At 46.2% G+C, this 288358-nt stretch overlaps 1 protein-coding gene across 1 annotated transcript; it reads left to right on the top strand.

The window, feature by feature from the left end:
• Positions 1 to 123274: 123274 nt before the first annotated feature.
• On the top strand, positions 123275 to 263847 carry nhsl2 (NHS-like 2). The gene is made up of 7 exons (XM_085992101.1): positions 123275 to 123635; positions 147036 to 147169; positions 200065 to 200260; positions 210925 to 211056; positions 217565 to 220390; positions 226548 to 226647; positions 252354 to 263847. Exons 1-7 carry the CDS (start codon positions 123425 to 123427, stop codon positions 252700 to 252702), a joined length of 3948 nt encoding a protein of 1315 aa, XP_085848227.1. The 5' UTR covers positions 123275 to 123424; the 3' UTR covers positions 252703 to 263847.
• Positions 263848 to 288358: the final 24511 nt, after the last annotated feature.

Raw genomic sequence — 288358 nt, 5'->3', positions numbered from 1 at the left:
TCCAGATAGATTGAAACATGTGGGATCCCTTGCAGTACACCCTCGATAGTCCTCTGGAAAATAGCTGGACTAGATGAAACTCCGAATGGTAAGCGGTTATAGGTAAACAAACCCTTGTGTGTATTTATGGTTACATACTTCTTGGATTCCTCATCTAGTGTAATCTGCAAGTATGCATGACTCATATCCAACTTTGTGAATTTCTTCCCTCCAGCCAGGTTCGCAAAGAGATCCTCTGTTTTGGGAATAGGATACTGTTCTAGTTTAGACACCCTATTTACAGTCAATTTATAGTCTCCACAGAGTCTTACCGAATTGTCCGGTTTTAAAACAGGTACAATGGGAGCTGCCTATTCTGAACATTTCATGGGTTCCAGAATGTTCTCTCTCAAAAGACGGTCAAGCTCAGCCTCTACCTTAGGTTTCATGGCATACGGCACAGGTCGTTGTTTAAAAAACCTTGGCAGTGCCTCCTTGTCTACATAAATCTTAGCTGGGGGGCCATTAAATGTGCCAAGTTCTTCCTTGAATACATACTCATGTTCAATCAACACTTCTTGCAAAGACAATTGTTTGCCTCCCTCTATTTGATTTATTGCTCCCCAATCTAATTTAATTCTTGTATCCAGCCCCGACCTAACAAGTTTGGTCCAGAACCCGATACTACAACTACAGGTAGCTGTTCCACGGTGTCCCTGTGTTGCACAGTTACAGTAGCTGTACCCAATGTCGCCACTCGCTCACCGGTATATGTTTTAAGCTGCATAGAGCAAGACTTTAACTCTGGAACTTTTGCATGGTTCCACAATTTTGAGTACTCCTCCCTGTTCATTATGGTGACGCCGCATCCTGTATCCACTTCAAATTGACCTTAGAGTCATTTACTGTCAGTTGCAAAGTGATAGGATCCACTTTAGGAATGTTCTCTACCATACTATGCATTATGAACATGTCGTCTTCTTTCTCAGCTTCTCCGCTGATGTGATGTGCTCCCTGTTTCTTCACTTCTCTTCCTAGGTTTTGCTTTCCTCCCCCTTTTTGTTTGTATTCCTCCATGGTTGCTTTTGCCCTGCATACACGTTTTATGTGTCCTTTTTTCCCACACTTGTGGCACTTTTCCTCCAGAAACCTGCATTCCCTCGCCAGGTGATCGCCATTGCATCTATAACATGCCTTTACATGCTCACGTTGTGGTTTCTGACGCATATTCAACTTGTGCACAACAACCTGACCTCCAACTTGCTTTGTAGTAGCCCAGTCTGAACCTTGTATTTCTTTTACATCTCGGTTCGCTGTCGCTATGGCTTGAGCAAGTTCCAACGCTTTTTCATACATAAGCCCAGTCTCGGACAATAATCTCCTCTGCATTCGATCATCCATTATCCCACAAACTAGCCTATCTCTCAGCATGTCTTTCAGGTTGTCCCTGTAATTGCAATCGTGTGCCAATTTCCTCAACACCGCTACATAATCCAATACAGTCTCTCCCGGTTTTCTGTTCCGTGAATTAAATTTGAAACGCTGTACAATCTCACTCGGTCTGGGATTGAAATGGTCCATCAGCAAGGCCACTAAGTTAGCAAATATTATGTCTCCAGGCTTTTCAGGACTGCATAAGTTTCTCATTAAACTATACGTCTGACTTCCCACGGAAGTGAGCAAAATAGCTCTCCTTTTTCCGACATCATTTATATCATTTGCTTCAAAGAAATGCATCAGCACCTCGCAGTACTCATCCCAAGCCTGTGTCTGAACATCAAAAGCAGAGATCTTTCCTACCGTAGCAGCCATGATCCTCTATTCAGCGCTCTTTTTTCTTCTTCAAGATGTGATCTGTTGATCCTCGTCGCCAATATGTGATATCCGAGTAGTAAGGTCAGAAACTGAGAGAAGCGAGATCTTAGGAACAAAACCCAACTGTTTATTACACGGTGTAGCAGAGAGACATAGCTCTTACAGGCTGGAAGCAAAGCACACAATTTCTTACTGCACGATGGCAAGATGGAGGATTCACCTCTGAGTCATACCCATAATGCAATGCCACATTACCTTAATAACTGGTGTACCAGGACATTGAGTACATGACCCATTATCTTAAATACTGGTGAATGTGAAACCCTACTCTTTGGCTCCATCTGGTGGATAACTTAAACATTACATCCCAGATTGCTATAATGTAATTTATCTAAATTAACAAAAGTCCTTCGATAAGGTACCCCATAATAGATTGATGAACAAGGTCAGAGAATGCAGATTCAGGGGACAAGTAGCAGAATGGATAGCTAGCTGTCTTCAAAACAGAAAGCAGAGAGTAGGGGTAAAGGGTAGCTATCACAGTAGCAGAAGGTGTGGGTAGTGGTGTTCCACAGTGCTGGGACCGCTGTTGTTCACAATTTATATTAACGATTTAGACTTTGGAATCAAAACACAATTTCTAAATTTGCCGATGACACCAAATTGGCGGGGGGGATAGTCAATACTGAGGAGGACTGCAACAAATTACAGGAGGACATGTTGTCCCTTCCTCATTTTGTCAGTGATTCTGGATTTGCCCACAAACTAGCCTATCTCTCAGCATGTCTTTCAGGTTGTCCCTGTAATTGCAATCGTGTGCCAATTTCCTCAACACCGCTACATAATCCAATACAGTCTCTCCCGGTTTTCTGTTCCGTGAATTAAATTTGAAACACTGTACAATCTCACTCGGTCTGGGATTGAAATGGTCCATCAGCAAGGCCACTAAGTTAGCAAATGTTATGTCTCCAGGCTTTTCAGGACTGCATAAGTTTCTCATTAAACTATACGTCTGACTTCCCACGGAAGTGAGCAAATTAGCTCTCCTTTTTTCGACATCATTTATATCATTTGCTTCAAAGAAATGCATCAGCACCTCGCAGTACTCATCCCAAGCCTGTGTCTGAACATCAAAAGCAGCACGGTGGCATAGTGGTTAGCACTGTTGCCTCACAGCACCAGGGACCCGAGTTCGAATCCGGCCTCGGGTGACTGTCTGTGTGGAGTTTGCACATTCTCCCCGTGTTTGCGTGGGTTTCCTCCAGGTGCTCCGGTTTCCTCCCACAGTCCAAAGATGTGCGGGTTAGGTTGATTGGCTATGATAAATTGACCCTTAGTGTTAGGGGGATTAAATACGTGGGGTTACGGGGATAGGGTGGGATATGTGTTGGTGTAGGTGTTACGGGGATCGGGTGGGATATGTGTCGGTGCAGGCTCGATGGGCCGAAATGGCCTCTATCTGCACTGTGAGGTTTCTGTGATTTCTGTGACGTTAATAAACTTGCAGAATGGGCATATAATTGGCAAATGAAGTTCAATGCAGGTAAATGTGACGTATTACATTTTGGTCGGAAGAATAGGGATGACACTTATTATTTGGAGGGTGCGAGTCTAGTTGGGGTAGAGGAACAAAGGGATCTCGGAGTACAAATACACAAATTACTAAAAGTTGCGGCACAGGTTAGGAAGGCAATAAAAAAAGCAAACCAAGCACTAGGGTTTATTTCTAGAGGGATAGAATTGAAAAGTAGGGAAGTTATGCTAAACCTGTATCGAACCTTGGTTAGACCACACTTGGAGTATTGCTTACAGTTCTGGTCGCCAGATTATAAAAAGGATAGAAACAGAAACATAGAAAAATAGGAGCAGGAGTAGGCCCTTCAGCCCTTTGAGCCTGCTCCGCCATTCACTATGATCATGGCTGATCCTCTATCTCAATATCATATTTATAGAGGCACTGGAGAGGGTGCAGAGAAGATTTACAAGGATGATACCAGAAATGCGAGGGTATACATATCAGGAAAGGATGAACAGGCTGGGTCTCTTTTCTCTTGAAATAAGAAGGTGACCTAATAGAGGTCTTTAAATGTATGAAAGGTTTTGATAGAGTGGATACAGAGAGAATGTTTCCACTTGTGGGGAAGAGCATAATTAAAGGCCATCAATAGAAGATAGTCACCAAGAAATCCAATAGGGAATTCCGAAGAAACTTCTTTACCCAAAGATTGGTGAGAATGTGGAACTCGCTACCACAGGGAGTTATTGAAGCGAATAGTATAACTGCATTTAAGGGGAGGCTAGACAAGCATATGAGGGAGAAGGGAATAGAGGGTTATGCTGATAGATTTAGACGAGGAAAGACGGGAGGAGGCTCGAGTGGAGCATAAACGCTGGCATGGACTGGTTGGGCCGAATGGCCTGTTTCAGTGCCATATATCCTATGTAATCCTATTCATGGAAAATTCATTGAAAATCTCACTGACTTACATAAGACATAGAAGCAAGTGGAAAATGGACTTCTATTTCCTTGAAAAAAAAACTGACTTCAGAACAAAAATTGAAAATGTTGGAAATCGACAGAAGGCCAGTCATCCGTAAAGAGAAAAGACAGGTTAACATTTCTGGTATAATCCTTTATCAGAACTGGGGCAGCTCTTTGCAAATCCAGAATCACTGACAAAATGAGGAAGGGACAACATTGATGGTGAACAGGATAAGAATATAAGAAATAGGAGCCGGAGTAGGCCATTTAGCCCTTCGAGCCTGCTCTGCCATTCAATAAGATCATGGCTGATCTTCTACCTTTCTACTTTTCTGTGATAGTAGATTGGCGGTTGGGATCAGATCAGCCATGATCTTATTGAATGGCGGAGCAGGCTCGAGGGGCCGATTGGCCTACTCCTGCTCCAATTTCTTATGTTCTTATGTATCTCCACTTTCCTGCACTATCCCCATATCCCTTGATTCCCTTAATATTCAAAAATCTATTGATCTCTGTCTTGAATGTCCTCAACGACTGAGCCTCCACAGCCCTCAGGGGTAGAGAATTCCAAAGATTCACCACCCTCCGAGTGAAGAAATTTCTCCTCATCTTAGTCCTAAATGGCCGACCCCTTATTCTGAGACTGTGACCCCTGGTTCTAGACTCCCCAGTTAGGAGAAACATCCTCCCTGCATCTGCCCTCTCAAGCCCTATAAGAATTTTGTATGTTTCAATGAGATCACTTCGCATTCTTCTAAACTCTAAAGAATATAGGCCTAGTCTACTCAATCTCTCCTCATAGGACAATTCCCCCATCCAAGGAACCAGTCTGGTGAACCTTCAATGCACTCCCTCTATGGCAAGTATATTCTTCCTTAGGTAAGGAGACCAAAACTGTACACAATACTCCAGGTGTGTTCTTACCAGGGCGATATATTATTGCAGTAAGACGTCTTTACTCTTATACTCAAATCCTCGGGTGACTGTCTGTGTGGAGTTTGCACATTCTCCCCGTGTTTGCGTGGGTTTCCTCCGGGTGCTCCGGTTTCCTCCCACAGTCCAAAGATGTGTGGGTTAGGTTGATTGGCCATGATAAAAAAAAAAAAAAAAAATTAGCCCTTAGTGTTAGGGGGGATTAAATACGTGGGGTTACGGGGATAGGGCTTGGGTGGGATGGCTGTCGGTGTAGGGACCGGGTGCTAGGGTTTGGATGATCAGCCATGATCTCGTTGAATGGCGGAGCAGGCTCGAAGGGCCTAATGGCCTACTCCTGCTCCTATCTTCTATGTTTCTATAAAGGCCAACATACCATTTGCTTTCCTAATTGCTTGCTGTACCTGCATGATAACTTTCAGTGATTCGTGTACAAGGACACCCAGGTCCCTCTGAACACCAACATTTCCCAATCTCTCACCATTTAAAAATACTCTGCTTTTCTATTTTTCCTACCAAAGTGGATAACTTCACATTTCTCCACATTATATTCCATTTACCATGTTCTTGCCCACTCACTTATCCCCTTGAAACCTCTTTGCATCCTTCTCACAACATACATTCCCACCCAGTTTTGTATCATCAGCAAACTTGGACATATTACATTTGGTCCCCTCATCCAAATCATTGATATATTAAATACTTTTGGACAAGGCACTCAAATCCCAGCCTACTCAGTTCCAAACCAGATTGGTGATGACCCTAGAGGCCCCCATTTTTCATGTAAGACTATTTCAGCCAATAGGTAGAAGAAGCATCCATCACCACTGAGCCACCCAGCATGCCAGAATTCTGGTTTAATTCAAAACGGAACAAATCTCAACATCAGTGTTGTTTTTGTAATGCTCTGTTACTTTCACTGTTAGGCAGTGAAAAAGCTGATGCAAATGTAACCTCCATTCAGGTAATCAGCCATTAATCAGTGCCGCCTTCGGTTAATTACAATGCTAAGCTCAGTGTCGCCAAAACATTACTGTCACTCTTTTCCTTTGCAAACTGCAGCTCCCATACTGTGCCTGTCCTTTCACTTCTTATAAACAAAATATGAGATCACTGGGGAAAGAGCAGCAACACATGTTTGGCTACAGCTCTGTTTAACCCCTGATATATCCATTTAGAACAGAGTGTTTAACCTCCTGTTTTTTTTGTCCTCTCTTGAAATCACTGATTGATGCTGGTGTTCATAGGATTGCATAGGATATGCGGCACAGAAACAGGCCATTCGGCCCAACTAGTCTATGCCGGTGTTTATGCTCCACTCGCGCCTCCTCCTGTCTTTCCTCATCTAACCCTATCAGCATAACCCTCTATTCCCTTCTCCCTCATATGCTTATCTAACTGCCCCTTAAATACATCAATACTATTCACTTCAACCACTCCCTGTGGTAGCGAGTTCCACATTCTCATGGGTATAGAAGTTTCTTCTAAATTCCCTATTTGATTTCTGTAGTGTCCGTGTGTAGATAAAGACACTGAAGACAGGAGTTGGTTCATAGGTATTTACTAAGCAAGTCTGGGGGGGGTTCTAAAGGATATACACAATGCACAGGCTTATATAGCCCAAGTGGCAATTACCGGCATTACGCACATCTGGGGCTCTTAAAGGCACATACACCACAATTCCTCCCCTTCTAGCTAATTAGTACATCATATTTTAAGTAATTATTAATTACATGTTATATGCAAAATAATATACATTGCTGTATTAATTAATTATAAGTTAGTCTCTCAGGAGGCTTCCTGACTTGGTCCGGATAACGCCTCGGGGGTGTAGTAGTTTCTGGCGGTGTAGTAGGTTCTTCTGGCAAGGCTGATTCGGCTTGAAGGCCAGTGTCGGGTTCATCGGGTTCCAGTATCACCGGATCAGAGGTAGATATGGGTATCTCTACTTCATCGTTAGATGTATAGCGTGGTGGTGTAGGTTGTCCCTTTTTGGATGACTTGATGATTTGGTCAGCATGGCGCCTTATTATGCTTTCTCCGATGTCCATGGTATACATCAGTGGTCCTAGTCGTGTGCAGATAGTTCCAGGCTGCCATTTCTCGGTACGGTAGTCCCGGGCCAAAACCGGTTGGCCTATCTGGAAGGCCCTAGTTGGCCTTTCATTCATGCCCTGAAACTGCCGGTTCTCCACGTCCCTTCGGATGTTGGGCTTGACCAAATCCAGCCGGCATCTTAGGTTTCTATTGTAGAACATCATGGCGGGAGTTTGGTTTGTAACCATATGTGTTGCATTCCTATATGCAAATAAGAAGTTATCCACCTTGTGCTGAAGTTTTATGTCTTCATTACCCATGGCCTTTATGGCCTTCTTAAAGATCTGGACAAACCTTTCAGCCAATCCATTGGTGGCGGGATGGTATGGGGCGGACGTGTAGTGCTTTACCCCATTGTTCTTTAAGAACTTTCTGAATTCTTCGGACACAAATTGCGGTCCATTATCAGAACATATCTGTTCCGGCAGCCCATTCCTGGCAAATATGGTCCTTAATACTGTGATGGTTTTTTCCGTGGTGGTGGAGGACATCTTTATTACCTCCGGCCACTTGGAGTGTGCATCAACTGCGATTAAGAACATTGAGTCCATAAATGGACCAGCAAAGTCGATGTGCACCCTTTGCCAGGGAGATGAGGGCCACTCCCATGGATGTAGAGGGGCCTGTGGCGGAGCATTTTGGACCTTCTGGCATCCTAGGCAGCTCTTGGTCATGTCTTCGATGTCTCCATCGATACCTGGCCACCATACAAACGCCCTAGCTAGGTTCTTCATTTTCACTCCACCCAGATGCCCCTCGTGAAGCTCCTTTAGCACTTTATCCTGGAGTTTGGGTGGAATCACCACTCTGGATCCACACATCAAGGTTCCTCGGCACACTGACAGCTGTTCTCTTCTTTGCGAGAATGCTGGCAACAGTGGTTCGCCATGTGCTGGCCATCCCTTCATTGTTAAATCGTAGACCCGTGAGAGAGTAGGGTCATTTCTGGTCTCCCTTTCAATGGCAGAATTTGTCACCGGTAGACATTCCACTATGGTAGAGTGGAATATCTCTACTGGGTCTACTGTAGGTGCCTCTTCTATCGTTGGCAACGGCAGGCGCGATAAACCGTCAGCATTCCCATGCTGTTTTGACCCTTTGTATTCAATGTTGTATTGGTGTGCCCCTAGAAAAAGGGACCACCTCTGTAGTCTTTGTGCCGTCATAATGGGGACACCTTTCTTAGGGTTGAATATGGAGATGAGGGGTTGATGGTCAGTCAGCAAGGTAAATTTTTGTCCGTGTAGGTAATGGTTGAATTTCTTCACTCCCCATACCAGGCTGAGTGCTTCCCTGTCTATCTGGGAATAGTTACGCTCAGCTGAGTTCAATGAGCGTGACGCAAAAGCTATCGGCCGTTCCGAGCCATCAGGGAATCTATGGGACAATACCGCTCCTATGCCGTAAGGGGATGCATCGCACGCCAGTCTGATTGGTAGTGATGGGTTGTAATGAGCCAAAACTTTCTCGGATGTGATTAAGCCTTTACATTTATGGAAGGCACATTTACAGTCTTCGTTCCATTTCCAAATCACTCCTGTGTGTGGAAGATCATTAAGAGGGTGTAGAATAGTTGATAAGTTCGGTAAAAATTTATGATAGTAATTTATTAATCCCAGGAATGACCTCAATTGTGAAACATTTTCAGGTGCTGGGGCTTTTATAACTGCTTCAATTTTTTCAGGTGACTTATGCAACCCTTCCTTATTAATTATGTGGCCACAATATGATATCTGATTTTGGAAAAATTCACACTTGGGGCGATTTGCTCGTAGGCCCCGTTCTTTCAGCCTAGTGAGCACCTGCTCCAAATTGGCAAGGTGCTCGTTGTCGTTTTCTCCTGTTATAAGGATGTCGTCTAGGTAACACTGAGTCCCCGGAATCCCTTGCAGGACTTGCTCCATAGCTCTTTGCCAGATAGCTGGAGCTGATGCTACTCCAAAAACCAGTCGATTGTACTGGTACAGGCCTTTGTGTGTGTTTATTGTGAGATACTTTTTAGAGGTCTCCTCAACCTCCATCTGTAGATATGCCTGTGCCAAGTCAATTTTTGTGAAACGTTTTCCTCCGGATAGTGAGGTGAAAATATCTTCTATCCTCGGAAGAGGATATTGTACCGTGTGAAGGACCGGGTTTACAGTCACCTTAAAGTCCCCACAGATGCGAATTTTTCTCTGTTCCTCAGAGTTATTTTTCAATGCTTTTTTCATGACTGGAACGATGGGTGTTGCCCATTCGCTCCAATCTATTTTGGATAATCCGCCTGCCTTTTCCAAATTCTCTAGCTCTGCCTCGACTGCCGGACGTATTGCGTATGGCACCGGTCTTGCCTTAAAAAATTTTGGAATTGCTGCATCTTCCACTTTTATTGAGGCGGTGATGCCTTTCAAGGTTCCTAGTTTCTCTTGAAACACTTCTTTGGCGTTGGCCAAGATGTCTTTTAATCGTTCAGGTATGATGTCATCATTGTTTTTTTTCTTACTGGTCACCGTCAGTGCCTGAATGGAGTGCCAGTCTAAACGTATCTTCCTTATCCATTCACGTCCCAACAACGGTGGACCACCATCTTGTAGAATGTATAAATACAACTTTTGTATTTCTTTGCCGTTGTATACCACAGGCACCTTTATTTTTCCTTTGGGGTATACTTTCTGCCCCGTATATGTTTTTAAGATAATGGATGTGTCTTTTAGAGGTATATGCGAAAATAGCCTCTCGTAATCTCGTCGATTTATTACGGTTAGAGCTGATCCTGTATCTAGCTCCATTTTAACTGGGGACCCTGCTATTATGAGGGTAACCCAAATGGTCTGGTAATCTTCATTGGCAATTACATTATGTAATTTGAGAGAGCTTAGTCTCTTGTTCCCGGAGTCGCTATCGCTCTTCTGGTCTTTGGAGCTACTGTCCGTCATCATTTGTACCTTTCTGTGCTTTTCCTTATTGATTCTTTTCCCGTTAGTGGATTTTTTATTTTCAGATCGGCATACACGTGGAATGTGTCCCATCTTTCCGCATCGCCTGCATGCTTTTTCTTTGAACCAGCAATCCCTCTGGTCATGGTTGGATCTGCCGCAGCGATAACATCTCTCGAAACCCCGTGTCATTTCATGGGTGCCGAAGTCCTGTGGCCTTTGCTGTATCTTTGCCGCTCCTATTGCACTGAAAGCCTTGTCCAGTGTTAAATCTTTTCCAGAAGATACCTTTTTTTGTGTTTCTACACTTAGGGGATCGCAGATGAATTTGTCTTGCAGAGAATCTGCCAGTCCTGCCTCGAATTGGCAGTGTAGGGTATCAACAATCTCCTCAAAATTCTTGTCCATCGGTTCGGCTGGAGTGATTAAGTTGCGTAACAGCTTGTATGTTTCTGCGCCCATTAGATCCAGAAGCACTGAAGCTTTCTTTTCATCTTCTATTCCATTTGCGGTGCAAAACACCTCCACTCTTTCTACATATGTGGTCCAATCCTCTATCTTGTTATCAAAAACATCAATATTGCCAAAGTTAGGCTCTGTTTCGTTATCAAAAGCATCAATATTGCCAGACTTAGGCATTTCAAAAAAGATATGGCGCTTCCCGCGCTTTTTTTTCTCTTTCTCTCTGTAGCAACGATATGGCACTTCCTGCGCTTTCCCGCTGCTGCTACCGATAACAACGCTGTTTTACTGTGGTTTCCGTTTATTCACTGTTGGAGACTCGTTCCCGACGGAGGTCTAAACGCTGACCTGCTTGCCGCGCCGGCCGTCTCCTGAGTGCACCCTCCCAGTCCGTTATTGCTTGCCTCCGATTTCGCTGCCTCTCTCAGCTGTAGAGCCCGCCGCTGGAGCCCCAGCCTGACGCCCAGGAAGGATTAGCGCAGTACCTGCCACCAGCTTGGCCAGCTGGTGAAACCACAGTTTCTATTACTTCCTTGAGTCTTCTGGACGCTGGAGGAATTGATGTCCTTGAGGTGCTGACGAATTGCAGGTAAGTCCGTTTCCACTTCGTCGCCACTGTCGTGTCCGTGTGTAGATAAAGACACTGAAGACAGGAGTTGGTTCACAGGTATTTACTAAGCAAGTCTGGGGGGGTTCTAAAGGATATACACAATGCACAGGCTTATATAGCCCAAGTGGCAATTACCGGCATTACGCACACCTGGGGCTCTTAAAGGCACATACACCACAATTTCTTGGTGACTTTCTTATATTGATGGCCGCTAGTTTTGCTCTTCCCCACAAGTGGAAACACTCTCTCTGTATCCACTCTATCAAAACCTTGCATGATTTTAAAAACCTCTATTAGGTCACCCCTCAGCCTTCTCTTTTCAAGAGGAAAGAGACCCAGCCTGTTCATCCTTTCCTGATAGGAGTACCCTCGCATTTCTGGTATCATCCTTGTAAATCTTCTCTGCACCCTCTCCAGTGCCTTTTTATAATATGGTGACCAGAATTGCACACAGTACTCCAAGTGTGATCTAACCAAGGTTCGATACATGTTTAGCATAACTTCACTACTTTTCAATTCTATCCCTCTAGAAACAAACCCTAGTGCCTGGTTAGCTTTTTTTTATGGCCTTGTTAACCTGTGTCGATGCTTTAATTGATTTGTGTACTTGTACTCCTAGATCCCTTTGCTCCTCTACCCTATTTAGATTCTTATTTTCCAAGTAATATATGGCCTCCCTATTTTTCTTACCAAAATGTAATACCTCACATTTATCTATGTTGAATTTCATTTGCCAATTATATGCCCATTCTGCAAGTTTATTAATGTCTTCAGTGGTCCCAGCACTGATCCTTGTGGAACACCACTTCCTACCTTCTGTTACCCTGAATAGCTACCCTTTACTCCTACTCTGCTTTGTCTTGAAGCCAGCTAGCTATCCATTCTGCTACTTGTCCCCTGACTCCGCATTCCCTGACCTTATTCATTAGTGTATTATGTGGTACCTTATCGAAGGCCTTTTGAAAATCTAGATAAATTACATCTACTACATTACCCTTGTCTACTCTCACTGTTACCTCTTCAAAAAATTCAATGGTGGTGAGTATAAAAGGTGAGCCCGAGCGCGGGTAGGCCTCAGAGCAGCAGTGGTGGGAACTCGAGCGGTGGTGAGTATAATAGGTGAGTCCAAGCACGGGTAGGCCTCAGAGCAGCAGTGGTGGGAACTCGAGCGGCGGTGAGTATAAAAGGTGAGCCCGAGCGCGGGTAGGCCTCAGAGCGGCAGCGGCGGGAACTCGAGCGGTGGTGAGTATAAAAGGTGAGCCCGAGCGCAGGTAGGCGTACTAATCTCCAGTCTCCAATCTCAGAGGGAGAGAAGTAAAAAGTAATCAAGGTGTGACGTCACCACAAAGCAGGTAAGTGATTGGTTGGGAGTATTTCTCTCTTTTTTAAAAACTTTAACACTGTGGTTTATAGTTTTTAAGGTCTCTGTGGCGTAGCGGGACAGTTTGTAAACCAGGGCCTTTAAATATATCATTTAAAAATAATAATAATAATACATTTAATTAATTACATAGAATGGCAGAGCAGGTGATGTGTTACTGCTGCAATATGTGGGAGCTGGTGGACACCATTGATGTTCACAGTGATTACATTTGCAGTAAGTGTTGGCTGCTCGAGGAACTCCGGCTCCGTGTTGATGAGCTGGAGTCCGAGCTTCAAACACTGCGACACATCAGGGAGGGGGAGAGTTACCTGGACTCTGTGTTCCAGGAAGTAGTCACACCAATTAGATTAACTAATTCAGATGTAGTCCATGGTCAGGGACTGGAGGGTGTGACTATGAGTGAGGCAGGTACGGGGATCCAGGAGGTCGTGTTGGAGGAGCCGCAGCCCTTGCTCTTGTCCAACAGGTTCGAGGCTCTTACTCCCTGTGGGGACAGGAACAGGGACTGCAGGGAGGATGAGCAACCTGGCCACAGCACCGTGGAATGGAGGGCCATCCAAGTGGGGGGAGTAAAAAGAAATGTTGTAGTGGTAGGGGATAGTATCATTAGGGGGATAGATAGGGTTCTTTGCAGCAGAGAGAGAGAGTCCCGAAGGCTGTGTTGCCTGCCCGGTGCCAGGGTTAAGGACATCTCCTCTGGGCTGGAGAGAAACTTGGAGTGAGAGGGGGAGGATCCAGTTGTCATGGTCCATGTTGGTACGAACGACATAGATAGGACAAGGAAAGAGGTTCTGCTGAGGGAGTATGAGCAGCTAGGGGCTAAATTAAAAAACAGAACCACTCGGGTAATAATCTCTGGATTATTGCCTGAGCCACGAGCAAATTTGGCTAGGGTAAATAAAATCAGAGAGTTAAATGCGTGGCTCAAAGACTGGTGTGGGAGAAATGGGTTTTGCTTCTTGGGACACTGGCACCAGTAACTGGGACAGGAGAGAGCTGTTCCGTTGGGACGGGCTTCACTTGGCCAGTGCTGGGACTAGAATCCTGGTGAATCGAATAACTAGGGCTGTAGAGAGGGCTTTAAACTAATTAGTGGGGTGAAGGTTTCAAGAGAGCAAAAAATAAAAATGTCAGCGGAGCAAGGTAGCAGTGGGGGAATTAAAAACCAGAGCGTGTCAGGAAGGGACAGAATGTATAAAGATAAAGGTAAAGTAGTAAAGGGGGTAAAAGCAAGAATAAATTGTCACAAAACATATTTAAAAGTTCTTTATCTGAATGCACGCAGCATTCGTAACAAAATAGACGAGTTGATGGTAAAATAACTACACATGGGTATGATCTGGTGGCCATTACAGAAACATGGCTGCAAGGTGACCATGACTGGATCTAAACATCCAGGGGTATTTGACAATTAGGAAGGACAGACAGAAAGGAAAGGGAGGTGGGGTGACTATGTTAATAAAGGATGGAATCACTGCAATAGTGGGAAATGATATTGGGCCAAAGGATCAGGATAGTGAAACAGTTTGGGTGGAGATAAGGAATAATAAGGGGAAAAAGTCACTAGTGGCCGTAGTCTATAGGCCTCCTAACAGTTGCAACTCTGTTGGTCGGAGTATAAATCAGGAAATAGTTGGGGCTTGTAATAAGGGAACAGCTATAATCATGGGGGATTTTAACTTTCATATTGACTGGACAAATCAAATTGGGCAGGGCAGCCTTGAGGAAGAGTTCATAGAGTGCATTAGGGACGGGTTCCTTGAGCAGTATGTTACTGAACCAACCAGGGGGCAGGCAATCTTAGATCTGGTCCTGTGTAATGAGACAGGATTAATAAAAAATGTCCTAGTAAAGGATCCCCTTGGAATGAGTGACCATAACATGGTTGAATTCCAAATTCAGTTGGAGGGTGAGAGAGTTGGATCTCAAACCAGCGTACTAAGCTTAAATAAAGGAGACTATGAAGGTATGAGAGCAGAGTTGACTAAAGTGGACTGGGAAAATAGATTAAAGTGTAAGACGGTACATGAGCAGTGGTGTACATTCAAGGAGATATTGCACAACTTTCAAGAAAAATATATTCCACTGAGGAAAAAAGGGCGTAAAAGAAAACACAGCCATCCGTGGCTAAGTAAAGTAATAAAGGATAGTATCCGACTGAAAACAATGGCATATAAAGTAGCCAAATCTAGTGGGAGGATAGAAGATTGGGAAGCATTTAAAAGCCAGCAAAGAATAACTAAAAGATTAATTAAGAAAGGGAAGATAGACTATGAAAGTAAACTAGCAAAAAATATAAAAACAGATCGCAAGAGTTTCTACAGTTATATAAAAAGAAAAAGGGTGGCTAAAGTGAATGTTGGTCCCTTAGAAGACGAGACTGGGAAATTAGTGATGGGGAACATGGAGATGGCAAAAACGCTGAACAAATATTTTGTATCAGTCTTTACAGTAGAGGACACTAAAAATATCCCAACACTGGACAAACAGGGGGCTATAGGGGGGGAGGAGTTAAACACGATTAAAATCACTAAGGAGGTGGTACTCGGTAAGATAATGGGACTAAAGGCGGATAAATCCCCTGGACCTGATGGCTTACATCCTCGGGTCTTGAGAGAAGTAGCGGTAGGGATTGTGGATGCATTAGTGGTAATTTTCCAAAACTCCCTGGATTCAGGAAAGGTCCCAGCAGATTCGAAAACTGCTAATGTAACGCCCTTATTTAAAAAGGGAAGTAGACAAAAGGCTGGAAACTATAGACCAGTTAGCCTAACATCTGTGGTTGGTAAAATGTTGAAGTCCATTATTAAGGAAGCAGTAACAGGACATTTGAATAAGCATAGTTTAATCGGACAGAGTCAGCATGGTTTTATGAAGGGGAAGTCATGTTTGACAAATTTGCTCGAATTCTTTGAGGACGTAACAAACAGGGTGGATAAAGGGGAACCAGTGGATGTGATGTATTTGGACTTCCAAAAGGCATTTGACAAGGTGCCACACGAAAGATTACTGCACAAGATAAAAAATCACGGGATTGGGGGTAATATACTGGCATGGGTGGAAGATTGGCTATCTAACAGAAAACAGAGAGTTGGGATAAATGGTTCACTCTCGGGTTGGCAATCAGTGACTAGTGATGTTCTGCAGCAGTCAGTGCTGGGACCCCAACTCTTTACAATCTATATTAACAATTTGGAGGAAGGGACCGAGTGCAACGTATCCAAGTTTGCCGACGATACAAAGATGGGAGGGAAAGCAGTGAATGAGGAGGACATAAAAAACCTGCAAAATGACATAGACAGGCTAAGTGAGTGGGCAGAAATTTGGCAGATGGAATATAATGTTGGAAAGTGTGAGGTTATGCACTTTGGCAGAAAAAATCAAAGAGCAAGTTATTATCTAAATGGAAAGAAACTGCAAAGAGCTACAGTACAAAGGGATCTGGGGGTCCTGGTGCATGAAACACAGAAGGTTAGTATGCAGGTACAGCAGGTGATCAGGAAGGCCAATGGAATCTTGGCTTTTATTGCAAGGGGGATGGAGTATAAAAGCAGGGAAGTCTTGCTTCAGTTATACAGGGTACTGGTGAGGCCACACCTGGAATACTGCGTACAGTTTTGGTTTCCATGTTTAAGAAAAGATATACTTGCTCTCGAGGCAGTTCAGAGAAGGTTCACTCGGTTGATTCCGGAGGTGAAGGGGTTGACTTATGAGGAAAGGTTGAGTAGGTTGGGCCTCTACTCATTGGAATTCAGAAGAATGAGAGGCGATCTTATCGAAACATATAAGATTGTGAGGGGTCTTGATCGGGTGGATGCGGTGAGGATGTTTCCACTGATGGGTGAGACTAGAACTAGGGGGCATAATCTTAGAATAAGGGGCTGCCCTTTCAAAACTGAGATGAGGAGAAACTTCTTCACTCAGAGGGTAGTAAATCTATGGAATTTGCTACCCCAGAGAGCTGTGGAAGCTGCAACATTAAATAAATTTAAAACAGAGATAGACAGTTTCCTAGCTGATAAGGGAATTAGGGGTTACGGGGAGCGGGCAGGGAAGTGGACGTGAGTGTAGGTTCGGATCAGCCATGATCCTATTGAATGGCGGTGCAGGCCCGAGGGGCCGTATGGCCTACTCCTGCTCCTACTTCTTATGTTCTTATGTTCTTAATGAGGTTGGTCAAGCAAGACTTTCCCTTTTGAAATCCATGCTGACTATTATTATATTTTTCTTTTCTAGATGTTCTTCCATTTTCTCCTTTAGGAGGGATTCCATTATTTTTCCTACTACCGATGTTAACCGACTGGCCTATAGTTCCCTGGACATGTTCTATCTCCCTTCTTAAATATAGGTATTATGTTAGCTCTCCACCAGTCCTCTGGCACTTTACCTTTTTCTAACGAGTTACTAAATATGTGTAGTAATGCCTCTGCTATTTCTTCCCTAGATTCTTTTAAAATGCGTGGATGTAGTCCCTCTGGACAAGGGGTTTTATCCTCTTTGAGTTTTATTTGTTTATTTAGTATGTCTCCTCGTTTTATTTGTTTATTTAGTATGTCTCCTCGTTTTATTTTAAATGCAGTTAACTCATTACTAATCTCATCCGATGTCATCTCCACCTGTTCTATCTCCCTGGTAAATACTGAAGCAAAGTAATTATTTAATAGAAACATAGAAACATAGAAGGTAGGAGCAGGAGTAGGCCATTTGGCCCCTCGAGCCTGCTCCGCCATTTAATGAGATCATGGCTGATCATCCAAATTCAGTACAGCTACCTTGTCCCTGCTTTCTCCCCATATCCCTTGATCCCTTTAGCCTTTAGAAATATATCTAACTCCTTCTTGAATATATTTAATGAATTGGCCTTAACTGCCTTTTGTGTTAGAGAATTCCACAGGTTCACCACTCTCTGGGTGAAGAAATTCATAAGAACATAAGAAATAGGAGCAGGAGTAGGCCATACGGCCCCTCAGGCCTGCTCCGCCATTCAATAGGATCATGGCTGATCCGAATCTAGACTCACGTCCACTTCCCTGCCCTCTCCCCGTAACCCCTAATTCCCTTATCTGCTAGGAAACTGTCTATCTCCATTTTAAATTTATTTAATGTTGCAGCTTCCACAGCTCTCTGGGGTAGCAAATTCCATAGATTTACTACCCTCTGAGTGAAGAAGTTTCTCCTCAGCTCAGTTTTGAAAGGGCAGCCCCTTATTCTAAGATTATGCCCCCTAGTTCTAGTCTCACCCATCAGTGGAAACATCCTCACCGCATCCACCCGATCAAGACCCCTCACAATCTTATATGTTTCGATAAGATCGCCTCTCATTCTTCTGAACTTCAATGAGTAGAGTCCCAACCTACTCAACCTTTCCTCATACGTCAACCCCCTCACCTCCGGAATCAACCGAGTGAACCTTCTCTGAACCGCCTCGAGAGCAAGTATATCTTTTCTTAAATATGGAAACGAAAACTGCACGCAGTATTCCAGGTGTGGCCTCACCAATACCCTGTATAACTGCAGCAAGACCTCCCTGTTTTTATACTCCATCCCCCTTGCAATAAAAGCCAAGATTCCGTTGGCCTTCCTGATCACCTGCTGCACCTGCATACTAACTTTTTTGTTTCATGCACCAGGACCCCCAGATCCCTTTGTACTGTAGCACTTTGCAGTTTCTCTCCACTTAGATAATAACTTGCTCTTTGATTTTTTCTGCCAAAATGCATAACCTCACACCTTCCAACATTATATTGCATCTGCCAAATCTCTGCCCACTCACTTAGCCTGTCTATGTCCTTTTGCAGGTTTTTTATGTCCTCCTCACTCACTGCTTTCCCTCCCATCTTTGTATTGTCGGCAAACTTGGATATGTTGCACTCGGTCCCTTCCTCCAAATTGTTAATATAGATTGTAAAGAGTTGGGGTCCCAGCACTGACCCCTGCGGAACACCACTGGTTACTGATTGCCAGCCCGAGAACGAACCATTTATCCCAACTCTTTGTTTACTGTTAGATAGCCAATCTTCCACCCATGCCAGTATATTACCCCCAATCCCGTGATTTTTTTTATCTTGATCAGTGATCTTTTGTGTGGAACCTTGTCAAAAGCCTTTTGGAAGTCCAAATACACTACATCCACTGGTTCCCCTTTATCCACCCTGTATGTTACGTCCTCAAAGAATTCGAGCAAATTTGTCAAACATGATTCCCCTTCATAAAACCATGCTGACTCTGTCCTATTAAATTATGTTTATCCAAATGCTCTGTTACTGTTTCCTTAATAATGGACTCCAACATTTTGCCAACCACAGATGTTAGGCTAACTGGTCTATAGTTTCCGGCTTTTTGTCTACTTCCCTTCTTAAATAAGGGTGTTACATTAGCAGTTTTCCAATCTGCCGGGACCTTTCCTGAGTCCAGGGAGTTTTGGAAAATAATCACCAATGCATCCGCAATCCCTACCGCCACTTCTCTCAAGACCCTAGGATGTAGGCCATCAGGTCCGGGGGATTTATCCGCCTTAAGTCCCATTATTTTACCGAGTACCATCTCCTTAGTGATTTTAATCGTGTTTAGCTCCTCCCCCCCCCCCATTGCCCCCTGTTTGTCCAGTGTTGGGATATTTTTACTGTCCTCCTCATCTCAGTCCTAAATGGCTTACCCCTTATCCTTAGACTGTGACCACTGGTTCTGGACTCCCCCCCCCCCCACCCCAATCAGGAACATCCTTCCTGCATCTAGACTAGTCCTGTTAGAATTTTATAAGTTTCAATGAGATCCCCTCTCATTCTTCTAAACTCCAGTGAATAAAAGCCCAATTGACCCAATCTCTCCTCATACGTCATTCTTGCCATCCCAGGTATCAGTCTGGTGAATCTTCGCTGCACTCCCTCCATGGCAAGAACATCCTTCCTCAAATAAGGCGACCAAAACTGCACACAATACTCAAGGTGTGGTCTCACCAAGGCTCTGTACAACTGCAGCAAGACATCCTTGCTCCTGTACTCAAATCCTCTCGCTATGAACGCCATCATACCATTTGCCTTCTTAACCGCCTGCTGCACCTGCATGCTTACCTTCAGCGACTGGTGCACAAGGACACCCAGGTCTTGTTGCACTTCCCCTTCTCCCAATCTATTGCCATTCAGATAATAATCTGCCTTCCTGTTTTTGCCACCAAAGTGGATAACCTTGCATTTATCCACATTATACTGCATCTGCCCAATCACACAACCTGTCCAAATCATACTGGAGTTTCTTGACATCCTCCTCACAGCACACATGCCCACCCAGCTTTGTGTCATCTGCAAACTTGGAGATATTACATCTAGTTCCCTCGTCTAGATCATTAATATATATTGTGAATAACTGGGGTCCTAGCACCGATCCCTGCTGTACCCCACTAGTCACTGCCTGCCACTCAGAAAAAGACCCGTTTATTCCAACTCTTTGCTTCCTGTCTGTCAACCAGTTCTCTATCATAGTCAGTAACTTACCCCCAATCCCACGTGCTTTAACTTTACATGCTAATCTCTTATGCGGGACCTTATCGAAAGCCTTCTGAAAATCCAAATACACCACATCCACTGGCTCTCCCTTATCTATTCTACCATCTCTGATATCTCTACCATCTCTCTATTGCTGCCTGTGGTATTATCCTCTCCATCCCTTAGTGGCCCTATTCCCATCCGGACCTTCCTCTTTTTATTGATGTGTCTGTAAAATATTTTACTATTTTGTATGGTCCTTGATAATTTAATTTCATAGTTTCTCTTTGCCTTCCTAATTGTTTTTTTTTACTTCTCACCTAATCCCTTCATATTCTCTCTTATCATGCTCTCCCCTGCTGTCCATGTACTTAATGTATGCCTCTTTCCTTACCCTCAAATTTTCCCTTATGCTTTAGTCATCCACAGTGTCTCATTAGTGTTTAGCTTGTTATTGTTTATTAGCAGAATATATTTTCCTGGACTCTGTTGAATACCGTTTTAAATGTTTCCCATTGCTCTTCTACATCATTTTTTGCCAATATTGTTGCCCATTTTATTTGCCCAAGTGCTATTGTCAGCCCCTCAAAATCAGCTTTTCCCTAATCTATTACCCAGGTGTTTGTCATACCTATGTCCTTCTCAATTATTATCTTAAAGCATATTATATTATGGTCACTATTGCCTAGATGTTCCTCTACTTTTACTTCTTTTATCTGCTCTGGTTCATTGCCCATTACTAGATCCAATAGTAAATCATCCCGTGTTAGGCTTTTTACATATTGGGTTAGAAAGGAGTCCTGTACACATTGTAGGAACTCCATTCCCTTATCCCCTTTACCTACCTCTTCTGTCCAATTAATATCTGGATAGTTGAAATCCCGCATGATTATTATTCTATGTTTTTTACTCATTTCCCTAATGTGTTTGCATATTTCTTCCTCCACCTCTTCCACTATTAGGTGGTATATAGACTACCCCTATTAGTGTGATTGATCCTTTATTATCTTTTATCTCTATCCACATGGATTCTATTTCTGTCTTGCTGGTAGCTGCGTAATTTTTTTCTACTGCCATTATGTTATCCCTAATAAGTACAACTACTCCACCTCCCCATTTCCCCTCTGTATCTTTTCTAAATATGTTATACCCTGCATTGTTTAATTCCCAGTCCTGATTTTTCTGTAGCCATGTCTCAGTAATCCCTACTATGTCTAGTTCCTCACAACACATGATTGCCTCCAGCTCCCCTGTTTTTTACAGACTCTGTGTGCATTGCTGTACAGACAGTTTAACTCATTTTTAATAGCAATTCCTCTCACTTTATTTTCAACCATCTTTTTAAACTCCTGTTCTATAACTCTATTTATTTCCTGGCCATCAATATCCTCCCTTATGTTATTCTTTCCTGTGCCCTCCTTTCCTGTTTTGTTAATATTTAGGCTGGTTTCATTTCTTGTAAATCCCTCCCCTCATCTTACTATTTTAAAGCCTTTGCCACCTCCCTATTTAACCTTTCCACTAGGACACGGGTCCTATCGGTACAGCTCCTTTCTGTCCCAGTACTGGTGCCAGTGTCCCATGAAAAGGAACCCCTCCTTCCCACACCAGCCCTTTAGCCTGATCTGACTGTTTCTATGCCAATTTGCACATGGCTCGGGCAATAACCCAGAGATTATTACCCTCGAAGACCTGCTTTGTAATTTAGCTCCTAACTCATGATACTCCCTCAGCAGGACCACCTCCCTGTTCTTACCTAAGTCATTTGTTCCGACATGGACCTCAATTCCTCTCCAGCCACCACGAGATATCCCTTACCCTGGCACCGGGTCGGCAACCCACCCTTCAGGGTTCTCGTTCTTGACTGCAGAGGACGCTATCTATCTCCCTAATTATAGAGTCCACTCTCACTACCACATTTCTATTCTGCTCTTCCCCCCCTTGGACAGCCTTCTGAGCCACGGTGCCTTGGTCTTCATTGTGGTTGTCCACCCCGCAGTCTTTCTCCTTGTCCTCACACTTAGTGAGTACATTGTACCTGTTGGACAGGACCAGTGTCTGCAGGACCTCCTTCTCAACCTCTCCTAAGTCCCCGCTACCCGGCTCCCTAACAGTCACGCCCTCCCTTTCCTGAACCTGTGCTTTCCTCTGGAGTGTGACTGTATTCTGGATAAAACTAACCAGAAATTCCTCCCCGTCACTCATGTTTCGGGGTGTCTCTAACTCGCACTCCAGTTCAATGACTCTGTATGGTTCTATGAGAACCAGCAGCTCCCCGTACCTCAATCAAGGGCCCGTTCTTCTTGTAAAAGCCTGGACATGGAATGTCAGTAGCTTTCTGACTGTGGAAAGCATGGTAGCCTAACTCCATCCTGCCTTGACCCAAGATTCACACTTTCCAGCAGGAACCACTGGTTAATGATCAGGACTGGGACACAGAAGCCAGTTGAAGCACCCCTACCACCACACTGGCTGATTTGTGTATTCAATTAACTGACATTGTTTGTTGCAATAGCAGCATTATGTTCAAAATGAATATACATCTGACACTAAAGCTACATAATATGGGATAGATCTTGACTTTGTGCGACAGTGTAAAACGAGTGATAGTGAGTCGGCAGCCCATTTTACATCTCTCCTAATTTTTATTTCCATTGAAGTCAATGTAAATAAAAATGGGGAGTGATGTAAAACGGGCTGCCGATTATCACACCCTACCGCACAAAGTCAAGATCTATCCCCCCAAGACTCAAGGAAACCATTCCCACCCCGAAGCTGGGGTTATCCAATCACTTCTACCTCCTCTTTACTGCGACATTGGCAGCATCCTCTTCTCTAGTGAAGTCTGATGCAAAGTACTCATTTAGTACCTTGGCCATACCCTCTGCCTCCACAAGAAGATCTCCTGGTTTGTCCAGACTCTGCCCCACTCTTCTGTTGATGACTCTTTTATTATTTATATTTTGATAAAAGATACTGGCTAAGAGTTTCTGCTTTGGGCACAATCGGCGATCCAGGCGTAAATTGTGCACAAGACTGTGCGAGATTTGAGAAGTGTTTTTTTTCCTCAAGTTTCCAGTGAAACTAATTTGCATATCGCCGAACGTAAAGTTTGCCATGATCTAGCGCAGTCAGGCAGCGTTTTAGAGCGTAATGTGTACCATCTACAAGATGCACTGCAGCAACTCGCCAAGGCTTCTTCGGCAGCACCTCCCAAACCCGCGACCTCTTCCACCTAGAAGGATAAGAGCAGCAGGTGCATGGGAACACCACCACCTCTAAGTTCCCCTCCATGTCACACACGATCCTGACTTGGAAATATATCGCCGTTCCTTCATCGTCGCTGGGTCAAAATCCTGGAACTCCCTCCCTAACAGCACTGTGGGAGTACCTTCACCACACAGACTGCAGCGGTTCAAGAAGGCGGCTCACCACCATCTTCTCAAGGGCAATTAGGGATGGGCAATAAATCTGGCCTTGCCAACAACGCCCACATCCCATAAACGAATTTAAAAAAAATTGTTTTAGAAAGAATTTTTGCGTTACAAAATATTCCTTGATATATTTAAGAGTGGTAACTTGGTGCAGCTTTATTCATACAGCTGAAAATGGGTTTATCACAAAAAATAAGCATTTTTAGTCAGAGTGTCTTGTCCACCACCTGTGAGTAACCCAAACTTGAATAACTGAAAATGACTTTTAACAACCATACAGAACCATTTAAGAACTTAGGCCTAGAAATTCGGGGGTTTAGGACCACAAGTTACCGCCAGATTTTGGTGAAAAAATGGCCGCTAGCTGCCGGTGGTTCCCGAGTTTGGAGCTCGCCATTCAACTTACCGGTATGCCTTAAGTGTGACGAGCTGAGCAAGCGTTAACAAGCAGGAAGGAGGCTCCAGCAGCGATATTTAAAGGGACCATCAACAACTACTTGCACCTGACATGTTTCTGCAGTTTGACTGGCTCTGTGCAACTTTCTGCAACTCCAGCAGCTTTATAAACTTCTTTCAATGTTCTAAGGTAACAGGGAGTGTTGTTGCAAGTGGAGAACGCCTTCATTCTTATTTAAAGGCTCCGACTCACAACACTTGCTCACAGTCATGAGGCAGCCCCTCTCGTGCTCGAGTATTTTCGGGAGAGGAAGCGGAGGCAGCGAAGGAGGGGAGAAGATGCACACACAGGGAGGGAAGGAGGGTCAGGAGGGCTCTCAACAGGAGGCCGTAAACACCTAGGGAGAAAAATTGAGTCCGCCCTCTTTGAAAAAATTAGCGCCTCTGTGGCCGAAATTCACCGGTAGTGCCCCAAGAGGGAAGCAGGGTGCTACTGGAAGCCCCCCGCCTCCCTCTTGGGGCGCTGCGAGTGAATGTCGCGGTGGCACGTTGCACCGCGGTACTTAGAAACATAGAAACATAGAAGATAGGAGCAGGAGTAGGCCATTCGACCCTTCGAGCCTGCTCCGCCATTCAATGAGATCATGGCTGATCATCCAAATTCAGTACCCTGTCCCTGCCTTCTCCCCATAACCCTTGATCCCTTTAGCCTCAAGAAATATATCCAACTCTTTCTTGAATATATTTAATGAACTGGCCTCCACCGCCCTCTGTGGCAGAGAATTCCCCAGGTTCACCACTCTCTGGGTGAAGAAATTCCTCCTCATTTCAGTCCTAAATGGCTTACTCCTTATCCTTAGACTATGACCCCTGGTTCTGGACTCCCCGGCCATCAGAAACATCCTTTCTGCATCTAGTCTGTCCAGACCTGACAGAATTTTATAGGTTTCGATGAGATCCCCTCCCAATCTTCTAAACTCCAGTGAGTATAAGCCCAGGCGACACAATCTCTCCTCGTACGTCATTCCTGCCATCCCAGGTATCAGCCTGGTGAATCTTCGCTGCACTCCCTCCATGGCAAGAACGTCCTTCCTCAGGTAAGGTGACCAAAACTGCACACAATACTCAAGGTGCGGTCTCACCAAAGCCCTGTACAACTGCAGCAAGACATCCTTGTTCTTGTACTCGAACCCTCTTGCTACGAAGGCCAACATACCATTTGCCTTCTTAACCGCCTGCTGCACCTGCATGCTTACCTTCAGCGACTGGTGCACAATAACACCCAGGTCTCTTTGCACTTCCCCTTCTCCCAATCTATTGCCATTCAAATAATAATCTGCCTTCCTGTTTTTGCCACCAAAGTGGATAACCTCACATTTATCCACATTATAGTGCATTTGCCATGTTTCTGCCCAATCACCCAACCTGTCCAAATTGTACTGGAGTTTCATGACATCCTCCTCACAGCTTACCCTCCCACCCAGCTTTGTGTCGTCTGCAAATTTGGAGATATTACATCCAATTCCCTCGTCCAGATCATTAATATATATTGTGAACAGCTGGGGTCCTAGGACCGATCCTTGCGGTACCCCACTCGTCACTGCCTGCCACTCGGAAAACGACCCGTTTATTCCAACTCTTTGCTTTCTGTCCGCCAACCAGTTCTCTATCCAAGTCAATACCTTGCCCCCAATCCCATGTGCCTTAATTTTGCACGCTAATCTCTTATGTGGGACCTTTACTGCAGGCTTCCTCCCCTTCTTAAAGGAGAGGGGCCGAGCGCAGCATGACCCAGGGCCCAGCTGGGCCACCAGTGTTCGGAGTGCCGGCAAAAGAGCCCGGCACACAAGAGAAGTGCCGGGCTCATGGAACGCATCCGGCACTCCGTGGGGTGGCTGCAAAGGAGGCCGGGGACAGCAGAGGGGGCAGGTGCTGGCAGGCAGCCAGCAACAAAAATGGCCGCCCGACACCTCCCCTTTAATTTGTGCCGCCCCGGCCGCAGGTAGGTACCCTTGACCCTGTCGGACATAGCGTTCGGTGGTAAGTCGGGAGCGCTACCGAAGATCACGACTGGGGCGCGAGCGGGGCGCTGAGCACGGCGATGACATCATCGCCGGCAGCGCAGCGTCACGGGACACTAACGATTACCGCCACCGCTAACCTCCCGCTGATTTTCGCGGGAGGCGTTGGTGGCGCCACGCTCAGGTGCTAGTTGCTCTGCGCCCCATTAGCACCCTCTTAGGGCGCTAATGGGAGGCGCTATGCAACCGAATTTTTAGGCCCTAGGGTCTTCCGAGAGCACTTCTCTTGCATCCATTTAAGTGAGGAGCAGTGTATTAGGAGGCTACACTTCACCAAGGAGGTGGCCACAGAACTCTGCCACCTCCTGCAACCAGACCTGCAGCCTGAGAGCAGGGCGAACACGGCTCTCTCAGTGGCAGTCAAGGCCACCGTGGCTCTCGATTTCTTTGCCAGCGGATCCTTCCAGTCTGCAGCAGGAGACATAGCTAACATCTCACAGTTCGCCGTCCATCGCTGCATTTGGGAGGTCACTGAGGCTCTCTACAGTAGGAGAAGGGACTATGTTGTCTTCTCTCTGAGCAGGGGGTAGCAGGACAAGTGTGCATGTGGCTTTGCTAGGATAGCGGGCTTCCCCATGATGCAGGGCACCACCAACTGCACCCACGTGGCTTTTCAGGTGCCGTATAACAATCCTGAGATCTTCCATAACCGCAAAGGCTACCACGGAGTTAATGTGCAGTTTGTGCAACCACACCCAGTGCTTCCTGATGGTCAGTGCCCGCTATCCTGGCAGCAGCCATGATGCCTTCATCCTGCTTCAGTCTGGTGTGCCAGCAATCTTCCAGTTGCCAAGCAACCTCGAGGGTGGCTGCTCGGAGACAAGGACTATCCGCTCTGCACCTGGCATGACTCCACTCTACTACTCCACCACTCATGCCCCGCACTCATATAATGAGAGCCATGGTTCCACCAGGAACATCATCGAGCAGACCATCGAGCTACCGAAGTAACGGTTCCGCTGCCTTGACCGCTCAGGAAGAGCCCTCCAGTACATGCCGGAGTGAGTGTCCCATTTTGTGGTGGTCTGCTGCATGCTTCACAACTTAACCATCATGAGGGTGCAGCCCTTGCCGGCAGGGATTGCGGGATCATCTCAGGAGGAGGACGAGGGAGAAGAGGAGGAAGAGGAAGAGAAGCAAGAAGAAGAGGAAGGGGATGAGGAGGGAGGGAGGAGGCAGGCAGCCACTTCCGGACGGGCTGTCTGTGAGCAGCTCATCAGACTCTGATTCCAATGAATGAAAGCCCAGATCCCCGTTGCTCAACACAAACCCATCATACCATTCCTCTGTCATGGAATATCACAGCGCCCTCCTGGGCACAAAGCTGAAATGAGAGACAGCGCAAAATATTCCAAACAAAATAAATTTATCAAAAATCAATTCACACATATTTACACTAACGATATGAACTAATCACCCTTGTGCAATCCCTTACTGCTTGTTGTTCGGGTGCCCTTTCCTGTCCTATTTCTCCTCCGAAGTGCTTCCCCAGTGGCTGCAGCATGTCTGGTGGAAAGCTGCTGAGTTTCCGTGGGGGAGACTTCAGATGGCCTTGCAGGGCGACCTCAAGCAGCTTTGGCCCTCGAAGGCCCAGCTGCAAACTGCACCACCTCAGCATGGGCGGCAACAGTCTGGGCTGGTTGGCTGACAGGCAGCGGCAAGGGCAATGGCGGAGTGGTAGTGGTGGGAACAGGAATGCTGTCACCCTGAGAGACGACAGCAGGGTCCTGTTCCACTGCTCCACTGCCACTCCCCCGGGGCAGCACCTCAGCATTGCTAGCAATCAGGTTGAAGCCCCGGTCGACAGTGGTAAACCTAGTCACAAGTGCAGCAGACTGAGCTTGGGTGGCATCAAGCTGAGACTGCATGACAACGGTCTGTGCCTCCACTGCAGCACTAAGATGGCGGGCTGCTTCCGCCTGTGCTGCAATGGCAGCCACAACATCGCCCATCACATGCACCATCATGTCTGGGTCGACACGGTCTCTTCGGGAGTCTTCCATCATTTCCAGCCTGGAAATCTTGGGCTCCAAGCTCTGTGCAGAGCTCTGTGCAATGGTGGAGGCAGACTCCTCCATGCTCCTTGCCATTGCCAAGAGTCTCGCTGGCAGGCTTGCCATTCCACCTTGCAATTTGGTATGCATGCCCATCACCCTTCCTCTGAAGGCCGTTCCATCGAGCTCATCATCTGAGTCCTGTGCAGCAGAACTCGCCCTCCGGGGAGCTGGCGCTCGAGCTACCCTTTCCCCCGGTCTTGCTGCAGCCCACTCATGTCTGGTGCCTCATCCTGTGCAGATCCCACTTCTACACTAGCCTCTAAAGTATGCGCAGTGCCAGCTTTTGAGCTGCAGTCTGCGAGTGACAGATGCAGTGACGCAGTGTCATCTTCTTTCTCTTCTCCCCCCTCGCTCTCGTGCATCGCCTCAGGGACAGGCTGCTCTGATGCTTGTTCTTGATTATCTGAAAGCAGAAAGGCACAAGAGTCGGGTTATGGTGAGGGGAGGGGATTGGGGGAAGCAAGATATGCAGGCATCAGCAGCTTGAAAGTGAGAAGAGATTGTGGGATGAGGAGGAAGTGGGATATGAGAAGAAGGATTAGGAATGAGCATGCTGTTGTTGTCCCCAAGGGGTTCAACTTCGCCAGTTGCCATGGTCTCTATGATATGCCACCCAATGATGTCCAGCACTCTCTCCTCCAGCTGGCTGAGGTCGTGGATGTCAGCCTGCCCCCCACTTGTCTGCCGCTGCTCCCTCCGGTTATGCGCAACCTTTGCCTGCAAAAGAAAGAGAAGTGTGTGAGTGAGTGTGGTGCAATGTGTTTGGGTGATGTGCCTGCCATAGTTGGCTGTCAGTGTGTGCAAGGTGCGAGATGTGGGTGTGAGTGTTGCAGCAGTAGTAAGGTTGTGAGGGTGAAGTGAAGCTCTGGTTGTGAGGTGTGAGTGGTGATCGGTAGAGATTGTTGGTAGGTGAGTGGTGATAGGTAGAGGGTGATGTCCGGGGGCGTGGTGCATTGAGTAATGTGTGAGGCTTGTAGTGCAGATGGTGGGATATGGTATTTGCTGAAGTCTTCACTCACCTTGACCTGCCACGTGAGGTCATCAACTCCACCTTCGTGAACTATCCCCATATCCCTTGGTTCCCTTAGTATCCAAAAATCTGTCGCTCTCTGTCTTCAGTATACTCAACGACTGAGCATCCACAGCACTCTGGGGTAGAGAATTCCAAAGATTCACCACCCTCTGAGTGAAGAAATTTCTCCTCATCTCAGTCCGAAATGACAGATCCATTATTCTGAGACTGTGACCCCTAGTTCAAGACTCTCCAGCCAGGGGAAACATCCTCCCTGCATCCACCCTGTCAAGCCCCTTAAGAATTTTGTATGTTTCAATGAGATCACCTCTCATTCTTCTAAACTCGAGGGAATATAGGCCTAGTCTACTCAATCTCTCCTCATCTACTCAATCTAGTTACATTGGTGTACAGTAGTCAGTTTCTTAGTAAATTTAAAAAAATGTAACTTTTAAAACATGCCTGTTAGTGTCCTTATGACTAAAAAAAAAGTTTAATTTTAAGAGCCTCCTCAAAGGCCCGCAAACGGGCGCAATTAGCAGAAACTCACCTCGGTGATTAATTCGATCTGGGGGCGTGGCCAGTTTTGTGGGTGAGGCCAGCTTCCAGCGTGTTGTTTTTTAAACTAGCGCAAAAGATTCGATTCGCAATGAACATAATTTGCCCATAAAATTCTGCAATCTTTCGGCAAATTTCAGGCGAATTGCCCTGATAAAAACAGCGCAACCTAGTGGAATCTCCTGCCCAGGACGTTTACTATTTTATTTTTGGTCCTTCCTGAATATGTTTGTTTATGGGGAGTGGTGGTCGGGGGGTGGGTGTGATATTTATGAAATACCATCCCTGCTGGTAAACTGTCTTGTATGTTTGCGAGTCACAGGCACACTGAGACCTACAGAGGTGGTGAAGCAGCAAGCACTAACAGACCTCTCTGGAAAAGAGCCATATGTTTAATATCAGAGATTATATATATTAAAGAATATTCTGTACTGCACCCACTCAGCCACTAATGAGTCTCAACAGCAGAAAGGAAAAGCTGCAGCTTCCAGGTTTCCATGGAAACTTTGCAGATAATGGCCTTGGGAGCCATTCGCTGCATCAAGAGCCTGGATGAAAATCTAATTTTAACCATCACCTTCCTGGATAAACCAGAACTGCTGAAAGTTAAGCGCATCAGCAGTCATCATCTCCAAGTCTGAAAGCTCCATTTATATCGTATAATACAGCTCACCCTCCAGTGTTTTCCACTCCACTCTTGAAAGCACTAACTCTCGCTGGAGTAGGGTTTCATAGGCACCAAGCATCTTCCAGCGCCTCACCCAAATGATCATAAAATCATAGAATGGTTACAGCACAGAAGGAGGCCATTCGGCCCATCGAGCCCGTGCCGGCTCTCTGCAAGAGCACTTCAGCTAGTCCCACTCCCCTGCCCTTTCCCCGTAGCCCTGCAAATTTTTTTCCTTCGGCTACTTAGCCAATTCCTTCTTGAAAGCCATGATTGAATCTGCCTCCACCACCCTCTCAGGTAGTGCATTCCAGATCCTAACCACTCGCTGCGTAAAAAAGTTTTTCCTCATGTCGCCTTTGGTTCTTCTGCCAATCACCTTAAATCTGTGTCCTCTGGTTCTCGACCCTTCCGCCAATGGGAACAGTTTCCCTCTATCTTCTCTGTCCAGACATCCCTCATGATTTTGAACACCTCTATCAAATCTCCTCTCAACCTTCTCTGCTCAAAGGAGAACAACCCCAGCTTCTCTAGTCTATCAACATAACTGAAGCCCCTCATTCCTGGAATCATTCTTGTAAATCTTTTCTGCACTCTCTCTAAGGGCTTCACATCCTTCCTAAAGTGCAGTGCCCATAATTGGACATACTACTCCAGTTGAGGCCGGACCAGCATTTTATAAAGGTTCATCATAACTTTCTTGCTTTTGTACTCTCTGGCTGGGATCTTACCTGAAGTGGCGCGTTGGGGACGGGACTGCTGCCTTTTGGGTTCTAGTCCTGCCCCCAGCGACGTCTGATGCACAGATGCTATTTTGCGTCAGTTGGCCTTGTTAAGCCCGCCCTGCGGGCTTGCCAGCCAATTAAGAGGAAGCCGGTGTCAGATGACGTCAGTTGATGACGTGACATCTGCTGGTTTTCTTAAAGGGGCCACCACCATTTCTTTTTGACATGATTTTTTCAGTGTTTGACAGCATTGAGGTGCTGCAAACACTGACAATCACTGTACAAAGGTGAGCCCTTGCGCCCAGGCTCTCCAGTGACTCTCTCCTTAGGCTAAAACAGATGGCAGCTGCAGGTGAGTTTACAGAAGCGATCTGTCACTGGTGAGACAAGTTCTCCCAATGAGGTGAGACTACACAAACACTTCAAAGCTTGTCATGTACAGAAAATTCTAAACACATTAAAAATGACTTTCCCAACATTTTCTTACCTCTGCAACTCACCAGTGTCCCATTGGATCCTTCACACCACTTCTGCAGCTGTCATCTATACACAAACATTACAGTAGACCCACAGCACGCCACACTTACCCTGGCGGGGTTTCCCGACATCGGGAAACCCGCAGTAGAAGTGTCAAAATTGGAAAAAGCCTCTTAATTGCCTGTTAACTATCTGTTAACAAGCAGTTAAATGGCTATAATCCTCTTCCCGCCGCTAGGAGTCGGGTCCCTGCACAAATCGGGGACCCGATTCCTGGGAGGATTGATTGGAGGCGGGTTGGAAGCAGGTTCGGGACCCACTGCCAACCTTTTTGATTTTGCCAGCAGTCCCACCTCCAAACCCGACCCCTGAGCGCCGGCAAAATCGCCCCCTATGCCTCTATTTATGAAGCCCAGGATCCTGTATGCTTTTTTAACCGCTTTCTCAAACTGCTCTGCCACCTTCAACAATTTGTATACATATACCCCCCAGGTCTCTCTATTCATGCACCCCCTTTAGATTTGTACCCTTTAGTTTATATTGCCTCTCCTCGTTCTTCCTACCAAAATGTATCACTTCGCACTTTTCTGCATTAAATTTCATCTGCCACGTGTCCGCCCATTCCACCAGCCTGTCTATGTCCTCTTGAAGTCTATCACTATTCTCCTCACTGTTCACTATACTTCCAAGTTTTATGTCATCTGCAAATTTAGAAATTGTGCCCTGTACACCCAAGTATCAAGAAAAACAGTGGTCCTAGTATTGACCCTTGGGGAACACCACTGTGTCCCTTCCTCCAGTCTGAAAAACAACTGTTCACCACTACTCTCTGTTTCCTGTCACTTAGCCAATTTTATATCCATGCTGCCACTGTCCCTTTTATTCCATGGGCTTCAACTTTGTTGGCAAGCCTATTATGTGGCACTTTATCTAACAGATTTTGGAAGTCCATGTACACCACATCAACCACATTGCCCTATCAACACTCTCTGTTACCTCATCAAAAAACTCAATCAAGTTAGGGGCAGTGAGGGGCAGATTTTGCTCTTCGTCCCTACAGTGGCGCAGTTTGGCAGGGCTTATGTCCACCCCACCGTTTTAGCAACCCTGGACACCAGTGGCTGGATTTTCTCAATGGGGTCACGTTGGTGGCGGGACTGCTGATTGTCGGGTTTCAGTCCCCCTCCCAATGATGTCCGGCCAACCCACGTTATTTTCCCTTGATTGACCTTGTTAAGCCCTACCTGTTAACAGGCAGTTAATTGGCTGTAATCCCCTTCCTGCCTCAAGGAGACGGGTCCCTGCGCGAGTTGGGGACCTGCCTCCCGGGAAGATGACACGGAGGCAGGTTGGGACCGGGGTTGGTACCCGCCCCCAGTTTCTGCCATTTTCCCGGCAGTCCCGCCTCCATACCCGCCTCCCTAGCTGGCAAAATTCCCCCCCAGGAGTGCACTGGTATTCCTAGCGCCCTTCACTGAAATGACGCAGGTGATGGGAAATACATGACCTGTCATTTGTAGCTCATTACAATATGCCTGTCCATACTTGAGTGACTATATTGTACACCCAATGTCACATGCAGGCAGGAATGATGGAGGTGGTATGGACGGCAAAGTACCAGCAAAATGGCTCTCCGCCAGCTTTCCTTCCCTTGCCCACTGCAGTTATACCAGAGGAACATTAGGAACAGGAGTAGGCCATTCAGCCCCTTTAGTCTGCTTCACCATTCAATTAGATCATGGCTGATCTGCACTTCAACTCCATTTATCTGCCTTAGCTCTATATCCCTTGATACCCTTACCGAACAAAAATCTGTCTATCTCAGTCTTGAAAGCTGCAATTGTCCCTGCATCCACAGCCTTTTGGGGGAAAGTATCCTCAGATTTCTACTATCCTTTGTGTGAAATCTGCCCTTGAGTGTCTGCAGACTATTTAACTGTCGAGGACATCACATTTGAGCCTTATCCTGTTCTCAACCAGCACCCACACATCTAAGATAGACCACTGATTAGGAGTAGAGCTTTGACCAAGTCTAGGATACTGTCAGATTTAATGACCCCATTGCTGCCTCAGTACAGATCAAGAATTGAATTTGTAACCTTTCTGGTCTCGATAGCTCAGTATCAAATTGTGAAGTGGTTTTTTCCTCAGTTAATATGAGAGACCCCTCCTCAGACATGATATTAGTTGGATTATCTTCTCTCTCCATATATACATATTTGATTGCGATTTAAGTTTGTTACTATTGCTATTTGCACCTCATCTAGTTGGAGGATAAGGGAGAAATTAAACACTACACAAATGTTCCCAGAATAGATCCACACACATTCATCAATGCCACATCCTTTATGCTATAAAGGTGTCACATCACAACACATTGTGAATGAGTCAGTCTCTTTGCATTGATATCTAGTTATTGTAATTAATGGTGTTTTGAAAAAAAAATCCCTCTTCCTCTTTGTGGTCTCACCATGGTAAATCCTACATTTCTTTTGGAACTACACAAGTGCTGCACTTACCCGATTGTCCCATTGCTCAGTGAGAGGATGGGTAGAGCTCTCCTGATAGCCTGTGACATAAAGCACTGCCCAGTGTGCTGCTATATTATAAAGGCCAGATATTGCTAGATTTCATTTCCAGGCTCACCAGAGTTGGTTGATCTACAATTAGCCTCAGCAATCCCGGGCGAGAGAGTTGAGGAAGCCACCAGGTTTCCATTCCTGGCACTGAATGTGGGCCAGGATAAGGCAGTTGCTATCTAAACTCACACAGGAATAATCTCACTTGGGTGAGATGGGAAGCCATCAGATACAACATGTGACCAACAGGCAACTCCAACATGGCAGCACTCACAGCTAGATTGTTTTCACATTATTTGAGTATGGGTCCAACTATATGAGAAGACCCTTCTTCCTTGTCATCATGCAGCCAGCCTCTGAATCTTGTGCAGGATCAAAGAGTGGGGTAACGGAGGACTGGCGCTATATGAAGGTGTCCTGACAGCTCTCCGGAAAGTGGGCATAAACCTCCATGATGTGCTGGTGCTGATCAACTTCACATTAAGGGGTTGCAAGTCTTGTTGTAAGAGGTGATACAGGACTGTGACAGCCTCCCTGGAGAAGCAGTCTCCTTATACACTGCTCCTCAGAGAACTTGAGGGCTCTGGACCAAAACACCCTATTTGGAGCGTAAGGCCATCTGCATGCTCCCGTCCTCCTCTGCGGACTCCCTGCTGCTCTATGTGGTCCTTCCACCTATTGCTGCTGCTCCTCTTACTCTAGCCAGAATGGAGTGGCTGAAAGGATTCCTATTTTCTGACATAGCTAATACCTCCTTGACTTCCTGAAGGTTGTATAGCAACTACAATAAATAAAAAATGTTTTTGCAGCCAAATACAACAGAGAAATACAAGCAAGATGTCTACTAAAGGATTCCAGTGATCTAAATGATAGCTTACTGTCCCTTTAAGTTAAGCTCAACCTAGCTGTCAACCTACACTGTATCACCCATGAATAGTCGGTGGCAGAATCACTCCAAATGGTATTGATGTCCCAAGTATATTCCGAGACCCCAATTTAAATAAATGCACGAGGCTCCTGTCTGCTTGTGCCAGAAGCACTAGCTACCTATTACGAGGTCTGGAGGAAAATCACATCGAGCGGACTTTGGATGTTGGGCCTGTGTTTTTTCACTATTTTCATCTCGCTAACACCCAGTTCATGCTGAAATCAGGCAGAAGGGAGACAAAATATAGGGCCAGTGTCTTCATCTCATGTCCATACTTACATTTCCAGCAGCGGTCACTGGATGGTGATCAGGAGTGTCGATCTTCACCTCCCTAACATTGGGTTCTGAGGCCAATTCTAATGCGTTTATCACTGTCCCAGTTGTGATCATTTAACTTAGCACAGATCCAGGGGGCAAACCTAGGCACTTCTTAGTTCATATTCACAGCTAGTCATTGCTGTAACCAGCTGATCCATCGAGGTAATGATTTCTGGTTATCTGTAAATGGCAACATCCTGAGAGTGTCAGTGTGAAATAATAACTAGTTAAAAACATGTATCAATTCCTTAGACTTGTGAAAATGTAGGAGCATTTGACATTAAACCAACAGAAATTGAACACGATTGTCACAATATTTTTGCTTCTCCTCACTGGAAAACGCTATCAGGAAGAGTTCAAACGGTGCCTCTCCCCCCTCCCTCCCCTTTGTTCCTGTGGTAAGTAGGGCCCATTTCCCATAGGAGCTGTCTGTAATGATGCACCCTGTTCAGGCTGTGCTGGGGCCAGCACTTTGCTGCTGGCAATCTTCCAAACAATCCAGGCAACAGGGAAGTGGAAAGGGATGAGCTGCACCATGGTAATAGGGGATGATGGGCAACACCTATGAAAAAGAGCAACCGGGGCAGAGAAAGAAAAAAAACAAAGGTATTGTTTTGTCGTATCATGCCGGGCTTCCCCATAGGCTATCGGTGAGAAAAATAAACTGCTGCACTATTTGTTTAATGCAGGTAACAGACATCTTTGTTAGGGTGCTTTTAACGGAAAAGCAGAGGGTTAGTGTGAACTGGGACTCTCATGTTGATTAAAAGATCGGAGAGGATTACAGTGTTAATTTATTTTGATTGATAGCTAAAATAACAGCAGGCAGCCATGTGTGATTTCTGAATGCAGCTTGTTGCTTGGTATCTGCTGACATTCTCCGATAAGGATTGAATCGGTGTCAGAACAGACCCCATGCTCAGACAGCTTAGAGATATTTGTCTCGATGTCATTTCTGGAGAGAATATTATTTCTTTCGAAAAACGCATTCAATCTGATAACCAATAAATAAATGATTGATTCTGAAATTCTTACAATGTAGCTATGTCATGCAGTGTGAAAATAGCCAAAATTGTATTGGAATGTTATCATCTAAGGAGCTGAATATTAAACCACCCTTTGCATTACATCATATTTGGCCTTAGTACTGCACCAGGGACTCTCCTACTGTATATGTAACACAGTGTATGTATGTGTGTGTTTGTGCGTATCTGTGCGTGTGTGTATGTGCGTGTTTGTTTGTGTGTGTGTGTAGTACATGGCTTCCCATCTTTAAAAAATGTCCTGATTACTTGTGTAAGAAGTTGACTCAGGATAGGGTGGGGGGGAGGGGGAGGCGCAGGAAGGGAGTACAGAGACAAATATTGTACTCATCGCTTGTTAAAATAATGCATAGATAAGGACTTTTAAAGTCAGTTTTTATTGCCAATTTAACAACCAGTGTATTTTTGGGGCATTTTTCAATTTTTATCTTTAGTATCAAAAAACCAGGAGAAAATTGGGGGGGAAAGTTAGAGCCTAGAAACCAGGGTAAATTTGGGGAATATCAGATTTTATTTTGTTCCTCAAGAAAACAAGCAAAAGACTAACAAGGCACAAATAAATTAAATGACAGCCTTTAATTATTTACACAGTTGATAGACACCACTTTTATACTCCTTAATGACAATTCCAAAAGTGATCTAAGTTTCCATGATCATGAAAAATCTGTCAATAGCAGTAAAATACATTTTATAGTATTTGTGAACGGACTGTGTACTACAAAATGATGACAGCTTCAATTTATGATTAAAGTATCGCATCATCACTATAGTATGAAGCACAAATATTTTTAAAGTCTAATTGAAATATAAAATAGTTGATGCTAAAATTTCTTTTTGGAGTATGTGCGATGAAGGGAGTATGTTGTGATCACTGTAGGCAGTGTATTCATTGTGTTAACAACATAACGATGGTCACCATAAGGGTTCTTCAACATGTGTCCTTACATTATAGATGTGATGTGCGCACATCTCCATTCCTGATTTTTGGTTAAAAAGACAATGGAAATTTTTTCCCTCAAGTTTGGAAGGAAATCAGTTTTTACCAATTCACTACCCCCAAAAAATGTGGAAATTTATTACTGAAAGTTAGTAAAAACTGATTATAAAGGTCCCTCTGCGTGCAACATTAACCAGAAGTTTATATTGTACAGTGTGTATCACCAATGGAAGCAACATATTTAGTGCCTGCTGTCTGTTCCAGGTTTGCTTTAAGCTTCTGGAGCTGATAATTCTTTGCTTGAGAAGTGGAAGGGGGAGGGCTGTCTATTCAGCTTGTCTAATAGGAAAGGCATGGCTTCACAAGGTCTGCAGATCTCACACAGCTTGGCCCCAGCCTGAGTCGTTGTAAAAACATGTTATATCTCCCAGCAAAACCTCAAGAAGGAAGGCACATTACAAGCTGGAAGGAAGGGGGACTGAGTTATGACAATGGGCTGATGTGAGTTTAGTAAAACAGAGAGTTCCTGCTCACTTCCTCTGTTCCCAAGTCTACAGATTTGAAGGGAAGTTGCCGTTTAGTCTTGTTTTTTTGTTGCGAGTGAGCTAATGGGATCTTTTAGGTTGCTGTTGTACAATGTTACGTTAACCACATTTCTTACATGCTGGTGGCTGGGGTGCTATCCTGTGGAGCGTTTATACAGAGAAGATGGAGTATAAATCGAATACCTTAACCATTTCTCGCAATATGGGAGGTAGGACTGACATAGTATGAGAGTCTAAAAAAGTGCTGCATTCTGAATTTAATTTTTAACATGAAAAATATTAAATTAACCTCATGATTAAATCTATCACTCATGTTAATAGGACAGCCTCCACTTTATAGCATAATGTTTAATGGCTGTATTTAAATCCAATGCACAGAGCAGTTTTAATGCTTTCACGCTGTAATCTGTGCATCTTCCATATACCCATTGCCTAATTCTCCTTTTAAATTGTAACAAAGGCTCTTGGGGCATTCCACAGGATGCATTGGTGACTAAGACTGGATTGTGAGACTGATGTATCCCTTTCCTACACGAATGTGACTTTTCTAATCAAATTGAGTAGTTATAAAAGATCAGAATGAATCTGAATTGGACTCTTATCAGCTCTGTACCAAAGAGCAGATCCTTTTGTAATCTTACTTTTTCAGGGGGATCCTGTGTTTTTCATTCCTCTTGGAATTTTATTCTGCTGTCTGATTCCATTCACAGTAAATGGGGTAGATTTTGACTGTGTGCAATAATGTAAAACGGGTGATAGCAAAACGGCAGCCCGTTTTACATCTCTCCTGATTTTTATTTCTATGGACTTCAATGAGAGATGTAAAACGGGCTGCCGATTCGTTATCACTCACCTTAACTATCGCACAAAGTCAAAATTACTCCCAATGTGGGCACTTAGAATTGACAATGATACAATTTGTAATTACCTTGAATACTATTATGTTGATTAAAAAGTTTTGCAAATTAAATTTAGGATAATGAATGAATGGCTGAGAGTAGATAACATATACTGTTACCTAATTATGATGTGGTGGTGCGGGGCGGGTTGGTGGGTGGGGTAAGTGTCAAGTGACATTGCAAACCTGTGACAGCGGAATTCAAAATGTGATTCAATTACAGAAATCACTTCTATCAGCTCCTTGCTGTGTTAATTATTTCCTATTTTGATAATCAATTTAATAAATAAAGAAGTAATTTGAAATTTTTATCAGATCTGTCCAAGGCTGCACTTTGTTCTGGGTTTGTAAGGTAAACTGATCCTTGGAGAGGAACACAGCGGAGTGTTTATGGGAGGACATTAATGCTGCTACCCCAATGGCCCGTTGGGTAACTGCGCTGCCCAGAGATACTGAGCTCTTCAGACTCAGAAGGTCCCCGGTTGGATCTCTTGCTGGCGCTGAGCTTAACTAAAGTGGCCTTGGTGTTAGCTGGGCTAGAAAAGGAAAGAATGAGTCAGGGCTCCTGCTCCTCATTAGTTTCCAGTAACCCACACTATAAAAATTCCCTATTTTGACGTCAGGTGAGGACAGGATTAGGCTTGGCTGTGATGCCGTTGAATACTCCACCAACACTCATGGTCTGGGCTTCCATAAAAGAATAGCCACTTAGTGAAAGTACTGGAGGGTGGCTGGCACTGTGGAACCTTACCCCAGCATGCGTCAGCACCTCCAAATGAGGAAAGAAAACGGGCAAAGAGTTAGTCTTGTATCTGCTATTCCCCACTAATTTTCTCCCGTACCCTGCTCCTCTCGTGAAAATGTTCCCTCCTTGTTGGTTATGGTTCATGAGCATCAGGTATGTTTCACAGTGGGCCTCATCGCCAAGCTCAATCAGTCCTTGCCTAATATCTACACACATGCTGTTCCAGCAGCAGTCACTTAATAGCAAGCAGGAACAATTTTCCATTCCCTACTCAGGGTTATTGAGGCCAATTGTCGCACATTAACTGCTGCCTGAGATCAGCTAACTCATCACAGACCAGGGATAAAATCTGGCATCTTACTGCCTGTACAGTTGCGCTATCACAGCAGAGCCATAATCTGTTTTAGTGATGTTGATTGAGGGATAAATATAGGCCAGGACACCAGGGATAACTCCCCTGCTCTTCTTCGAAATCGTGCCATGAGATCTTTTACGTCCACCTGAGAGAGCAGACAGGGTTTAACGTATCACCCGAAAGACAGCACCTCTGACAGTGCAGCACTCCCTCAGTACTGTACTGGAGTGTCAGCCTAGTGCCTTGTGCCCACAACCTTCTAACTTAGAGGCGAGGATGGTGCCCACTGAGCCACAGCTCACACATAAACCAACATCACTAAACCAGATGATCTGGTCATTATCTCATTGCTATTTGTGGGACCTTGCTGTGCGTAAATTGGCTGCCATGTTTCCTACATTACAACAGTCACTCCACTTCAAAAGTACTTCATTGGTTGTAAAGTGTTTTAGGAAGTCCTGAGGTTGTGAAAGATGTGATATAAATTCAAATTCTTTTTTTCTTTTCTTTAGTTCATAGGGCTTGAATGATTTTATGAGTTAGAACTTGAGGTATGTCAGATCATGTTAGTGAATCTGTAGTATTACAAACTTTGCATTACTTCATAGAGAATATCTATCTAAATGTCAGACATATTTAACATAAAGAGTAGCAGATTGCTGGAGAGCTTTATACAGCAGTGTTCTGTATGAGTGGGAGTGGTGGATATAAAACAGCAGATGGCCGTGTGCTAGATGGAGAATAACATATGGGTTGAATATTCTGGGTGAGGTGCAGCTATCCTGATGGCTCAGTGGGTACCTGCACCATTGAAGTGATACTAAATCATGCAGACCAGAAGGCCCTGGATTCAGTCTGCTGTCTGAGGTACATCAACCAATCCCAGCCAGGGCAGCAGTTAGGGTGCTCCAACTAGCCTCAGCTCCGCTGAATTAAGTAAAAAACAAGCCATGGTTCCCAACCTTCGATTGTTGTTCAATGACACCTTCTGGAAAATGAATGTGTTTCTTTGTCAGTTAAAACAGGATTAGACTTGGCTGTGATGCTGCCTATGGTCAAATAGTCTTCCAATTTTTTTAAATTTTGCTTATGGGATGTGGGCGTCGCTGGCAAGGCCAGCATTTATTGCCCACCCCTAATTGCCCTTGAGAAGGTGGTGGTGAGCCGCCTTCTTGAACCGTTGCAGTCCGTGTGGTGAAGGTACTCCCACAGTGCTGTTAGGGAGGGTGTTCCAGGATTTTGACCCAGCGACGATGAAGGATCAGCGACATACTTCTAAGTCAGGATGGTGTGTGACTTGGAGGGGAACTTGCAGGTGATGGTGTTCCCATACGCCTGCTGCCTTTGTCCTTCTAGGTGGAAGAGGTCGCAGGTTTGGGAGGTGCTGCCGAAGAAGCCTTGGTGAGTTGCTGCAGTGCATCTTGTAGATGGTACACACTGCAGCCACTTTGCATCGGTGCTCAATAACTGGGATCACAGTTGAAAAACAGCCATGTAGACGAGGTTATGGAGGCATGTCAGCGTTCTGGAATCTTACTTCCGCATGAGTTAGCTCCCTCAGGAGAGAAGAAGCAAACAGTGAAAAACAAAAAAAGGAGGTGGTGGAGGTGCATAAACTAACAAATGGCCTAGTGTTGGTTTCTGAGATGACAGCAGGTGCTGTATATATATATATATATATATATCTGGGTGTGTTACTTAGTGAATTACAGATCATCAGTATATGTTTCAGGGAGATTTATAAACAGCCGGGAGTGTTACATATGAAGTAACGAATGATTGGAGTGTTTTACAGAGGATAGCAGGTAACTAGATTGTAATAACAAGACTGCAACATATTGGGGGACCCTCTCATGTCCTATACCATGAGGGTTTATACATTATTCTCTGAGCTACGTTACATGCCTGGAGCACATGCCTGTCTGAAGCATACTGTGTAATACATACTGGGAGAGCTTGTAGGGAGGGAATGGATTCCTTCTGAAGTTTTGGTGCAGTGGGTGTCATGGTGGACATTGCAATTCAATAGGCACTTGCAATTGAATCATGTAAATTGTACTGAGATATGATTGGGTTGCAAGAATTGATTTGGATCAGCTTTCGGGGGAGTTCTCTTCCATGTTATGGCATTGACCTTCCCTGGTTTCAGCTTGTGTTGTATTAGTGCTTTATATATTTATTTTTGAAAACTACGGCATCATCACTCCACATCAGATCATTTAAAAACGTTTTTTGTAAAACGTTGTTTCAGAAGAGCTCTAACCCGACTGTTCCCACCTCCCCATAGATCCCAGACTCCACTTGAAATGGACAACCAGTTGGTGCAAAAGTGGGGCAGCATTTGGAATAAACAATCCTGACTATGTACAATTAGACTCGGTCTGAATCCCTAACTGCTATTTAAAAAAAAGAGAAAATTAATTAAAACTTTCTTCTCCCTGATTATTAAGTTAAAAAAAAATTCACTGTACAGGGCCAGAAATTCGGGTCGGAGGCTCCCCGCGGGTGCAAGCCCCCGACCTGCACTTACCTAGCGCGCCGGCCATTGTGCTGGGGGCCCGCGTGGGATTCCAATCCTGGGCCTGCTCCAACTGCCGGTGTGCAGTGCTTGCGTATCCCAGGGGCGCAGTTAGTTCGAAGCGTCCCCTGGGATCACGTGGGCCATGGAGAGCCAATCGTAGCAGGGAATCGCTATTCATAGATTTGACAGGAAGACCTGTCAAATCTATGAAATAGAGATCGGCCCCAAAACATAACTAAAACTTCAAATAATTTTTTTTTTAATCACATTTTTAAAATAACTATAAATTACATAAAATAACTATTTTAAACAATAATTTAAATTTTTGAAAAAATTTATTACAGTTTTTAACGGGGCTAAAAATAAACTTACCTTTCTTTAAAGTATTTAAAAATAATAAACCTGCGGGAAAAATGTTTTAATTTTACTTAATTCACCACTTACCTTGTTAAAAGCAGGCCTTGCGACTGCTTTTTAAAAGCGTAGCTGCTGGAGACTTACCCTCCCGGAGAAACCTGTAAAAAATACGGAAGTTCCAGGCGTACGCGCTGCCTCTCCGGCGCACGCGTTCGACCTGTGAACCCCTTCTTTCAAGGAAACGGCAGTTCCGGTTTCCCACGCATGTGCAGTGCATGCACGAAACCAGCACTTTCGTTGGGCCTACGCGTGAGTACCCAGCGCGTGCTCACCCGTGGGGACCCGAAGTGAATCCAAAAATCCTGTAAAGTGCAAAAAGTGTATTTTTTAAAAAATCTAAGTATTGTGAAGGAAGCCTGCCACCAGGCTTCCAGAAAACAAATCCTGTGCTTTTAACACTTGAATCCCTCTTTAGGGTTTGATATTTTTCTCCCAATATGAATTGAGGAATGTTTGGTGTCGCCACAGTTTAAATTACAAGCCTATGTCCCACTGCACTTTCAGTGTAATTACTTAGTTTCACAACGTAGACTTACATTCAGGGCTATGGATTTTAACCTCCATTTACTTATTTGCAGCTGCCTTCAGCTCTTGCTAGGTTTCTAGACAGGAGTGTATAAAATAGGAACTTGTATCCCAGAAAATGGATCTGTTTATTTTAAACTCAGACAGTGGTAACTATCAGAGGAGCTATTCCTGGTTTAGTTTAAAAATATAGGGGAGGGGGAAACACTAGAATAAAATAACTGTAAAGTTGAGATCTCATAAAATAGGCCCTTTAGCTCCTGTGATCCAACCCTTCCAGATTACCAACCCTACCATCTTCCAATTATAGCATCTATCTGTTTCTTAAATACCACCAATTCTGGAAACTTGTTCTAGCTATTAATCACCATCTGTGAAAGGAAGTACTTTCTGGTGTAGGAATCCTAAATTTACCCTTCACAATCCTGAAACTGTGCTCTCTTGTCCTGTTGCCTTGGAAGATTTCTTAAAACATTGTATTAGCTTGACCAAATCATTAAAACTTTTGATCATGCAGACTGTGTGGCTCAGAGAGGATTGGAGCTCTCTGGGACCACTATCATGTTTATTCCTTTTGGATAGATTGAAGTCATCAGGACTGATTTTAACTCTATCCAATGGCATAACTGGAACGGTAGCGGCTCGAAAATGGCGACAGGTAACTTACCCCACCATTTACGCCGGTCACCGTCATCTTGGGTAGGGCCAGAGATCCCACCTGTTTCAGGCGGGAGGCAACTTGCAATATGCAAATTGGGGTGCTATGACATACATGGGGCCCCAATTGCAATTTTGAGGTACAAATGGAAGGTGATCAGCCTATCCAGCCATCCTTAAAAGACCAAGAAATGTCTCTTTATTTTTGGGTGGGGGGCAGGAGGAACAGGAGTGCTCCTCTTGTGCCCGCAGAAAATCTCCTGCCAGCTTCCAGCTTATCTAAGGCTCCCACCTCCCAGGATTGCCTCCCCCACTCAGGCTCCAACTGTTGGCCTGCTAGCCAATTTCCCACTCTCCCAGAACTGGTGAGCTGCAGCAGGGGACTCGCAGCTTGACGTCAGCATGTAAATGAGGCCCAGGCTTCAAAATGGCTTGACCCTAAAGAGGGCAACAATGGATGGGTGGCGGGTGACGAAGGGTCTCCACCGGAAACATTAACCTCTCTGATGCCCCCCATGAGAAAATGGTCTGCCAACACCCACTACATACACTCACGACTAAAGAATGACCATTTTCAATGAGGTACCTGAGGGCTGCTGATGCTCTTGGGATTTTACTCCAGTAGGAGTCGGTGACTTCAGAAAAGCGGAGATGGTTGGAATTTTAAAAAACTTTTACTGCATTTAAAATAACTTATAATGTGATCTGTTTTATGTCCCGATTGAGGTATCAGAGGTGAGCCTGGCAACTCTCAAGACAGTCAGAAGGAATTTTTTTAAAAACTTGCATTTTTCTAACATATTTGAGGTTGCATTTTTTCACTTGCAATAAATATCTTCCTTTAACAACCTTTTCAAACCTTGCATTGAATTAATTTCTCTTGCTTAGAATACAGAAGCAAAATGCAAAGCAAAAGCTTGAATCTTTTGGCTGCCATTGCCGACGTACAATGAAGAAGTGGAATTTTCACTCTCGTGCCAAAACTGAGGTCAGTTTTGCGCTGTGGTTCAATGAAAATGGACTGCCATATAAAACCAGCTTCAAACAATCTAAAGTTGTTTAAGAAATCTCGGGCCTCCCCTGCCCCAGTCTTCCTGCCCCCTCCTCCGACCACGAACCCCTCCCAAACCCCCTCCTAATCACTTACAGGTATCTGCATGCTTGATCCTACTATTGATGTGTCTGAGTTCAGGAATTCATCGTGCATGGAGCACAGAGCCACATCCTGCTGCTTTGGTGTGGTCCAAGTATCCCAGCATGCTCCATGACGCCTCATAGATTAGGCCTCTTTAATAGCACATTGCCATGACAGAGGTGGTTTCCATGGTGACGAGCAGTACCTTGAGGAACTGTCATGGTTCAGCCGCCATGTTCCCCCACTGTGCAGAAATACTTTGAATCAGTCAATATGGGCGATCACTGTGTCTGCTCCAGTGTGATCTTTCCGATGTATTTTTAGAAGTTAAAGAGTTACAGAGAAGCTAATTGCAAAAAGGCTGTTTGGCAAGCTCAGTTGAGCATGGAATGACATTGTTGTGCACTGCTAATGCCATTGCATGATATGTGATTGATAGCTGGTTAAGATAACTACAATGCTCTTTTTAGCATTGTACAAATGACATGTTAATGACTGTGAAGTTAACATATGCAGGAAATCTCTTCCTAAAGTAGGACTTAGCTTATCTTCTCCCAATTCTCAAAATTGCATTTCCCTAATTGTTAACTTAGGATAAAACAGTGGGGGATATTAGCCACCTAAACCAACTACTCATAATGAGCTACTAAACTGATTTCAGTCAATAAAAGATTTCACTCAACATGAAACAACTACCTCTGTGGGACCACAGCCAGTAGAGAACTGCATGGAAAAAAACCACCCCAAGTTGATTTCCTCTGTTCTCTATGCCACCTCATCACTTCCAGCTTAAAACCCTGGAAAATGGCTGGGACATACGGAGAGCCGGCAGAGCAGCTCACAAGAAATGTTCCATGTATTCTGCTGGACTCATGACGGTTCCCTAGTGTAACTCCAGCAGAAGATCGAGGCTCTATGACTCTATGGGGGAAAAATTCGGTATCACGCATTCTGGGGCGCTAATATCGGCCGGGCGCAAAGTTTAGCGCCTGGTGCTAATTATCGCCTCCCACTGCAAAATTCACCTCTATCGCCCCTGGAGGTGATTTGAGCGCTAAATCAGGCGCTACACACCTCTCTTAAGGCACAAACGTCAGGGAGCGAGGCGCTACCTCAGAACGCTACCGAAGCTCAGGCGATGCCAGTTACCATGGAAGCCAGACAGACTGGCGCCGTCCAGTTCTTAAAGGAGAGGTGCCATTTGCTGGCCAGCCACACCCTGCTCATTATAGCCTTGAGTCTCGGCTTGGAGAGACCTCAAAAGCAATTGTGTTGGAAGCACTAATGGATAGGCCCAGGGAAAGAACTCGGCGCTTAGGATCCTCAAAACTGGTGCTGAGGGACAAAACTCCTTAGGGCAGCGTTAAAACCAAAAATTTTGCTGACAAGAAAAGGCAGGAAGCGCCCGCCTTTAATTAGCGCTCCCCAGCCCCTTCCCGACTTGAAAACGCTCCCCCTACCTGTCGTTCCTAGCGGCAGGCGCTAAGGCAGGGGCTGCGACTCAATATCTGGTCTGGGGCGCTACCGGGGCGTTGCACGCTTGACTGATGTCACGATCTGCGGGTGCAGGAGATCGTGGCGGTAGTGTTTAGCTCCGCTGCAAAATGACTGGTCAATTTCGCGAGTGGCACTAAAATCACCGCACTCGGGTGCAAAATTCCTAGCGCCCCGTTAGCGCCCCCGGAGATGCTAACGGGAGGCACTAACCAACCGACTTTTTCCCCTATGACTTTAATGTGTGTGATTGTTTGTTTGCATCATCACTAGATTATAACAGAATCTATAAAGGGTAGATTGAGTGAGTCTGCCCTCAAAGGGAGCTTAGGTTGCCCAACAACTATGTTGTTGTCATCCTATCCCTGATCGCCTTCCTTAGAGCATACACAATTCAGAGCAGGATTGATGAATTTATTCTTCTGTCAAGCACCTTGGAACGTTTTATTGGGCTGTATATTCCGATCCTTACGACTGTGTACGGGCTGTGTTCACACCCGTAGGGACATCGGAAATGCCGGTTCCAGGCATGCACAGCGCATGCGCTGAAAACTGGCATTTCCAATCTGTCAAGAATCCTCTTGACAGATCGGACGCCTGCCCTGGAGAAGGGCCTCCGCGGGCAGAGAGTTCCACTTTCTGGAGACCCTCCGCCCGCAGAAAACCCTTAGAATTCTTACGCCTGGTAAAAGCAGGCATAAGGCCTGCTTTTACCAGGATAAGAGTTGAAAAAAGTGTAAAATTTTTTTTCACTCATTTATCATTTAAAAATACTTTAAAAAAGGTAAGTTTATTTTCAGCCCTGTAAAAAAAAAAATTTTTTTCAAAAAATTAAATTTTTGTTTAAAATATTAAACTTATTGTAATTTCAACTAACTTTAAAAAGGTGATTAAAAAAAAATTATTTAATTTTACTATGTATTTGGGGTGATCTCCATTCATATATTTGACTGGTCTATCTGTCAAGCGTATGAAGGGAGATTCCCTTCTTCTATTGGCTCCCCATGGCCCACGTGATCCTAGGGACGCTTGCAAACTGCCTGTGCCTCTGGGATACGTGGGCCCTGCACACTTGGAGTTTGGAGAGGCCCAGGAGTGGAAGTATAGGCGCCTCGGGAGCCCTCAGGTAAGTTCGTAGATTTTTCCAAATCGGACAGGAGGCCTCCGATCGGAAAATACGGCCCATTATGTTAACGGTGTTATATAAATGCAAGTTATTGTTGTTTAATGCAGTACTGCTCCAACACCACATTTTGATTATATTACTTGGAACAAAATAGAATTGCCTGAGGGTTTCTGTCAAATTTCAAAACTTCCAGCCCTTCCAATTATATTTGAAAGAATCATGGGGGATGTGAAGTTATTGTAAAATTGTACAAACCATTTCTGGTTCTGTTTGATGTGGACAGTTGGTATGTCTAAAGGGCATTTATCTGATTTGCTACCTTATCCTAAATGTTATGTGGTAGGGCCCTAGTCTTTCCCTCAGGGAAATATTTGTGCATGGATTTGCAGTCCCTTCCTCGGGGAGATATCTCTACACTGATCAATGTTTCTCAGATCTACAATTAGAAGGTTCAGTGTGCTTCAGTGCTGCCGAGAAATATCTGTGCACTGCCTCTCGGTCCCTTACTGCAATGAATGTTGTCTCAGTCCTTCCCTTAGGCAGGTAACTGCAGTGACTGGCATCTCTCAGTCCCTCCCTTAGAGTGATATATATATAGTTGTCTTCCTTATGGAGATATCTGTTGGTCAGATGCAATTTGTGCAGAACCCCCCACTCTCCAATTCAATAACGTCATTAGTGGGGATCCTGAGATCACTGAAGCAGACCTTCACAACGTCACTGGGGAATTCTATACAAATAATCTGCCTCCACAACTACTGATCAGTTGCTTTAAAGCATAATCCACAGAACTAAGGGAAGAGTGAGAGCCACGAGCAAGATTGTGTGACCATATATGGAGAATCTGTGCTTATGTGGATGTGTATGGAGAATTTCTGCTTGTTTGGGTGTGTATGGGCAATCTCTGTTTGTGCGAGTCTGTGCTGTGTGGATGTGCATTGAAAATACACACCTATATGGATATGTATGGAACATAGGAACAGGAGTAGGCCATTCAGCCCCTCAAGCTTCCTCTGCCATTCAATTAGATGATGGCTAATCTGCACCTCAACTCCATTTACCCCACCCCAAATTGCAGGGACTGGACCATTTACATGCTCAGGGTGAACAGCCTGTGCCTATAAAAGTGCATCAGTGACACCTCCCCCAATGGAGACTCGGAAAATGCAGTTTCGATGGTGGAAGGAAGGCCTGGCAAAAATATTCTGTCCTGCAATCTTCTGCTCCCAATGGAGCAAGCAATCTTCTTGATGAAGGCAATTAACCCCTGTGGGACTGATTACCTGTCTTTGCTAAAGGGTTGAGGTCATTAAAAAGTCCTCAGTGGGACTTATGCCAGTTATCAACTGGGTAGATTTCCCCTGAGACCCAATAAATGTATCTGGGCAGAATTACCATGGTAGCCGGGGAACATCTCCAGACATACCCACTTGATGTAGGAAGCAGACAGAAGACTTGCCATTTCTCTAGTTCAATTGGCTGGGAAAGGGCCAACTGGAAGAAACGTGATAGAATCCCAGTGCAACAGGGTTCTGCCTCATTTCCAGTCCTCAATCTCCGATCTGCCAGGACTCTACCCCAATCAGAATTTTGACATGCTCAATACATGTGTTCAGTGCAGACTACCTGATGTGGCCAATGTCTCCTGGGATGTCTTAGAAGAATGTGGTAGTAGTATAAAAACTTTGTGCAGTGGTAACTGTCATTTTTATAGGAAGAGCCATCCTTAATCCTTGTGAAGATCATTGTCCAGCAACAGGTACAACTTGGTGATAGCCTGCCTTGTGAAGCGGAGGCCACAAGGACAGAACTTTGCTGGCATGTTGAGGCACAGGAGTAGTGACAGGGCTATGGGCAAAATGTCTCAGGTGCTGTTGTTCTGTATTTTCTGACCTTCACGAACTCCTCATCTGAATTACAGTGTGTGAAGTGCTTTGGGATGTCAGAAATGAGGGGATCACCCTTGAAATGGAAATGACTTAGAAGATCTGCAGTGGCTTCAGTAGCTGCCTGTATTCTGGCGTGCTCTGTAAATACACGTTTTATCTTTGTTCTTTACTTTGTTGATAATTGGTGCACAGTGTGAATATTGATCTCCGCCAGCAAGTGGATTGAGCATTACTTTAGTGGAACAATTTCTAGGTGTAAGCATCTTGTGGATAAATGCAGAATTTGATCAGAGTTCAGGGGGGCTGATAACTGGCCCATTAGATTAAACAGATTTGTTGCATTAGTGTTGTTTGATTAGGTAATGTATTTGTTGAGCACTGCAACGAGTGTTGACAACCCCCCCAGGATTGTCCTGCAATCAACCCAGGAGAAAAATCATAGAGGTATTAAAAAAATGTGTGTTTTCTTTACTTTGAACACTTTCATTTATCAGTTATAAAATGATTGAAAATGGGGGAAAAAAGGCTGTTTGATTGTTGTGATCTGGAATACACTGTCTGAAAGGGTGGTGGAAGCAGATCAATAATGGCCCAGAAATTCCATTCCCTACGGGTGTGTACGCGCTGTGTACTCACCCGTAGGGCCAACGGAAGTGTCGGTTTTAGGCAGGCACTGCGCATGCGCCGGAAACCGGAACTTCCATTCTGTGAAGAAAGGGCTTGACAGGTCAAACGCCTGCGCCGGATAGGCAGCGCGTACAGCTGGAACTTCAGTTTTTTTCACAGTTGCTTCAGTCCAGGTAAGTCGGAAACAGCTGTGCCTAGAAAAGTAGGCGCAAGGCCTGCTTTTACCAAGCTAACAGTTGAAGAAAGTAAAAAAACATTTTTTCCACTGATTTATCATTTTAAAATACTTTAAAGTAAGGTAAGTTTATTTTTAGCCCTGTTAAAAACTTTAATAATTTTTTTCAAAAATTTAAATTTTTGTTTAAAATAGTTAATTTATGTAATTTATATAGTCATTTTAAAAATGTGATGTTTTTTTTAAAATGTATTTGAAGTTTTACTTATGTTTTGGGGCTGATCTCTATTCATAGATTTGACAGGACTTCCTGTCAAATCTATGAATGGAGATTCCCTGCTCTGATTGGCTCCCCATGGCCCACGTGATCCCAGGGACGCTGCGAACTAGCTGCGCCCCTGAGATATGCGTGCCCTGCGCACTGGCAGTTTGAAGAGGCACAGCAATGGAATTCTGCGCCTCCCAGGAGCCAGCCAGTCCAGGCGGAGATTTTTCCAAATCGCAGCATTCCGCTCGCGGGAGGGCTGCGAACGGAATTTCTGGGCCAATAACTTTCAAAAGGGAATTGGTTAGATACTCGAAAAGGAAATATTTACAGGGCTATAGGGAAAGAGCAGGGGAATGAGCCCCGGGATCCCTGCTGCCTGCAGTTAAACCTGCAAAGTAGGTTAAAGTAGAGGCTTCAGGCCTCATTATAATATGTAAATGCCAACCTGCCTCTTGGCAGTGGGTTGGCAGCCCGCACCCCCCGTCCCACCTGAGCGAAAGGTGAAAGGAGGCGGGTTGGGGTCAGGGTTCACATTTTTTCAACTTACACTTCCCCCCACCCCCGCCACACCTCCAACCCACCTGTTCTTACCTCTGAAAATTCCGGCCTATATTCATGTGGAGCCAAATAACCAAACAGTGACAAGTGTATTCCCGTACACGACATGTACACTCCATGTAATGTACTCAAAACTGTCCAGCAGATTTTCTTTATCATGCCTTGGTGACTTGTCCTGTGCTGCTGCTGCTGCAATTATTTTTGAACGCTTTTGCAAACACGCAAATTCCTTCCCTGATGAGCCCACTATCTGACAGTTACTCTGTTCTTCTCAGCTGTTGTGTGTGTCCCCTCAGCCTCAGCTCATTATACTCTTGGGTGTATCAATTGTTGGATGTGTCTCACTTCTGTCTGTGTTTACCCATCCACACTCCAGCCCCTCTTAAAGCTGTTAATCTCAGATTTGTTTGAAAGTATTGTCCCCTTCCTCCCCTCCCATATAATCAAAAGGTCAGTTAATGATCAACTACAAGCATACTGATCTCTGACCTCCAGCAGATGCAACCCCAGCAGTAATAGCTCACCGCTAACCTTTCCATGGCATAAACAATGTATATTTCAGAATTTGAGAAATTAGATGTTCTCAAATTGGTCTTATAGCACAAGCCTTTTGGGAATTCTGCAAACCCGCATCATGCTTTTCATTGTTTGATTTGAAGCCCGTACTGACAGGGGTTTCTGGCTTGTAAACTGAAATTTCTCCTGACAATCAGTCTGAAAATATCAAAGCTGCCGTAAAAATTAGATTTATTTTCCCCTGCTCGTTACGAATGAGGGATGTCAGTGCTGGGAAATGGAACAATGGATTTTCCTATTTTTTACATCAAGCACTCCCAGGTCGGGTGCAGTATGAGATTGAGAGAACTGTCTACAATGTGTGCCTCAGCCTCAGAAGAGCATCACCAACAGTAGCAGTTTGACATCTTCATTCCCAACCTCATGACCTGTCCAAGTGATATGACCAGTTTAGCATCAATCCTTTATGAGTTGTGAGCAGTTTTGTACTGTCAACTCATGCTCTCTGGGAATTGGGCTTAGTCTATCTCAAGTTCATTAAACAGAGGACACTTACAGCTTACCACAAATACCCCTATAGTCTTATTAGAAGGCTTTTCTTTCTGTTATGAATGCTGGGATAACCCTGCTTCCATGGCATTCTATTGCTTTTTCTCAATATCCAGCATGAGGACGCAACAAGGGTTGCAAAGCTGGAACTGATAGGTGCTTTAGAACCATTGGAATGAGATCCTCAATGGTAGGTTCTCACCAAATGTGCAAGGGATGGTAGGCCTGGCAGTGAGCCACCTGGACTCTGCAACTCTCTCACCAAACCCCTCTGTTTTGCTACAACAAACACAAAAACAAAATACTGCAGAAGCTGGAAATCTGAAATAAAAACAGAAAATGCTGGAAATACTCAGCAGGCCAGGCAGCATCTATGGAGAGAGAAACAGAGTTAATGATTCAGGTCGGTGACCTTTCGTCAGAACTGGAAAAAGTTAGAGATGTACAGATTTTATGCAAGTGCAGGGGCAGGGAAAGGGGGAGGGGAGGAAAGAACAAAAGGGAAGGTCTGCGATAGGATGGAAGGCAGGGGAGATTAAATGACAAAAGGTATGATTGTACAAAGCTAAAGGAGATGGTAATGGGACAAGTAAAGAAACAAAAGATGGGTCTAGAAGAGGTGTAAATGGGAATGGCAGAATCATCAACAGCTGCCATCTGAAAACATAGGAGCAGAGGTTATGGTCTGAAATTGTTGAACTCAGTGGCCTAGAAATTGAGTTTGCGCTGCGCCGGGGCTTAACGCCGGAAATTTAGCGCCGGTGCTAAGTCGCGCTGTGCGCGCCAAAAATTCAGTAGCGCCGCGCCCAAACGGCTGCCGGCGCTACAGAAGGCTGTTTGCGCCTGAAAACTGGCGCTACGCGCCGCATTGCAGCGCTATTCCGGCGCTGCGGCGCCCGATGCAGTGCGGCAGGCTCGGGAAGTGCAGGCCTCCTCCTTCAGTTAAGGAGGAGCTGCCTGCACCCGCCCGCTGGCCAGTTAAATCGCCACAAAAATGAGCCCGGCACCTCGGGGAAGTGCCGGGCTCGCAGCCGAGAAGCATCTGTTCCACGGGGGGGGGGGGGGTGGGGGAGTCCGGGGAGGGAGGTGCGGGCAGGCGGCCGGCGGGAAAGCGGCCGGCCGCCGCTCCACCTTTATGCGCCGGCGCAAAGTCGTGTAAGACTCTGTTGCCAGAGTCTTAGTTGCGGCTGCCACGGGCGAGGCGGCCGCAACTGAATTTCGGCGCTGGGGCCCGTCACCACGGCAACCGGGACGCTGCGCACACCGATGACGTCATCGGTGCCGGCGCAGCGCTACTGGTGTAACGCCGATGTTGGGCCCTAGTCAGTTTCAAAACCGGCTGTAAGTCCAGCGCAATGCCCTCTAGCGCCGCAAAATGGGCGCTAAGCCCACTCAATTTCTAGGCCAGTGAGTCCAGAAGGCTGTAAAGTGCCTAATCGAAAGATGAGGTGCTGTTCCTCGAGCTTACGTTGAGCTTCGTTGGAACAGTGTAAGAGGTCGAGGACAGAGAGGTCAGAGTGGGAGTGGAGCGGAGAATTAAAGTGACAGGCGACCAGAAGCTCGGGGTCACGCTTCCGGGCTGAACAGAGATGTTCTGCAAAGTGGCCACTCAACCTGTGTTTGATCTCCCCAGTGTAGAGCAGACCACATCATGAGCAGCGAATACAGTTTACTAAATTGCAAGAAGTACAAGTAAATCGTTTTCACCTGGAAGGACTGTTTGGGGCCCTGGACAGTGGGAAGGGAGGAGGTAAAAGGGCAAGTGTTGCATCTCCTGTGCTTGCATGGGAAGGTGCCATGGGAAGGGCAGGGGTTGTTGGGGGTGATTGAGGAGTGGACCAGGGTGTCGCGGAGCGAGTGGTCCCTTCAGAATGCTGAAAGGGAAGTGAAGATGTGTTTGTTGGTGGGATCATGCTGGAGGTGGTGGAAATGGCGGAGGATGATCCGTTGAATGTGGAGGCTGGTGGGGTGAAAGGTGAGGACAAGGGGCATGCTATCGTGGTACGGACACGGTCGAGGGCCATGTCAACCATGGTAGAGGGGAATCCTCAGTTGAGGAAAAAAGACATATCGGAAGCATTAGTGTGGAAGGTGGCATCGTCAGAACAGATGCGATGGAGACGGAGAAACTGGGAGAATGGAATAGAGTCCTTACAGGAAGCAATGTGGGAGGAAGTGTGGTCCAGGTAACTGTGGGAGTCAGTGGACTTATAGTGGATGCTTGTTGATAACCTATCCGCAGAAATGGAGACAGAGAAGTCGAGAAAGGGAAGCGAAGAGTCGGAGATGGACCATGTGAAGGTGAGGGAAGGGTGGAAATTGGAAGCAAAATGAATGAAATTTTCTAGTTCAGGGCGAGAGCAGGAAACGGCACCGATACAGTCATCAATGTACCGGAAAAAGAGGTGAGGGAGGGGACCTGAGTAGGACTGGAACAAAGAATGTTCCACATATCCCACAAAAAGGCAGGCATAGCTTGGACCCATGCGTGTTCCCATAGCAACACCTTTAATTTGGAGGAAGTGAGTGGAGTCAAAGGAGAAGATGTTCAATGTGAGTCAAGTTCAGCCAAGTGGAGGAGGGTGGTGGTGAATGGGGATTGGTTGCGCCTCAGTTCAAGGAAGAAGCTGAGCACCCTCAGGCTACTCTGGTGGGGGATGGAAGTGTAGAAGGGTTGGACGCCCATAGTGAAAAGGAGACGGTTGGGGCCAGGAAACTGGAAATTGTTAAAGTGGCGGAGGGCACGGATGTAGATGGGAAGAGACTGGACAAAGGGAGAAAAAAATAGAGTCGAGATAGGAAGAAATCAGTTCCATGGTGCAAGAACAGGCTGAAACGATGGGTCTACCAGGGCAGTCCTGTTTGTGGATCTTGGGAAGGAGGTAGAAGTGGGCTATACAGGGTTGGGGGATTATGAGGCTGGTGGCTGTGGAGGGAAGATCTCCAGAGGAGATGAGGTCAGTGGCAGTCTTGGAAATGATTGCTTGATGTTCGGTAGTGGGGTCATGGTCCAGGGGGAGGTAGGAGGAGTGTCAGAGAATTGGTGTTCAGCCTCCGTAAGGTAGAGGTCGGTTTACCAAACAACGGCCCAGAAATTCCAGAACGGGGCTTGCAGCGCGTGCAAGCCCCGTATTTGCACTTACCCCGCGCTCGTGCCGATCAGCTTCTGGGACGCCTGAACTTGCAGAAATAGAAAGCACATTCCCGGGCAGCGTATGACGTCACGCCGCCCAGGAGTGCAGCCAGCGCGAAGCCAGGAGCGTGCAGTGTAAGTGAGACACGCCCCTTGAGGGCTCAGTTTCACTGGACACGCCCCCAATGTTTCTGTCAAGCTGCTAAGGATTTTTACATGCAAAGCAGCAGTTTAAATAGGTTTTTGGAAGTTTTTTGAAGATTTTGGTAACTTTTATAAACTTTTTAAAATGTTTACATTATTTTGAGTAATCTGAAGTAGTTTTAAAGAGAATTAAAGCAATTTAAAGACTTTTAAAAGCCCTAAAAGAATTTTTTAAATTCCATTTATTTATTTAGCAATGTTGTCGTCATACGTGTCTTCACACTGTTCCCTTTGGGGAACTGTATGAAGTGGTGGAAGGATTTATGGCCATGATTAACGCTCATTCCGTGACCGTAACCATCTTTGAACCAGCCATTAGGGCGGTTAGTCCTATGGCGGGAGGGTTTTACGGGCTCCCACAAGCTATACAAGGAGGGGGGCCACCCACACCCACGGACGCAAATATCCCACTGGATGTCAACCCAGAATTTAGAGCCGGAGCTCCGACTCCACTTGCCGGGACTGTCTGGAGCGGGGTTCGAAACCCTACCCTGATCTGGCCCAGCGGCGGGGATCCTACCGCTATGACAAAGGCCCAATCCAATTAGCAACGTGAAATGGCAGCATAGGGCTCCAGTCACGGGGAGGGAAAAGGCGCAGGAAACGTATGGGTGTCACCTTTTGTGCGGAGTGGGCCTTTTGCGTAGCAGTAAGCATCCCCGCCGCTGGGCCAGAAGGAGTAGGGTTTTGAACCCCACTCCAGACAGTCCCGGCAAGTGGAGTCGGAGCTCCAACTTTAAATTCTGGGTGGACATCCAGCGGGATACTTGTGGGTGTTGGTGGCCCCCCCCCTCAGATGGGTTGTGGGAGCCCGTAAAACCCTCCTGCCATAGGACTAACCACCCTAATGGCTGGTTCAAAGATGGTTACGGTCACGGAATGAGCGTTAATCACGGCCATAAATCCTTCCACCACTTCATACAGTTCCCCAAAGGGAACAGTGTGAGGATACGTACGATGATGACCTCTTGCGCAATGCACCTCCTTGGGCCCTCAGTCGCAGATGCGAGGGGGCAAGTCGTGCAATTGTTAATTTTTTTTTATTTTATTGACGTAAAATGTTGGCCCAGTAATTCCCTTCCAAATGCGCTAGTACGGTCGGGGTACTTACGCATCTGGCCGGATGAAATGCCGGTTTTCAGCATTCACAGTGCATGTGGGGAAAACCGGCATTTCCTGTCCTCTGAACGAAGGGGTTCAGAGGCAGAACGCGTGCGACTGCACAGGCAGCGCGTGCGCAGTATAATTCGCCGCTTTCATTACTGCTTTCAGTGAGGTCAAGTCATTACAACTTACACATGAAAAAAGCATGGGTACAGTTGCTCCACAGGCTGCGGAGGAAGATATTTCTTATCGTGGAGCTTCTGAAAGTATGTATGTCTGTATATATTCCTTTGCGTGTTATGTATATATTCCTTTATTTATGTGTATGAATGTATTATTTAATTATGACTTTCAGAGAAAGTAACTTATTGGAAAATCATAATTAAAAACATACATTCATACACATTAGTAAAGGAATATAAAACATACATACATATACGTAAAGGAATATATGTGGACATACATACATAACTCATTCTCACATTCCATTCACACAGCCACAATTGCTCCTTCTACCTACCGTTCTGAAAACCCTTTAAAAAAAAAAATTTAAACTTTAAAACTTACTTAAAATTTCTTAAAATAACTTCCCTCCCTTTCCCAAACAAAAATATTGCATTTCAAAAGCTCCACGATAAAATATATCTTCCTCCGCAGCCAATGAACAACTTTACACTTGCTTTTTACACGTGTAACTTTTAAGGACTTACCCTCACGGATTTCATGAATGAAATCCACGAAGTTCACTGCGCAAGCGCTGCCTGTGCAGTCGCACGCGCTCGAGGTCTGGAAATGCTGGCGTTCCCCGCATGCGCTGTTCATGCTGAACGCCGGCATTTCCAACGGCCAGAAGCGTGAGTAAGCCGACCGTACTCACGCTTCTGGCCTGGAATTTCTGGCCCAAGAACAGTGCCAACCTTGTCAGCAGGTTTAATGACAATGTTGGGGTTGGATCTGAGAGAACGGAGTGCTGCAAGTTCAGAGGGAGGTCTGTCTTGCTACCTTTCTCCCTGCGTTGAAAAGCCTCCTCAAAACTCACCTCTATCTGAACATTTTCCCTACTTTTCTACCATTTCCTACTTGTTGTCCTCCGATCCCCTGTAAGGCACATTGAGATGTTTTATTACATGAAAGGTGCTGTAAAATTGCATGTTGTATATCTCCCATGGACTAAACAACAGAAACAAATTGCAAGGACCCAAGTTTTAAATTGTAATAGCGTGATTACAACATTGGTTTAATTTGAAATGGCTATGCAAGATGGTCGTATTCCAAAAGATTTACATAAAATAAAAATTGGTTTTCTCCCCAGTGTTAAATTAAACCACAGTGCACATTACTGTTGAGGTGCTGACAGGATGCTGACAGATTTGCCAATTAGTCTTCATCATGCAGTATGATTTTTAACCTTAGCTTTTTTATAATTAGTACTTATTGTCACATTTCCAAATTGGGGAGGATAGACAATACTGAGGAGGACTGCAACAAGTTACAGGAGGGCATTAATAAATTTGCAGAATGGGCAAATAATTGGCAAATGAAGTTCAACACAGATAAATGTGAGGTATTACATTTTGGTAGGAAGAATAGGGAGGTCACTTCTTACTTGGAGGGTGCGAGTCTAGGTGGGGTAGAGGAACAAAGGGATCTCGGAGTACAAATACACAAATCACTAAAATTTGCAACACAGGTTAGCAAGGCCATTAAATAGCAAACCAGGCATTAGGGTTTATTTCTAGAGGGATAGAATTGAAAAGTAGGGAAGTTATGCTAAATTTGTATCGAACCTTGGTTAGCCCACACTGTGAGTACTGCAAACAGTTCTGGTCGCCGTATTATAAAAAGGATATAGAGGCACTGGAGAGGGTGCAGAGAAGATTTACAAGGATGATACCAGAAATGCGAGGGTATATCAGGAAAGGATGAACAGGCTGGGTCTCTTTATTCTTGAAAAAAGGCTGAGGGGTGACCTAATAGAGGTCTTTAAAATTATGAAAGGTTTTGATAGACTGGATACAGAGAGAATGTTTCCACTTGTGGGGAAGAGCATAACTAGAGGCCATCAATATAAGATAGTCACCAAGAAATCCAATAGGGAATTCAGAAGAAACTTCTTTACCCAAAGATTGGTGAGAATGTGGAACTCGCTAACACAGGGAGTGGTTGAAGCAAAAAGTATAGATGCATTTAAGGGGAGGCTAGAGAAGCATATGAAGGAGAAGGGAATAGAGGGTTATGCAGATAGATTTAGATGAGGAAAGACTGGAGGAGGCTCGAGTGGAGCATAAATGCCGGCATAGACTGGTTGGGCCGAATGGCCTGTTTCTGTGCCGTATATCCTATGTAATCCTATGTAATTTTAGGAGATCAGTTTTGTCCATTACATTTTTTACAGGCCTTATTCCGAGGATTACAGCTGAAGATTTATGCCTTGAGTTTAAAATGTTTAACCCTTATGCTTGCAACAGACAGTCAGTGCATCCAGTTTTGTCTTGCTCCAGCGAATGGATAGAATTAATGAACCAATTTCTGGACAGCCTTGATGTAAATACCTACACACTGATTTTCTGACTACCATCATTTTTGCATATAAGCTGTACTATTTTGTATTGCAAAAATAGGCCTGAAACCCAGAAAAAATTGTGTTGGTTCATTTTGCAGATAAAAGCTCCAGCTCATCCTGACGATAAAAATAATTAGATTAATTATTAGGATATGGGTTTAAAACTATGGTCTATTGTGACTCCATCTTGAATTAACATTCCAAAGGGTAACTCTTGTTTTCAGCAGTATGAAATTTTGTATCCTATCTCAGCTCGCAATTTGTGCATCTGCAGTTTGGTTTATAAGGACTTTGTTAATAAAAAAAGAACTTGTATTTCTAAAGTGCCTTCTATGTCCACAGGACATCCCAAAGCACTTCACATCCAATTATTACTTTTGAAGTGCAGTCATTTATTTATATAGATCTCTGACTAGATATGTCTTCATTGTTGGTTTGTTTGGCTAATAGTTGACTAATATGCATGGCCAGGTTTCCAGATCTTAGTGTGTTTAAATTTGCCATTAATAATCCATGGAATCTGTGTTTTAATGTTCCAAGAATCAGCCCTGCCTTCAAAAGAATTAAAGGTCTAAAACATGAGACTCATTGATCAGATCTGACAGAGTGGCTGATAATCTGTTTGGAGAATTTGGGTTTCACCACTTCCACATGCAACACCTCTGCCTAAAAGATCCACCTCAAGACTTCTTTTTGTTTACGAAAAGGATCCACTGTTCCATTCCAAGAAATTGTAAGGAAAGCTGGAAAGAGTTTTCCTTGACTTTATATTTTTACATGGGGATTGCTTGAAGTTTCAAAGGGGCAAACTGAACTTTGGTGGACTGTTTCTAGATCTTTTTCACAGTTATTGTGCTGTGTATATAGTATTTGACTTAATACCTCTGATTCTGAACTTTGTTTAACTGTAAATAAATTATCGTGAAGGATTTAAGTTCAAACTACTGAATCAGTTATGAAAGAAGATACATTCCCTCTTTCATGAAAACACTTTTTTCTCTCAACAACCCTTAGCTCTCTATAAAGGCCAACTCCATCCAAAACTTGTGGGGTGGGGGGGGGGGTTATTTTGGCCAAAAGGATGAAAAAGGCGCTAAATGGGTGCTGTGCTAATAAGAAATGCCCGTTTGAAAGTCTGGATTCAGCACGCAATTTTCGGGCCAATTGATGATTATCATGGTTTGAACATGTCTGCAGGCGCGAAGCCGGAAACCTGCAGGTTTAGCACTCAAGCACTGATTAGACGCAATTTTCGTGGAGCAGGTATATGTGGGCTCCTCACACCCACTTCCACTGAAGGTGTGGAGTGCTCCGGCTGGCACACAGCAGCATGTTGCAGGATGGCTCAGGAACCGAGGGAGAGGGCGCACAGGTTCCCGGATGCAGCACGGGAGGTCCTGGTGGAGGAGGTCCAGAGGAGGAGGGATGTCCTGTACCCGCAGGGGAGAATGACGCCACCTTGCCCTCCTGTCCGTCTCTCCTGCTGCAGCTGGCGCTGCTCTGCTTGGCCTCATTTTCTCCTCCCATTCTTCATCCTGACCAAGGGGGACCCCTAGCAAGATGCCCATGACCAAGCACTCTCTTTCTCCTGGTGTCTCATTTTGGCGTTAGTTGAAGCGCTATTCACCAAAATGACATGCAGCCTCTTCAATGAGCACTAGCAGGCATTTTAATTGGCAATCAGCTGTTTAACTAACCTCCAGGCTGCCATTCCTAGTGCTGGCTTCAGCTCCTTTGTCAAGCAGTGACTAGTGGGGTACCGCAGGGATCGGTCCTTGGGCCCCAGCTATTCACAATATATATTAATGATCTAGACAAGGGAACTAGATGTAATATCTCCAAATTTGCAGATGACACAAAGCTGGGTGGGCGTGTGTGCTGTGAAGAGGATGCCGAGAAACTCCAGGATGATTTGGACAGGTTGGGTGATTGGGCAAAAGCATGGCAGATGCAATATAACGTGGATAAATGCGAGGTTATCCACTTTGGTGGCAAAAACAGGAAGGCAGATTATTATCTGAATGGCAATAGATTGGGAGAAGGGGACGTGCAACGAGACCTGGGTGTCCTTGTGCACCAGTCGCTGAAGGTAAGCATGCAGGTGCAGCAGGCGGTTAAGAAGGCAAATGGCATGTTGGCCTTCGTAGCGAGAGGGTTTGAGTACAGGAACAAGGATGTCTTGCTGCAGTTGTACAGGGCCTTGGTGAGACCACATCTTGAGTATTGTGTGCAGTTTTGGTCGCCTTATCTGAGGAAGGATGTTCTTGCCATGGAAGGAGTTCAGCGAAGATTCACCAGGAATGGCAGGAATGACGTCTGAGGAGAGATTGGGTCGATTCGGCTTGTACTCGCTGGAGTTTAGAAGAATGAGAGGGGATCTCATTGAAATTTATAAAATACTGACAGGACTGGACAGACTAGATGCAGGAAGGATGTTCCCGATGGTCGGGGAGTCCAGAACCAGGGGCCACAGTCTAAGGATAAGAGGTAGGCCATTTAGGACAGAAATGAGGAGGAATTTCTTCACCCAGACAGTGGTGAACCTGTGGAATTCTCTACCACAGAAGGCAGTAGAGGCCAATACATTAAATATATTCAAGAAGGAGTTGGATATATTTCTTAAGGCCAAAGGGATCAAGGGGTATGGGGAGAAAGCAGGGACCGGGTACTGAATTTGGATGATCAGCCATGATCGCATTGAATGGCGGAGCAGGCTCGAGGGGCCGAATGGCCTACTCCTGCTCCTATCTTCTATGTAAGATGGCGTCTTGCACTAAATGCGGACTAAACTGGCGTTTCAGTTTAAGATTCCATCTTGGCCACCTCTTTAACGCCTAGTGGCCTAGAAATTCAGTATAGCCACTTTTGGGGCGGTAAAGTCGGGCGGGCGCTAAAGTTTGCGCCCGGCGCAAAGTCGATGGCACTTCGCCGATATTCAGTAGCTTCGCCCTAAGAGGTTGCTTGAGCGCTAAAACTGGCGATGCACGCCTATCTTTAGGCGCTAAGCCGGCGGTGCTGAGGGATAGCGCCGAGGCCGGGCGCAGCGCAGGTGCGGTCATTTCTTGATTGACAGCAGATACCGTGGCGCCGGCCAGCTCTTAAAGGGGGAAGGGTCGACTTGCTCTGCTGCAACGGCCTGCGCACTGCAGCCTTCCAGCTAGGCCTGAACACTGCTGTTGATCAGAAGGAGCCATGGCAACGGTACAGAAGGCCCGTGAGCGTGCCCTGCGCTTCTCAGCCCATGACTTGAAGGTGATGGTGAGGGCCTTGGAGAAGAGACAGCACATCTTGTTCCCGGACACTGGCAGGAAGCCTCCCACCAGCGTCTATAGGAAAGCCTGGAGGGAGGTTGCCCGCTGGGTGTCGGCCACCGGCGATGCCCCCCCAGGGACAATGTCCAATGCCGGAAGAAGTTTAATGACCTGACCAGGATTGTCAGGGTGAGTACCCTTTCCAGTCTCCTCCTCATCCTTGCATGTACACCTGACATGATGGGCAAAGGGACCTGAAAGCCCTAATGGCCAGCCCTCAGCCAGCAGCTATGGGACAGTCATGAACATCAATTGCACATTCTGCACTTTACACCATGGGAGGCAGTGCACACCACATCAGGGCTACACACTGGCCAAGCTATTCCACCATTGGAGGCAGCGCACACCACATCAGGGCTACACACTGGCCAAGCTATTCCACCATGGGAGGCAGCACACACCACATCAGGGCTACACACTGACCAAGCTATTCCACCATGGGAGGCAGTGCACACCACATCAGGGCTACACACCGTACTTACAGGCCGTCCTTTCTCTTGCAGGCAAAACTTGCCAACAACCGAAGGCACCAGCAGCACACCGGGGGAGGCCGCCCCCAGATCCAGGAGCTCACTCCCCTGGAGGAGCGCGTGAGTCGCCTCATGGGACCCCGGGTGATTGGGCCCATCGCCTGTGGAGATGCCGACCCTCTTCTGGGCCACAATGGTATGGACATCACCTTTTGGACCTCTCTCGTCGCACTTGTACATCCGATCTACCTCCTTTGCCATTGTCCGACCAATGTGCTGAATGCCACCAGTCATGCCTCCCTCGCTGACGCCCTCTCCTCACTCTAAAGCTACTCTTGTGCCTTCCTGCTTTCAGCTGGTGACGAGGAGCTCCCTGAAGCTGCCAGTGACAGCCCCTCCGAGGAGGAGGAGGAGGAGGAACAGGAAGGCGGACCATCAGGGCAGCAGTCAGGTGCGGCTGCAGATGCCGAAGTAGTGGACGCGTCTTCCCTGGAGGAGAGCCTGGAGGAAGTGTTGGAGGGGAGTGTAGCTGCTGGGACCAGTGGCGTCCAGCAACCCAGGAGGGCTGCGGTTGGTCCGCGGCCTTCCCCCCAGAGGGGGGAAGGATCGGAGGGGAGTGCAATTGCTGGGCCCAGTCGCCGCCGGCAACGTGGCAAGGCTCTGCCCCCTGCTCCCCAGCGGGAGAGTCCAGACTCCAGTCCGGCCACGTTCAACTCAGAGGAGGCGCGCCACCTCGATCAAATGGCCCAGGATTCGGATCGCCGGCACACCGAGCTGATGGGGGTAGTGGCACGGATGCCTGAGGCCATCGAGTCCCTGGCTAGTAGTGTGCGCGAGTTCGAGGCCTCACATGCCGCGAGTGGCCGGCTGATCAGTGATGCCGTCCAGACAGTGGCTGCTCTGTTGCGGTCGCAGACCAGGGCAACAGGGGCACTGACTGCTGCCACACGCGCTGCGTCAGCCAGGCATCGCCTGGACACCTGCCGCGCTGCAGCAGCACAGCGGGCTGCCCTTCGGCAGATTGGTGCGCATGCTGCAGTGCGGGCCCGTGCGAGTGCCAGAGTGCCACATCACCAGCCAGGGCCGACCATCCGCCAGATTGCACACATTCCTCCAGCCGTCACCGCCACTCCCCCAGTGGTGCCTCAACGGCAAGCGGCTGCAAATGATGTTGGCCAGGCACAGCTGCGCCAATCACCAGCCGGCCCCTCGAGGGGCAAACCCCGTCTAGGCCGCCCCCCAAGGGCATCTGCCGGAAGGACATCTAACCCTCAGGAGCCTTCCCCCAGCCTCGCAGCAGCCACTGGGCAGAGCTTGCGGAGGAGCAGCAGGCCGGGCAGGGGCCCCAAAAGGCTCGACAAGGTCTCGCCCTCGCGGCCCAATAAGTAGACGGTGTGGCCAAGTGTTATTTTATATGGCGATGCCTATGTTTCTTTTGGGGATGGTTGTTTTGTTTCTGGGGATGTTTTTTGGGTTAAGGCCGAGGATGAAAGCCATTTTTGTCCAAATGTTCAGTTATTCCTCCCCAGGTTGTGGGAGTGAGTCATTTGATGTACTGTTTTTTGGGGCCGTTGAATGTTTCTGGGTTTCATGTGGGAAGGGGTTTCATTGGTCTAAAATAAAGATTTCTCTTTATTCAGAGAGTGTCCATGTTTGTTGCTGTAAGTGTTTGTTGCCTTCGCCGGCTGAGGGCTTGCGGGGCGGCTGCGTTCATGTTCCTTCATGGCCACAAGGCATTCCCTGACAGGGGGCTTAGAAGTGACGTTCAATAAGTCGCCGACGGACGGCACTTGGACCTTCTCGCTCCCTCCTGGGATGGTACTCCTCCTCCTCCTGCTCCTCCTCCTCCTGCTCCTCCTCCTGAGGTGGTGGTCCAACGTGAGGTGGCAGTGCCTGAGTCCTGCAGAGAGCCAGGTTGTGCAGCATGCAGCAAACAACGACGAATTGGGACACTCGGTCCGGGGAATACTGCAGAGATCCGCCGGAACGATCCAGGCAGCGGAACCGCTGCTTGAGGACGCCAATTGTTTGCTCGATTATGTTCCTGCTCGCTTGATGACTCTCGTTGTATGCCTCTTCAGCAGGGGTCCTGGGCGCGCGGAGCGGGGTCATGAGCCAGGTACACAAAGGATAGCCTTTGTCCCCGAGAAGCCATCCTCTTGGGGGAGGCTGTGCCTCGAACATGTCACGCACAGTTGTCTGCCGCAGGATAAAGGCATCGTGGCTGCTGCCTGGAAAGCGGGCATTGACAGCTAGGATGCGCTGCTTGTGGTCACACACCAGCTGCACATTGAGGGAATGGTAGCCCTTCCGGTTGCGGTAATCCTTGGCATGCTCCACAGGTGCCCGCAAAGCCACATGCGTACAGTCAATGGCGCCCTGCACCAAGGGGAAGGCCGCGAATCTTGCAAATCCCAGTGCACGCTGATGCTGCCTCTCCAGGGCCATGGGGAAGGAGATGAATTGGCGTCTCCTTCTGAAAAGGGCATCGGTCACCTGGCGGATGCAGCAATGCACGGCGAACTGGGATATGTTAGCAATGTCCCCAGCAGCGGATTGGAAGGAGCCGGTGGCATAGAAGTTCAAGGCCACCGTCACCTTCGCCTCCACCGACAGAGACGTCCTGCTCCTGAGCTTTGGACGCAGATCTCTGCGAAGCAGATGGCAGATCTTTCCAACCACCTCCTTTCGGAATCTCAGCCTTTTTACACATCGCGCGCCACTCATGTTGAGGTAGGAGCGCTGCTGGCGGTATGCCCTGACTGGGTAAGGCCTATGTTGCCGACGCCTGTTGCCCCCTCTGCGTCTAGCCAGGGCTGCCCCTCTCACACCGCGTCTGCGAGCCCTACGGACATGATGCTGAAACTCAGCGTTGGCACCCCATGCAGCCCCCATAATATGCTGCCAAACAGTCAAATATCCAAGAGGCCACTTGCAACGCTCTGGCCTGAAGCCAAAAATACCTGAGCTAGTGTTGGCCCAAACCAGAAAGCTGTCTTCCTTGGTCTCTCTCCAGAAATCCGTTGCACAAGAGTGTTTGCTGCAAAATGCCTGCCCTTTATAGTGCAGGGTAAGTGCCCTTTAATTTACGCTCCCCGGGGCCCGCGTCGGCTCTGTTGCGTTCCACTAAACAAGCGTGCGGGCCGCCGGCCGCACAATGGGGCGGTCCCACTGAAGTTCTGGATCGGGGCGCGCAAAGGGCGTTGCACAAGGATATGACGTCATTTTCTGCGCGCGCAGGTGAGCGCGCGCTAAACTTTGCGCCGGCGCTAAATGTCTACTTAATTTGGGGCGAGGCGCAGATCGCGCTGCGCCCGGACGCTACACGCATAGCGCCCGAAATTCACTTCTCTTAAGGCGCTAACGGCTGGCGCAAGCAACTGAATTTCTAGACCAATGTTTTTGGCAAAAATCCCTCCTCAGCACTCTTCCAGCACCTCTCTCACATTCCTGTACAGGATACAAGACAATAATTGTCATCTTATTGGCAATCCTGCTCACACTTCGAGCTTCTAATTTTTCATACCACCTTCTCCATTTTAGCAATACTACTGTGGCGTTTGTTCATCTGAATTTTTCTTTTGTTCGTCCTCAGCTCTAAATAATCATTCCTTCGTTCCTTCATCGTCAGTGGTTCAAAATCCTGGAACTCCCTCCCTAACAGCATTGTGGGAGTACCTTCAACACACAGACTGCAATGGTTCAAGAAGGCGGCTCACCACCACCTTCTCAAGGGTAATTAGGCAATAAATGCTGGCCTTGCCAGCGACGCCCACATCTCATGAACAAATAAAAAAAACTGCATGTCCTCCATACGCTTCCTCCTTTCTATAGTCCTTACTGTGAAATCAAGATTACTTCCATTGCCTCCGACTGTATCTCATTCTTTGTTTGGACCACAAAACTGTGGAATTCTTTACCTTTGTCTTCCCTTCCTCCTGCAATCAACAGGTTGTTAAAATCCAAGCATAGTGTCATCTACTCATCACTATCCTAGGCCTAGAAATTCAGTGCCCTTAGCACCGATTTTGCGGCGCTAGAGGGCCTAGCGCTGCAATTGGCGCCGGTTCCTAAATTGCCTGGGGCCCTTCCGCGGCGGTAGACCGGTAGCGCTGCGCCGGCACCGATGACGTCATCGGTGTGCGCAGCGTCCCGGTTGCCGTGGTAACCCGGCCCCAAGCCGAAATTCAGTTGCGGCCGCCTCGCCAGTGGCAGCCGCAACTAAGACTCCGGCAAACGAGTGTTGCCGGAGTCTGCGCCGGCGCTTTAAGGAGACGCGGCGGCCGGCCGCTTTCCCGCCGGCCGCCTGCCCGCAGCTCCCTCCCCGGACTTCTCCCCCCCCCCCCCCCCACCGGAACAGATGCAAGCCCGGCACTTGTCCGAGGTGCCGGGCTCATTTTTGAAGAGATTTGCGCGGGCCGCGGCCGGGTGCAGGCAGCTCCTCCTTAACGGAAGGAGGAGGCCTGCACTTCCCGAGCCTGCCGCACCGCAGCGGGCGCCGCAGCGCCGGAATAGCGCCGCAATGCGGCGCGTTGCGCCAGTTTTCAGGCGCTAAAACCCTTCAGTAGCGCCGGCAGCCGTTTGGGCGCGGCACTACTGAATTTTTGGCGCGCGCAAAGGGACTTAGCGCCGGCGCTAACTTCCGGCGCTAAAGCCCTGGCGCAGCGCAAACTCAATTTCTAGGCCCTAGTCTTTACTCAATCTCGGTTGCACCCTGTCCTACAATGTGGGCCTTAGCGCTTCACATAGATTCTTCAATAAAATAAAATTGATCTGTTATTTTGCTCAAACATCTAAAGTAACGTTATATAGAACTGTGTGCTGTTAACATGGTTCACACAGTTCTGGATCTTGCTGAAAGGAATTATGATATTCACCCTAGGATTCAATTGTTTTCAGGCATTGTTTGTGGTTCCCTGATTATTATTTCATATTTCTGACTGTTCCAGTCCTGTAGAAACATAGAAGATAGGAGCAGGAGTAGGCCATTCGGCCCCTCGAGCCTGCTCCGCCATTCAATGCGATCATGGCTGATCATTCAAATTCAGTACCATGTCCCTGCTTTCTCCCCATATCCCTTGATCCCCTTAGCCTTAAGAAATATATCTAACTCCTTCTTGAATATATTTAATGAATTGGCCTCAACTGTCTTCTGTGGTAGAGAATTCCACAGGTTCACCACTCTCTGGGTGAAGAAATTCCTCCTCATCTCAGTCCTAAATGAGTTATCCCTTATCCTTAGACTGTGACCCCTGGTTCTGGACTACCCTGCCATCAGGAACAGCCTTCCTGCATCTAGTCTGTCTAGTCCTGTTAGAATTTTATAAGTTTCAATGAGATCCCCTCTCATTCTTCTAAACTCTAGCGAATATAAGCCTAATCGACCCCATACGTCATTCCTGCCATCCCAGGTATCAGTCTGGTGAATCTTCGCTGCACTCCCTCCATGGCAAGAACATCCTTCCTCAGATGAGGCGACCAAAACTGCACACAATACTCAAGGTGTGGTCTCACCAAGGCAATGTACAACTGCAGCAAGACATCTTTGCTCCTGTACTCGAATCCTCTCGCTATGAAGGCCAACATACTATTTGCCTTCTTAATCGCCTGCTGCACCTGTATGCTTACCTTCAGCGACTGGTGCACAAGGACACCCAGGTCTCGTTGCATTTCCCCTTTTCCCAATCTATTGCCATTCAGATAATAATCTGCCTTCCTGTTTTTGCCACCGAAATGGATAACCTTGCATTTATTCACATTATACTGCATCTGCCATGCATCTGCCCAATCGCCCAACCTGTCCAAATCGTACTGGAGTTTCTCTGCATCCTCCTCACAGCACATATGCCCACCCAGCTTTGTGTCATCTGCAAACTTGGAGATATTACATCTTGTTCCCTCGTCTAGATCATTAATATATATTGTGAATAACTGGGGTCCTAGCACTGATCCCTGCGGTACCCCACTAGTCACTGCCTTCCATGCAGAAAAAGACCCGTTTATTTCAACTCTTTGCTTCCTGTCTGCCAACCAGTTCTCTATCCAAGTCAGTACCTTACCCCCAATCCCATGTGCTTTAACTTTGCACACTAGTCTCTTATGCGGGACCTTATCGAAAGCCTTCTGAAAGTCCAAATACTCCACATCCACTGGTTCTCCCTTATCTATTCTACCAGTTACATCCTCAAAAAATTCCAGTAGCTTAATCAAGCATGAGTTACCTTTTGTAAATCCATGTTGGCTTTGTCCGATCCTGTCCCTGTTTTCCAAGTGCTCTGCTATTACATCTTTTATAATGGACTCTAGCATTTTCCCCACTACCGATGTCAGGCTTACTGGTCTGTAATTCCCCGTTTTTTCTCTACCACCTTTTTTAAATAATGGGGTTACATTAGCTACCCTCCAATCCATGGGAACTGTTCCAGAGTCTATGTTGAATGTTGAGTTACTAGTGGACTTTTACCTCTGCATGGGTTCTTGCCTTCAGAAGAGGAGAGCTGAAGGAATAAAAAGCAGAAGGAAAATAGAAAATTAGAAAGTAAAGCACCATACCTTATGGCCTCATCTGCTTGTTCAAGTGATTGGTAAAAGATCCCACTGTACATTTTTGAAGAAGAGATGGGGAGTTCTGGCCAAAATTCATCTCTTAATCAACACAACCAAATAGATTTGGTCATTCATCTCATTGTTATTTGTGGAACATTGCTGTGTGCAAATTGGCTGTCATGTTTGTCTACATAACAACAGTGAGACACTTCAAAAGTAATTAATTGGTTGTAAAACACTTTGGGAAGTCCTGAGGATAAGAAAGATGATATATAAATGCAAGTTATTTCTTCTTCTTTGCCTGTATCATACCCGCCTAGAATGTGAGAGGGCTTAACTCAGGACTGTTAACTCATGAACATGGCCACAAAGGCTAGAAACTGTTAAAATTTGTTTCGGATTCCATCACATATTTCCTTCTAGTTCATTATTTGCTTCAGGTATGTAGAATGTTCAAGTTCATTCTCGCTCTGAGCTTTGGTGTCCTAAGAGGCTAATTAAATGTCCCGTTAAGTTGTGTTTGGGATGCATGTGATACTTATTATAGACTTATTGTGCAGTTAGACCATGCTGCTGTGAGACTGGTAGGTGCAGAATGCAATTCACATCCAGCAATAGCCCTGTTATATTGCTTGGTTAGAACTCACACTCTACCCATTAGGAGAGAGTTCGGCACATACATAGCTACATGTTAACACAGAGCCCTGCTTCCTCGCTGGAAAATATTTATGTCGGGAATGTCCTCTGGAGATCAACTGATTGGCTGCCATAACTTTGGTGGAAGATCAGTGGAAACCCCGTTTACACATCTATCCGAGGTTTCCACCAATCTTCCGCCAAAGTTGCTGCGGTGAACCAGGAGAACCTCCGAGAAAATTCCTAGGAACCTGTCATAAGAGCATAGTCAGGAGTGCCTACTTTCTCAGTAACACAAAAAGGGGCAGTACAACTCAGTATTACCTTGGACATTCCAAGCCTAGTCTAGTCAGTCCAGTGTGATTAACTCGGCAGACTAAAGGAGATCTGGTGGCATTTTTAAAGTTGTAATATTAATATAATGAAACACTCCTTGTGATGAAAAGCTTGAAAAGGGAATAGGTAATGCAATAAATCATGCATGTTATCATTCTATCTCGGAGAACCAGGTTTGAACCCATCGTGGTGATTGGACTAAAGTCCATTTTCTCTGTTAGCTGTAAGGCTGGTATGTGAAATGAGTTGTAGCCGGCTGGTTGATGTGGGTCCAACACTGTAAAACTAAGTGAACTTTGGGAGTTTATGGAATTGCCGTGAGAAGCCCCACCATGTTTGCTGTGGGAATTCCTGCACCAGCAGATACGGTATATGCTGGCTATTGGGATTCCTGCACCAGCAGACATGGTATATGCTGGCTATTGGGATTCCTGCACCAGCAGACATGATATATGCTGGCTTTTTGGGATTCCTGCACCAGCAGGCACGGTATATGCTGGCTGTTGGGATTCCTGCACCAGCAGACATGGTATATGCTGGCTATTGGGATTCCTGCACCAGCAGTCATGATATATGCTGGGTTCTTGGGCTTCCTGCACCAGCAGACATGGTATATGCTGGCTGTTCGGATTCCTGCACCAGCAGACACAGTATATGCTGGCTGTTGGGATTCCTGCACCAGCAGATACAGTATATGCTGGCTGTTGAGATCCCTGCATCAGCAGTCACGGTATTTTCTGGCTATTGGAATTCATGCACCAGCAGACACGGTATATGCTGGCTATTGGGATTCCTGCACCAGCAGACATGGTATATGCTGGCTATTGGGATTCCTGCACCAGTAGACATGGGCCTAGAAATTCGGTGGGGTTAGCGCCCAATTAGAGGCGTTAGAGGGCCTTGCGCCGGAATTATAGCCGCGATCGAAATTGCATTGGGCCCTACCATCGGCGTTAGCCGGTAGCGCTGCGCCGGCACCGATGAGGTCATCGGTGTGCGCAGCGTCCCGGTTGCCGTGGTAACGCGGCCGGACGCCCAAATTCAGTTGCGGCCGCCTCGCCCGTGGCAGCCGCAACCAACGATTGTTCAACGGGATGTTGCAGCACGTAGCGCCGGCGCATTAAGGTGGAGCGGCGGCCGGCCGCTTTCCCGGCGGCCGCCTGCCCGCACCTCCCTCCCCGGACTCCTCCACCACCCCCCCGCGGCACTGATGTGTGTGTGGCCCGCGAGCCCGGCACTTCTCCGAGGTGCCGGGCTCATTTGTCGGGCGAATCGACCGGTCAGCGGTCGGCTGCAGGCAGCTCCTCCTTAACAGAAGGAGGAGGCCTGCAGTACCCCAGCCTGCCTCACCGCATCGGGTGCCGCAGCGGGGGATTAGCGCCGCAAACCTGCATTCAGCGCCCATAGCGAGGCGCTGAAACCCTCCATTAGCGCCCGCAGCCGTCTGGGCGCGGGGCAGCTGAATTTCTGGCGGGCGCAGCGACAATTATCGCGGGCGCAAAATTTCGGGCGCAAAAGCCCTGGCGGAGGCAAACCTAATTTCTAGGCCATGGTATTTTCCGGCTATTGGAATTCCTGCACCAGCAGACACGGTATATGCTGGCTATTGGGATTCCTGCACCAGTAGACATGGTATATGCTGGCTGTTGGGATTCCTGCACCAGTAGACATGGTATTTTCCGGCTATTGGAATTCCTGCACCAGCAGACATGGTATATGCTGGCTATTGGGATTCCTGTACCAGCAGACATGGTATATGCTGGCTGTTGGGATTCCTGGCACCAGCAGTACGGTATTTTCTGGCTATTGGAATTCCTGCACCAGCAGACACGGTATATGCTGGCTATTGGGATTCCTGTACCAGCAGACATGGCTATTAGGATTTTGGCACAACCAGATGCTGTGTCTGCTAGCTGATGGGCTGTTTGTACCAGTAGATACTATATCTGCTGCCTACTGGAGTTCCCACACCAGCAGTTGCTATCTGCTGGCTACTGAAATTTCTCCCCCACCCCTGGCAAATTTCTGGCTTGGCTCCACGGAGGGGCTGCCAGATTCCCCAGCCATCTCCCCACCCCACCCCACCAACCCTCCAATCGGCAAGCTGCCTGTCGGACTTGTTAAGCACTGGCAGCTTAACGATATTATGTAGATAAGGCTCGACCATGAAGATGGTTCGAGCATCCTGCTGGTGCCCATGCGTGAATGTTGCAAGTTTTGCCGTTGTCTGAAAGGAAAGCCAGACACATATCTATGACAATTACCACCCGCCCAATTTGCACCAGAATTGAAAATGTCCCCCCTCCTTCAACTTTAATGGAAATGCATTAATAAGTGAGCTAAAATCAACACAAAACAACTTAACCCCTTAAATTAGGAGTTACGCTCAGAGAGGGCACAAAATAGCTAATGTGGGAAATGGAAAATATCACACCAGTGCAGTAGGGGCTGTGATGGGGGGCATTCTTTTTGCAAAATGGGAAGGCTTTAGCTAAATTGCACCTTATATGGGAGTGTTTGATGATGTTATTGAGCAATAAGCCGTAGCAACATGCTGTCAATGCTAACATCCCTTCACTTGATGAGCACAATCGAAATAAAGCAAAATGCATAATTTTGTAAATAATCACAGCAGTCCACAGAAACCTGTCATGTTGGAAAACAATGGCAGTGGGCCAAATGTTAAGATTTCTAATTTTCCTATTTCTTCTGTTTAACCTTTTTGCAATGTATATTAAAAATCTGAAGGACAGTCCCATGGGTTCCTGACCAAGTGGCCATTCTTCATGTGTGAGTGTCAGTGAGCTATTTAACCACAGATGGCCTCACAGCTGAGCCTGTTCCTGTCCTCATCCAATGTTTCTATCTGTAGACTTACCAGCAGAATTGGCTGGATAGCAATGAGGAATGAAAACCTGGCTGATTTTTTGGTTCCTCTCCATTAGCCAGGACTCTGACTCACATTTTAACTCCCCAACTGTTGCCTTGCCTGAGATCAGCACAGGTCACAGATCAGTATCACACCAGACCAGACCTGCACTTATGCATTGACCCATTAGGGGACCTACATAGTTGTAATTTACAATTTTATTTTATTTTTTCTGTGTGACACCTGATGAAGGCTTGAGTCTACTCAGATGACAACAGCACATGGGAATGCAAAGGAAAACTTCAGCCAAGCAAGTTAACTGAAAGTGATCCAGGCATTTCCAGACAAATTTGTGTTTCATGGCTCTGGTATTTGGAATCCTGGCATTCACAAGTGACCATTTGCTCAACAATAGAATCTCTTGGCTTTGGGCTTATGTCCTGGAGTGAACCAAAGAATAAAGGGAAAATTAAAACAATATATGCAGCAGGGTAGGAAAAGGCAGGCAGTGCAGGAATCCTCCGGGAGTGCGGTGCTCACTAGCTAGTTTTCAGTATTGAATACCGGTGAGGGTGATGACACCTTGAAGGAGTGCAGTCCGGAGCATGGCACCATGGGGAAAGGACTGCACAGTGGGGCACAGTGAAGTGTAGGGATGCAGTAGCTATAGGGGATTCAATAGTCAGGGTGACAGACAGGCGCTTTTGCAATCACCAACGTGTGTCCCACATGGTGTGTTGCCTCCCTGGTACCAGGGTAAAGGACATCACTGAGAGGGGTTAGAACACTTTAAGGGGGGAAGGGGAACAGCCAGAAGTCGTGGCCCACGTGGGAACCAATGACACAGGAAGGAAAAGGGTTGAGGTACTGCAGTCAGAGTTTCAGGACCTAGGGAGGGCCTTAAATGTAGTCATCTCTGGATTACGCCCAGTGCCACACACTGGTGAGTACAGGAATAGTAGGATAAGACAGGTCAATGTGTGGTTGGAGAAATGGTGCAGGAGAAAGGATTTCAGATTCCTGGGGCATTGGGACCAGTTCTGAGGCAGGAGGGACCTGTTCAAGGTGGACGGATTGCACGTCAACAGAGCTGGGACCACTGTCCTCACGGGAAGGTTAACAAGTGCTATGGGGGAGGGTTTAAACTAATTTGGCAGGGGGATGGGCACCAGATTGAAACATTTGAGAGGAGAAACAAGGTGCATAGAGGACTGGGAGAGACAAATAGCGTTAGAGTACAAAATAGTTCAGAAATAGGAGGGGTCAGACGGGGAGCAAATGCGAGGCAGTCTAAGATGAGTTTGGCGTAAATGCATGTAGCATGGTAAATAAGGTTGGTGAGCTGCAGGCACGTGGGACTATGATATAGATGCAATAACAGAGTCCTGGCTCCAAGAAGGGGAGGATTGTCAACTTAATATTCCTGGCTACAAGGTATTCAGGAAAGAAAGGGAAGGATAAAAAGGAGGGATGGGGTTGGCAGTATTGATCAAAGCAACTATTATAGCACAGGAAAGGGATAAGGTTATTGAGGGGTCAAAGACAGAATCTATTTGGTTAGAATTAAGGAACAATAGAGGACTATTATGCTGCTGGGTGTATATTGTAGGCCACCAAATAGTGGGAAGGAGATAGAGGAGCAAATTTACAGGCAAATTGCAGAAAGATGCAAGAATTATAAGGGAGGAGCATTTGGGGAAAAGTGATCGTAATATTATTAGTTTTAGAATAGTTATGGAAAAGGACAAGGAACAATCAAGCTAAAAATACTTAACTGGAGGCAGGCTAATTTCAGTGAGTTGAAAAGGGATCTGGTTGAGGCTGACTGGAATCAAAAATTGGTAGGCCTTCAAAGAGGAGATAGTTCAGGTACAGACTAGACACATTCCCACGAGGGGGAAGGAAGGGCATCCAAAGCTAGAGCTCCCTGGATGACTAAAGATATTAGAGATTAAAATGAAACAGAAAAAGGAGGCTTATGACAAATGCAAGCTTCAAAATACTGTAGAAAAGCAAGCTGAATACATAAAGTACAGAGGAGATCTAAAAAAGTCAATAACAGGAGCAAAGAGAGAATATGAGACTAGATTAGCAGCTAACATAAAAGGAAACCCAAAAGTCTTTTTTAAACATATCAATAGTAAAATGGTAGTCAAAGGAAGGGTGCGGCTGATTAGGGACCAAAAAGGACCTCTTCATGTGGAGGCAGAGGGCATGTCTGAGGTACTAAATTACTTGACCCGACCTGCTGAGTACGTCCATCATTTTCTGTTTTTATTTCAGATTTCCAGCAACCGCAGTATTTTGCTCATGTACTAAATGACTACTTTGCATCTGTCTTCACTAGAGAAGAGGATGCTGCCAATATCACAGTAAAGAACGAGGTATTGGAGAAATTGGATAGGATAAAAATAACGAGGTGGTACTTAAAAGGTAGGCAGCGCTTAAAGTAGAAAAGTCACCGGTCTGGATGGGATGCATCCTAGGTTACTGAGGGAAGTAAGGGTAGAGAAAGTGGAGGCCCTGGTCACAATCTTCTAATTCTCCTTAGATATGGGAGTGATGCCAGAGGACTGGAGGATTGCAAATGTTACACCCTTATTCAAAAAAGGGGCGAAAGATAAACAAGGGCATTCAGCCTAAAGTCAGTGGTGAGGAAGCTTTCAGAGACAATAATCAGGAACAAAATTAAATGGTACTTGGAAAAGTATGGGCTAATAAATAAAAGTCAGCAGGGATCTGGTAAAGGCAAATCATGTTTGACTAACTTGATTGAGTTTTTTGATGAAGTAACGAAGAGGGTTGATTAGGGTAGTGTGGTTGATGTGTACATGGACTCTCAAAAGGTGTTTGATAAAGTACCACATAATAGACTTGTTAGCAAATTTCAAGCCCATGGGATTAAAGGGACAGTGGCAGTGTGGATACAAAATTGGTTAAGGGACAGAAAACAGAGAGTAGTTGTGAATGGCTGTTTTTCAGACTGGAGGGAAGTGTGCAGTGGTGTTCCCCAGGGTTCGGTATTGGACCATTGCTCTTTTTGATATATATTTTTGACCTGGACTTGGGTATACAGGGCATAATTTCAAAGTTTGCAGATGACACAAAACTTGGAAATGTGGTAAACAATAATGAGAATAACAAGAGACGTCAGGAGGACATAGACAGACTGATGAAATGGGCATACATATGGCAGATGAAATTTAATGCAGAGAAGTGTGAAGTGATAAATTGTGGTAGGAAGAATGAGGAGAGGCAATATGAACTAAGTGGGACAATTCTAAAGGGGGTGCAGGAACAGAGAGACCTGAGATCAATTCTGGGCACCACACTTTAGGAAGGATGTCAAGGCCTTAGAGAGGGTGTGTAGGAGATTTACTAGAATGGTACCAGGGATGAGGGATTTCAGTTATGTGGAGAGACTAAAGAGACTGGAGTTGTTCTCCTTAGAGCAGAGAAGGTTTAGAGGAGATTTGATTGGTGTTCAAAATCATGAACGGTTTTGATAGGATAAACTGTTTCCTGTGCCAGAAGGGTTGGTAACTGGAGGACACAGATTTGAGAAGATTGGCAAACGAACCAGAGGTGACATGAGGACATAAAAATTTATGCAACAAGTTGTTATGAGCTGGAATGCACTGCCTGAATGGGTGGTGGAAGGAGATTCAATAGTAACTTTCAAAAGAGAATTGGACAAATACTTGAAGTGAAGAAATTTGCAGGGCTAAGGGGAAAGGGCAGAGAAGTGGGACTAATTGGAGAGCTCTACCAAAGAGCTGCACAGGCACGATGGGCTGAATGGCTTCCTTCTGTGCTGTATCATTCTATGATTCTAATTGAAGTTAGGCCCAAGTTTTGCCAATATGCCAAGTGATATTTCTTACTTTTCGGTCATTGTTTTAAGATAGTCTCAGTGAAATGGTATTTGTGGCCCCAGTAAAGAGGCCAATGAGACACAGACCCCTGCACAGAACCTGTCCCATTCTTTTGTTTTTTTTCCTCACCTATTTCTCTCCTCTCTTCCTGAAGGTGCGGACCCATTTTGGGATAAGTCTACAGATGAATGAAATTCTTTGCTAGTTCATTCAAAAGGTCATTCTCCATATGTAAGCATGGATGGTGAGGCCTAGAAATTGGAGTAGTGCAGGAAACAGGCGCGAAACATGAGGCCCGCTATGTTCTCGGGCCTCATCAGCATAAAACTGGTGAGCTGCTGACGCCAATCAGGCGTCCCGTGCAGCTGGCCGGCTGGGGCCTCAGGAAAATGGGCCAGTTGCAGCGCTCAGTCCACACACGGATCGGTCCGGGGGATGGAGATGGTGGAGGACGAAACTGAGCGGGGACGGGCTTGGGTCGGCAACGGCCTCCAGTATTGTTGAGGAGACAGAACTTCTTCACTTTACTAACCACTGGCTATGTTGCTGCAGACCCGGAAATACCGAGCAGTGCATGCTCTGCCCAGTTTAAGCCAAATTTGGAAGTAGGATCCTAAAACAGGCAGTAGGACTCTGATTAGCATATTCAGGGAGCGCAACACTGATTTCAGGCAGGCACCCCGGTAGCCAGTGCACTTTCAAGGCAGATCAGTTGCGAGAGGTTGCGCCTGGAAGTTGGTTCCAACCAATGCTAAATTTGCCCAAAACACAGGTGCAGTGGGGTCCAATTTCTCCAAACGAGTATCACCAGACTGTCGACAAGAGGGGCAGCATCACAGCCGAGCCTAACCCTGCCCTCACCTGATGTTCACACTTTCCACCACTTCTCTGTCTGAGACTGGCACAGGCAAGGGATTGAACAAACCTCAGACTTGGATTTTAGCAGAGTGGACAGGCTTTCCTTTGGCCCAGAGCTACATGATATGCTGCAAGTACTGGTTTAAATCTCTTTCTGTGTCTCCCAGTTGTCTCTAAAGGTCTGTGATACCTTTAACATAAGTGATCTATTGATGAGTATAGTTCAACATGTGTATTCCTTGTGTCTTCTCGAATCGGGTACATACTGCTGTGACAAGCATCATGTGCTGTTGGCCGTTTCGAACCTTGCCAAGCAATGGCTATGTCTGTTGAGGTTTATATATTGGTATGCGTGTTTACCTCACTCTAGGTATTCAGTTCTGGTGAGACGATGGTTTCTTTGGGGAGTACAGCCAGAGCCAAGTCCACAGCACCATGGATGGCTCAGCTGTACATGGGGGAGCAGGAAGGTCAGAAAAGCAATAGTGGTAGGGGATTCAATAGTTCGGGGAACAGACATGACTCCAGGATGGTATGTTGCATCCCTGGTGCCAGAGTCAAGGATGTCACCGAGCAGCTGCAGGACATTCTGAGGGGGGAGGGTGAACAGCCAGAGGTCATGATCCAATGACATAGGTAGAAAGAGGGATGAGGTCCTGCAGGCAGATTTTAGGGAGCTAGGAAAGAGATTAATAAGCAGGACCTCAAAGGTAGTAATCTCCAGATTACTCCTAGTGCCACGCGCCACTGAGTGCAGAAATAGGAGGATAGAGCAGATGAATGCGTGGCTGGAGAGATGGTGTAGGAGAGAGGGGTTTAGATTCCTGAGGCATTGGGACTGTTTCTGGGAAAGGTGGGACATGTACAAGCCGGACAGGTTACACTCAACAGGGCCGGGACCAATATCCTCGCAGGGAGATTTGCTAGTGCTGTTGGGGAGGGTTTAAACTAACTTGTCAGGGGGATGGGAACCTGAGCATAGATTCAGAAGGGAGAGAAGCAAAGCTGGAAATGGAAGGCAGTAAATTACTAAGTAAGTTTGGAAGGCAGAGGAAACAAAGGCTAGGAAATAGACAACAAAGGGGATTGGCAGTGCTAAATTGTATATACTTCAATGCAAGGAATCTAGTATATAAGGCAGATGAGCTGGGGGCAAAGATAAACCATGGAGGTATGATATCATAGCTATTACTGAGACATGGCTGAAAGAAGGGCAGGAATGGCAGCTCAACATTCCTGGTTACAGGATTTCCAGACGAGATAGAGAGGGGGATAAAAAAGGAGGGGGGTCGCACTATTGGTTAAAGAAACAATTACAGCTGTGAGGAGGGATGATATGTTAGAATGAGGCCACATGGGTTGAACTGAAGAACAAAAAAGGAGCAATCACACTGCTGGGAGTGTACTATAGACCCCCAAACAGTCTGAGGGAGATAGAAGAGCAAATATGTCATCAAATTTCTGAGAAGTGCAAAAACAGTAGTGCAGTAATAGTAGGGGATTTCAACTACCCTAATATTAACAGGTATAAAATCAGTGCAAAAGGTATAGAGGGTGCAGAATTCTTAAAATGCATTCAGGAGAACTTTTTGAGCCAGTACGTAGCAAGCACAACAAGAGAGGGGGCAGTTCTGGACATGGTTTTAGGGAATGAAGCTGGGCAGGTGGAAGTGATGTCAGTGGGAGAGCATTTTGGTGGTAGTGATCATAGTTCAGTTAGATTTAGCGTAGTTATGGAAAAGGTCAAAGATAGATCAGGAGTAAAAGTCCTCGATTTGGGGAAAAAACAATTTTACTAAGCTGAGATGTGATTTAGCAAAAGTGGACTGGAAACAGCCACTTGAAGGTATATATCAGTGTCAGAGCAGTGGGGGGCATTCAAGGAGGAGATAGTGAGGGTTCAGGGCAAATATGTTCCCACTAAGAAAAAGGGTGGGACTCCTAAATCCAAAGCCCCCGGGATGTTAAAGGGCATATAGGGTAGGATATGGCAAAAAAGGAAAGCTTATGACATATACCAAACGCTAAATACTGCAGAAAGCCTAGAGGATTATAGAAATTGCAGAGGTGAAGTTAAAAAGGAAATTAGGAAAGCAAAGAGAGGGCATGAAAAAATATTGGCAAGTAAAATCAAGGAAAACCCAGACGTTTTATAAATACACTAGCTGGGGGGGCCCGGCGTTGCCTAGGCTTTTTTGTGGAATGGCAGTTTACAGGGCCGCGCGGTTGACGGCCGGCCACTGCCGCTCCCCCGCTCTGTGTCTCGGGCCGAGCGGTTGTCAGGCCCGGCCCGGCCCGAGTGAGCCCAACTCACCTCCTGCTCCGGCGGGCCGGGAGCGGGATACTGTGCCGGAGCCGCAATGTGGGGGTTTGTTGTGCTGGTGCTGTCGCTGTCGGTGTTAAAAAAATGGCGGTGACGTTTCGGGAGGCTGCAGGATTAGGCCCGCCCACACACGGAATGAAACGCCCCCCGTGATGCACCGATTGGTCAACCATCAGGTCACTGAACTGTAGGATTGGTCAACCATCACGTCACTCAATGCTAATGAGCGGCAGGATTGATTAACCGCTAATGAGCGGATTTTTGAACGTGTTTTGTATACTGTCGGAACAATTTTTGTCTGACCAAAAAGTAAATATGCCTATGACACTCCCCTGATCATCAGCTTTCTTTTGATATAACATATGTGTAGGTACGCTCTATAACTTTTGAGTGTATAGCGGACAGTCAGACAGCGGACAGACAGACATACAGACAGACAAACCAACCGCTTTATATATATAGATAAACAGCAAGAGAATAACTAAAGAAAGAGTCGGCCTATTGGAGACCAAAAAGGAAGCTTGGGTGTGGAGGTGGAAGATGTGGCTACTGATCTTAATGAATACTTTGTGTCTGTCTTCACAAAAGAGGGGGACGATGCAGACATTGTAGTTAAGGAGGGAGAGTGTGAAATATTAGATGAGATAAACATAGTGAGAGAGGAAGTATTAAGGGGTTTAGCATCTTTGAAAGTAGATAAATAATCAGGCCCGGATGAAATGTATCCCAGGCTGTTAAGAGAAGCAAAGGAGGAAATAGCAGAGGCTCTGACCATCATTTTCCAATCCTCTCTGGCTACAGGCACAGTGCCGGAGGACTAGAGGACTGCTAACATTGTACCGTTGTTTAAAAAAGGGAGAAAGAGATAGACTGAGTAATTACAGGCCAGTCAGCCTAACCTCTGTGGTGGGCAAATTGTTGGAAAAAATTCAGAGGGACGGTATTAATCATCATTTAGAAAGGTACAACTTAATCAAGGACACAAGGTCAGCATGGATTTGTTAAGAGAAAGTCGTGTCTGACTAGATTGAATTTTTTGAGGAGACAAGAATGAGGGTAGTGCGTTTGATGTAGTCTACATGGATTTTAGCAAGGCTTTTGACAAGGTCCCACATGGCAGATTGGTCAGAAAAGTAAAAGAAAGACTTGCATTTATATAGCGCCTTTCATGATTACCGGACGTTCCAAAGCACATTACAGCCAATTAAGTACTGTTTGAAGTGTAGTCACTGTTGTAATGTAGGAAAACCCATGGGATCCTGTGAAGGAAAAAGCCATATTTCAGAAAAATACACCATCCTATGATTTCTGACATTATTAATACATGAGAAACTGGGTTTAAAAATCTAAAAAGCCTCGGAGACACAGGCTGCAAACAGAAAACAGGCTTCTGAGATAAAGATCAGTTGTTTAACAAAGTTGTAAACATACAAGCTTTGAAATGGGAATTGGTTAAATATATTAAAACAATGACCCTATTGAAATGGCAGTTTGCTGCTTCCGAAAGGTCTGGGGTTTGCAACCAACACAATGAAAATGCCCAGTTTAAGGTGTTATAAGCTAACACTCAGGGAAACAGAAACAGAATATTAAAAAGCCATGTGCCTTTGAAAAGATGACATCAAGTAAAAGAAACACCTGATGGTCAAATAGTTTTTATGTTAAACTTGGAAAACAGGAAACATAAGATTAAATATGCAACCAATTGAGATAGCTAGAAAACAAGTAAACACTCAGTCAAAGTGTCTTCAATTTATACATAGTAAATATGATACCAACAAACACACTTTGAAGATATGACTTCAATAGATACACCAAGCAATTCCATTGGGCCAGATTTTCAGTGTGCCGTGAGGTGGGCTTTTAGGCGTGCGGGGGGCAAAAATCCTGAATTTGGGGGTCCCGACACCATCCCGCCCAAAACCCGCCTCCATGTAAGTTTCAGAGGAGGTGGGTACCCGCCCCGCATTGGGACCCGCCGACCCAAGGCGGGAAGGGATTAGTGCCAATTAACTGCCTGTTAACGGGCAGTTTTTAGCCTAATCCCTATTTTGGGATTCCCGATGGCTCCAAACCACGCCAGGTTAGAGCAGGCGGGCCGTTGGGTTGAAGGACTTGGAGGGGTCGCGATGTCGGTGTTCAGGTGAGTGATGGGTGCATGAGTGCAAAGGTAAGTGTGTTTGGTGTGTCTAAAGTGTGTAAAGATGTTTAAATTACATGTACTTACCTTAACAGCCTTTCTTCCTCTAGGCGTCGGGAGCCCATCATTCAGCCGGCACTGAAAGCTGAATGGCTGCGATCTGTCAAAAGTGACAGCCTTCGGCTTTCACTGCCGGTGACAGTTCTAACTGAGCCTGCGTAGAAGGACTCAGGTTAGAAGTCAGACTGTCGGTGTTTGATAGCTTCAAACAGCTGTGAAACACTGATATTTCATCTGTCAAAAACTCTTGACAGATGAAATTTCAGTCTGTGACGTCACCTGTTGCCGGGTGGCCCTTAATTGGCCTGCTGAGCCCGCTGGGTGGGCTCAACAAGGTCAATCAAGGGAAAATCGCGTCGATTGGCCGGACGTCGATGGAGGCGGGACTAAAACCCGAAAGTTGTAGTCCCACCTCCTTCCCGACTGCCGAATGAAAATCCAGCCCATTGTGTTTGTATTGAACTTGGAGCAGTTAGGAGACTCAACGTCTGCTAAAACCAGTAAAGCCAATATTAAGAATTGAATGGAAAACTTTCGGTAAGAATGGCATCAAACAGAAACCATTGTTGTCATATTGTTTTTATGATAGTTTTTGGAACACCTAAAGGTAGAGACATAATTATGCATGCAATAGTTGAATTGACAGTAAGATAGAAAGCATTCAACAGAGAGGTATCAATAAAGATAATGAGCTTATATCAGCAGAGAACTTCAAAGAATAAACCACTGCAAAAAGGGTATAAAAATAAGAGCTTTTCAAACAGAAAGTCAGAAGTCGCTGAACGAGCCAAGCGTTTCTCAACTTCACAGGCACGCTCTGTAAGTTTTTAACTTTGAGTCTCGGGTGATCAAGATATTTGATTTTGGTGGATATTCTGGATTTAGAGATAAGTAAGAAATGTAGAAATGTAACGAAGTAAAGATTTAAGAATAAGGATCTCTGAGAAATAAGAAATGTAAGCTATTTGTATTTTGAATTGTTAATGTTGCGACTGACTCAACAACTGTTAACTGAATGTCGGCTTTTAAATAAATCTATATTTTTAGAATTGTCTCAAAGAATATTTCTGTATAAACTCGCAAACCCAATTTCTGTACACTCTTTTGTAAGGAGTTGCAGAATTCTGGGGGGTATTCCGGACCCTCATAATATCCGGAAGGTTACAGTCTAGTTAAACTTATTAAAAGTGCTATCTGGAGGACAGTAACATCTTCAGTCGTCCCTTTCCTTTAGGGAGAGATAGCCTGAACCTTTAGACCCATTTAAGCGTCTTATAGAATTCGACTATCTCTAACTTTAGTTAAAGGTGAACGTCTGGAGAATACGTCTGATCTGGGGTAGCTCGAGAAGGGCTAGGACTTGTAATTATCCCTTTAATCCAGGGGAAAGTGGCAAGTTGGATGAAAAATTGACTCAGTGGCAGGAAACAAACGGTAATGGTCAATGGGTGTTTTCGTGACTGGAAGGCTGATTCCAGTGGGGTTCCGTGGGGCTCAGTACTAGGACCCTTGCTTTTTGTGGTATATATCAATGATGATTTAGACTTCAATGTAGGGGGCATGATTAAGAAGTTTGCAGATGATACAAAAATTGGCCGTGTGGTTGATAGTGAGGAAGGAAGCTGTAGACTGCAGGAAGATATCAATGGACTGGTCAGGTGGACGGAAAAGTGGCAAATAGAATTCAATCCAGAGAAGTGAGGTAATGCATTTGAGGAGGGTTACTAAGGCAAGGGAATACACAATAAATGGTAGGATACTGAGAAGTGTAGTGGAACAGAGGGACCTTGGCGTGCGTGTCCACAGATCCCTGAAGGTAGCAGGACAGGTAGATAAGGTGCTTAAAAAGCATACGGGATGCTTTCCTTTATTAGTAGAGGCATAGAATATAAGAGCAGGGGAGTTATGCTTGAACTATATAAAACACTAGTTAGGTCACAGCTAGAGTATAGTTCTGGTCACCACATTACAGGAAAGATGTGATTGCACTAGAGAGGGCACAGAGGAGATTTATGAGGATGTTGCCAGGACTGGAGAACTTTAGCTATGAGGAAAGATTGGATAGGCTGAGGTTGTTTTTTCTGGAACAGAGGAGGCTGAGTGGTGACTTGTTTGAGGTGTATAAAATTATGAGGGGCCTAGATAGAGTAGATAGGAAGGACCTATTTCCCTTAGCAGAGAAGTCAATAACCAGGGGGCATAGATTTAAAGTAATTGGTAGAAGGATTAGAGGGGAGTCGAGGAAAACTTTTTTCACCCAGAGGGTGGTGGGGGTTTGGAACTCACTGCCTGAAAGGGTGGTAGAGGCAGAAACCCTCATCACATTTAAAAAGCACTTGGATATGCACTTGAAGTGCTGTAACCTACAAGGTTACGGATCAAGAGCTGGGAAGTTGGATTCGGCTGGATAGCTCTTTTTCGGTCGGCACAGACACGATAGGCTGAATGGCCTCCTTCTGTGCCGTAAATTTCTGTGATTCTATGATTCTATGTGTGTCACTATAACAAGGCTTTTATATAGCTAACTCTGGGAACTGTAATTATGTCACAAGATCACACGATAACTACAATGAGAAAGTTCATTTTGGTTCATTCATCTAGAAAGATCCTACACTCCCACCTCACATAAAAATAATCCAGGGTTTTTACCTTGGCTGCTCTACCCACTAGCCCATTCTAAGCGAGATCACTCTTTGTGTGAAGAAGAACTTCCTCACATCAGTCCTAAATTTGCCATTTCCAAGTTTATACAGTCCCACCACTTGCTCCATCCCCACTTATCCCAGATAGCAACCTATATCGGGCAAATGGTGTTAACCATTTTCCATTACCATAGGCATCAATTACGAAGGTGCCTCTTAAGCTGTATTAAGCGCGCTGACTATTTTGGCCAGTTCAAGCAGCTGTTTGCACCTCGTTAAAGTACGATTACCTGTCACTAAGTCCTTTTGGGAAGCCCCACTGCCTTCAGGTGACTGCTGCTTTTCCTGGGCCCACAAAAATAAAAACTCAAAATTTCCTGGGCCTTTTTTTTTTGAGCTGCCTCCAGGGGTTCCTTTAAGGAGTGCTAGTTAGGCCGCTCAGGGTCTGGTGCAACTGGAAAGAGCTTCCATAGCGCACCCTCTGCCCATTTGTACCTGAATCTTGCAGTTCGGGTCCTACAACTAGCGTAGGATCCCGCCTTACATATTCAAACAGCTGTTGCAGGCAGGCGGGCTGCTTTTCCATTTACAGGCACACCTGCGTATTGGATCATGTGGGCCTTGCGTGTCAAGGTGCCCCCTCCCCCGTGGATTTTTAACTGCTGGCCACCCACTTGCCCCCCAATATTCCAACCTCCATTTAAGGACTCACACAATGGTTGTTGTCTTCATTCACCACCCAAGTAGCAACATTGCTCTCTCCAAATTGCAGCAGTGCAGATTTTTCAACGTCCTCCCCACCTACACTATCTCTAGGGTATACAAAGGAAGCTGGGTGCACTGGCTGAGCAAACCATTACTCATTCGCATGAGCCTTTCCAATTAAGAAACACCCAGATGACATCATAAGACTATATTTTGCAGTTTAGTCCAGACACAGTTGGCACTCCAGATGGAGTTGAAGCCAATTTGTTTATCAGATTGAGGTGAAAGCAGCAGCTTTTCACCATGATGCTCGGCTACATATTTATTTAGAGTTTCCTTGAGTCATCTGAAGGCCCTTCTGTGGAGTTCTGGGACCAGTATTACTGCTTCCGCGGGAACCTCATTAATCTATGCAAATTGGGGTCCTATGACAGGTCCTAACTCGCACCAAGTCCCGTTCACCCATCACCCCTGTGCTTGCTGACCTACGTTGGCTCCCGGTTAAGCAACGCCTCAATTTTAAAATTCTCATCCTTGTTTTCAAATCTCTCCATAGCTTTGTCCCTTCCTATCTCTGTAATCTCCTCCAGCCCTACAACCCTCCGAGATATCTGTGCTCTTCTCATTCTGGCCTCTTGAGCATCCCTGATTTTAATCGCTCCACCATTGGCGGCTGTGCCTTCAGCTGCCAAGGCCCTAAGATCTGGAATTCCCTCCCTAAACCTCTCCACCTCTCTTTCCTCCTTTAAGACACTCCTTAAAACTTACCTCTCACCTGCCCTAGTTTCTCCTTATGTGGCCCGGTATCAAATTTTGTTTTATAACACTCCTGTGAAGCACCTTGGGACGTTTTACAAGTTGCTGTTGTTGTTTTAGTCGTAACATCCAGAAGCAATTATAACAGCCTCCCGAGCGGAGCATGCTCCTCGGAAGCTCCGCTCAGTAAAGCCAGGCAGTACAGCAAAAGAAGCCTGAAAGGGTCAGTGTTAAGATTATTTTTGTGGGACAGGAAGGGATTGGGCAGCCGACCCAGCAAGGTTTCCATTTACAATTGCAATGTGTAAGCTTGCCTCTCCCACAGCCAAGATTAGCCCTATCTTCTACACATTTCCACTTACCACCTCAAATTCTAATCGAGGTAACTTCAATTAAAGATCTGTTCCTTTTGTATTTCAGATTATTTTAGTTGTCAAAGTATAAGCTGTTTACTTTTCTTACTTTTGTGTCCGATGTCATTAACCCCCACCTCCCCAGTCTTTACATTCCAGTTTATATGCAGTTGTGACCCTTCAGCAGAGTGGCTGTTTATCCTGAACCAGTTTTGGAACACTTACGTTCAAACAGAAATTACAACACAGGAACAGGCCTTTGGGCCTAACCAGTGCACGACACCGGGAGTATCCAAAGTGATGTTGGAATGGGGGGGAGGGCAGACGGCGATTGTGCCTGACCTTCTTCGGTTGGAAGTTCTTTTCCGGGCCAGAAAAGGTTGGAAATGTGGCAGAAATAGATTCTTCCCCAATTTTATCTGACCCTTTGCTCAATTCAGTACATTTCTGGCCTAAAAAGAGCACAATTTGTAGTGAAACAGCTTGAAATTTTCAGCCCACAAGTATGGCTGGTTGGGAAATGGACCAGTCACACTGGTGCAGTAGTGGCTGTTCTTCTGAGGCTGTGGTTCAAGGACATCAATTAAAAAAATACTACTTGCATTTATGCAGAAAGCGAAAGAAAATGCCTGTATTATTCAGGATTTTCCGCCCCCTTTAATTGACTGGTTGCCTCTTCTGGACTGCAGTCACAGTTTCCCACAGCACCAACAGAATTTCCTCTTCTGCAAAAACCGGCTCCCTCTTGGTAGCAGGGATTTGCCCAGAGACTGCCCTATATACCAAATGGCCCCCAACCCAGGAAAATGGGTCTGGGTTATGGTAGGGTCACAGCAGTGCGCAGTAGCCCCACTGAGCAGAGAATCCAGACATCAAGTGGGAAGTAGTGAATAATGTAAATTTGTTCAAAGCCCAATTAGTCATTCTTTGAAAATATTACCCTGAAGCAAGTAGTTTCTATGATCACTAATGATTGGTACAGTATAGCTTTTAGTTAATAGTGCATGAAACACCCATGGCAAGGGTCAAGTGCAAGGAGCTCATTGACATTTCAGTTATTATGCTTTATTTATTTATTGTAATCTTATTAAAAAAAACTTCCTCATTAGTTAACCATGCACTGATTATAAGCCTTTTCTGCTTCATGGATACACATCACAGTGAGATAATTCAAGCTGCATCATTGGCCTGGAAATTGCGGTCAGAGGCTTGCCTCCCGTGTATGCCTCGGAACTGCAAGAAAACTCCATACTTACCTGATGGCACCGGAGCTTCAGACTCTTGCGGTCCTGAATAGATCACAAGTTCCAGGTTTTCGTGCATGCGGAAACCCAGAACTTGCGGGGCACTTAAGACGGTGTACTCTATACATATGCTGTCATAAGCCCATAAAAATCCAGGCCATTGTGTTTGATGTTATGGAAATCAATTCTCTTTGATAAACATTTCTAAACTTTCCCTTCAGTGTCAGCTGTGGCTCAGTGGGTAGCACCCTTGCCTCTGTGTCAGAAGGTTGTGGGTTCAAGTCCCACTCCAGAGACAAATCTAGGCTGACAGTCCAGTGCAGTACTGAGGGAGGGCTGCACTGTCGGAGGTGCCGTCTTTCAGATGAGGCGTTAAACCGAGGCCCCGTCTGCTCTCTCAGTTGGACGTAAAAGATCCCATGACACTATTTCAAAGAAGAGCAAGGGAGTTATCCCCGGTGTCCTGGCCAATATTTATCCCTCAATCAACATCTCTAAAAAACAGATTATCTGGTCATTATCACATTGCTGTTTGTGGGACCTTGCTGTGTGCAAATTGGCTGCTGCGTTTCCCACATTACCAAAAATATTAGATGCCACCTGATGTTTGTGGATTTTTTAATAGTTTATGAAATTAATGCATCTGTGTTCTCTGTAACACTAATCTTTCCCCAAGGGTAACTCTTGAAAGTATTTAAATGTATAGTCATTGTGGCAACTTTTAGTGGGTCTTGCATACTTGACACAAAATAATTATTTGCTAAATAATTGGTTATGTAATTTAGAATAAATTATTCATAATTCCTCAAAATCTTAAGCAGTTGACTCCAGATTTGCCATGGGGTGATGTTCTGGTGATGTTGTCATAAAGATAAAAGCGATCTTAGAGACCATCTTCAGTCGCTGCAATGGAGTTCACCCATTGATTTATTGACTCACAAACACAGTAGGCCTCCCAGAAAGCTGCCAGAAAATGCAACCCCCCCCCCCCACCCCGTCATGGATGGGCAAAAAGCAAAAGTTTAAAAGAAGAACCTTGCCAAAGGAGGCATTTGAAATTCTGGCATCCATCTGAGGTGCTTTCCACTTGTCAGCGTCCATCCTCGTAAGTCCTGCCAGACTCCTCATGGCCGGTAATGTTGCTGAAAGACCTTTTAGTGACAGCACTCACTGGCGTGATTTAGAGTGGGCAGCAATTTGGCGAACTCCAAAATGGATGAGGTGGCGTCAACTCAGCGTTGCAGGCCGACTGACGTCACACTCCAACTCATTAAAATACTTTAGCCAATCGAGGCAGCGGCAGCACTGCTGACCTGCTGAAAATGGTGGCCATCGTGGGACCCGCCACCAGCTGGCGAAAGAGCGCTGGTAGTCGTTTTTCAGCATTTCATAGCAGTAACGGAAGCCGTAAATCACCTGAATTTCTAGGCCTTAATATTCTACAATATTCACTGGTTGCAGAAGACTTCTAACAAACTCATATTATTAATTCTTTGGGCACCCAAGCATGTACTAATGATCTAAACATGGGTAAGCAGCAGTCAATATTTAATATCAGTTTGCATTTTCAATTAGGTAGCTAGTTAGGCTTAGACTGCGATAGATAGAATGGAGTTTGTAAGCAGAGGCTGAACTACTGAATATTGATATATATATATAATGTAGCTTTCAATTTATAAAAGTTATTTATTTTTCATTCAATCATGGATTACAGTGAACCCTGAAATAAGTTTAATATTAACAAGTATGGAAGCCAAAGCTGCACTATTGAGTGTCAACAATATTCATTAGACCTCTGTTCTGTAGATCTATTTAAAGCTCCCATAGCTCCATTTTCCTTAGCAACTGCTGCCAAGCACTGTTGTGACATTTTCAACATTTGCTCAGCTATCACATCCTGACCTGTTTCCTGATTGACATTATTCATTTTGCAATCCTATTTCCAATTGATGACACCAATATGCAATACTGTGCAGTTGTGTGTAATATTTCTCTAAATAAAAATATATGAATTGCCTGCCAAGTTGTTGAGCCTTCATTGAATTTTATGTCATTCCCCTGAGCTCTCCCACACATGTTCAACCTACAGGGCAAACAGGTACATGGGAAAGAGTCATTTGATTAGGCTCTGATATTGTTTATTTGACTCTGGTTGTTACAAAGTTCAGGTCTTCACTAGATATTCTCTCAGGTTCAGTATCACCAATATCTCCCAGAAGAGGATCCCACATTTCTTATAATAAGGAGTTTACCTTTACTGCCCAATATCTAGTTATACCACAGTATGACCCAGGGGGTCGGAACAATGAAACATTTTGTTATATGAATGGGATACTGTAATCTCACACGTGCCACTATATCCCCTTTTCCAGTCTTCTGAAACGCAGATTGATTAACACTTCATTGAATGGACCATCCTAACATAATGACTGTGGATGGTCCATAGGAATGTCTCAACAACTTCCATTGTCTAAAATAACAACAGAAAATGCTGGAAAAACTCAGCAGGTCAGGCAACATCCGTGGAGAGAAATTTGAGTTGACGTTTCGGGTCGAACCCTTCTTCAAAACTGGAAAGAAAAGAAACTAGATCGAAGGCAGGGCTGCAATCGGACAAAAGAATAAAAGAAACAAAAGAAGTAAAACAGACAATAAAAGGTATTAGAAGCTAGACGAGATGGTAATAGGCTGAGATTAGGTGTAAAGTGTACTGGCAGGGCAAGAGATAGCTGCCAGGTGTGAGAGAGAAACAAAAGGAAAGGGGGGGGGGGAAAGGAGTGGAAAAATTACAAGAAAAAATGAAATAGGGGCCGAGGTTATGATCTGAAATTGTTGAACTCGATATTGAGTCCGGAAGGCTGCAGAGTGCCTAATCGGAAGATGAGGTGCTGTTCCTCGAGTTTACGTTGAGCTTCCGTGGAACAATACAAGAGGCCAAGGACGGTGAGGTCCGAGTGGGAATGGAGCGGTGAATTAAAATGACAGGCGACCGGAAGCTCGGGGTCACCCTTACGGACTGAACGGAGGTGTTCCGCAAAGCGGTCACCCAATCTGCGTTTGGTCTCCCCAATGTAGAGGAGACCGCATCGTGAGCAGCGAATACAGTATACTAGATTGCGAGAAGTACAAGTAAATCGCTGTTTCACCTGGAAGGGGTGTTTGGGGCCCTGGACAGTGGGAAGGGGGGAGGTATAGGGGCAGGTGTTACATCTCCTCCGCTTGCACGGGAAGGTGCCAGGCGAAGGGGAAGGGCTGTTTGGGGTGATAGAGGAGTGGACTAGGGTGTCTCGGAGGGAGCGGTCCCTGCGGAATGCTGAAAGGGGAGGGGAGGGGAAGATACGTTTGGTGGTGGGATCACTTTGGAGGTAGCGGAAATGTCGGAGGATGATCCGTTGAATGTGGAGGCTGGTGGGGTGAAAGGTGAGGACAAGGGGAACCCTATCGTGGTTCCGGGAGGGAGGGGCAGGGGTGAGGGCAGAAGTGCGGGAGATAGAACTGACACGGTCGAGGGCAGTGTCAACCACGGTAGAGGGGAATCCTCGGTTGCGGAAAAAGGAAGACATGTCTGAAGCACTGGTGTGGAAGGTGGCATCGTCGGAGCAGATACGGCGGAGACGGAGAAACTGGGAGAATGGAATAGAGTCCTTACAGGAAGCGGGGTGGGAGGAAGTGTAGTCCAGGTAGCTGTGGGAGTCAGTGGGCTTGTAGTGAATATTGGTCGATAACCTATCCCCAGAGATGGAGACGGAGAAGTCAAGGAAGGGAAGGGAAGAGTCAGAGATGGACCATGTGAAGGTGAGGGAAGGGTGGAAATTGGAGGCAAAGTGAATGAAATTGTCAAGTTCGTTGCGAGAGCAGGAAATGGCACCGATACAGTCATCAATGTATCGGAAAAAGAGGTGAGGGAGGGGACCCGAGTAGGACTGGAACAAAGATTGTTCCACATAGCCCACGAAAAGGCAGGCATAGCTAGGACCCATGCGGGTACCCATGGCAACACCTTTGATTTGGAGGAAATGAGTGGAGTTAAAGGAGAAGTTGTTCAATGTGAGAACAAGTTCAGCCAGGCGGAGGAGGGTGGTGGTGGATGGGGACTGGTCGGGCCTCTGTTCAAGGAAGAAGCGGAGCGCCCTCAGGCCATCCGGGTGGGGGATGGAGGTGTAAAGGGATTGTACGTCCATGGTGACAAGGAAACGGTTGGGGCCAGGAAACTGGAAACTGTTAAAGTGGCGGAGGGCGTCCGAAGAGTCGCGGATGTAGGTGGGAAGAGACTGGACAAGGGGAGAAAAGATAGAGTCAAGATAGGAAGAGATAAGCTCCGTGGGGCAAGAACAGGCTGAAACGATGGGTCTACCAGAGCAGTCCTGTTTGTGGATCTTGGGAAGGAGGTAGAAGCGGGCTGTGCGGGGTTGGGGAACTATGAGGTTGGTGGCAGCGGGGGGAAGATCTCCAGAGGAGATGAGGTCAGTGACAGTCTTGGAAACGGTGGTTTGATGTTCGGTAGTGGGGTCATGGTCCAGGTGGAGGTAGGAGGAGGTGTCGGAGAGTTGGCATTCAGCTTCCGCTAGGTAGAGGTCAGTACGCCAAACAACAACAGCACCACCCTTGTCAGCGGGTTTAATGACAATGTCAGGGTTGGATCTAAGAGAATGGAGTGCTGCAAGTTCAGAGGGAGGTAGGTTGGAGTGAGTGAGGGGAGCAGAGAAATGGAGACGGCCGATGTCACGGCGGCAGTTAGCGATGAAAAGATCTCGAGAGGGTAAGAGGCCAGGGGGAGGGGTCCAGGTAGAACAGGAATTCTGCATTGTCTAAAGTTGAAGTGGTATGTGAAAGGTACCATTCCACAAACTGGTACATCTGGCTCAACTTCACATCTGCCAGCACCCATGGGAGCTAAATTAATTTAATATTTGCATTTTCATGCAAATCATATTAAGTTCATTCTGTGGAGAATTTTTCAGAAATTCCAAACTGTGACACTGGTGTCTTGCTTTATTCATTTTTGTTGTGGCTACAGTGCACTCAGGGTTAAAATAAAATGCTGCTAGCTGTTTCATTAAGCTGCTGTGAATATACATTATTACTGGCTATACCAAAGGCATTAATGTGCATCTATAGATTGTTCCTGTGTGACAAAGGTTCATTAACATGCTACTGTCTAATAAATGTAGAATTTTAGCCCTATTCTGTCCCGTGCCCTTATAGCTATAAATGTTAATTTTGTGCAATTACAGGTTGTTTGAAGTGCTTGGAACAGACCAGCAGGCTCCAAGCAATTCAATTCAAACATCCAATGAGCTGATCATATTGAGGATCTTTTTAAAGTAATATAGCTTTCATTGCAACTTGAAAACTATATCTGCCGTGTAGATCTAGTCAGGTATGTGAGAGGAGTAAGACCATGATTCTTTGTGGTCTTTCTGAGGAACATCCCTGTAGCTAGGAGCTACCGATTGTGAGTTTACATTTGGCAGCTCACTAGTCGGTCTGAAGCTGTCAGGGCTTTGAGCCGAGGTAGAAGATTCCATGGTTACAAGCAGTCATGTAAGAAATAAGAAAACATGTTTCAACCTTTTATGTGAGGGTTAGCGCGGGAGATTTAGGGGGGGAAATTCGGTACCTTAGCACCTCCCGTTAGCTTCAGCAGATGGCGCTAATGAGTTGCTAGAGTATTATCGCCGTGGCGAGGCGAATCCAACACCACACGCCAAATCCTGCCCTCCTTGCCCCCCCACCCCGCACCGGGAGCCTGAACGCCAGGTGGATCATGATGTCAGTGAGGGAGGAGGCAGCCACTCAATCGGCCTTCCGGAAGGGCGGTCCGTGACCGCCTCATCAGACTGCGATTCGAATGAATTAAACTCACCACATCCCCATCATTCCATCCCTGTCGCAGACCATATAACAGAGCAAAGCTGAAATGAGACACACTACAAAAGAATCCAAACTCAATTAATAAATTTATCAATAATCAGTGAACACATATTTACAAAAAAAAATTAACTATTCACCCTTGTGCATCCCTTAGTGGCTCTTGTTACTGTGCCTTTGCCTACTTTAGTGCTCCTGCGAAGTGTTGGCCCAGTGGCTGCAGCAGGGCAGGTGGAAGGCTGCTGAGTGTCCGTGCGGGAGACTTCAGATGGCCTTGCAGGACGCCCTCGACCAACTCTGGGCCTGGAAAGCCCGGCTGTAGACTGCACCACCTCAGCATGGGTGGCAGCAGTCTGGGCTGGCTGGATGACAGGTAGCGACAAGGGCAAAGGCGGAGTGGCAGTGGTGGGAACAGGAATGCTGTCATCCTGAGAGAGGACAGTAGGTTCCTGTTCCACTGACCCACTGCCACTCCCCCAGGGCAGCAGCTCAGCATCCCGAGCAATCTGTTGGAGCACAGATTGCTGGCCTGCTGCGACACCGTGAAAGCCCCGGTCGACGGTGGTAGACCCAGCCACGATGACAGCAGTCAGAGCTTGCATAGCATCAAGTTGAGACTGCATGAGAGCAGCCTGAGATTGAATGCCACCAAGCATAGACTGCATTACAGCACTAAGACGTTGCGTCACTTCTGCCTGTGCTGCAATGGAAGCTGCCAGATCGCCCATCACACGCGGTATCAGGTCTGGGTCGCCACGGTCTCTCTGGGAGTCTACCATCCTTTACAGACTGGAAATGATGGGCTCCATGGTGTGCGCAGAGCTTTGTGCAATTTTGGAGGCGGACTCCTGCATGCTCCTTATCGTTGCCGAGAGGCTCTCAGGCACGCTTCCAATTGCACCTATCATCTCTGTGTGCATGCCCATCCCCCTTCTTCTAAACGCCTCCCCATCGAGGTCCTCACCTGAGTCCTGTGCAGCGTAACTCGTGCGTGAACTCGCTCTCTGGGGAGCTGGCCCCCCGAGCTACCTTTTCCCCATGGCCTTGCTGCAGCCCACTCGTCCCTGATGCCTCACCCTGTGCAGATCCCGCTACTATACTAGCCTCTAAAGAAAGCGTAGTGCCAGTATCTGAGCTGGTGCCTGTGGGTGAGACATGCAGTGACACGGTGTGTTCTTCCTCCTCCTCTTCCGCCTCGCTCTCTACGGTACCCTCAGAGACAGGCTGCTCAGGTGCTTGCTCATTATCTGAAAGCATAAAGGCACAAGAGTCGGGTTAAGGTGAGGGGAGGGGGGCAGGAAGGGAGAAATGCATGCATACAGCATGATTAGCTGGAAAGTGCAAGACGCTTGTGGGGGTGAGGGGGAAGTGGGATGTGAGAAGAAGGGGTAGGAACGAACATACCGTTGTTGTCCCCAAGGGGGTCAACGTCGCCGGTGGCCACGGCGCCCACCACCTGGCACCCAATAATCTGCAGCACTCGATTCTCCAGCGCAGACAGTGGTTGGGTGTCGGCTTGTCCCCAGCCTGTGCGCTCCTGCTCCCTCCTGTTGTGAGCCATCTTGGCCTGCAAGAGAAAGGAAAGTGTGTGCGTGAGTGTGGAGCAATGTGTTTGGGTGATGTGCCTGCCATAATTAAATAGCTGTCATTGTGTGCAAGGTGTGAGATGTGGGTGTGAGTGTTGGTAGGTGGAGATTGTTGGTGGGTGAGTGCTGGGGGTGTGGTGCTTTGGGCAGTGTGTGAAGACTGTGGTTCAGATGGTGGTATGTAGCATCTGTTGAAGCAATGACTCACCCTCACCACCCAAGTGAGGTCGTTAAATTTCTCCCTGCACTGTGTGGGTTCTGGGGACCACAGTGCTGCCTGAGATGTGCTGCGCTACCTCCCTCCATATGGTGCGGAAGACTTGAGTTGAGGGCCTCCTGCCACTTGCCGGGTAGAGCACCGTCCTCCGTCTCTCCACAGTGAACACCAACGCCTCCAATGCTTGGTCACAGAATCTGCGGTCTCTCTCCCTGGGGTGTGGATCTGCCATGAGTACAGCTGCTTCAGTCCTCTGGCTCCTTCTCCTTGACCTGCTGCTGCTTGCTGAGGCAGCTGCACAGCCAGCAATGCTGAGAATGAGGTTCTGCAGCATCCATGAATCTCCCTTTTAAGAACTGGAAAAAGTCTATGCCAATCATGACTTGCGATTAGACTGCACCTGATATTGGTCCGCACTTTGAGTGTAACACCAATGAACTTGGGCTTAAAGACTTGGGGGGGAAAAATTCAGTATTGCCCTGTTTGGGGCGCCATTATCGGCCGTGCGCAAAATTTAGCGCCTGGTGCTAATTATCGCCACCGACGGCCAACTTGGCTTTTATCGGAGGTGATTGGAGCGCTAAATCAGGCGCTTCACACCTGTCTTAAGGCACAAAGGCCGAGGAGCGAGGCGCTACCTCAGAGTGCTGGCGAAGCTCATGTGATGTCAGTCAGCAATGGAACACAGACACACTGGCGCCGGCCAGTTCTTAAAGGAGTTCTGACAAAAGGTCATCGACCTGAAACATTAACTCTGATTCTCTCTTCACAGATGCTGCTTGAGTTTATCCAGCATTTTCTGTTTTTATCTTAAAGAGGAGGGTTGATTTTGCTCTCCATCCACATCCTGCTCATTGCAGCCTTGAATCTCGACCTGGAGAGACCTGTACATCAAATCTGCTGGAAAGAACAATGGAGAGACCCAGGGAAAGAGCTCAGAGTGCAGCCCCCACAGTCTCTTCTAAATCGATACAAGGAAGGGCAAATCAAAATGAACCCGCAAAGTGCTGCTCAGTACCCAAAACTCCTTCACACAGCATTGAATCTCTCCAGAAGTCTCTCTCTCTCAGAATGCGTGGTGCAAAAATGTCACCAACAAAAAAAAGCAGGAAGCAGTCGCCTTTAAATAGCGCTCCCCCAGTCCCTTCCTGACTGCAAAACGCTCCCCTCAACCTGTCGTTGCTAGCGGCAGGCAGTAAGGCAGGGGACGGCACTCAATATCCGGTCCGGGGCGTTGCGCACTCGACTGACGTCACGATCTGCCGGCGCAGGAGATCGTGGCGGTAGTATTTAGCGCCGCCGCAAAATGTCTAGTTAATTTTGCGAGCAGCGCAAACATCACCGCGCCTGGGCGCTAGTTGATTTGCCCCACATTAGCACCCTCTTAAGGCGCTAATGGGAGGCGCATACAACTGAATTTTTCCCCTTTGATTTAGCACTCCAATTATTTCTTTGAGCAGTGAGCATGAATTTTGCGTGCAGTCTAAAACATTAGCGTCTTGCGCTAATTCTCCAACTTTTCTAATTATACCACCCATTCCTGGGCTAAAATGAATTTCTAGCTTTGAGTCTTTGTTGTTTTGACATTTTGAAGTCGTTAATAAAAGCTTGTAGTAATTTAAATATACTGGCCTAGAAATTCAGTATAGCCACTTTTGGGGTGGTAAAGTCGGGCGGCCGCTAAAGTTTGCGCCCGGCGCAAAGTCGAGCCCCCTCTCACCGCAAAATAGTGAGAGGCTAGCACCACTTAAAGCTAGCCTGCACTACTTAAAGACAGCCTGCACCTCTGAAAGGGGAGGTGCATTGTGGCTAGAGCAGGTGCTGCACATCATTGTGGTAGAGAAGAACATGTAATAATGGCACAACAGAGGAGAGAGTGGGCTCCAAGGTTTTCCAACGCTGCACTGGAGGCCTTGGTGGAGGAGGTGGAGAGGAGGAGAGAAGTGCTCTATCCACAGGGGCCCAGGAAGCTCTCCAGACAAACTTTGTGAAGGCAGTGCGACCAGATAGCCATGGTGGTCAATGCCAGGAGGCAAGACTTGAGGTCCTGGAGGCAGTGCCACAAAAAGTTCAGTGACCTCACAGGAGTGGTCAAGGTCAGTGAATATATCTTCAAATGCCATATCTCACCAAGTCCACTACTAGCCTCAGGAATTTCTCAATGCACCACACCGCCATCACCCACCTACCAACAATCTCTCTATCATCAGAACTCACACCTAACATTCATGGCCTCACCTCACCCCCATGGTCTGCTTTATCACATTTCGTGTGGCAGCATGACCGGACGTTGAGGGAGTGGAATCCCTTTCGGTTAGGTACATCCCAGAATTGACAGTGGTGCCTGCAAAGTGACATGCATGCAGTCATGGCACCCTACACCATGGGGAAGCCTGAAATCCTCGCAAAACTGTGTGCCTGCTCCTCTTGCTGCTCTCTGGCAAGAGAGAATGAAATGTAATCAGCTCTCTGGGAATAGAAAGCCTCAGTGACCTCCCTTAGACAACAGTGGACGGCAAACTTTGAGTTGTTGCAAATATCTCCAGCTCCAGTCTGGAAGGAGCCCGACACATAAAAAGTTCATGGCCATGGTAACCTTCATAACCACTGGAAATGCCGTCATCGTCCTGCTCTGAGGTTGCAGTTGTGGCTGGAGCAGGTGACAGAATTCAGTGAGAATGTCCTTAGTGAAACGCAGATGTCTGACACACTGTTCCTCGCTGAGGTTGAGGTAGGAGAATTGCTCCCTGAGTAACCTGGGTGGCTTTGGCCTCCTGCTGAGAGCCCTTCTCCCGCTCCACCTCCTCCTCCTTCTTCCAGCAGCTTGTCCTGCTGTGTCGCCTCTGCTCATTCTCCCTGTCATGCTGTATTCCAAGTGCAATGCCTACGACTGCATCAATGTCTGGGAGCAAGTGATTTCTGCAGAAGCCTTGAACTCAGGAGAAAGTCCTTCAGCACCTGCCACACCACTTCCTGTAGACTTTAGAAACTTTAAAGGACTCTAGTAAGCACTAAACACTTGTACAATCGCAGCAACAACCAATAGCAATCAATCAGCAACTAACCTGCCAGTAGTTGATGATCGCTTTAAATAGCACTGGTGGGAGTTCCTTCCTGCTGCTGAACACGTGTTCAGCTGTGTGAGCTTAAGTGAGGGCATTAGCTGGAATTTTGAGCTCCAAAATGGCAGCGCTGGCGTCAAATCAGCATGTGACGTCATGATCTGCCTACTCTGCATACTTCCAGTGGATGCTCACTGGGCGTACGCTAACACCCTCCCCAAGGTGGAATCTGGCACGAATCTCACCAGAAGAGTGTGTGCACGTGCTGCGGATGCCATTTTGGACCTCGAAGGGCACTCGTAGCACCCAAAAAACAGGTGCTATGGATCCAAATTTTGCACCCCTTGGCCTAGAAATTGGGTATAGCCCCGCTTGAGGCGTTAGAACTGGCGCTGTGCAAAGTTTATAGCCAGACGAAACTTATCGCCGCCTGGCGCGATATTGGGTTGCATCGCCCCTAAAGGGGATTGAGGCGCGAATTCAGGCATTACACGGGACTCCTAAGGCGTTAATCTTCCGGCACAACCCAATATCGGAGCGGACGGGTGCAGCGCAGGTGCTCTCTATTACTGATGACCACGAGACTTCCAGGCGCCAGCCAGCTCTTAAAGGGGTGGGTCAGTCAGCTTCAGCATGCACACTCTTCGCCTTGCAGGCCTCAGAATCGGCGCAGGCCCTTCTCTGGTGCTAAAAACTTGGACCAGATGGAGAAGGTGAGACAGAGAGCAGAACGCTTCACCAATGAGGCTCTGGAGCAATTGGTGGCCGCAGTGGAGTGCCGGCGAGATGTTCCCTACCCAGACAATAGCACGAGGCCGAATCATAAGGACTGCCGATGAGCTTGGAGGGATGTATGCCAGAGGGTCAACTCCAGCAGCATGGTGACCAGGAGCCCTGTCCAATGCAGAAAGAAATTCAACGACCTCACTCGGGTCGTGAGGGTGAGGGTGAGTGTTGTTTCTGCAAACTTCTGCATCCCCTCATTTGCACCTGACTTTATGGCTGCAGGGTGGGCTGTGCCCCATTGGCCATCTGCCAGCAAGCACCCATGGCCCTTTCTGGGCACACACATGCACATTTGACTCAAGGCGTCATCTAAGGGCTCTTGCACCATGGGGGGCATGAGATGATCACTCAGGGCATCATGTAACATAACTTCCCCTCCTTTCCCCTGCAGTCCAAGCTGGCGAGGATTGGCAAAGACCAGCTTCGCACCGGTGGAGGACCTCCACAAGTGGTCACTCTCACGGATCTCGAGGAGAGAGTCCACCAGATTCTTGGAGGACGTCTGAGTGGTCCTGTAACCACCACTGCAGCTGCCGACCCCATTGTCGACAGCGATGGTAAGGTTCTCACCTTTTACAACTGTCTCCTTCCACTTGTTCCCCCCGCCAGCATGCTTTCTCACTGTGGACCCATGTCATAGCCTTGCTGCAATCTGGCATCCCTTGCTGCCAAGCTGTCCTTTTGCTAAAGCCACTCTTCCACCTCCCTGCTTTCAGATGCTGCATCACCAGCTCGGGTGCCGGGCCCTCAAGCTGCCAGTGCCAATGCCTCCGAAGGCTCAATGAGAAAATTACTGTCCAACAGAAGGTCAGCAACTCTCTCCAGCAACGATCAGAATGGCCAGCCCAAATGGCTGCAGCTTTTATACTAGTGCTGTCCCCTTTAAATAGCGCCCCCCGAGTCCGAGAAGGGCCTGGGAACGCTCCATCCAACTGTCACTAATAGCGCCAGGCGAAAGGTTGCGGGCGCCACCGAATATCCGGTCCGGGGCGCCAAAAAGGCGTTGCACACTGAAATTACGTCATGATCTGCCTGCGCCCGCAGGCGAGCAAAAAGAGTTAGCGCCGGTGCTAAAAGGATACTCAATATGGGAGGTGGCGCTATATTCACTGCGCCCGCCTGAAAATTGGGTAACGCCCCAATTCTTGGGCTCTTTAGGTGCTAATCGCTGGCGCTACCAGCCGAATTTCTAGGCCCTTGTGTTTAATGTTCAGTAATGTGGTCTTGTGGTTTGTAGCCTGAGCCACAGCTTGAATAGAGTTTATATCCTTCTGCCTTCCGAAGTCGAGGAAATCACATGGTGTCATGTGATATATTCCAGTGATATGGAGTACAGTAACAGGTTTCTCTGTTTAACCCCTGGGTATCATTAAATTTACTTAGATATTGGTCGTAAAAGGCACATTCTGGTTCATGAGGTCCATTTATGGGAATGGCTAATGATGCTCAATTTAGGGAGAATTCTTAGTTTAAAAACCCAAAATGTAACACATCTTAAAGATACAGATCTTCATAGTTTCTGTTCTTTTTCACTTATTTACTTATTAGCTGATGGTTACTGAGGAGTTTTCACGCAAGGTTGATTAATGCAGCAGCCAGGAAGAGCCATCTCTGGTTTTGGAGCTGCCAGATTAGATGCAGTGACAAGTTTGGGCTACAGCAGTTGTTTAGACCTTCCTGTGGAGTATAAACTTCTTCAATACAATAGTTTTACATTTTGATCTCAATATTATTAACAGGCTGCTGAGAAAAACAACACGGTAAAGTATATTGCAAGATATTTGATTGTGATGATACTCTCTCTTTAAACAAGTTTCCCCACAAGCTTTGGAAGTTTTGCAGGGAAGGCCATTTATGCAAGGAAAGTCAATTTATTCAGGAAGGTACTTTTATTTAAGGCAGGTTGTTTTCAGAAAGATGCAGAAAGGAAATACAAATACGGAGAAAGACTTGAAAAATTAGAGCTTTTTCTTTCGAACACCTCAGAATATGGGGCAATATAATAGAAATGCTTAAAATTATGAAGGGGTTGGACAGAGTATATAGGAGCAGACTATTTCCAGTAGTAGAGTTATCAAGAATGAGGAGCCATAGATTAAATATAAGAGATTTAGAACAGAGGGCAGTAGAAACTCCTTCACACAAGGAGTTGTGAGGCTGTGGAATTTAGTTCCAGGGTAAGGGGTTGAGGCAGAAACTGTGGCTGGGAAATTCTTGAGACTACTAAGACAGAGGATTAGAAATTCATTATAGCCCAGGAATGGACGGTATCTTTACAAAAGTTTGAGAATTAACGCCAGGCGCTAATGCTTTAGACTGCATGCAAAATTCATTCTCACTGCTCAAAGTAATGATTGGGGCACAAAATCAAGTCTTAAAGGCCTAGCTTATTGGCATTACACTCAAAGGGTGGACCAGTATCGGGTGCAGTCTAATCTCAACTCATTGCCACAGGCTTTTCCCAGTACTTAAAGGGGAGGTTCATTGATACTGCAGCACTTCATTCTCAGCATTGCTGGCTGTGCAGCTGCCTCAGCAAGGAGAAGCACAACAAGTAGAAGGAGCCGGAGGACTGAAGCAGGTGTGTTCATGGCAGATCCACCTCAGTCGGATGGTCAGGATAATTGAATGCTTCAACAAATGCTACATACCACCATCTGTATCACAAGCTTCACACACTGCCCAAAGCACCAGACCCCCAGGACTCACCCACCAACACTCACACCCACATCTCACACCTTGCACACAATCACAGCTATTCAACTATGGCAGGCACAAGGGTCATTAGTTATTGGAATGAATGTGATATGTGTGATATATTTATGCATAAATTTATTAATGGAGTTTGCAATATTTTGTGGTCTCTCTCATTTCACCTTTGCGCCCAGGAGGACGCTGTGATATGGCATGACACAAGCATGATGGGCATGTGGTGAGCAAAAGGGATCTGGGTTTTAGGTCATCCTGGTGTGAGACTTGAGGTCTGTTTGGAGGAGGTGGCAGAGTTCTGTGACCACCACCTTGGCGATGCGGAGCCGTCTAATACACTGCTCCTCGCTTAATTGAAGGTAGGAGAGGTGCTGTCAGAATAACCTCGGAGGGTAAGGCCTCCTGGTGAGATGTTCCTCCTCATCCCTCTGCACACATGCTCCCATATTTCTGGCTGCCTCCCCTCCCTCCACCATAGATCCTGGAGGGCGAGGTGGCATGCCAGTACCGCCTCCATTACTGTTGCCCAGTGTAGCAGTTTGAATCTTTGAACAATAAATGTAGGCACTTTGCACTTGCCAGAACACTGTTGATAAAAAAAGAACCTTGAAATTACTCATACTAAGTGATCCACTAGCTGAAACTGACAAGAAACCACTGAAACTAACCTGCCCTGACAGCTGCAAGTGATTAATGCGGATGCCTTTAAATAACATCCCTGGAGCCAGTTTCCTGCAGTTGTGCATCTTCTCTCCCTGTTGCTGTCTGGTCGAGGCGCAAAGGTAAGTGGCGAAAATCAGTTTTGCAGATTGGGCGCCCAGTGAGCGTTGCACGCTCACTGACGTCACAATCTGCCTGGCGTTGAAGTCCTCGGCGGTACCTCGTTCCAGCGGCGCAACAGGAGGGTCCGGATTTGCCGTGCAGCGCTGGATTCACCTCATCCTGGCACTACTGCATCAGCTCCCCGTTACCACCCTCTGCAGGCACTAACGGGAGGCGCTAACCAACTGAATTTTTCCCTCAGAGAGTTTCAACAGATTGTTTAACTGTGGGGGGCTACATGACCAATTTGATCTTGTTTGCACCTGATATCCACACACACGCACACTCTAGTAATAATGTGTGAATAGCGATCAGAAGAAGAACGCCTGGATGATTCTGCTCCTTCCTAGCTCACTGGCACTAAGAAGAATTGTTGGACCTTTACAGCCTTGCCAACTAAGGTCATCAGGTGCCAAACCTGAGGCACCCTGTCTCTGTGGTTCAGTTCTATAGTGGGTAGTGAATTTACCAACTGGGCCATCCAGGGAGCAGAGATGAGTTTCTATCTGTTTATATATGAAAATGGGCTTCACTGTTAGAATGACAGTTCCTAAGAGAATATTTAGTGTAACGACCCAATATCTTCACAGTTATTTTAAGGATACAAACCCTCACTGTTTCTATTTTTGCTGTTGAATTTTTTTCTGACTTGTAGGTAACAGTTAAAGAAACTTAAAGGTTGCTATACATTTTAAAAGAACATCAGTGGCTTAATTCTGGAACAGTTGTGTTCTTTCCATTGTTATTACAATGTACTCATGGCACGAAGACTGACAGTGATGTGGTGTGCTGCTGTCATGTTGCACATTTATAACCAGGGAGGCAAAACTAGCCAAGCCACTTTACTGAAGTCATGACCTTTATTCAGCCAATAGCACATTCATAACAATCAGCAGTTGGATTATTATTAAAGGGCAACATTATTTGTCGAGAAAGCTAGCATTGGTACATGGTGGAAACCTGCATTACAAAGAGATAACCAGATACTCAAGAGTGAGTTATAGGCTGGAATCTAATCGAGGGGTGCAAATAGTTTGTATATAGAATAAAGAACAAAATACTGCAGCTGATGTAAATCTGAAATAAACATCAAAAATACTGGAATCACTCAGCATTGTAATTGAATTCTTAAAAGCAATTATAGTTAAACTGCCATCTAGGTGTGTTTATTTACAGTATTACGATCTTTCAACCAAATTACACACAGCTGCATCCTTCGCTCCAGAATAATGCATTGCGCACTATCTGATACACTTTTATAATGACAGGCGCATTGTATCATCTGACTCATCCTGAACAACTGCAGAAGATTTGTTTCACTGTCTTTCTGGAGCTGAAATTCCTGGGGATAGGGAGGGCAGAAAGAGGATAGATCTCTCACTGGGTGGACAGAATACTGGACAGAACCTGGGTTTTCTAAGTTTCCACCCCAGGCAAAAAACATTTGGTATTCCAGTGGTTAGAGGAGTGAGTGAGACAAGGGGACTCCCAGATTGGCCAGGTAATTCTGCCCACTGTGCTCTTGTAAGGTCCAATGAAACTGTCGCCAACTGAGTGCTGGTGTGAATTCCACTGAGGCCCTAGGAGAAGCCGCAAAAGGTAGGAAGACTAAGGCAATCGATCCTGGCGGGGATCAATTATCTTTAATTATAAGGATTTTTGGTCCCTTAGAAGCAGAAGATCAGATGAACCTTTGCTAGTATCTGTAGCCTTTGTGTCCCTCAAGCGGAGGAACATTACGAACATACGAACAATGATGAACAGGTAAAGATCCTCTGGAATAACAACAGAAAATGCTGGAAAAACTCAGCAGGTCAGGCAACATCCGTGGAGAGAAATTTGAGTTGACGTTTCGGGTCGAACCCTTCTTCTATCGTAAAGATCCTCTGGTCTATCCAGCTTGTCCCACACAATTGTGATACCTTGTGTATCACAATATATACACTCCGCATCCCACCCAAAACCATGCGATCTCCTGGGAGAGGTGAAAAAACAGGCCAATTTGGGGGGAAAAAATATGGGAAATTCCTCTCTGACCCATTTGGCGATCAAAAGTAGTCCAGGAGATCACTCTGGCCCTGAATTTGCTGAAGTACCTACCTTTTGTAAGAGATGATGTCCGGCCCAACCAACTTGGCTCGGCAGATCGTGAGGATGCCACTGATGCATCCTCACGGGCACGGGCTACCCTGCTTTATATTAATGACCACCACCCCCCGCCCCCTCTCTGCACAATTTGAGTTAGGGTCTGCGTCCATCTCCATGGGTGGTGAGGAGTTCTGCTCCATTGCACCTCCGCTAGTGGCGATAGAGTCCTGGAATTTTGGGGTCGAGCTTCTGCACCTCCTCTCTTTTTCTTTCAGTTTCTCACTCTATCCTGGGTCTGTCTTCTTCGTGTCTGTGTTTAAAAATAATTTGAGGGCTGCATTCCTTGTACAGAGTTACAATTTAAAATTTAAGAGGAGAAAAACTGATATAGACATTACGCACAGATGAAAGGCACAAAAGTCAGCAAAGGGCCCAACCCTACTTACTTCACAGCAGAATATTAGTGGAGGTGGCAAATGAAATCAATCACTAAATACCAAATATGGCAAGGGACTGGAGAGAGGAAAATGTGGTGCCACTTTACAAAAAGGGACTGAAGATTAATCCAGGAAACTACAGACCTGTGACCTTAACATCAGTAGTGGCCAAAATAATAGAAACCATTCAAAAAGAGAGAATAGTGACCCATTAGGAGAAATATAGAACAGTACAAAGTAGTCACGGTGGTTTCATATGTGATAGAGCTTGCTCAGCAAATCTACTGGACTGGAGTTCTTGGAGGATATTATGGAGTTAGTTGACAAGGGGAACTCGGTAGATTTATTATACCTACGTTTTAGCAAAGCCTTTGACAAATTACCACATAAGAAATTACGTTACCAAATAGAAAGGCATTCAATAGAAGGGAAGCTTTTGAAGTGATTCACTAACTGAATGAGTCAGAGGATGGATAGGGTAGTTGTTAAGGAAGCAGCATCTATGTGGAAAGAGGTGACTAGCAGTGTACCACAGGGATTGGTTCTAGGCCAATTATTGTTTTTGATGCATATTAATGATTAAAAGAAGTGATGGTAACAAAGCTCTCCAAGCTTGCTGATGCCAAATATGAGAAGAGTAATAAATAGTGGAAACACATGCACTAGTTGCACAGGGGTATGGACAACTTGGGTGATTTTGCATAAAAGTGGGAGATGTTGTTTAATGCAGTGAAAGGAAAAGTCATAAAGCTGGGGAAGGGAAACAAACAAGGGAGTTCAAAATAAATGGGAATAGTTAACAGGAAATGACACAGGAGAGAAATCTGGAGGGTTTTATGATAAGCACCCTTAAACTGTCTGCACAATGTGCAGATGTGTTGAAAAAGGCAAACAGGAAGTGTCAGTTAATCAGCTGGTGCAAAACACTGGTCTACACCCATCAGGAAGTGGTAGCTTGTACAAAGCACTGGCCTGCAACCACACTGAGTATTGTATACTGTTCTGGACACTGTACCCTGGGGTATCATGGCTTTGGAGAAAGTACAAAGTTTGACAACTAAGTTGATAAATAGCATTTGACACATGAGCTATGAGGAAGGACTACAGATGCTAGCGACGTTTACACCAGAACAGAGGCTACTTAGAGGTGATGTTATTGAGGCACTTAAGATCTTCTAGGGTGTAGATAAAATTGGATCACAGAGAGATGCTCAATATTAACACTAGCTCTAAGACAAGGAGGCACAAATTCAAGCTTAGATGTGAAAAGGTGAAAACACAGTTTAGAAGGTGATGAATATGTGGAATTGCTTTATCAGGGAGGCAGTGGAAGCCAACAGTGTTTTACTTTCAAGAGGGTGATGGATAATTTTTTGGTACATAGGACTATCAAAGAATATGAAAGAGCACAAAGTCTCTGATCTTTGGGAGCAGCCCGATGGATAAAAATGGTCTTTTCCGGTCTGTAAAGTCTTATGTTCTTAAGGACATTGGGACATATCGGAGAGAGATGAGTGTGAATTATTTAAATACATGTAGTGATACATCATGGGTAACTATGCTCTCTTGGTGCTTGCTTGTCTTAAACCAGCTGTCCAACGTTTTGGAGCTGCGGCCCAATGCATGTCTCGAAACCTATGAATGGGCTGCACGATTTTGCAGAAATGTGAGCCTTGATACACAGAAAAATGAAATATCCCAAATTCCCAATGTGTAAAAATTAAATCCCCATACACAAAATTTGCAAGACCTCAGAAGCAAAGAAAAGCAGGAATGCCCATACACAAAAAAATTGCATTGCACACCAATAAATATCAAGACCTCCCACCTACACAAAAAGCCAGCCTTCTACACCCAGCCACCCCCCCCGCCTCCTCCCGCCCTCCCCCGTCCCCATATACAGATAAGGCCCTGGAGTTAAATAGCCTGGGCCTGAAATCTGGGCCTGCGAGTGCATTTTGCACTCATTCCCTGTTCGAAAATCATTGAGAGTTAAAATCGACCCCCTTGCTTCTGCGCTTCAGTGTGTAAAAAGTGTGCATACACAGACAGGAATTGGGGGGAGTAGCTGAGACAGCCAGCACCAAAGGTCATGAATTCTAGAGAAAGTTTTGTAACAGCCAGAGCAGAGGGTTAAGTGGCAGAAAATACCTGTTTGTGACATTGATATCAAGGAAAATAAAGACTATCTCAACTTCACAGCTTTTCTCACTCCCCCAACACTCATAAATCATTGAACAGTAACACAACAACATTATTTATAAGTCACATAGGACTATTTTTAGTTGAAGGGGCAGACCCTAAGTACTGGCCAGAGCTTGAACTCTTTTATCAGGGCAGCTTTATTTAGTAGTTGGATGGAGAGGGGAGAAGCATTAGCAGTGACTGAGGTATTTACAACACTGATACTTGGAGACACACCCTTCCCTTCTGAAAGTGAGATAAAGTGGTTAGATCCTCTTTTGTTAGAGGGGTGGGGTAACATCTCTATGCATTTTCTATTTATTAAAAGAGCTCCAGGAAACGGCAAATGTTTGAGGAACTAAACAACTCGCCTTTCCAACGGACAGCTCACTGCAACCGAACCACAGGTTCTCAGAGAAGAATATTCTGTGCCAGCCGAAGGCAGTTTGAGTGCCGGGACATCTTGCTCTGCTGTGTGCTGATAACCTGGATTGACACATTGTGGGATGAACAATTTAGGGGTGAGTGGGAGGAAAGGGCTTGCTGAATTGGATCAATGGAGGTTAGTGGCTTGGATGGTTGGGTAAACTCGCTGGCTGACTAGTCGTAGCTCAGCAGACGTTCCAGGTGGTGTACGGTGATCCTTTAGTGTTGCATTCTATTTTGCTTTGTTTTTCTTACTGTGTCACTTAAAGCCAAGTGCTTTGTGAGGTTTATAAAATGAGGTACCTTATTGCAATGCTGATGACTTTTTAACTTTAAGTTTATTTTTAAAATTGATTTACTTAAACGTTTTTTTTTATATGACACTGTTGAAATGACACAGGTTATAACAGCTGCTGTAGGATGACTTTATCCCACAGCTGGCATGAGAAATGTTGGGAAGCACTGTTCTTAGTTATTCCAGGGGTTTTAACTACCTAGTGTGATGAGGATACTTCTTTAAATTTCCCCTCCTCCTAGAACCACAAAAGAGGCGTATGTCAGTTTACTCTTTACACAGATTAAGATCACATCACAAGATTGATCTGGATGATGAAGACTCGGACCCATTTGATCTCATCTTTCCAGAATATTAACCCTACCACCTTCCCATTACAGCAGCTGACTGCTTCTTAAAATTATTTCAGCGTATTGGTTTTCACTACCCATCCTGGTACCCCGTTCCAGCTGTTGGTCACCTTCTGTGTCAACTTGGCTCAGCTGATAACACTCTCACTGTTGAATCAGATGGTTGTGAGTTCAAGACCCACTCAGGGGCTTAAGCATATCATTTAGGCTGACATTTTTGTGTAATACTAAGAGAATACTTTCTGAGGTGCTGTCTTTCAGATGAGACGTAAAATGAGGTTCTGTTCGGGTGGATGTAATGGATCCCATGGTACTATTTGAAAACAAGCAATACCACCAAAAAAAACAAAATGACTGGCCAGTCAGCTTGTTTGCTGTTTGCGTGATATTGTTGTGTGCAAATTAACTTCTGCATTTGCTTACATAGCAATAGTAGGTAAGCATCACAAGTAATTCATTGAATGTGAGGCACCTTGGGGTGTCCCGAGGATGTCAGTTTTTTTCTGTGTGAAGAAATGCTCTGTGGTGTCCGTCCTAAATTTAATCTCAAAACTCTAAAACTATTTCCACATGTCCTACTGGCCTGGATTAAAGGAAATAATTCAAATGATTTGACAACATGACCCAGCGTTCTGTTTGTTTTGTTTATCACCACCTCATAGTGTTTGGACATGGTGGGCAGTGATTAAATCAACATCCATGGTCATTTTTGAGTTTCCTCTTAGCAAGTGGCATCATAGCCATGGAGTGCATGGGGAAAAATTGGTCTTGGACATCATATTGAAGTCAATGGAAAAGAAAATTAGGCAGGGTGCAAAATGGGTCTAAAAGCAATTTCACCTCCCATGTGTCTATTTTTACTTCAAATTTTCAGTACCTTGCATTTGTCCGTATTGAGTTTCATTCGCCATGGATCGGTCCAAGAGCCTAGCTAGTCAAACGCTTTTTATAGGATCTTAGATGGTGATTTTGCCAATGGGGAACTTTTGGAGGTGGGACTCCCACTTGTCAAGTTTCAGTCCCATCTCCATCAACTTCTGGCCAACCCATGCTATTTTCCCTTGATTGATCTTGTTAAGCCCGCCCAGCGGGCTTAGCAGGTCAATTAAGGGAAAGCCGGTTGCAGAGAACGTCAACGAATATTTGACAGATTAATTATCATCGTTTGACAGCCCTGTGAAGCAGTCAAACAGTGACATTCTCTGTAGTTTGATGAGGTCTTGAATTCAAGACCTCATCAAACCTCTTTCTTTTTCAGAAATTAGATGGTTGCTGCATTGGAGAATGCAACGGCCATCTGTCATCTCTGCCGCGAAGGTGCGAGACTCTCCGCATACCCACCGATTGAAGCCTGCAGGAAGAAACAAAGGTAAGTACACTTTTTCTAACACTTTCCACTTACCTCAGATACTCACCTCTCTACACTTGCACCCATCACTTACCTTCACAGCCCACTTTTGCACCCCGCCGACCCCCACAGACCCACTATTCGCCTCGGTGACTGTGGTGGGGTTTGGAGCCTTCGGGAAGCCTGCACTTGTGTGGGCAAAATGGGGATAATCCTCTTATCTGCATGTTAACTACAGGTTAACAGGCAGTTAAGTGGCTGTAATCCCTTCCCGCCTCCAAGGAGATGGGACCCAGCGCGGGTTGGCTACCCACCTCGTGGCAAGATGGCACGGAGGTGGGTTGGGGGCGGGTTGGGCACCCGACCCCAAATTCTGCCATTTTCCCAGCAGTCCCGCCTCCATACCTGCCTCCCCAGGGCTGGCAAGATCGCGCCCATGATTACTTTCTCTTTGTTCCACCCAGCATCATGTCATATGCAAACTAAATTACCTTGAACCGAGACTGCAAAGCAAAGTCATTTATCAATACCAGGAGTAGGCAGGAATACCCAACCCCAAACCTCCCCCATTTTGTCTTACATTTCATATAATGGGAACAAAAGCGAATGGGGCTAATTTTCCTCTTTAGTGCTTGGGTGTAAAGCATTGCCAGGGTGTAGAACATATGAGAAACTCGGACGGGGTTGGATTGCAGAAGATAGTTGTAAGGGGAGCTTGGCCAACGTTGGGGAAGGTTTTGAGTGGAATATCTCAGGGTCCGTGCTGGGTCCCACCCAATTTTCTATCCAGTCATTTAACTGTAGATTTACCTTCACCTCTGGGCTTTGGGATCAAATCTGGGATTGACACATTGAATGCTTTGGACATGTACTCGTACTCATACCTGATTTTCTGGCGAGCAGGTAACTAATACACTTCAGTACTGGGATAGTTAGTCTTGTAAACACATGGGGGGTGAAATTGGGTTTCGCTCCGTTTGGGACAATACCTTTTAAAAGTTTGAAAAATGAGCGCCAGGCGCTGTTTTTCTAACTTTAAAAAAATTTGCTTTTCTCGCTCCAAGAGGGAGGTGGCATGCTAAATCAAGCGGCTCCACTTCCCTCTTGGAGTGCAATCGGCAGCAGGCGGGGCGGTGAGTTCAGCAGCGCTGCACACTGGGCCGTGCAGTGATACCACATTGGAAGGCTCCTTCCCTCCCTTAAAGGGAAGAGCCATCACTGCAGGCTTTGCAAAAGAAAGGGCACCTACCTGGACCACCAAGGGAGCGGAGAACCTGCGCGATCAGCCCAGCACTCACTCAGAGTGCTGGGCTGATCGATCGCGGGCAGGAACCCGCGAAAAAAAACGGATCAAAAAGGTACTTTATTTAAAACTTACCTCGGCCACCTCGCCTTTAGGCATCGCCCCCGAAGCGGCCAGTCGCCCGATGAACGTCCCCTGAAGCTGGCGTTGTTTTTGCCCGGCGATGCTTCAGGGGGCGGAAATGAATTTCGGGTCCGGGGCACTACTGGGGCGATGCGCGACCGGATGACGTCATGATCTCCGGCCACAGGCGGGTGTGGCGATAAGGGTTACTGCCGGCGCAAACCGGCAGGTGAATTTCATGGGCAGTGGTAACACCACCGCATCCGGGCGGTAAAACCTTCGCGGCCCATTATCGCCACCTGGAGGCGATAACTGGAGGCGCTAAGGCACCGAATTTCTAGCCCCATGCAGTCCTGTTATAGACACAGGGGATCATTTTCTGTGTTTGCGCTGCTGGTGGGTACTTAAAATGAATTGACAGATCATGGGTGGTGCCGCCCCGGTTTCCAGATGTGCGAGGCTGGTGAGTGAGGCTGCCCACTTGTAATAGCCATGTTATTGAATAATTTTCATCGTAACACACACTGCTGCAGGCTTGTGTGGTGGATCTTATTCTTCACTTCTTTGAAATGAAAAAGGAGACCGGGTGCATAGTGGGTCAGTACATTTACGTTCATCTGCGGGCTCCGGGTTCAAATCTACGACTGGCTCTGTCTGCCAGCTGTGGGATAGTTAGAGTGAGTTTGTGGCAGTCTAAATAAACCCAGTTCCGAGCATGCATGAACGCAATGTACAAATTTAGCTCGAATTCTGAATTCTCAGTCAAAGGTAATGAGAACGAATGGTCAGTCAATGTTAAGCCTGGCAACAACCTTCCAGGTGTGGTGCACTGTGGGAGCGTGCCCTGGAGTGCCAATCAGGAAAATCCCCCAGCACACTCGCGCAGCAGCATTGCACTTTGCTATTCAGGGGGCAGAGGATCGGTGGCACACCTGCCCACAGATTGTGCCTCCATGTTGCACTTGTTTTCACTTAATTTTCTGCTGGCAGTTATTCCCTCTCCAGCCTTGTGAAGGGTTGGACTGCATTTTGAGCTTTCTAAAGCCAGTAAGAATTTTTTCCCCCCCTTGTGTGGCCTCTTACCTTTAAGTAGCTCATCTGTTTAAACTTCAGGTAGGGTGATTTTGTGGTTCGCCCATTCAGCTAACTGCCTGCAACACACCAAAGCTGTGCAGACAGCTCTGAATAATGAGTTGATCCAACAGAATTGAAACCAGTCAGCTAATTGCTCAGTTGGCTAATTTTGCATGAGCGTAGACTTATTCTGGATTGCAAACTCGGGTCTTCCAGTTCTTTATATGCTGTCCTGAACTGTTTAACACATCAGCAAAGAGGATAAATACCAACACAGAATGCTTGAGCTGAGTGGCCTGTTTCCATGTTGTAATTTCTGTGTAATTCTATATAATACTGTGGCTCCAACAACAGAAGCTGTCGGTCATCACTCACAGCGCTAGTGGAGAATCAGACAGCAAAATAGCAAAAACAGCTTTGTGTGGAATTATTTATAACAGAAACAGACCAAAAGAAATCTAAAGTATCTGAACTGGCCCAAAGTTTGGGTGATAAACTGATTGGAGTGTCTTTGGATTTAAAATTGAGCTTGGTCTCTCTCTACAGCTAAGCACCACCCTGGAATGGTCAGAATGTGTTGAGTTACAAAGCGTAAAATAACGTACTGATCTCTGATTCCACCAACGATTCATCTGATCTCTGGCTGGAAGGGTTTGGTTGTAGATTTTGTGAAGGAATCGTTTATTACTAAGGCATGCTGCTGTTTGTCATCGTGACTGTGAAAGAAGGCAGGATATTAAATTACATGGAATTACTGCAGTGCCAGAGACATGTCAGAGAGGTGAGGTATTCCTGCTTGGTGAATCAAATCATCTTTCCACATGGTTCCAATTTTGTGAGTGCGTTTTGGTCTCTGATTTATCCCCACCACCTTGCTTTTCTGCTCTTTCGTCTTCCTGAGCTACATACCCCTTCCAGCAATGAGAGGTGAGTGTGGGAAGAGATGCGGTTGGATGAGTATCAAAGGAGTGATTGTGAAAATGGGCAGATCTGTATCAAACAGGTGTGTGGGAGATAGGTTAGCTTTATATGAAGGGGTGAACGTGAGGGGGTCAGGGGTGGAGTTTTTTCTTGCAAGGACCAGGTGCAAAGGTTCGATTTGGAGCCCCAACACCTTACTGGACAATGATGCTGAATGTTACCTACTTAATCTGGTGTTGAACCCGTTATTTCAGCTTTGCCACCTGTTTACTTGCCAAATTAAAAAAAAATAAAAAGTAAAGATAATCGGATGAGCTAAATGAAAAGAATCAGTTGAGGTAAAAAGGAAATAAACGACAGCTCAGTCAGGATCTGTCTCAGCAACAGATTCAGTTTAATTTGTGCGTGCGTTACACACACAATTATCTTTAGTAGTTATATTCTACTGTTAAACTTTAAGTGGGAAAAATTGGGTGTCGCCCCTTTTGGGGTGCTAACGTCGCCGGGGCGTTAATTTTAGCGCCCAAAGAAATTAGTGCCCCCTCGCCTGAAATTCAGTTGTAGCACCCCATGCAGGAAGTGGAGTGCTACTGAAAGAGCTCCACCTCCTTCTTGGGGCGCTACAACTGAATATCACGGCACTACGTGCAGCAGCGCCACGCGTGTCGGCATGTAGCGCCGCATCATTGCAGGCCTCCTTCCCTTGATTAAAGGGGAGGGGCCTAGCGCTGCATGCACCGGAGCCCTACTGGACCACCAGGGAGCAGGGTGCCGTGAAAACAGCCCGGCACTCAAGAGGAGTGTCGGGCTGAGCGATCGCGGCCAGCACCCCAAGGAAAAAAGGGGAAGGGGGCAGGTGCTGGCAGTCAGCCAAAAAAAATTGGCCGCCCAACACCTGCCCCTTTTATTAGTACTGCCGCCACTGCAAAACCGCCCCCTGACCCTGTCGGACATATTTGTCCGGCGATAGGTCAGGGGGCGCAAGCGAAGTTTGCGGCCGGGGCACGAGCAGAGTGCTGCACACGGCGATGACATCAAGAGGCGCACATCAATCCAATTTTTCCCCCTAGGGATTTCAATCCCACGCTTATTTTCTCAGGCACTGCAGCGCATTGGGAGCCCGCTATCACATTATCGGTCCTCAAGGAGTCACAGTTCGTGCTGTGAAGCAGCCTGGCAGCTCAGGAGCCTTTACCTTAACAGAAAGATTTAAAAACAGGGCTAAATTTAAAAGTGGGACTGCTTCTCTCACTGGAACTTTGGGCAGGTCGGGTGAGGCAGTGGCACAGACAAGATAAATTAAAAGGAGACCAGCAAAATTTAAAGGGGCATGCCTGAAAAAAGAAAACCTGGGAGAGGAAACAATAAAAGGGAATAGGACTGGCAGAAAGAAGAAAAGAAAAAGGGAAGTGCAACAACCAAATTAATAATGGACACTAAGAAGGACATTTTGTAGATGAGGCCTGGTAAATAAATAACAGAATAAAACTCCATGGGGGAAAATTCGGTTGGTTTGTGCCTCCCGTTAGTGCCTTAAGAGGGCGCTAATGGGGCGCAAAACAACTAACGCCCGTGCGCGGCGATGTTTGCGCCGCTTAGGAAATTAACTAGACATTTTGTGGCGGCGCTAAACACCACTGCCACGATCTCCTGCGCCGGCAGATCGTGACGTCAGTCGAGTGTGCAACACCCCGGTAGTGGCCCGGACCTGATATTGAGTGGCGCCCCCTGTCTTACCGCCTGCCGCTAGCAATGACAGGTTGAAGGGAGCGTTTTGCAGTCGGGAAGGAACTGGGGGAGTGCTATTTAAAGGTGACCGCTTCCTGCCTTTTTTTGTCGGCAAAATTTTTGCACCAAGCATTCTGAGTGAGAGAGAGACTGCAGGAGATATTCAAAGCTGTGTTGAGGAGTTTTGGGTACTGAGCAGCACTTTGCAGGTTCTTTCTGATTTGATCTTGCATCGATTTAAAAGAGAATATGGGGGCTGCACTCTGAGCTCTTTCCCTGGGCCTCCTTTGTTCTTTCCAACAGAATTGATATACAGGTCTCTCCAGGCCGAGATTCAAGGCTGCAATGAGCAGGGTGTGGATGGAGAGCAAGATCGACCCTCCCCTTTAAGAATTGGCCAGCGCCAGTGTGTCTGTGTTCCATTGCTGACTGACATCACATAAGCTTCGACAGCACTCTGAGGTAGCGCCTCGCTCCTCGGCCTTTGTGCCTTCAGACAGGTGTGTAGCACCTGATTTAGCGCTCCAATCACCTCCAGGGGCGATAAAAGCCAAGTTTGTAGTCGGAGGTGATAATTAGCGCCAGGCGCTAATCTTTGCGCCCGGCCGATAATTGCGCCCCAAATGGGGCGATACTGAATTTCTCCCCCCATAGGTGTGAACTCAACTTTCTTTACCTGAAAAGGGGGGAGGGGGTGGGAGGTGAGTGATTTTTTGATCAAAAATACAGGCAACCTTATAAACTTTACAATAACCTGTAGGGTACAGCCTATAAGTAGGATGTAGATCATAAGGTGTGTTTGTTGTGGGATGTTTACACATTAGAGAGCCAGATAATGTAAGTGGGGGAAGATACAAAACTTGTTGTTCATCAAAATGCTAAAGGAAAAGGTTATGGCCTCAGAGGGGATGGTACAGGAACCAAGGAGCAGATAAATGCAAGAGGATTGCTGAGAGTGATGTGGATAGCACTAAATTCAGTGGCAGAGAAATTAGACCCCGGTGCACCCGCTTTTCAGGTGCAGAATGGAGCCAAAAAGTACCAGTTTAATGGTGCTGTCTTCCGTGCCCCAAGGGCACCTGAAATAGGTGTTGTATCCCTTAAAAATGTAAAACCCCTCTCCTAAATTGGATGGTGCTGAGCAGAGCAAGCTTCTTCAGCAGTCGCTGTGGTTAAGTAGCAGCCTCCAACATAACAATAAATCATTTTTTTTAAAGAATGTTCTTCCTGGCTCCACTGCATTCCTGAAGGCAGCCACCGACTCATGATCAGCCCCCTCTTTTGTCCTTCTCCCGGGACTTACCCGAGGGCCATTAATCTCTTTCAAATGGGCAAGCTGCCTCTGGTGACAGAGACAGGTTCCAGCAGCTCAACTAAAGCACTGAAACAAGGCCCGAGGCCTAATTTAGGGCAAGCCTTAGGTCTCCAGGTTCAGGTGCGCCTTGTCTGCGTGCCATTGGTTATGTGCCGAAAAACGGGCCAGAAACCAATTTCTAACCCAGTGAATAGGTCAGTGAAGTGGATGAGTTAGCACTGGATCTGAAGGGTGAGTTCATGGGACAAAGGATGAGGACCAGTACAAACAGGTACAAATTCACCAGGAAAAGGAGACATGTGCTAAGAGAAATAAGGATATTGGATGGATTAAGGTGAGAAAAAGAAACAGGAATGATAAGGAAGCTTGTAGACAACTCAGGAGGTTACAGATAGCAAGCACTGTCCCCTAATGAATAAAGAAACCAAGTCATAGAGAAAGAAGTACTTAAGAAACAGGTACTTAAAAAACCGGGGCAAAGATGCAACAACAACAGCTTGCATTTATATAATGCCTTTAACGTAGTAAAACATCCCAAGATGCTTCACATGAGCGTTAATAAACAAAGTTTGACATTGAGCCACATAAGGAGATATTAGGAAAGGTGACCAAAAGCTTGGCCAAAGAGGTAGGTTTAAGGAGTGTCTTAAAGAGGAGCGAGAGGTAGAAAGGCAGAGAAGTTTAGGGAGGGAATTCCAGAGCTTAGGGCCTAGACAGCTGAAGGCACGGCCGCTAATAGTGGAGCAAAGAAAATCGGGGATGCACAAGGGCCAGAATTGGAGGAGCATAGGGCTGGGTGAGGTTACAGAGATAGGAAGGGGCTAGGCCATGGAGGGATTTGAAAACAGGGATGAGAATTTTTATATCGAGGTGTTGCCGGACCGGGAGTCAATGTAGGTCAGCGAGTACGGAGATGATGGGTGAACTGGCATCTGAAAGAAACAGGATTTGCATTCGTATGGGACTCTGCGTAGGGAGGCGGATAGATTTGTGAGTCATAAGGACAATGTTTCCTAAATTACAACAGTGCCCACTCTTCAAAAGTACTTTATTGGCTGTAAAGCGCTTTGGGATGCCCTGAGGTTGTGAAAGGCGCTATATAAATATATAAGTTTTTCTTTTTTCTTTTTTTATAGGATGGTGAGTTGTTTACATGGAGTTAGCGCAATACACATTGAGGGAAGATTTAGGGGGGCTGCTGAAGGGGACAGGAAGAGACCTAATGGTATTGGTCCACATAGGGAAAAGCAACATAGGGAGATGTAATAGAGGGTCCTTAAAAGTCATGTATGTGAGGATCGCCTCAAAGCTAAAAGATAGGGCATGGAAAACTATATTCTCTGGTATACTTCTGTTGTTTTGTAAAGGAGGGGAGTTCAGCAAGAAAATTGAGGATATAAATAAGATACTGGCAATCAGAGGTGAATGCAATTATGCTGCTTTCACAAGTAACAGGGAATATTTTCAAGACAAAAAGGAGTTGTAGAGGAGAGATGGACTGCACCTAAACAAAGAAGAAACAACAAGCCTTGTCAGCAACACTGAGATCTTTTCTCCTTTTTTTAAAAAGCCTACTGCACCTGTTATTCCCCAGGTGGTTTCCCATCCAACCACTAACCTAACACTGCTTAGCTTCCAAACAGGAATAGGCACTATCAGAGTAGTGTGGAAATTGGCTGAGATAACACTGAGAATCATCGAAACTAGATAAGTGAGAGGAAGGGTGGGGAGGAAATTGAATCCCAGACAAGACTGATCAAAGAGTGGAATATACAACAGGCAAGTATAAATACAGTAACTCAAGGATGTATACAAGGATGAACAGCACCTCATCTTCCGATTAGGCACTTTACAGCCTTCCGGACTCAATATCGAGTTCAACAATTTCAGATCATAACCTCAGCCCCTATTATATATTTTTATATTTTTTATCCACACCTTTGGTTTGTGCCTTTTCCTTTTTTTTCTCTCTCTCCCACATGACAGCTGTCTTTCACTCTGCCAGCGCATTTCACACTTCATCTAGAGCCATTGTTTGTTTCTTTACCTGTCCTATTCCTATCTCGTCTCACCTTGAATATCTCTTAATGTCTCTTCTTTCATCCCCTCCCCCATTTCCCAGCCCCCAAACTGCCTTTTAATCTTTTCATTTACTGCCTTTTTTTCTAAGTTCTGACGAAGGGTTTCGACCCGAAACGTTGACTCTGTTTCTCTCTCTATGGATGTTGCCTGGCCTGCTGAGTTTTTCCAGCATTTTCTGTTGTTGTTTTGTACAGAAGTTAGATGCCAGGAAAACGCAGAGACAGATTGAAAAGAAGATCTAAATCTACAGAAGGATGTATATACATGACCAATTAATCTGTTTATGGTGGTGCTAGTTATGGGAGGATTGGCCAAGACATCAGGAGAACTTACTGCTCTTCTTTAAATAGCACTTTGAGATGTTTAACATCCATCTGAGCAGGCAAACAGCAGGTTAGTTAAACAAGTCTTTCGAAGCTTAGCATTTCTGCCAATGTAGCTCTCCCTCAGTATTGTCAGCTTTGGTTATGTACTCAATTTCTGGAGTGAGGCTTGAATTCTAACCTTATGACTCACTACCAAATGAACCAAGTTGGCACTCCAGGACCAATGCCTACATCTGTGCTCCCAGCACAGAGCCTCATCTGCCAGAAGTGCACATTAGGAAAGTGCAGATGCATTCCCCATGATTTCTATCAAATCAATCAAATCAAATCAAATCAAATCAAATCAAATCAAAATCAAATCAAATCAACTTTTATTGTCATTGTTAGTGCACAAGTGCAGTACAACGAAATGTAGGCTTGCGGCTCCCGAGAGTGTACATTTAGATTAAGACATTTAAACATTCAACATACATTTGGCTTGTAATACATTAACATAAACATAACCATAATAAAGTGCGTTGGCAGATGTGCAGGCTTTAGAGTTTATTTGTGGAGTTTAGTAGGATGGCATAGTGGTTAGCACTGTTGTCTCACAGCGCCAGGGACCCGGGTTCGAATCCGGCCTCGGGTGACTGTCTGTGTGGAGTTTGCACATTCTCCCCGTGTTTGCATGGGTTTCCTCCGGGTGCTCCGGTTTCCTCCCACAGTCCAAAGATGTGCAGGTTAGGTTGATTGGCTATGATAAATTGACCCTTAGTGTTAGGGGGATTAAATACGTGGGGATAGGGTGGGATATGTGTTGGTGCAGGGGTTACGGGGATCGGGTGGGATATGTGTCGGTGCAGGCTCGATTGGCCGAAATGGCCTCTATCTGCACTGTGGGGTTTCTGTGATTCTGTGATTCTGTGACAGCCCTGGGAAAGAAGCTGTTCCTAAATCTGGTCATACGGGTGCGAATGCATCTGTAGCATCTCCCAGATGGCAGGAGGGCGAACAGACTGTGGCTGGGGTGGGTAGGGTCTTTGATGATGGACCGTGACCTCCGTAAACAGCGTTTCTGGTATATGTGCTCTATGGTCGGTAGCCGGGTGCCGGTAATGCGTTGGGCAGTTTTGACTACCCGCTGCAGGGCTTTCCGGTCATAGTAGCTACAGCTGCCATACCATACTGTGATACAGTTTGTCAGGATGCTCTCTATTGTGCAGCGGTAAAAGTTAGAGAGGATCAGGGGTGACAGGTTACATCCCTTCAGCCTCCTTAGGAAATATAGGCGCTGCTGGGCCTTCTTCACCAGAGAGGAGGTATTGAGGGACCAGGAGAGGTCTTCCGTGATGTGGACTCCAAGGAACTTAAAGCTGTCCACCCTTTCCACCACAGCCCCATGGATGTGGATGGGGGTATGTCTTCCGCCTTTAGACTGTGATTACCTGTGATTACCTGATGTGCAATGCTGGTAACTGAGGCTCTGTGCCAGGAAAACACATTCAGAAAACTGAACTCCAAAAACTTAGAAAATGCAGCAAATAAAATGGCAAAAATGGAAGTTTTATGAGGAAAACAGGAATATGTCCTCAGAACCCCCCATGAAAATGAATCTTGTGGCTACAGTATTTGCATTCCCCTTCAGAAATTTCTAAATCTACCACCTCAGCAAAACACTTAGGGGGGAAAATTGGCTCACGTCCCCTTTGGGGTGATAACTTCGCCGGGGTGCTACTTTTAGCGCGCTGAAAAGGTTAGCGCCCCGTGCCTGAAATTAAATGGTAGTGCCCCAAGCAGGAGGTGATGTGCTACTGGAAGTGCTCCCCCTCCCTCTTGAGGTGCTCCCATTGAATATCACGGCACTGTGTGCAGCAGCCTCTGTACTGCAGGCCTCCCTCCCCTGATTAAAGGGGAGGAGCCTAGCGCAGTGCGCACAGGGGCCCTGCTGGACCACTGGACCACCCCAGTGGGGTGCCGGCAAAAGAGGTGTGCTGGGCTGACCGATCGCGGCCGGCACCCTGCAGAAGGAGGCGAGAGGGGGCAGGTGCCGGCAGGCGGCCCAAAAACCAGGCCGCCTGGCACCTGCCCTTTAATTATCGCCACCCCGGCCGCAAACACGCCACCCTGACCCTGTCGGACATAGCGTCCGGGGGTAGGTCAGGGGGCGCGAGCCAAATTTGCGAGCAGGGCGCTGTGCACTGCGATGACGTCATCGCCGGAGGCACATGCCACAGGGCGCTACCGCCATCGCCGCTAAACTCCTGCTGAATTTCACGGGAGGTGTTAGTGGCACCGCGCCCCCTTAGCGGGAGGCGCAAAGCAACCGAATTTTTACCCCTTATTTTCTGCGGATGCTGGAAATCTGAAATTAAAACAGAAAATGCTGGAAATACTCAACAGGTCAGGCAGCATCTGTGGACAGAGAAACAGAGTTAATGGACAGGATTTTCATTGGGCCGTGGAGGCGGGATTGGAGGCATGTGGGGGGTTAAAATCCCGAAATCGGGGTTCCCGACACCATCCTGCCCCCAACCCGCCTCCATGCCAGTTTCAAAGGAGGCGGGTACCCGACCCGCACTGGGACCCGCCTACCCGAGGTGGGAAGGGGATTAGTGCCAATTAACTGCCTTTTAACAGGTAGTTAACAGGCAGTTTTTAGCCTAATCTCTATTTTTAAGGTTGAAGTGTGGGATTCCCGACGGCTCCAAACCACGCCAAGTTAGAGGAGGCGGACCGTCGGGATGAAGGGCTTGGAGGGGTCGAGATGTCCGGTGTTCAGGTGAGTGATGGGTGCATGAGTGCAAAGGTAAGTGTGTTTGGTGTGTGTAAAGTGTTTAAAGAAGTTTTACATACCTTTACTTACTTTTACAGCCTTCCTTCCTTCGGGTTTCGGGAGTCCTTCATCTCACCGGCACAGAAAGCAGAATGGCTGCGAGCTGTCAAAAATTGTAGTATTCAGCTTTCTGTTCCGGGGAGATCGCTAAATCATCCTGACAGGAAGGAATTAACTTGTAGTACAGATTGTCAGTATTTGACAGCTTCAAACAGCTGTGAAACGCTGATATTTCATCTGTCAAAAGGTCTTGACAGATGAAATTTCAATCTGTGACATCACCTGTTGCCGGGTGGCCCTTAATTGGCCTGCTGAGCCCGCTGGGCGCGCTCAACAAGGTCAATCAAGTCAAAATTGCGTGGGTTGGCTACAACTCGATGGAGGCGGGACTACAACCCCGAAAGTTGTAGTCCCGCCTCCAACCCGACTCCTCAATGAAAATCCAGCCCAACGTTTCAGGTCAATGACCTTTCGTTAAAATTTCCAGCATTTTCTCTTTTTGTATCACTTATTTTCTTTGCCTGCAATGCAAGTGATGGAGTGTTGGGTATAGCTTCAGGTTAGGTTATGACAAGCTTGAGCACCACAGCACTTTCAATGTATCTACTTGTTTTGGGCTGTTTTTGAGTTGTCAGCATTTTTGCAGGATTGTGTCAGCTTTTTTTAAAGCCATTGGTCAGTTTTTGCTAGTTTTGTAGCTAGGCATGTAAGCATATGGCTGTCTCCATTTTTTGCAGACTAAACATGGATCAGTTGGGGAGCTTTGCAGTGTCTGTAGTCCTTCAAAGAGCAGCAGGTAGATATTTTATTGCTTGGTGACATCGATTCCATGCTGCTGGCGGAGTCTCAGTACTTTAGTAGCAATTGACTGTCTGTGTGGAGTGACATGACATGGGAGCCTGGTGCTTTAATTGCCCGGTTGATTTATACAGTGCACCAATGGTCACTCGCATTGCTGTCTACATCAGGGATCAAAGATGTTTCAATGCAAAAGTCCAATCAAAGTCAGCATACTAATTGAAGCTATGCAGTGAATTTCTCTGTCGCAGTGTGGAGTGAGTAAAATCTGTATTTGAACTCCAGCCACATTCCTTAAATACTCCACCACAGCCTGCTTTATGTCATCATTTTTGATTTTATATTGGTATACATTTATTTATTTATTTTTAACTTCAGCTGGATCAAACTTGGATCAGGAGAGCAAGAGGACTGCCCACTTCAAATCGTCATGGCAACATAATGTAAATGTGTTCGGCTCCTCATCCAGACCAGCCTGTGTGGAGGAATTGCATCAAGAGGCCCAGCTCAACCTCCAGTCTCTGCTCCAAGGTACGGACAGATTTCTGCAATTTAATAGCATGACTTCTGATTGAAAAAGTCAGATTAAGCAGTTAAATATAGATTGGCTGTGTCATTTTTAATTAGGAGAAGGGAGAGAGCAGTTCTATACTGTCAACAGCAGCAGCCAAGTCTTTGTCTTTTCCATTGTTGTCTCCTGCTCTCCTGAAGGTGCTGACTCTTGCATGTGCTGGCAACCCCCGGTACCTCATCAGATTGGCCACCCTTACCTCTGAGCCTAAACAGTGAGTTTAAAGGCATCGCAGCCAAGCTCATCCTGTCCTCACGCAATGACCAGATGGTTTCCATCAATTGCTTATTTTTCCTTCTCTAACCAAGGGTTCCTGAACTCAATTGTAGCACTTTCAACTCCTGCCCTGGTGGAGGCCAGCAATCAAACATGGGACCTTCTGGTCTGTATGTCCCAGTACCAAATTAGGCAGCAGTTTTACTTATGATGTAATGGTGGACACAGATGCTTTTATATTATAATATGCATTAATTGTTCTTCTACAGTCTACTGCACTTGTAAATATAAATGGCTCAGCCTATCTTGTTTCAGAGACAGCAGAGACTCAGGGCTGGATTTTCTGAATGGGAAGCTTTTGGAGGCGGGACTGCTGCTTGCCGGGCCTCAGTCCCACCTCCATCAGCTTCTGGCCAACCAGCGGGATTTCCCCTGATTGACCTTGTTAAGCCCACCCGGCGGGCTCAGCAGGCCAATTTGGGGGACGTCAGTGACAGAGCACGTCAACGTATGACGTGTCATCTGTCAAGAACTTTTGAAAGAAGAAATGTCATCATTTGACAGCTCTGTGAAGCTGTCAAACACTGACATTCTGTGTAGTTTGATGAGTTCTTGTGTTCAGGACTTCTTATGTTCATTAATAAACAGACATTCTTATTATGAACACAGCTAGCTTTTGCTAGACACTTTTATTGAGCACATGTGGACTAGGTACAGTATCTGTAGAGGCTTCCATCTTGACTGCTGCCTTGTGGGTAGCCTAGTGCCTCATGGGTAATGTAGTCTTAATCTACATACAGCTGGGTAGTGTAGTCTTAATACATACAGCTATATACAGCTCTACACAGCTCTATGGCGCCACCTAGTGTCCACTATAGAATGACATGTTATTGATCATTACATCCCACTTTCTTTGAGGTTTAACAAAATCAATATCAATCAACTTTCAAGAAAACAATAAAGATAATATCAGTAACACTTTTGTTAGTGCTCTATAAACGTAAACATTTTCAAAACAGTCAACACATTTTCAAAGCTTTACATTGTACTCAAAGATTAAGTCTATCAGGTGTAAGGGGTCTTTTTAACGAGCTTGTGGTGTGCGAGATCGATTCTTGATTTCACACTGCTTGTGAGCGGTTTCGAAGCGCTCCCCCCTCACTGATTCTAGACACTGGATTTATTGCCAGACTACCTTGATGTGTTGGCCCAACTTGTGACTCGGAAGACAAATGGATCAGGTGAGACAAGGTAAGTTTTAAAATTAATGGTTTCTTTATTTATAAGGAGAATAAAAACACAGGGAACAAAGAAACAACACAGACAAAATCATTAACACGCCTCCCAATGGGAACTAAAATTTAACACACAAGGATTACTTTGACTATCTTAAAATACATCAATTCATTAGCTGCGGTATAATAAAACGGGGTTGGGGAAAGCGCGTGGTACAACGAAGGATAAATAACACTCCCGATTACAAAGCCCTTAATATTAAAACCCTCCTGTCTCTAAAGTATTCCTCTACTAGGTCAGCTAGGTGGAGTTGGGCCTCTATGCTCACCAGGGTTTTAAAACTGTCCTCGACCTTGGTGCTCCTGTAGCTTCCGGGATTCCCGATTGATCTTCCTTCTGGGACGGGCTCCTGAACCTGCTCTCCGATAAAGTCCCGCACAGGAGACTGGTCAAGAAGGTAAGAGCCCATGGAATCCAGGGTGCCTTGGCACATTGGATACAAAACTGGCTTAGTGGCAGAAGGCAGAGGGTGATGGTCGAAGGTTGTTTTTGTGACTGGAAGCCTGTGGCCTGTGGGGTACCACAGGGATCGGTGCTGGGTCCCTTGCTGTTTGTGGTCTACATTAATGACTTGGATATGAATGTAAAGGGTATGATCAGTAAGTTCGCGGATGATACAAAAATTGGTAGGGTGGTAAATAGCGAGGAGGGTAGCCTCAGTCTGCAGGACGATATAGATGGGTTGGTCAGATGGGCGGAACAGTGGCAAATGGAATTTAACCCGGAAAAGTGCGAGGTGATGCACTTTGGGGGGACTAACAAGGCAAAGGAATACACAATGAATGGAAAGACCCTAGGCAAGACGGAGGGTCAGAGGGATCTGGGTGTGCAAGTACACAGATCCCTGAAGGCGGCGGAACAGGTGGATAAGGTGGTAAAAAAGGCATATGGGATACTTGCCTTCATTAGCCGAGGCATTGAATATAAGAGCAAGGAGGTTATGATGGAGCTGTATAAAACACTGGTTAGGCCACAGCTGGAATACTGTGTGCAGTTCTGGTCGCCACACTACAGGAAGGATGTGATCGCGTTAGAGAGGGTGCAGAGGAGGTTCACCAGGATGTTACCAGGGCTGGAGCGCTTCAGCTATGAAGAGAGACTGGGCAGATTGGGTTTGTTTTCCTTGGAGCTGAGGAGGCTGAGGGGGGACATGATTGAGGTGTACAAAATTATGAGGGGCATAGATAGGATGGATGCTGAGGAGCTTTTTCCCTTAGTAGAGGGGTCAATAACTAGGGGGCATAGATTCAAGGTAAAGGGCGGGAGGTTTAGAGGGGATTTGAGAAAGAACTTTTTCACCCAGAGGGTGGTTGGAGTCTGGAACTCACTGCCTGAAAGGGTTGTGGAGGCAGAAACCCTCACAACATTTAAGAAGCATTTGGATGTGCACTTGAAATGCCATAGCATACAAGGCTACGGGCCAAATGCTGGAATATGGGATTAGATTAGACAGGGCTTGATGGCCGGCGCGGACACGATGGGCCGAAGGGCCTCTATCCGTGCTGTATTACTCTATGACTCTATGACTCTATGACTCTATGACTCCTGCTTGAACTTGTAGAACCTCCGTGCTCCTCGAACCGTAATCGAACCTCCTAATCGGACCTCTCCACTCGAACCGTTCAACTTAACCTTAACCTCTCGTTGTTCTCTGCCTCCAATCGTACCTTCTGCCCATCGATTTTCCCCCAACAGTTATACCGTTTCCTTGCCCTTATCTTTGGCGCCAAATCAGGGGGTTTTTTTTGTCAAAGTTTTGGGCCGGCTACTTTGACAAAAGCTGGTACTTTAGTTTAACGACTTTAATCGTGGCCGAAACCAAACTGATGGGTTATGTCCCGTGTCCCACTGAGTTTGATGCAGATAATGGGTCTTGTCTGTGCTCTGTGATTTCAGTGATGGGTTTACGTTTATCTGGCGATTAACATGACCTTTTCAAGTGCAAGTCCTTTGTTTTTGACTTCGTTACTGCTGCTACTTTTATTACCATATCAATTGCAGTCAGTCTGGAATTTTCCAATCGGTGGTGACTCAGGTTTCTTTAAGGTATTGCAGTGGTATGTCCTTCTGAAATGAGTCATGTGATCTGCCGACTCCATCTTGTGCTCTTAAAAATGTGGCCATTTCAGGGGTTTTAAAATGTAGGCTGTATTTTCCTGGATTTTGCGAATCCTACACAGGCTCTTTTACTTCACGTGTGGATCTTCTCAACACGGGTAAGTCTGATGTGTCTTCATGAGATTGTTCTGGCGGTGAATGACAAGATGCAGTTGCGGCATTGTCATCAATCTGCTCTTGTATAAATCGAGGTCTCCTTGCGATCTTTGCTTGGAGAGGGTTTCAGTGTTTCCTTCACTCTTCATGCCATAACTCTCAATGTAGTCAATGCACTCTCGAAAAACTGCTGGCAGCTGGATCCCATCATACAGCATAGTCCTCTCAGCAGCCTCGGCTAATGGAACACCAAAGATTGGCCTGAGGGAAGAAGGAGTATCCACCAGAACTGCTTCCTGCTCTGGTGCAGGCTTCTTCTTTTTCTTTTTCTCTTTCCACTGCTTAACAACATCTGCTGCGGTTATATCTTTGGACTTTTTCTCCTTGTGTTTTTCTTCTTTGTGCTTTTCTTCCTTTGGCTTCTCTTTGACCTTAAAGTCTTTTTCTTTCTTCTTGGAGAAACTAGGCTTTTTGAAGACATGGATAACCTTTGGCCTTTTCATCCTTGATGGGCTCTCTGCTTCATCACCTGAGTCATCTGGTCTGCTTATGGCACAGTTTATACGGTAGACTCTCTTGACCAGTTCTAAGTCTTCACAAGCTTTGTCACCTCGTATCGAATCAAGTCTTTCAGCCACAACAGAAAACATGAGATGATGCACTTTGTCTTTGACTGTCACTTTAAGTCTGCATACACCTAAGCTATCTATTTTCTGTCCATTATAGCTCTTCAGTAGTACTGATTTTTTCTGTATTTTGGGCTTTTCTTTCATATTTTTTATGTCACTCATACTGATTAAGTTTGCTTTTGCCCCAGTGTCCAGTTTCAATGTAACTAATGCTCCATTTATCTGCAGTGGGATCATCCATTTGTCCTCTTTTACTGCATTGACATTATGTTCAGCATTGTCCATTTCTGAGGGCTGCACATTTTCTGTATCCTTTTTGATATCGTCACATGACACCATTCGTACAAAAAATGTCTCACTTAAATCAGTGTCCTCAATCACATTAACTTGTTGCCCTTTCGTTGTTTTTACTTTTGAAAAGCATTGTTTGGCAAAGTGATTCTTTCCATTACACTTTGTGCACATTTTTCCAAATGCTGGACATTGTCTTAACTGGTGTCTGTAACCACAGCGTTTACAATTAAAAATTTCATCCTCCGATTGCTTTTCATTTCTGTTCTGCCCATGTTTCTTCCCCTTATAGGACACAGCACCGACAGCAGCATTATCACTCATTACAATCACATCATTATTTATTTCACTGAAAGTCTTCACGTGCTTTCGAGCTAGCTCGCTGGCTTGGCATATTTTCACCGCATTTTCCAAATTTAGTTTGGTTTCTCTCAACAGACGTTCCCTGACTTTTTTATCATGAATACCAAACACAATCTGATCACGAATCATGGATGCTTTGAGCTCAGAGAAATTACATGTCTGTGCTTTCAGTTTCAGATCAGTTATAAAGCTATCAAAAGTCTCATTTTGCTGCTGTGTCCGAGAACAGAAGATGTATCTTTCATAGGTCTCATTCTTTTTGGGAGAGCAATGTGCATCAAATTTTTTAGCACATCTTCTAATTTTTCTCTGTTCTCCACTGGATTAAATACAAATGTATTAAATACCTCTATTGCCTGTGGGCCTGCAACCGTAAGCAGCAACGCTATCTTCCTTGCATCTGGCTTCGTACCGAATCCGATGGCTGCAATGTAGAGTTCGAATTGTTGTTTAAAAATCTGCCAATTGTAGTCGATTTTTTCCTCGAGATTCAAACGCTCTGATGGCTTCAAATTCTCCATGTCGCTTTTCACAATTTTCAGCAGATCTTCACCACCCTGGTACCATGTTATGTTCATTAATAAATAGACATTCTTATTATGAACACAGCTAGCTTTTGCTAGACACTTTTATTGAGCACATGTGGACTAGGTACAGTATCTGTAGAGGCTTCCATCTTGACTGCTGCCTTGTGGGTAGCCTAGTGCCTCATGGGTAATATAGTCTTAATCTACATACAGCTGGGTAGTGTAGTCTTAATACATACAGCTATATACAGCTCTACACAGCTCTATGGCTCCACCTAGTGTCCACTATAGAATGACATGTTATTGATCATTACAGGACTCATCAAACCTTTCTACTTTGCAGAAATCTGCTGGCTGTTGGATCGGAGGATGCAACAGCCAGTCTGTGATCTCTACAATGGAGATGTCGGGAACTCCAGCTCCACAGCGGCTGAAGGCTATAGGTAGAAACAAAGGTAAGTTAACATTTTCTAACACTTTACACTCACCTCACATACTTACCACTCCACACTTGCACCCATCACTCACCTCTACATCGCACTTCCAGACCCCTCCGACCCCCGCAGACCTCCTACTCACCTCCTACACCCCGGCAGGGTTCCCCCAGGTCGGGAAGCCTGCACTTCAGCACGAAAAATGGGGATAATCCTATTTTCTGCCTGTTAACAGGCAGTTAATAGGCTTTAATCCCTTCCCGCCTCCAAGGAGATGGGACCCGGGGCAGGATGGCTCCCCGCCTCCTGGCAAGATGGCATGGAGGTGGGTTGGGGGCGGGTTTGCCAACAGCCCCCAAATTCTGCAACTTTCCCGGCAGTCCCACCTCCATACCCGCCTCCTCGGGGCTGAGAAAATCTAGCCCTCAGTGGGATGATCTGCTATTAGAATTCTCCGTAAACCTGAGCTCAACAAAACTCTCCTGCCTGTATCCTAACTCGCACCAAGTCCCATTCACCCAACACTCCTGTACTCGCTGACCTACATTGGTCCCGGTCCAGCAACACCTCGATTTTAAAATTCTTATTCTTGTGTTCAAATCCCTCCACGGCCTCATCCCTCCCTGTCTCTGTAATTGCCTCCACCCATACAACCCTCCGAGATCTCTGCATTCCTCCAATTCTGGCCTCTTGCGCATCCCTGACTTACATTACTCCACCATAGGCGGCCGTGCCTTCAGCTGCCTAGGCCCTAATCTCTGGAATTCCCTCCTTAAACCTCTCCGCCTCTCTAACTCTCTCTCCTCCTTTAAGTCGCTCTTTAAAACCTATCTCTTTGACCAAGCTTTTGGTCACCTGTTCTAATACCTCTTGCGTTGCTTGGTGGCAAATTTTGTCTGATAATGCTCCTGTATAGCGTCTTGGGTTGCTTTTACTATGTTAAAGGCACCAATGTTCCCCCTAATTTTTAAAAAAAATTTCAGTTGAATTTGTGTCACCTTGTCCAAATGTTCAACAAGCAAACATTCAGACAGTGCCATTTCAACACAGATGAGTAGCAAATAACTGTGAGCAATGTTATTACATAGGATATATGGCACAGAAACAGGCCATTCGGCCCATCTAGTCCATGCCGGCGTTTATGCTCCACTCGAGCCTCCACTCGAGACTTTCCTCATCTAAATCTATCAGCATAACCCTCTATTCCCTTCTCCCTCATATACTTGTCTAGCCTCCCCTTAAATGCATCTAAACTTTTCGCTTCAACCACTCCCTGTGGTAGCAAATTCCACATTCTCACCATTCTTTAGGCAAAGAAGTTTCTTCTGAATTCCCTATTGGATTTCTTGGTGACTATCTTATTTTGATGGCCTCTAGTTATGCTCTTCCCCACAAGTGGAAACATTCTCTCTGTATCCACTCTATCAAAACCTTTCATAATTTTAAAGACCTCTATTAGGTCACCCCTCAGCCTTTTTTCAAGAATAAAGAGACCCAACTTTTTCTTCCTTTCCTGATATGTATACCCTCACATTTCTGGTAGCATCCTTGTAAATCTTCTCTGCACCCTCTTCAGTGCCTCTATATCCTTTTTATAATATGGCGACCAGAACTGTATGCAGTACTTTAAGTGTGGTCTAACCAAGGTTCAATACAGGTTTAGCATAACTTCCCTCCTTTTCAATTCTATCCCTCTAGAAATAACCCCTAGTGCTTGGTTTGCTTTTTTTATGGCCTTGCTAACCTGTGTCGCAACTTTTAGTGATTTGTGTATTTGTACTCCTAGATCCCTTTGTTCCTCTACCCCACTTAGACTCACACCCTCCAGGTAATAAGTGACCTCCCTATTCTTCCTACCAAAATGTAATACCTCACATTTATCTGTGTTGAACTTTATTTGCCAATTATATGCCCATTCTGCAAGTTTATTAATGTCCCCCTGTAATTTGTTGCAGTCCTCCTCAGTATTGACTATCCCTCCCAATTTGGTGTCATCTGCAAATTTAGAAATTGTGTTTTTGATTCTAAAATCTAAATCGTTCATATAAATTGTGAACAACAGTGGTCCCAGCACTGATCATTGTGGAACACCACTACCCACCCTCTGCCACTGTGAATAGCTACATTTTACCCCTACTCTCTGCTTTGTGTCTTGAAGCCAGCTAGCTATCCATTCTGCTACTTGTCCCCTGACTTCGCATTCTCTGACCTTGTTCATCAGTCTATTATGGGGTACCTTATCGAAGGCCTTTTGAAAATCTAGATAAATTATATCTACTGCATTACCATTGTCTACTCTCTCTGTTAGCTCTTCAAAAAATTCAATGAGGTTGGTCAAACAAGACTTTCCCTTTTGAAATCCATGCTGACTATTCATTACTATGGTCTTGGTTTCTAGATGTTCTTCTATTTTCTCCTTTAGTAGGGATTCCATTATTTTTCCTACCACCGATGTTAAGCTGACTGGTCTATAATTCCCTGGACATGTTCTAACCCCCTTCTTAAATATAGGTATTACGTTAGCTATCCGCCAGTCCTTTGGCACTACACTTTTTTCTAACTAATTATTAAATATGTGTGGTAATGCCTCTGCTATATCTTCCCTAGATTCTTTTAAAATGCATGGATGCAATCCATCCAGACGAAGGGTTTTATCCTCTTTGAGTTTGATTAGTTTATTTAATATATCCCCTCTTTTTATTTTAAATGCACTTATCTCATTACTAATCTCATTATCCAATGTCACGTCCACCTGTTCTATCTCCTTGGTAAATACTGATTCAAAATAATTATTTAATATTTCAGCCATCTCTTTATCGTTACCTGTGGTATTATCCTATCCACCCCTTAATGGCCCTATTCCCATCCCAACCTTCCTTTTTTATTGAGCTGCCTGTTAAATATTTTACTATTTTGTTTTATGTTCCTTGATAATTTAATATCATAGTTCCTCTTTGCCTTCCTAATTGTTTTTTTGATTTCTCTCCTAAACTCTTCATATTCTCCCTTGTCATGCACGCCCCTGATGTCTATGTACTTAATGTATGCCTCTTTCCTTACCCTGAATTTTTCCCTTCTGGCTTTATTCATCCATGGAGTCTCATTAGTATTTAGTTTGTTCTTTCCTTTTAGCAGAATATATTGTTCCTGCGCTCTATTGAACACTGTTCTAAATTTTTCCCATTACTGTTCTACATTGTTGTTTGCCAATACTGTCGCCCTTTTTATTTTCCCAAGTTCTATTCTCAGACCCTCAAAATCAGCTTTTCTCCAATCTATTTTCTGGTTTTCATCATACTTATGTCCTTCTCAATTATCATCTTAAAGCGTATTATATTATGCTCACTATTGCCTAGATGTTCCTCTACTTTTACTTCTCTTATCTGCTCCAATTCATTCCCATTACTAGATCCAATAGCAAATCCTCCCTTGTTGGGGTTCTTACATATTGGGTTAGAAAGGAGTCCTGTACACATTGTAGGAACTCCATTCCCTTATCTCCTTTACCTACCTCTTCTATCCAATTAATATTGGGGTAGCTGAAATCCCCCATGATTATTATTCTGTTTTTTACTCATTTCCCTAATTTGTCTGCATATTTCTTCCTCCACCTCCCTTCCACTATTAGGTGGTCTGTAGACTACACCTATTAGTGTGATTAATCCTTTATTATCTTTTATCTCTATCCATATGGATTCTATTTTTGATAGCTGCATCACTTTTTCTACTGCCATTATGTTATCCCTAATAAGTACAGCTACTCCACCTCCCCTTTTCCCCTCTATCTTTTCTAAATATGTTATACCCTGCAATGTTTAATTCTCAGTCCTGATTTTTCTATAGCCATGTCTCAGTAATCCCTACTATGTCTGGCTCCTCGCAACGTTTGATTGTCTCCAGCTCCCCTATTTTATTACGGACACTGGCCCTGATTTTCTCCCTGCCGTCGGGCGGGTTTTCAGGTGGGCGGGGGCTGAAAATCGCAGAAACAGGGGGTCGCGAACCCCCCCGCCTGATTCCCCGCCCCGTCCGACTTTCGGACCGCCGTTTCTCTCCGACCCGAATCAGTCCCGCCTGCCGCTGGCGGGACTGGCCGTCGGGACCCTGATCACCAATTATTGGCATGTTTAATGCCATTTTAAGGGGCCCTTGCTATTTTCAAGGGTTCCCCACGCTAAACACGCCTGCGGGGAACCCTGCTGATGAAACCTGGTGTGAAGCATCCCGGCTTGCTTGCTCTCAGCTGCAGGTTATTCGGGAAAGCTGAGATTTAATCGGAGAGCATTTGTATGTTGAAGGACCTTGTTGTTGCAGGCTTGGGGCTACATGTTCAAGGCTTAGGCACAGCTGTGGAAGGTTGGAGCCTCACACTCTTCTCTAATGTGATCTCCTGGGAAGCCCCTCTCGCCACCCTCACTCAGCGCTCCCTCAGCGGAGGCATCTACCAGAAGCATGGGACGCCTTTTTTACTTTCCCTTCTTGCCATTAGAGGATTTCCAGCAGCAGAGGTGGCAGCAGCAGCACCAGGAACAGCAGGATCAGCAACAGGAGCACCAGGCTGCTGCTCACTCACCTGAAGCTGCACAGGCCAGAAGGGGCCAGCACTTGGAAGTGGCTTGAGAGCACCTTGCTGCGCATTAGGGGGCCATGGGGACCTGTATCTGCACTGGCAGTCCTACTCAGAAGGACTTCCATGAAGGTCTGGTTTCTCTGTTCAATAGATGGTCATCGCCCCTCAAGAGATGTCATTCTCTTATGAGCACTCACCATGTTTTCCATACCCTGGCGACTTATCTCCTCCATGGAAGTTGCCAACCTTCCCATGGTGATGCGTTCATGCGACAATGACTCCACAAAGGCTCTGCTCATGGTCGCTATGGACTCCTCCATTCGCTCCACACTCGCAGCGACCCTGGAGAGAAAACCTGGCAGAGACTCCTGCATCTGTGCATGGAGATCCATCACCTCTTCTCTCGCAGATGGACCCAGAGGCAGAGGGTCGACATGCAGCGCAGCTGAGCTGAGCTGGCAGAGTCCTGCGCCCTCTGACGAGGACTCTCCACTGCTGTCCCTGTCTCCAGAATCTGCTGAGGCTCACTTGTGAGCTGTGAAACACCAGGTGACAACACTACTCTATGTCCCGAAGGTCCCTCCAAGGTGTGAGTGTCTGCGCTGGTGCTGGGTGCGCTTACTTCTGCTGATGCTGCGCCCTCAGAGGTTGGAGCTTCCTCTGAGGAGTCTGGCTGCACAGCCTCTTCCTCCTCCACAGTGGGGACGGGGGCTCTGGATGGTCCTGTGGGGGAGTAGAGGAAGGAGTTAGAGATGTGATGCCAAAGTTACATGCACATTCGAGTTGGCAGATGTTCATAAGTCCAAATGATGTAGCTTCAGAATCATAACAGCGACTCATGCTATGTCAATGAGAGAGATGGCAAACTATTCTGTCACCAGCTTGCGGGACTGCCCCCGTCTCTCCTTCCCCAACTTCCGCGGCCACATCAGCCCCAACAATTTCCAGCACTCATTCCTCCCAGGGGGTCAGGTGGGCTACTGAGGGTGGGCCTCCTCCAGTCCTGGCTCGCTCTCTGTTGTTGTGAGTTCTCTTTTCCTCCAATGAGGAAGACAAGTGGAGTTTGAGTGAGAAGGAAGGAGTGTAGAGATTGCATAGCATAGATACTTAGAGGGAGACAAAGATGGTGTGAGGCTGCAAGACCAAGGGCCCTCCCTGTGTGTTGTCAGCTGTGTTCAAAGCATCAGAGTGAGAGGGAGTGTGAGGGCTGCATGGTGGAATAGTTATGTGAATGTGAGCATAGAGAGAGATGAAATGGGTAAGGGTGCATGGATGTGACTGTGAAGTGGGATGTGGAGGAAGAGATTGCTAAAGCTGAGTGCTGGTGGGGAAAGGCAATGGGGATGAGGCTGAGGGTGTTGGAAACTTCATTCTTGCTTTTCCTGTACGGTGAAGGTCATGGAATCGTTTCCGACACTGTATCCAGGTTCTTATGGTGACTCCCAGCGAGTTGACATCTGCTGACACCTGCATCCATGCAGCCTTGGTCTCAGTGGGAGGCCTCTTCCTGCATGACCTAGGGAAGAGGACCTCCCTGTGGGCCCTAACCCCATCCAATAATGCCTGCAGTGAAGCTTCGTCGAATTTGGAGGCAGCTCGGGGTCTGGCACTGGCCACAGCTGCTGCAGGCTCCTCTGCCATCCTGTATGGTATGTTTGGAAGCCAACAGAGGAAGCAATGCTTGCTTTGGACCTTGAAAGCACCACGAATGATGACATCATACTGTGGGGCTTTCTGACTGGAAATGGACAATTAGCAAGGCTACCCACATGCTGGAACTTAATTGGCCACTTGAGGGAAAATTGCGTGCAGCTGGCTGACCCTTTTTTTTTGGGTCGGAACCCCACATTCGGGGAACCCGACCATTTCCCGCACGATCCAGAAAATCGGGCCCACTGTGTGCATTGCTATACAGACAGTGTAAAGTCCGCGCCTCAATAATACACGGACTTCGGGAGAACAGTTTAACAGGTACTTTACTGAACAAGAGGCAGCTTGAAACTGAAACTACAGAAGCCTGCTAGGGCCTTTTATACAGGGGTGGTCACTGCCGGTACTGCAGTCTAAGACCAGTTATTCCCTTAAAGGTACATACACAACAGACAGTTTACCTCATTTTTAATAGGATTTCCTCTCACTCTGTGTTTAACCATCTTAGATTGAAACCACAGCTGGCAGCTGTTTCAGCTATTGGCTGTTCTGTTCTGATGTTTGTGGTTCTGTCAAGTAGAAATAGCTTTAAAATACAGACCTGAGGAGTTCCTTAGCTGGCTGAGTGAGTGAATAGACTAAATGATGTGATACTAAGCCATGCAGCAGCAGTTGGGGTAACAATAACAACTGGGCAAAGAGGTGGGTATTAAGGGGTGGGGGGCCTTAAAGAAGGCAAAGGAAGTGGATAGATGGAAGGGTTTAGAATGGGAATTCCAGAGCGTGGGGCTTAGCTGACACTGCCACCAGTGCTGGAGCGAAGGGAGGGACACACAAGAAGCCAAAGTCAGAAGAACAGAGGGTTCTGGGGAGGTTTGTCAGGCTGGAGGAGGTTACAGAGATAGGAAGGGGCGAGGCCATGAAGGAGTTTAAACACGAGTGTGAGAATTTCAAATTGAAAGCTTTAGAAGAATAGGAGCCAATGTAGGTCAGCAAGGACAGAAGTGATGAGTGCATGGGACTTGGTGCGGGAGAGGATATGGACAGCAGAGTTTTGGATGAGCTGAAGTTTATAGAGCATGGAGGATTGGAGGCCGGCCTGGAGAGCATTGGAATAGTCAAGTCTGGAGGTGACAGGATATGGTTGAGAGTTTCAGTTGTAGATGGGCTGAGACAGGACCAGAGGTCAGTGCTGTTACAGAAGTGGAAGTGAGCAATCTTTTTTAAATGAAGGTGGTTGTGGCTCATCCAAGACTGGATGTGGAACAAACAGTCTGACATCACAGAGGCAGTGGAGGGGTTGAGACAGGTGGTGGAGAGGTAGCTTTGTGTGGTGTCAGTGTACATGTGGAAGCTAACCCCACGTCTTTGGATGATGTCACCAAGGGGTGATGTAGATGAGAAAGAGGAGAGGGCCAATGATAGACCCTTGGGGTACTCCATAAATAAAAGTGATGGGGCAGGAAGAGAACCTTTGCTGGAAATGCTCTGGCTGCAAATTTATAGGTAAGAGTAGAACCAAGCATGGGCAGTCCCACTGAGCTGGACAGTGGAGGAGAGATGTTGAAGGAGGATAGTGAGGTCAAGCCAGTCAAAGGCTGCCGACCAGGAAAGTCCACGACCTGTGCAAAGGTTAGCTGCTTTCAAATGGGGCACAAATCTAGGCCTATTGACACTCAGGCCTGGATTTTAAAGGGAGGACAGGTATGGTGCGATCCCCGACGCGGGCAGCACACCCGAGGAGTCCAGGGATGTTGAGGCCTGGCCAATCTTGACCACTCCTGCTCCTCCTAGCCCACAGGGACACCTAAAAAATAAAATTAAAATAATTACCTGCCTGGGTCTCTTCTGGCCCTCGATCCAGCTCCCGACAGATATGGCCTGTCGGGGAAACCAGTGCTGCTCCCCGTCAGGCCTTTAACTAAAATTGCAGATTGGGCCCCAATGATGTCATCAGGCCCTGATCTGCATATTTAAACAAGACTCCGCCAGCTTGGGGTGGGTATCCCGCTCTCCTGCATAAAAGAGCACTTAACAGCGAGATGCAGTGGGATCAGAGCGAGTAAATCGTTGCCCTCATTTTAACTGCTGGTTTCAGCCAGGTGAAAGGAGTTAAAATTGGGGCCTCAATGTCAAGGCTTACACATGAAAAATGACCATTTGAATGAGGTGTCAAAAGGCAATTAAGACTTCTTTGAACAGAACTACAGCAAGAGTCAGACCGCTCGGAAATAAGGGAGGAAACTATACCAAGCTGCGCGTGCCACTAACTGAAAGGGTGGCATCACACAAGAAAGAGCGTTAGTGTGTGTTCATCTATCTTGATTTCAGATCTTATTTTCAGTTTGCCAGCATTGCTTAACATTTCACTTCCTCTTTGTGGACACATGTCAGTCATATGGTTACTCCCGTACAATGTTTACTGCAGTGGTTGTGTATTAACCCTTACTGTACCGATTGCAATTTTGCAAGGGGATGTTTACATCCAATTTTCTCCCCTCCTCCCCTGAAGACACTGAACTACGATACGCCTATGGTTCCGCAAACACTGGCAATTCTCTGATACCTCTCCCAAGTGTGCGCTCTTCATGTGTGAGCTAGACAGCGCATGTCTATCGATTATTACTAAAACAGATTATCTGGTCATTATCTCCTTGCTGCTTGTGGGACCTCGCTGTGCGCAAATTGGCTGCCGCGTTGCTTACATTACAAAGGTAGTTATTGCATCAGCATCCTGACATAAAACTTCCAATTGCAAACACACAAAAGCAGGCAGCAGCATTGCAGGATAAATCACTTGGAGTACTGTGCACAATTCTGGTCTCCATATTATAAAAAGGATATAGAGGCACTGGAGAAGCTGCAAAACAGATTTACAAGGATGATACCAGAATTGAGAGAGTATAACTATCAGGAAAGGCTGAACAGGCTGGGGATCTTTTCTCCAAAAAAGTGAAGGCCGAGGGGTAACCTAATAGAGGTCTTTAAAATTATGAAGGGGTTTGACAGGTTAGACATAGAGAAGATGTTTCCACTTGTGGGGGAGTCAAAAACTAGGGGCCATAAATAAAAGATAGTCACTAATAAATCCAATAGAGAATTCAGGAGAAACTTCTTCACACAAAGAGTGGTGAGAATGTAGAACTCGCCATAAGGAGTAGTTGAGGCGAGTAGCATTGATGAATTTAAGGGGAAGCTAGAAGAGCACATGAGGGAGAAAGGAATAGAAGGATATGTTGATAGGGTTAGATGAAGTCGGGTTGGAGGAGGCTTGTGCGGAGCATAAACGTCGGCCTAGATCTTTGCGGTGAAAACTTTAAGGCCTAGAAATTCAGTATAGCCACTTTTGGGGTGGTAAAGTCGGGCGGCCGCTAAAGTTTGCGCCCGGCGCAAAGTCGAGCCCCCTTCGCCGATATTCAGTCGCATCGCCCTAAGAGGTTGCTGCTGCGCTAAAACAGGCGATGCATGACTATCATTAGGCGCTAAGCCGGCGGGCCGGGGCGAAACCCCGGAAGTCGGGCGCAGGGCAGGTGTGACGAGCTGCTGATTGACGGCAGACACTCTGCCGCCAGTCAGCTCTTAAAGGGGGAGGGTGCATTTGTGTTTCTGAAAGGCCGACATTAGTTTGTTATGTGGTACGACTCCTCCTCCTCCTCCTCCTCCTCCTCCTCCCAAACCAGAAGATCCGTCTCCCACAAAGAAGGAGTGTTGCAACACAGCTGCCGTTTCTACTGCAGGAGGAGTGCCCTTTAATGTGCGCGCCCCGCATCGGCTGAGCACCGTTCCACTCAACAGTCGCTAGGGGCATCAGGCGCACAATGGGGCGGCATGACTCAAGTTCCGGATTGGGGTGCACAAAGGGCGTTGCACGAGGAAATGACGTCATGATCTGCGCGCGCAGCTGAGCGCGCGCAAAGACTTTGCGCCGGCGCTAAATCTCTACTGAAGTTGGGGCGAGGTGCAGATCGCGCAGCGCCCGGGCGCTAGCCGCCTAGCGCTCGACACCTACTCCTCCTAAGGCGCTAACGGCTGGCGCAACCAACTGAATTTCTAGCCCTAAGTTTCTTGACTTGATTGTAGTGCTGTCAACAGGGGATTCCTAGTGCAATGCAACCGTGATGTCATCAAGCTGTCTTAGGCAACCAATCACATAGAAGAATTCTCACAGACTGCAAACCAAGAAATGAAAAGCACTGATTATCTGCACTTTTTAAAAATGTTACAGTGAGAGAAATAAAGATTGGGACATACACATGAGGTTAAGGTAGAAGCTGAAATATCATGAACAAACTTAATTTTTTTTCTTAAATCTAGTAAATTTTATCATAATGGAGAAATTTGGCATTCCACAAATATAAAAATTAGTTTTTCAGGGCCAGAATGGATATTCTCGTGCCTGTGCTCACTGACCTACATTGGCTCCCGGTTAAGCAATGCCTCAATTTTAAAATTCTCATCCTTATTTTCAAATCCTTCCATGGCCTCGCCACTCCCTATCTCTGTAATCTCTTCCAGCCCCACAACCCCCCCGAGATATCTGTGCTCCTCTAATTCTGGCCTCTTGAGCATCCCTGATCTTAATCACTCAACCATTGGTGGCCGTGCCTTCAGCTGCCTAGGCCCTAAGCTCTGGAATTCCCTCCCTAAACCTCTCCGCCTCTTTCCTCCTTTAAGATGCTCTTTAAAACTTATCTCTTTGACCAATCTGCCCTAATTTCTCCTTATGTGGCTCGGTGTCAAATTTTGTTTGATAACACACCTGTGAAGCATCTTGGGACGTTTTACTACGTTAAAGGCGCTATATATATACAAGTTGTTGTTTAGCAGTAAATACACTGTTAAAACCCCAGTTACGCCTATTCCAACAAAGCTTAACATTTAACGAGGTATTTATCAGCGATATTAGCACAGAAAAGCTCAAGCTTTCGTCAGTTCCACTGATTTCACCGATTTCACGGATTGCTGGCTATGTTGGGGATGGTGGGGGGACGGTGGGGGGGTGGGGGGCGGTCCACAGCACAGCCTGTGTCGGTGCAGTGAATGACTGACGGCAACTTCAGGATTTCCGCGTTCAAGTGTGCATGGACAATACCAGCCTGTCCTTCAAAAGAAAGGAATTAAAAATAGAGCTTGCATTTATATCACACCTCTCATGACTTTAGCACATTCCAAAGCGCTTCACAGCCAATGAAGTACATTTTGAAATGTAGTCATGTTCTAATGTAGGGAAATGTGGCAGCCAATTTACACACATCAAGGTCCCACAAACAGTAGTGACACAAGTGACCAAATACAGTAAACTGTTTCGTATCCGGCACCGACGGGACCGGGATGGTGCTGGTTGATTAAAAATTCCAGATAACAGAGAGGTAGGCAATTTTTAACACAAAAAAAAAACAAAAAACCAGTGACTAACTCGGCCACCGTGGGAAACTCGGACACGGAAAAATGAAAAATGGATGGATTCGGCAAGATTACCGGGTATCTATTTTGCCGGTCATTAAAGAATTCCGGTTGATTAGGTGCCGTTTAAACGAGAGTTTACTGTAATCTATTAATCCTTATGACAAAGAACACTGAAGTGGCAGCTCTGGAAGCAGTAGTGCCAGGTTTTTAAGGGGGCAGTGTGCCTCTAACCTGCACTGGCACCATTATAGGAAATCTATGTGCAGAGGCCTCCAACATTCATTTGCCAGTAATTTTAAATGTTACACCCTCTTCAGTCACAGTTAGTGGGTCCACCTGAAAAGCAATATAGCAAATTCAGGGCAGTGCTATTCAGAAGCGAAGGTGGGGGGGGAGGCGTGATAGGGGGTGGGGGAGGGGGGGCGAAGGTCGAACACAAAATATTCCTGTTTTTATGATGCTACTTGGGGACCAGCAAAATCCACCCTTACAACTTCTTCAGGAACAAACACTGAATAAATACACAGAACCCAACAGCTCATTTTCTGAAATAAAAACAGAAACTGCTGGAAATACTCAGCAGGTCAGGCAGCATCTGTGGAGAGAGAAACAGAGTTAACGTTTCAGGTTGATGACCCTTCGTCAGAACTGGAAAAAGTTGGAGATGGAACAAGTTTTTAAGCAAGTGTAGGGGCAGGGAAAAGGGGGAGGGGAGGAAAGAACAAAAGGAAAAGTCTGTGATAGGGTGGAAGGCAGGAGAGATTAAATGACAAAAGGGATGATGGTGCAAGGCAAAAGGAGATGGTAATGGGACAAGTTAAGAAACAACAGATGATTTTAGACAAAGTGTAAAAGGCAATGGCAGAATGATCAACATTGAATCTGTATGGGCAGAGCTGAGAAATACCAAGGGACAGAAAATGTTAGTGGGAGTTGCATACAGACCCCCAAACAGTAATGGTGAGGTTGGGGATAACATTAAATGGGAAATTAGAGAAGTGTGCAATAAGGGCTCAGCAGTTATCATGGGTGACTTTAATCTACATATAGATTGGGCTAACCAAATTAGTAACAATACTGTGGAGGAGGAATTCCTAGAGTGTATACGGGATGGTTTCCTGGACCAATATGTCAAGGAACCAACTAGAGATCAGGCCATCTTAGACTGGGTATTATGTAATGAGAAAGGATTAATTAGCAATCTTGTTGTGCGAGGCCCCTTGGGGAGGAGCAATCATAATATGATAGAATTCTTCATAAATGGCGAGTGAAGTAGTTGACTCAGAGACTAGGGTCCTGAATTTAAATAAAGGAAACTACGATGGTATGAGGCACGAGTTGGCTAGGATGGATTGGGGAATGTTACTTAAAGGGTTGACGGTGGATAGGCAATGGCAAACATTTAAAGATTGCATGGATGAACTACAGAATTTGTTCATCCCTGTTTGGCATAAAAATAAAACAAAAAAGGTGACTCAACGGTGGCTAACAAGGGAAATTAGGGATAGCATAAGATTCAAGGAGAGGACATATAAAAAAGCAGCAAACCTGAGGATTGGGAGCAGTTTAGGATTCAGCAAAGGAGGACAAAGGGATAAATTAAGAGGGGGAAAATAGATTATGAGAGTAAGCTTTCAGGGAATATAAAAACTGACTGTAAAATCTTCTATCGATATCTGAAGAGAAAAAGATTGGTGAAGTCAAGCGTAGGTCCCTTGCAGTCAGAATCAGGGGAATTTATAATGGGGAACAAAGAAATGGCAGACCAATTAAATACATACTTTGGTTCTGTCTTCACAAAGGAGGACACAAATAACCCCCCAGAGATGTCGGGGAACATAGGGTCTAATGCGAGGGAGGAATTGAATGAAATCAGTATTTGTAGGGAAATGGTGTTCGGGAAATTGATGGGATTGAAGACCGATAAATCCCCAGGGCCTGATAATCTACATCCTAGGGTACATAAGGAAGTGGCCCAAGAAATAGTAGATGCATTGCTGGTCATCTTCCAAAATTCTATAGACTCTGTAACAGTTCCCATGGATTGGAGGATAGCTAATGTAGCCCCACTATTTAAAAAAGGTGGTAGAGAGAAAACGGGGAATTATACATCGGTAAGTCTGACATCGGTAGTGGGGAAAATGCTAGAGTCCATTATAAAAGATGTAATAGTAGAGCACTTGGAAAACAGTGACAGAATCGGACAAAGTCAACATGGATTTACAAAAGGTAAATCATGCTTGACTAATCTACTGGAAATTTTTGAGGATGTAACTGGTAGAATAGATAAGGGAGAACCAGTGGATGTGGTGTATTTGGACTTTTAGAAGGCTTTCGATAAGGTCCCGCATAAGAGATTAGCGTGCAAAGTTAAAAGCATACGGGATTGGGGGTAAGGTACTGTCTTGGATAGAGAACTGGTTGGCAGACAGGAAGCAAAGAGTTGGAATAAACGGGTCTTTTTCCAAGTGGCAGGCGGTGACTAGTGGGGTACCGCAGGGATTGGTCCTTGGACCCCAGCTATTCACAATATATATAAATGAACTAGACGAGGGAACTAGATGTAATATCTCCAAGTTTGCAGATGACACAAAGCTGGGTGGGCAGGTGTGTTGTGAGGAGGATGCAGAGAAACTCCAGTATGATTTGGACAGGTTGGGTGATTGGGCAGATGCATGGCAAATGTAGTATAATGTGGATAAATGCGAGGTTATCCACTTCGGTGGCAAAAACAGGGAGACAGATTATTATCTGAACGGCAATAGATTGGGAAAAGGGGAAGTACAACGAGACCTGGGTGTCCTTGTGCACCAGTGGCTGAAGGTGAGCATGCAGGTGCAGCAGGTGGTTAAGAAGGCAAATGGCCTTCATAGCGAGAGGATTCGAGTACAGGAGCAAGGATGTCTTGCTGCAGTTGTACAGGGCCTTGTTGAGACCACGCCTTGTGTATTGTGTGCAGTTTTGGTCACCTTATCTGAGGGAGGATGTTCTTGCCATGGAGAGAGTGCAGCGAAGATTCACCAGACTGATACCTGGGATGGCAGGAATGACGTATGAGGAGAGATTGGGACGAATAGGCTTATATTCGCTAGAATTTAGAAGAATGAGAGGGGATCTCATTGAAACTTATAAATTTCTAACAGGACTAGACAGACTAGATGCAGGAAGGATGTTCCCGATGGCGGGGGAGTCCAGAACCAGGGGTCACAGTCTAAGGCTAAGGGGTAAGCCATTTAGGACTGAGATGAGGAGGAATTTCTTCACCCAGAGAGTGGTGAACCTGTGGAATTCTCTACCACACAAGGCAGTTGAGGCCAATTAATTAAATATATTCAAGAAGGAGTTAGATATATTTCTTAAGGCTAAAGGGATCAAGGGATATGGGGAGAAAGCAGGGACGGGTACTGAATTTGGATGATCAGCCATGATCTCATTGAATGGCGGAGCAGGCTCGAGGGGCCGAATGGCCTACTCCTGCTCCTATCTTCTATGTTTCTATTAACAGCTGCCATGGGAGAGAGAGAAAAAAAATTGATAGGGGCAGAGGTTATGTTCTGAAATTGTTGAACTCGATGTTGAGTCCAGAAGGCTGTAAAGTGGCTAATCGAAAGACGAGGTGCTGTTCCTCGAGCTTACGTTGAGCTTCATTGGAACAGTGTAAGAGGCCGAGGACAGAGAGGTCAGAGTGGGAGTGGAGCGGAGAATTAAAGAGACAGGCGACCGGAAGCTCGGGGTCACCCTTACGGACTGAACAGAGGTGTTCTGCAAAGCGGTCACTCAATCTGCGTTTGGTCTCCCCAATGTAGAGGAGATCACATCGTGAGCAGCGAATACAATATACTAATTTGCAAGAAGTATAAGTAAATCGCTGTTTCACCTGGAAGGAGTGTTTGGGGCCCTGGACAGTGGAAAGGAGGAGGTAAAGGGCAGGTGTTGCATCTCCTGCGCTGCACGGGAAGATGCCGGGCGATGAGGAAGGGGTGTTGGGGGTGATTGAGGAGTGGACCAGGGTGTCGCGGAGGGAGCGGTCCCTTCGGAATGTTGAAAGGGAAGGTAAGGGGAAGATGTGTTTGGTGGTGGGATCACACTGGAGGTGGAAGAAATGGCAGAGGATGATCCGTTAAATGTGGAGGCTGGTGGGGTGAAAGGTGGGGACAAGGGGAACTCTATCGTGGTTCTGGGAGGGAGGGAGGGAGGGGAAGGGGTGAGAGCAGAAGTGTGGGAAATATAACGGACACGATCAAGGGCCGTGTCAACCACGGTAGAGGGGAATCCTCGGTTGAGGAAAAAGGAAGACATGTCGGAAGCACTAGTATGGAAGGTGGCATCGTCAGAGCAGATGTGGCGGAGACGGAGAAACTGGGAGAATGGAATAGAGTCCTTACAGGAAGCGGAGTGGGAGGAAGTGTAGTCCAGGTAGCTGTGGGAGTTAGTGGGCTTATAGTGAATGTTTGTCAATAGCCTATCCCAGAGATGGAGACAGAGAAGTCGAGGAAGGGAAGGGAAGAGTCGGAGATGGACCATGTGAAGGTGAGGGAAGGGTGGAAATTGGAAGCAAAATGAATGAAATTTTCTAGTTCAGGGCGAGAGCAGGAAACGGCAACGATACAGTCATCAATGTACCAGAAAACGAGGTGAGGGAGGGGACTTGAGTAGGACTGGAACAAAGAATGTTCCACATATCCCATGATAAGGCAGGCATAGCTAGGACCCATGCGGGTTCCCATAGCAACACCTTTAATTCGGAGGAAGTGAGTGGAGTCAAAGGAGAAGTTGAAATAACAACAGAAAATGCTGGAAAAACTCAGCAGGCCAGGCAACATCCGTGGAGAGAAATTAGAGTTGACATTTCGGGTCGAAACCCTTTTGCTATCGTCAAAGGAGAAGTTGTTCAATGTGAGAACAAGTTCATTTTCTGTCTTGCCAAGTCCCCCACCATCGAGATCCTGGGCTTAGCACTGATCTGAAGCTGAACTGGACCAGCCATATTAACACTGTGGTCACAAGAGCAGGGCATAGCTTGGGCACTCTGTGAAAACAGCCTCACTTCCTCAACCCTCAAAGTTGCTCCACTATCTCAAAGGTTCAGGTCAGGAGTGTGACGGAATACTCACCACTTGCCTGAATGGGTGCTGTTGTAACAAAACTCAAGAAGCTAGGAAATGTTAAGGATGCCCCTCTCCTAAATTGACGACTAATTTAATGGTAGTCAGCGGCAGCTGATTTGTGATTCCAGCCACTGACATTCACAAACCAACCTGGGAGTTCGGTGTGACTATTTTCAGTTGTTTTCAGGTTTTTTTTAAAGCTAATTAGAACTTTAAGAAACATTATTTTAACTCTTTAACATAGGAACTTTTTTGCAAACACAGTATTACAGAAGGTGATCGGATTTTGAGGGATGGATGTAGCTACAGAATATCTGCAAATGGGGAGTGGCTGGGCTGCTCGAGAGTGCTGGAGAGTACATAAGGTTTTGTTTGCTCGAGTTGTGAGCTATTGTCTCCTAACTCCATCATTGCTAAGCAACCAGCCTTCATCAGTGTGCCATTTGCATTGTCACTCAGATAACTAGCAACCTTTAGACAGCCAGGAATGAAATCATTATTGTGCCACCAACAGCAGAGACTGGGATTCAGAAAGATTGACTCTTAAACTTTGAACTGCTTGGAATCTCAAATGATAACAATCTTTTCCAGCCCCTCCCCACCCCGGTCCCTCCCCGATATACTCCGACATGTTAAAATGTGCCTCTTTCTTTCAGAAGAGTTTGGTGAACCGACGATACAGAACGAAGTGGCTACAAATACCTTCGGACACAAACCAACTCTCAACAGAGAGGCCATTCCCGACAGCTGTCCCAGAAAGGGAGAGAAGCGGATGGAATTTGTATTGATGGTAAGAAGTCCTTAATGTACTATGCGGTGTGTTACTGAGAGTATAAAATGCAGCACCCCTTATTGAGGAGTGTGTTCAATCAAAATAACTCAAAGTTGCAAGAGTTTTACATATGATGATGCTGATGGAGCAACTTTTCCTCTGCTTCGCTCTGAACTAGCTTGGGGAAGAAAATCAGACTGATTACTGTCCAATGACACCTGCTAGAAAGATGTTTATGAGGACAGGCTGGTGCTGGGTTCATGTGTTACCTATGAACAAACAGTCAGCTTAAAGTCAAAGTCTGGGCTCCATGACTAATGCCACTTGAATGGGGTACAAAAGGTGCCTCGTGATTGTGGAACGACACCCAGCAAAACAACAACTTCAACTTAGGGGAGAGGAGAAACACATTCAGAGAAGAAAGGGAACTTCACAAAAGCTAAAGAGAAATCTGGCAGGGTCAGAGTATTTGTCTCAGTGTATATGATGGGTGCATATCTCAGTGTATATGATGGGTGCTTGTCTCAGTGTATATGATGGGTGATTGTCTCAGTGTATATGATGGGTGATTGTCTCAGTGTATATGATGGGTCATTGTCTCAGTGTATATGATGGGTGATTGTCTCAGTGTATATGATGGGTGATTGTCTCAGTGTATATGATGGGTGATTGTCTCAGTGTATATGATGGGTCATTGTCTCAGTGTATATGATGGGTGCTTGTCTCAGTGTATATGATGGGTGATTGTCTCAGTGTATATGATGGGTGATTGTCTCAGTGTATATGATGGGTCATTGTCTCAGTGTATATGATGGGTGATTGTCTCAGTGTATATGATGGGTGATTGTCTCAGTGTATATGATGGGTGATTGTCTCAGTGTATATGATGGGTCATTGTCTCAGTGTATATGATGGGTGATTATCTCAGTGTATATGATGGGTGATTGTCTCAGTGCATATGATGGGTGCTTGTCTCAGTGTATATGATGGGTGATTGTCTCAGTGTATAGGATGGGCGATTGTCTCAGTGTATATGATGGGTGCTTGTCTCTGTATATGGTGGATGCTTGTCTCAGTGTATATGATGGCTGCTTGTCTCAGTGTATTTGATGGGTGACTGTCTCAGTGTATATGATGGGTGCTTGTCTCAATGTATATGATGAATGCTTGTCTCAATGTATACGATGGATGCTTGTCTCAGTGTATAAGATGGGCGATTGTCTCAGTGTATATGATGGGTGATTGTCTCAAGTGTATATGATGTGTGATTGTCTCAGTGTATATGGTGGGTGCTTGTCTCTGTATATGGTGGGTGCTTGTTTCAGTGTATATGATGGCTGCTTGTCTCAGTGTATATGATGGGTGATTGTCTCAGTGTATATGATGAGTGCTAGTCTCAGTGTATATGATGGGTGCTTGTCTCAGTGTATCTGATGGGTGATTGTCTCAGTGTATATGTTATGTGCTTGTCTCAGTGTATATGATGGTTGTTAGTCTCTGTGTATATGATGGATGATTGTCTCAGTGTATATCATGGGTGATTGTCTCTGTATATGATGGGTGCTTGTCTCAGTGTATATGATGGGTGTTTGTCTCACTGTATATGACGTATGCTTGTCTCAGTGTATACGATGGATGCTTGTCTCAGTGTATATGATGGGCGATTGTCTCAGTGTATATGATGGGTGATTGTCTCAGTGTATATGATGGGTGCTTGTCTCAGTCTATATGATGGGTGATTATCTCAGTGTATATGATGGGAGCTTGACTCAGTGTATATGATGGGTGATTGTCTCAGTGTATATGATGGGTGCTCATCTCTGTGTATATGATGGGTGCTTGTCTCAGTGTATATGATGGGTGCTTGTCTCTGTGTATGATGGGTGCTTGTCTCAGTGTATATGCTGGGTGCTTGTCTCAGTTTATAGGATGGGCGATTGTCTCAGTGTATATGATGGGTAATTGCCTCAGTGTATATGATGGGTAATTGTCTCAGTGTATATGATGGGTGATTGTCTCAGTGTATATGATGAGTGCTAGTCTCAGTGTATATGATGGGTGCTTGTCTCGGTGTATATGATGGATGCTTGTCTCAGTGTATATGATGGGTGATTGTCTCAGTGTATATGATGAGTGCTAGTCTCAGTGTATATGATGGGTGCTTGTCTCAGTGTATATGATGGGTGATTGTCTCAGTGTATATGTTATGTGCTTGTCTCAGTGTATATGATGGGTGTTAGTCTCTGTGTATATGATGGATGATTGTCTCAGTGTATATCATGGGTGATTGTCTCAGTGTATATGATGGGTGCTTGTCTCAGTGCATATGATGGGTGTTTGTCTCAGCGTATATGATGAATGCTTGTCTCAATGTATACGATGGATGCATGTCTCAGTGTATATGATGGGCGATTGTCTCAGTGTATATGATGGGTGATTGTCTCAGTGTATATGATGGGTGCTTGTCTCTGTATATGGTGGGTGCTTGTCTCAGTGTATATGATGGCTGCTTGTCTCAGTGTATTTGATGGGTGATTGTCTCAGTGTATATGATGGGTACTTGTCTCAGTGTATAGGATGTGTGATTGTCTCAGTGTATATGATGGGTGCTTGTCTCAGTGTATATGATGGGTGCTAGTCTCAGTGTATATGATGAGTGCTTGTCTCAGTGTATATGATGGGTGCTAGTCTCAGTGTATATGATGGGTGATTGTCTCAATGTATATGATGAGTGATTATCTCAGTGAATATGATGGGTGCTTGTCTCAGTTTATATGATGGGTGATTGTCTCAGTGTATATGATGGGCTGTTGTCTCAGTGTATATGATGGCTGATTGTCTCAGGGTATATGATGGGTGCTAGTCTCAGTGTATATGATGGGTGATTGTCTCGGTATATGATGGTTGCTTATCTCAGTGTATATGATGGGTGCTTGTCTCAGTGTATAGGATGGGCGATTGTCTCAGTGTATATGATGGGTGCTTGTCTGTATATGATGGGTGATTATCTCAGTTTATATGATGGGTGCTATTCTCAGTGTATATGATGGGTGATTGTCTCAGTGTATATGATGGGTGCTTGTCTCAGTGTATATGATGGGTGTTTGTCTCAGTGTATATGATGTATGCTTGTCTCAGTGTATATCATGGGTGCTTGTCTCAGTGTATATGATGGGTGTTTGTCTCAGTGTATATGATGTATGCTTGTCTCAGTGTATATCATGGGTGATTGTCTCAGTGCATAAAATGAGTGCTAGTCTCAGTGTATATGATGGGTGCTTGTCTCAGTGTATATGATGGGTGATTGTCTCAGTGTATATGATGTGTGATTGTCTCAGTGTATATGGTGGGTGCTTGTCTCTGTATATGGTGGGTGCTTGTTTCAGTGTATATGATGGCTGCTTGTCTCAGTGTATATGATGGGTGATTGTCTCAGTGTATATGCTGAGTGCTAGTCTCAGTGTATATGATGGGTGCTTATCTCAGTGTATATGATGGGTGATTGTCTCAGTGTATACGATGGATGCTTGTCTCAGTGTATATGATGGGCGATTGTCTCAGTGTATATGATGGGTGATTGTCTCAGTGTATATGATGGGTGCTTGTCTCAGTCTATATGATGGGTGATTATCTCAGTGTATATGATGGGAGCTTGACTCAGTGTATATGATGGGTGATTGTCTCAGTGTATATGATGGGTGATTGTCTCAGTGTATATGTTATGTGCTTGTCTCAGTGTATATGATGGGTGTTAGTCTCTGTGTATAAGTTGGATGATTGTCTCAGTGTATCTCATGGGTGATTGTCTCAGTGTATATGATGGGTGCTTGTCTCAGTGTATACGATGGGTGTTTGTCACAGTGTATATGATGTATGCTTGTCTCAGTGTATACGATGGATGCTTGCCTCAGTGTATATGATGGGCGATTGTCTCAGTGTATATGATGGGTGATTGTCTCAGTGTATATGATGGGTGATTGTCTCAGTGTCTATGATGTGTGATTGTCTCAGTGTATATGGTGGGTGCTTGTCTCTGTATATGGTGGGTGCTTGTCTCAGTGTATATGATGGCTGCTTGTCTTAGTGTATATGATGGGTGATTGTCTCAGTGTACATGATGGGTACTTGTCTCAGTGTATATGATGTGTGATTGTCTCAGTGTATATGATGGGAGATTATCTCATTGCATATGATGGGTGCTTGTCTCAGTGTATATGATGAGTGCTAGTCTCAGTGTATATAATGGGTGCTTGTCTCAGTGTATATGATGGGTGATTGTCTCAGTGTATATGTTATGTGCTTGTCTCTGTATATATGATGGGTGTTAGTCTCTGTGTATATGATGGGTGATTGTCTCAGTGTATAGCATTAGTGATTGTCTCAGAGTATATGATGGGTGCTTGTCTCAGTGTATATGATGGGTGATTGTCTTAGTGTACATGATGGGTACTTGTCTCAGTGTATATGATGTGTGATTGTCTCAGTGTATATGATGGGAGATTATCTCATTGCATATGATGGGTGATTGTCTCAGTGTATAAGATGGGTGATTATCTCTATGTATGTGATGGGTGCTTGTCTGTATATGATGGGTGATTATCTCAGTGTATATGATGGCTGATTGTCTCAGGGTATATGATGGGTGCTAGTCTCAGTGTATATGATGGCTGATTGTCTCAGGGTATATGATGGGTGCTAGTCTCAGTGTATATGATGGGTGATTGTCTCGGTATATGATGGGTGCTTATCTCAGTGTATATGATGGGTGCTTTTCTCGGTGTATAGGATGGGCGGTTGTCTCAGTGTATATGATGGGTGCTTGTCTCTGTATATGGTGGATGCTTCTCTCAGTTTATATGATGGCTGCTTGTCTCAGTGTATTTGATGGGTACTTGTCTCAGTGTACAGGATGTGTGATTGTCTCAGTGTATATGATGGGTGCTAGTCTCACTGTATATGATGGGTGCTAGTCTCATTGTATATGATGGGTGATTGTCTCAGTGTATATGATGGGTGCTTGTCTCAGTCTATATGATGAGTGATTGTCTCAGTGAATATGATGGTTGTTTGTCTCAGTGTATATGATGGCTGCTTGTCTCAGTGTATATGATGGGTGCTTGTCTCAGTGTATATGATGGGTGATTATCTCAGTGTATATGATGGTTGCTTGTCTCAGTGTATATGATGGGTGATTATCTTAGTGTATATAATGGGAGCTTGACTCAGCGTATATGATGGGTGATTGTCTCAGTGTATGTGATGGGTGCCTATCTCAGTGTATATGATGGGTGCTTGTCTCAGTGTCTATGATTTATGCTTGTCTCAGTGTATATGATGGATGCTTGTCTCAGTGTATATGATGGGTGATTGTCTCAGTGTATATGATGGGTGATTGTCTCAGTGTATATGATGTGTGATTGTCTCAGTGTATATGGTGGGTGCTTGTCTCTGTATATGGTGGGTGCTTGTTTCAGTGTATATGATGGCTGCTTGTCTCAGTGTATATGATGGGTGATTGTCTCAGTGTATATGCTGAGTGCTAGTCTCAGTGTATATGATGGGTGCTTATCTCAGCGTATATGATGGGTGATTGTCTCAGTGTATATGTTATGTGCTTGTCTCAGTGTATATGATGGGTGTTAGTCTCTGTGTATATGATGGATGATTGTCTCAGTGTATATCATGGGTGATTGTCTCAGTGTATATGATGGGTGCTTGTCTCTGTGTATATGATGGGTATTTGTCTCAGTGTATATGATGTATGCTTGTCTCCGTGTATACGATGGATGCTTGTCTCAGTGTATATGATGGGCGATTGTCTCAGTGTATAAGATGGGTGATTGTCTTAGTGTATTTGATGGGTGATTGTCACAGTGCCTATGATGTGTGATTGTCTCAGTGTATATGGTGGGTGCTTGTCTCTGTATATGGTGGGTGCTTGTCTCAGTGTATATGATGGCTGCTTGTCTCAGTGTATATGATGGGTGATTGTCTCAGTGTATATGATGAGTGCTAGTCTCAGTGTATATGATGGGTGCTTGTCTCAATGAATATGATGGGTCATTGTCTCAGTGTATATGTTATGTGCTTGTCTCAGTGTATATGATGGGTGTTAGTCTCTGTGTATATGATGGATGATTGTCTCAGTGTATGTCATGGGTGATTGTCTCAGTGTATATCATGGGTGCTTGTCTCAGTGTATATGATGGGTGTTTGTCTCAGTGTATATGATGGTTGCTTGCCTCAGTGTATATGATGGATGATTGTCCCAGTGTACATGAAGGGTACTTGTCTCAGTGTATATGATGTGTGATTGTCTCAGTGTATATGATGGGAGATTATCTCATTGCATATGATGGGTGCTTGTCTCAGTGTATATGATGAGTGCTAGTCTCTGTGTATATGATGGGTGATTGTCTCAGTGTATAGCATTCGTGATTGTCTCAGAGTATATGATGGGTGATTGTCTCAGAGTACATGATGGGAGTTTATCTCATTGCATATGATGGGTGCTTGTCTCAGTGTATATGATATGTGATTGTCTCAGTGTATATGATGGGTGATTGTCTCAGTGTATATGTTATGTGCTTGTCTCCGTATATATGATGGGTGTTAGTCTCTGTGTATATGATGGGCGATTGTCTCAGTGTATAGCATTAGTGATTGTCTCAGAGTATATGATGGGTGCTTGTCTCAGTGTATATGATGGGTGATTGTCTCAGTGTACATGATGGGAGTTTATCTCATTGCATATGATGGGTGCTTGTCTCAGTGTATATGATGTGTGATTGTCTCAGTGTATATGATGGGTGATTGTCTCAGTGTATATGATGGGTGATTATCTCTATGTATGTGATGGGTGCTTGTCTGTATATGATCGGTGATTATCTCAGTGTATATGATGGGTGCTTGTCTCAGTGTATATGTTATGTGCTTGTCTCAGTGTATATGATGGGTGTTAGTCTCTGTGTATATGATGGATGATTGTCTCAGTGTATATCATGGGTGATTGTCTCAGTGTATATCATGGGTGCTTGTCTCAGTGTATATGATGGGTGATTGTCTCAGTGTACATGATGGGAGTTTATCTCATTGCATATGATGGGTGCTTGTCTCAGTGTATATGATGTGTGATTGTCTCAGTGTATATGATGGGTGATTGTCTCAGTGTATAAGATGCGTGATTATCTCTATGTATGTGATGGGTGCTTGTCTGTATATGATGGGTGATTATCTCAGTGTATATGGTGGGTGCTTGTCTCAGTGTAAATGATGAGTGCATGTCTCAATTTATATGATGAGTGCTTGTCTGAGTGTATATGAGGAGTGCTTGTCTCAGTGTATATGATGGGTGATTGTCTCCATATGATGGCTGCATTTCTCTGTATATGATGGGTGATTGTCTCAGTGTATATGATGGTTGCTTGTCTCCGTGTATATGATGGGTGCTTGTCTCAGTGTATATGATGAGTGATTGTCTCAGTGTATATGTTATGTGCTTGTCTCAGTGTATATGATGGGTGTTAGTCTCTGTGTATATGATGGTTGATTGTCTCAGTGTATATCATGGGTGATTGTCTCAGTGTATATGATGGGTGCTGGTCTCAGTGTGTATGATGGGTGTTTGTCTCAGTGAATATGATGTATGCTTGTCTCAGTTTATACGATGGATGCTTGTCTCAGTGTATATGATGGGCGATTGTCTCAGTGTATATGATGGGTGATTGTCTCAGTGTATATGTTATGTGCTTGTCTCTGTATATATGATGGGTGTTAGTCTCAGTGTATATGGTGGGTGCTTGTCTCTGTATATGGTGGGTGCTTGTCTCAGTGTATATGATGGCTGCTTGTCTTAGTGTATATGATGGGTGATTGTCTCAGTGTACATGATGGGTACTTGTCTCAGTGTATATGATGTGTGATTGTCTAAGTGTATATGATGGGAGATTATCTCATTGCATATGATGGGTGCTTGTCTCAGTGTATATGATGAGTGCTAGTCTCAGTGTATATGATGGGTGCTTGTCTCAGTGTATATGATGGGTGATTGTCTCAGTGTATATGTTATGTGCTTGTCTCTGTATATATGATGGGTGTTAGTCTCTGTGTATATGATGGGTGATTGTCTCAGTGTATAGCATTAGTGATTGTCTCAGAGTATATGATGGGTGCTTGTCTCAGTGTATATGATGGGTGATTGTCTTAGTGTACATGATGGGTACTTGTCTCAGTGTATATGATGTGTGATTGTCTCAGTGTATATGATGGGAGATTATCTCATTGCATATGATGGGTGATTGTCTCAGTGTATAAGATGGGTGATTATCTCTATGTATGTGATGGGTGCTTGTCTGTATATGATGGGTGATTATCTCAGTGTATATGATGGCTGATTGTCTCAGGGTATATGATGGGTGCTAGTCTCAGTGTATATGATGGCTGATTGTCTCAGGGTATATGATGGGTGCTAGTCTCAGTGTATATGATGGGTGATTGTCTCGGTATATGATGGGTGCTTATCTCAGTGTATATGATGGGTGCTTTTCTCGGTGTATAGGATGGGCGGTTGTCTCAGTGTATATGATGGGTGCTTGTCTCTGTATATGGTGGATGCTTCTCTCAGTTTATATGATGGCTGCTTGTCTCAGTGTATTTGATGGGTACTTGTCTCAGTGTACAGGATGTGTGATTGTCTCAGTGTATATGATGGGTGCTAGTCTCACTGTATATGATGGGTGCTAGTCTCATTGTATATGATGGGTGATTGTCTCAGTGTATATGATGGGTGCTTGTCTCAGTCTATATGATGAGTGATTGTCTCAGTGAATATGATGGTTGTTTGTCTCAGTGTATATGATGGCTGCTTGTCTCAGTGTATATGATGGGTGCTTGTCTCAGTGTATATGATGGGTGATTATCTCAGTGTATATGATGGTTGCTTGTCTCAGTGTATATGATGGATGCTTGTCTCAGTGTATATGATGGGTGATTGTCTCAGTGTATATGATGGGTGATTGTCTCAGTGTATATGATGTGTGATTGTCTCAGTGTATATGGTGGGTGCTTGTCTCTGTATATGGTGGGTGCTTGTTTCAGTGTATATGATGGCTGCTTGTCTCAGTGTATATGATGGGTGATTGTCTCAGTGTATATGCTGAGTGCTAGTCTCAGTGTATATGATGGGTGCTTATCTCAGCGTATATGATGGGTGATTGTCTCAGTGTATATGTTATGTGCTTGTCTCAGTGTATATGATGGGTGTTAGTCTCTGTGTATATGATGGATGATTGTCTCAGTGTATATCATGGGTGATTGTCTCAGTGTATATGATGGGTGCTTGTCTCTGTGTATATGATGGGTATTTGTCTCAGTGTATATGATGTATGCTTGTCTCCGTGTATACGATGGATGCTTGTCTCAGTGTATATGATGGGCGATTGTCTCAGTGTATAAGATGGGTGATTGTCTCAGTGTATTTGATGGGTGATTGTCACAGTGCCTATGATGTGTGATTGTCTCAGTGTATATGGTGGGTGCTTGTCTCTGTATATGGTGGGTGCTTGTCTCAGTGTATATGATGGCTGCTTGTCTCAGTGTATATGATGGGTGATTGTCTCAGTGTATATGATGAGTGCTAGTCTCAGTGTATATGATGGGTGCTTGTCTCAATGAATATGATGGGTCATTGTCTCAGTGTATATGTTATGTGCTTGTCTCAGTGTATATGATGGGTGTTAGTCTCTGTGTATATGATGGATGATTGTCTCAGTGTATGTCATGGGTGATTGTCTCAGTGTATATCATGGGTGCTTGTCTCAGTGTATATGATGGGTGTTTGTCTCAGTGTATATGATGGTTGCTTGCCTCAGTGTATATGATGGATGATTGTCCCAGTGTACATGAAGGGTACTTGTCTCAGTGTATATGATGTGTGATTGTCTCAGTGTATATGATGGGAGATTATCTCATTGCATATGATGGGTGCTTGTCTCAGTGTATATGATGACTGCTAGTCTCTGTGTATATGATGGGTGATTGTCTCAGTGTATAGCATTAGTGATTGTCTCAGAGTATATGATGGGTGATTGTCTCAGAGTACATGATGGGAGTTTATCTCATTGCATATGATGGGTGCTTGTCTCAGTGTATATGATGTGTGATTGTCTCAGTGTATATGATGGGTGATTGTCTCAGTGTATATGTTATGTGCTTGTCTCCGTATATATGATGGGTGTTAGTCTCTGTGTATATGATGGGCGATTGTCTCAGTGTATAGCATTAGTGATTGTCTCAGAGTATATGATGGGTGCTTGTCTCAGTGTATATGATGGGTGATTGTCTCAGTGTACATGATGGGAGTTTATCTCATTGCATATGATGGGTGCTTGTCTCAGTGTATATGATGTGTGATTGTCTCAGTGTATATGATGGGTGATTGTCTCAGTGTATATGATGGGTGCTTGTCTCAGTGTATATGATGGGTGATTGTCTCAGTGTACATGATGGGAGTTTATCTCATTGCATATGATGGGTGCTTGTCTCAGTGTATATGATGTGTGATTGTCTCAGTGTATATGATGGGTGATTGTCTCAGTGTATATGATGGGTGATTATCTCTATGTATGTGATGGGTGCTTGTCTGTATATGATCGGTGATTATCTCAGTGTATATGATGGGTGCTTGTCTCAGTGTATATGTTATGTGCTTGTCTCAGTGTATATGATGGGTGTTAGTCTCTGTGTATATGATGGATGATTGTCTCAGTGTATATCATGGGTGATTGTCTCAGTGTATATCATGGGTGCTTGTCTCAGTGTATATGATGGGTGATTGTCTCAGTGTACATGATGGGAGTTTATCTCATTGCATATGATGGGTGCTTGTCTCAGTGTATATGATGTGTGATTGTCTCAGTGTATATGATGGGTGATTGTCTCAGTGTATAAGATGCGTGATTATCTCTATGTATGTGATGGGTGCTTGTCTGTATATGATGGGTGATTATCTCAGTGTATATGGTGGGTGCTTGTCTCAGTGTAAATGATGGGTGATTGTCTCCATATGATGGCTGCATTTCTCTGTATATGATGGGTGATTGTCTCAGTGTATATGATGGTTGCTTGTCTCCGTGTATATGATGGGTGCTTGTCTCAGTGTATATGATGAGTGATTGTCTCAGTGTATATGTTATGTGCTTGTCTCAGTGTATATGATGGGTGTTAGTCTCTGTGTATATGATGGTTGATTGTCTCAGTGTATATCATGGGTGATTGTCTCAGTGTATATGATGGGTGCTGGTCTCAGTGTGTATGATGGGTGTTTGTCTCAGTGAATATGATGTATGCTTGTCTCAGTTTATACGATGGATGCTTGTCTCAGTGTATATGATGGGCGATTGTCTCAGTGTATATGATGGGTGATTGTCTCAGTGTATATGATGGGTGATTGTCTCAGTGTCTATGATGTGTGATTGTCTCAGTGTATATGATGGGTGATTGTCTCAGTGTATATGTTATGTGCTTGTCTCTGTATATATGATGGGTGTTAGTCTCAGTGTATATGGTGGGTGCTTGTCTCTGTATATGGTGGGTGCTTGTCTCAGTGTATATGATGGCTGCTTGTCTTAGTGTATATGATGGGTGATTGTCTCAGTGTACATGATGGGTACTTGTCTCAGTGTATATGATGTGTGATTGTCTAAGTGTATATGATGGGAGATTATCTCATTGCATATGATGGGTGCTTGTCTCAGTGTATATGATGAGTGCTAGTCTCAGTGTATATGATGGGTGCTTGTCTCAGTGTATATGATGGGTGATTGTCTCAGTGTATATGTTATGTCCTTGTCTCTGTATATATGATGGGTGTTAGTCTCTGTGTATATGATGGGTGATTGTCTCAGTGTATAGCATTAGTGATTGTCTCAGAGTATATGATGGGTGCTTGTCTCAGTGTATATGATGGGTGATTGTCTTAGTGTACATGATGGGTACTTGTCTCAGTGTATATGATGTGTGATTGTCTCAGTGTATATGATGGGAGATTATCTCATTGCATATGATGGGTGATTGTCTCAGTGTATAAGATGGGTGATTATCTCTATGTATGTGATGGGTGCTTGTCTGTATATGATGGGTGATTATCTCAGTGTATATGATGGCTGATTGTCTCAGGTTATATGATGGGTGCTAGTCTCAGTGTGTATAATGGCTGATTGTCTCAGGGTATATGATGGGTGCTAGTCTCAGTGTATATGATGGGTGATTGTCTCGGTATATGATGGGTGCTTATCTCAGTGTATATGATGGGTGCTTTTCTCGGTGTATAGGATGGGCGATTGTCTCAGTGTATATGATGGGTGCTTGTCTCTGGATATGGTGGATGCTTGTCTCAGTTTATATGATGGCTGCTTGTCTCAGTGTATTTGATGGGTACTTGTCTCAGTGTACAGGATGTGTGATTGTCTCAGTGTATATGATGGGTGCTAGTCTCACTGTATATGATGGGTGCTAGTCTCATTGTATATGATGGGTGATTGTCTCAGTGTATATGATGGGTGCTTGTCTCAGTCTATATGATGAGTGATTGTCTCAGTGAATATGATGGTTGTTTGTCTCAGTGTATATGATGGCTGCTTGTCTCAGTGTATATGATGGGTGCTTGTCTCAGTGTATATGATGGGTGATTATCTCAGTGTATATGATGGTTGCTTGTCTCAGTGTATATGATGGGTGATTATCTTAGTGTATATAATAGGAGCTTGACTCAGTGTATATGATGGGTGATTGTCTCAGTGTATGTGATGGGTGCTTGTCTCAGTGTATATGATGGGTGCTTGTCTCAGTGTCTATGATTTATGCTTGTCTCAGTGTATATGATGGATGCTTGTCTCAGTGTATATGATGGGTGATTGTCTCAGTGTATATGATGAGTGCTAGTCTCAGTGTATATGTTGGGTGCTTGTCTCAGTGTATATGATGGGTGATTGTCTCAGTGTATATGATGGGTGATTGTCTCAGTGTACATGAAGGGTACTTGTCTCAGTGTATATGATGTGTGATTGTCTCAGTGTATATGATGGGAGATTATCTCATTGCATATGATGGGTGCTTGTCTCAGTGTATATGATGAGTGCTAGTCTCTGTGTATATGATGGGTGATTGTCTCAGTGTATAGCATTAGTGATTGTCTCAGAGTATATGATGGGTGCCTGTCTCAGTGTATATGATGGGTGATTGTCTCAGTGTACATGATGGGAGTTTATCTCATTGCATATGATGGGTGCTTGTCTCAGTGTATATGCTGTGTGATTGTCTCAGTGTATATGATGGGTGATTGTCTCAGTGTATATGTTATGTGTTTGTCTCCGTATATATGATGGGTGTTAGTCTCTGTGTATATGATGGGCGATTGTCTCAGTGTATAGCATTAGTGATTGTCTCAGAGTATATGATGGGTGCTTGTCTCAGTGTATATGATGGGTGATTGTCTCATTGTACATGATGGGAGTTTATCTCATTGCATATGATGGGTGCTTGTCTCAGTGTATATGATGTGTGATTGTCTCAGTGTATATGATGGGTGATTGTCTCAGTGTATATGATGGGTGATTATCTCTATGTATGTGATGGGTGCTTGTCTGTATATGATCGGTGATTATCTCAGTGTATATGATGGGTGCTTGTCTCAGTGTATATGTTATGTGCTTGTCTCAGTGTATATGATGGGTGTTAGTCTCTGTGTATATGATGGATGATTGTCTCAGTGTACATGATGGGAGTTTATCTCATTGCATATGATGGGTGCTTGTCTCAGTGTATATGATGGGTGATTGTCTCAGTGTATATGTTATGTGCTTGTCTCAGTGTATATGATGGGTGTTAGTCTCTGTATATGATGGATGATTGTCTCAGTGTATATCATGGGTGATTGTCTCAGTGTATATCATGGGTGCTTGTCTCAGTGTATATGATGGGTGTTTGTCTCAGTGTATATGATGGTTGCTTGTCTCAGTGTATATGATGGGTGATTGTCTCAGTGTACATGAAGGGTACTTGTCTCAGTGTATATGATGGGAGATTATCTCATTGCATATGATGGGTGCTTGTCTCAGTGTATATGATGAGTGCTAGTCTCAGTGTATATGATGGGTGCTTGTCTCAGTGTATATGATGGGTGATTGTCTCAGTGTATATGTTATGTGCTTGTCTCCGTATATATGATGGGTGTTAGTCTCTGTGTATATGATGGGTGATTGTCTCAGTGTATAGCATTAGTGATTGTCTCAGAGTATATGATGGGTGCTTGTCTCAGTGTATATGATGGGTGATTGTCTCAGTGTACATGATGGGAGTTTATCTCATTGCATATGATGGGTGCTTGTCTCAGTGTATATGATGTGTGATTGTCTCAGTGTATATGATGGGTGATTGTCTCAGTGTATATGATGGGTCATTATCTGTATGTATGTGATGGGTGCTTGTCTGTATATGATCGGTGATTATCTCAGTGTATATGATGGGTGCTTGTCTCAGTGTATATGTTATGTGCTTGTCTCAGTGTATATGATGGGTGATTGTCTCAGTGTATAAGATGGGTGATTGTCTCAGTGTATATGATGGGTGATTGTCTCAGTGTATAAGATGGGTGATTATCTCTATGTATGTGATGGGTGCTTGTCTGTATATGATGGGTGATTATCTCAGTGTATATGATGGGTGCTTGTCTCAGTGTAAATGATGAGTGCATGTCTCAATTTATATGATGAGTGCTTGTCTGAGTGTATATGAGGAGTGCTTGTCTCAGTGTATATGATGGGTGATTGTCTCCATATGATGGCTGCATTTCTCTGTATATGATGGCTGATTGTCTCAGTGTATATGATGGTTGCTTGTCTCCGTGTATATGATGGGTGCTTGTCTCAGTGTATATGATGAGTGATTGTCTCAGTGTATATGTTATGTGCTTGTCTCAGTGTATATGATGGGTGTTAGTCTCTGTGTATATGATGGTTGATTGTCTCAGTGTATATCATGGGTGATTGTCTCAGTGTACATGATGGGTGCTTGTCTCAGTGTGTATGATGGGTGTTTGTCTCAGTGTATATGATGTATGCTTGTCTCAGTTTATACGATGGATGCTTGTCTCAGTGTATATGATGGGCGATTGTCTCAGTTTATATGATGGGTGATTGTCTCAGTGTATATGATGGGTGATTTTCTCAGTGTATATGATGTGTGATTGTCTCAGTGTATATGGTGGGTGCTTATCTCTGTATATGGTGGGTGCTTGTCTCAGTGTATATGATGGCTGCTTGTCTCAGTGTATATGATGGGTGATTGTCTCAGTGTAAATGATGGGTACTTGTCTCAGTGTATATGATGTGTGATTGTCTCAGTGTATATGATGGGAGATTATCTCATTGCATATGATGTGTGCTTGTCTCAGTGTATATGTTGATTGCTATTCTCAGTGTATATGATGGGTGCTTGTCTCAGTGTATATGATGGGTGTTAGTCTCTGAGCATATGATGGATGATTGTCTCAGTGTATATCATGGGTGCTTGGCTCAGTGTATATGATGGGTGATTATCTTACTGTATATAATGGGAGCTTGACTCAGTGTATATGATGGGTGATTGTCTCAGTGTATGTGATGGGTGCTTGTCTCAGTGTATATGATGGGTGCTTGTCTCAGTGTCTATGATTTATGCTTGTCTCAGTGTATATGATGGATGCTTGTCTCAGTGTATAAGATGGGTGATTGTCTCAGTGTATATGATGAGTGCTAGTCTCAGTGTATATGTTGGGTGCTTGTCACAGTGTATATGATGGGTGATTGTCTCAGTGTATATGATGGGTGATTGTCTCAGTGTATATGATGTGTGATTGTCTCAGTGTATATGGTGGGTGCTTGTCTCTGTATATGGTGGGTGCTTGTTTCAGTGTATATGATGGCTGCTTGTCTCAGTGTATATGATGAGTGCTAGTCTCAGTGTATATGATGGGTGCTTGTCTCAGTGTATATGATGGGTGATTGTCTCAGTGTATATGTTATGTGCTTGTCTCCGTATATATGATGGGTGTTAGTCTCTGTGTATATGATGGGTGATTGTCTCAGTGTATAGCATTAGTGATTGTCTCAGAGTATATGATGGGTGCTTGTCTCAGTGTATATGATGGGTGATTGTCTCAGTGTACATGATGGGAGTTTATCTCATTGCATATGATGGGTGCTTGTCTCAGTGTATATGATGTGTGATTGTCTCAGTGTATATGATGGGTGATTGTCTCAGTGTATATGATGGGTCATTATCTGTATGTATGTGATGGGTGCTTGTCTGTATATGATCGGTGATTATCTCAGTGTATATGATGGGTGCTTGTCTCAGTGTATATGTTATGTGCTTGTCTCAGTGTATATGATGGGTGTTAGTCTCTGTGTATATGATGGATGATTGTCGCAGTGTATATCATGGGTGATTGTCTCAGTGTATATGATGGGTGCTTGTCTCTGTGTATATGATGTGTATTTGTCTCAGTGTATATGATGTATGCTTGTCTCAGTGTATACGATGGATGCTTGTCTCAGTGTATATGATGGGCGATTGTCTCAGTGTATAAGATGGGTGATTGTCTCAGTATATATGTTGGGTGATTGTCTCAGTGCCTATGATGTGTGATTGTCTCAGTGTATATGGTGGGTGCTTGTCTCTGTATATGGTGGGTGCTTGTCTCAGTGTATATGATGGCTGGTAGTCTCAGTGTATATGATGGGTGATTGTCTCAGTGTATATGATGAGTGCTAGCCTCAGTGTATATGATGGGTGCTTGTCTCAGTGTATATGATGGGTCATTGTCTCAGTGTATATGTTATGTGCTTGTCTCAGTGAATATGATGGGTGTTAGTCTCTGTGTATATGATGGATGATTGTCTCAGTGTATATGATGGGTGATTGTCTCAGTGTACATGAAGGGTACTTGTCTCAGTGTATATGATGTGTGATTGTCTCAGTGTATATGATGGGAGATTATCTCATTGCATATGATGGGTGCTTGTCTCAGTGTATATGATGAGTGCTAGTCTCAGTGTATATGATGGGTGCTTGTCTCAGTGTATATGATGGGTGATTGTCTCAGTGTATATGTTATGTGCTTGTCTCCGTATATATGATGGGTGTTAGTCTCTGTGTATATGATGGGTGATTGTCTCAGTGTACATGATGGGAGTTTATCTCATTGCATATGATGGGTGCTTGTCTCAGTGTATATGATGTGTGATTGTCTCAGTGTATAAGATGGGTGATTGTCTCAGTGTATATGATGGGTGATTATCTCTATGTATGGTGATGGGTGCTTGTCTGTATATGATGGGAGATTATCTCAGTGTATATGATGGGTGCTTGTCTCAGTGTATATGATGGGTGCTAGTCTCAGTGTATATGATGGGTGATTGTCTCTGTGTATATGATGAGTGCATGTCTCAATTTATATGATGAGTGCTTGTCTGAGTGTATATGAGGAGTGCTTGTCTCAGTGTATATGATGGGTGATTGTCTCCATATGATGGCTGCATTTCTCTGTATATGATGGGTGATTGTCTCAGTGTATATGATGGTTGCTTGTCTCCGTGTATATGATGGGTGCTTGTCTCAGTGTATATGATGGGTGATTGTCTCAGTGTATATGTTATGTGCTTGTCTCAGTGTATATGATGGGTGTTAGTCTCTGTGTATATGATGGTTGATTGTCTCAGTGTATATCATGGGTGATTGTCTCAGTGTGTATGATGGGTATTTGTCTCAGTGTATATGATGTATGCTTGTCTCAGTTTATACGATGGATGCTTGTCTCAGTGTATATGATGGGCGATTGTCTCAGTTTATATGATGGGTGATTGTCTCAGTGTATATGATGGGTGATTTTCTCAGTGTATATGATGTGTGATTGTCTCAGTGTATATGGTGGGTGCTTATCTCTATATGGTGGGTGCTTGTCTCAGTGTATATGATGGCTGCTTGTCTCAGTGTATATGATGGGTGATTGTCTCAGTGTAAATGATGGGTACTTGTCTCAGTGTATATGATGTGTGATTGTCTCAGTGTGTATGATGGGAGATTATCTCATTGCATATGATGTGTGCTTGTCTCAGTGTATATGATGGGTGCTTGTCTCATTGTATATGATGGGTGTTAGTCTCTGAGTATATGATGGATGATTGTCTCAGTGTATATCATGCGTGATTGTCTCAGTGTATATGATGGGTGCTTGTCTTAGTGTATATGATGTATGCTTGCCTCAGTGTATACAATGGATGCTTGTCTCAGTGTATATGTTGGGCGATTGTCTCATTGTATATGATGGGTGATTGTCTCAGTGTATATGATGGGTGATTGTCTCAGTGTATATGATGTGTGATATTCTCAGTGTATCTGGTGGGTTATTGTCTCTGTATATGGTGGGTGTTAGTCTCAGTGCATATGATGGGTGATTGTCTCAGTGTATATGATGAGTGCTAGCCTCAGTGTATATGATGGGTGCTTGTCTCAGTGTATATGATGGGTCATTGTCTCAGTGTATATGTTATGTGCTTGTCTCAGTGTATATGATGGGTGTTAGTCTCTGTGTATATGATGGATGATTGTCTCAGTGTATATCATGGGTGATTGTCTCAGTATATATCATGGGTGCTTGTCTCAGTGTATATGATGGGTGTTTGTCTCAGTGTATATGATGGTTGCTTGTCTCAGTGTATATGATGGGTGATTGTCTCAGTGTACATGAAGGGTACTTGTCTCAGTGTATATGATGTGTGATTGTCTCAGTGTATATGATGGGAGATTATCTCATTGCATATGATGGGTGCTTGTCTCAGTGTACATGATAAGTGCTAGTCTCTGTGTACATGATGGGTGATTGTCTCAGTGTATAGCATTAGTGATTGTCTCAGAGTATATCATGGGTGCTTGTCTCAGTGTATATGATGGGTGATTGTCTCAGTGTACATGATGGGAGTTTATCTCATTGCATATGATGGGTGCTTGTCTCAGTGTATATGATGTGTGATTGTCTCAGTGTATATGATGGGTGATTGTCTCAGTGTATATGATGGGTGATTATCTCTATGTATGATGGGTGCTTGTCTGTATATGATCGGTGATTATCTCAGTGTATATGATGGGTGCTTGTCTCAGTGTATATGTTATGTGCTTGTCTCAGTGTATATGATGGGTGTTAGTCTCTGTGTATATGATGGATGATTGTCTCAGTGTATATCATGGGTGATTGTCTCAGTGTATATCATGGGTGCTTGTCTCAGTGTATATGATGGGTGATTGTCTCAGTGTACATGATGGGAGTTTATCTCATTGCATATGATGGGTGCTTGTCTCAGTGTATATGATGGGTGCTTGTCTCAGTGTATATGATGGGTGATTGTCTCAGTGTATATGTTATGTGCTTGTCTCCGTATATATGATGGGTGTTAGTCTCTGTGTATATGATGGGTGATTGTCTCAGTGTACATGATGGGAGTTTATCTCATTGCATATGATGGGTGCTTGTCTCAGTGTATATGATGTGTGATTGTCTCAGTGTACACGATGGGAGTTTATCTCATTGCATATGATGGGTGCTTGTCTCAGTGTATATGATGTGTGATTGTCTCAGTGTATAAGATGGGTGATTGTCTCAGTGTATATGATGGGTGATTATCTCTATGTATGATGGGTGCTTGTCTGTATATGATCGGTGATTATCTCAGTGTATATGATGGGTGATTGTCTCAGTGTATATGTTATGTGCTTGTCTCAGTGTATATGATGGGTGTTAGTCTCTGTGTATATGATGGATGATTGTCTCAGTGTATATCATGGGTGATTGTCTCAGTGTATATGATGGGTGCTTGTCTCTGTGTATATGATGGGTATTTGTCTCAGTGTATATGATGTATGCTTGTCTCCGTGTATACGATGGATGCTTGTCTCAGTGTATATGATGGGCGATTGTCTCAGTGTATAAGATGGGTGATTGTCTCAGTGTATTTGATGGGTGATTGTCTCAGTGCCTATGATGTGTGATTGTCTCAGTGTATATGGTGGGTGCTTGTCTCTGTATATGGTGGGTGCATGTCTCAGTGTATATGATGGCTGCTTGTCTCAGTGTATATGATGGGTGATTGTCTCAGTGTATATGATGAGTGCTAGTCTCAGTGTATATGATGGGTGCTTGTCTCAGTGTATATGATGGGTCATTGTCTCAGTGTATATGTTATGTTCTTGTCTCAGTGTATATGATGGGTGTTAGTCTCTGTGTATATGATGGATGATTGTCTCAGTGTATATCATGGGTGATTGTCTCAGTGTATATCATGGGTGCTTGTCTCAGTGTATATGATGGGTGTTTGTCTCAGTGTATATGATGGTTGCTTGTCTCAGTGTATATCATGGGTGATTGTCTCAGTGTACATGAAGGGTACTTGTCTCAGTGTATATGATGGGAGATTATCTCATTGCATATGATGGGTGCTTGTCTCAGTGTATATGATGAGTGCTAGTCTCAGTGTATATGATGGGTGCTTGTCTCAGTGTATATGATGGGTGATTGTCTCAGTGTATATGTTATGTGCTTGTCTCCGTATATATGATGGGTGTTAGTCTCTGTGTATATGATGGGTGATTGTCTCAGTGTATAGCATTAGTGATTGTCTCAGAGTATATGATGGGTGCTTGTCTCAGTGTATATGATGGGTGATTGTCTCAGTGTACATGATGGGAGTTTATCTCATTGCATATGATGGGTGCTTGTCTCAGTGTATATGATGTGTGATTGTCTCAGTGTATATGATGGGTGATTGTCTCAGTGTATATGATGGGTGATTATCTCTATGTATGTGATGGGTGCTTGTCTGTATATGATCGGTGATTATCTCAGTGTATATGATGGGTGCTTGTCTCAGTGTGTATGTTATGTGCTTGTCTCAGTGTATATGATGGGTGTTAGTCTCTGTGTATATGATGGATGATTGCCTCAGTGTATATCATGGGTGATTGTCTCAGTGTATATCATGGGTGCTTGTCTCAGTGTATATGATGGGTGATTGTCTCAGTGTACATGATGGGAGTTTATCTCATTGCATATGATGGGTGCTTGTCTCAGTGTATATGATGTGTGATTGTCTCAGTGTATATGATGGGTGATTGTCTCAGTGTATAAGATGGGTGATTATCTCTATGTATGTGATGGGTGCTTGTCTGTATATGATGGGTGATTATCTCAGTGTATATGATGGGTGCTTGTCTCAGTGTAAATGATGAGTGCATGTCTCAATTTATATGATGAGTGCTTGTCTGAGTGTATATGAGGAGTGCTTGTCTCAGTGTATATGATGGGTGATTGTCTCCATATGATGGCTGCATTTCTCTGTATATCATGGGTGATTGTCTCAGTGTATATGATGGGTGCTTGTCTCAGTGTGTATGATGGGTATTTGTCTCAGTGTATATGGTGTATGCTTGTCTCAGTTTATACGATGGATGCTTGTCTCAGTGTATATGATGGGCGATTGTCTCAGTTTATATGATGGGTGATTGTCTCAGTGTATATGATGGGTGATTTTCTCAGTGTATATGATGTGTGATTGTCTCAGTGTATATGGTGGGTGCTTATCTCTATATGGTGGGTGCTTGTCTCAGTGTATATGATGGCTGCTTGTCTCAGTGTATATGATGGGTGATTGTCTCAGTGTAAATGATGGGTACTTGTCTCAGTGTATATGATGTGTGATTGTCTCAGTGTGTATGATGGGAGATTATCTCATTGCATATGATGTGTGCTTGTCTCAGTGTATATGATGATTGCTAGTCTCAGTGTATATGATGGGTGCTTGTCTCATTGTATATGATGGGTGTTAGTCTCTGAGTATATGATGGATGATTGTCTCAGTGTATATGATGTATGCTTGCCTCAGTGTATACAATGGATGCTTGTCTCAGTGTATATGATGGGCGATTGTCTCATTGTATATGATGGGTGATTGTCTCAGTGTATATGATGGGTGATTGTCTCAGTGTATATGATGTGTGATTTTCTCAGTGTATATGGTGGGTTATTGTCTCTGTATATGGTGGGTGTTAGTCTCAGTGTATATGATGGGTGATTGTCTCAGTGTATATGATGAGTGCTAGCCTCAGTGTATATGATGGGTGCTTGTCTCAGTGTATATGATGGGTCATTGCCTCAGTGTATATGTTATGTGCTTGTCTCAGTGTATATGATGGGTGTTAGTCTCTGTGTATATGATGGATGATTGTCTCATTGTATATCATGGGTGCTTGTCTCAGTGTATATGATGGGTGCTTGTCTCAGTGTATATGATGGGTGTTTGTCTCAGTGTATATGATGGTTGCTTGTCTCAGTGTATATGATGGGTGATTGTCTCACTGTACATGAAGGGTACTTGTCTCAGTGTATATGATGTGTGATTGTCTCAGTGCATATGATGGGAGATTATCTCATTGCATATGATGGGTGCTTGTCTCAGTGTATATGATGAGTGCTAGTCTCTGTGTATATGATGGGTGATTGTCTCAGTGTATAGCATTAGTGATTGTCTCAGAGTATATTATGGGTGCTTGTCTCAGTGTATATGATGGGTGATTGTCTCAGTGTATATGTTATGTGCTTGTCTCCGTATATATGATGGGTGTTATTCTGTATATGATCGGTGATTATCTCAGTGTATATGATGGGTGCTTGTCTCAGTGTATATGTTATGTGCTTGTCTCAGTGTATATGATGGGTGTTAGTCTCTGTGTATATGATGGATGATTGTCTCAGTGTATATCATGGGTGATTGTCTCAGTGTATATCATGGGTGCTTGTCTCAGTGTATATGATGGGTGATTGTCTCAGTGTACATGATGGGAGTTTATCTCATTGCATATGATGGGTGCTTGTCTCAGTGTATATGATGTGTGATTGTCTCAGTGTATATGATGGGTGATTGTCTCAGTGTATAAGATGGGTGATTATCTCTATGTATGTGATGGGTGCTTGTCTGTATATGATGGGTGATTATCTCAGTGTATATGATGGGTGCTTGTCTCAGTGTGTATGTTATGTGCTTGTCTCAGTGTATATGATGGGTGTTAGTCTCTGTGTATATGATGGATGATTGTCTCAGTGTATATCATGGGTGATTGTCTCAGTGTATATCATGGGTGCTTGTCTCAGTGTATATGATGGGTGATTGTCTCAGTGTACATGATGGGAGTTTATCTCATTGCATATGATGGGTGCTTGTCTCAGTGTATATGATGTGTGATTGTCTCAGTGTATATGATGGGTGATTGTCTCAGTGTATAAGATGGGTGATTATCTCTATGTATGTGATGGGTGCTTGTCTGTATATGATGGGTGATTATCTCAGTGTATATGATGGGTGCTTGTCTCAGTGTAAATGATGAGTGCATGTCTCAATTTATATGATGAGTGCTTGTCTGAGTGTTTATGAGGAGTGCTTGTCTCAGTGTATATGATGGGTGATTGTCTCCATATGATGGCTGCATTTCTCTGTATATGATGGGTGATTGTCTCAGTGTATATGATGGTTGCTTGTCTCCGTGTATATGATGGGTGCTTGTCTCAGTGTATATGATGAGTGATTGTCTCAGTGTATATGTTATGTGCTTGTCTCAGTGTATATGATGGGTGTTAGTCTCTGTGTATATGATGGTTGATTGTCTCAGTGTATATCATGGGTGATTGTCTCAGTGTATATGATGGGTGCTGGTCTCAGTGTGTATGATGGGTGTGTGTCTCAGTGTATATGATGTATGCTTGTCTCAGTTTATACGATGGATGCTTGTCTCAGTGTATATGATGGGCGATTGTCTCAGTTTATATGATGGGTGATTGTCTCAGTGTATATGATGGGTGATTTTCTCAGTGTATATGGTGGGTGCTTATCTCTGTATATGGTGGGTGCTTGTCTCAGTGTATATGATGGCTGCTTGTCTCAGTGTATATGATGGGTGATTGTCTCAGTGTAAATGATGGGTACTTGTCTCAGTGTATATGATGTGTGATTGTCTCAGTGTATATGATGGGAGATTATCTCATTGCATATGATGTGTGCTTGTCTCAGTGTATATGATGATTGCTAGTCTCAGTGTATATGATGGGTGCTTGTCTCAGTGTATATGATGGGTGTTAGTCTCTGAGCATATGATGGATGATTGTCTCAGTGTATATCATGGATGCTTGGCTCAGTGTATATGATGGGTGATTATCTTACTGTATATAATGGGAGCTTGACTCAGTGTATATGATGGGTGATTGTCTCAGTGTATGTGATGGGTGCTTGTCTCAGTGTATATGATGGGTGCTTGTCTCAGTGTCTATGATTTATGCTTGTCTCAGTGTATATGATGGATGCTTGTCTCAGTGTATAAGATGGGTGATTGTCTCAGTGTATATGATGAGTGCTAGTCTCAGTGTATATGTTGGGTGCTTGTCACAGTGTATATGATGGGTGATTGTCTCAGTGTATATGATGGGTGATTGTCTCAGTGTATATGATGTGTGATTGTCTCAGTGTATATGCTGAGTGCTAGTCTCAGTGTATATGATGGGTGCTTATCTCAGTGTATATGATGGGTGATTGTCTCAGTGTATATGTTATGTGCTTGTCTCAGTGTATATGATGGGTGTTAGTCTCTGTGTATATGATGGATGATTGTCTCAGTGTATATCATGGGTATTTGTCTCAGTGTATATGATGTATGCTTGTCTCAGTGTATACGATGGATGCTTCTCTCAGTGTATATGATGGGCGATTGTCTCAGTGTATAAGATGGGTGATTGTCTCAGTGTATATGTTGGGTGATTGTCTCAGTGCGTATGATGTGTGATTGTCTCAGTGTATATGGTGGGTGCTTGTCTCTGTATATGGTGGGTGCTTGTCTCAGTGTATATGATGGCTGCTTGTCTCAGTGTATATCATGGGTGATTGTCTCAGTGTATAAAATGAGTGCTAGTCTCAGTGTATATGATGGGTGCTTGTCTCAGTGTATATGATGTGTGATTGTCTCAATGTATATGTTATGTGCTTGTCTCAGTGTATATGATGGGTGCTTGTCTCAGTGTATATGATGGGTGTTTGTCACAGTGTATATGATGTATGCTTGTCTCAGTGTATACGATGGATGCTTGCCTCAGTGTATATGATGGGCGATTGTCTCAGTGTATATGATGGGTGATTGTCTCAGTGTATATGATGGGTGATTGTCTCAGTGTCTATGATGGGTGATTGTCTCAGTGTCTATGATGAGTGCTAGTCTCAGTGTATATGATGGGTGCTTGTCTCAGTGTATATGATGGGTGATTGTCTCAGTGTATATGTTATGTGCTTGTCTCTGTATATATGATGGGTGTTAGTCTCTGTGTATATGATGGGTGATTGTCTTAGTGTACATGATGGGTACTTGTCTCAGTGTATATGATGTGTGATTGTCTCAGTGTATATGATGGGAGATTATCTCATTGCATATGATGGGTGATTGTCTCAGTGTATAAGATGGGTGATTATCTCTATGTATGTGATGGGTGCTTGTCTGTATATGATGGGTGATTATCTCAGTGTATATGATGGCTGATTGTCTCAGGGTATATGATGGGTGCTAGTCTCAGTGTATATGATGGCTGATTGTCTCAGGGTATATGATGGGTGCTAGTCTCAGTGTATATGATGGGTGATTGTCTCGGTATATGATGGGTGGTTATCTCAGTGTATATGATGGGTGCTTTTCTCGGTGTATAGGATGGGCGATTGTCTCAGTGTATATGATGGGTGCTTGTCTCTGTATATGGTGGATGCTTGTCTCAGTTTATATGATGGCTGCTTGTCTCAGTGTATTTGATGGGTACTTGTCTCAGTGTACAGGATGTGTGATTGTCTCAGTCTATATGATGGGTGCTAGTCTCACTGTATATGATGGGTGCTAGTCTCATTGTATATGATGGGTGATTGTCTCAGTGTATATGATGGGTGCTTGTCTCAGTCTATATGATGAGTGATTGTCTCAGTGAATATGATGGTTGTTTGTCTCAGTGTATATGATGGCTGCTTGTCTCAGTGTATATGATGGGTGCTTGTCTCAGTGTATATGATGGGTGATTATCTCAGTGTATATGATGGTTGCTTGTCTCAGTGTATATGATGGGTGATTATCTTAGTGTATATAATAGGAGCTTGACTCAGTGTATATGATGGGTGATTGTCTCAGTGTATGTGATGGGTGCTTGTCTCAGTGTATATGATGGGTGCTTGTCTCAGTGTCTATGATTTATGCTTGTCTCAGTGTATATGATGGATGCTTGTCTCAGTGTATATGATGGGTGATTGTCTCAGTGTATATGATGGGTGATTGTCTCAGTGTATATGATGAGTGCTAGTCTCAGTGTATATGATGGGTGATTGTCTCAGTGTATATGATGGGTGATTGTCTCAGTGTATATGATGTGTGATTGTCTCAGTGTATATGGTGGGTGCTTGTCTCTGTATATGGTGGGTGCTTGTTTCAGTGTATATGATGGCTGCTTGTCTCAGTGTATATGATGGGTGATTGTCTCAGTGTATATGCTGAGTGCTAGTCTCAGTGTATATGATGGGTGCTTAACTCAGTGTATATGATGGGTGATTGTCTCAGTGTATATGTTATGTGCTTGTCTCAGTGTATATGATGGGTGTTAGTCTCTGTGTATATGATGGATGATTGTCTCAGTGTATATGATGGGCGATTGTCTCAGTGTATATGTTATGTGCTTGTCTCAGTGTATATGATGGGTGTTAGTCTCTGTGTATATGATGGATGATTGTCTCAGTGTATATCATAGGTGATTGTCTCAGTGTATATGATGGGTGCTTGTCTCTGTGTATATGATGGATATTTGTCTCAGTGTATATGATGGGTGCTTGTCTCTGTGTATACGATGGATGCTTGTCTCAGTGTATATGATGGGCGAATGTCTCAGTGTATAAGATGGGTGATTGTCTCAGTGTATTTGATGGGTGATTGTCTCAGTGCCTATGATGTGTGATTGTCTCAGTGTATATGGTGGGTGCTTGTCTCTGTATATGGTGGGTGCATGTCTCAGTGTATATGATGGCTGCTTGTCTCAGTGTATATGATGGGTGATTGTCTCAGTGTATATGATGAGTGCTAGTCTCAGTGTATATGATGGGTGCTTGTCTCAGTGTATATGATGGGTCATTGTCTCAGTGTATATGTTATGTGCTTGTCTCAGTGTATATGATGGGTGTTAGTCTCTGTGTATATGATGGATGATTGTCTCAGTGTATATCATGGGTGATTGTCTCAGTGTATATCATGGGTGCTTGTCTCAGTGTATATGATGGGTGTTTGTCTCAGTGTATATGATGGGTGTTAGTCACTGTGTATATGATGGATGATTGTCTCAGTGCATATCATGGGTGATTGTCTCAGTGTATATCATTAGTGATTGTCTCAGAGTATATGATGGGTGCTTGTCTCAGTGTATATGATGGGTGATTGTCTCAGTGTACATGATGGGAGTTTATCTCATTGCATATGATGGGTGCTTGTCTCAGTGTATATGATGTGTGATTGTCTCAGTGTATATGATGGGTGATTGTCTCAGTGTATATGATGGGTGATTATCTCTATGTATGTGATGGGTGCTTGTCTGTATATGATCGGTGATTATCTCAGTGAAAATGATGGGTGCTTGTCTCAGTGTATATGTTATGTGCTTGTCTCAGTGTATATGATGGGTGTTAGTCTCTGTGTATATGATGGATGATTGTCTCAGTGTATATCATGGGTGATTGTCTCAGTGTATATCATGGGTGCTTGTCTCAGTGTATATGATGGGTGATTGTCTCAGTGTACATGATGGGAGTTTATCTCATTGCATATGATGGGTGCTTGTCTCAGTGTATATGATGTGTGATTGTCTCAGTGTATATGATGGGTGATTGTCTCAGTGTATAAGATGGGTGATTATCTCTATGTATGTGATGGGTGCTTGTCTGTATATGATGGGTGATTATCTCAGTGTATATGATGGGTGATTATCTCTATGTATGTGATGGGTGCTTGTCTGTATATGATGGGTGATTATCTCAGTGTATATGATGGGTGCTTGTCTCAGTGTAAATGATGAGTGCATGTCTCAATTTATATGATGAGTGCTTGTCTGAGTGTATATGAGGAGTGCTTGTCTCAGTGTATATGATGGGTGATTGTCTCCATATGATGGCTGCATTTCTCTGTATATGATGGGTGATTGTCTCAGTGTATATGATGGTTGCTTGTCTCCGTGTATATGATGGGTGCTTGTCTCAGTGTATATGATGAGTGATTGTCTCAGTGTATATGTTGGGTGCTTGTCTCAGTGTATATGATGGGTGTTAGTCTCTGTGTATATGATGGTTGATTGTCCCAGTGTATATCATGGGTGATTGTCTCAGTGTATATCATGGGTGCTTGTCTCAGTGTGTATGATGGGTGTTTGTCTCAGTGTACATGATGTATGCTTGACTCAGTTTATACGATGGATGCTTGTCTCAGTGTATATGATGGGCGATTGTCTCAGTTTATATGATGGGTGATTGTCTCAGTGTATATGATGGGTGATTTTCTCAGTGTATATGATGTGTGATTGTCTCAGTGTATATGGTGGGTGCTTATCTCTGTATATGGTGGGTGCTTGTCTCAGTGTATATGATGGCTGCTTGTCTCAGTGTATATGATGGGTGATTGTCTCAGTGTAAATGATGGGTACTTGTCTCAGTGTATATGATGTGTGATTGTCTCAGTGTATATGATGGGAGATTATCTCATTGCATATGATGTGTGCTTGTCTCAGTGTATATGATGATTGCTAGTCTCAGTGTATATGATGGGTGCTTGTCTCAGTGTATATGATGGGTGTTAGTCTCTGAGCATATGATGGATGATTGTCTCAGTGTATATCATGGGTGCTTGGCTCAGTGTATATGATGGGTGATTATCTTACTGTATATAATGGGAGCTTGACTCAGTGTATATGATGGGTGATTGTCTCAGTGTATGTGATGGGTGCTTCTCTCAGTGTATATGATTTATGCTTGTCTCAGTGTATATGATGGATGCTTGTCTCAGTGTATAAGATGGGTGATAGTCTCAGTGTTTTGATGAGTGCTAGTCTCAGTGTATATGTTGGGTGCTTGTCACAGTGTATATGGTGGGTGATTGTCTCAGTGTATATGATGGGTGATTGTCTCAGTGTATATGATGTGTGATTGTCTCAGTGTATATGGTGGGTGCTTGTCTCTGTATATGGTGGGTGTTAGTCTCTGTGTATATGATGGATGATTGTCGCAGTGTATATCATGGGTGATTGTCTCAGTGTATATGGTGGATGCTTGTCTCAGTGTATATGATGGGCGATTGTCTCAGTGTATAAGATGGGTGATTGTCTCAGTGTATATGTTGGGTGATTGTCTCAGTGCCTAGGATGTGTGATTGTCTCAGTGTATATGGTGGGTGCTTGTCTCTGTATATGGTGGGTGCTTGTCTCAGTGTATATGATGGCTGGTAGTCTCAGTGTATATGATGGGTGATTGTCTCAGTGTATATGATGAGTGCTAGCCTCAGTGTATATGATGGCTGCTTGTCTCAGTGTATATGATGTGTGATTGTCTCAGTGTATATGATGGGAGATTATCTCATTGCATATGATGGGTGCTTGTCTCAGTGTATATGATGAGTGCTAGTCTCAGTGTATATGATGGGTGCTTGTCTCAGTGTATATGATGAGTGCTAGTCTCAGTGTATATGTTGGGTGCTTGTCACAGTGTATATGATGGGTGATTGTCTCAGTGCATATGATGGGTGATTGTCTCAGTGTATATGATGTGTGATTGTCTCAGTGTATATGGTGGGTGCTTGTCTCTGTATATGGTGGGTGCTTGTTTCAGTGTATATGATGGCTGCTTGTCTCAGTGTATATGATGGGTGATTGTCTCAGTGTATATGCTGAGTGCTAGTCTCAGTGTATATGATGGGTGCTTATCTCAGTGTATATGATGGGTGTTAGTCTCTGTGTATATGATGGATGATTGTCGCAGTGTATATCATGGGTGATTGTCTCAGTGTATATGATGGGTGCTTGTCTCTGTGTATATGATGGGTATTTGTCTCAGTGTATATGATGTATGCTGGTCTCAGTGTATACGATGGATGCTTGTCTCAGTGTATATGATGGGCGATTGTCTCAGTGTATAAGATGGGTGATTGTCTCAGTGTATATGTTGGGTGATTGTCTCAGTGCCTATGATGTGTGATTGTCTCAGTGTATATGGTGGGTGCTTGTCTCTGTATATGGTGGGTGCTTGTCTCAGTGTATATGATGGCTGGTAGTCTCAGTGTATATGATGGGTGATTGTCTCAGTGTATATGCTGAGTGCTAGTCTCAGTGTATATGATGGGTGCTTATCTCAGTGTATATGATGGGTGTTAGTCTCTGTGTATATGATGGATGATTGTCGCAGTGTATATCATGGGTGATTGTCTCAGTGTATATGATGGGTGCTTGTTTCTGTGTATATGATGGGTATTTGTCTCAGTGTATATGATGTATGCTGGTCTCAGTGTATATGATGGATGCTTGTCTCAGTGTATATGATGGGCGATTGTCTCAGTGTATAAGATGGGTGATTGTCTCAGTGTATATGTTGGGTGATTGTCTCAGTGCCTATGATGTGTGATTGTCTCAGTGTATATGGTGGGTGCTTGTCTCTGTATATGGTGGGTGCTTGTCTCAGTGTATATGATGGCTGGTAGTCTCAGTGTATATGATGGGTGATTGTCTCAGTGTATATGATGAGTGCTAGCCTCAGTGTATATGATGGCTGCTTGTCTCAGTGTATATGATGGGTCATTGTCTCAGTGTACATGAAGGGTACTTGTCTCAGTGTATATGATGTGTGATTGTCTCAGTGTATATGATGGGAGATTATCTCATTGCATATGATGGGTGCTTGTCTCAGTGTATATGATGAGTGCTAGTCTCAGTGTATATGATGGGTGCTTGTCTCAGTGTATATGATGGGTGATTGTCTCAGTGTATATGTTATGTGCTTGTCTCCGTATATATGATGGGTGTTAGTCTCTGTGTATATGATGGGTGATTGTCTCAGTGTACATGATGGGAGTTTATCTCATTGCATATGATGGGTGCTTGTCTCAGTGTATATGATGTGTGATTGTCTCAGTGTACATGATGGGAGTTTATCTCATTGCATATGATGGGTGCTTGTCTCAGTGTATGTGATGTGTGATTGTCTCAGTGTATAAGATGGGTGATTGTCTCAGTATATATGATGGGTGATTATCCCTATGTATGTGATGGGTGCTTGTCTGTATATGATGGGAGATTATCTCAGTGTATATGATGGGTGCTTGTCTCAGTGTATATGATGGGTGCTAGTCTCAGTGTATATGATGGGTGATTGTCTCTGTGTATATGATGAGTGCATGTCTCAATTTATATGATGAGTGCTTGTCTGAGTGTATATGAGGAGTGCTTGTCTCAGTGTATATGATGGGTGATTGTCTCCATATGATGGCTGCATTTCTCTGTATATGATGGGTGATTGTCTCAGTGTATATGATGGTTGCTTGTCTCCGTGTATATGATGGGTGCTTGTCTCAGTGTATATGATGGGTGATTGTCTCAGTGTATATGTTATGTGCTTGTCTCAGTGTATATGATGGGTGTTAGTCTCTGTGTATATGATGGTTGATTGTCTCAGTGTATATCATGGGTGATTGTCTCAGTGTATATGATGGGTGCTTGTCTCAGTGTATATGATGGATGCTTGTCTCAGTGTATATGATGGGCGATTGTCTCATTGTATATGATGTGTGATTTTCTCAGTGTATATGGTGGGTTATTGTCTCTGTATATGGTGGGTGTTAGTCTCAGTGTATATGATGGGTGCTTGTCTCAGTGTATATGATGAGTGATTGTCTCAGTGTATAAGTTATGTGCTTGTCTCAGTGTATATGATGGGTGTTAGTCTCTGTGTATATGATGGTTGATTGTCTCAGTGTATATCATGGGTGATTGTCTCAGTGTATATGATGGGTGCTTGTCTCAGTGTATATGATGGGTGTTTGTCTCAGTGTATATGATGTATGCTTGTCTCAGTTTATACGATGGATGCTTGTCTCAGTGTATATGATGGGCGATTGCCTCAGTGTATATGATGGGTGATTGTCTCAGTGTATATGATGGGTGATTTTCTCAGTGTATATGATGTGTGATTGTCTCAGTGTATATGGTGGGTGCTTGTCTCTGTATATGGTGGGTGCTTGTCTCAGTGAAATGATGGCTGCTTGTCTCAGTGTATATGATGGGTGATTGTTTCAGTGTACATGATGGGTACTTGTCTCAGTGTATATGATGTGTGATTGTCTCAGTATATATGATGGGAGATTATCTCATTGCATATGATGGGTGCTTGTCTCAGTGTATATGGTGAGTGCTAGTCTCAGTGTATATGATGGGTGCTTGTCTCAGTGTATGATGGGTGATCGTCTCAGTGTATATCATTAGTGATTGTCTCAGAGTATATGATGGGTGCTTGTCTCAGTGTATATGATGGGTGATTGTCTCAGTGTGTATGATGGGTGCTTGTCCCTGTATACGATGGGTGCTCGTCTCAGTGTATATGATGGGTGATTGTCTCAGTGTATATGATGTGTGATTTTCTCAGTGTATATGATGGGTGCTTATCTCATTGTATATGATGGGTGCTTGTCTCAGTGTATATGATGAGTGCTAGTCTCAGTGTATATGATGGGTGCTTGTCTCAGTATATATGATGGTTGATCATCTCAGTGTATATGTTATGTGCTTGTCTCCGTATATATGATGGGTGCTAGTCTCAGTGTATATGATTGGTGCTAGTCTCAGTGTATATGAAGGGTGATCGTCTCAGTGTATATCATGTGTGGTTTTCTCAGTGCATATGATGGGTGCTTGTCTCTGTATATGATTAGTGCCTGTCTCTGTATATGGTGGGTGCTTGTCAAAGTGTCTATGATGGGTGCTAGTCTCAGTGTATATGATGGGTGCTTGTCTCAGTGTATATGATGGGTGTTTGTCTCAGTGTATATGATGTATGCTTGTCTCAGTTTATACGATGGATGCTTGTCTCAGTGTATATGATGGGCGATTGTCTCAGTGTATATGATGGGTGATTGTCTCAGTGTATATGATGGGTGATTTTCTCAGTGTATATGATGTGTGATTGTCTCAGTGTATATGGTGGGTGCTTGTCTCTGTATATGGTGGGTGCTTGTCTCAGTGAAATGATGGCTGCTTGTCTCAGTGTATATGATGGGTGATTGTTTCAGTGTACATGATGGGTACTTGTCTCAGTGTATATGATGTGTGATTGTCTCAGTATATATGATGGGAGATTATCTCATTGCATATGATGGGTGCTTGTCTCAGTGTATATGGTGAGTGCTGGTCTCAGTGTATATGATGGGTGCTTGTCTCAGTGTATGATGGGTGATCGTCTCAGTGTATATCATTAGTGATTGTCTCAGAGTATATGATGGGTGCTTGTCTCAGTGTATATGATGGGTGATTGTCTCAGTGTGTATGATGGGTGCTTGTCCCTGTATACGATGGGTGCTAGTCTCAGTGTATATGATGGGTGATTGTCTCAGTGTATATGATGTGTGATTTTCTCAGTGTATATGATGGGTGCTTATCTCATTGTATATGATGGGTGCTTGTCTCAGTGTATATGATGAGTGCTAGTCTCAGTGTATATGATGGGTGCTTGTCTCAGTATATATGATGGTTGATCATCTCAGTGTATATGTTATGTGCTTGTCTCCGTATATATGATGGGTGCTAGTCTCAGTGTATATGATTGGTGCTAGTCTCAGTGTATATGAAGGGTGATCGTCTCAGTGTATATCATGTGTGGTTTTCTCAGTGTATATGATGGGTGCTTGTCTCTGTATATGATTAGTGCCTGTCTCTGTATATGGTGGGTGCTTGTCAAAGTGTCTATGATGGGTGCTAGTCTCAGTGTACATGATGGATGCTTGCCTCAGTGTATATGATGGGCGATTGTCTCAGTGTATATGATGGGTGATTGTCTCAGTGTATATGATGGGTGATTGTCTCAGTGTATATGATGTGTGATTGTCTCAGTGTATATGGTGGGTGCTTGTCTCTGTATATGGTGGGTGCTTGTCTCAGTGTATATGATGGCTGCTTGTCTCAGTGTATATGATGGGTGATTGTCTCAGTGTACATGATGGGTACTTGTCTCAGTGTATATGATGTGTGATTGTCTCAGTGTATATGATGGGAGATTATCCAATTGCATATGATGGGTGCTTGTCTCAGTGTATATGATGGCTGCTTGACTCAGTGTATATGATGGGTGATTGTCTCAGTGTATATGATGGGTGCTTGTCTCAGTGTATATGATGGGTGTTTGTCTCAGTGTATATGATGTATGCTTGTCTCAGTTTATATGATGGTGCTTGTCTCAGTGTATATGATGGGCGATTGTCTCAATGTATATGATGGGTGCTTGTCTCAGTGTATATGATGGGTGTTTGTCTCAGTGTATATGATGTATGCTTGCCTCAGTTTATACGATGGATGCTTGTCTCAGTGTATATGATGGGTGATTGTCTCAGTATACATGATGGGTACTTGTCTCAGTGTATATGATGTGTGATTGTCTCAGTGTATATGATGGGAGATTATCTCATTGCATATGATGGGTGCTTGTCTCAGTGTATATGATGGCTGCTTGTCTCAGTGTATATGATGGGTGATTGTCTCAGTGTATATGATGAGTGCTAGTCTCAGTGTATATGATGGGTGATTGTCTCAGCGTATATGATGGGTGATTGTCTCAGTGTATATGTTATGTGCTTGTCTCAGTGTATATGATGGGTGTTAGTCCCTGTGTATATGATGGATGATTGTCTCAGTGTATATCATGGGTGATTGTCTCAGTGTATAGGTTGGGTGCTTGTCTCAGTGTATATGATGGGTGTTTGTCTCAATGTATATGATGTATGCTTGTCTCAGTGTATACGATGGATGCTTGTCTCATTGTATATGATGGGTGATTGTCTCAGTGTATATGATGGGAGATTATCTCATTGCATTTGATGGGTGCTTGTCTCAGTGTATATGATGAGTGCTAGTCTCAGTGTATATGATGGGTGCTTGCCTCAGTGTATATGATGGGTGATTGTCTCAGTGTATATGTTATGTGCTTGTCTCCGTATATATGATGGGTGTTACTCTCTGTGTATATGATGGGTGATTGTCTCAGTGTATATCATTAGTGATTGTCTCAGAGTATATGATAGGTGATTGTCTCAGTGTATAGCATTAGTGATTGTCTCAGTGTATATGATGTGTGGTTGTCTCAGTGTATATGATGGGTGATTGTCTCAGTGTATATGATGGGTGATTATCTCTATGTATGTGATGGGTGCTTGTCTGTATATGATGGGTGCTTGTCTCTGTATATGGTGGGTGCTTGTCTCAGTGTATATGATGGCTGCTTTTCTCCGTGTATATGATGGGTGATTGCCTCAGTGTACATGATGGGTACTTGTCTCAGTGTATATGATGTGTGATTGTCTCAGTGTATATGATGGGAGATTATCTCATTGCATATGATGGGTGCTTGTCTCAGTGTATATGATGGCTGCTTGTCTCAGTGTATATGATGGGTGATTGTCTCAGTGTATATGATGAGTGCTAGTCTCAGTGTATATGATGGATGCTTGTCTCAGTGTATATGATGAGTGATTGTCTCAGTGTATATGTTATGTGCTTGTCTCAGTGTATATGATGGGTGTTAGTCTCTGTGTATATGATGGTTGATTGTCTCAGTCTATATCATGGGTGATTGTCTCAGTGTATATGATGGGTGCTTGTCTCAGTGTATATGATGGGTGTTTGTCTCAGTGTATATGATGTATGCTTGTCTCAGTTTATACGATGGTGCTTGTCTCAGTGTATATGATGGGCGATTGTCTCAGTGTATATGATGGGTGCTTGTCTCAGTGTATATGATGGGTGTTTGTCTCAGTGTATATGATGCATGCTTTTCTCAGTTTATACGATGGATGCTTGTCTCAGTGTATATGATGGGTGATTGTCTCAGTGTACATGATGGGTACTTGTCTCAGTGTATATGATGTGTGATTGTCTCAGTGTATATGATGGGAGATTATCTCATTGCATATGATGGGTGCTTGTCTCAGTGTATATGATGGCTGCTTGTCTCAGTGTATATGATGGGTGATTGTCTCAGTGTATATGATGAGTGCTAGTCTCAGTGTATATGATGGGTGATTGTCTCAGTGTATATGATGGGTGATTGTCTCAGTGTATATGTTATGTGCTTGTCTCAGTGTATATGATGGGTGTTAGTCTCTGTGTATATGATGGATGATTGTCTCAGTGTATATCATGGGTGATTGTCTCAGTGTATAGGTTGGGTGCTTGTCTCAGTGTATATGATGGGTGTTTGTCTCAATGTATATGATGTATGCTTGTCTCAGTGTATACGATGGATGCTTGTCTCATTGTATATGATGGGCGATTGTCTCAGTGTATATGATGGGAGATTATCTCATTGCATTTGATGGGTGCTTGTCTCAGTGTATATGATGAGTGCTAGTCTCAGTGTATATGATGGGTGCTTGCCTCAGTGTATACGATGGGTGATTGTCTCAGTGTATATGTTATGTGCTTGTCTCCGTATATATGATGGGTGTTACTCTCTGTGTATATGATGGGTGATTGTCTCAGAGTATATCATTAGTGATTGTCTCAGAGTATATGATGGGTGATTGTCTCAGTGTATAGCATTAGTGATTGTCTCAGTGTATATGATGTGTGGTTGTCTCAGTGTATATGATGGGTGATTGTCTCAGTGTATATGATGGGTGATTATCTCTATGTATGTGTTGGGTGCTTGTCTGTATATGATGGGTGCTTGTCTCTGTATATGGTGGGTGCTTGTCTCAGTGTATATGATGGCTGCTTGTCTCCGTGTATATGATGGGTGATTGCCTCAGTGTACATGATGGGTACTTGTCTCAGTGTATATGATGTGTGATTGTCTCAGTGTATATGATGGGAGATTATCTCATTGCATATGATGGGTGCTTGTCTCAGTGTATATGATGGCTGCTTGTCTCAGTGTATATGATGGGTGATTGTCTCAGTGTATATGATGAGTGCTAGTCTCAGTGTATATGATGGTTGATTGTCTCAGTCTATATCATGGGTGATTGTCTCAGTGTATATGATGGGTGCTTGTCTCAGTGTATATGATGGGTGTTTGTCTCAGTGTATATGATGTATGCTTGTCTCAGTTTATACGATGGTGCTTGTCTCAGTGTATATGATGGGCGATTGTCTCAGTGTATATGATGGGTGCTTGTCTCAGTGTATATGATGGGTGTTTGTCTCAGTGTATATGATGCATGCTTTTCTCAGTTTATACGATGGATGCTTGTCTCAGTGTATATGATGGGTGATTGTCTCAGTGTACATGATGGGTACTTGTCTCAGTGTATATGATGTGTGATTGTCTCAGTGTATATGATGGGAGATTATCTCATTGCATATGATGGGTGCTTGTCTCAGTGTATATGATGGCTGCTTGTCTCAGTGCATATGATGGGTGATTGTCTCAGTGTATATGATGAGTGCTAGTCTCAGTGTATATGATGGGTGATTGTCTCAGTGTATATCATGGGTGATTGTCTCAGTGTATAGGTTGGGTGCTTGTCTCAGTGTATATGATGGGTGTTTGTCTCAATGTATATGATGTATGCTTGTCTCAGTGTATACGATGGATCCTTGTCTCATTGCATTTGATGGGTGCTTGTCTCAGTGTATATGATGAGTGCTAGTCTCAGTGTATATGATGGGTGCTTGTCTCAGTGTATATGATGGGTGATTGTCTCAGTGTATATGTTATGTGCTTGTCTCCGTATATATGATGGGTGTTACTCTCTGTGTATATGATGGGTGATTGTCTCAGTGTATATCATTAGTGATTGTCTCAGAGTATATGATGGGTGATTGTCTCAGTGTATAGCATTAGTGATTGTCTCAGTGTATATGATGTGTGGTTGTCTCAGTGTATATGATGGGTGATTGTCTCAGTGTATATGATGGGTGATTATCTCTATGTATTTGATGGGTGCTTGCCTGTATATGATGAGTGATTATCTCAGTGTATATGATGGTTGCTTGTCTCAGTGTATATGATGGGTGCTAGTCTCAGTGTTTCTGATGGATGATTGTCTCTGTGTGTATGATGGGTGCTTGTCTCAGTGTATATGATGAGTGATTGTCTCAGTGAATATGATGGGTGTTTGTCTCAGTGTATATGATGGGAGCTTGTCTCAGTGTATATGATGGGTGATTGTCTCAGTGTATATGATGGGTGATTATCTCTATGTATGTGATGGGTGCTTGTCTGTATATGATGGGTGCTTGTCTCTGTATATGGTGGGTGCTTGTCTCAGTGTATATGATGGCTGCTTGTCTCCGTGTATATGATGGGTGATTGCCTCAGTGTACATGATGGGTACTTGTCTCAGTGTATATGATGTGTGATTGTCTCAGTGTATATGATGGGAGATTATCTCATTGCATATGATGGGTGCTTGTCTCAGTGTATATGATGGCTGCTTGTCTCAGTGTATATGATGGGTGATTGTCTCAGTGTATATGATGAGTGCTAGTCTCAGTGTATATGATGGTTGATTGTCTCAGTCTATATCATGGGTGATTGTCTCAGTGTATATGATGGGTGCTTGTCTCAGTGTATATGATGGGTGTTTGTCTCAGTGTATATGATGTATGCTTGTCTCTGTTTATACGATGGTGCTTGTCTCAGTGTATATGATGGGCGATTGTCTCAGTGTATATGATGGGTGCTTGTCTCAGTGTATATGATGGGTGTTTGTCTCAGTGTATATGATGCATGCTTTTCTCAGTTTATACGATGGATGCTTGTCTCAGTGTATATGATGGGTGATTGTCTCAGTGTACATGATGGGTACTTGTCTCAGTGTATATGATGTGTGATTGTCTCAGTGTATATGATGGGAGATTATCTCATTGCATATGATGGGTGCTTGTCTCAGTGTATATGATGGCTGCTTGTCTCAGTGTATATGATGGGTGATTGTCTCAGTGTATATGTTATGTGCTTGTCTCAGTGTATATGATGGGTGTTAGTCTCTGTGTATATGATGGATGATTGTCTCAGTGTATATCATGGGTGATTGTCTCAGTGTATAGGTTGGGTGCTTGTCTCAGTGTATATGATGGGTGTTTGTCTCAATGTATATGATGTATGCTTGTCTCAGTGTATACGATGGATCCTTGTCTCATTGTATATGATGGGCGATTGTCTCAGTGTATATGATGGGAGATTATCTCATTGCATTTGATGGGTGCTTGTCTCAGTGTATATGATGAGTGCTAGTCTCAGTGTATATGATGGGTGCTTGTCTCAGTGTATATGATGGGTGATTGTCTCAGTGTATATGTTATGTGCTTGTCTCCGTATATATGATGGGTGTTACTCTCTGTGTATATGATGGGTGATTGTCTCAGTGTATATCATTAGTGATTGTCTCAGAGTATATGATGGGTGATTGTCTCAGTGTATAGCATTAGTGATTGTCTCAGTGTATATGATGTGTGGTTGTCTCAGTGTATATGATGGGTGATTGTCTCAGTGTATATGATGGGTGATTATCTCTATGTATGTGATGGGTGCTTGCCTGTATATGATGGGTGATTATCTCAGTGTATATGATGGTTGCTTGTCTCAGTGTATATGATGGGTGCTAGTCTCAGTGTTTCTGATGGGTGATTGTCTCTGTGTGTATGATGGGTGCTTGTCTCAGTGTATATGATGAGTGATTGTCTCAGTGAATATGATGGGTGTTTGTCTCAGTGTATATGATGGGAGCTTGTCTCAGTGTATATGATGGGTGATTGTCTCAGTGTATATGATGAGTGATTGTCTCAGTGAATAAGATGGGTATTTGCCTCAGTGTATATGATGGCTGGTTTTCTCAGTGTATATGATGGGTGCTTGTCTGAGTGCATATGATGGGTGATTATCTCAGTGTATATAATGGGAGCTTGTCTGAGTATATATGAGGAGTGCTTGTCTCAGTGTATATGATGGGTGATTGTCTCTGTATGATGGCTGCATTTCTCTGTATATGATGGTTGATTGTCTCAGTGTACATGATGGGTGATTATCTCTGTATATGATGGGTGCTTGTCTCTGTATATGATGGGTGATTGTCTCTGTATATGATGTGTGATTATCTCAGTGTATATGATGAGTGCTTGTCTGAGTGTATATGATGGGTGCTTGTCTCAGTGTATATGATGAGTGATTGTCTCAGTGTATATGATGGGTGCTTGTCTCAGTGTATGTGACGGCTGATTGTCTCAGTGTATGTGATGGGTGCTTGTCTCAGTGTATATGATGGGTGCTTGTCTACATAACATAAGAAGTAGGAGCAGGAGTAGGCCATGCGGCCCCTGGGGCCTGCTCCGCCATTCAATAGGATCATGGCTGATCAAGGACCATACAAAATAGTAAAATATTTTACAGGCACATCAATATAAAGAGGAAGGTCCGGATGGGAATAGAGCCACTAAAGGATGGAGACGATAATACCACAGGCAGCAATAGAGAGATGGTAGAGATATCAGAGATGGTAGAATAGATAAGGGAGAGCCAGTGGATGTGGTGTATTTGGATTTTCAGAAGGCTTTCGATAAGGTCCCGCATAAGAGATTAGCGTGTAAAGTTAAAGCACATGGGATTGGGGGTAAGGCACTGACTATGATAGAGAACTGGTTGACAGACAGGAAGCAAAGAGTTGGAATAAACGGGACTTTTTCCGAGTGGCAGGCAGTGACTAGTGGGGTACCGCAGGGATCGGTGCTAGGACCCCAGTTATTCACAATATATATTAATGATCTAGACGAGGGAACTAGATGTAATATCTCCAAGTTTGCAGACGACACAAAGCTGGGTGGGCATGTGTGCTGTGAGGAGGATGTCGAGAATCTCCAGTATGATTTGGACAGGTTGGGTGATTGGGCAGATGCATGGCAGATGCAGTATAATGTGGATAAATGCAAGGTTATCCACTTTGGTGGCAAAAACAGGAAGGCAGATTATTATCTGAATGGCAATAGATTGGGAGAAGGGGAAGTGCAACAAGACCTGGGTGTCCTTGTGCACCAGTCGCTGAAGGTAAGCATGCAGGTGCAGCAGGCGGTTAAGAAGGCAAATGGTATGTTGCCGTTCATAGCGAGAGGATTCGAGTACAGGAGCAAGGATGTCTTGCTGCAGTTGTATAGGGCCTTGGTGAGACCACAGCTTGAGTATTGTGTGCAGTTTTGGTCGCCTTATCTGAGGAAGGATGTTCTTGCCATGGAGGGAGTGCAGCGAAGATTCACCAGACTGATACCTGGGATGGCAAGAATGACGTATGAGGAGAGATTGGGTCGATTGGGCTTTTATTCACTGGAGTTCAGAAGAATGAGAGGGGATCTCATTGAAACTTATAAAATTCTAACAGGACTAGACAGCCTAGATGCAGGAAGGATGTTCCTGATGGGGCGGGGGGGGAGTCCAGAACCAGTGGTCACAGTCTAAGGATAAGGGGTAAGCCATTTAGGACTGAGATGAGGAGGAATTTCTTCACCCAGAGAGTGGTGAACCTGTGGAATTCTCTACCACAAAAGGCAGTTGAGGGCAATTCATTAAATATATTCAGGAAGGAGTTAGATATATTTCTAAAGGCTAAAGGGATTAAGGGATATGGGGAGAAAGCAGGGACAAGGTAGCTGTACTGAATTTGGATGATCAGCCATGATCTCATTAAATGGCGGAGCAGGCTCGAGGGGCCAAATGGCCTACTCCTGCTCCTAATTTCCATGTATCTATGTTTCTATTAAATAATTACTTTGCTTCAGTATTTACCAGGGAGTTAGAACAGGTGGAGATGACATCGGATGAGATTAGTAATGAGTTAACTGCATTTAAAATAAAACGAGGAGACATACAGGTAGACTACCCTTTATCCGGACTTCCGAAAACCGAAACCCTCTAAAAACCGAAGGTTTTTTCGTTCAGCGTAAGTCGTGCGTACGACTTAAGCTGAACGAAAAAACCTTCGGTTTTTAGAGGATTCCGGTTGCGGAAGTTCGGATAAAGGGTAAGTCGTGCGCACGACCCCCCGCCGACCCCCCCGCGAGCCCCGACAACCGCCGACCCCCCCGCAGACCCCGACAACCGCCGACCCCGCCAGCCCCGACAACCGCCGACCCCCCCGCGGACCCCGCCAGCCCCGACAACCGCCGACCCCCCCGCGGACCCCGCCAGCCCCGCCAACCGCCGACCCCGCCAGCCGCCGACCCCCCCGCGGACCCCGCCAGCCCCGACAACCGCCGACCCCGCCAGCCCCGACAACCGCCGACCCCCCCGCGGACCCCGCCGGCCCCGACAACCGCGGACCCCGCCGGCCCCGACAACCGCCGACCCCGCCAGCCCCGACAACCGCGGACCCCCCCGCCAGCCCCGACAACCGCCGACCCCCCCGCGGACCCCGCCGGCCCCGACAACCGCCGACCCCGCCAGTCCCGACAACCGCCGACCCCCCCGCGGACCCCGCCAGCCCCGACAACCGCCGACCCCCCCGCGGACCCTGCCGGCCCCGACCCCCGCTGACCCCGACTGACTTACGCTGAGCGTCAGCGTAAGTCGTGCACACGACCCCCCGCGGACCCCCGCCGACCCACCTTCCGAAATCCAAAATTCTCCTTTATCCGAAACTCGGCTGGTCCCGAGGTTTTCGGATAAAGGATAGTCTACCTGTACTAAATAAACAAATAAAACGAGGAGACATACTAAATAAACAAATAAAACTCAAAGAGGATAAAACCCCTGATCCAGAGGGACTACATCCAAGCATTTTAAAAGAATCTAGGGAAGAAATAGCAGAGGCATTGCTACACAGAGGTAAAGTGCCAGAGGACTGGTGGAGAGCTAATGTAATACCTATATTTAAGAAGGGAGATAGAACACGTCTAGGGAACTATAGGCTAGTCGGTTAACATCGGCAGTAGGAAAAATAATGGAATCCCTACTAAAGGAGAAAATGGAAGAACATCAAGAAATGAAAAATATAATAATAATAAATAGCATGGATTTCAAAAGGGAAAGTCTTGCTTGACCAACCTCATTAAGAACATAAGAACATAAGAAGTAGGAGCAGGAGTAGGCCATATGGCCCCTCGGGCCTGCTCCGCCATTCAATAGGATCATGGCTGATCCGAACCTAGACTCACGTCCACTTCCCTGCCCGCTCCCCGTAACCCCTAATTCCTTTATCAGCTTGGCAACTGTCTATCTCCGTTTTAAATTTATTTAATGTTGCAGCTTCCACAGCTCTCTGAGGTAGCAAATTCCATAGATTTACTACCCACTGAGTGAAGAAGTTTCTCCTCATCTCAGTTTTGAAAGGGCAGCCCCTTATTCTAAGATTATGCCCCCTAGTTCTAGTCTCACCCATCAGTGGAAACATCCTCACCACATCCACCCGATGAAGCCCCCTCACAATCTTATATGTTTTGATAAGATTGCCTCTCATTCTTCTGAATTCCAATGAGTAGAGGCCCAACCTACTCAACCTTTCCTCATAAGTCAACCCCCTCATCTCCGGTATCAACCGAGTAAACCTTCTCTGAACTGCCTCTAGAGCAAGTATATCTTTTCTTAAATATGGAAACCAAAACTGCACGCAGTATTCCAGGTGTGGCCTCACCAGTACCCTGTATAACTGAAGCAAGACTTCCCTGCTTTTATACTCCATCCCCCTTGCAATAAAAGCCAAGATTCCATTGGCCTTCCTGATCACCTGCTGTACCTGCATACTAACCTTCTGTGTTTCATGCACCAGGACCCCCAGATCCCTTTCTACTGTAGCACTTTGCAGTTTCTCTCCATTTAGATAATAACTTGCTCTTGATTTTTTCTGCCGAAGTGCATAACCTCACACTTTCCAACATTATATTCCATCTGCCAAATTTCTGCCCACTCACTTAGCCTGTCTATGTCCTTTTGCAGGTTTTTTATGTCCTCCTCACTCACTGCTTTCCCTCCCATCTTTGTATCGTTGGCAAACTTGGATATGTTGCACTCGGTCCCTTCCTCCAAATCATTAATATAGATTGTAAAGAGTTGGGGTCCCAGCACTGACCCCTGCAGAACACCACTAGTCATTGATTGCCAACCCGAGAATGAACCATTTATCCCAACTCTCTGTTTTCTGTTAGATAGCCAATCTTCCACCCATGCCAGTATATTACCCCCAATCCTGTGATTTTTTTATCTTGTGCAGTAATCTTTTGTGTGGCAACTTGTCAAATGCCTTTTGGAAGTCCAAATACACTACATCCACTGGTTCCCCTTTATCCACCCTGTTTGTTACATCCTCAAAGAATTCGAGCAAATTTGTCAAACATGACTTCCCCTTCATAAAACCATGCAGACTTTGTCCGATTAAATTATGCTTATCCAAATATCCCGTTACTGCTTCCTTATTAATGGACTCCAACATTTTACCAACCACAGATGTTAGGCTAACTGGTCTATAGTTTCCAGCCTTTTGTCTACTTCCCTTTTTAAATAAGGGCATTACATTAGCAGTTTTCCAATCTGCTGAGACCTTTCCTGAATCCAGGGAGTTCTGGAAAATTACCAGCAATGCATCCGCAATCCCCACCGCCACTTCTCTCAAGACCCTAGGATGTAAGCCATCAGGTCCAGGGGATTTATCTGCCTTGAGTCCCATTATCTTACCGAGTACCACCTCCTTAGTGATTTTAATCGTGTTTAGCTCCTCGCCCCCTATAGCCCCCTGTTTGTCCAGTGTTAGGATATTTTTAGCGTCCTCTACTGTAAAGACTGATACAAAATATTTGTTCAGCGTTTTTGCCATCTCCATGTTCCCCACCACTAATTTCCCGGTCTCGTCCTCTAAGGGACCAACATTCACTTTAGCCACCCTTTTTCTTTTTATATAATTGTAGAAACCCTTGCTATCTGTTTTTATATTTTTTGCTAGTTTACTTTCATAATCTATCTTCCCTTTCTTAATTAATCTTTTAGTTATTCTTTGCTGGCTTTTAAATGCTTCCCAATCTTCTATCCTCCCACTAGATTTGGCTACTTTATATGCCCTTGTTTTCAGTCGGATACTATCCTTTATTACTTTACTTAGTCACGGATGGCTGTCATTTCTTTTACGCCCCTTTTTCCTCAGTGGAATATATTTTTCTTGTAAGTTGTGAAATATCTCCTTGAATGTACACCGCTGTTCATGTACCGTCTTACACTTTAATCTATTTTCCCAGTCCACTTTAGTCAACTCTGCTCTCATACCTTCATAGTCTCCTTTATTTAAGCTTAGTACGCTGGTTTGAGATCCAACTCTCTCACCCTCCAACTGAATTTGGAATTCAACCATGTTATGGTCACTCATTCCAAGGGGATCCTTTACTAGGACATTTTTTATTAATCCTGTCTCATTACACAGGACCAGATCTAAGATTGCCTGCCCTCTGGTTGGTTCAGTAACATACTGCTCAAGGAACCCGTCCCGAATGCACTCTATGAACTCTTCCTCAAGGCTGCCCTGCCAGATTTGATTTGTCCAGTCAATATGAAAGTTAAAATCCCCCATGATTATAGCTGTTCCCTTATTAAAAGCCCCAACTATTTCCTGATTTATACTCCGACCAACAGAGTTGCAACTGTTAGGAGGCCTATAGACTACGCCCACTAGTGACTTTTTCCCCTTATTATTCCTTATCTCCACCCAAACTGTTTCACTATCCTGATCCTTTGACCCAATATCATTTCTCACTATTGCAGTGATTCCATGCTTTATTAACATAGCCACCCCACCTCCCTTTCCTTCCTGTCTGTCCTTCCTAATTGCCAAATACCCCTGGATGTTTAGTTCCCAGTCATGGTCACCTTGCAGCCATGTTCCTGTAATGGCCACCAGATCATACCCATGTGTAGTTATTTTTACCGTCAACTCATCTATTTTGTTATGAAAGCTGCGTGCATTCAGATAAGGAACTTTTAAATATGTTTTGTGACAGTTTATTCCTGCTTTTACCCCCTTTACTACTTTACCTTTATCTTTGTACATCTGTATTTATACATTTGTCTCAGTGTATATGATGGGTGATTGTCTCAGTGTATATGATGGGTGCTTGTCTCAGTGTATATAGTGGGTGCTTGTCTCAGTGTATATGATGGGCGATTGTCTCTGTATATGATGGGTAATTGTCTCAGTGTATATGATGGGTGATTGTCTCAGTGTATATGATGGGTGCTAGTCTCTGTGTATATGATGGGTGCTTGTCTCTGTATATGATGGGTGCTGGTCTCTGTATATGATGGGTGCTTGTCTCTGTATATGATGGGTGTTTGTCTCAGTGTATATGATGGGTGATTATCTCAGTTAATATGATGGGTGCTTGTCTCAGTGTATATGATGGGTGCTTGTCTCTGTATATGATGGGTGCTTGTCTCAGTGTATATGATGGGTGATTATCCCAGTGTATATGATGGGTGCTTGTCTCCGTGTATATGATGCATTCTTGTCCCAGTGTATATGCTGGGTGACTGTCTCATTGTGTATGATGGGTGCTTGTCTCATTGTATGTGATGGCTGATTGTCTCAGTGTATATGATGGGTGCTTGTCTCAGTGTATATGATGGACGATTGTCTCAGTGTATATGATGGGTGCTTGTCTCAGTGTATATGATGGGCGATTGTCTCTGTATATGATGGGTGCTTGTCTCAGTGTATATGATGGGTGATTGTCTCACTGTATATGATGGGTGATTATCTCAGTGTATATGATGGGTGCTTGTCTCAGTGTATATGATGGGCGATTTTCTGTGTATCTGATGGCTGCTTGTCTCAGTGTATATCATGGGTGATTGTCTCAGAGTATATGATGGGTGCTTGTCTCTGTGTATATGATGGGTGATTGTATCAGTGTATATGATGGGTGAATATCCCAGTGTATATGATGGGTGCTTATCTCAGTGTATATGATGCGTTCTTGTCCCAGTGTATATCATGGGTGATTGTCTCAGAGTATATGATGGGTGCTTGTCTCAGTGTATATGATGGGTGATTGTCTCACTGTATATGATGGGTGATTATCTCAGTGTATATGATGGGTGCTTGTCTCAGTGTATATGATGGGCGATTTTCTGTGTATCTGATGGCTGCTTGTCTCAGTGTATATCATGGGTGATTGTCTCAGAGTATATGATGGGTGCTTGTCTCTGTGTATATGATGGGTGATTGTATCAGTGTATATGATGGGTGAATATCCCAGTGTATATGATGGGTGCTTATCTCAGTGTATATGATGCGTTCTTGTCCCAGTGTATATCATGGGTGATTGTCTCAGAGTATATGATGGGTGCTTGTCTCAGTGTATATGATGGGTGATTGTCTCAGTGTATATGATGGATGATTGTCTCAGTGTATATGATGGGTGATTGTCAGTGTATATGATGAGTGATTGTATCAGTGTATATGATGCATGCTTGTCCCAGTGTATATGATGGGTGCTTGTCTCAGTGTATTTGATGGCTGATTGTCTCAGTGTATGTGATGGGTGCTTGTCTCAGTGTATATGATGGGCGATTGTCTCAGTGTATATGATGAGTGCTTGTCTCAGTGTATATGAAGGGTGCTTGTCTCAGTGTATATGATGGGCGATTGTCTCTGTATATGATGGGTGCTTGTCTCAGTGTATATGATGGGTGATTGTCTCAGTGTATATGATGGGTGACTATCTCAGTGTATATGATGGGTGCTTGTCTCAGTGTATATGATGGGTGATTATCTGTGTATCTGATGGCTGCTTGTCTCAGTGTATATCATGGGTGATTGTCTCAGAGTATATGATGGGTGATTGTCTCAGTGTATGTGATGGGTGATTTAAAAAAAAATTTTTTTATTCATTGATGGGATGTGGGCGTCGCTGGCTGGCTAGGCCTGCATTTAGTGCCCATCCCTAATTGCCCTTGAGAAGATGGTGGTGAGCCGCCTTCTTGAACCGCTGCAGTCCATATGGTGTAGGTGCACCCACAATGCTGTTAGGAAGGGAGTTCCGGGATTTTGGCCCAGCGATAGTGAAGGTACGGCGATACCGCTCCAAGTCAGGATGGTGTGTGGTTGGAGGGGAACTTGTAGGTGGCGATGTTCCCATGCGTCTGCTGCCCTTGTCCTTCTAAGTGGTAGAGGTCGCGGGTTTGGAAGGTGCTGTTGAAGGAGCTTTGGAGAGTTGCTGCAGTGCATCTTGTAGATGGTACACACTGCAGCCACAGTGCGCCGGTGGTGGAGGGAGTGAATGTTGAAGGTGGTGGATGGAGTGCCAATCAAGCGGGCTGCTTTATCCTGGATGGTGTCGAGCTTCTTGAGTGTTGTTGGAGCTGCACTCATCCAGGCAAGTGGAGAGTATTCTATCACACTCCTCACTTGTGCCTTGTAGATGGTGGAAAGGCTTTGGGAAGTCAGGAGGTGAGACACTCGCCGCAGAATTCCCAGCCTCTGGCCTGCTCTTGTAGCCACAGTATTTATATGGCTGGTCCAGTTCAGTTTCTGATCAATGGTAACCCCCAGGATGTTGATAGTGGGGGATTCAGCGATGGTAATGCCATTGAATGTCAAGGGGAGATGGTTAGAGTCTCGCTTGTTGGAGATGGTCATTGCCTGGCACTTGTGTGGTGCGAATGTTACTTGCCACTTGTCAGCCCAAGTCTGAATGTTGTCCAGGTCTTGCTGCATATGGACACGGACTGCGTCAGTATCTGACGAGTCTCGAATGGTGCTGAACAGTGTGCAATCATCAGCGAACATCCCCACTTCTGACCTTATGATGGAGGGAAGGTCATTGATGAAACAGCTGAAGGTGGTTGGGCCTAGGACACTGCCCTGAGGAACTCCTGCAGTGATGTCATGTGATTGAGATGAATGACCTCCAACAACCACAGCCAACTTCCTTTGTGCTAGGTATGATTCCAACCAATGGAGAGTTTTCCCCTTGATTCCCATTGACTTCAGTTTTGCTAGGGCTCCTTGATGCCACACTCGATCAAATGCTGCCTTGATGTCAAGGGCAGTCACTCTCACCTCACCTCTTGAGTTCAGCTCTTTTGTCCATGTTTGGACCAAGGCTGTAATGAGGTCAGGAGCTGAGTGGCCCTGGCGGAACCCAAACTGGGCGTCAGTTAGCAGGTTATTGCTGAGTAAGTGCCGCTTGATAGCACTGTCGACGACACCTTCCACCACTTTGCTGATGATTGAGAGTAGACTGATGGGACGGTAATTGGCCGGGTCGGATTTGTCCTGCTTTTTGTAGACAGGACATACTTGGGCAATTTTCCACATTGCCGGGTAGATGCCAGTGTTGTAGCTGTACTGGAACAGCTTGGCTAGGGGCGCAGCTAGCTCTGGAGCACAAGTCTTCAGTACTATTGCCGGAATGTTGTCAGGGCCCATAGCCTTTGCAGTATCCAGTGTCTTCAGCCGTTTCTTGACATCACGTGGAGTGAATTGAATGGGCTGAAGACTGGCATCTGTGATGCTGGGGACCTCAGGAGGAGGCTGAGATGGATCATCCACTCGGCACTTCTGGCTGAAGATAGTTGCAAATGCTTCATCCTTGTCGTTTGCACTCACGTGCTGGGCTCCACCATCATTGAGGATGGGGATATGATGAGTGATTGTCACAGTGTATATGATGGGTGATTGTCTCAGTGTATGTGAAGGCTGATTGTCTCAGTGTATCTGATGGGTGCTTGTCTCAGTGTATATGATGGGTGCTTGTCTCAGTGTATGTCATGGGTGATTGTCTCAGAGTATATGATGGGTGATTGTCTCAGTGTATATGATGGGTGCTTGTCTCTGTATATGATGGGTGTTTGTCTCAGTGTATATGATGGGTGCTTGTCTCAGTGTATATGATGGGTGATTGCCTCTGTGTATATGATGGGTGCTTGTCTCACTGTATATGATGGGTGCTAGTCTCAGTGTATATGATGGGTTTTTGTCTCAGTGTATATGATGGGTGATTGTCTCAGTGTATATGATGGGTGATTGTCTCAGTGTATGTGATGGGTGATTGTCAGTGTATATGATGAGTGATTGTCTCAGTGTTTACGATGGGTGTCTGTCTCTGTATATGATGGGTGATTGTCACAGTGTATATGATGGGTGATTATCTCAATGTATATGATGGGTGCTTGTCTCAGTGTATATGATGGGTGATTATCCCAGTGTATATGATGGGTGCTTGTCTCAGTGTATATGATGGGTGATTATCCCAGTGTATATGATGGGTGCTTGCCTCAGTGTATATGATGGGTGATTATCCCAGTGTATATGATGCGTGCTTGTCTCAGTGTATATGATGGGTGATTGTCTCAGTGTATATGATGGGTATTTTGTCTCAGTGTATATGATGGGTGATTGTCTCAGTGTATATGATGGGTGATTGTCTCAGTGTATATGATGCATGCTTGTCCCAGTGTATATGATGGGTGCTTGTCTCAGTGTATGTGATGGCTGATTGTCTCAGTGTGTGTGATGGGTGCTTGTCTCAGTGTATATGATGGGTGCTTGTCTCAGTGTATATGATGGGTGCTTGTCTTAGTATATATGATGGGCGATTGTCTCTGTATATGATGGGTGGTTATCTCAGTGTATATTATGGGTGCTTGTCTCAATGTATATGATGGGTGATTATCTGTGTATCTGATGGGTGCTTGTCTCAGTGTATATCATGGGTGATTGTCTCAGAGTATATGATGTGTGCTTGTCTCAGTGTATATGATGGTTGATTGTCTCAGTGCATATGATGGGTGATTATCCCAGTGTATATGATGGTTGATTGTCTCAGTGTATATGATGGGTGATTGTCTCAGTGTATATGATGGTTTTTTTGTCTCAGTGTATATGATGTGTGATTGTCTCAGTGCATATGATGGGTGATTGTCTCAGTGTATATGATGCATGCTTGTCCCAGTGTATATGATGGGTGCTTGTCTCAGTGTATATGATGGGTGCTAGTCTCAGTGTGTATGATGGGTGTTTGTCTCTGTATATGATGGGTGCTTATTTCAATGTACATCAGATTATATTGGGGATATAATTTTGCAATTTGCTATTCATGGCAAAACCATAAATTTGTGTGTAATGAAGTTATATTCAATTTTACTCTAAAAAGCAATGGAATTAGAAATCTTTAGTGAGGCAATGTAGCAGAGATTGCTGACCTTGTTTCTTTTTAGCCCTCTAATGTTCCTCTTAATCTGATCTCCACTGGTCATCGAAGAGGTTTTATCACTGGCCCTGAGGTCAGGCAGTAACCTGCTTCCAGAGCCTAAGGTGCTGGTTGGAGTCAGTCACCACCTTACTTAAGAGGTCAATATAAAGTCTGTGCTGATGTAGCTGACCACAGCTGCCATCGCAGTTGTGTAACTACAATTGCCATCAGCATCTTTGGGATCTGGAGTGTAAAAAAATGTCAGCCAATGTTCCTTATATCTGATTGCTGGTTTCAAACAATTTCCAGTGTTTGATGAAAAGTTTTCAAAACACTTTGCCAGGGTGGACCAGGCAGCCTTGTACTGTAATGAGTTGGGTAAATACTTTTATTCACACCCAAACTGGATGGTGTGGGGCATTTAACAAACTGCTGTGCCCGTGTCCAAGTCAGATACAATCACTCCTGGTCTAAAAAGCAAATGGACTCAAGCACATGTTTGGAAAAGGGCACAGAACAAAAGAGTGTACACGAATGACTGTTGCTGGGTACTATGTTTGGCTGGATATTGGGTGAGGACAGGATCGGTGTGGTGATGCCCGCACAGTATGTCTGGTGACAGTCACTGTCTGGACCCAATTTTCCTTCTCATTCAGTGCAGAGTTAACATAGACGACATCAGAGTTCGGGTGACCACCCATCCAGTATTGAATCCGAAAATCTGGTTTCAAAACTGGACAGCAATACTACTGTTCTGATTACTGTATTTTAATGGAAGGCTGTGTACACAGACACACTGGAACCCATTCCCTGTTTCATGCATTCGTGTTCAAGGCACTTGCACATTTCACACACATTTCATACATTTTCCCAATTTATATGTGCCCCATTTCCTGTTTCAAACGAATGCACTTGAGCCATTTTTCTGTTTCATGCACACACTCGAGCCCTTTTAACAGTTAATGTACACACTTGAGCTCTTTTCACTCTTTATCTGCACACACTGAACCCCTTTTCATGCTTCATGTACACATTCGAGTCCTTTTCACACTTCGTGTACACTCTTTTGTTCTTTGCCCACTTTATGTCTGCCGCTCGAGCCCTTTTCCGAACATGTGCTCGAGTCTTTTTGCTTTTTAGACTATGAGTGACTGTATCTGACTTGGACACGGGCACAGCAGTTTATTAAATGCCCCACACCATCCAGTTTGAGTCTGGATAAAAGTATTTACCCAACTCATTAAAAAGCTGCCCGATCCACCCTGGCAAAGTGTTTTGAAACCTTTTCATCAAACACTGGAAATTGTTTGAAACCAGTGCTGAAATTTAATAACATTTATTGAAGATCATTTTTTTCTCTGGTTTGTATGTTTCGGTGGGTTAGCCAAGCACAAGATCTAATAGTGAGGATGAGACGACCACCGTTGGTGTAAGACCGCGAGAACTATTTCTGAACTCCCCAACAACACCGGATAAACCACCCAAGTGGATTCAGGCAGTACCACCATCAACACCAGAGGAAAAGAGGTGGCATCAGACACCGGCTGTTCAGGCGGATCTTGTACCCATCAATGTGACTGGTATGATGCATTCCCTTTTACATATGTCACACACTGTTGGGTGGGTGGGGAATCAGTGCAAAATGGTGCTGAGCAGCAGGGTTGATCAGTGCAATTGTGGCTGGGGACAAGATCAGTCAGTGCAGAGTGGGCTGGGGAACAGACAGTGTCAATCTGTGCAGAGTGGGGCTGGGGAACAGACAGTGTCAATCTGTGCAGAGTGGGGCTGGGGAACAGACAGTGTCAATCTGTGCAGAGTAGACTGGGGAACAGACAGAGTCAATCTGTGCAGAGTGGGGCTGGGGGAACAGACAGTGTCAATCTGTGCAGAGTGGGGCTGGGGAACAGACAGTGTCAATCTGTGCAGAGTGGGGCTGGGGAACAGACAGTTTCAATCTGTGCAGAGTGGGGCTGGGGGAACAGACAGTGTCAATCTGTGCAGAGTGGGGCTGGGGAACAGACAGTGTCAATCTGTGCAGAGTGGGCTGGGGGAACAGACAGTGTCAATCTGTGCAGAGTGGGGCTGGGGAACAGACAGTTTCAATCTGTGCAGAGTGGGCTGGGGGAACAGACAGTGTCAATCTGTGCAGAGTGGGGCTGGGGAACAGACAGTGTCAATCTGTGCAGAGTGGGGCTGGGGGAACAGACTGTCAATCTGTGCAGAGTGGGGCTGGGGGAACAGACTGTCAATCTGTGCAGAGTGGGGCTGGGGGAACAGACAGTGTCAATCTGTGCAGAGTGGGGCTGGGGGAACAGACAGTGTCAATCTGTGCAGAGTGGGCTGGGGGAACAGACAGTGTCAATCTGTGCAGAGTGGGGCTGGGGAACAGACAGTGTCAATCTGTGCAGAGTGGGGCTGGGGGAACAGACAGAGTCAATCTGTGCAGAGTGGGGCTGGGGAACAGACAGTGTCAATCTGTGCAGAGTGGGGCTGGGGAACAGACAGTTTCAATCTGTGCAGAGTGGGGCTGGGGAACAGACAGTGTCAATCTGTGCAGAGTGGGGCTGGGGGAACAGACTGTCAATCTGTGCAGAGTGGGGCTGGGGGAACAGACAGAGTCAATCTGTGCAGAGTGGGGCTGGGGGAACAGACAGTGTCAATCTGTGCAGAGTGGGGCTGGGGGAACAGACAGTGTCAATCTGTGCAGAGTGGGGCTGGGGAACAGACAGTGTCAATCTGTGCAGAGTGGGGCTGGGGAACAGACAGTGTCAATCTGTGCAGAGTGGGGCTGGGGAACAGACAGTGTCAATCTGTGCAGAGTGGGGCTGGGGAACAGACAGTGTCAATCTGTGCAGAGTGGGGCTGGGGGAACAGACTGTCAATCTGTGCAGAGTGGGGCTGGGGAACAGACTGTGTCAATCTGTGCAGGGTGGGGCTGGGGGAACAGACAGTGTCAATCTGTGCAGAGTGGGGCTGGGGGAACAGACAGTGTCAATCTGTGCAGAGTGGGGCTGGGGAACAGACAGTGTCAATCTGTGCAGAGTGGGGCTGGGGAACAGACAGAGTCAATCTGTGCAGAGTGAGGCTGGGGGAAGAGACAGTGTCAATCTGTGCAGAGTGGGGCTGGGGGAACAGACAGTGTCATTCTGTGCAGAGTGGGGCTGGGGGAACAGACAGTGTCAATCTGTGCAGAGTGGGGCTGGGGGAACAGACAGTGTCAATCTGTGCAGAGTGGGCTGGGGGAACAGACAGTGTCAATCTGTGCAGGGTGGGGCTGGGGGAACAGACAGTTTCAATCTGTGCAGAGTGGACTGGGGGATCAGACAGTGTCAATCTGTGCAGAGTGGGGCTGGGGGAACAGACAGTGTCAATCTGTGCAGAGTGGGGCTGGGGAACATGTTAGATCCGTGATTCTGAGGGTATGCTATTATTCAATAACCACACGGATGCTGTAACTTAACAATAAACAGGTATTTACTGGAGGAGGGTAGTATCAAGACTGGGGGTACAGAGGCATGCGCAAAGCTTATATACAGGTGTGGTCACTGCCGGTACTACAGTATACAGGAGCTGTAAAAGTAGTTCTGTCTTAAAGGCACATACACTACAATTCCTCCCCTTTTAGATTAGTAGTACCCTTAATATTCAAATAACAATTAACACTTCAACATGTACATTAAACAACAATGGTCCATTTATAGATTCAGTCTTTGGGGCGGCTTCCTGACCCTTTCGGGATAGCGCCTTTCCTGAGGTTCTTGTTCTTGGTGCAGAGGCGATTCTGACCCCTTTTCATCGGGTAGTTCATCGGGTTCCACTGCTACTGGTTCTGAGGTAGATGCTACCGGTATGTCGGGTTCATCCCCAGGTACTCGAGACATGGGGTTGACGCATTTCTGTGACGCTAAGATCTGATCGACGTGGCGTCTCACAATGTCCTCCCCGACATCCACTGTGTACATTAATGGCCCCTGCCTTGTGCATATCGTTCCGGCCTGCCATTTCTCTGTTCGATAGTCACGGGCCAAGAATGGTTGGCCTACATTGAAGCTCCTTGTCGGCTTCTCATTGATGTGCTGGAATTGTTTGTCCTCAACATTTCTTCGCACATTTGGTCTGAGCAAGTCCAGACGAGATCTCAACCTTCGGTTAAAGAACATCATGGCCGGGGTCTGGTTGGTAACTGCATGTGTCGCGTTTCGGTAGGCTAATAAGAAATTGTCCATCTTATGCTGTAGTGGAATTTCATCGTCGCACATGGCCTTTATCGCCTTCTTAAAGGTTTGTACGAACCTCGCAGCCAATCCATTTGTGGCTGGATTATACGGGGCGGATGTGTAATGCCTTACCCCATTCCTTCTCATAAATTTTTGAAACTCTTCGGACACAAACTGTGGTCCATTATCAGAGCAAATCTGCTCTGGCAAACCGTTTCTGGCAAATATGGTCCGTAGGACTGCAATCGTTTTCTCTGTAGTGGTTGAAGACATTTATATCACCTCAGGCCACTTCGAATGAGCATCCACTGCTATTAAGAACATTGAGCCCATGAATGGACCAGCAAAATCAATATGTACCCGTTGCCATGGAGAGGAGGGCCACTCCCATGGGTGTAGAGGGGCATGTGGTGGTGCATTTTGGACCTTCTGGCATCCTAAGCAGCTCTTAGTTAGATCTTTGATTTGTTGATCGATTCCCGGCCACCACACATAAGCCCTAGCAAGGCTTTTCATTTTCACTCCCCCCAGATGACCTTCATGAAGCTCATTGAGCACTCTCTCCCTTAACTTGGGTGGAATCACCACTCTGGATCCACACATCACTGTCCCCTGGCATACTGGCAGCTGTTCTCTTCTGGATGACAATGCTGGCAAGAGTGAGTCGCCATGTGTTGGCCATCCCCTCACCGTCAATTCATATACCCGAGACAGCGTCGGATCATTGCGGGTCTCCTTCTCTATATCCGCGTTCGTTACTGGCAATCGTTCAATTATTGACGAATAAAATATCTCGATAGGGTCCACTGCTGGTGCTTCCTCCACAGTAGGCAGTGGCAGGCGTGATAGCCCATCAGCGTTCCCATGCTGTTTTGTGCCTTTATATTCTATTTCATATTGATTCACCCCTAGAAACAGGGACCATCTTTGTAACCGTTGTGCAGTCATCACTGGAACGCACTTCTTAGGATTAAAGATGGAGACAAGTGGTTGGTGGTCAGTCAGCAAGGTGAACTTCTGCCCATGCAGATAGTGGTTGAATATTTTTACTCCCCATACTAGGCTGAGGGCCTCCCTGTCAATCTGGGCGTAGTTGCGCTTGGCTGAGGTTAGTGACCGAGACGCAAAGGCTACTGGCCTCTCCAACCCGTCTGGGAATTTGTGCGACAGCACCGCTCCAATACCATAGGGTGATGCATCACATGCCAAACGAATTGGTAGTGCTGGGTTGAAATGGGCCAACCCCTCTTTTGATGTGATCAATTCTTTACACTTCTGGAAAGCTCGTCTACGTTCGTCATCCCACTTCCATGGTACCCCTGTTTGCAGTAGGGTGTTCAGTGGGTGTAATACCGTGGACAAATTTGGTAAGAACTTGTGGTAGTAGTTTACCAGCCCGAGGAACGACCTCAGTTGTGACACATTTTCCGGTGCTGGAGCCTTGACTACTGCCTCAATCTTTTCAGGGGACTTATGTAACCCCTCTTCATCGATGACATGGCCACGATACGAGATCTGTTTCTGGAAAAACTCGCACTTGTGGCGATTAGCTCGTAGCCCATACTCCTTTAATCTGGTGAGCACCTTCTCCAAGTTGGCGAGGTGATCACTGTCATTTTCGCCCGTGACCAAGATGTCATCCAAATAACACTGGGTCCCTGGAATCCCTTGCAGGACCTGATCCATTGCCCTTTGCCAGATAGCCGGAGCCGAGGCTACTCCGAACACCAGCCGGTTGTATTGATAGAGACCTTTATGAGTGTTAATCGTAAGGTATTGTTTCGAAGCTTCTTCTACCTCCATTTGCAAGCACGCCTGGGCTAGATCAATTTTGGTGAAGCGTTTACCTCCAGATAGCGAGGCGAAAATATCCTCAATTCGTGGAAGCGGATATTGTACCGTGTGAAGGACTGGGTTCACTGTCACCTTAAAATCCCCACAGATGCGGACCTTCTTTGGTTCCCCAGGCATATTACTCAACGACCTCTTCATTACAGGAACGATGGGTGTAGCCCACTTGCTCCAGTCCACTTTGGACAGTACTCCTGAATGTTCCAACCCTTCCAGCTCTGCTTCAACAGCTGGTCTGATCGCATAAGGCACTGGTCTGGCCTTAAGAAACTTTGGGCTTGCATTTTCCTCTATTTTAATCGTTGCTGTTATGCCTTTTAGTGTTCTTAGTCCCTCCTGGAACACTTCTTTTGCGTCAGTTAACATTTTTGACAGTCGTCCAGGTGTGACGTCGTCATCCTTTTTGGCCTCAACCTTCAGTGCCTGTATGGAATGCCAATCTAATTGTATCTTCCGGATCCATTCACGTCCTAGCAGTGGTGGTCCTCCATCTGGCAATACATATATATCCATTTTAGGTATTTCCTGGCCTTTATATATCACTTTCACCCTTATTTTTCCTTTGGGGTAGACTTTTTGCCCCATATACGTCATCAAGACAATCTCTGTAGCTTTCAAGGGTATATGTGAAAATAGCCGCTTGTAGTCCCTTTGGTTTATGACTGTTGGGGCTGATCCTGTGTCCAATTCCATTTTCACTTGGACTCCGTCTATCTTGAGTGTAACCCAGATAGTCTGGTGATCCTCCATTTCGGTTACCTTATGTAGTTTCAGACAACCCAGCTCCTTGCTTCCGGAGTCTGTGTCACTTTTCTGTTCATCTGAACCACTGTCCATCACCTGGTGTACCTTTTTGTACTTCTCCTGTGGAGATTTCTTACTGTTGGTTTTCTTCCCAGACCTGCAGACTCTTGCTATGTGTCCTGCTTTTCCACACTGTCTGCACACTTGGTCCTTGAACCAACAATCCTTCTGGTCATGTGTTGTTCTGCCGCAGCGATAGCACTTCCCTGTTCCATAGGACATTTCATTGGTGCCATATTCTTGCGGTCTCCATTGTATCTCTGCAGCGCCCCTTGCGGCTGCTTCGTGTGATACTGCCATACTGAAAGCCTTGTCCAGCGTAAGATCCTTTTCTGATAGAAGCCATTTCTGGGTTCCTTCACTTTGTAGCCCACATGCAAACTTGTCCCTTAACGTATCTGCTAGTCCCGCTCCAAACTGGCAGTGTTTCGATAGCTTGCGCAGTTCCATTAGGTACTCAGCATTGCTTTCGTCTTTGTGTTGGTTCCTTTTATGGAACTTAAATCATTCTGCTATCAGCAGTGGTGTGGGGTTTAAGTGGTCCTGTAGGATTTCTACTATGCTTTCGAAATTCTTGTTCACCGGCTTCTCTGTGGTTATTAGATTTCGCAGTAACCCATAAGTTTTTGCACCCATGGAATTTAACAAAACCAGTGCTTTACTAGCATCTGGCACTTCATTCGCCCTGCAGTACACCTCAATACGTTCCACATATGTCGCCCAATCTTCGACTTCATTGTCGAACGTAGAGATACTGCCACTCTTCAGCATCCCTGGGTGTGATTTAACTGTCAAAAATGGTGTCTCCCACGCTTCCCCTTCTTCTCCGCTGGCACAAAATGGCGTCTCCCGCGCTTTCCTTCCTTCCCGCGCTCGCCCTTCTTCTCCGCTGCGGCTTCTAAAAATGGCGTCTCCCGCGCTCTTCCTTCTCCGCGGCTCAATGGCATCTCCCGCGCTCTCCCTTCTTCTCCCCGCGGACCCTGTTCAGCCCGTGAGCCCTGGCTGTGCTCTGCGCATTCTTCTTTTTAATTTTTTTTTCTCGACGCCGCTCAGCCTTGAACCCGGCTGTTGCTTTACCCTCTCTCTCTCTTTTTCTCTCTCGACGCCGCTCGGTTTTCAACCCCCGGCTGCGCCCTGTGCGCTTCACCCTCTGTCTTACCCCGTCGACGCTGCTCGGCTTTCTCTCTGCCGTCGGTCGGCTCCAGCCGCCGCTGCCCGGGAAGGGTCTGCGCTGGACCTGTCGTCAGTCTCTTGCTGATCGTTGTGGCTGGGGAACCAAGCCCGGCTCTCCACAGCCTCCCCTGCGATGTTCACTCTCTGCCTGATGACTGGGCAGTTGCTCATGGTCGACGCCCGTGTTCTTGGCCTCGACTTTTTTTTTAGTTGCAGGTAGATTCGAATCAACACTCGTCGCCACTGTTAGATCCGTGATTCTGAGGGTATGCTGTTATTCAATAACCACACGGATGCTGTAACTTAACAATAAACAGGTATTTACTGGAGGAGGGTAGTATCAAGACTGGGGGTACAGAGGCATGCGCAAAGCTTATATACAGGTGTGGTCACTGCCGGTACTACAGTATACAGGAGCTGTAAAAGTAGTTCTGTCTTAAAGGCACATACACTACAGAACAGACAGTGTCAATCTGTGCAGAGTGGGGCTGGGGGAACAGACTGTGTCAATCTGTGCAGAGTGGGGCTGGGGGAACAGACAGTGTCAACCTGTGCAGAGTGGGGCTGGGGGAACAGACAGTGTCAATCTATGCAGAGTGGGGCTGGGGGAACAGACAGTGTCAACCTGTGCAGAGTGGGGCTGGGGGAACAGACAGTGTCAATCTATGCAGAGTGGGGCTGGGGAACAGACTGTGTCAATCTGTGCAGAGTGGGGCTGGGGAACAGACTGTGTCAATCTGTGCAGAGTGGGGCTGGGGGAACAGACAGTGTCAATCTATGCAGAGTGGGGCTGGGGGAACAGACAGTGTCAATCTGTGCAGAGTGGGGCTGGGGAACAGACTGTGTCAATCTGTGCAGAGTGGGGCTGGGGGAACAGACAGTGTCAATCTATGCAGAGTGGGGCTGGGGGAACAGACAGTGTCAATCTGTGCAGAGTGGGGCTGGGGGAACAGACAGTGTCAATCTGTGCAGAGTGGGCTGGGGGAACAGACTGTCAATCTGTGCAGAGTGGGGCTGGGGGGAACAGACAGTGTCAATCTGTGCAGAGTGGGGCTGGGGAACAGACAGTGCCAATCAGTGCAGAGTGGGGCTGGGGGAACAGACAGTGTCAATCTGTGCAGAGTGGGCTGGGGGAACAGACTGTCAATCTGTGCAGAGTGGGGCTGGGGGAACAGACAGAGTCAATCTGTGCAGAGTGGGGCTGGGGGAACAGACAGTGTCAATCTGTGCAGAGTGGGCTGGGGGAACAGACAGTGTCAATCTGTGCAGAGTGGGGCTGGGGGAACAGACAGTGTCAATCTGTGCAGAGTGGGGCTGGGGGAACAGGCAGTGTCAATCTGTGCAGAGTGGGGCTGGGGAACAGACAGTGTCAATCTGTGCAGAGTGGGCTGGGGGAACAGACAGTGTCAATCTGTGCAGAGTGGGGCTGGGGGAACAGGCAGTGTCAATCTGTGCAGAGTGGGGCTGGGGGAACAGACAGTGTCAATCTGTGCAGAGTGGGGCTGGGGGAACAGGCAGTGTCAATCTGTGCAGAGTGGGGCTGGGGGAACAGACAGTGTGGGGGAACAGACAGTGTCAATATGTGCAGAGTGGGGCTGGGGGAAAAGACAGTGTCAATCTGTGCAGAGTGGGGCTGGGGGAACAGACAGTGTGGGGGAACAGACAGTGTCAATCAGTGCAGAGTGGGGCTGGGGGAACAGACAGAGTCAATCAGTGCAGAGTGGGGCTGGGGGAACAGACAGTGTCAATGTGTGCAGAGTGGGGCTGGGGGAACAGACTGTCAATCTGTGCAGAGTGGGGCTGGGGGAACAGACAGAGTCAATCAGTGCAGAGTGGGGCTGGGGAACAGACAGAGTCAATCTGTGCAGAGTGGGCTGGGGGAATAGACAGTGTCAATCTGTGCAGAGTGGGCTGGGGGAAAACAGTGTCAATCTGTGCAGAGTGGGGCTGGGGGAACAGACAGTGTCAATCTGTGCAGAGTGGTGCTGGGGGAACAGACTCAATCTGTGCAGAGTGGGGCTGGGGGAACAGACAGTGTCAATCTGTGCAGAGTGGGGCTGGGGGATCAGACAGTGTCAATCTGTGCAGAGTGCTTCAGACATGTCTTCCTTTTTCCGCAACCGAGGATTCCCCTCTACCGTGGTTGACGCCGCCCTCGACCGTGTCAGTTCTATCTCCCGCACCTCTGCCCTCACCCCTGCCCCTCCCTCCCGGAACCACGATAGGGTTCCCCTTGTCCTCACCTTTCACCCCACCAGCCTCCACATTCAACGGATCATCCTCCGGCATTTCCGCTACCTCCAAAGTGATCCCACCACCAAACGTATCTTCCCCTCCCCTCCCCTTTCAGCATTCCGCAGGGACCGCTCTCTCCGAGACACCCTAGTGCACTCCTCTATCACCCCAAACAGCCCTTCCCCTTCGCCTGGCACCTTCCCGTGCAAGCGGAGGAGATGTAACACCTGCCCCTATACCTCCCCCCTCCCCACTGTCCAGGGCCCCAAACACCCCTTCCAGGTGAAACAGCGATTTACTTGTACTTCTCGCAATCTAGTATACTGTATTCGCTGCTCACGATGCGGTCTCCTCTACATTGGGGAGACCAAACGCAGATTGGGTGACCGCTTTGCGGAACACCTCCGTTCAGTCCGTAAGGGTGACCCCGAGCTTCCGGTCGCCTGTCATTTCAATTCACCGCTCCATTCCCACTCGGACCTCACCGTCCTTGGCCTCTTGTACTGTTCCACGGAAGCTCAACGTAAACTCGAGGAACAGCACCTCATCTTCCGATTAGGCACTCTGCAGCCTTCTGGTCTCAATATTGAGTTCAACAATTTCAGATCATAACCTCGGCCCCTATTTCATTTTCACTTATATTTTTCCACTCCTTTCCTTCCCCCCCCCTTTCCTTTTGTTTCTCTCTCACACCTGGCAGCTATCTTTTACCCTGCCAGTACACTTTACACCTAATCACAGCCTATTACCATCTCGTCTAGCTTCTAATCTCTTTTACTTCTTTTGGTTCTTTTATTCTTTTGTCCGATCGCAGCCCTGCCTTCGATCTAGTTCCTTTTCTCTCCAGTTTTGAAGAAGGGTCAAACCCGAAACGTCAACTCAAATTTCCCTCCACGGATGTTGCCTGACTTGCTGAGTTTTTCCAGCATTTTCTGTTGTTATTGTGCAGAGTGGGGCTGGGAATCAGAATCAATCAATGCTTAAAAGGAGTGGGGAAAATGGTCAGTAAATATTTAGCAGGGTCTGGGGAGCAACGTCAATCAGGGAATTTCAGGGTTTAATTTTTTGATAAATAGATGAGGCTGATTGTAATCCCACTTCAAAAAATGGAACTACACTAACTTTTAAGAGTGAAATATATTCAATTAGATGATATTTTGAAACCAAAATTACTTGCGTCTCAAGATGAACTGAGGACAGAAACCCAATCTTGGGTAACTCAGGATGCCACATTACTGTCACTTCTACACACATGTCAGCCTTCAAGCTAACCAGCAATCTTAAAGCCTAAAACATGGTAACAAAGGCTCCCACAATGGCTCACAGAGAGCAATAAGGGAGCAGGTTCCACCTCTGTTCAGACTGATGGGATTAAAGTCTGTTCTTGGCTGTAAGGATCCTATGTTGAATGATTTTGAGCAGCCCATTGATACCTCACCCAAGTGACCATTCTTCATATATGAGCCCAGACATTAAGTGTCAGCAGGTAGAGCAACCTTGGAGGGCATCACAGCTGATACAGTCATGATGCCATTCACATTAGCGATCAGGAATGGCAACCCCAGCTGATCTGTCCCCTCCCCAGACTAGCAGTGTTGAGACTACTTGTAGCAACCCAGTGTCTTGGCTGGAGTCAACGCTGAGACCGTTCCTGTTCTATGCCACACTGGATAGTTTAATTGAAGCACAGAGGGCTGAACTTTGTAACGAGTGAGTCCCTAATCAAGCATTAACAAACTTCCATGGAAAAATAGCCTGCTGACATTTGCTGCACATAAAGCACGCCCACTTGAGGAGGTACAGGAAGGCTTTTGGTACCCACACCCTAGAATCAGTCATTTTCTTCGATATAATCAAGGGAAAAATGAAGAATGCGGGATGGCACCAATGACGGATACACCTCATTTGTAATAATGAATGGTTTTGAGGAAGATTCATTTGTTTTCACCTTTGTTCTTGTTCAGGGGAGACTCTTGAGCGACACGCAAACATGCGCCACTCTTTGTTCAACACAGAGACCGCGATGAACCCAAAGAGCACACTGAGGAGGAGGCGGACAATCACTGGCTTGCCCGAGTCAGCTCACCCTCAGCAAGGTGAGCTCCCTTCTCTGATCAGATCCCTTTGGATTTTTTTTCCTGCATTCCTGCATATTAAGGAACTGAGAAGATCAATGCTTGCACAGCTGAATTTGTGGGCAATTGTTTACTGTTGCTGACAGTGTCAGGTAAAGGACCAGGACCCACAGAAAAGATGCTGTTGTGAGGAAAATGGGAATTTTTGTCTTTAGGTTTTATAAAATTCGAATAGAGCCCAAGATTTGGCAGTTTTATTTGGGACAAAGATGATGTAGTTCGGGTATTCGTCAGAGTTACACCCCTTCTAAAGTACACACTAAATACCAGTGGAACAGGAGTTGTGCCCTGCCCAGAATAGAAAGATAGGAGCAGGAGTAGGCCATTCGGCCCTTCGAGCCTGCTCCGCCATTCAATGACATCATGGCTGATCATCCAAATTCAGTACCTTGTCCCTGCCTTCTCCCCATATCCCTTGATCCCTTTAGCCTCAAGAAATATATCCAACTCTTTCTTGAATATATTTAATGAACTGGCCTCCACCGCCCTCTGTGGTAGAGAATTCCACAGGTTCACCACTCTCGGTGAAGAAATTCCTCCTCATTTCAGTCCTAAATGGCTTACCCCTTATCCTTAGACTATGACCCCTGGTTCTGGACTCCCCGGCCATCAGAAACATCCTTCCTGCATCTAGTCTGTCCAGGCCTGACAGAATTTTATAGGTTTCGATGAGATCCCCTCTCAATCTTCTAAACTCCAGTGAGTATAAGCCCAATCGACACAATCTCTCCTCATACGTCATTCCAACTTTGAATGGAGCATGTATCCAAAAGACAGGAAATCGATGGCAAAAGCCGCTGTTCCAGAAATCCCACCATTTACGGCAGAATTGCACCCGACTTAAGCCTGCAGGAAAGACGGGTAAGGTACCTGCATGACTTGACTGTCAGGATGGGGTTGAGTTCACAGACTTTAACTGTCCACAAACCTTAGTCTGAAATATCAGCTTTGCCCGGAGTGATTGAAGATAAAGAACAGTGTCGGTTATCAAACATCTCCTGCATTGCTGTTGCCACACGGTGGCTTATGGGTGTCAAATGCCTCACTTCCTGCTTGTTTAGGTGCCTATTCATTGTAGTTGTGCGGTAGCTTCAGATTGGTTCTGACGCTGTAAGGTAGAAATCCCAATTAGTGAAGTCTCCATGTATGAATGCTTAATATGCTTCTGCTACATTCATGCTATTTTCACAAAGGCATTAGGTTATTTATTTTTAACGGATTGACACCTATGTATAAATAACACACTCAGGAATGTAATGTGAGCACATTAAGCATTCTTATGTGAACTTCGACAATCAGAATTTCTATCCATGTAAATGTGACTTAATCTGCTACCATGTTAGAATTGGCGCCTCTCCGAGCTCTGCTTAAGATTGGCGAGTGCTCTATCTAGTGGATAAAGTGGTATCGCAGAATTTTCCACTCACTAACTGTATCAGTGCTGATTTTCATGCATTTTCTGCTTGTACACGTCTGAGGACAAACAGCAAGAAAAAGAGTGAACAAAAAGCAAAATACTGCATATATTGGAAATGTGAAACAAAAACAGAAAATACTGGCAACACTCAGCAGGTCAGGCAGCATCTGTGATGAGAATGGACAAGTTAGTATTAGATTCAACTTGATCAGCCAAACCAAAGTTGGCAAAAATGTAATGCTATCTCCACATTTCGAGAGGGCTAGATTTCAAAAGCTGACAGAGGGCTTGAATTGGATAAAAAATACCTTTCAAATCATCTGAATGCAAAAGGAAGCCATGACTGTCCCTATAGTAAAAAGAAGGGCACCTGGTAAAACAAAGCGAACGTGGTCAACTGGCCATGAGCAAGGACAAATCAGACTTAAGCAAAAATATTTTTACAGCCTAAAATGAGACTCCTCCTCTCCCTTGTCCTCCTCCTGAGGTGGTCCCGCAATCCCTGCTGACAACGACTGGGCCCTCATGATGGAGATTGTGGAGCATGCAGCACACCATGAAGAAATAGGACACCTGCTCCGGCGAGTACTGGAGGGCTCCTCCTGAATGGTCAAGGCAATGGAACCATTGCTTCAATAGGCCAATGGTCTACTCGATGATGTTCCTGGTGGCAGCATGGCTCTCTGGTGTAGACTGGAAAAAAAGGAAAATATAGAGTGAATTAAGGGGTTCTGGAACCAACATCTAAGCACCCTAGAGAAGGCAACAGTCTCCCTTACTCAATCCTGAGGCTATGGAATGAAAGGATAGGCAATTGGAATCAGTTATTTCAGTTGCCTCCCAGGAACCTTTCAATGATGGTAGCAAATTTCACACGCATGCGCGAATCAGCGTATTGACGTCATCAGGCATTCGGCACGAATCCCCCAAAAAATCCCAAGATTTATTAGCTCCATCGCAAGATCGCGAGTGATGCTTTATTTCACTCAGAAATTGCGTCTCTCGCGATGGATTCGCGAGAGTTGGCAATACTGTCCATTAGCTCAGCCTTTAAAATCTTTTCCTGCATGCAGTCACTCTGAGTAGAAGTACTTCAAATACAGTAGTTTCAAAGGCCAAGAGCTTCACGAAATGTCAATGGTGTACTGGTCTGCCACTTAGTGGTCACCGGCATGTATTACAGTCTCAACTGGCTTGGATTCAGTAAAGCCATAGTAATTCACACAAGTTTAAACCGAAACAGCGGGGCCAGTGTAAACCTCTGTACTCCCCATAAACATATGTAGCAGAGCAGGAAAATAAGTGGAGATTGGTCCTGCTGGATCTCCTCTCGCTTGTATTTGGTGGGTATTTCTATATGTACCTTTCAACAACATCTTGCATTTATAACATAATAAAACATCTCAAGGCACCTCACAGGAGTGTAATCAGACAAAATTGACGCCAATTCAAAGGACATATTAGCAGAGGTGATTAAAAGTTTGGTCAAAGAAGTAGGTTTTAAGGAGCGTCATAAAGGAGAAGAGAAAGGTGGAGAGGCGGAGAGTTTTAGGGAGGGAACTCTTGAGCTGAGGGCCAAGACGGCTGAAGATACGGCCACCAATGGCGGGGTGAAGGAATTGGGGGATGCACAAGAGGCCAGAGTTGGAGCAACTCTGGAAGGTTGTAGGGCTAGAGGAGGTTACAGAGATAGGGAGGGGCGAGGCCATGGAGGGATTTGAACACTAGGATAAGAATTTTAAAATTGAGGTGTTAGTGGACCAGCAGCCAATGTTGGTCAGCGAGCACAGGGGCTTTAGGTGAATGGGACTTGGTGCAAGTTTGAATACGTACACCATTGCCGGCCGTGCCTTCAGCTGTCTTGGCCCAAGGCACTGAAATTCCCTCTCTAAACCTCTCCGCCTCTCTCTCCTCCTGTAAGAGGCTCCTTAAAACCTATCTGCCCTAATATCTCCTTATGTGGCTTAATGTCAAATTTTGTGCTGATAATGCTCCTGTGAAGTGCCTTGGGAAGCTTTACTATGTTAAAAGCGCTATATAAATACAAGTTGTTGTTGAAGAGAGAGAGTATGGAGGGGGAGGAGAAACTGCATTTTCTTTACAGCCTGTAGAGTGTGCTACCTGTGTTTCATTTTGTGTTTGGAATGTTATTTCTACTGCAAGAAGATCGGGAAAACTTCCCTTTCCTCATCTTTACCAAGAGGTCTGTCAGTCCAATGAAAGGAGTGCCACATGGTGGACTGCAATTTCACAGAAGAAGCTTATCATCAGTTGATTAATGGTCCTGTGACATCGGCCGTCTCCATTTCTCTGCCCCCCTCACTCACACCAACCTACCTCCCTCTGAACTTGCAGCACTCCATTCTCTCAGATCCAACCCCGACATTGTCATTAAACCTGCTGACAAGGGTGGTGCTGTTGTTGTTTGGCGAACCGACCTCTACCTAGTGGAAGCTGAACGCCAACTCTCCGACACCTCCTCCTACCTTCACCTGGACCGTGACCCCACTACCGAACATCAAACCACCGTTTCCAAGACTGTCACTGACTTCATCACCTCTGGAGATCTTCCCCCCATGGCTGCCAACCTCATAGTTCCCCAACCCCGCACAGCCCGCTTCTACCTCCTTCCCACGATCCACAAACAGGACTGCCCTGGTAGACCTATCATTTCAGCCTGTTCTTGCCCCACGGAATTTATCTCTTCCTATCTCGACTCTATTTTTTCTCCCCTTGTCCAGTCTCTTCCCACATACATCCGCAACTCTTCCGACGCCCTCCGCCACTTTAACAGTTTCCAGTTTCCCAGCCCCAACCGCCTCTTTTTCACTATGGACGTACAATCCCTCTACACCTCCATCCCCCACCAGGATGGCTTGAGGGTGCTCTGCTTCTTCCTTGAACAGAGGCCCAACCAGTCCCCATCCACCACCACCCTCCTCCGCCTGGCTGAACTTGTTCTCACATTGAACAACTTCTCCTTTGACTTCACTCATTTCCTCCAAATCAAAGGTGTTGCTATGGGTACCTGCATGGGTCCTAGCTATGCCTGCCTTTTCGTGGGATATGTGTTCCAGTCCTACTCGGGTCCCCTCCCTCATCTCTTTTTCCGGTACATTGATGACTGCATCGGTGCTGTCTCCTGCTCTCGCCCTGAACTAGAAAATTTCATTCACTTTGCTTCCAAATTCTACCCTTCCCTCACCTTCACATGGTCCATCTCCGACTCTTCCCTTCCCTTCCTCGACTTCTCCATCTCCATCTCTGGGGATAGGTTATTGACTAACATTCACTACAAGCCCACTGACTCCCACAGCTACCTGGACAACGTTTCCTCCCACCCCGCCTCCTGTAAGGACTCTATTCCATTCTCCCAGTTTCTCCGTCTCCACCGCATCTGCTCCGACGATGCCACCTTCCATACCAGTGCTTCCGACATGTCTTCCTTTTTCCTTAACTGAGGATTCCCCTCTACTGTGGTTGACACTGCCCTCGACCGTGTCCGTTCTATCTTCCGCACTTCTGCCCTCACCCCTGCCCCTCCCTCCCGGAACCACGATAGGGTTCCCCTTGTCCTCACCTTTCACCCCACCAGCCTCCACATTCAACGGATCATCCTCTGCCATTTCCGCCACCTTCAACGTGATCCCACCACCAAACACATCTTCCCCTCACCTCCCCTTGCAGCATTCCGTAGGGACCGCTCCCTCCGTGACACCCTAGTCCACTCCTCAACCACCCCAGCACCCCTCCCCCTTCGCCTGGCACCTTCCCGTGCAAGCGCAGGAGATGCAACACATGCCCTTATATCTCCCCCCTTCCCACTGTCCAGGTCCCCAAACACCCCTTCCAGGTGAAACAGCGATTTACTTGAACTTCTTGCAATCTAGTATACTGTATTTGCTGCTCACGATGTGGTCTCCTTTACATTGGGGAGACCAAACGCAGATTGGGTGACCGCTTTACGGAACACCTCCGATCAGTCCGTAAGGGTGACCCCGAGCTTCCGGTCGCCTGTCATTTTAATTCTCCTCTCCATTCCCACTCGGACCTCACCGTCCTTGGCCTCTTGCATTGTTCCACGGAAGCTCAGCGTAAGCTCGAGGAACAGCACCTCATCTTTCGATTAGGCACTTTACAGCCCTCTGGACTCAACATAGAGTTCAACAATTTCAGATCATAACCTCGGCCCCTATCACATATATATATTTTCTTCTTTTTTTATCCACATTTTTGTTTGGCCCCCCTTTTCTCTTCTTCCCTCCCACATGGCAGCTGTCTTTCATTCTGCCAGCGCAATTCACACCCCATATAGAGCCATTCTTTGTTCCTTAACCTGTCCTATTACCACCTCCCTCGCCTTGGATATCTCTTAATATCTCTCAATGTCTCTTAATCTCTCCTGCTTTCTATCCTATCACTGACCTTCCCTTTTGTTCTTTCATCCCCTCCCCCTTTTCCCAGCCCCCAAACCTGCTTTCCATTTCCTGCTTTTTTCCAGTTCTGACGAAAGGTCTTCGACCTGAAACGTTAACTCTGTTTCTCTCTCCACGGATGCTGCCCTGGCCTGCTGAGTTTTTCCAGCGTTTTCTGTTGTTATTCCTGTAACTTTAGTTGGGCTGCCACTTTCACTAATGAGTCACTTATGTTACTCTAACAGTGACACCTACAGGCACAACACATTTAGAACATTGCAACCACACACTATTTTAATGTATAATAGATATATTAGCATCATTTCAAAGAAAACCATGGCTTGCATGGACCCTGCAGCTAAAAAGTGCTAAGCTAGTTACGCTTCATTTATGATATGGAGCTCCTTTGAAATATTCTAACAAATGTCATTTAAATCAAAGGATTCGATGTTGCCAACATTAGCTTGTGATCCCCGCAGGGAATTTAAATGCGTCGAAAGCTACATTTCAATTCTTTGTGTCATTTGTGAGCACTAAAAAGAATTATGTAAATCGCGGGCCTGGAGCTGTGCTGGTAATTAATGCCCTCTGACCTACGTACACAGTTTTCATCAGGTCAATTATTTTTGCATTCTAGGTCCTTCAACAGAAGGTTCCACATCTCCTCATGTGCTACCGAATGCAGAGGCAACCCAGCGTCTCTTTACTTTTGATGAAGATGTGAGTGTTACCAATGGGAAAAGGGACTCAGTCAGCAATCTTGAAATGGTGCAGTCTTTCCCCACAACTCTCAGGAAGGTACATAGTGATCTGGGCCAAATAACCAACCCAAATCTATCTCAATCTTCAGGGAATATCACATTCACAATGAACAATACCCAGATGATGCATGCGTCTGTAAGTGAACATAGTTTCTCTTCCCTTAACACTTCCTGGGATCAAATGAAAGGATCTAGCTTTTCTTCTTCCTGGAACAATTCGAGTGGTGTAAACCCATCAAACTCTATGTCAATGGAAGCCATGCATGGTGATGGACATGCTCCAGTGACATTCAGTCAAACTTACCGCAATGGCCAGTCTCACACACAGCATGCAATTTGTTCCTCAGCTCAAAGACAACTGTTGCCTCATGTTAACATGTCCAATCCAAGAGGACCATGTCGTTGCCCAGATAACCACAAGGAGAGTCATCATTCTTCCAGCGGAGCTTGGAATGGCAGCAATTCGATGTGTGCTCCTCACATTTCAGATATGGCTCTATCCGTGTCACTTCAGTGCTTGAAACATTCTTCACGATGTGACTCAGGACTATCACTGAATGCCGGCTCCCATCCAGAGTGCAACGTTGCATTATCAACATTTTTACCAAGGGAAGGCCAAACACAAAATAGCAGAGGACCTCCCGTTGGCTCTTTCACATCAGCTCCAGCAGAAACAGCAGTGAGAGCTCAGAATCTTAAGGATATAAGGACTAACCATGAACAAATTATAGTTTACACAACCAATGACCCAGGTGAAGAAAAAAACTCAAACCTGGAACTCCCAGGTCATTCTAGTGAAGATACTTGCAAGTTTCGTGAGAGATCACTGTCAACTCCAACAGATTCTGGATCATGTTGTTCATCAGATGCTGTAAGAAGCTATGATTCCAAGTGTTATGACCACTCCCGGCGACATAGTGAGAATTACATCATGCGTTATCCAAGTGCCAGCTCAGAGGACAGCCAAAGCACTGAGAATGTATCTGTGATAACAGATCAGGAGGGATCACAGAAAACAAGGACTCGGTCAAGAAGTATCTCTCTGAAAAAGCCAAAGAAGAAGCCCATTCCACCAGTGCGTAGTGTCTCTCTGAAGAAATGTGGAGCTAGTCCGAAACTTGAAAGAACTGCACAAAACATCGCTCCTAAAGAAAATAGACCTACAAAGCTCTTTCTCCCTTCAGAGAAGCAAGTAGTTCAAAGTGAATCAATAGACAGCAATGAATCCAGTGGCTTTATATCAGATGCCCGTTCCAGCTCTGCTACACCCACACTGAGAGATGGAGAACCCATACGGTACCCAGAGCATTGGTTCCTTAATGACTGGAAGTCCAATGATCCATACAGATCATTATCAAACTCTAGTACTGCAACAGGTATAACTGTGATTGAATGTGTCAAGTCTCATGGCAGTTCCGAATCCTTGACATCTCCATCTATTTCGAGAGCTACAACTCCATCCCAGTTATCTGTGGAGGCTGAATTTAAAATGTCTTCTCCAGGGAAGCTCCCTGGTCTGATGTCACCATCCAGTGGTTATTCAAGCCAGTCAGAAACTCCAACATCTTCTTTCCCTATGTCTGTTTATCAAGGCCCTGTACCACAACCAGGTGGCAAAGCAAAGCCCAAAGTGCCAGAGCGGAAGTCTTCACTGCAACCAACTTCCCCTAATGAGAAGAGCCCAAAGTCAAAGCGTATCTTTGATTTGCCCATTACTCCACCTCCTCATTTGGATCTGTCAGGACTTAAGCTATCTTTTAAAAGCAAATCCAAAGCCAGCAGACGACATTCTGATTCCTCAAATAGTAGTAAACCTAGCCAGAAACATAGCCCTAACCAACCTTCTATGCCAGTCATAACACAGACTGTTTTGGAGTCAGTACGTCTTCGCTCAGTCAGCAGATCAGAAACTGAGGGTAATGCGGATATTTTAGACTCACCACAGGAAACCCACACTGAATCCTCTGAAACACCCCAGAAAAAAGTCCGACCACCTGTTCCTGGAAAGCCACCAATGTCAAAGAGGCCTTCAAGTATTGTACTGAAGGTTTCTCCCACTGAACAGACAACTCCTGTCGCTTCACGGCCTTCACCGGCTACTTCAAGGAAAAGTTTTGTGACGGTCTTTCGAAAGGTTGGGGTAAAGAAACAAGAGTCTATAGATGGTGCAGAAAGTCAGAAACCTTTGGCATCACCAGAAACTGCATCTCCTCAATGTAATTACCTTCAAAGTAACCACATAAGTAACAAACAAACAAGAGGAGCACCAGCCACCACAGATGAGAGTCAAAGGAAATTTTTTACAGAGCTAACCAGGAGTTCTACTCAATACATTGAGAAGAAGAAAAGTAAGACTCCACCGCCAGTCCCTAAGAAACCAAATGTGCTGATTGTACCAACAAATACAGCACACATACTTGTAGTCACAGAGAGATCAAAGCGGAGTCCACTACACAGCCCAACTGCCACTCCAGATTCCAACAGTGTAAATGTTTCATTTACCAACGTTCCATTTAGTGCAGAAAGAGACTTGACAGCGACCAAGGTGAATACACCACATGATCTGAACATTGGTACACGTATAGAGACTATACCAAGTACCGACATTCATCTGGAGGAAAACAGGAATAAAGAATACAATGATGGATTTGGGATCTGCCAAAACATAACACTGAGCACTGCTCCGGGTCAGAATCCTGCAGGTATGTGAGATGTCAGAATAGAAGTTGATTCTTTACAAATTAAAAACCTATAGATTTCCTGCTGCTGGGTGCCATTGTAGTGGTATGAACTAGGTGACTGGTAGTGGAAAAATGCAATTGACACCAATACAGTGGCACCCAGAACTCCATTGACTTTGTACCATGGTGGAGTTTCTGATGGTTAGGGACCAGCGGTCCAGGAGGCACCCACCTCAAACAGGTGGGTAATATATATTTAAATAGTCATTTTGCAGTGGGAACATCCTGAATACCATTTTGACATTTGAACATGCAAGATGTCATTTATAAAGGACATCCATGTGAAACGGGGTTCCTGGAGAATCAGCTATGGTGGGAGGTGATATGAAGATTACGGGCAGGCAAATTGAATTTACGATTATTTCAGTAATTTTTGAAAGTTCTTGCAATTTTTTTTTGCGTACACTTACATTCTCAATGAGCCTTTGTGCCAATTGTCAAGTTTTTTTGCCCCCAGTATCATTACAAACACCAGTGGTTTCCCTATAGAAAAGTCCTTAATTGAGGTGTTTAGAAGCAGAAGGTCTATGGAGGGGTACCAGGCAAGTCATGTTACACAAGAGACGCACTGTACCTACCCACCAAGACGCTCAGACTCACATCTGCAGGCAGAGGTAGCCACGTCTCGCTTTGTCAAACAATTAATGCATGTGGAGGCTCCTTTTCCAAATGCCGCGCTTTCAGTAGCATGGCATGAAAGAAGGTCTGCTAGGGTGACCAACAGGCAGCATATTCTGATTGGCTGCATTTACCAAGATGCTACCAACCATATCCATTACTAGCCCTGGCACTCCTGCCTGCAAATTACCAAGGGGAACTGTCTTCACAGGATCTAAGAGCCAGATGCAAAGTTGTGGCATCTGCTGCAAGGACACATGCAGCTAAGAGGCAGCATGGGATTGGCACATCCAGGGACTTTATTAACGGTCAGCTGTGCCCTGAAACCAGGCTCCACCTCCTTGCAGGCATGCTGCACTACTGACTTATAGGGATATAATAATGCCATGGAGTGGCACAGACTGCCACCTTCCTTGAAACCACCTCATGCAGCATCACCCACACTTCCACTGCCACCAAATGGGTTTGGGCGCTGGGATGCTGTCATTTGTCTCCAGACTCGTACTTTATATGTTCCTTTCTGTTAAATTTTGCCTGTCATAATATAGTCCCCTCCCCCTTCAGCTTTGACAAAGGCTGCTACTGGTCTGAGATGCCTTCTAAGCATATCCAAAAGCAGTCAGAATTTCTGACACCCTATTCTGACATTCCTCTTTCATTGTCCCCTTCCCTTTAAATTTCACTGTCATACAATTTTCAACTCCCATCCACCCAAATCTGTGCCTGACGCTAAGAAATGAATGAACCTCAGAAAATTGATGCAAGCAGCATACTTCCATTTGAATCTGTCTAAAACTCACTGTTACAAAAATGAAGTATTTCTATTTTGTTTTAGTTTGGCAGAGGTTCCTTTAGCTCATTCACAAGATATAAGAGGCTTGATTTTCTTCCTTTTCACTGCAGTTTTTCTGCTGGCCATGGGATGGGTGGTGGTGGAAAATTGAGCAGAGGAATGTGTTGTCAGATCCCTGCCTATTTCTGCACAGCTAGCGGATTTCCCTGCAATAACTGTTGCAACAAAGTGTTGTTAGTCCGGCGACAATAACACCACTCAGACTAATAACAGTATTCAGTTTTATATAACTGTTCTACAGTATTACATTAAATGACAAGATGTCATGCAAATAATACAACCTGGTTCCCAGGCCGGAATAATCACTTTTGGCTCTCTCGGCTGCCTGTGTGGCTGTGGGCTTCCAACTACTCTGAGAGTGCTCCGACCCCCAAGAGAACAACACAGGCCTGGAGCGATCAGCTCCAGGACATCCGCATGGCTGCATGGCTCCTGACCACTCCGAGAACGCTCTGACTTTGAAGAGAAAAATGTCCCATTCTTATACTATTCGGCTACCTTGGGATGTGTCTAGGTACAACAGCGTAGGTGCACGTTTGCTGAGGCCACGTACTTAGGTATTTACCCTGCTTCTAATCTTTTGGCCTTCATCTCTGTTCTACAAGCTTTGTTTAATTTTGACTGCCTTGTACTAACTCTTACTGTGGTATGTGGTGTCTCAGCAACTGCTCCCTGGGTGTTTATTATTCTCTGTCTAGTTTCCAAACAGTCCTTGCTCATACATTTGCTGGAGAGCTTTGACCAACTTAAACCACTTCAAGATATTCTAACATGCTCCCATAGCATTCCTCCATCATCAACTCGAAAGCACCTGCCCAAATATGGGCAGGCATATTCATGTCACATTTTCCATTATGACTGCCTTAGTAATACTGGACACTCATGATTTTTGTGTATAACAGACAGCCAGCACCACTAGACAATGGGGAAAACAGCAGCACATTTCTAACAACACAGCGGGTACAAAATAAGAACAGGACATTCCATTTGATGCCCCTTATTGGCTGCAATAAAGTTTCAAAGTGGAGGCAGTAGGATGAGAAACATTGGGGATGCTGTGTGGTCCTTTCAGCTCTACTACAGGCAGTGTAATTCTGTACAACCAGCCATTCCCACCCCACCCCTCCCAGCCACCAGTGGTGAGCTCCCAAGTGGAGGTGACAACATCTAGGGAGCCTGCCGAAAATATTTCAACGATTTGTCAAGGTCAGGAGTGGATCAGATGGACAGGTGGAAGTCTCGCCCTGCCACACATGGCAATTGCTTTAGCGGGCGTTTTGTGAGCTGAACTAAGGCTGAGCTGAGTACAGTGGATCTGAATGGAGGAGAGTTGAGGGAGTCAGTTGGAAACTTCAGGCAAAGATAGGTTAGACGAGCTAGCTCCTAGAATTAGAAAAGCTTGCAAGAAGAAAATTAACGGTGTGAATATAAGTTATCTACAAGAAAAAGCTTAGCATATAGATTGCAACCCTTACTGTTTATTGTTCAAAGAGTTGGTCAATTTAATACCTACTGTAAATATACACATACACAATATTGCTGTTATATATTAATTTGTTCATCTTTTGTCCAATAAAGTTGCTTGACAATTAAAAACCTAAAACAATGTTTTGAAGCTTGACTACTTTGGGAAGATGAAAGAAATTTCCTGTGGAGGTACAGCACTGATCTAGTGACAAAAGTTATTCAGAGAACGGCTTTCTCATTGTTGTCCTGAGCATTGCCTCGAGCGAGAGAGAAATAAATAAATATCAGAATAAATGGTTCAGAAATACTATTTAAACTGCTGTTAATAATGGAGCTACTGGGCTCTTTAAATGCTCCTCCACATTCTCTTGACCATCTAAGCAACGCTGGCTACTCATTTTAGATGAGTGAGAAAAGGTAATAGCTCAAAGGAGGGGAAATGAGTGAGTACTCTTTGCGGCTGTTGGATAGTATGGTGGAAAGTGCGACAGGTGGAAAAGTGGGTGGTCATCCAGTGTAAATATTCACATCCCATTTCCCAATCGGTTTTGCCCAATTTTCCCTTGCTTCAGGGTCAGCAGTCTGCTCAACGATGGCTGCATTGGTGTGGATACTGATCCCATTCTACACAGATGCCCTTTTCAGCAGGATTGTCTGGATAATATATTCTGGAGAATGCTGGCTGATTTGCTTCTCCCCAGACGCAGGCTTCGAGGCAATTTGTAGCATACTGACTGCTGCCCTAGCTGTCATCAGTTTACTCAGCACAGACTAACGATCAAATCTGGAACCCTCTTGGTGTGTATGGCTCAGTTCCACACTGGGCAATGCATGTACCCACTGAATCACCAGAGCTGCTTAGGTTGGGAAGATGTTTGCAATCAGACAATGTAGTCTAGATGTTCCGATATAGGTGCAGTTTAGACCTGACTAGTTGGTGGTGGTGTCAATTTTTTGGTCTTTTCTGCCCTTCATAGTTCAGATTCTTTGGCTTCTGTATTTTGGATTCCAATGACTGCTGGTTAACAGAACTGAGCTTTGATCTTATCCATTGACACACTTGCACAACTGCTGTTTTATTTGAAGCCTTGGGGTCTCCTATGATAGCTCAATCATATCTCATTTTCTCTAGATATTTCCTTGAATCCAAATGTTAAGCAGAGAAGTCATAGTCATAGAGTCATAGAGTTTTACAGCACAGAAAGAGGCCCTTCGGCCCATCGTGTCCGTGCCGCCCATCCACCCCTGTCCTGTCTAATCCCATTTTCCAGCATTTGGTCCATAGCCTTGTATGCAATGGCATTTCAAGTGCTCATCCAAATGCTTCTTGAATGTTGTGAGGGTTCCTGCCTCTACCACCCTTTCAGGCAGTGAGTTCCAGATTCCAACCACCCTCTGGGTGAAAAAGTTCCTCCTCAAATCCCCTCTAAATCTCCTGCCCCTTACCCTGAATCTATGCCCCCTTGTTATTGACCCCCCTACTAAGGGGAAAAGTTCCTCTTTATCTACCCTATCTATGCCCCTCATCATTTTGTACACCTCAATCAGGTCCCCCCTCAGCCTTCTTTGCTCCAAGGAAAACAACCCCAGCCTGTTTAGTCTTTCTTCATAGCTGAGGCGCTCCATCCCAGGTAACATCCTGGTGAATCTTCTCTGCACCCTCTCCAAAGCAATCACATCCTTCCTATAGTGAGGCGACCAGAACTGCACACAGTACTCCAGCTGTGGCCTCACCAGCGTTTTGTACAGCTCCATCATAACCTCCCTGCTCTTATATTCTATGCCTCGGCTAATGAAGGCAAGTATCCCATATGCCTTTTTAACCACCTTATCTACCTGTTCCGCTGCCTTCAGAGATCTATGTACATGTACACCAAGGTGCCTCTGACCCTCTGTACTTCCTAGGGTCCTACCACTCATTGTGTATTCCCTTGCCTTATTTGTCCATCCAAAATGCATCACCTCGCACTTTTCAGGGTTAAATTCCATTTGCCACTTTTCCGCCCATCTGACCAACCCGTTTATATCGTCCTGTAGCCTGAGGCTTTCCTCCTCGCAATTTACCACCCCACCAATTTTCGTGTCATCTGCGAACTTACTGATCATACCTTTTACATTCTCATCCAAATCATTTATGTAGATCACAAACAACAAGGGACCCAGCACCTATCCCTGAGGTACCCCACTGGACACAGGCTTCCAGTCACAAAAGCATCCTTCGACCATCACCCTCTGCCTCCTGCCACTCAGCCAGTTTAGGATCCAACGCGCCAAGGCACCCTGGATCCCATGGGCTCTTACCTTCTTGACCAGTCTCCTATGCGGGACTTTGTCAAAAGCTTTACTGAAGTCCATGTAAACCACATCCACAGCATTTCCCTCATCCACCACCCTAGTCACCCCCTCGAAAAATTCAATCAGATTTGTCAGACATGATTTACCCTTGACAAAGCCATGCTGACTATCCCCGATTAATCCTTGCCTCTCCAAGTGGAGACTAATTTTGTCCCTCAGAATTTTTTCCAATAATTTCCCTACCACAGATGTTAGGCTCACTGGCCTGTAATTCCCTGGTTTATCCCTGCTACCCTTCTTGAATAATGGTACTACATTAGCTGTTCTCCAGTCCTCTGGTACATCCCCTGTGGCCAGAGAGGTTCTGAAAATTTGTGTCAGAGCCCCTGCAATCTCCTCCTTTGCCTCCCACAGCAGCCTGGGATACATCTCGTCCGGGCCTGGGGATTTATCCACTTTTTGGCCTGCTAAAACCGCTAGCACCTCCTCCCTCTCGATGCTAATATGTTCAAGTATGTCACAGTCCCCTTGCCCGATTTCTATGTCTGCATCGTCTCTCTCCATAGTGAACACAGATGCAAAAAATTCATTTAAAACCCCGCCTACATCATCTGGCTCTACACACAGATTGCCACTTTGGTCCCTAATGGGCCCTACCCTTTCCCTGGTTATCCTCTTGCCCTTAATATACTTATAAAACATCTTAGGATTTTCCTTTATTTTGCTCGCCAGTGTTATTTCATGGCCCCTCCTCGCCCTCCTAATTTCTTTTTTAAGTATGCCCCTGCACTTTTTATACTCCTCTAGGGCTTCTTCCGTCTTTAGTCTTTTGCAACTGCCAAAAGCCCCCCTTTTATTTCTAATGCATTTTTGTATATCCTACAGATGCACAGAGTGGAGACATTGTAATGGAAGATGACGATGATGTCTTTGTCTCCTCAAGCACCCTACGCTCCACTGAAGATCTCTTCACTGTTATTCACAGGTAAGAGTTATTCACTGGCGGGAGTCAAAGAAAGATGGTTGTGGTTGTTGGAGGCCAATCATCTCAGCCCCAGGACATCGCTGCAGGAGTTCCTCAGGGCAGTGGCCTAGGCCCAACCAGCTTCAGTTTCTTCATCAATGACCTTCCCTCCATCATAAGGTCAGAGGTGGGGATGTTCGCTGATGATTGCAGTGTTCAGTTCCATTCGCAACTCCTCAGATAATGAAGCAGTCCATGCCCGCATGCAACAAGACCTGGATGACATTCGGGCTTGGGCTGATAAGTGGCAAGTAACATTCGTGCCACACAAGTGCCAGGCAATGACGATCTCCAATAAGAGAGAGTCTAACCACCGCCCCTTGACACTCAACGGCATTACCATCATCAAATCCCCCACCATCAACACCCTGGGGATCACCATTGACCAGAAATTTAACTGGACCAGCCACATAAATAGTGTGGCTACAAGAGCAGATCAGAGACTGGGTATTCTGTGGCGAGTGACTCACCTCCTGACTCCCCAAAGCCTTTCCACCATCTACAAGGCACAAGTCAGGAGTGTGATGGAATACTCTCCACTTGCCTGGATGAGTGCAGCTCCAACAACACTCAAGAAGCTCGACACCATCCAGGACAAAACAGCCCGCTTGATTGGCACCCCATCCACTACCTCAAACATTCACTCCATCCACCGCTGGCGCACCATGGCTGCAGTGTGTACTGTAATGTCCGTGTGTAATTGAGACACGGACTGCAGAAGTTGGTTATAACAGGTGTTTACTGAATGGAGACAAAACTGGAACTACTATACAAAGTTACTGCACAGGCTTATATACAGGGGTGGCCACTACTGGTACTGCAGTATACAGGGGCTGCAGAATATAGCTCCTTCTTCAAGGTACATACACTACAATTCCTCCCCTTTTAGCTAAACAGTGCATAACATTCGATTAATAATTAAATAACATATTTACAATTACAGTTGCTATATACATTAGCTGAAGTTAATCAATTATAAATTCAGTCTTTGAGGAGGCTTCCTGATTCTGTCCGGATAACGCCTCTTTGGGGTATCAGGTTCTTCTGGCAAAGTTGATTCGGGATCAACGTCGTTGTTTGGTTCGTCTGCTTCCAATATCACCGATTCTGAGGTAGATGCAATTGGTACTTCGGTTTCATCACCAGGAGTATAGGATCGTGGTGTAGATTTGACGTTTTCCAGTGACTCTAGAATCTGGTCAGCATGGCGTCTTACAATGCTCTCTCCAACGTCCACGGTATACATTAGAGGTCCTTGCCGTGTGCAGATCGTTCCTGGCTGCCATTTCTCTGTGCGGTAGTCCCGGGCCAAAACTGGTTGACCTATCTTGAAACTCTTGGTTGGCCTTTCATTCATATTCTGAAACTGCCTGTTCTCCACATCTCTTCTGATGTTTGGCTTAACCAAATCCAAGCGGCATCTTAGTCTTCGATTGAAGAACATCATGGCTGGAGTTTGGTTGGTAACCGCATGTGTCGCATTCTGGTAGGCAAACAAGAAGTTATCCACCTTGTGTTGTAGGGGTATGTCTTCATTACACATTGCCTTGATAGCCTTCTTGAATGTTTGAATGAACCTCTCAGCCAATCCATTGGTGGCTGGATGATATGGGGCGGATGTGTAATGCTTAACACCATTGTTCTTTAAGAACCTCCGGAACGCTTCAGACACAAACTGTGGTCCATTGTCGGAGCAAATCTGTTCAGGCAGCCCATTTCTGGTGAATATGGTTCGTAAGACTGTGATAGTTTTTTCTGTGGTGGTTGAGGACATTTTTATTACCTCTGGCCACTTTGAATGTGCATCCACCGCAATTAGAAACATCGAGTCCATAAATGGAACAGCAAAATCAATCTGTACCCTTTGCCATGGAGATGAGGGCCACTCCCATGGATGTAGAGGGGCTTGTGGTGGGGCGTTTTGGACCTTCTGGCATCCTGTACAGCTCTTGGTCATCTCTTCGATTTCTCTATCGATTCCCGGCCACCACACAAATGCTCTGGCTAAGTTCTTCATTTTTACCCCTCCCAAATGACCCTCATGAAGCTCATTGAGCACTCTATCCTTCAATTTGGGTGGAATTACTACTCTGGATCCACACATCAAGGTTCCTCGGCACACTGACAGCTGTACTCTTCTCGGCGAGAATGCTGGCAACATTGGTTCGCCATGTGCTGGCCATCCCTTCACCGTTAAATCATAGACCCTGGAGAGTGTCGGGTCATTTCGTGTTTCCTTTTCTATGTTTGCATTCATCACAGGTAGATATTCGACTATGGTCGAGTGGAATATCTCCACAGGATCCACTGCAGGTGCTTCTTCCACCGTCGGCAACGGTAGGTGCGACAATCCATCAGAATTCCCATGCTGTTTAGTTCCTTTGTACTCGATGTCATATTGGTGTGCCCCTAGGAAAAGGGACCACCTCTGTAGCCGTTGTGCTGTCATTATCGGGACACCCTTCTTAGGGTTGAAAATGGAGACAAGAGGTTGATGATCAGTTAGTAGAGTAAATTTCTGTCCGTGCAGGTAGTGATTGAACTTCTTCACCCCCCACACCAGGCTGAGGGCCTCTCTGTCAATCTGGGCGTAGTTACGCTCGGCTGCAGTTAACGAGCGTGACGCAAAAGCTATAGGCCTCTCTGAACCATCAAGGGATTTATGTGACAGTACCGCTCCAACGCCGTAGGGAGACGCATCACACGCCAGTCTTATCGGTAGTGATGGGTTGTAGTGAGCCAATACTTCTCTTGAAGTGATCAGGCCTTTACACTCCTGAAAGGCCCGCTTACATTCATCGCTCCATTTCCATGCTACTCCAGTTTGTAGCAGGGTGTTCAGTGGGTGCAGAATTGTGGACAAATTCGGCAAAAACTTATGGTAGTAATTCACCAATCCGAGGAATGACCTCAGTTGCGACACATTTTCAGGCGCTGGAGCCTTAACTACCGCTTCAATTTTGTCAGGGGACCTATGTAACCCCTCTTCATCAATCACGTGGCCACAATACGATATTTGTTTCTTAAAAAACTCGCACTTGGGGTGATTGGCTCGTAGCCCATGTTCTCTTAGTCTCGTGAGCACCTGCTCTAGGTTGGCAAGGTGTTCACTGTCATTTTCACCCGTCACTAGGATGTCGTCCAAGTAACACTGAGTCCCCGGAATCCCTTGCAGAACTTGTTCCATCGCTCTTTGACATATAGCCGGAGCTGATGCTACTCCGAATACCAGTCGATTATACTGGTAAACACCTTTGTGAGTGTTTATCGTGAGATATTTCCTAGAGGATTCTTCAACCTCCATCTGCAAATATGCTTGCGCTAGGTCAATTTTTGTAAAACGTTTCCCTCCAGATAGTGAGGCGAAAATATCTTCTATCCTCGGAAGAGGATACTGTACTGTGTGAAGGACTGGGTTCACAGTCACCTTGAAGTCCCCACAGATGCGAACCTTCCTTGGCTCCTCAGACTTATTGTTTAATGTTTTCTTCATGACAGGAACGATGGGTGTCGCCCAGTCGCTCCAGTCTACCTTAGATAACACGCCTGCATTCTCCAGATTCTCCAGCTCTGCCTCGACGGCTGGGCGAATTGCATACGGTACTGGTCTTGCTTTGAAAAACTTGGGAATTGCATTCTCTTCTATTTTTATCGAGGCGGTTACACCTTTAAGAGTTCCCAGTCCTTGTTGAAATACCTCTTTAGCGTTAGCTAAGATTTTTGACAATCGTCCAGGTGTGATGTCGTCATCCTTTTTACCAGCCACAGTCAGTGCCTGAATGGAGTGCCAGTCTAAACTTATCTTTCTGATCCATTCATGTCCCAATAACGGTGGTCCACCATCTTGCGGTATGTACAGATACAATTTCTGTATTTCCTTGCCATTGTATTCGACAGGCACCCTTATTTTCCCTCTGGGGTATACTTTCTGCCCCGTATATGTCTTCAAGACAATGGATGTGTCTTTCAAGGGTATGTGTGAGAATAGCCGCTCGTAGTCTCGTCGATTCATGACGGTCAGGGCTGATCCTGTATCCAATTCCATTTTGACTTGGGACCCTGCTATCGTGAGGGTGACCCAAATGGTTCGGTGATCCTCTTTTGCGATTACGTTGTGTAGTTTGAGACAGCTTAGTCTCTTGTTCCCGGATTCACTATCGCTCTTCTGGTCTTCGGAACTACTGTCCGTCATCTTTTGTACTTTCCTGTACTTTTCCTTAGTAGTCTTTTTGTTGTCGTTAGTCTTCTTCCCGGACCTGCAAACTCGTGCAATGTGTCCCATCTTTCCGCATTGCCTGCATGTTTTGTCCTTGGACCAGCAGTACTTCTGGTCATGGGTTGTTCTGCCGCAGCGATAACATTTTTCAAATCCCCGTGTCATTTCATGGGTGCCGTATTCCTGTGGCTTTTGCTGTATTTCCACAGCTCCCCTTGCTGCTGCTTCGTACGATACTGCCACGCTGAAAGCCTTATCTAGCGTCAGCTCTTTCTCTGAGAATAACCTCTTCTGGGTTCCCTCACTCAGGAGTCCACAGACAAATTTGTCCCGTAGGGTATCTGCCAGTCCTGCTCCGAACTGGCAGTGCTTTGATAGCTTGCGTAGTTCCGTAAGGTAATCAGCATTGCTCTTATCTTTATGCTGATTTCTCTTGTGGAATTTAAATCTTTCTGCTATCAGCAGCGGTGTAGGATTTAGGTGTTCCTGTAGGATATCAACAATTTCGTTAAAACTCTTCGCCATCGGTTTGACTGGAGTGATCAGGTTCCGCAATAGGCCGTACGTTCTTGCGCCCATTAAGTTTAGTAGTACCGATGCCTTTTTCTCATCGGCTACTTCATTTGCCTTGCAATATACTTCGACTCTTTCCACATACGTGGTCCAGTCTTCTATTGCATTATCGAAGGCAGTGATATTGCCAGTCTTCGACATCTTGGAGATCTAAGATGGCGCCTCCCGCGCTTTGCCTTCTTGCCCGATTGAACAAAATGGCACCTCCCGCGCTTTGCCTTCTTCCCTGCTGGATTAAGATGGCGCCTCCCGCGCTTTCTGCCTTTTCCGCTGCTGCCAGCGCTGTTGCTGGCGTTTTTATGCCTTGATGGCGACGCCGTATGGTCTTCGTGCGATTCCCCCCGAGCTGCTGCCAACGCCGCTCTCCGCGGTCCCCGTGGCAAACTGCAGCTCCTCGCGGCTTTCTGCGCTTCTAATTTCTTTTTCTTTTATTTTAATTACTGTTCCCGTCGTCAGAGCAGACCCTATGGGACACTTCCCTCCCTCTTCTCGGGTCTGTACGTTGCCTGGCTTTGTAGCACCGGCCGCGTCCTGTGCGCTCCACCCTCTCTCTCTCTCTCCTCTTCCCGACAACGCTGCTCGGCCCCGTTGAAAAGCTACCCGATCGAGCTCTAGCCCGCCGCAGTCCAGGAAGGATCAGTGTACTACCTGCCACCAGCCCGATTAGCTGGAACACCATAGACTGGATAACCAAGCCCAGCTCTTGTAAGGGGTCGTTTTAACGAGCTTGTGGTGTGCGAGATCGGTTTTTGATTTCACACTGCTCGTGAGCGGTTCCGAAGCGCTCCCCCCTCACCGGTTCTAGACACTGGGCTTATTGCCAGACCACCTTGATGTGTTGGCCCAACTTATGACTCGGAAGACAAATGGATCAGGTGAGACAAGGTAAGTTTTAAATCAAAGGTATCTTTATTTTTAAGGAGAATAAAACATAGAGAATGAAGAAACAATGCAGACAAAAATCATGAACACGCCTCTCAATGGGAACTAAAATTTAACACACAAGAGTTACTTTGACTATCATAATACATCAATTCTAGATCAGCGATACAATAAAACGGGGGTGGAGAAAGCGCACGGCACAACGAAGGATGAATAACACTCCCGAATTACAAAGCCCTTAATATTAAAAACCCTCCCGTCTAAAGTATACCTCAACTAGATCAGCTAGGTGGAGTTGGGCCTTTATGCTCACCAGGGTTTAAAAAAAACTGTCCTTGACCTTGGTGCTCCTGTATCGTCCGGGATCTCCAATCTTCCTTATGGGACCGGCTCCTGAACCTGCTCTCCTGCTCGAACTTGTAGGCCCTCCGTGCTCCTCGAACCTCACCAGGGTTTTAAAACTGTCCTTGACCTTGGTGCTCCTGTATCGTCCGGGATCTCCAATCTTCCTTATGGGACCAGCTCCTGAACCTGCTCTCCTGCTCGAACTGGCGCCAAATCAGGGGTTTTCTTTTGTTAAAGTAATGGGCAGGCTGCTTTGACATAAGCGGGTACTTTATTTTAATGTCTTGTAAATGAAACTAATGGGATCTGTCCTGTGTCCCTCTGAGTTTGGTACAGATAATAGGTTTTGTCTGTGCTCTGTGATTTCAGAGATGGGTTTGCGTTTTGCTAGCAATTAACACACCTTGAGGTGTAAATACTTTTGTTTTGACTTCGTTACTACTGTAACCATTTTACCATATCAATTGCAGTCAGTTCTGGAATCTTCTAATCAGTGGCGACTCAGGTTTCTTTAAGATACTGCAGTGGTATGTCCTTCTGAAATGAGTCATGTGATCTGCCAACTCCATCTTGTGTTCATAAAATGTGGCCATTTCAGGGGTTTTACAATGTAGACTGTATTTTCCTGGATTTTTGCGAATCCTACAGTCCCCCCTGTGATACAGTGGACATCTCAAATCGTCTTTTGTATCATGAATGTTTGAGGGTGAGCATAAATCCGTCCCCCCCCCCCAACTGACCTTCCCCGTAGTTTACCTGACTATGGCGTGTACCTCGCACACGCACTTTCCTCATCCCGAAAATGGAGTTGAGTAGATATCCCCTACCGGAGAAACATTTATGCTATGTACAGACTCACCTTAGAGTCATAACCCGACGCAACACAATCTTTTTTATAATACACCAAAAACAGATGGAATAAAAACATTTAGCTACACGGGCGAGTCCCCGTTTATGCTGACATAGTGGCCCCGCCAATTCCGCTGACTAGGGAACTCCCTGTCGTGTCCCTTCCTCCTACACTGGACACAGACCAGGTACAGAACGATCCCTACCTGGCACACCACTAAGACGTGGGAAGCCAGTCTGACCCATGATGGGATCTCTATATTATCAAAAAGGTCCCACCGTGGTGGAACCACTATGTCTTGGATTTTTGCCCCTATGTCAGTGGTTTTCTGCTCTAAAGTAAAAAAAGTGCTTCTGAGAGACAGTAACTGCTTTCAGCAGTTCGGTTAAATGTTCTGGGAGAGGGGGAATTGTGAAACCAAAGTGGGCCACGTACTTCTGGAGATCGATGAAGTTCTCCTGTGAACCAGTCGTTCACGGCGCCCCTTCTTTGTCTCCCCAATTGCTCCCATTCCTCGTGGCCCTCGGTATAGAGTTCGGTTCTATTGACCCCCGCGAAGTCAAACTCGTAAAACTTCTGCAGGGTCTCTTTCAGCAGGGCCTGATACAGCCTTACCGTCTCTACGGGGCACCAATCTGGCAGGTGCACCTCGGTCAGGTTGAGGATGACTGAGGCCACCGCGTAATGGACCCCCTGATAGGCCATTTGGTCAGTGGGAACTAATACTAACCCATTCCCTGGTCCCTTGGTGGTGGTGGGGCATCCCTCTGCTACCGTCCGTGGTGTCTGGGTCGTGGGCAGGGGCTGTCGGGGGCGGGTCACTAGCTCAGTGGCATTAACCGCGATTGGGGAGTAGGGGACCGCGCATGCGTCCAAGCGCGATTCCCAGTCTATCCCCCTCCCGTTATCTTGCCACTGGCTGTGGAAAATGATGGAAACACCTGTGGGGCAGACTTTCTCTGAACCCCACATACACACATAAATCCCCTGATCGGGTTCCCACCATTTATCCCAGCACACTGTCAACCCTCCCTGGGTCCCTGTGATAGTCCGGTGAGTGTTGTTCCCTAACCTTTCCCACTTTCCTCTGGGGTTCCCCATGTCCCTGCTCAGTTTCCTGAGCAACCACCACCTATCCAGGGGGACGTACCCCCTGCAGGTTAGGCAAATACGTTTCCCCACAGTCACACTGATCCGCGTGGCCTGGATCTTGATCCGAGGACACGACAAAGAGACCTCCCCGTATGTGAAGCCAGTTTCGCTTGAATATTTCGTGGCGTTCGAGCCCAGCCATCCGGGCCAGTTGCCCTCGTGGGTGTACCCAGCGACTTCCTCTGCTTCGCGCAGGCCCTGCCCATCGTGGGCCAGAGGCGCAGTTTCCCCGGAGCATCCAAAGATACGGTGATCCTCCGTTTCTCCTCTCCAGGCGACGTTGAGGCCCACCAGGGCCGCGAGGATGGTGCCTTCGACTGGCATCATCTTGTTATGATCTGGCGGAGAGATTAAAAAAGGTTTCGAGCCAGGCTCCCTGGGCTCCTCGGCTTGGGTGCGGGGTGAGTGGGTCCCGCGACCCTAGCTCACTTAAAACTTGCCACATTCTACTGCTCCAAAGTGCTACCATACTTCCAGAAGACCACATTACTTATTTCCTAAAATTACAATAAACTAAACCTTATTACCCAAAACTATATAAATATATACATCTGCTGCCTGTCTCCGGGCGGCCAGCTTATAATCTGCGGGGACCGTCGCAGGCCTCCCCCTGCTGCGTTCCCACATCGGTCTCAGCTGCTGGTCCCTGGCAGCCCGTGGCTGCTGGCTGTGGACCATTTAAACTTCTCGCAGCTTTCTTCCGGGGGGTCCCTCTTGTGAAAACCGGCGACCAAACGTTCTTCGGTTGCGGTTTTCTATTTGACCATCTAAGGGTCACCACATATGAGGCTTCCTCGTAGGTCGGACCCTTGGCTGGAGTTTTGGCCCTGGCTGCAGTCCGTGGCTTCCGCACGACTGCCGGCTGTGGGCTTCCTCCCGCAGGCTCCGCCTCCCTAGGCTCTGGGTCAGCGGCAGGCACCTCCCCGCTACCTGGGACTCCAGGTTGAGAGTCTCCGCCCCCAGACATCACCTCTCTAATGCTGCACTCAGGGGCAAGACCTAAGACCTCCGGCTCCTCCCCTTCACCGCAGTCGGGGGCGGGACCTTCGTCCTCCGACTCGGCTTCCTTGTGACCAGGGACAGGACCTAGGACCTCCGGCTCCTCCCCTTCTGGGTGACCAGGGACAGGACCTAGGACCTCTGGCTCCTCCCCTTCTGGGTCCCAGAACAATGGGGGAGTCTCCCGTGTGGACGGGACAACTCCTCCCCTCACGCAGGCTGCTCGTCCAGCCTGTGTGACCTGCGGCTGCAGCTCCCCTGCAGTTTTTAATTCTTTGCTGCCTTTTTCAGCCCTCGCTGCCTGCTTCCCTGCCTCCGGCTTAAACAGCTTACATTGATTGATGTGAAACCATTTTGTGCGCCGGGGCAGTTTCACAGCATACACCATGGGGCTGGCCTGTCTACGATGCTGTAGGGACCCATGTAAAGTGGCTCAAAACTCCCCACACGGGCGAAGTTCCTTACCATCACTAGATCCCCTACCTCCCAGCGATGGGTTTTACTGGGCTCGAGCAGCATCCTATTTCCCTGGTGCTGCCTCCCCATGTTACCTGCGGCCCCCTCATAGATCCTTTGGAGGCGTTCAAGGAGCGTGCGGGCGAATTTGTCCCGATTCACCTCCCTTAGCTGCCCCTCCGTTAGGACTGGGGCCAGGACATGGGTGGGGATTCTCATGACCCTCCCGGTCATGAGCTCATGCGGAGAGAACCCCGTACTCTTCGACTGGCTGGAGCGGGTCCCCATGAGGACAAGAGGCAGGACTTCTGCCCACCTTTGGGGCGAACCCATTATCTCTTTCCTCATTTTTTCTTTTAAGGTGCGGTTCATCCGCTCCACAATCCCCAATGACTGTGGATTGTAGGCTACGTGCCATTTCCCCTGAATGCCCAGCAGCATCAGGGTGTTCTGCATTACTTGGCCGGTAAACTGGCTTCCCTGATCGCATTCCACGAACTGGGGCAGTCCCCATCTCGAGAACACCTCCCGCACCAAGATTCTCGCAGTCCCTAACGCTGTGGCTGTTTGGCAGGGGAAGGCTTCAACCCATTTAGAGAACACGTCCACCAGAACGAGGCAGTACTTATAGCCTCCCTGGGTGGCGGGTAAGGGCCCGATATAGTCAATTTGGATTGACTGCCATGGTCCCTCTACCCTCCTAACGTGTCCCATCGGCACCTTCCTCCTGTGAGGATCGGGGTTATTTGCCGCGCACACAAGACAGTTTGCGCAAAACTCTCGGACGTCCTCCCGGAGTTCTGGCCACCATCCTGCTTGTTCCACCCGCTGCCAGGTGACCTCAGGCCCGGGGTGCCCTGCTCCTGGTCCCTCATGGGCCAGTTGAAGGAATTCCCTCCGGTGCTGCTGAGGCACCACCCACTGCTCTTCTTTAAACAGCATCCCCTCTCTTATGGACAGGGATGCTGCACCATATGGGCCTTCCATTTTCTTCCCCTCGCTAACCGCGTTAAATACCCCTCTCAGGGTAGGGTCCTGAGATTGGACCGATTTGAGGTCCAGGGCTAGCGCTACCCCTACACTCTTCTGGATCCCATCCCTGCCTTTTACAGCTGCCACTGGTCCGGACCCGTAGGGGTCCCAGAAAATGCCGGTCTGGGCACCCTCTCTCGCCAGTGCGTCAGCTCGCTGGTTCCCCTGACCGCGAGGTTCTGTGGAGGAGTGAGCCTTCACCTTGTGGATGAAGACCTCACCCTTCTCCCCCACGGCTGCCAGGATCTTCTCCAGCAGGGGCTTTACCACCAAGGGTCTCCCATCCGCGGAAGTGAATCCGCGACGGGACCAGATGGCCAGGTATTCGGTACACGAATTGCATGTAAACATGCTGTCTGAGCAAATCGTGTACGGGGTAGGGAAAACTTCGGGATGGGTAACCACATACGCCACAGCAGACAGTTCTGCCTGCTGGGCGCTCATGGTACTGGGGAGTTTAATCGCCAACGCAATGTCAGCCGTTGGGCCATACACTCCGAACCCCGTGAGCCGCTTTCCAGCGGATACTGTGCTGGAACCATCCACGTAAATCTCACGGCCGGTGGGATGTATCCCAGCCCGAAGACCAACGTTGACCTCCCATACCCCTTCAACGGAACATTGATGGGCTGTCCCAGGGTAAGCCAGGTTGGCGGCTAATCTGGGCTCGCACAGGCCTCGTACCCGCAGATCCATTTGTGAGAGGAGTAGGGTCCAGTGCGCAATGCGGGCACTGCTTACTGTCCCATCCTTAATCCTCCCATCCAAAAGCATCTTGGCGGGCGTGTGGTGTGTGAGGAGGGTGATGGGGGAGGTGCCTGTGAAGATGGCGGATCTTTTCACAGCCCAGTGTGTGGCCAAGAGGTGCTGCTCACAGACCGAGTAGCCCCTCTCCACGTCGGTGAGCACCCTGGAGGAGTAAACCACGGGTCTCAGCTTGCCATGTCGCTCCTGGAGCAACACAGCACCCAGGGCTGAAAATTCAGTAGGGTTAGCGCCCATTTTGCGGCGCTAGAGGGCCTAGCGCCGCAATGATAACCGTGTCTGAAATTCACTTCGGCGCTGCCATCGGCGTTAGCCGGTTGCGCTGCGCCGGCACCGATGACGTCATCGGTGTGCGCAGCGTCCCGGTTGCCGTGGCAACGCGCCCGAACGCCGAAATTCAGTTGCGGCCACCTCGCCCGTGGCAGCCGCAACTAAGACTCTGGCAACCGAGTCTTACACAAGTTAGCGCCGGCGCATTAAGGTCGCGCGGCGGCCGGCCGCTTTCCCGCCGGCCGCCTGCCCGCACCTCCCTCCCCGGACTCCTCCACCCACCCCCCCCCCGCGGAACAGATGCGTCTGGCCTGCAAGCCCGGCACTTGTCCGAGGTGCCGGGCTCATTTTTGAAAAAATCAAACGGCCAGCGATCGGGTGAAGGCAGCGCCTCCTTAACGGGAGGAGGAGGCCTGCACTTCCCCAGCCTGCCGCACCGCATCGGGTGCCGCAGCGCCGGATTAGCGCCGCAATGCGGCACTCAGCGCCCATTGGGAGGCACTCACGCCCGCCAGTAGCGCCGGCAGCCGTCTGGGCGCGGCGCTACTGAATTTTTGGCGCGCGCAAGGGAATTAGCGCCGGCGCTAAAGCCCTGGCGCGGCGTCAACTCAATTTCTAGGCCCCAGACTGTCCCCGCTGGCCGCCACCTCCAGGAAGAACTCCCTTCCCCCATCTATTGCTCCCAGGGCCGGTGCGGTCTGCAGCTTCCTTTTTAGGAGCTTGAATGCGGCCTGGCATCCTTCATCCCATGACCACTCCACTCCCTTGTGCAGGAGTCGGAGTAGTGGGGCTGCCATGGCCGCATAGTCCTCCATGAAGTCTCGGCAGTACCCGGTTAGCCCTAGAAACGACCTCACACCCTTTATGGTGACGGGGACCGGTAACTCCTGTACCGCCTCCCTCCTAGCCCTATCGATGGCCCTTTCTCCGGCGCGGATGGTCAGCCCCAGGAACTTGACTTCCTTTTGACCGATCTGCGCTTTCTTTGGGTTGACTTTGAACCCCCTTCTGGTCAGTAGTTCCAACAGTTCAGCCAGCAGTGGGCCGTGCTCCCCGACCGTGTCGGTAAACAGGAGCAGGTCGTCCACGTACTGTACTAACTGAAGGGGCTGACTGAACTCCTTCAGGCTGTCCGCCATGCATTGGTGGAAAATGCTGGGACTATTGTGGAAGCCTTGTGGCAAGCAATTCCAGGTATACTGTTGCCCTCTGAAAGTAAAGGCAAATTTATACTGGTCCTCCCTCCGCACAGGGATCGACCAGAACCCATTGGAAATATCCAGCACCGTGAACGTGGTCGCGGATGCGGGGATACTCCCAATGAGGTCGGCCACTGCTGCCACTGTGGGGGCACATGCGGGGATGTTGCTGTTCAACACCCGATAGTCCACCGTGGCTCTCCAGGAATTGTCCGGTTTCTTAACCGGCCAAAGCGGAGAGTTCACATGGGTGGCTATAGGCCTCAGCACCCCCTGCTGTACCAGCGCTGATATGGCCACCTCCATATCAGCCTCTGCTTCCTTTGGGAAGTTGTACTGCTTTTGGGGCCGGGCCATGGGATCCCCATCTACCCTAACCTCAAAGCCAGCAACCCTCCCACAGTCGTGTTTGTGCGTGGCGAACGCACCTAACTGAGCCTGCACCTCGGCTCTAAATACTTCTGGGATACCCTCCATCATTTCACCGAGGTCGTAACTCCCTTTTGGCTTCATGGTACACAGGGTTCCCTTCCCATCCTTTCCCGGGATTACTACCACTCCACTTTCCTTTCTGGTGTTGGCCCCCCAAAGGCAATGGTTCCTGAGGTCCACGAGGATCCCATGGCCCACGATGAAGTCGGCCCCTAGGATCCCCTTCCCTCCCTCCGCATCCCATCTCGCCAGGACACATGTCCACTTTGCCTGGAGTGTGCCCAGGCGGATCGAGAGCGGCCTGGAGAACGCACCCGTCTGCTCCATCCCTGTGAACCCTGATAGGACGTATGGAACCCCGTTAGACAGAGGTGAGGTGGTGGGATTCTCCGTATGGATCACGGTGCATGAAGCTCCCGTATCCAACAGATAAGTCCCCGTTTCCTTCTCTACCTCCATCTGCACGAGCGGTCTCTTCCATCCGTTGTACTGGAGCGCACATAGATAGACGGGCTGTGCAGGCTCCAGTCATTGCGGGCCACTTTGGAAAGGGGTTGGGGGAACCACTGGACCGGTGGTGGCTGCTATCTTTCCCTTAGTGAGGACCAATGACCTCACTGAAGCTAGCAGCACGCCCAGCAGCTCTGGAGGGACAGTTGGCTCCGTCTCTCTCTCTGGGGCAGAGGTCGGGGGTGCGGCCGGGGCTTGGGCTGGGGCTGTGGGGACCTTTTCCCTTGTGTCCTTCCAGGGATTCTTACAGTCCCTGCGCCAATGCCCCTCCTTCCTGCAGCCGTAGCATGTTTGTCAGCTTTGGTTGGGACGGCTCCCTTCCTGGCGCCACTCTTTATGGGGCTGGTCACCAGGCCTGACCTCACAAACCTTCCCGTTTTGCTGGGGTGTCTCACTATCCCTCCCGTTTCTAAAGGTGACGGTGAGTTGGCGGATCACCGTCGCCTCCGTGGTCAGAGGGTTTCGGGGGTCGAACCAGGCCATTGCCTGCGTTCGAACGTGGAGCAGGGAGTTATTCATCAGGCACCTGAGCCAGTGGACTAACTGGTCCCCGTCCAGGTTCGCTCGCGCCGGCATTCCCGGGCACGCACCCTGGTAGACTGGCCACAGCCTGTCCGCGAACGCCTGCGGGAATTCCCCGGGGAGCTGGACTGTTTTCTCCACCCGGGTGAACGGACTCCCCTCGTTCATCCCCATGGCCTCCAGGATCTCGTCCTTCAGCCTGCCATAATTTTCCTGACCCCTCTTACACCCATCGGGTAGCGTCTGGAGGAGATCGCTACCCAGGGAGAACAACATCATCTTGGCCTTCTCTGCCTCGTCGCAGTCGTTAACACAGGCCGCCTGCTCTATCTCCCTAAAGTGAAGAGAAGGGTCCCCCTTCATGGTGAGCTTGGGGATGTAGCTCACCATGGAGCGCAATTGTTGCGCACCGTGTGGCACCAGGAATTGGTTCTGGAGGTCCCCAGGTTCCCCGTCGTCACCGGGTGGTCCGTACCTCCGTTGTGTCACGGGGTACACCGGTCCCGGTCTCTGATTCTCTCTCAGGCTACCCTGGTCTACCTTGGATTCTTCATCCTCCACCCCCTCCTGATCCCAGACCTCTGGAAAACTAGGGGCTAGGGGTGGTGGCTGTGAAATCTCGGGTTCCCTAACCCGTTTTGTTCTGGGGGCTGCCTGCGGGACTTCCCTGCTTGGGTTACCGTTGAACTCAGCCTGGCCGACCTTGGGGCTAATGAGGCATATCATCCCCTTTGCCCTGGCCAATGCCAGATTCAGGCTTTCTATTTCCTGCCTACAGGGGCCGTGGTCTGCCTCCTTAAACCCTTGAGCGCAGGCCAGCTTATAGGCTGCTTTTACTTCGCCTACCTTTTCCTCCTGTGCCTTCAGTTCCCCTGTAAAGCGGCTAATCTCTGTTTTTAATCTCCTCTCTTTCTCCCTGGATTCTCTTGCCTGATACTCTACGTGTTCTACCCTGAACCTAGCGCTCCCCTCCAGCTCAGCTATCTTGCCCTCCAGCCTTTCTACCTTCCCCCGATGGTCCCGGACCATTGCTGCCCTCTCTTGGCTTATGGCTTCCAGAGCCACTAGCACCTTCCCTTCCACTGCAACCTTTTCCTGCAGCTCCCGGGACAAATGCTTAATTTTGGTTTCCTTACTGGCCACCGCGTGGTCCAGTACCAGAACCTGCTTTTTATAGCACATAAGCCACACCGCTTTTTCAATGCCCTTGCGGTGCTCTTTACTAGCCGTCCACTGGGTGGCTGCCTTTAGGGGATGCTCGGCTCCTAACAGGTCATATACCCATTTTTTTGCTACATTTACTTTGCCACACACGTAGGAGGATAACCTGTCCTCCATAACATCTGTCTCACCCGAGTCTTTGTCCACCACACAAGGGTTCTGTAGCCAGTGTCCCATCTGGGGTGCCATTCTGTAAGGGGTCATTTTAACGAGCTTGTGGTGTGCGAGATCAGTTTTTGATTTCACACTGCTCGTGAGTGGTTCCGAAGCGCTCCCCCCTCACCGGTTCTAGACACTGGGCTTATTGCCAGACCACCTTGATGTGTTGGCCCAACTTGTGACTCGGAAGACAAATGGATCAGGTGAGACAAGGTAAGTTTTAAATCAAAGGTATCTTTATTTTTAAGGAGAATAAAACATAGAGAATGAAGAAACAATGCAGACAAAAATCATGAACACGCCTCTCAATGGGAACTAAAATTTAACACACAAGAGTTACTTTGACTATCATAATACATCAATTCTAGATCAGCGATATAATAAAACGGGGGTGGAGAAAGCGCACGGCACAACGAAGGATGAATAACACTCCCGAATTACAAAGCCCTTAATATTAAAACCCTCCCGTCTAAAGTATACCTCAACTAGATCAGCTAGGTGGAGTTGGGCCTTTATACTCACCAGGGTTTAAAAAAAACTGTCCTTGACCTTGGTGCTCCTGTATCGTCCGGGATCTCCAATCTTCCTTATGGGACCGGCTCCTGAACCTGCTCTCCTGCTCGAACTTGTAGGCCCTCCGTGCTCCTCGAACCTCACCAGGGTTTTAAAACTGTCCTTGACCTTGGTGCTCCTGTATCGTCCGGGATCTCCAATCTTCCTTATGGGACCGGCTCCTGAACCTGCTCTCCTGCTCGAACTTGTAGGCCCTCTGTGCTCCTGTATGAAACTGTGGTTTTTTTTAATGTCTCTTTTCCCCCAACAGTTATACTGTTTTCTTGCCCTTATCTTGGCGCCAAATCAGGGGTTTTCTTTTGTTAAAATAATGGGCAGGCTGCTTTGACAAAAGCGGGTACTTTATTTTAATGTCTTGTAAATGAAACTAATGGGATCTGTCCTGTGTCCCTCTGAGTTTGGTACAGATAATAGGTTTTGTCTGTGCTCTGTGATTTCAGAGATGGGTTTGCGTTTTGCTAGCAATTAACACACCTTGAGGTGTAAATACTTTTGTTTTGACTTCGTTACTACTGTAACCATTTTATCATATCAATTGCAGTCAGTTCTGGAATCTTCTAATCGGTGGCGACTCAGGTTTCTTTAAGATACTGCAGTGGTAGTCCTTCTGAAATGAGTCATGTGATCTGCCAACTCCATCTTGTGTTCATAAAATGTGGCCATTTCAGGGGTTTTACAATGTAGACTGTATTTTCCTGGATTTTTGCGAATCCTACACTCTCGACAGCCTCTCCTGCAAATCTTCGAATTCGATGAATCAGAGGGCGGTTGCCCACGGTCGACGCCCATTTCTTCTGTTTGTTTTTTTTTCTTTTTGGATTTCTTCCTTCTGGCTTCGACCTCTAATAACTTCGCTTCAGGGATGGATCCCCGTGAGGTGGTGCAGAACTGTAGGTAAGTTCGGATCTGTTCGTCGCCAATGTAATGTCCGTGTGTAATTGAGACACGGACTGCAGAAGTTGGTTATAACAGGTGTTTACTGAATGGAGACAAAACTGGAACTACTATACAAAGTTATTTCACAGGCTTATATACAGGGGTGGCCACTACTGGTACTGCTGTATACAGGGTCTGCAGAATATAGTTCCTTCTTCAAGGTACATACACTACATGTACCATCTACAAGATGCAAGGCAGCAACTCGCCAAGGCTTCTTCGACAGCACCTCCCAAACCTGTGACCTCTACCACCTAGAAGGACAAGGACAGCAGGTGCATGGAAACACCATCATCTCCAAGTTCCCCTCTAAGTCACACACCATACTGACTTGGAAATATATCACCATTCCTTCATCGTCGCTGAGTTAAAATACTGGAACTCCCTCCCTAACAGCAGTATGGGTACCTTCACCACAAGGACTGCAGCGGTTCAAGAAGGCGGCTCACCACTACCTTCTCAAGGGCAATTTGGGATGGGCAATAAATACTGGCTTTGGCCAGCGATGCCCAGATCCCAGGAACGAATAAAAAAAAAAGAGAGAAGTTAAAGGTGGCTTCTGACATGCAAGAGGATATGAGTGAGACTAAGGGCTGGATTTTCATTCAGGGGCGGGTTGGTGTCGTGAAATCTGCATTTTGTGTTATCCACATGAATATAAATCGATGTGGGAGATTGATGCTATTTTAACTTAATTGTCCAATTGAGTTCCAGCGTGTGGGAACCCTTGGCAAATGAGTTTTTCCAGTTAGAAAGTTGCATCTTATGACGTCATCATTGCTGCTGCATTTAAGGTCTGCAACAAGCCTTGCTTCTTCGGCAGGCTGCCAACCTTTTGGCATTTACTGTTAGAGGAACCTGGAGTCACAATGGCCAGCGATCGACCGAAGGCTGCTCCCAGGTTCTGGTTGAGGGAGCTAGATCTCATAAGGAGGTGCTCTTCCCTTCATCAGGGAGGAAGAAGCCTCCCCAGCAGACCAAGGCTGTGTGGCTGCAAGTGGCAGAGGAGGTCAACTCCTTAACGGTTACACGCAGAACCTGGATACAGTGCAGGAAGAGATTTCATGACCTTGTGCGTACTGGAAAAGTGAGTATGAATTTCCCATCATCCTCAATCTGATCCCCATTGCCTTTTTTCACCAGCTCTCAGCTTTAGCAATCTCTTCCTCCACATCCCACTTGACACTGACATCCATGCACCCTTACCCATTCCCTTTCTCTCTATGCTTACATTCAACTAACTATTCAATTATGCAGCCCTCACACTCCCTATCACTGTGATGCTATGAAAACAACTTACAACACACAGGGAGGGCCCTTGGTCTTACCACCTCACTCCATCTTTGTCTCCTAAGTATCTATGCTATGGAATCTCTACACTCACTCCTTCATCCTCACTCAAACTCCACTTGTCTCCCTCATTACAGGAAAAGAGAGCTCACAATAAAAGGGAAAGAACCAGGACTGGAGGAGGGCCACCATCAGTAGCCCAGCTCACCCCCTGGAAGGAGGTGGTCCTGGAAATTGTCGGCGTGGAAGATGATGCGCAAGTGGGGGACGGACAGACGGGTGCATCACAGCAAGCTGGTGACAGAATCGTTTTACATCTCTCTCATTGACATTGCATGAATCGCTGATAATGATTCTGAAGCTCTAACAGTTGGACTTATGATCATCTGCAATATGAAATGTGCATGTAACCTTGACCTCACATCTCTAACTCTTTCCTTTACTCCCCCACAGGACCATCGAGAGCCCCTGTCCCCACTGTCCAGGAGGAAGAGCCTGAGCTTCCAGACTCCTCAGAGGAAGCGGCAACCTCTGAGGGCGCATTGTCAGCAGAATTCACCGCACCCAGCACCAGCGCAGACACTCACACCTCGGTGGGACCTTCAGGACATAGAGTAGTGTTGTCACCTGGTGTATCACAGCTCATAAGTGAGCATCAGCAGATTGTGGAGACAGGGACAGCAGTGGAGAGTCCTCATCGGAGGGCGCAGGACTCTGCCAGCTCGGCTCGGCTGCATGTCGACCCGCTGCCTCTGGGTCCATCCACAAGATCAGTGGTGCTGGAACTCCAGGAACAGATGCAGGAGTCTCTGGCAGGTTTTGTCTCCAGGGTCGCTGCGAGTGTGGAGCAAATGGAGGAGTCCATAGCGAACATGAGCAGAGCCTTTGTGGAGTCACTGGCGCATGAACGCATCACCATGGAAAGGATGGCAACCCCCATGGAGGTGGTAAGTCGCCAGAGTGCAGAAAACATGGTGAGTGCTCAGAATAGAATGACATCTCTGGAGGAGCGATGGGCATCTATTGAGCAGAGAAACCAGACCTTCATGGAAGTCCTTCTGAATAGGACTACCATTGCAGATACGGGTCCCCATGGCCCCCCTGATGTGCAGCAAGGTGCTCTCAAGCCACTTGCAAGCACTGCGGGGGACCTGACCCATGAGAGGGAAGTTGGTAGCAGACATCAAGGAAGTGGGGACTCCTCTCCAAGCGCTCACACTTCCATGCCACTGCAGAGCCCTCGGTCAGAGCCGCACCAGAGTCCACACCCAGCTGAGATCGGCGTCTCAACCCCTGCACAGCCGCAGGAGCAGCAGACTGTTGACGAGCCCTCACAGGTTAGCAACTCCAGAGGACGCCTGCCAAAGGTGTTGAGACAGGAGCAGCAGGAAAGTGAGCAAGGGGCCTCCACATCTGCTGAAGCCACAGGGGAAGCACCACGTAGGAGCACACGTAAGAGAAAGATACTGCACAAATAGTCACAAGTGTAGTCACTTGGGTGAAATTTGATGTTTTATGTGAAAAAGCCATCAGATCAATAATGTTAATTAAAAATCTGATGGCTACTGCTGTAGTTGTGTGTGTCATTTCGCGAATGGGACTTTCACATTGAGGGCTTAGGATTACTTGGAATTGTCATTATGGTGGTCACATTGCTAGGAGTCAGCTGGTTCTTGGCCATTGTCGATGCTCAGGTATGAAGATGTGAGGCAAAATTCCTTGAGTGGCTAGGCTAAGCAAATCTGGCAAAGATGAGTGCGTTTCTTGCATCCCGGGCAGCTATGCTCTCGCGTATTGTTGCCGCTGGTTGATGGGCCTCTGCAAGATCTTCATTTTCGCTCTCCTCCTCCTCCTCCTCCTCCTCCTCCTCCTCAACTGAGGAGGATAAGTGAGGAGCCACTTGGTCCTCAGGAATCTGCAAGCCACAACGCTGTGCCATGTTGTGAAGTGCACAACAAACCACGACGATTCTGGAGACCCTGGCTGCTGAGTACTGCAGGGCTCCACCTGATCTATCCAGGCATCTGAAGCGCATCTTCAGCAAACCGATGGTTTGCTTGATAATGGATCTGGTGGACATGTGGCTGGAGTTGTAGCGCTCCTCAGCTTCGTTGGCTGGCCTCCTCAATGGCGTCATTAGCCACGTCCTCAGGGGATAGCCCTTGCCTCCAAGCAGCCATCCGTTAAGTTGGTCTGGCGGACTGAAGAGCGGAGGCACATTAGACTGGCGCAGTATGAAGGAGCCATGACAACTGCCAGGGTACTTGGCACAAACATGCAAAATTTCCTTCTTGTGGTCACACACCAGCTGAACGTTAAGGGAGTGGAAGCCCTTGTGGTTGACAAAAATACCTGGATTGTGATGGGGTTGCTTAAAGGCCACAAGTGTGCAGTCAACGACGCCCTGCACCCTTGCAAAGCCTGCCAGATTAGCTAATCCAAACACACGCGCCGTGACACTTGCTTGATCCTTGGTGAAATGGATGTGATTGTGCGCGATGGCAAAGAGGGCATCGGTTACCTGCATGATGCAAGTGTGTGCGACTGCCTGGGAGATGCCGCTGATGTCTGCTGCTGATACCTGGAATGAGCCTGAGGTAAAAAAGTTGAGTGCGGTGGTGACTTTGACGGCCACTGGTAAGGGTTGTCCACCTGGTCCTCTGGGCTGCAGGTCTTGTTGCAGCATTGCGCAGATGTCACCCACTACCTCTCGCGAAAGTCAGAGTCGCCTTTGACACTGCTGCTCAGACATGTTGATGTAGCTGACCCTGTGTCTGTAGACCCTGTTTGGGGGGTATCTCCTGCGCTGACGGGCTTCCATGCGCTGGCCCCTTCTGGCCTGTGCAGCTTCAGGTGGGTGAGCAGCAGCTTGGCGCTCCTGTTGGTGCTGCTGTTGTTGGTGCTGCTGTTGTTGTTGGGCTAATGTTGCTCCTGGTTCTGCTGGTGCCGCAGCTGGTCTTCTTCCTCATCTAATGCCCAGAAGGGAAGGAAATAAATGGCTCCGATGCTTCTGGTATATGCCTCAGTTGAGGAAGCGCTGAGTGAAGGTGGCGAGAGGGGTTTCCCAGGAGGTCACACTGGAGATTGGTGTCAGGCTCCAAACTTCCACAGCTGTGGTTATGCTTTCTGAAAGTTCCCCCAGACCTGAGACTACAAAGTCCTGCCACTTGCAAATGATGGCTGATCAAATCTCCTCTTTAATGTTTGAGCTGCAGCTGATAGTCAGCAATCCACTTGTGCTCCCGCCAGGTTTCACCGTCGTGTTTCAGAACAGGCGTGTTTCACGTGGGAAAAGGGTTAAACTCAAAAAGGCCTTTTAAAATGGCATTATATAGCCAATTTAGTGGTTGTTAAGGGCCTTAACGGCCTATCCCGCCTCTTGGAGGCGGGACGGAGACGGGACCACTTGACACGAATTATTTAAAATTGCTTGGAGGCGGGATGGAGGCGGGCTCGGGCCCGCCCGCCAGTTTATGCAATTTTAACCCCCCACACGCCTCCAATCCCGTCTCCACGGCCCAATGAAAATCCTGCCATAAGGATCACTGAGAGCTCCCCTGATGGCTTAGCTGATGAAGGTAGTGATGATTTATTTGGTCTATCTGGGGCTTCTTCTGATCTTCCTCCAAAGTTATGGCAGCAGATCAGGAGAACCCCTGAGGAAATTCCTGGTGCTGATGCCATAGATCATCATTAACTGATTAGCTGATATTATATCCCACTGCAGTGGGCTTGTCACTGACTGACATTACAATCCATTACAGTGGGCTTGTCACTAACAATCCATTACAGTGGGCTTGTCACTGACTGACATTACAATCCATTACAGTGGGCTTGTCACTGACTGACATTACAATCCATTACAGTGGGCTTGTCACTAACAATCCATTACAGTGGGCTTGTCACTGACTGACATTACAATCCATTACAGTGGGCTTGTCACTGACTGACATTACAATCCATTACAGTGGGATTGTCACTGACTGACATTACAATCCATTACAGCAGGCTTGTCACTGACTGACATTACAATCCATTACAGTGGGCTTGTAACTGACTGACATTACAATCCATTACAGTTGGCTTGTCACTAACAATCCATTACAGTGGCTTGTCACTGACTGACATTACAATCCATTACAGTTGGCTTGTCACTGATTGACATTACAATCCATTACAGTGGGCTTGTCACTGATTGACATTACAATCCATTACAGTGGGCTTGTCACTAACAATCCATTACAGTTAGCTTGTCACTAACAATCCATTACGGTGGGATTGTCACTGACTGACATTACAATCCATTACAGTGGGATTGTCACTGACTGACATTACAATCCATTACAGTGGGCTTGTCACTGACTGACATTACAGTTGGCTTGTCACTAACAATCCATTACAGTGGGCTTGTCACTGACTGACATTACAATCCATTACAGTGGGTTTGTCACTGACTGTCAATACAATCCATTACAGTGGGCTTGTCACTGACTGACATTACAATCCATTACAGTGGGCTTGTCACTGACTGACATTACAATCCATTACAGGGGGCTTGTCACTGACTGACATTACAATCCATTACAGTGGGATTGTCACTGACTGACATTACAATCCATTACAGTGGGCTTGTCACTAACAATCCATTACAGTGGCTTGTCACTGACTGACATTACAATCCATTACAATGGGCTTGTCACTGACTGACATTACAGTCCATTACAGTGGGCTTGTCACTGACTGACATTACAATCCATTACAGCAGGCTTGTCACTGACTGACATTACAATCCATTACAGTGGGCTTGTAACTGACTGACATTACAATCCATTACAGTTGGCTTGTCACTAACAATCCATTACAGTGGCTTGTCACTGACTGACATTACAATCCATTACAGTTGGCTTGTCACTGATTGACATTACAATCCATTACAGTGGACTTGTCACTGATTGACATTACAATCCATTACAGTGGGCTTGTCACTAACAATCCATTACAGTTAGCTTGTCACTAACAATCCATTACAGTGGGATTGTCACTGACTGACATTACAATCCATTACAGTGGGATTGTCACTGACTGACATTACAATCCATTACAGTGGGCTTGTCACTGACTGACATTACAGTTGGCTTGTCACTAACAATCCATTACAGTGGGCTTGTCACTGACTGACATTACAATCCATTACAGTGGGTTTGTCACTGACTGTCAATACAATCCATTACAGTGGGCTTGTCACTGACTGACATTACAATCCATTACAGTGGGCTTGTCACTGACTGACATTACAATCCATTACAGTGGGCTTGTCACTGACTGACATTACAATCCATTACAGTGGCTTGTCACTGACTGACATTACAATCCATTACAGTGGCTTGTCACTGACTGACATTACAATCCATTACAGTGGCTTGTCACTGACTGACATTACAATCCATTACAGTGGGATTGTCACTGCCTGACATTACAATCCATTACAGTGGGCTTGTCACTAACAATCCATTACAGTGGGCTTGTCACTGACTGACATTACAATCCATTACAGTGGGCTTGTCACTAATAATCCATTACAGTGGGCTTGTCACTGACTGACATTACAATCCATTACAGTTGGCGTGTCACTAACAATCCATTACAGTGGCTTGTCACTGATTGACATTACAATCCATTACAGTGGGCTTGTCACTGACTGACATTACAATCCATTACAGTGGGATTGTCACTGACTGACATTACAATCCATTACAGCAGGCTTGTCACTGACTGACATTACAATCCATTACAGTGGGCTTGTAACTGACTGACATTGCAATCCATTACAGTTGGCTTGTCACTAACAATCCATTACAGTGGCTTGTCACTGACTGACATTACAATCCATTACAGTTGGCTTGTCACTGATTGACATTACAATCTATTACAGTGGGCTTGTCACTGATTGACATTACAATCCATTACAGTGGGCTTGTCACTAACAATCCATTACAGTTAGCTTGTCACTAACAATCCATTACAGTGGGATTGTCACTGACTGACATTACAATCCATTACGGTGGGATTGTCACTGACTGACATTACAATCCATTACAGTGGGATTGTCACTGACTGACATTACAATCCATTACAGTGGGCTTGTCACTGACTGACATTACAGTTGGCTTGTCACTAACAATCCATTACAGTGGGCTTGTCACTGACTGACATTACAATCCATTACAGTGGGTTTGTCACTGACTGTCAATACAATCCATTACAGTGGGCTTGTCACTGACTGACATTACAATCCATTACAGTGGGCTTGTCACTGACTGACATTACAATCCATTACAGTGGGCTTGTCACTGACTGACATTACAATCCATTACAGTTGGCTTGTCACTAACAATCCATTACAGTGGCTTGTCACTGACTGACATTACAATCCATTACAGTGGCTTGTCACTGACTGACATTACAATCCATTACAGTGGCTTGTCACTGACTGACATTACAATCCATTACAGTGGGATTGTCACTGCCTGACATTACAATCCATTACAGTGGGCTTGTCACTAACAATCCATTACAGTGGGCTTGTCACTGACTGACATTACAATCCATTACAGTGGGCTTGTCACTAATAATCCATTACAGTGGGCTTGTCACTGACTGACATTACAATCCATTACAGTTGGCTTGTCATTAACAATCCATTACAGTGGCTTGTCACTGATTGACATTACAATCCATTACAGTAGGCTTGTCACTGATTGACATTACAATCCATTTCAGTGGGATTGTCACCCACTGACTGATATTCTAGCTGCCTGCAGTTGTCTGAGAGTGAAAAATAATGAGGACTTTATTAAAGGAGACGTTTTTCTTGTTTTAGTCTTCCAGTGCCCACATTTGAAGCAGTACTGTGCCCAATTGGGCTGCTTGATTCTGTATTGACATTGAAGGATCAGATACTTTTATAATTGTGTTAATTAATCAGTGACTGGGATCCAGCATTCTTATATCATCTAGTATCATTCTCCGGCACTATTACATTCTGAAAATGACTATGGAAGGGAACTCTGCATGGTCTTCTCTATTCCCTAGCCTTGGGGATAATTGTATCTTCACTATTAACACCTCAGTGAGACAGCCTAATTCAGCAGAGATGGAACCTGAGGCCTTGCCTAAATGGCTCAGTATCACACCACATGCTATATTTGCCCCCTGTACCAGAGGTCCTTTGAAATGACTTGAAGTCAGTCTGTTAGAATTTTGTTTTGTGATCTTTTTTCAATAGGTCGAAGAGGAAGGTGCTGGGATGGAAAGAACCTGGAGAATCATTCAGTGTCAGGCATGTGGCTGCTTCACCTATCAAACCCCCAGCAACACCTCCCAACAGTGGACTCAGGCTTTCCCCATCGGCTAGTGGAAATGGGCCCAAAACCAACACCAGCAACGAGAACTTTAAGGCCTTATTGCAAAAGAAGGGCAGCAAGCCTGCATCTGGCACGCGCATGTCCGCAGCTGAGCTCCTGAAAAGCACCAACCCGCTTGCGAGAAGGATTGCGACCGAGTTTACGCAGGAGTCAGAAAGGAGCCAGCCCATACCGGAGCCAGTCTCTCCTGAAAACACTTCGAAGTGTTAGAGCTGTACCAATTCCCGAAGAGCGAGGAGAGGAGGTTAACGTTACTCTGTCCTGTTGAATGTAAATTTTTAATTTTTGCCCTACCAATGGAGCTGTAACCTGGTGATACGGAAGGAGGCAGCTTTGCACAGCCCTGTGAACTGCAAGCTCGAGTGATGATGTGCTCTTCATTTGGAAACCTAGAGAAATTTGAAAAATTTAAGTGACAGATTTCGAGTGCAAACAATTTTTTTGATCAAGAACTCTGAGGAAATTCCTCAAAGTAAAGTGGAGGATGTGGTCTGATTGATCTGAGGCTAGTTTTAGTTAGATTGGAAAAGCTTGGAGCATTATAAAAATGTACAGCAGACAAGCTACATTCCAGCCTGGCAACCTAGGTGTACTAAGGCCTTATTGGAACTAAGCATTTAAAAGTATGTTCCATGCACGATACTACGAGCAGCCTTGCTTAGGTTTTGTTTGTAAATTTTACATGCATCTCCAGTGATTACTGCTTAACAACTTTTCAATTTCAATTTCAATTTCAATTTTATTTGTCACATAACCAAATACAACAAGTGAAATCCAGTCAGTGAAATGCTTTTTCCTTAACGAGCCGAGCGCACCAAGCAGCAAAGGACACTTAGCTGCTGGTACGCACGGAGCCCGCAAGGACGGCAGCCATCTTCATCGGCGCCATCACAATAGGGTCCGCTCTCGCCTCGCTCCGCCTTTCCCGCACTCCTGCCCGACAATCTTCAGCCGCTGTGGTACGGATGCCATCTACTGGGCCAACAGCGACACTTTAATGTCCTCTTCATGGCGCTGGTGACTCTAGTAGCCTGCGTGTCTCCTCCACACACCTGGCCTGCACATTACCCCTGGCTGTCCCATTTGGCGTCCTGGTAACCGGGTTCCCTCTCCGTCTCCCGCTCCTTTCAAACTGCTCTCCTCTCCGGCTCCCGCTCCCATCTGGGCGTCCGAAGGTCCCGGGAAGCGAACAGAGCGGATTCAACCTCGTGGAGCGGGTCAGACTTGCTCAGCGACACGTGACCGGGGCCCGCGTTAGCCAATCCAGCGGTAAACTGAATTTGTGGGGGGTGGGAGGGGGGGTGTTTTTAACCGTTGTTTACTCCTAATACGATGATGGAAAGGTTTCTTCCCAAAGATGTCGGGAGGTCTGCAAACTCTGATCGAAAGTGTTCATATTACAAGAAACTTGGGAAGAAAATTAGATGATTCGAGTCACACTTCAGCTCCACACTGCCACTGGCTCCATGTTTACTCTGAGTCTCCACCCACAATGAGGCTTCAGGAGAAGGAGGACTTTTTCTTCAGGATTGCAAGATAGCCGGCTTTTGCTGTGTGACTGAGAGACTCTGCCCATGCGCACTGAGGATCAAGAAATCTGATCTTGCCTTTCCCCCTTTCCCCGCATCTTCCCTCTAAAGAAAGCCATGGAAACAGGAGTAGAGGCAAAATGCAGGGTCCACGAGGCACATTGCTGAGGTCTTGAAACTGGCTAGCAGTATGCTGATTTTTTTGACTATTTGCTTACGAAGCAGTTGTTTGCCTGATCTGTAATGTTTATTGGAATAGTGCCTCCTATTTTGTTGTTAATTTTATCAATATACTGTAATATGTAATATGGCATCAATATATACGAATTATTTCAAAGTTTTTCTGAATTAGATCAAAGGAGAGAACTTTGAATTTGGAAGCTTTCAAAAGGACTGCGTGCGGCCTTTACCGTGATATACAGCAATGATCTGAATGTAGAAACTGTATTTTTTAGCCTTGGTTTGAGCTGGTCTGCTGTTAGCACACTGGTTCTAATCAGATATATTGTTTAAATATTTCAGTAACTCTTAGACCTTGTATTTTTTCTTGTTATGTTTTATTTTATTCACACGGTAAACAAAGTCTGTTTGAAATGGAAGGTGAACCGCACCTTGAGATGGACACTTCTCAGTCCAGATGCAGAGCCACAGCTGGATTCATCCCAGCCCACACCCAGTGCTGTGCTCCTCGCAGCCCACACCCAGTGCTGTGCTCCCGGCCCACACCCAGTGCTGTGCTCCCGGCCCACACCCAGTGCTGTGCTACCAGCCCACACCCAGTGCGTTGCTCCCAGCCCACACCCAGTGCTGTGCTCCTCCCAGCCCACACCCAGTGCTGTGCTCCTCGCAGCCCACACCCAGTGCTGTGCTCCCGGCCCACACCCAGTGCTGTGCTCCCGGCCCACACCCAGTGCTGTGCTACCAGCCCACACCCAGTGCGTTGCTCCCAGCCCACGCCCAGTGCTGTGCTCCTCCCAGCCCACACCCAGTGCTGTGCTCCTCCCAGCCCACACCCAGTGCTGTGCTCCTCCCAGCCCACACCCAGTGCTGTGCTCCTCCCAGCCCACACCCAGTGCTGTGCTCCTCCCGGCCCACACCCAGTGCTGTGCTCCTGGTCCACACCCAGTGCTGTGCTCCTCCCAGCCCACACCCAGTGCTGTGCTCCCAGCCCACACCCAGTGCTGTGCTCCCAGCCCACACCCAGTGCTGTGCTCCTCCCAGCCCACACCCAGTGCTGTGCTCCTCCCAGCCCACGCCCAGTGCTGTGCTCCTCCCAGCCCACACCCAGTGCTGTGCTCCCAGCCCACACCCAGTGCTGTGCTCCTCCCAGCCCACACCCAGTGCTGTGCTCCCGGCCCACACCCAGTGCTGTGCTCCTCCCAGCCCACACCCAGTGCTGTGCTCCCAGCCCACGCCCAGTGCTGTGCTCCTCCCAGCCCACACCCAGTGCTGTGCTCCTCCTGGTCCACACCCAGTGCTGTGCTCCTCCCAGCCCACACCCAGTGCTGTGCTCCTCCCAGCCCACACCCAGTGCTGTGCTCCTCCCAGCCCACACCCAGTGCTGTGCTCCCAGCCCACACCCAGTGCTGTGCTCCTCCCAGCCCACACCCAGTGCTGTGCTCCCGGCCTACACCCAGTGCTGTGCTCATGGCCCACACCCAGTGCTGTGCTCCCAGCCCACACCCAGTGCTGTGCTCCTCCCAGCTCACACCCAGTGCTGTGCTCCCGGCCTACACCCAGTGCTGTGCTCATGGCCCACACCCAGTGCTGTGCTACCGGCCCACACCCAGTGCTGTGCTCCTCCCAGCCCACACCCAGTGCTGTGCTCCCGGCCTACACCCAGTGCTGTGCTCATGGCCCACACCCAGTGCTGTGCTCCCGGCCCACACCCAGTGCTGTGCTCCCGGCCCACACCCAGTGCTGTGCTCCTCCCGGCCCACACCCAGTGCTGTGCTCCCGGCCCACACCCAGTGCTGTGCTCCCGGCCCACACCCAGTGCTGTGCTCCCAGCCCACACCCAGTGCTGTGCTCCTCCCAGCCCACACCCAGTGCTGTGCTCCTCCCAGCCCACACCCAGTGCTGTGCTCCCAGCCCACACCCAGTGCTGTGCTCCTCCCAGCCCACACCCAGTGCTGTGCTCCCAGCCCACACCCAGTGCTGTGCTCCCAGCCCACACCCAGTGCTGTGCTCCTCCCAACCCACGCCCAGTGCTGTGCTCCCGGCCCACTCCCAGTGCTGTGCTCCCGGCCCACACCCAGTGCTGTGCTCCTCCCAGCCCACACCCAGTGCTGTGCTCCCGGCCTACACCCAGTGCTGTGCTCATGGCCCACACCCAGTGCTGTGCTCCCAGCCCACACCCAGTGCTGTGCTCCTCCCGGCCCACACCCAGTGCTGTGCTCCCAGCCCACACCCAGTGCTGTGCTCCTCCCGGCCCACACCCAGTGCTGTGCTCATGGCCCACACCCAGTGCTGTGCTCCCGGCCCACACCCAGTGCTGTGCTCCTCCCGGCCCACACCCAGTGCTGTGCTCCCGGCCCACTCCTAGTGCTGTGCTCCCGGCCCACTCCTAGTGCTGTGCTTCTCCCAACCCACACCCAGTGCTGTGCTCCTCCCAACCCACGCCCAGTGCTGTGCTCCCAGCCCACACCCAGTGCTGTGCTCCTCCCAACCCACGCCCAGTGCTGTGCTCCCAGCCCACACCCAGTGCTGTGCTCCCAGCCCACACCCAGTGCTGTGCTCCCAGCCCACACCCAGTGCTGTGCTCCCAGCCCACACCCAGTGCTGTGCTCCCAGCCCACATGCAGTGCTGTGCTCCCAGCCCACACCCAGTGCTATGCTCCTGTCAGCCTAGGACCAGTGCTATGTCCATCCTCGCCCTGAGCCAGAGCTATGCTTGTTCTAGTGTCAAGCCTGTGCTGCACCTGTCTCAGCCCAGAGACAGAGTTGTGCCCATCCATGCCCATAGCCAGTGCTTTGTCCATTCCAGTGTAGGACCAGAGTTGTGCCCTTCCCAGGCCTGAGCCAGGTTTGTGCCCAGTGGCACCCCAGATACTACAAATACTGGCAATAGCTCCATATATGGGAGCATGAGGCAGAGTATTTAATATACAAGTTTCTACTGGTTATTAGAAATCTTAATAGGGGTAATTAGAAAGGTTTTCTTATCAAAATCTTTTTGCTCCTACCACTGAGGGAGGACAAGATGAATCCCACCATCCCATCCTCTTGAGGGAACATTAGCATACCTCCCAGTCCCTGTATGAGTCTCATATTTGTCTCAGGGTACACTGTGTCTGGAGGAAATTCAATTGGTTAAAGATTTAAATATCTCAGACTAGTTAAAAATATATTGGTAATGGTAAAACTGTGTCTTCATAATTTGCACAGGGTGTGTTATCGTCCTGAGTGATTTACACTTTACTAGTCAATTAATTGAAGCTTTCTGTAAATATTCATATTTTACCTTATTCTTGAATGTATGAGATTTCCCCTGCACCGCCCCCCCCCCCCCAAGCGTCACGCATTGAGAGCATTGACATTTCTTAACCAGACTGTGCTAGCAATGTCGCATCGTGGTGGGGATAAGCAATCAAATGCACCTTGTGATAAAAGCCATGTTCCACCATGTCAGAATGCAGTGAGCATTTGTCCTGCGAATAGTGAGAGATGGGCGCACTTAACTCGGGAGGACTCCATCGCTTTGTGTCCGTGATGTCTTGCACTTAAATATTTTAAATGAATTGTGCGCTTTAAAAGTGACTCAGGAAATTGGGAATGATCTATAGTTATTTTTACATATATTAGAAAATGCATTTCCCTCCCCCTTAGCTTAGAGTGATAAATAAATATTAATTGTATAATCTTTTGGGACAATCATTAAAAAAATAACTTGAAGCAAATTTTATTTCAAGATAGTTTTTCTTTCTCAAACCCCTTTCCACCTCCTTAAAAGATTCCAGAAACAAGGTTTGTAAAAGTTTAAATCTGCTCTGAAACACACATTAGTTTCAACTGAGGCGAGAAATAGCCTTGATTTTTAAAACTATATTTAATAATATTTCAAATTGTTTTCCCTCTTCTCATAAGAGTGTTGTTGCTGGGAAGCAGTTGTACAGATGCCAGCACATTTGAGCCTAGACTGTGAATAGGCTAACTGACTGCTAGGGGCATCACAACTAAACTTGATCCTGGCCTCACTTGACACACACACACACACATTTTCCAGCAGGGGTACTGCTTAGTGATCAGGAGTGGTATCCCTGGCTAATTCCTCCTTGTCCCAACTTAGGGAGACTAAGGCCCATTGTAACAACTCACCTCTGAGGTCAGCTTTGACACACAGTGGATCAAACCTGGCATTTTCCTGGTCAGTATGGCTCAGTGCCGCACCATGTCATTCATTTATCCGCTGAACCATCAGGTGAACCTTTTGTTAAAAATAAAATATTTTCTCCCTATATTCCCCTCTAGTCTCCATAAAACATACCACCAGGCCTGAGAGAGTAGGCATGATATGCACTCCTGGGCTTCTACTGATACAGTTCTACACCAGCTTCTTGGAAGCATCTATGAGGGAGCAACCCCTTGGTGACTGTCTATCTGGTTTCTCCGCATTGTTCATATGGGGAATTTTGGAACTTAATGTGCCGAGTCATGAATCCGAGTCTTACAACAACTTGCTTCTCCACCAACCAGCTATGTAGCATAAACAAATCTTACTTTGTTTCAAGAATAGTTGGAGTAAGACATAAAACTGGCGAGAGTTTCTGATTACTGTGATTGACTCAGGACAGTCACACAGTCCTGCCAGTGACAGACACTCTGGCAGATACGCTCAACACAGGGTAATGGACCAGCTAGACACACTGCCAGTCACACTAAATACAGGGTAATGTACCAGGTGGACATACTGTCTGTTATGCCCAGAGCTGGGTACTGCACAAGGCAGACATCAAATACAGGGTAATGTATCAGGTAGTCATTCTGCTCATTATATATCAGGTACACATACTGCCTGTTACATTCAACACAAGGTAATGTACCAGCTGGACACTGCCAGATACACCCAATACAGGGTAATAACAAACACACTGCCAATGCTCACTACAAGGTAAACCATATGAAGCGACTGTTCCTGCAGAAGGACTAGAGCTGTGAAACTAACTCAGTGCAGCAATTCTACTCTGAAATATATATCTTTTAATAAAAAAACAGTTTTTGTTTCACAGGCAAATATTGTAGGGGGCCCAACAATATAAGTTAAAATGACCCCCTGGAATATTTGACATGGGAAAAGAAGCACTCTTGATGAAATCATGAAACCCCACCCACTGACATCATGAATGGGTATGCATTATGGGTAGATTTAATCATTCGTGTTGTCAATGGGCAGAAGTTCATGATGTTACAGGAAAAGCAAAGCTACAAAAAAATGTCTGCTTCCAGGCTGCCTTTAAGCATGCAACAAAATAAACGGGGTGAGTAATGGATGTTGCAAAGTGCGCATGTGTTTCTTTATACGCTTAAGCTTGTGGAGTAAAATCTTTGCCTTTATTTTGAAGCTGTGGATTGTCTAACTTACCTTCTTAAAAATGTATGTAATTAGTATGTGTTCAGAAAGAGGTTAATTAGCACCAAATGCTAGTTGCACCAGAGTCATTCCACAAGCTTTTTGTGAGGTTATATATTTCTCTTCAATTATTTCTGTTCCTTAGCTATCCAGGGCTTTTTGTTGTATTAGGGAGGGCAAATGAGTGGAATTTAGGATTGCCACGTGTCCACTTTTTGAGCATTGTGCCTACTTTTTCCACTTCTCTATCTTACGATCTGTATGCTTTAGTTATTAAGGTTATTGATGAATTTACTTCAGAAGCATCAAAACTCAAAACATGTCCCATCTGAACACTGGACATAATAAAAGGTGGCAGCTCAAAGGCTATTGTGTCCGTGCAGCTGGGAGATCCATGTTCATAGAATCTTACAGCAAAGAAAGAGGCCATTCGGCCCATTGTGCCTGTGCCAGCTTTGTGATAGAGCTATCCAATTAGTCCCACTACCCTGCTCTTCCCCATAACCCTGCAAATGTTTCCTTTGCAAGTATATGTCGAATCCATGTGCCAGAACTCAGTGGACATGCATTCCACTGTCATATCATGTGCCTCACAAATAATGGCACCATTTGCTAGCTGCTTGGCAGTTCTGTGGAGGTAGATTAGAATCCCATATTACATTCAGACTATTTCCCATTTTTAAATTACGCATGCAATTGAAGTCTCTAAGAAATGTCCTTTAGTGTATTCAGTTAATTTTCTTGTTTATTTGTCTGGATTATTGCATTAACACTCACGCTGCTGTTAGGGCACTTGTGGAACATTTGAGACATTAATAGTGTAGATGTAAGCAATTTTTTTGATTTGGACTGTGAGTGTAAAACTAAAGGGCACCAGTTCAAAGTTAATCAGCCTCAAGCGATAATAGAGATTAGAAGACACCTTTTTTACCGGAAATCTGTGGAACAGAATCCTTGTAAATTCTGTTAATCCTGTGACAATTAACCCTCTGAAAGAAAAAAGCTGAATATCTGCTGGGGCGCAGAATAGAAGGTAATTGGGGCAAAGTATAGACTGAGATGATAACTCTACAGGGTGCAATGGTTCCTCTCATGATGAGAGGAGGGAATGTGATGTCTATAGAAGTTATGATTTGAGTGTTTAGGTATCATTTTTTGTACAGTGCTTATGAGCAAGCCTCACTCCACACCACAACCAATAAATGCAGACCATGGGCCAGGATTAACAATTACTCTTAATTGCACTGCACTTTATGTAGGTAACCACCTCCTTCAAGTGCCCTTTAGTTTTACACTGTAAGACCTGTGGTCATATAGACTACAAACTGGTGTTACTGACAGCATAAATGAAACATAAGGAAAAAATAACAGCTACAGGTCCAATACCTCGCAGCACTTTCTGGAATAATATGTGGTAAGAGGTTAGTTGTCCCTTTTCAAATTCCTCTTGTAGTACTGAGGCAAACATTAAGAAACCTATGGGTAGATTTTATGCATCAGTACTGCTGATGCAGAGTCCGTGCGATGGGAGCACAGATCCGTGTCCACCTCATGATTTGCCATTCAGAAAATATACCTGGGAAAGTCTTTTCAACTTTCAACAAAGTTCATAGAAAAAACTCTGACAAAGCTGGACCTCCTTCTCTTCCTTCTTCTACCAGTTGCTTAGTCAGTGAGTCCTTCCCACACACCACTTTCTCAGATTATACAGGTCATGTGGAGTGAGCCAAATTACCTTTTCTCACTCCATGATTTCTTTTGTTCTTAAAGACTGCAGACTAGATTGTGACTGCCACTGAACCCTGCCGAAGTTCATGGGGTCGGGGTGATTTCGTAATTAGGCCTCTGGAGGATTGTGGGCAAGTCTGTGGTTCCCCCTCAAGGACAACTCGGGTAATACCAACAGAGTTGGCCAGTTTAGGGGGGTGGGTGGGGAGGGGGTGGCGGGAGAGCGGGTTGATGGATCCTGCCCCAGGAAAATGAATCCGGCTGCCCTGTGCCTTTGTGTACTGGGGGGCCCCCATTAAAATGAAAAAAAAGGAATCCCTAAACCTTCAGGGGTCCACGTGGGCCCCACTTCTGCTATTGGCCATTGTATTCTTGGTGAGGACAGACATACCAGAGCCGTTGATACGCTGGGTTCTGACTGAGAGCCTAGTAATGGGAAATCCTGACTTAGGAAGTTCTTGCCCCCCCTTCCCCCCCCCCCCCCCCGCTTACGTCAGTGGTCTTGTAGGGGTGGGCAGCAGAAGCTCTGCCCACAGGAAGCTCGCCCTTAAGGCCGAGAACCTGGTGTATCCAGGTCCCTGGCGTTTGTAGCTGCTTCAGTGGATTTATGCCAGGCTTACGGAGGATTCTGCTTGATTATGGGGCCAGCTTCCGTAAACCCTTGTTAATTGACAGTTAACTCTTCTAACAGCTCAGTGGAGCTAACACGCTACCACATGGATTGGTAGTGGCTGGTTCTCTTTCTGCACCCCCCCATGATTCAATGTTCCCCATTTTAGACTTTTTTCAGGTAAGAGAATGGGTTGAGGTGAAAGTGCTGCAGAAATAAAGTGTATTCTACTGAATAGTTAGATCATCTTAACCATCTTAAAGGCAGATATGTGATCCCTTACTGTGGTGGCCTCTGTCCCATACTACTTTATTTCATGTGCAAGAGCAGTAGAATTTCTACTACAGTCAATCCATCAATACTAAATATTCATGAGGTCAGTGAGTGGGACTTCATGGTAACACATCAGAGGATAGTTCTGTACAACATGGATACTCCAAAACTGCATCTACAAAGCAGTTTGAAAACAAAATACAATAGGTGGGGACAATGGAAAAAGACCAGTAAATGTATAGGCATCTCTTTCTCTTCAAAACATTTAGCATCATTTGACATTTTACTGGTAAACACTTCCCCTTTTGAGATCTACATGAATGTGATATGGAAGAATGACCTTTCCAGCTCTTGTCACTAGTTTTGTAATGGGCAAAGGTGATAGCTTTTGGAAGATCAGGCCCTACTTGTTAAAACTATTGCAAATAACCTTGATTATGTTGCGAATGTGTACAATCAAATGATATGGTGTGCCGAACCTAAATTCCAGAGCTGACAAATTGCTTTCCCACTGGCAGTGTGAAATGTTTCTGTTCCACTGAATTTCATATAGAGGGAGGAGGGTGATAATTCTGTCGTGTATTCTCTCTCCTTGTCTTGTGCCTCTCTTGGGCAATCTGCTCTCAGGCCTCTGCTGCTGGTACTCTAACCGGCCTGCATGACGAGGCATAGATTTTATCTCTTGAATAAATTGAGACAGGCATGATGACACGATAAGCTTTCTGATGATATAATTGCTATGGCAACCTTGTCTTCTGTTCTAACTTACTCTTTCTGGTACTTTTACCATTTTTTTAAAAACAGAAACAAAAGGTGGCACAGTGAGTCAGTATTTTTCAGTTCTGGGTTCCAACCCAGGTGAAAGTTTCCTCTGGCTGCCAACTGTAAAGGTGCTCAGTAAAATGATTCTTGGCAGTTTTAAAGGGGCAGTGCCTTCAGGAAAAATTATTTAGTAAATCTGTTTAATTTGGTTAGAGAGAGATATATAATACACACACACATACATTTAAATTGAGCTAAAACACATTGTTGCGTCACTTGCAAGAGAGTCAATGACATATGTTTCTGGCTTGGATTCGCCTTCTCCCAAAACGTGCTACTTACACATGAAGATATGCCCCTTTAACTGAATTCTTAGTTGATACACGCAGACAGAACAAAAGTACCCTTAATTTGGCACTGCTGAACACAAATTGCCAATCTCCCTCCAAAGCTATTGGAGAGTAAAAATCTCTCACTAGTGCAGTAAGGGATGTTGTTCTGAGATTGGGATTAAGGCACGTTATAGAGGGGACTTTACCCCACATATAACTCATGTTGTACCTGGCTTGGCAGTGCTTGATAGGATCATGAAGAGGAATCGTTACCCTGCATCTAATCCTTGCTATTATCAGAGCTGGGAGTTTTCAGTGCTAACCAGAGTGCCAAAAAAAGTGAGTGTGTTCCTATTATATGTAAATAAAATTGAAATATAGGCCCCGTTTGGTTGTAATGTATATCCATGTACACAGATACTGTATCTTTATGCTTCTGTACATTTGTAAGCTTGGTGTACTGTAAAATATTTATTTTTTTGAGTACAAATGGTTGGCCTTATTCTGCCGTGGAAAGATTGCTTTGTCAATAAAATATATCATATAATTTCAGTGGCTATATGGAATGTGTTTCTCTCTGACTTCTATTAATGCTCAAAAAGGTAGGCCTAGAAATTGGGCCTTGCCCGAATCGGGGCACAATCCCGGTGCAGTGATTAATGCATTGCCTAATGAAGCCAGTGGTAGGACCACGGCAAATTGATGAGCTGCGATGGTCCCAGGGGCAACGCGTCAGTCGCGCAGGTGCAGCAGGAATGGCCGGCTCGGATACCGGCAAAGGGCGTGATGAGAGTATGGGGCAAGGGGAGGGGAGTGGGTGCGGGTGTATTTCTGCTCCTTCCATCGCCACAATAAGTTAAATAAAAATCCTTTCAGATGGCATGTCAGCACCATTTGGTTTGGCTGCTGAGTGCATGAAGAAACATGGAATGAACATGCATGAAACATGAAACCTGCATGGAAATCTTACATAAAAACAGGTGCCTGTAATGTCGCTGCAGACTGTGGCCTGTACGTGCTGTGGAGCTAGTTTCTGAAGTCTACATGTGAACTCTGCCATCTCTTTGTATTTATATTAAAAAATGCTATTCATCAACTGGCCATAGGCAACACCATGGGCAATTTACCAGTTATAAAGACATTTTTTGTTGAAAAGTTATTTCTCGCTATTAAAAACTGAAACAAATCAACAATCTCGCAAAGGGGTGGCTTGCATCCAATTTACAGACCCATTGGGAATAAAGTGATGATAGTTCTCCCACATTACCAACCAGCTCCTTGCAGATGTATTTTAGTTTTTGAAGTGCAGTTAGTTCTTTGTGGATATTGTTTTCTAATTCAAATAACTGAGAAAATAAGAAATAATTAACTGAGATAGATGGCGCAGCACGATGATAGTTCACTAAACTGCACCAAGGAATGGCGCCTATAGTCCCTGAGTTGTCGGGAAGAGAGTAATAAGCAGTTTTTCTCCACAGGGAAGTAAAATTGGAGGGTGAGACACTATTGGGTCACTTACAACATACACTGTAAGTTTATTCACCTAGCGTGCTGATCTCATGGTCAATAGTTTTGTCCATATTATATCTGGCGAGACTAAAGAAGCTGAGATTGTTCTCCTTAGAGCAGAGAAGGTTAAGGAAAGATTTAATAGAGGTATTCAAAATTATGATGTGTTGATAGAGCAGATGGGCAGAAATTGTTTCCAATGGCTGGAGGGTTGGTAACCAGAGGACATAGATTTAAGATAATTCACAAAAATTCAGGAGGGAAATAAGGAGTTTTTTTATGTAGAGTGTTATGATCTGGAAAGCACTGCCTGAAAAGCTGGTGGAAGCAGATTCAGTAGTATCTTTCAAAAAGGGAATTGGATAAATATTTGAAAAGGAGACATTTCCAGGGCTATGGGTGTAACGTCCGTGTGTAATTGAGACACGGACTGCAGAAGTTGGTTATAACAGGTGTTTACTAAATGGAGACAAAACTGGAACTACTATACAAAGTTATTGCACAGGCTTATATACAGGGGTGGTCACTACTGGTACTGCAGTATACAGGGGCTGCAGAATATAGTTCCTTCTTCAAGGTACATACACTACAATTCCTCCCCTTTTAGCTAAACAGTACATAACATTTGATTAATAATTAAATAACATATTTACAATTACAGTTGCTATATGCATTAGCTGAAGTTAATCAATTATAAATTCAGCCTTTGAGGAGGCTTCCTGATTCTGTCTGGATAACGCCTCTTTGTGGTATCAGGTTCTTCTGGCAAAGTTGATTCGGGATCCACGTCGTCGTTTGGTTCGTCTGCTTCCAATATCACCGATTCTGAGGTAGATGCAATTGGTACTTCGGTTTCATCACCAGGTGTATAGGATCGTGGTGTAGATTTGACGTTTTCCAGTGACTCTAGAATCTGGTCAGCATGGCGTCTTACAATGCTCTCTCCAACGTCCACGGTATACATTAGAGGTCCTTGCCGTGTGCAGATCGTTCCTGGCTGCCATTTCTCTGTGCGGTAATCCCGGGCCAAAACTGGTTGACCTATCTTAAAACTCCTGGTTGGCCTTTCATTCATATTCTGAAACTGCCTGTTCTCCACATCTCTTCTGATGTTTGGCTTAACTAAATCCAAGCGGCATCTTAGTCTTCGATTGAAGAACATCATGGCTGGAGTTTGGTTGGTAACCGCATGTGTCGCATTCCGGTAGGCAAACAAGAAGTTATCCACCTTGTGTTGTAGGGGTATGTCTTCATTACACATTGCCTTGATAGCCTTCTTGAATGTTTGAACGAATCTCTCAGCCAATCCATTGGTGGCTGGATGATATGGGGCGGATGTGTAATGCTTAACACCATTGTTCTTTAAGAACCTCCGGAACGCTTCAGACACAAACTGTGGTCCATTGTCGGAGCAAATCTGTTCAGGCAGCCCATTTCTGGCAAATATGGTTCGTAAGACTGTGATAGTTTTTTCTGTGGTGGTTGAGGACATTTTTATTACCTCTGGCCACTTTGAATGTGCATCCACCGCAATTAAAAACATCGAGTCTATAAATGGACCAGCAAAATCAATGTGTACCCTTTGCCATGGAGATGAGGGCCACTCCCATGGATGTAGAGGGGCTTGTGGTGGGGCGTTTTGGACCTTCTGGCATCCTGTACAGCTCTTGGTCATCTCTTCGATTTCTCTATCGATTCCCGGCCACCACACAAACGCTCTGGCTAAGTTCTTCATTTTTACCCCTCCCAGATGACCCTCATGAAGCTCATTGAGCACTCTATCCTTCAATTTGGGTGGAATTACTACTCTGGATCCACACATCAAGGTTCCTCGGCACATTGACAGCTGTTCTCTTCTCGGCGAGAATGCTGGCAACAGTGGTTCGCCATGTGCTGGCCATCCCTTCACCGTTAAATCATAGACCCTGGAGAGTGTCGGGTCATTTCGTGTTTCCTTTTCTATGTTTGCATTCGTCACAGGTAGACATTCGACTATGGTCGAGTGGAATATCTCCACAGGATCCACTGCAGGTGCTTCTTCCACTGTCGGCAACGGTAGGCACGACAATCCATCAGCATTCCCATGCTATTTAGTTCCTTTGTACTCGATGTCATATTGGTGTGCCCCTAGGAAAAGGGACCACCTCTGTAGCCGTTGTGCTGTCATTATCGGGACGCCCTTCTTAGGGTTGAAAATGGAGACAAGAGGTTGATGATCAGTTATAGAGTAAATTTCTGTCCGTGCAGGTAGTGATTGAACTTCTTCACCCCCCACACCAGGCTGAGGGCTTCTCTGTCAATCTGGGTGTAGTTACGCTCGGCTGCAGTTAACGAGCGTGACGCAAAAGCTATCGGCCTCTCTGAACCATCAAGGGATTTATGTGACAGTACCGCTCCAACGCCGTAGGGAGACGCATCACACGCCAGTCTTATCGGTAGTGATGGGTTGTAGTGAGCCAATACTTCTCTTGAAGTGATCAGGCCTTTACTCTTCTGAAAGGCCCGCTTACATTCATCGCTCCATTTCCATGCTACACCAGTTTGTAGCAGGGCGTTCAGTGGGTGCAGAATTGTGGACAAATTCGGCAAAAACTTATGGTAGTAATTCACCAATCCGAGGAATGAACTCAGTTGCGACACATTTTCAGGCGCTGGAGCCTTAACTACCGCTTCAATTTTGTCAGGGGACTTATGTAACCCCTCTTCATCAGTCACGTGGCCACAATACGATATTTGTTTCTTAAAAAACTCGCACTTGGGGTGATTGGCTCGTAGCCCATGTTCTCTTAGTCTAGTGAGCACCTGCTCTAGGTTGGCAAGGTGTTCACTGTCATTTTCACCCGTCACTAGGATGTCGTCCAAGTAATACTGAGTCCCCGGAATCCCTTGCAGGACTTGTTCCATCGCTCTTTGCCATATAGCCGGAGCTGATGCTACTCCGAATACCAGTCGATTATACTGGTAAAGACCTTTGTGAGTGTTTATCGTGAGATATTTCCTAGAGGATTCTTCAACCTCCATCTGCAAATATGCTTGCGCTAGGTCAATTTTTGTAAAAAGTTTCCCTCCAGATGGTGAGGCGAAAATATCTTCTATCCTCGGAAGAGGATACTGTACTGTGTGAAGGACTGGGTTCACAGTCACCTTGAAGTCCCCACAGATGCGAACCTTCCTTGGCTCCTCAGACTTATTGTTTAACGTTTTCTTCATGACAGGAACGACGGGTGTCGCCCACTCGCTCCAGTCTACCTTAGTTAACACGCCTGCATTCTCCAGATTCTCCAGCTCTGCCTCGACGGCTGGGCAAATTGCATACGGTACCGGTCTTGCTTTGAAAAACTTGGGAATTGCATTCTCTTCTATTTTTATCGAGGCGGTTATGCCTTTAAGAGTTCCCAGTTCTTGTTGAAATACCTCTTTAGCGTTAGCCAAGATTTTTGACAATCGTCCAGGTGTGACGTCGTCATCCTTTTTACCAGCCACCGTCAGTGCCTGAATGGAGTGCCAGTCTAAACTTATCTTTCTGATCCATTCACGTCCCAATAACGGTGGTCCACCATCTTGCAGTATGTACAGATACAATTTCTGTATTTCCTTGCCGTTGTATTCGACAGGCACCCTTATTTTCCCTCTGGGGTATACTTTCTGCCCCGTATATGTCTTCAAGACAATGGATGTGTCTTTCAAGGGTATGTGTGAGAATAGCCGCTCGTAGTCTCGTCGATTCATGACGGTCAGGGCTGATCCTGTATCCAATTCCATTTTGACTTGGGACCCTGCTATCGTGAGGGTGACCCAAATGGTTCGGTGATCCTCTTTTGTGATTACGTTGTGTAGTTTGAGACAGCTTAGTCTCTTGTTCCCGGATTCACTATCGCTCTTCTGGTCTTCGGAACTACTGTCCGTCATCTTTTGTACTTTCCTGTACTTTTCCTTAGTAGTCTTTTTGTTGTCGTTAGTCTTCTTCCTGGACCTGCAAACTCGTGCAATGTGTCCCATCTTTCTGCATTGCCTGCATGTTTTGTCCTTGGACCAGCAGTCCTTCTGGTCATGGGTTGTTCTGCCGCAGCGATAACATTTTTCAAATCCCCGTGTCATTTTATGGGTGCCGTATTCCTGTGGCTTTTGCTGTATTTCCGCAGCTCCCCTTGCTGCTGCTTCGTACGATACTGCCACGCTGAAAGCCTTATCTAGCGTCAGCTCTTTCTCTGAGAGTAACCTCTTCTGGGTTCCTTCACTCAGGAGTCCACAGATAAATTTGTCCCGTAGGGTATCTGCCAGTCCTGCTCCGAACTGGCAGTGCTTTGATAGCTTGCGTAGTTCCGTAAGGTAATCAGCATTGCTCTCATCTTTATGCTGATTTCTCTTGTGGAATTTAAATCTTTCTGCTATCAGCAGCGGTGTAGGATTTAGGTGTTCCTGTAGGATATCAACAATTTCGTTAAAACTCTTCGCCATCGGTTTGACTGGAGTGATCAGGTTCCGCAATAGGCCGTACGTTCTTGTGCCCATTAAGTTTAGTAGTACCGATGCCTTTTTCTCATCGGCTACTTCATTTGCCTTGCAATATACTTCGACTCTTTCCACATATGTGGTCCAGTCTTCTATTGCATTATCGAAGGCAGTGATATTGCCAGTCTTCGGCATCTTGGAGATCTAAGATGGCGCCTCCCGCGCTTTGCCTTCTTCCCCGATTGAACAAAATGGCGCCTCCCGTGCTTTGCCTTCTTCCCCGCTGGATTAAGATGGAGCCTCCTGCGCTTTCTGTCTTTTCTGCTGCTGCTAGCGCTGTTGCTGGTGTTTTTATGCCTTGATGGCGACGTCCTATGGTCTTCGTGCACTTCCCCCCCGCGCTGCTGCCAACGCCGCTCTCCGCGGTCCCCGTGGCAAAATGCAGCTCCTCGCGGCTTTCTGCGCTTCTAATTTCTTTTATTTTAATTACTGTTCCCGTCGTCAGAGCAGACCCTATGGGACACTTTCCTCCCTCTTCTCAGGTCTGTACGCTGCCCGGCTTCGTAGCACCAGCCGCGCCCTGTGTGCTCCACTCTCTCTCTCTCTCTCCTCTTCCTGACAACGCTGCTCGGCCCCGTTGAAAAGCCACCCGATCGAGCTCTAGCCCGCCGCAGCCCAGGAAGGATCAGTGTACTACCTGCCACCAGCCCAATTAGCTGGAACACCATAGACTGGATAACCAAGCCCAGCTCTCGACAGCCTCTCCTGCAAATCTTCGAATTCGATGAATCAGAGGGCGGTTGCCCACGGTCGACGTCCGTTTCTTCTGTTTGTTTTCATTTTTTTTTCTTTTTGGATTTCTTCCTTCTGGCCTCGACCTCTAACAACTTCGCTTCAGGGATGGATCCCCGTGAGGTGGTGCAGAACTGTAGGTAAGTTCGGATCTGTTCGTCGCCAGTGTAACGTCCGTGTGTAATTGAGACACGGACTGCAGAATTGGTTATAACAGGTGTTTACTGAATGGAGACAAAACTGGAACTACTATACAAAGTTACTTCACAGGCTTATATACAGGGGTGGTCACTACTGGTACTGCAGTATACAGGGGCTGCAGAATATAGTTCCTTCTTCAAGGTACATACACTACAATGGGCAAAGAGCAGGGGGGTGAGACTAATTGGATAGCTCTTTCAAAGAGCCGACACAAACACAATGAGCCGAATGGCCTCCTTCGATGATCCTGCATTTTTAATTAGAATACGCTGCAGTGAGCATGGCGGTGAATCGGAAGGGGAGCAGCTAGCGGGCTAGAACTTCCGGTCCCCACGGGTGAGTACGCGCTGGGTACTCCCGCGTAGGCCCAACGAAAGTGCCGGTTTCGTGCATGCACTGCGCATGCACGGGAAACCGGAACTTCCGCTCCCTTAAAGGAAGGGGTTCACAGGTCGAACGCGTATGCCGGAGAGGCAGCACGTACGCCTGGAACTTCCGTTTTTTTTGCAGCTTTCTCCAGGAGGGTAAGTCTCCAGCAGCTACGCTTTTAAAAAGCAGTCGCAAGGCCTGCTTTTAACAAGGTAAGTGGTGAATTAAGTAAAATTAAAACTTTTTTTCACAGGTTTATTATTTTTAAATACTTTAAAGAAAGGAAAGTTTATTTTTAGCCCCGTTAGAAACTGTAATTAATTTTTCAAAAATGTAAATTATTGTTTACAATAGTTATTTGATGTAATTTATAGTTATTTTAAAAATGTGATTTAAAAAAAAATTTATTTGAAGTTTTAGTTATGTTTTGGGGCTGAATTGTATTCATAGATTTGACAGGTCTTCCTGTCAAATCTATGAATACAGATTCACTGCTACCATTGACTCTCCATGGCCCACGTGATCCATGGGGACGCTTCGAACTAACTGCGCCCCTGGGATACGCAAGCACTGCGCGCCGGCAGTTGGAGGAGGCCCAGGATCGGAATCTCACGCGGGCCCACAGCACAACGGCCGGCGCGCTAGGTAAGTGCAGGTCGGAGGCTTGCACCCGCGGGAAGCCTCCGACCCGAATTTCTGGGCCATTAATGTGTCCGGCACAAAATCTTACACTTGGGGATCGAAAATTTCTGGACTTTGCCTCAGCCCTAATGGCCTCCTACAGGTGGATCAGCAATTCAGTGTACTTGGTTACTTTATACAGTATTACAGGTAGACTATCCTTTATCCGAAAACCTCGGGACCAGCCGAGTTTCGGATAAAGGAGAATTTCGGATTTCGGAAGGTGGGTCGGCGGGGGTCCGCGGGGGGGGTCCGCGGGGGTCCGCGGGGGGGTCGGCGGGGGGTCGTGCGCACGACTTACGCTGACGCTCAGCGTAAGTCAGTCGGGGTCAGGGCCGGCGGGGTCGGCGGTTGTCGGGGCTGGCGGGGTCGGCGGGGTCCGCGGGGGGGTCGGCGGTTGGCGGGGCTGGCGGGGTCGGCGGTTGTCGGGGCCCGCAGGGGGGTCGGCGGTTGTCGGGGCTGGCGGGGTCGGCGGTTGTCGGGGTCGGTGGTTATCGGGGCCGGCGGGGTCCGCGGGGGGGTCGGCGGGGTCCGTGGGGGGGTCGTGCGCACGACTTACCCTTTATCCGAACTTCCGAAACGGGAACCCTCTAAAAACCGAAGGTTTTTTCGTTCGTACGCATGACTTACGCTGAACGAAAAAACCTTCGGTTTTTAGAGGGTTTCGGTTTTCGGAAGTCCGGATAAAGGGTAGTCTACCTGTAGTACATGAGTTCAGGCATAAAAATATACAAAATTATTCATAGTCACACCAGTGTGAATTTTAATCAGGCAAATTAAAGTTTTAACTTTAAGTGTGCTGAAAGTTACAAGGAACATGTTTCTGCTGAATTGCCCCATTATCAATCCTTTTTATATCTACACAAAATATTTTCCCCTTAAGTTGTCTCACTGCCAGCAGCATAACATATGATAAAATTAGACTTTGGCCAGAATATTTACCTGCCAACGTGCTGGGAGCAGTGGGGTCCGGTAGCATGTGGGAAACCCAGAAGTAGCTGCAGCACGTCTGTCAGCGCTTTTTATCCCAGCCACTGCATTTGCATCTGAGTTCCGGGTTTCTGGACCAATTAGCGTGAGCGGGCGTGATGACGACACGCATGGGTCAATTTCAGCTGAGGTATTTAAAGGAACACTGTAAAGAAGGCAGTTGAAGCATTGTGGAGGTGGGAGAAACATAGCAAGCAATAAAGAATGGAGTCCTTGCGTACAAAGGCTGCTCCTCGATGACCTGATGCTGCGAGGTGTAATGGCCCACAGCGAGATATTGGCCTAGAAATTTGGTGGGCTGCGCCACCAGTTAGCGCCTAAAGAGGGCACTCAGTGGCTTTAGCGCCACTGGCCACGCCTCCCGCGATATTTAGCGGAACGCTAATGGCGCCGTTAGCCTGCAGCGCTGCGCCGCCACCGATGACATCATCGGTGTGCGCAGCGCCCCGCTACCGCCCCGATCGCGATATTTGGTCGTGCACCCCACTGTAACGCCGGTCGCAAATCGCGACCAGTTCACGGGGTCTACCTGTGGTGGTAGTGGCGCAAATTAAGGTGGAGGTGCGGGGCGGCCATGTTTTTCGGTGGCTGCCTGCCAGCACCTCCTCGCGCCGCCGTCCCCGGCCTCCTGATCCACCCCCCGGGCAGTGCCGGCTGTGCCCCGAGAGCCCGGCACTTCTCCTCGGTGCCAGGCTCTTTTGCCGGCACTCGTGATCGGTCATCGCTCTGGTGCAGGCCCCTCCCCCTTAAGAAGGGGAGGAAGGCCTGCAGTACCACAGCGCGCCGTGCCGCAGCGTGTGGCGCTGCGGCACGTTGCACTGCGATATTCAGTTTCAGCGCCCTAAGAGGGACGCGGGGCGCCTCGAGCAGCGCCCCACGTTCCTCTTGGGGCGCTGCAACTGAATTTCCGGCGGGCGCAAGTGGCTCCGTTCGCAGCGGTAATTCCGGCGCCCAGGCGCCACCGAATTTCTAGGCCATTGTTCCCTGCTGACAGCCTCAATGACCAAGAAGGCATAGCTAGAGATCACAGAGGAGGTTAGCAGCAGGAGTGTGGTGCCACGTTTCTGGATACAGTGCAGGAAGCGCTTTAATGACCTAATGAGGGCAGGAAAGGTGAGTGCAATGCCACATTCAACTACATTCTGATGTGTGTGTCACCCCAATCTCCTCACTCTGCCTTCCCAAGCCTACTCCTGCACATCACTCCTCACACTAACATAACTTGCAGGTGCAGTCTATGCACTTCTTCACATCCCCATCTGACCATCCACAACTGACACACATCCTCAACTTAATGCAATGCCACGCCTCTCTCTCATAATCACCCTCAACAGATGTTGTTCACCCATCTGCTCCACTCATTCCATGACTCTCACTCAAATTTCTCTTGCTTCCCTCCTTGCAGGGGAAGAGAACACAGAACACCAGGCAGAGGCAGAGGACCGGAGGTGGCTCTCCAGTCATCACCATGCTGACAGCTGCAGAGGATGCTGCTCTGGAGATAAGCAGAGCATCAGCGTGCCTGGCGGTTGGAGATGGAGAGATGGGGGCCTCCCAGCTACCTGGTGCAGAATTAAATATCACACAAACACATGGTGCCCAACAGTCACTCACTCATGTTGACGTGATGTCAGCAGTTGGTGAAATATGATCATGTGCATATTAACTTAAAACATTCCCACCATGACAGTTCTAATTCATGTCTTGAATCTCCCACAGGCCCATCAGGTGTCCCACAGGAGGTGGTGCCGGAGGAGGAGGATGACTCCTCAGAGGAGGTAGCTAACTCTAAGGGTGCACCGTCACACGACTCATGCACACCATGTGTTGAGTCTGTGTTTTCAATTGCAGTTATACTGAATAACAGGACACAGACTACACAAGTAAGTAAACAGGTCTTTAGTGATTGAGGGTCAGGGCTGAACTGGGATACACTTTGCTCTGCAGGGTTTATATACCGGTGTGGTCACCACCGGTACTACAACGTACAGGAGCCATCAAAAAGTAGTCCATCACCTTAAGGTATCCTCTTAAGGTGGTATAGGTTACATACACTACACCATGCACCAGCGCAGATACACACATGTCGATGGGAGCAGCAAGACAGATAGTTGTGTTGTCACCTGATCTCTCACACATCACAAGTGAGCAAGAGCAGATGGTGGAGACAGGGACAACAGTAGAGAGTCTGCGTCAGAGGCCGCAGAACGCTCCAAACTCTGCTCAGCTGGACGCAGATGCTGAACCTTGGGGACTGTCAACAAAGAGGATGATTCTGGAGCAGCAGCAAAAAATGTGTGAGGCTCTTGCAGGATTTCCAGCCACACTGTGCACACTTGCAGAGAGAATAGAGGAGTCCATCTCAAACATGAGTGACATGATGTCGCAGGCCATGGCTATGATGTGTTCATCCATGGAATGAGTGACCACCTGTGTGGTATCTTGAGGTGGCCATAGATGGAGACGGACACAGGTTAACTCCGTAACATGGTTTAATCAACACTTGCACATAAAAGCTTCTGCCATGAGGCAGCAAAAACAAAGAGTACAGCAAGTACAGACCAGACTTAACTCAGGAGACCAATTGCCACAGCACCACCTGGTGGATCAGGTTACTCATAACCTCCCAGGTTACTACACTCCTCCCCCCTTAAGATTGCCGTATGCAATTCTTAAACAATAACCCTTACTAGGTACTACGTTTTAATTAACCAGTATGCTCTAACCATGGTTAACCCCTGACTAATTTAACAGGTTTGTATAAGTCTTTCTGGTTGCTTGCGAATCCTTTGTGAACATCTTAATTCCACTTGTGGTGGATTTTCAGATTCACTCGCACTTGACATTGGAGTAGTCTCTGATGTTGGTTTTACTCTGTCCCGCTGTGGCCTGGCAGTACCAGTGTCCACTGGCACCTTATAAGCCATGCTGGGTCCTGGAACAGCCTCCTCTACTGCCCTTTGTTCCATCTGAGGCAGTTCCCCCTGCTGCCGGTTGAAAAGCTGATCCACATGCCGACAAACCCCTCGACCATCCCCTAGTAACACAGAGTACGACACAGGTCCTGTAATGTCCTGGATTAGTCCTGGTATCAAATCAAATCAAATCAAATCAACTTTTATTGTCATTGTTAGTGCACAAGTGCAGTACAACGAAATATAGGCTTGCGGCTCCCGAGAGTGTACAATTTGGATTAGGACACTTAAACATTTCAACATACATTTGTACATATATATTAGCATAAATATGACCATAATAAAGTGCATCGGCAGATGTGCAGGCTTTAGTGTTTATTTGTGGAGTTCAGTAGGATGACAGCCCTGGGAAAGAAGCTGTTCCTAAATCTGGTCGTACGGGTGCGAATGCATCTGTAGCGTCTTCCAGATGGTAGGAGGGCGAACAGACTGTGGCTGGGGTGGGTAGGGTCTTTGATGATGGACCGTGCCCTCCGTAGGCAGCGTTTCTGATATATATGTTCTATGGTCCATTTAGGTCCACAGCCGAAGTTCCGGGTGTACACAGAGTCCCCTATGGCGAAATGGCGAGCTTTAGTATGTTTGTCATGGTACGCTTTTTGGTGTGTTTGTTTTGTCTCAACCTTGCTTTTGAGATCTGGGTGTATCAGGTCTAACGTGCACCGCAACTTTCTCCCCATCATCAACTCAGCCGGAGAAAGCCCCGTGGTAGCTTGGGGTGTTATATGATAACTAAACAAGGCTCTATTGAGCTTGGTCTCCAGGGTGTCACCTGAGCTCTTCCCCATGAGCTCCTTAAACGTCTGCACGGCTCGCTCGGCGAACCCATTTGAGGCTGGGTGATATGGAGCCGAGGTGACATGTGTGATTTCATTCCTTACCATGAATTCTTTGCTCCCTTCACTAACAAAACACTGTGCATTGTCGGATACAATCATTTCTGGAATACCATGCGTGCTGAAGCTGTTCCTGAGACAATCCAGTGTGGCATCAGTCGTTGCAGAGCTCACTGGATAAACGTCGATCCACTTTGAGTGAGCGTCTACCAGCACCAAAAACATTTTGCCCATAAAAGGTCCTGCATAGTCTACGTGAATTCTCCTCCAGGGTTTGCTGGGCCACTCCCAGGGATGGAGTGGTGCCCCGGCAGGTGCTTTCCTCTGTTCCTGACATATAGTGCATGACTTTACCTTTGACTCAATTTCAGCATCCAAGTTAGGCCACCACAGGTAGCTCCTAGCCAGTCCTTTTATTCTAGTCATTCCTGGGTGTGAATGATGCAACTGTTCCATCAAAGTAGAGCATCCCCACTCTGGGACTATGATGCGTGCTCCCCATAGCACACATCCATCTTGGACACTGAGCTCGTGCTGTCTCTGTCTGTGCGGCATGAACTCCGGTCCCTCACGGTGATCTGGCCAGCCTTTCAACACATACTCACGGACCCTTGACAGAACGGGGTCCTTGGCTGTCCAGCCCTGGATTTGCACTGAAGTCATCAGGGGACTGATCTCCTGATCCAGCATCAGGGCGTGCTCCTCAGGGGAAGTACTGCGAGGAGATTTTGAGAGGGGCAGGCGGCTGAGAGCATCAGTGTTCCCGTTTTCCTTGCCGGCTCTGTACGTGATCACATATTCATAGGCTCTTAGTATTACTGCCCATCTCATTATTCTCTGTGATGCCATTTGAGGCACCGCTTTCATCTCATTCAGTAAGCTAATAAGAGGCTTGTGGTCAGTACTGATTATAAACTTCCTCCCATATATGTACTTATGGAATTTCTTTACGCCAAATATAATGGCCAACCCCTCTTTATCAAGCTGTGAATAGTTCATTTCCGCAGCTGTGAGCGTGCGTGAAACAAACCCGATGGGCCTTTCCGCTCCATCTGGCATGCGGTGGGCCAACACTGCCCCCACTCCATAGGGTGATGCATCGCAGGACATTATCAGCTCCTTCTTCTCATTGTAATGCACTAACACCCTGCTGGACTGAAGTAGCTCCTTTGACTGCTGAAACACTTTCGCTTGCTCTGGCCCCCAACGCCATGGCTCCTCCTTTCTCAGCAGTTTGTGCAGGGGTGCCAGCAGCATCGATAAGTTTGGAAGAAACCGGTTATAATAATTCAGGAGCCCTAGATAGACTTTCAGTTCAGTCACTGAGGTGGGTGCAGGTGCATCCTGCACTGCCCGCACTTTCCCTGGTAATGGATGGAGGCCTGTGGCATCCACCCGATATCCCAGGAATGTAACTTCCTTCTCCATGAAACTACACTTACTTCCTTTCAGGCGTAGCCCCGCCTCTTCCAGCCGCTGTAGCACTTTGTCCAGTGTTTTTACGTGATCCTGATCGTCACATCCTGTTAGCAGAATATCATCTAAGTACACGGCCACCTTTGGAATGCCCTGCAGAATGCCCTCCATAGTCCGTTGGAATATTGCTGGGCTAGAACTGACACCAAATGGTAACCTGGCATACGTGAACAGCCCCTTGTGCGTGTTCACCGTGACAAACTTTTTTGATTCTTCATCTAGCAATATCTGCTGATATGCATGACTCATGTCCAGTTTGCTGAATCTTTCTCCCCCAGCGAGCGATGTTAACATATCCTCCATTTTTGGAATGGGGTACTGTTCCAGTGATGATACTCTGTTCACTGTTAACTTATAGTCACCACACACCCTTACGTTACTGTTGGGCTTCAATACCGGGACTATTGGTGCCGCCCAGTCTGAAAATTTCACTGGTTCTATTACTTTGTCCTTTAGCAGGCGATCTAGTTCCGCCTCAACCTTGGTTTTCATTGCAAAAGGTACCAACCTTGGTTTAAAGAAACGAGGCGTGGCATCACTGGCTACATGAATCTTGGCTGTGGCTCCCCTTAAGGTGCCCAGTTCGTCCTTGAACACTAACTCATGCTTCATCAGCACTTCTTACAGTGCCTCTGTACTGTCCTCCATTTTATTCATTGCCTGCCAGTCCACACTCAACTCACTGATCCACCCTCGCCCTAACAGATTTGGCCCTGACCCTGCTACTACTACCACCGTAAGCTCTTTGGTGACTCCTTTGCGTTCCACTTGTACTTCGGCCGCCCCCAAAATGTCCACCTTCTGTCCTGTGTAGGTTTTGAGACTAATGGGGCATGTACCTAGCTCTGGTACTTTTGCTTCCCCCCATAGCTTGGCGTACTCAGTCTGCGACATTATGGTTACACTACATCCGGTGTCAATCTCAAACTTTACTTGACCTCCGTTCACTATCAAATACTGAGTGACAGGGGGTACGTTGGGCCTTGAAGTGTCTATACTGTGTATAGTGAAAACCTCCTCACTAGACTCACTAGACTTTTCCTCCTCTTGTATGTAATTTGCCCGCTTTGTGTACTTCTCCCTCCCCCCTTTAGCATGCTTTGCCCCTTTAGCACTGCTTCTCTCACTCACTGCCCTTTTACAGACTTTCTTTAAGTGCCCTATTTTTCCATATTGTGGCACTTTGCCTTTGCAAACCTGCAGTCCTTTGCAGAATGGCTCATCCCGCCACATCGGTAGCAATCCCCAACCCCGACTGGTGGACTTTTCGCACCAGCTTCCATCTTGAAAACAGCTCCTCCCACTGGTTTACTCCATTTCTCCTTGCTCATACTGTTTAAGTCCTTAATGTCCTTGTTAGCCGTCTCCATGGTTTGTGCTTTTTTAAGTGCCGTCTCAAACGTTAATCCTTCTTCTGACAGCAACCTTTGCTGTATACTGTCGTCGTTAACTCCGCATACTAGTCTGTCGCTTAACATGACTGTGAGCGTATTTCCAAAATTACAGTCTGTGCGAGCTTCCGAAGCTCCTCCACATACTCAGTAACGCTTTCTTCCGGCCTTCTAATCCTCGAATTTAATTTCCATCTCTGTACTATTTCACTAGGTTTCGGATTGAAATGATTCTTTAGTAGACTCACCAACTCGTCAAAAGATTTTTCTCCTGGCCGCTCCGGGCTCAGCAGATTCCTCATCCGTGTATAGGTTTGCGCTTCCACACAACTCAGTAAAATGGCCCTTTTCTTTTGAGCACTGTTCACCTCGTTTGCCATAAAGAAATGGCTCAGTATTTCACAATACTCCTCCCAAGACTGCGACTTGCTGTCAAAAGGTGCCATGGAGCCTACTGTTCCTGCCATCCTTGGAGTCCGGTCACTTCAGCCAAAAAATCGAACTCCGTTTCGACTCCCGCGGTCTAGCCTCGTGCTTTTCCGACTAGTTTGCTAACCAACCCGAGCACCTCTTCTGAATACTCCATAACTATGACTGATCCACCAAAACTTTTCCGTCCTTTATTCTCGTTGTCATATGTGGTATCTTGAGGTGGCCATAGATGGAGACGGACACAGGTTAACTCCGTAACATGGTTTAATCAACACTTGCACATAAAAGCTTCTGCCATGAGGCAGCAAAAACAAAGAGTACAACCAGTACAGACCAGACTTAACTCAGGAGACCAATTGCCACAGCACCACCTGGTGGATCAGGTTACTCATAACCTCCCAGGTTACTACAACCTGCATGGAGCATCAAACGCAGCAGTCAAACGAGTGCACGCTGGCCCGCATCAATGGCTTGCACACTCTGAATGCCACCTTAACTAGAATAGATCAAAATCTAGCCTTGGCCATTCATCGCCCCACTGATGTGCAGCAAAGTGCTCTCCAGCTCATTGCTAGGAGGGAAGTATGGGTAGGCCATGAGAGGGAAGATGGAGAAAGGGGACATAGAAGTGGGGACTCTGCTCAAAGCCCTTCCACTTCCCACACATTGCCATCCCCCCCCCACCCACCCCCAGTCAGAGCCCCACATGCTGCCTCATGTCCCGATGCCCGAGTCTGCCCCTGCAGAGATGCAGGTGGAGCAGTCTTTGGCAGGGCCCTCACAGGAGCATTTCAGCAATCAGAGCAGGGATGTGAGCAGCCTGCCTTTACCTCTGCTGATGCCACAGGGGCTGTATGATGCCGGAGTAGTTGGAAACAGAAGATGGATAATTAGTAGTTGCACAAGGTTATGCACATGGCTGTGTTAGACATGTTACGCTGCTAAATTTATATATATGTTTTGAGCCACATATTAAATTATTTCTTTGCATCACTTACCCGTCTTACCCATTTTTGCCTGCTGCCTGGCAACTTGCCTTCTCAGTTCTGATGAATGGTAAGACAAGACTTAAATCCAAGCAATGGGTGTCTGCAAAAGGAATGCTTTGTTGATTGCAGGACTGCTTTAAGCCAGGGGAGGCGGGGGGGGGGGGGGGGGGGGTGCGGGTAAGTGGATTCAGCATGTGGCTGCCAGATGGGTGCAGTGGTGCAACCAAACTAAATTTTGTCATGATGAGTCCATCCCGGGCAGCAATGTGTGCCACTGCTGGTGCCATGGCCACATGACATTCCTCCTCACCCTCCTCATCTTCCTCCTCATCTTCCTCCTCTGAAGAGGATGTGTGCTCTGTTCCTTGCTCCTCCTGCATCTCCAATCCTCGCTGCTGCGCTAGGTTGTGCAGAGCACAGCAAACCACGATCATTCTGGAGACGCTTCCAGATCTGTCGAGGTACCTGAAGTGCATCTTCAGCATTCCGATTACTTGCTCAATGACACAGCTTGTCGTCATATGGCTTTGATTGTAATGCTCTTGGGCCTCATTGCTTGGGTTTTTCATGGGTGTCCGGTAACTCTGCTCGGAGGTGTGAAGAGATCAGGGAGGGTGGACTGGTGCAGGACGAATGCATATCATGGCAGCTTCCTGGGAATCTTGCACACACCTGCATAATGATCTTTTTGTGGTTGCAGACAAGCTGCACATTATGGTTCACGAACACTCCTGGGTGATCTGGGGGTGCCTTGATGGCCACATGTGTGCAGTCGATGACCCCTGCACCTGTGGGAAGCCAGCCAGAGCCAAAAACCCGAGCGTACGCTCATTCTGATTGGCTTCATCAGTGGCAAAGTGTACATAAGTGCCTGCCCTGGCAAACATGGCATTGGTCACTTGTCTAATGTATTTGTGGGCAGCCGACTATGAGATCCTGCAAATGTCTCCTGCAGCCTGGAAGATCCCTGGAAGGAGCCTGAGGTGAAGAAGTTGAGGGCGGTGGCGACTTTGACAGCCACTGGTAAAGCATGGCCACCAGGTCCAGTTGACAGTGGGTCTTCTTCCAGCAGGGTGCAAATGTCTGCCACGATCTGATACAATAGCCTGAGCTTGAGGTACTGGTGTTTAGTCAGGTCCAGGAAGCTGATTCTCGGCCAATATACCCTGTGTTGGGAGTATCGCCTCCTGCGAGCTGCACCCCTGTGCTCATCCCCTCTCTCCTGTGGAGCGGCAGGTCAGCGAGGAGAAGGCTGTTGCTGCTCCTGTTGGTGCTGCTGGTGTTGTTGCTGCTGGTGCTCATCTTAGTCCTCATCTGAGGTCCAAGGTGAAACAACATAAACAGCACCCATGCTGATCTGATATATGACAGATACAAAGTGGAGATCAGATGCACAAACCTCCAATGTAGTGTGAGTCATCTCCAAAGTAATAGAAACCACCCCAAAATTGTAAAAATCACCTACAAAATACTGACAGCAAACTCTCAGAACAAGTGCTGTGAGCAAAAGCCTTTCACTTAGACAAGGAAGCAGGTGTGAGTTCTCAGTACTTATGCGATTTTTTTTGCCTGTCATTTCTTCAGCCCCCTGAATTGCCGCTGCGCTCTCGCCTTGCTTTCACTGGCGAGGTCCAGGAAGCCTGGGAAACCTGTGCACCCCTATTTAAAAAAGCTGTTAATGACCTCTTAACTACCTCTTAACATCTTTAAATTGGCAACCCGCCTCTCCTGAGGGGGTTTCTCGCATGCAGCCGAATGCACTTGAGTGAAATGTGGAAGTCGGCGGGTTGGAGCTGGCTCTCCGACGCGCTGTCAATTTCAGCGCAATTACCCACCCACCCGCTCCCAAACCCACTCACTCTTCGCTGTTAAAGTCCCCCTCTTTGTGTCTATCATGGGTCATTAATTCTTAAATTGTGCATCACATTAAAAATATCATGATTGTCTAAATTTCCCAGGAAAAAAAATCAATAAACATACTAACACTTCACTGTTGCTAGTTTTTTTCTCAAACATCTTTCTACATCCTTTAAGTAGCTGTGTTGCTTTCTAGCCTATTTTTTAATTTATAAAACATGTTCTTTGATTCATCAAGAGCAACACAATGGGATATCCACTGTACATTAATAAAATCAGCACGCCTGTCGCATCTTCTATTAAAGCCCCCTATGTAAAGACATCCCTTTGGGTTTACAAAGCCTAAGGCCTCGATTTTCATTGGGCCATGAGGCGAGCTTTTAGGCGTGCGGGGGGTTAAAAATCGCAAAACCTAGGGGTCATGACCCCCCCGCCTGGTTCCCGCCTCCACGCCATTTTAACCTAGGTGTGTCTGATTGACCCGAATCAGTCCCGCCTGCAACAGGTGGGACTGGTCTTTAGGGCCCTTAAACAGCACTGATTGGCCTTTATAATCCCATTTTAACAGGCCCTTGCCTGTTTAACCATTTTCCCATGCAAAACACGCCTGGTGGGGATCACGCCTGTGAAACCTGGCGTGAACACTATTGGCTTGCTGACTATCAGCTGCAGGCCCAACATTAAAGAGGATATTTGATCAGTCATCATTTGCAGGTGGCAGGACTTTGTTGTCTCAGGTCTGGGGGAACTTTTAGAAGGCATGACCACAGCTGTGGAAGTTTGGAGCCTGACACCCATCTTCAGTGTGACCTCCTGCGAGACCCCTCTCGCCACCCTCACTCAGCGCTTCCTCAACTGAGGCACCTACCAGAAGCATGGGAGGCCTTTTTTTCCTTCCCCTCTTGGCATTAGAGGACCTGCCGCCCCATTCGCGAAATGACACACGCCACAACTGCAGAAGTTGCCATCAGAAATTTTATTTACAATAACCAACTGATGGCATTTTTAAAATAAACACAACATTTCACCCAAGTGACTACCTTTGTGACTATTAGTGCTTTATTTTCCTCTTACGCGTGCTCCTACGTAGTGGTTCCCCTGAGGCTTCAGCAGATGTGGAGGCCCCTTGCTCACTTTCCTGCTCCTGTCTCGACACCTTGGCGGGCATCCTCTGGGATGACAAGCCTGCAAGGGCTCGCCAGCAGTCTGCTGCTCCTGCGGCTGTGCAGGGGTTGAGACCTCTATCTCCGTTGGGTGTGTACTCCGGCAGGGCTCTGACCGAGGGCTCTGCAGTGGCATGGAAGTGTGAGCACTTGGAGAGGAGCCCCCACTTTCTTGAGGGCTGCCACCAACCTCCCTCTCATGGGTCAGGTCCCCCTCAGTGCCTTCAAGTGGCTTGAGAGCACCTTGCTGCACATCAGGGGGGCCATGGGGACCCGTATCTGCAATGGCAGTCCTACTCAGAAGGACTTCCATGAAGGTCTGGTTTCTCTGTTCAATAGATGCCATCGCTCCTCAAGAAATGTCATTCTATTCTGAACTCTCACCATGTTTTCCATACCCTGGTGACTAACCTCCTCCATGGCCGTAGCCCTCCTCTCCTCTACCGTAGCCAGCCTTACCACGGAGGCAGCAATCATTTCCACGTAGGTAGCCATTCTTTCCATGTTGATGCATTCATGCGCCAATGACTCCACAAAGGCTCTGCTCATGTTCGCAATGGACTCCTCCATTCGCTCCACACTCGCAACGACCCTAGAGACAAAACCTGCCAGAGACTCCTACATCTGTGCCTGGAGTTCCATCACCTCTGATCTTACGGATGGACCCAGAGGCAAAGGGTCGACATGCAGCTGAGCCGAGCTGTCAGAGCCCTGCGCCCTCCGGCGAGGACTCTCCACTGCTGTCCCTGTCTCCACAATCTGCTGATGCTCACTTGTAAGCTGTGATACACCAGGTGACAACTCTACTCTATGTCCCGAAGGTCCCACCGAGGTGTGAGTGTCTGCGCTGGGGCTGGGTGCGCTTATTTCTGATGATGCTGCGCCGATTCCTCTGAGAAGTCCGGCTGCTCAGGCTCTTCCTCCTGCACCGTGGGGACGGGGGCTCTCAATGGTCCTGTGGGGGAATCAAGGAAAACGTTAGAGATGTGATGGCAAGATTACATGCACATTGCATTTTGCAGATGATCATAAGTCCATATGATGTAGCTTCAGAATCATTATCAGCGACTCATGCAATGCCAATGAGAGAGATGGAAAACTATTCTGTCACCAGCTTGTGGGGATGCTCCTGCCTGTCCTTCCCCAACGTCCACATCTCGGTCAGCCCCGGTAATCTCCAGCATGCCTTCCTCCCAGGGGGTGAGGTGGGCTAATGAGGGCGGCCTTCCTCCTGTCCTGGCTCGCTCTCTCCTGTTGTGAGCTCTCTTTTCCTGCAATGAGGGAGACAAGTGGAGGTTGAGTGAGAATGAAGGAGTGAGTGCAGAGATTGCATAGCATAGATACTTAGAAGGAGACAAAGATGGAGTGAGGTTGCAATACCAAGGGCCCTCCCTGTGTGTTGTCAGTTGTGTTCAAAGCATCAGAGAGGGAGTGTGAGGGCTGCATGGTGGCATCGTTCTGTGAATGTGAGCATAGAGAGAGAGGGAATGGGTAAGGGTGCATGAATGTGAGTGTCTAGTGGGATGTGCAGGAAGAAATTGCTAAAGCTGAGTGCTGGTGAGGAAAGACAATGGGGATCAGATTGAGGGTGATGGAAACTGATGTGCCTCAATAATTCCGAGACTCGAAGGTAGCAGAACAAAACAAGGCTTTTATTAACTTAGAACGAAACACGTAAGCGAGAGAGATGTCGTCCTTCTGGAGATTGGGGCTAGACTGAAGCTAGCTTACAAACGGGGCCAGGTATGGGCGGAGCCCTACACACAGCACATTCCAGCACATTCCAGTATACAATACAGCACATTCCAGTACACAATACAATGAGGTCTGGGGGAAGGGAAATGACACTGAAACCGATCTCAGTCACAGGCAGTGATGAATGGAAATATTTCATCACATTCACCCCTTCTATAGATTTAGTCTGTTCGGGGGTTTGATAGTCCTCTGCGACCGACGTGGCTGTTGCGTTGCTGCGGGTGTCAGCTGGGTGTCCCCGCTAGCCTCCTGGGTCTCTGCCGGGGGTGCCGCCAGGGTTGTTGAAGGGGTAGTTGGTGGGGGTGCCGTTGGTCGGTGTTCTTCCGGGGGTGATGAAAGAGTAGTGGGTGGGTAAGAGTTGCTGTGATCGTCGTTGCCGCTATTGCCGTGGTTGTTGTCGATGCTGGCTGGGGCGACGTCTTTTATGGACACGGTGTCCTCCCTTCCGTCGGCGTGCCGGACATATGCGTATTGGGGGTTGGCGTGGAGTAGGTGTACTGGCTCCACGAGAGGGTCCGTCTTGTGGCCCCTCACATGCCTTCGCACGAGTACCGGACCTGGGGTGGAGAGCCATGACGGCATGGATACGCCTGAGGTGGATTTCCGGGGAAAGACAAACATTCGTTCATGACGCGTGGTATTAGTGGCCGTACACAATAGCGACCGTATCGAATGGAGCACATCCGAGAGGACTTCCTGCCAGCGGGAGATAGGGAGGCCCTTGGTCCTTAGAGCTAGAGTGACTGCTTTCCATACTGTCCCGTTCTCCCGCTCCACTTGGCCGTTACCCCGGGGGTTGTAGCTGGTGGTACGGCTCGTGGCGATCCCCCTGGACAGCATGTACTGGCGTAGCTCTTCACTCATGAAGGACGCCCCCCTATCCGTATGGATGTAGCTCGGCATACCGAACAGGCAGAACAGGCTGTTGAGGCATTTAATGACCGTGGCGCTGGTCATGTCTGGGCAGGGGAAGGCGAATGGGAACCGGGAGTATTCGTCCACAATGTTCAGGAAGTAAACATTGCGGTCGACGGACGGGAGGGGGCCCTTGAAATCTAAGCTGAGCCGCTCAAAGGGCCGTGTAGCTTTGATTAAGTGGGCTCTATCTGGGCGGTAGAACCGAGGCTTGCACTCAGCGCAAGTGCGGCAGTTCCTGGTCAGGGACCGAACTTCCTCAATCGAGTAGGGTAAGTTACGGGACTTTATGAAGTGGAACAGCCGCGTGACCCCTGGGTGGCAGAGGTCATTGTGGAGGGTCTGTAGCCGATCCCCGGTGGCGCTGGCACACATCCCTCGTGAGAGGGCGTCAGGGGGTTCGTTAAGGGCCCCCGGCCGGTAAATGATGTCGTACTCGAAGGTGGAGAGCTCGATCCGCCACCTAAGAATCTTATCATTTTTAATCTTCCCCCTCTGTTTATTATTGAACATAAACGCTACCGACCGCTGGTCGGTAAGTAGGGTGAAGCGTTTGCCGGCTAGGTAGTGGCGCCAGTGGCGCACTGTCTCCACGATGGCTTGGGCCTCCTTTTCCACGGAGGAGTGTCTGATCTCGGGCCCTTGGAGGGTCCTCGAGAAGAAAGCTACGGGCCGCCCCGTCTGGTTGAGGGTGGCCGCCAAGGCGAAGTCAGACGCATCACTTTCCACTTGAAATGGAGTGTTCTTGTCCACTGCCTGTAGCGTGGCCCGCTCAATATCCTGCTTAATGCTTTTGAAGGCGGCGTGGGCCTCAGCAGAGAGCGGGAAAGAGGATGCTTTCAAGAGGGGGCGGGCTTTGTCGGAGTAGTTGGGGACCCATTGGGAACAATAAGAAAATAACCCCAGGCATCTTTTCAGGGCTTTGGGAGTGTTGGGCAGGGGCAGCTCCCGTAGGGGGCGCAATCGGTCGGGGTCTGGTCCGATTTCCCCATTCTCCACCACGCTGCCTAGTATGCAGAGGCGTGTGGTGTTGTAAACGCACTTGTCCTCGTTGTAGGTGAGGTTGAGTTTTTGTGCGGTTTTCAGGAACCTCTCGAGGTTCGAGTCGTGATCCTGCTGGTTGTGACCGCAGATGGTGACGTTGTCGAGGTAGGGGAAGGTTGCCTGCAAGTGGTGGTCATCGACCATGCGATCCATCTCCCTCTGGAAGACCGAGACCCCATTCGTCACCCCAAAGGGGACTCTGAGGAATTGGTAGAGGCGTCCGTTCGCCTCGAAGGCGGTGTACGGGCGGCCCTCTGGTCTGATAGGGAGCTGGTGGTACGCTGACTTGAGGTCGATGGTGGAGAACACCCGGTATTGGGCGATTTGGTTCACCATTTCTGATATGCGGAGTAGCGGGTAGGCGTCTAGTAGGGTGTACCTGTTGATCGTTTGACTATAGTCGATCACCATCCGTTTCTTCTCGCTACCCCTTACCACTACCACTTGGGCGCGCCACGGGCTGTTGCTGCGTTCAATAATGCGCTCTTTCAGGATCCTGTCTACCTCGGTCGCGATAAACCGCCTGTCCTCCCAGCTGTACCTCCTGCTTTTGGTCGCTATTGGCCGGCAGTTAGGGGTAAGGTTCGTGAATAGCGAAGGCGGCTTTACCTTCAGGGTAGCCAGACCGCACACTGTGAGGGGCGGCTGGGACCCACCGTACTTGAGCGTGATGCTTTGGTGGTTGCACTGGAAATCCAGGCCCAAGATCACGCTCGCACATAGGTTCTTCATGATTAATACTTTAAAATTATCATATACAGTTCCGTTAACGCACAATTGTACCGTGCAGTAACCCAGAATGGTCGATGTCTGGGTTTTGTCAGCCATAGAGATGGTACCCTGAGTAGGGACCACCTTTAGGGAGAGTTGTTGTGCCAGTTCTGGGTGGATAAAGCTCTCCGTGCTTCCACTGTCAATTAAGCATTTAACCCGGCACCCGTTTACCTCGATGTCCACCATTGATCTGGATAGCGGGTGCGGCCTGGTCTGGTCCACTGTGACCGATGCCACTGTAGGGCCCTGATCGATACAAGATGGCGTCCACGCTGTCTGCTCACAAGATGGCGGACCCCACGAGGTCGGGCAAGATGGCGTCCAAGATGGCCGCTCCCACGGCGCACACGCGGCGGTGGCAGGTTTTCCGGCGGTTGGTTTTCCGGCGGGGTTCCCTCTGCACACCTTCCCGAAGTGCCCCTTCTTACCGCACTTAAAGCAGGTGGTGCCTTTCGCCGGGCA

The sequence above is a fragment of the Somniosus microcephalus genome, chromosome 1, assembly GCF_052327205.1.
Source record: "Somniosus microcephalus isolate GS21.2 chromosome 1, FLI_Smic_1.0, whole genome shotgun sequence".
NCBI classification, from domain to species: Eukaryota; Metazoa; Chordata; class Chondrichthyes; order Squaliformes; family Somniosidae; genus Somniosus; species Somniosus microcephalus.
Note: the sequence above shows the minus strand (reverse complement) of the source record. Positions and strands in the feature narration are given on the sequence as shown.

Coding starts and splice junctions, on each gene's coding strand:
- nhsl2 (XM_085992101.1), top strand. CDS start 123,425: ATGTCATCATTTTTGATTTTATATTGGTATACATTTATTTATTTATTT. Junction 211,057..217,564: donor GTCAGCTCACCCTCAGCAAG/GTGAGCTCCCTT, acceptor TTTGCATTCTAG/GTCCTTCAACAGAAGGTTCC. Junction 226,648..252,353: donor CTCTTCACTGTTATTCACAG/GTAAGAGTTATT, acceptor TTTTTTCAATAG/GTCGAAGAGGAAGGTGCTGG.